Source organism: Onychostoma macrolepis, chromosome 06, assembly GCF_012432095.1.
Source record: "Onychostoma macrolepis isolate SWU-2019 chromosome 06, ASM1243209v1, whole genome shotgun sequence".
Lineage (NCBI taxonomy): Eukaryota > Metazoa > Chordata > Actinopteri > Cypriniformes > Cyprinidae > Onychostoma > Onychostoma macrolepis.
In genome coordinates, this window is record NC_081160.1 from 22,366,311 (window position 1) to 22,643,841 (window position 277,531).

The window sequence follows — 277,531 nt, forward strand, 5'->3', positions numbered from 1 at the left end:
ACTGTACAATGGACTGTACCTTTATGTCACAAGCTATTATTTTCCCCCCAGAAGTTATCTCTTTTTTTCATTCACTTTTGTGAAATGCATGACCTTACAGACATCCCATAAATCCTCTGTTTGTATTTTATTTATACATGCATTGTCTTGACAGTTGTTTTGTCCTTTTGCTTTTTATATATTGGACTTCTCTTTCCTGGTGTTAGGCACATCTGGGCATGTCTCCATGGGAACACCCTCTATCTTGCTCCCACACCACCGTGTGGTGCCAGACTGAAGCAATCAATCTACCGATCCCATCAGGCTGAGGAGAAATCTGATCTATTAGGGAGCGCAAAGCAGAAATCCAACCTCAGGGTAGGGCTGTCACTGCAGCCCTGAATAGGAGAAGAAGAGAGACAAAATCTAATAATTGAGACTGAAATGCCTCTTCATACCAGAAGGCATCGGTTGTCCTAGAGAGAGAATGTGTTTAGAAAGATTAAACATCCTATGGTTACATTCTAACCATGGCCAAACATTATGCTGCAGAAATACAAAGCAGTCTTTTGACCGCTCTTACCATTATAGTATGTAAGCTGCTGGTGTCCTTTAGTTGACTGATTATGATTATCATCAAAAATCTTTCTCTAAATAAAATGTAAAGCATTAAAGAATTAGTTAATCCAAAATTAAAGTTCTGAAAGTTCTGTTTCTAAATAGTATGCTCTTATTCTTTCTGTAGAACAGAAATGTCCCATCCACTGTGAATGGATAAAAATAATGATTTGTTCACTGATTCAGTTCTCAATCAGTGAGTTAAAACTGAGAACTGAATCACTAAATGAATTGTTTTTCTGGTTGGGTTCACAAATCAGACTTCACGATTAGGACAATCGCACAGCAGGAGATTTTTTAAACAATTTAATTAAACACTTTTATATTTAAAGAAAATATCTTTGCTATCAAGTCAAATGATAAAAGAGAGAGAGGAAAAAACTTTTGCAATATTTCATGTGTGAATCAAACTGAGTCATTCACAAATTTCAGAGAAGTTTCACTGAATAAGAAGATAATTTGTGAAGTTTGGGAATAATGATTTGCATGGACTATTATTTATTTATGAATGATATTAACACTAACTGCAATTGAAAATATATTCTAATGATTTATTTTTTTATTGATTTTTATTTATTTTTTGGTCCACAGAAGAAAAACAAGTCATACTGTTTTGATGTGAACAGCAAAAAAAAAAAAAAAAAAATAGGTATTGCAAAATCCAAATTCAAAATATTGGAGACGGTTTTTTTCACCTCCCCTCTTCCTCAGGCTTGAGGCACACGCAGGTTGCCAGATTAATGACATCAACAGGAACGAGCGCACATGATGATGAAGACACTTAAATACGCTGTGTTTTCCGCCAACTGGCAACCCGCGGTGCCGAAATACAATTGGGTAAACTGGCAGTGGGCGGGTTTCACAAACCATAACAAACACAGACATTCCGGGCCAGAAATGCACATTTTCAACGGAGAATAACTGACTGTAGCATTGTTTTTCAGATAAACAAGTATGTTAACTTAGCATGTTTCTTAAATATCTGCAAACATATTATGGTATTTTTATGCTTTAGTAGAGTCAAAATCCTACATACAGCACCTTTAAACAAGTAAACAAACTAAAACCTATCAAAATGTAATTCTGTTTTCTTTACGCGTGTATGAGGTTATTAGAGTTTGCTTCCTCTGTGAAGGAGCCGTATCCTGCATCTTATAAAAGATGAAAAGCTAATGGAGGCTAAAGAAAGCCATTTTAGAGCTTTCTGGAGAGCCCACAGCGTACTGATGTATAAAGCCTGAAAAGATGGATTTCAGATGGACAGATTCCATTTAGGATGCTCCTTACCTACTGAATGATGGGAAGGAGTGGATGTCCAAAGTCTTCATGATAGACAAACACTTTTCTGAATAAAAAATTAATTCACCTCCATTTTAAAATCAAAGGCCCATATCTCAGGGAACTGGGTTGGACGTTGTGTCATGTTCTATAAACTCGGTACATTTACAAGCAGTCCATATTTCATTTTTAACTCCAATAATCGCCATGTATGTTAAATGCACTCTTGCAATTTGACACGTTGTCAAAACAGAGCATCCCTGGTTAGCTGAGTTGTTTGCTATATGACTTTTAGCCACAGTGACCTGAAATGCAATGAATGTAGAGAAAGTCCTCTGGGATGTACTGGGGATTAAATAGGGGTCTTAAGCCCCATTCACTCCAAGAACGATAAATAAAGATAACGATAAAGGTACAGTTCTAAAAATTGTTCTCAGTATTAAAGAATAGCAGAGTCCAGTCCACACCACAACTATAACGATAAAGGCACAGAGAAACGATATCGTTGGAATCACTTTCAGAACGATTTTATGTTTTTCCGCTGAACAATACAATTTTGACAGCCAATCATAATCAATCCTGCTGTCACGAGCTTGAGAATTTAAAGCGCCAGACGAGTGTGCGCTTAGAATAAACAGACAATATGGTTCGCTGGTGTGGACGCTAATATCGTTATCTTTATTATCTTTATAGTTATCGTTCTTGGTGTGAATGGGGCTTTAAAACAGTAGTTTGCCCAAAAATAAAAAATTGCTGATATCCTTTATCTTTAATATTTCATTATTCAGTGAAAAAGTTGTTTTGCCTGAATCAGGAGAAAAAATATGCAAAGATCAAGCACGGACTCTCATTCTGACGGCACCCATTCACTGCAAAGGATTCAACTTTTAAAGTGATGTAATGCTAAATTTCTCCAAATCTGTTGCAATGAAGAAACAAACTCATTTACAACTTGAGTATATGTTCAGCAGATTTTCATTTTGGTAAACTATTCCTTTAAATTAGAATGGTGACAGGTTAAATCACTTGTTTTGGGATCTTTACCAACGCTTCCTGGCTGATATGACTGTCAGTCATTTATACAGTGGTTTGTAGGACAAAAATGTTGCCATGTAGGTTACTACAGTATATGTACTGGAAAGTATAATTCCTGCAAGCACTGAGATTTGTGCACAAAGCATCATATCTCAGCAGGTGGTCGGCCATATACCTTGTTATTGTGCACAGATATCACACAAGAAGAAAGCAATCAGACTGCTTTTCTAAATCATATATTTAAGAAGAGAGAGAGAGACAAAAACTACTTACTGAGAGTCTAAATATTAAAGCAATAAGCCTTGAGCGGCTGTGTTACAGTGATTTTACCACAGATAATGTTTTTTTAAGAGCAATCTGTGGTAAAATCACTGTTACAGTACATCCAGCTTCAAGCAGTGTTTTGCTTGTCAACAATGCTCAATGAAGAGTTACATTTATTAAGAATAATGATCAAATAAACAATTCTTCTTCCAAGTAGTTCATTATACTAACATTAGGCTGTTAGGTGGTTGCCAGGCAACATAGCAGTTTGGCTCATCAATATAGAATGTGCATTCACAGTTGTGTGTGTGTGTGTTTTAGGCATTTTGGAGTCTGTAGGAGAATTAGTGTTTTACGACAATTGCATAGTGTGCTGCACTATAATGAAATAAAGTGTTCAGGAAGTCACACATGGAGAGAAATTGGACAACGGCTAATGGCAGTAAATCCTTAGCCATGAAATTGCTGGTGTTAAAGTATATTGGAGAGCGGCACTGTTCCCGAGATGCCTGGAGACTTAGTGTCGCTGTCAACCATATCAGAAGCCTGACAATACGGCACCCCACAATTTCTCCAAACATACTTTGATGAGAAGAATGCAGGTTTTAGAGGGCAAGTACCAAAGTGATGCCTCGTTTGATCAGAGCTGATAGAGGACTTTCTTGCTCTCGACTGCTATAATGAGTTATTTGCATATCTATGACTAAAACATATTTCAATCACAAAGGCTTATCATTTATAAACATGTATCAAGTAATTGCAGGGAAGGGAAATGAGACTGGTTCTGCCTGAACCTAATTGGATTTCTTATCAGAAAATCACGTATACAAAGAAACAATGCACTATTGTTGGCTTTGAAATTATGTACAGTTTGAACTTTTAGTTAACCTTCTCATCAACCACTCTGTGTGAACTATAGCATCATACATGACCATATAACTATCTGATCAAAGAAATACATCATTCCATAATGTGTAATATCTCATTTGATATTAACGATTGCTGATGTACAGTGGCCAAAAATAGAATCCAGACACACATTTTGGGTAACACCTTACTTAAAGCCTTTATGTATAATGCATTATAAAGGGTTTTTAAAGGGTATAATGCATTATGATTATTCATAATGTGCATTGCAATACATTATATCTTGATGTAAATAATTATAACTGAATTTAAAATGCATAGTGTAGCAATGTGTTATAATGTCACAAGGCATAATTAATTAATTAATCTGTCATCAAGTCACATTTATATCTGAATTTCATTATTCAGGTGGCAGGTGGCATCTGCTAACATATGACGCTACAGCATTTCTGAAACGTTTGTTTGAATAAATTTAAATTCAAAATAAATAATCAATACATTTAAATAAACAAATTAATTTATTCCACTTGTTTGATATTTTCTTGTTTAATGTAAAATAATTTATATGTTTTTTACTGTGTTTTTTACGTGAGGCCACTGTACATTAATAACTAAAATAAAAATATACTTGCCCATTTATATATTTTAGTTCATGTAAAAATTTCCTAAAGATGAATTTAACAACACATGTAACCTGAAACTTAAGCCAATTCGTTCACTTTAAGCAATTTAAACACAATTCACTTTGTTCTGTGTGCTTTGTTTCTCCTGTTACGCTCCATGACGGTTCCAGTTGAAAATTCCCATGAGACATTTTACTGAACGTCCCAATTGCTGCCTCTCTGCCCTCTACTGTGAGCTGTACAGCAGAATGATCAATTGTCCTAAACTGAGCGAACAACAGCCGAAAGAGAAAATTAGACAAAGATAGAGAGAGTTAGTTGGGTGGTTCATCATTGCTCACATTTCCCACGGAACCATTACGATGCAAAGTATAAACAATTAAGCATAACACTCAAGCAAATTGCTTAAGTATCAGAAGGTGCAGGCATTACTGATTTCACTTTCCACTGGTCACCACAGGGCTATATGTGAAAAAAAAAATACACATTTGTTGTTCGGAGGGTCAAGCTGTTGACATTAGTATTGACAGAGAAAACTTCTGGAGTCCTGAGCAGAAGCAAATAGCTGAGAATGCAGAAAAAAAAAATTATAATTTATCTCTCTGCAAATAGAACAAAATTCTGCAGGACAAGATATAAAGAGGAATAAAGACCAGCAGGGTCTGTAAAGAAAATTGTAGCGTTTAAAGTGTTGTTTTTGTTATCACTATGGACTCAGACAGGGACTTCTAAAGACACTCTCCTGATTAAAATGTAATTATGAAGTGGACTAGTTTCGGCCCGTTTATGAGATGATAATGGTTGAAAGTATGACTATAATCATTTCTGTGCTTTACGGCTTGCTTATAATGACATTGCTTGTTCAATGAACTTCCACTTCCACCTCCAACTTGCTATTACTGCACTAATCAGTAGCACTTTAATTCAGTATAGTGTCTCTTTCAGAAATTATGCGAATGTGAACGGTAATATTTCATCTAATGAAAACTTTCCAGTCAAACAAAAGATTATTCTCGCCAAATCCTGCTTTCAATAAAGCACAAAGCCTGTAATTCGAATCGGTCAGCTAAAATTCTCCTCAAGCCTTTATAGACATGTTTCTCAATGAAAATGTCTCACAGGAAATTGATGTGCCAGTTCTGACTTTTCATGACATCACTTTATTCAGTTTGCTCATTGTCTTCCCAGTTGCCTTGGTAACAATAGCAAGTTGAGACTTCACTAAATAAAAAAGGGTAGCTATTGATTGCTCCCAGAGAATTTGCAATGCTGAGATCTTTTGCCAAGTGTTGAAGCTTTAAAAATGTGTTAATAGAGTTCAAAATGTGGAAATAGAGAATGATTGAATCCATTTAAACCTTTTTCCAGATTTCATTCACAAATAGACAAACATAGCTTGTCTGGAAACATTTTACAATATCCTGTGTGACACTGGTCACTCTGTTAGAGCAGATTTTTCTCTGGACAGACAAATGTCATGTTTTCCTCCTCTAATAGATGTGACAGGAGAGGGACTCGTATGAAGGCTCTGAGTGCTGGAAAGCTAAGCAACTGAACTGTGAAAGCTTTCAAGGGATGGGAAGGAGGTGCAGTATAACCTTAATCGAGGAGAAGCCTATAGCTCAGCTGGATCCGTGGAGCGTACACAACACCGCACCATCTTTCATGTAGAGGCTTGTTGCTGCTGATGGACTTTCATCATGCTTTTCTGTGGAGGCAGAATGCTTGGTTATGGGAAAGATGAGAGACAGACCGTGACATTCTGTCCTGCTATATTCACAAACATCCATCACCCAATCTGGAAAGCAGGCTTCATCAAAATAAACAGCAGCATGTGTCAGAAGTCTGGAACAGACTACAGTGAAAATGACGGAGAGAAAATGACCACGTAATGTCACTGTTAGTCTGAATGGAATGGATGAATTATAGAAATAACTGGGTCAGTGACAAATGAGGATATCTGAGATGATGAACAGGAGGAATCTTGTAAATATGTAGTTAGAAATATAAGTGGAATATATATACTGTATATATATATATATATATATATATATATATATACACACACACACACACACACACACACACACGTCTTTTCAAATTTTGACATACAGTAATGAGTACATACAGTAAAGCAGTGTAACCATTAATTGTATTCAAGCACTTGAATGTACACATAACATATCATAATAATAACATGAAGAAAAAAAATTTGCATGTTAAAATATTAAACTTTATTTTATGGCAAAAAATATAATATATAATAATAATAATAACACACATTTTAATTTTCTATAGTAATGAAGAGAAGTGTTCAACAAAAGTCATTGTCTGTCATCAGATAGAAAGAAAAAGAAGGAAAGAAAGAAAGAAAGAAAGAAAGAAAGAAAGAAAGAAAGAAAGAAAGAAAGAAAGAAAGAAAGAAAGAAAGAAAGAAATCAAGGAAAGAAAGAAAGACATCTCTCATTAATTTCTATGGGTGATTTTTTTCCCTCATTAACCCAGCTACCTACTAAAATGAAAATTGCTAAAACTAAATTGTTTTTCTAAACTTATCACAGAGTTGTTGAAATTTGATCAGAGGAACTCAGTGGATCTGTTTAGATACGACTGAAAATCAAGTCTAGTGCAATTCTTGTTATTTTTCTAAAATCCATTTCATTAGAATGATATTTCTCCAGATCACAAAATCAGCTGAATCAAATGACAGAGATACAATATTGCTGTGTGGTGCTGTCAGTGCAATCAGGTCATTTGTCATATTTATCTGCTATTTGTGTATGGCCTCTGAACACTGATGTATTGATTCATTTGGAGTCGCTCTTCAAATTCTCAGGTTGGTCAACATTTGTAATATCATGTGCCCTTCTCTGTATGATATATAGCTCCGGATTTTTCATTTGTCTGAAAGCACTTTGGTACCATTTAGAGAATGCAATTTTATATATCTATGAAAATAAAAATAAAAAATAAGTTTGCTGAGACATTAAATATACACCCTAGCTGTACCTGGGTTATGAGGACATATAAATGTTTCATATTGAGTGCATACTTTAATAAAAAATGTATATCGTTTTTCAGCAAAAAAATGTTCCGCACTGTTAGGTCTGTAAGTGAATGACAAAAGGTAAAAATTCACCATCCCTAGATAAACACTGCACTGTGTTCTGGGACAAACTAAGACAAACTTCATAAAGTAAAAGCCAAATGGAGAGTTAATAATTCATAATTCTAGCCTACTGAAACGGTGAGATGAAAAGGGTTTTGGGGCAATTTAAATTTGTGTTTTAAATTTTATTTAGGTGTTATTAGGTTATGGACATGAAAAAAGCGCTTATGTAAAACGATAAAATCATTTATACATTCAAATGAATGCCCTGCAGGAACAGTGAGTGCACATATCAAAGGTTTGGAGTATGTATGAGGTTAACAAAGATTGGCTGTTATTCTGAGATAGGAAGGACTTGACTTGTTAATATTGTTGCCTGAGGATAATTAAATCTCCCAAACAGAGCAGAATAACTTACATTTTGGTGATTAATTCATTGCAAAAACAGCAAAAATGTTTGATGGAGCTGTGTTCGATATTATAATGCAGGATCATCAGAGGACATGTTTGCTCATATTATAATGAATATGATGCAGCAGAGATTTGATCCTCATCATTATATTTCACAGAACTTTATTTCACTTTGGTCTTATTCTTAATAAAATGAAAAATTGTGGGTTTTAAAAAGTAAATGAAAAGGTGGAGCTTCATTTCTGTTTTCAAATGTGAATATTTTAACATAAAAATGATCTGGTTGTGGATAATGTCATTATCCCCTATAGTGGGATAAATTTATCATGAAAACTTGTCAGAAAATCTGGAAGTTAAAATGAATAAAAAAGCATTCTAAGCATTAACATTTAAGCAAGATCTGTTGAATTTTATATCAGATGCAAATCTCTTGATGCTTCATTCAGGAAAGTTGTCTGAGACTCTGAGACTCAGTTTGCGATGGTCCGATGTGATATAACCTCTGCAAGATGATTATTGTGTGAGAGTTGAGTGATTATGCCAAACAGCATTCGAGTTAGACAAGGAGTTAAAATGTAGGTCAGACACTCCAGTTCCAAATCAGTCATCTCTCATCTTTGGCTTCACTTCATTACACACAGAACGAACAATGTTCCCATAGCAACCATTCCAAGTTTAGTGGTAGAGAGATTCAGGCCTCATCAGAATAGAGGCAGCAAGAACATTTCAAACAAAGCCAATTCCATGTGTTCAAATTCATTTGAATTCCTAATTCGCTTGCTACATTATTTTATTTTTACTTAGACGGCAACAGCTATCTTTATCAATAAATTTAAAGAGGATTTGTGTTAGCCGTATTAGATTTCATTCTAAAGAGATACAGCATTCAACATTTTCAAACTGAAGCAATTTCAAGGGCCTATATGGTTAGTGAACCCTCTATAACATCTGTCATATTACAAATGCCATTTGATATTGCCTTTTCCCTCCAAAATATCATAAAAAGTGTGATTTAACAATATGCAATATCATGACACTCCAGGATTAGTGAACTTTAGTGGGACAGTCTTTTAGATTAAATGTCAGATACATCATTATCTCTTATTTTGACGTCATGTATCATCCATCCATTTGCCCAGGGAATCCGATCTGTGACATTATAAAATGTAATAAATCTACCCGTCTCCCTGTGCATTTCACAAATACTACGTTCTCAAGGTTGGTAATGCTCAATGAATTATTTTGAGAGTGCAGGGCCTGTGTGGATGCGTATGCAACACTAACAGCATTAACCTACTTTTAGATTCCCAGTTTTGCGCACTTGCTGCTTCTGATGTTTTCATTGTTTATTTTCATTTTTATTTGTGTTTGCTTTTAGCTGAGATGCAGTTTTATCTGCCAACTACTGCTGAGTAAGCTGCACTGCATCAAGAAGCAGATGTTGTTTTCTACCGGCCAGTGCTTTTAAAGGAATAGTTCACCCAAAAGTGACCATTCCTTATTCACCCTCATATCGTTACAAACTAAAATGGACCCAAAAGCACCATAAGTGACAAAAGCAGTCGTTATGTGAATATGCCTTCAGAACTGTATTGAATCAACCGATTCATTTAAAAGATTCAACTCAAAAGGAATAACATGAGGGTGACAGAATGACAGAATATTCATTTTTGGGTGCACTATCCCATTAATTGGGCAGATAACACTGAATATGAACAACGGTTATTTTGATACGCAGGTACTGTGGCCGTTATTGACAGCTGCTGGACCATGTACCGTTAATTACAGCGTTCGATGAGATGGTAAAAACAGACGAATGAATGAAAAGTCAAATCTTGCAGCTAGCCAAAGAAACTTGCTCCTACTTACAAAATACCTTTAATTTGTTTGTAAATACATTGAACTAAGTCACTTATAAAGTGCAGGTAAGATTGCAGTGATATACAGAAATGGGAAAAAAGAAAACAAAGTTTTATTTCACATCTTCTGATTCACCTCTGCACTTTACAATTCAATTATAAAAAGAACTACATATATGAAAATTGCACGAGAAATAGAAATGAGTTTATAGACAGGCCAAAAACTCACAGAAACCCTCTATTACCAAATCCATATGACAACCCCACTGACAACACTGCACATTGTGAGCACTCACAAACCATAGAAACATGAGAAATACACAGCAAATTGTCATTGTAAACACAAAGCCATAATCTACAATGAAAGGTTGTGTTCATGTGAAAAAGAGGTGCACAATGTGTGTCTGCGTGACTGGGGCAATAGAGAGAAGAGTTTTTATGATTAATATTATCATCACTATCAGTACAGTGGTTATATTTTAAGACGATTCCCAGAAACAGTACAGGCCACTGACATTAATGTGTTCAAAGATTGCTACTTGAAACAAAAGGGTTTCAGACATTTTGAGGAATTATAGTGTAATTTACTGTACTGTAATGCACAAACAAATCCCAACAACATTACTGAGAAAAATGAACGATATTAATGGGGGGAGCCATCAGTGAATGAGATTTCTTTGGCATTCAGCCTTTAACGGTTGACCTGCAGTTTGAAGGTTTTATTAATTCTATGTAAATTCCAAGGATGTAAAAGAAAGTCAAAATAAACAATGACTGATTCTGAACCAGATTTATCCGGTCTGCTCAGTGGCTGGACTGCGGGAAGGATGCTATGGAGTACTGAGTGTTCGGTGAATGCATGTTATATATTATTAAGGATAGCATATCCACCCTCTTAAAGGTCACTTGAATGTGTAAATCGTTTTCTCCTTGTGAGGAAGAAACAACTAAACATTATATTCGTTGCACTGAAAAGACCCCCTGGCTTGAATGGTGAAGAATGATATCCAGTGACAAAAAGTGACCAAATAATCTTGAAATACATCAAGGGCTAATGCACAAGATTTTCTATTTCCTTCCTCAGAGTGCTTCGTCATTGGAATTAATGTCATTATTAGGCCACTATAAAAAGCAGTGTAATTGGATTTAATTCCAGCATATGGCTTTAGGTAACTAACACGACTTTTTGGCAAAGTCAGATTTGTCTGATTCCTTGGGAGTGAAGAGCAAAAACCGCTAATGATGATCAGTTTGAAGCTCTAGCACCACTATAAATGAACAGTTAATAATTATTGTACGTCAAACTGAATTAACAGCTGCAATAACAACATGTTGAAGCACTCACAGATTATCATCAAACAGAATCGCAAAACAGGTCAATAGTGGATTGACACCCTCTAGAAGCCACAACAAAAAAATCACAATAGCGTTATGAAATGCAAGAGGAGAATCAGCTTGGCAGCAATTCACAGCACATTTCTGGTCAATCAGAACTTTAGTAACAGACTCCGAGACAATCCTCGAAAAGATTACCTTACAAAGATGCTTGGCACAAACTAAAACGAGTACCTGTAAAAGGTGAAATCGAATACAAACGTGACTTCAAAGATGAAAGTTACAGAGAGCCCAGGTGGAAAATTACTTGACTGATTAAATGTTGATACCTTCTGTAGGTCAGATGTATTAGAGTTGAAGCTGGTGCCAGAATGGTAGAATCCACAGCCCACCACAGCGGTATCAGATGGAAAAATGTCCCATTAAAAAACAAAATGCTACAATCATTGAGGAAGAAAATAACAATAATATTGCCTTGATGTGCATCACACATTAAAATATTACCCATGTGAAGATCATGACCACAAAATAATTCATCATAGTTCGGGAAAAAAAAAAAAGAGTTCGAGATTGCCTAGATCAGCTAGAGTGTATCCTTTGGTAATGACTATAATTTGAAGTAGATACCTTATATTAATCCATTTGTCTTTCTCTAATGGATCATCTCACAGTATCTCTGTGCAGGTGACCCTAAGGCAACACAGTAACAACTCTTATTGTGAATTACAGTTCGGCAATGAGCACAGTGATCATGTAGGGCTTCTTACTGCAGTGTGCTGAAGATTGTTTGGTAACACTTTCAATTCACTAACATGAGCTAATGCATGGAGTATCCTGAACTAACAGTAAGATAACATTTTAACATGTATAAATTAAAGGTTAATGTGTTATGAATGAAAATGCATTAACAATGAACATCAGTGTATTTATAAACCGACATTAAAAAAAATGCAGTAAAAATGTTATTCATTGTTACTTCAAAGATACCTAATGCATTAACTAATGTTAACCATTTGTAAAGTGTTACTGATTGTTTTGATTGAGTATTACTCTGACACTTCTTTTTATTACTAAATGGATATTTCACTCAAAAAAATAAATAAATAAAATCTGTCAGTATCTACTCACCCTCATGTCGTTCCAAACCTGTATGATTTTTCTTTTTTCAAAAAGCACTACCGAATTTCATTGCATGAAAAAGCGCAGCCTTGACATTCTTCCACTCCTTTTGTATTCCATAAGTGGGAAATCTAATGTGCAGTATATGAGTGTGAATAAAGGGTGACAGAATTGTACTTTTTGAATTAACTATCCTATACAGTATATGCAGTGATACCCAACCTGCACATGTCAAATGTATTGCCATATCATAGGATGGGGCTGTAGATGCAAGTCCAAAATCATAAAATCTGTAAATAATACAAATGTGTCCATGATGACCAGAGACACTCACTTTCCTTTGGGTGTAGACATGGACAGCAACTATTGTGTCAACTCTGGCTGGACTGAAGGGTGAGAATCTATGGAACTTAAGATCCATTCTATACATGCAATTTTAACTAATAGATTGATGCTAATAGATTTTAGACATTTCAAAATAAAATATTATCTACTATATAATATATTGATTTAATCTTTAATTAACCTCTCTTTTGTCTGGAAAAAAATATGCAATAAAAATCTAGAAATATAGGCAAACATTTGCAGTCTACATACTAATTAATATTCCAAATATTTCAAAATGGATCTACTCTCTTGTCATTATTGTGCTGATTCAGGGTAGAGCTTAATACTATATCATATAACATGCAGTGACCATGGGTTTAGACATGTTGAATGTATCAAAATAATGAATGACTATAACTAAAGCTCGAATAAACTCCAAAAGAAAACCATCAGCAGTCAGTCAAGACCAGATGCTCCTGCCATCATTTCTAAGATTTCTCTGCCTGATGGCTTCTCCTCCAGTGGAAGGCACTATAGATGGCTCTGAAAGCTGCGCTTACATGAAAGCCGCTCTGGTTTTGACTGATGGCTAGATGACAGGTTTCCATTCAAGTGAACGATCTACCAGGATTGTAAGAGACACCAAAAGTCAGAGGGTCACATGCTATGCAAGGCATTTTTTTCTCACGCTGTCTTGGCCTAAGGATTTTTCGCACCTTGACTTCTTACAGCTGCTCTCTCACCCATAAAAATACAAGATTGTGTGAGAGGAACGTTGTGAATCTTTTTTTCCCTGGTACCTGAAGAACAAAAGGCAAAAGTCTCTGCCAGAGAATTGCAACCACTTGAAGAGCTTGTGGCAATATCCTTGACCATATAAAAACAGCCTGGTTTTAAGGGTTTTGATGTATCTGCTGTAGCTTTCAGTTCCTGTAGCATTGTCTCATTTTTCATTTTCATCTCCTGCTGGAGAAGTCCTTGAATCACCACAGCTCAACTCTGATAACCGGTTTCCACTTTTATTTTTACCCTACCTTGAAAAGTCCTGGTTCAGTCTGTTCTTCGTGTCTGCTCTGACAGAACCAAAAGTCAAGTTCTTTGCGTCGTGAGGTGTGTGGGACCGCTAAAGATACAAGTAGCCTACCCAGTAGACAACATTGAACAATAGGAAAGAGGTGGGAAAGAAGACACGAGAGTATGCATCAAGTTCCAAAATGTCTATATGCACACGGCCCTTTCGCCATGCTCCATCTTTGCACTCTTCGTAGCAGCAGAAGAAACTCTGGCAGTCTTTTCCATCCAGGCACTCATAAACACAGGCATCGTCAAACTCCTGCCAGTACATGGAGTTGTTGAGCGTGATAACTGTGGGAGGAGGACCCACATCCAGTACTGAGTAGTTCTGTTGGACAAAAACAACATCCTTTTAGAATTTTAAGGGCTCTTGTTTTGCAGTATGCTTCCAAAAAAACTTATTTTGAGTGAATGGAAATCATCACTGGAATCCTAAATTTGGATGAGTTTTGCATGTACTGTACACAAAATTTCACCCAAAAGAATAACAGAAGTTTAACTGAAGTGCATCTAATCTATGCCGTGAGCAAAACAAATCCTTCAGAGTGGGCTGTCAATCAAAACATAAGATCATGGTGGCTTCTAAGAGATTCCCACTCACTTGAACTAACAGCGTTCTCTCCGGTGGGTAAGTCAAGTGCAGCATCGATCTCTCACGGGCAGGTACAATGACCTTAAAATCTGAGCATGGTTGTCTAAGTCCTTCCTCTAAACCCTTCTAGACCACACACTGAAAACTCTCCAGCAGTTTTCTGCCACTTATTCCCTGTTATTCATCTCATTATTGTGACATAACTAGCAAAGCATGGTAATTACAGCACTGAAAGATAATCTATGTGAGATCACCTATAGGGTAATATTTGTTTTGTGTAAAATTGCTATGGTAATTATCCTTGCTTCTCAGCAGAGATAAGATCTAATCAAAATGAGTGATCGGCGAGTGAGTGGGAAAATTTCACCTGCGGAGACTGCCACCGGAAAACACAATGAATAAAAAAGTAAGATGTGCTTGCTCAACCATAATTTAGCATCACATTACACACATAACCAAAGACTAACAACGTCAGCCTAATGAAATCATATTTCCATACCATACCATCCGGAGAGATAGCCTATATCAAACACATGGGAAAATTGACTTTTGTCTGCATAGACCGGATAGTAATAACACATCACTATATTGTTATGAAAGTATAACAACTTTCTGTCTATCAATTCACACTGAATAGATATTTCATTTATTTGAAAGGGGAAAGTAACGATTTAATGACTTACCATACATGTCAATACCAGATTACTTGATTCACATTGGTCAATCATGGCTGTTAGTATATAAATATATATATATATATATATACACCGCTGTTTCCAACATTCATCATTTATGATAATATTTCACAATATTACTGTTTGTACTGCATTTTTGATCAAATGCAGCCTTGGTACACATAAGAGATATTTGCACAAGAAGCATTTTGAAATCTTATGGACTCCAAACTTTTGAACAGTAGTACAGTGTGTATATATACAGTATATATGGGTAGTTGATGGGTAGTGTATATATATATATATATATATATATATATATATATATATACACATACATACACATACATACATATACACACACACACACACACACACACATACATTTAATGATTACTGCTAAACCCTACCATTGCTACTTTAATGTCTCTTATATTATTCCACTTTCTCTCTCTCATTTCAAGCTAAAGCACACTGATGCTATGTTAAACATGATTAGCTGAATGTACTGTATTAAAAATGGCCTTGGAAGCTTTCAGTATTCATTTTAATATAAATATTGGACATGAATCTTTTGATAGACTGCTAGAAACTCAGGAGCCCCCTGTTAGAGCAAGAAAATGCTCCCTTACATATTGTGTGAACAGGATGCACAGTTTTCTCCTAACTTTAAATGATTCAGAATATGGTGCTCACCGATCTTTTCGTCTTGTTGCAGGTTGGTCTGCGACTGCGAGCGCTGTAGGAGTAATAATTGAGTGTGGCATACTCCATGAGAGCCGCAAAAACAAACAGGAAACAGACAGTGACGAAAAGGTCCATTGCTGTGACGTACGAGACTCTGGGTAGTGATGTCCGTGCCACTGTGCTGAGCGTTGTCATGGTTAATACCGTTGTTATTCCTGCATACCAAAAGAGGATATTAGATGGAAAGCCTGGTAACGAGGGAAATGCCTGCTAATGAAAAAAAAATGAGCTAAATCATCTAAAGTGTATGCTGACATTGTAAGCATGTGTAAAATGTAGTTTGATATCTCTGCTGAATACAAAACACTGTTACTTTTTGGCTCTAAGCAAATTATGGGATGCCATTTCACTGAGCAGACCTCATTAAGTTCCATCTAAGACTCCATTGCTCTGGTAGCTGTTGGAAAGGTGTAATGCAATAGCTGTGTTCTAGTAAGCTGCCTCACTAGGCTGCCTATCTAGTGCAGTATCCTAACTGAAAAGGAACTGCCCTGAAATGCTCTACATAGACAGGATTTTAAAATGACAATATGAGAGAAACTAATGCAATACTTTAACCACCACTACAGCAAAATATTATTATTTTTAACAGAAAGAAAAAAAACAACACTATTATGTTGTTGTTTTCTTTCAATCTGACACCTGTCCAGATGCCAAAGTCATTCTCTTGTATTCGATAGGAACAGAGGCACCTGCAAATTAAAAAAATGCCACCCACACAAACACCTAGAATCTCAGAAGCGTGTAGACATTCTTAGCTCCACTCTTGCATGGACATTTAGAGTTGCCTCAGAGAACCAGTGACTGTGCTCCTGTTTTGCAAGGGTTTCTATGGAAACAAGCAAGCTTCATCTATTTCAGACAGAAATTTCGCACTCCATTCCTTTTTCCTCTGCCGTTGCTGGCCACGGTGATTACCTTCACCTGTTAGACTGACTTCCCCTGATACAGTGGCACTTAGTTAAATGACTGCCTGCCTGAGTCAGAAAAGCTTGTGAATGAAATATGTGTTTCAAAATGGCACTCTTTCCTGAACTGCTTGGCTCCATTTTAGCATCATTAGTTCTCTCGTCTGTTTTTGCGATGGATAAGAATGACATAACTCTCTGGATGTTGAAATGACTGTAATGCTGTACTTCCTGTACTTATCAATGATGGTACCCAGGGTTTTTGGTTTGTGGGTGGGAAGAGTTGAACGACTGTAGACCGGATATTTGATGTGCTCAGTACTTCTCTGCTCAGATTTTCATTTTTCTTTTTTATCCTTTCAACTATTTAAAAGTGAGACATTTTGAATGTGAAAAATTGCATATTTTATTATTATCATTAATGTAACAGTACTGTTTAAATGTTTGGGGTTGTTAAGACGGGCGAATGAAGATTCTAATGATAACCAAGACTGCATTTATTTGCTAAAAATAATCTAATAATAATAATAAAAAAAATAAAAAATAATCTAATAATAATAATAATAATAATATATATATAACAGTAATATTGTGAAACATTATTACAATAAAATAACTTTTCTAAAATGTTAAATGTTTTTTTTTTTTTTTTTAATGTAATGTTCCTTTGATGGACGTTTTATTGTTGTGATGGCAAAGTTAAATTATTATTATTTTTTTTTTTGTGGGAACTGTACTTTTTTCCCAGTATTCTTTCAATGAATATTACTCAGAAATACATACCATATAATATATAATAATTAAATTCTATAGAGAGTCTAAAAAAACATTTATTAGAAACAGAAATCTGTTAACAGAAATTTATAGCATTATAATATATGCGTCTTTACTTTTAGTTCTGGTCAGTTGAATGCATCTTTGCTGATTAAATATCTTCATGACCCCAATCTTTTAAATAGTATTGTATTTTATTTTTTATTTTATATATCTAATTCTAATTCTTTTTTAGATTTTAGAATTTTATTGAAATGAGTCACTAACTGGGCAGAAGATTCTACGCGAACTGACCTATAAAGTTACATTAATTTCTATAACTAAATATAGTCAAGTAGATTTAGTCATAATACATGCACTGTGCACTTACATGCTAAGTACATTGACGCTCTATTCTAATTAACAGGTCTCGCTATTTTAGTTAAACCCATTAACAGGTATATACAGTATTAAGCAAATTATATTTTTTATTATTATAATTTTTTTTTTATGGGAATGCTAATGCTTCTATGCACAAGGCGGGGAATATAGACCAAACTGACTGCCTAAACCTGAACACCACTGTGACACCAAGACCTCTGGGAAAAATTTGAACAATGATTGTGCCCAACATCAGTGCCTGACCTTACTGATGCTCTCACGTCTGAATGGGAGGAAATCCCAAAAGCCATGTTCCAACATTTTGGAAAGTCTTCCCAGCAGAGAGGAAGCTGTTATAGCAGAAAAGGGAGGCTCTTATCCCTATCACCCATGGTTTCAAAATAAAAAAGCACATATGAGTGTGTCCATATTCATTTTTGGCCATGTATAGACTATGAACAAAAGCGGTTCATTTGCAGTACATGTTATCAAATGAAATACATTTTCAGGTTAGGCAACAAAAAGTTGCTCAAAAAGACCGACTGACCTATTTGACCCCTTGCCAATTCTTCTGTGTTCTATCTTGGTCACATCCTTTTCTAACCTGACATTTCCACAGCTGTGAGCCCAAGCCCTCTCTCTCTCTCCCACATTTTATCTTGGCTGCCTTTCTCTCTGGACTTCATCGATCAACTGGATGCCTGTAAAGCAAATCTCTACTTTTTCTCCTACTCCCTTTCTTTCCACTGAAGGTGTAATGACTTCTTTTGTCAGACAGATTAATTGCATTCATCCTTCTTTTTCCTTCTCAGAGTATGTTGCCAGTTTATTTCTTTTCTTCCAAACATAGATTGTGCAGGGCTCTGGCCTTTTCTTCCAGTTTTCTTAGCATTTAGCTATAGGATCGGTGTAAGATAACCAATTTATGTCAATCTAGGATCCAGTTTTTTTGACCGTCACTGATCCTGCTTGTTAGCTTGAGAATACTCAGAGGGAACACCATCTCAGGCCACACTGATCTGTGGTGTGTTCAGAGGTAATCAAACAAGACAGACTAAGAGTGGCAAGCTAATCAAGCTACATCATGGGACAGATTAAAAGCCTTTCTAAATTATGTTGCATGGTACTTTACATGTGGATCTCTCATTGAACAATATGAGGAAAAATGAAAAGAAAATAGCATGGTCTAAACAAAGACACTAAAATAAAAGAAAAACTACAAGCATAACTGAAGTTCGTTGATAAATAATAATAATAAAAAAGATGAAAAATGAAAAAATTACCTTGACAAAAGTGACATTTACCAGGACAGGACATGGACTTAATCAAAGCAGGAAACTATAAAGAAATGAGTAAAGCCAACAAAAAAGCAGATGAAGCGCTTTCATGAAACATGAAAGAATGTGAACAAATACACACTAAAAAGAAAAAACTGATTTTCCTTTTATAAAAATGCATATGTAATAAAATATAAAGACAAATACTTTACTTTAACTGTATTTCATTCTCATAATATGTTAACTTGGTTAACGAATAAAACAAAACATTTATTAAATGAATAGTTTGCCCCCAAATTTTAATTTGTTCACCCTCAGGCCATCCAAGATACAAATGAATTTGTTTCTTCTTAAAAGATTTGGAGAAATTTTAAATCACATGCTCACCGATGGTTCAAACCACTGATTTTAGTCAGATTTTATTTGTATTTTAGTCAGAAGTGATAGTCTGAATTTAAAAACAAAAAACAAACAAACAAACAAAAAACTTATTGGTGGATTTATTTTTTTTTACAAACAAAGTTTGTAAAAAAAAGTTTTTTGCTTCACAAGATGGTAACAGATAATTGAGTTGTTTGGATTACTGTGATATTTTAATCAGCTGTTTGGACTCCCATTTAAAGAGGATCCATTGATGAACGAGTGATGTAAAGTGAAAATTCTAATAAAAAAAAAAAAACCTAGATGACCTGAGGGCAAGTACATTTTCATTTTTGGGTTACTATTCCTTTAAATATCACAATTTTCTTCACAAACAGTGTATTTAATACTGCCTATTTAAAGACAAAGAAACCCAAACATCAAGTTGCATATGAATGAATAACACAAGGATCAGTTATCTGTATTTACTGCATATACCTAGTGCTGTTCTGGCTGGAGTTGCATCTTTTTTGATCCAAAAGGAGACCCAAGAGAGAACCACAGTAAGTATGCAGGGGATGTAGGTCTGAATTGTGAAGTATCCCATTCTTCTGCTTAGGTCAAAATATACAGTCATCACCACATAGTCACCTGGAGAGAGAGAGAGAGAAAAAATGATGAAACGTGTGTGCATGAGTATTTTTCTCTAAAAAAAAAAAAAAAAGAAGAGGAGAAACAATGTTGTCTCAAATAGGGCTGTGTATCACCAGCAAAGTCACGATATGACACATACCACGATACAGAGGCCACGATACGATACATATCACTATACAGGACTGCACTGAATTTCACCTCAGCAGAATTTAGTAAAACAGCTGTTTATTAAACACTGCATACTATCATTTCTAACTATAGGCTGAGCAGGCAGTTGACCTCTGCATTACGAAGGGCCTCAATAACTGTACAATATAGTTAATGGCATATGTTTCATGTTTACATTGGGCACTCCCCACCAGGTACAAAATTCATATTGTTTGCATCTTGTTTTTATGCCCATAAATAATAATGTACTCGTTCTAATAAATTTATATTGTAATGTACTCATTCTAATATATTTAAAAAAATCTTCTTTACATTGCTGGTAGGTTATCATTGCACAAATGATACAAATGATTCACACTCTCTACGTTTAAAAAATAAAAATGAGAAGAGTTCGAAAGTAAACTAATGCGCTGTCTTCACTGTATCTAACGCACACAGATCCCGTTGCGGCCGCACACAGACATCCAGGAACAAACTTTTTAGCGCTGCCCCGCAATTTTATCAACTAAATAGCTTAATCGCTCAAGAGCTACATTATCTTTCTCAACATGGAGCTAGTAACATCATTGTCTCTAAAGGAATTAAAGCCACAGCTTCACTGTTAATAGAGAAACACGGCAAAACAGTGGTAATTCATACATGCATAAACAGCCTCCCTCTCTCGCATAAATGAACACTTGATGAATTACACTTTTCTGATAATAGAGTATTGAAGTGGAGATCGCTAAACTGCAAGCTAACCGGTGTTTTCAGAAAGCAAGCGCGTTTATCCACAGTGGCAATGCTGCAATTTATCCACTGCTGCACACGTGCCACAATATCGATACAGGGCCAGCTGTATCGATACTCATATCGTCAAATCTCTGTGACTATACATCGTCGTATCGATGTATCGAACACAGCACTAGTCTCAAACAGATGGTTTAAAATGACTAAATTTTAAGTATACAATACATGTACATTGACAAACTGAGTGTAATACTTCTGAAATGTGAAGGTCATATATTGTCTTTATATTTTCTTTGAAAAGCCCTCCTGTCTGTTTTCATTTATATATATTTTGTAAGAAGCTGACCATGACCTTGGAAATATCCTGGCACTCACTCTGATTTAATAGCATTGCTTTAGAATTTATTAACACTTGATATCCAGATTTCAAACCTATTTTAAGTATTCAGATGAAATACTAGGGACATATCTAAAGTATTGAAAAATGCTAAATGCAAAATCTCTCAGTTCAACAGATTCTACAGCGATGCTAATATACAGGTTAGTCTTGTTCTTGCATATCTAAAGTTTTAAAATATTTGAAACCATTTTGCTTCTTTCATGCTGTACAGATATTGTGAGCTTTTGCTGCGTCCCAATTCCCCTACTTATACTATGACCTAAAAGTATGTACTCTTTTTGTGAAGAAAAAGTGCATACTTTTGAGTATGTAGCAGAATAGTAGGCACGCTTTGGGACATATTACCAAAGTCTCTTTGATACTACTTCGTCATAGCTGCGTCTTTAACGGACGCTCTGTTGCTTAGTTACATGCATCCTGTAACTGTTTAAACTGCCCTGCCAATCATCTTGTCACAGTTAACATCATCTACATTTTGTTTAATTTGATTTCCTACCGTATTTGAGAGAAAAGAAGAGGCACATTGCAGGTCTTTCATGCCGAGAACTCTGCTCATGTGTTTTGCATAATGATGCATTTAAAAGTTAATGACTAAACGTATCATTATAAAAGTTCATAGTGTTGCTGCAGATGAAATATAAAGTGGATGATAACATTAAATAAATATTTTTTTCATCAGGTTAGACATTGATTATTTATCACTCAAATCAAACGCCTTTCTCTACCTGTTCATCGGTCGTGCATATTTGCGATGTTTGTAGTTTTTTTAAAGCACTTTTTATGTGTGTTTGTAGTTCTAATCGAACCCTCATCCACAGCGCAATGTGTTGTGGGCGATATTAGCAATAGAGTGTGCATCGATCTGCACTTCGAAATCTAACCGGACGTAATAGACCATCCGGGAATCTTTGGCATACTTTTTAAAACATACTATGATTTGGGATATACTAATTATATTTTCGAATACCATTTAGGATGGATAGTATGCGAATTGGGATGCAGCAATAGTCTTTCAGTCATCATTACTGAAGACCTAAACAAAACCTTTTCACTTTTCATTGTAGCCTTTTTTTCCTTCATAGTGATAAACAGGTCACTATCCATTTTCACAGGCTGAGAATAAAGTGTGAAATAAGTGTGTGAAATAATAGACAGAACAAAACAAAAATTAAACTGTACTATGTCTTTTGATCTTTTCCCACATATTGCAAATCATTTTTCCATGCTGTGCTGCAGTTCTCACAAACAGATCTCTTGTATTGCTAATTTGAAAATTGCTAGCCATGTTACAACACGCCCAAATCAGCTTTTCTAGGTTGTAGTTCACGCCTTCATAGGAACAGTTTTCTATCTAACATTGATTTGTTGATATTATCTGTATCTTAAAAAGTTTATTGAAGCTTGATGCACTGTTTATTTTTCTGACGTCACAGTCCTTTGAAATGATCTCTCTCTGAAAATATGAAACATTACCGTATAACTTTGATTCAATGCAAAATCAATAACATTGATTTGCACCAAAAATGCCATTCTCTACCATCCTAGTATAACAGATTTGGTATTTGAATATGAGGATATAAAATTTCTAGTTCAGTCCATTGACCATGTTCACACTAAGAATTACTAAGCCCTGAGAAAATGTCATCCAATTGTGTATGTACAGTAGTGCTTTAACTGAAGTGACATTTCAGCCGCTTACAATCCTCTGACCCAGAGTTTTCAATCTTAATAGGGGTCCATTATTATACTGCAGGGGGTAACATATTAGAAAAGCTGCATATAATTTGATAAATATACTGTCAAGAGAAACAACCTCATATATCATCTTCAGCTGATCTGATCGCTTCTATTGAGTGTAAAACCATCATTAAACAAATGCAAATGTCTTTCTGCCACAAAATACGATGGTGCAATGAATTCAGGACATTAAAAAGGATGTAAAGGTAGTTGCTTGAGGAAATAGGTCAATGCTAGTTTAGCATAATTTAATAATGTAAATTAAAGGAAGATATTATACTAAGCATTTTTATTCATAGTAGGTTGAATGAAAGTGGTTGAGTTAGAAAAGTTTGGCCTCAAAACATCTAGCCCCAAAATATATAGCTATGAAAATGGTCACGTTTTTTTTATTCATTTTTTTATGTATGCTATTTTACTGACCATTAAATTGATCAAAAGTGTGAGTAAATATACTATTACAAAAGATTTCTATTTAAAATAAATGTTGTTCTTTTGAGCTTTTTATTAATCATTTAATAAAACTTTTAGTGGATTCTACAAAAATATTAAGAAGCGCAACTGTTGCAACACTGATAATATTAAGAAATGTTTCTTAAACCAAATGAGCATATTAAAATTATTTCTGAAGTATCGCGTGACACAGAAGACTTTGCCACAGCAAGAATAAATAACACTTTTAAATATATTTAAATAGAATATATGGTTATTGTGAATTGCATTAATTTTTCACAGTATTACTATTTTACTATAATTTTTATCAAACAAATGTAACCATTGAGCATGAGACTTTTGAACCTTCTAACAATTCTCTTTATCAGTAGCCAAAAATAATTATACTTTATTCATAATCAAACTCCTATTAGATACAATTAATAGAGCAAAAAACAACAACAACAGAAAAAAAATTACCTGCTGTTGTCTTGATTATGTCTGTGGTGTTTCTCAGGCCCATGAAGTCGAACTGGTAAAGTCTCCATGATTTCTGATCAGCCGCCTGCACCGAATTCTTTCTCCACTTGTAAATCATTTCATCTCGTGGGTATCCATCTGTAATTACACAGAGCATAAGCCAGTGACCCCTAGCGCCCCCTTCACTTATGATGGATGCCTGAGTGCAGACCAGTGTCAGGCATCGAACTGCAGCATTTGTTTCTAGCCCAGAGCATGCTAATAAAACGCACATCACAGGCACAAGGAAGACAAAGGCATAGAGAGAGAACAAGTAAATGAGAAGTTTGGTTCGATTATACACAGCATCCATCTTGATGTTGACACCCAACCTTGAGATGTATGTCTCTCGCGTACAACCTGTGGCCCAGAAAAGAGATTTGAATCAGCGGTCTCTTGAGCCTTTGGAACTTTAATCTTAGAAATGATCACTGATGCTGCTCTTGCATTGATTATCCATGTCTCATAAGTACTGCTAAGTGAATGATATTTCACGCTCTTTTTAAAAATTCTGCCTTAAAGGGATAGTTCACCCAGAAATTTAAATTGTCATTATTTAGTCACCCTTGTGTCGTTGCAAAACTGTATGACTTTCTTTCACAAAAAGAGAATTTTCTTTACAAAAAGATGTATGAATCTACTAAAGAAACAGACAGATATTTAAATCATTATTCACTGAAAAAGCATGATTAGTGCCTCTCCTTGGCGAGTTAATAAGAGATTAAATAATGCTGGATTCATGAACGAATTGTTATTTTGAGTCAAATCTCCAATGCCATGTTTCGGTGTGACCGAAATAATTCTTCAAAATTAGTAATAAAAAAAGAAAAAAAGTAAGAAATTCAGGTTAGGAAAGACATGACGATGACTAAATAATGTTTTCATTTTTGTGTGAACTGTCCCTTTAAGCATCAAGAGTGCTGGTGTTGAAGCCACTTATGTTCTACAATGTCCAAGAATGGTCCAAGATTTTCTAATATTTCTTAGAGAGTATTCTTTGATAAGTGCGTGGATGTACTTCATCCAGACACTGTGATTAATAAAACAGCACAATTAGATTTCCACACAAATGACCTGTGCAGTTAAATGGTAATCAAGCCTAATAGCAATCTGTGCTAATTGTCATTCTCTTACCAGATTAAGAACACTAAATGTGGAAAAAGATAAAAGATGCTTTTTGAATAATTGAATTTCATTAAAATTCTCCTTGGTCTATGCAGAGGGCATTCAAGTACCAATAAAGATGTTCTTGACCACAAACAGTTGACACTTTACACCAGTGAATAATAGAATCAAGACACTTTTTTGAGCTTTTTTCACCTGCTTAAACATTTAATGGGTCTTACAGGGATAGTGACTGGGGTCCAAGCAACATTTGACCCTATTTATTTTCATAGTATGGACCAAAACAAGATTGAGATCTGAAGTGAATATGACCCAATGCTGCAACTACTACTGTGTATTTTAAGAGTTTCATAAACACCTGTTAGACATTCATTAAATTCACAATCCTATTAATTGGCACTAGCAAGAACTATATCCAGTAGAAATGTATAGGGTTAAAGGAAATGGAAAAATCACTTTATTAATTGGCACAGAAATAAGCTGAAAAATCCTCATCCTTACCCTGGGTAAATCCCGTTGTGCCATCCCTGTGAACTGTGAGAAATAATTAGTAGTGTATTGAATAAAGTTTACAACTTCTTGGCTCAATCAGCCATAAAGAGGTTACAAAGGATCAGCAAAATAGTTTCAATTAAAATTCTGTGTACACAATAGTAAAATAGATGCAGCCTCCATAGATGTATTTTAAGGGTACCAGGGGACCAGAGCTGAAATTGTATTATCATTGATTGAGTGTCTGAACGTATCAAATAGAATGGTTTCATAATCGTATATTTGGTATTATTGTTTGGTAGAATTGCAAACAATAAATATAACTAAACTAAAATCTGCTGAATGAAACACTTTTAGTGGTATATAGGTCCAAATGGATACTCACCAAGTGCCAAATTCAAAATAAAAATTGGCTTTGGCAAGTAAATCAATTTAATTAATAGTAATTTGGATGGACTTCATGAGAAACTAACTGCTAAATAAAAGAATGGTTTAAATTGCAAGAACAATAGTGTGACCCTGATGTAAATCATATGAGTGAACCTAATTAAAGACATGCAATACTGTGCAAAACTTAAAATCTGCTTTAGGGTGCTAGTAGGAAATATCAATTTTTGATTTTTGGATTATATGTACATGCCCTCTGTCAAACTCTAAATGCCTTGCCAGTTAAACCACTTGCTTTTCAATCATATTGTTGAACTCCTTGTTCCTCAGATATTATAAAAATAACCTGCTGTGTCCAGCTTGATGCCACACTTCTGTTCTCCTTATATCATATTCAGTTCATTGTGTGGAAGTGGAGATCTCTTTATATTTCTTTTGATAATTATCCATGGGCAGTGTCAAAGATACACTCCTGCTCCATTTCATCCCAACAGTTGCCCTGCCACCCTCTGTCTCTGTCTCTGTCTCTCCCATTTGCATTGTCCTTGGTTCATTATTGTATAACCCTTAAGTCATGTTGGGTTAAAGGATACAAGCAAATTCCACTTAATCAGAGGAAAAAATAGCCATCGCCATGGGAACCAGAACACCAACCATTGGCCTCAGTGGGTAAAGAAAGGGGCGCTGATGAATCACAGCATGCAATAGCTTCCCGTGATGGTGAGAAGATCGGCAACAGGAGGAGGACTATGTGATTTAAACCTAATAGGGTGTGTGGAGAAAGCCTTGGTATCACAACAAATAACTTTGTAATTTCATCATTCATCAACAAAGGAGGTTACTATTGATTTGTGAAGGGCTAAATGCGAGCCATACATTTCAGTTTATACATCCTGCCTCTGTCCGCCACGTCAGATGAGAATGCCATGGTTAGGTGGGCAAAAAAGATTTATGGCTCATCTTACGACCCACAGAAATACAATCAAATAAGTAAAGAATAAACAGATTGATCTTTGTTTAAAATTTAATGATTTTACACACACACAAACTGTTAATGTACTTCCACCTTACTGCCTTCTATAGCATGATTTTGTATTTAGTAACTGACCGTTACACTTAAAAAAAAAAGTTTACAGAGTCCTGTCCACACATGAGGTGCTTTATCAGGTTTTTATCGGTGCAGGACTAGAGCACAATACTAATACCCTCAATGCAGAGCTGGCTGGTTTGCTTTCGTGCCTGCTGAGACTGGCTAAAACCAGACAGGATGCAGAGACAGTCAGACCCTGAATGGACTCTGTCAGAGCTAAACTGCTTCCTTTCAAAATAATGGACAATTTCAGAAACAACTGACATAGATATATACACTACTATTCAAAAGTTTGGAATCACTAAGATTTAGCGATGTTTTCGAAAGTAGTCTCTTATTCTCACCAAGGCTAGATTTATTTGATCACAGTAAAAGCAGTAATATTGTGAAATATTATTACAATATTATTAAAAGAACTGTTTTCTATTGTAATATATTTAAAAATGTAATTTATTCCTGTGATGACAAAGCTGAATTTATAGCACTCATTACTCAAGTCTTCAGTGTCACATGATCCGTGAGTGTTGAAAACAGTTTTGCTGCTTATTTTTGTGGAAATCATGAATAGAAAGTTTCAAAGAATAACTTTTATTTGAAATACAAATATTTCATAAAATCACAAGTCTTGTCAAATTTGGTCATTTAATGTGTAATGGCTGAAAGAAATTTGGAAAAATAAAAATTATCAAGCAGCAATATTTTCAATGTTTTCTACATTGACAATAATAAGAAATGTGAGCACCAAATCAACACATTACAATAATTTCTGAAGGATCATGTGACACCGGAGACTGAAGTAACGTCTGCTGAAAATTAAGCTTTGCAATCACAGAAATAAATTACATTTAATTATTACATATAATAAAACAAAAAGTTAATATTTCACAATATTACTATATTTTTTATCAAATAAAATGCAGAATTGGTGAGAAAAAGAGACTTTCAAAAACATTTAAAAATTGGTTTTGGTTTTATGGTAACAAGAATTTAATAACACTAATATGGTAAAATGCCAAAGATATATAAAAAGAGAATAATCACATAAACAACATACTTATATAACTTATACCCTCATTGTGTCAGTATTTGAGATATTAATAATTTTCAAATAAACATTTGGTCTTTACGAATAACAGCTCTAAATACAATTTAAAAAAATCAGCATGAGCTCTATCTTTTGTTATTTGATGAGCAAATGTGGGGGGAGAGAGAAATACAGCAATGAAAATAATCTTGAGTGACACCATTGATACAGAGATGTGGGGAATCATCTAGCAGAGTGGAGCTTTATATTTCACAGACAAAAGCAGAGCGACTAAATTCTTTAGTCACACATTTTTAAAGGCGATTGCAAAATCATCTCCTCCTCACTCAATAATCAGGACAGCTACATAACATTAGCATGAATATGCACAGACACAAAGTCACATTCAGACCAGCTGAGACATGGGTAAAACAATGGCTTTAGTCAGGGTTGGTGTGACAGATTTGGCCTTAAGTACTAAAGAAGAAACTGAATGTGATGGTGACTGAGGATGAATGGGAGTGTTTTAGACCTGCTAAAAATTGGGTGTCTCAGATGGGTTTCAGTGTAGCTGTGGGCCATGCAGAGGACACAAGAAGAGTAGAGTTTAAAAAAAATCTGCACAGGCAAGGAAAAAACAGTAAAAAGAGTAAACATTCAAAAAGGGAAAGATTGAAAGCTTTGAGGCAATAGACAACTGATCACAACCCACTCAGACAGTCAGTTCAAACCTCTACAAAAACCAAAGGCCATTACGCTGAACTAAGCTGATGGAAATGAATCAGAAAAACACCCTGGCTGCAAAAGAGGTAATCTTAATATCATTTTGGCTGCAGGAACTAGTGCAAATATAATATATAAGGTTATGTATATTCAGTGCCTCTTTCTGCAGGTTACATTGTTATACCAGTGACAAGTGACAAGTGTCTTAATAAGTGAATCATGGAATCATTAATTATATCGATTCCTTCAAACATGCTGATTCATTAAGGAACAATTTAAGTGACTTGCAGAATTCTGAATCACACATTAGCGTACTACACTGACTATTCCTGCCATATAAAGATACGATTAAAATAGTAAGAGTAATATTCATGTGGTTCCAAATTCAGTTACACGCTTCATGAGCGAGTCATTGAATCATTTACTCAACTTTTTCATTCAAAAATGCAAATCATTTCAGTGCTGATAGCTGATAGCCAGCACAAGAGTTCGAGTCTTGGTTCGTGGACCTTTCCCTATCCTGCCCCCCTCTCTCTCCCACTTCGATTCCTCTCACTGGTCACTGTTCTATCAAAATTAAGGCCAAAACATTTAGGAATAAAACACTGCCTGTGTGTTGCTCAGAGACAAGCTGCAGCTTTGCTTGGAACTATTTTCGTTGGAGGATCAAAAACAGACAAAGTAACTGGCATTGAGTCTAAAATGTCAGTTACTTAACAGTACTTTGTACAGGAAGAAAATTAGGTGGGAAGAAAATGCTGAGAAATTTCCCTGCTTATTTAGATGGTAAGCTGAGGTAAACATTTGTAAATGTGTACATTGGTAAAGGAAGTTATTATTTTTATGGTAATATGTAATGTCAAACACTTCTTGTTCGCCCTTTTTTGACTGTGGAATTTATTGCTAATGTTTATCTGCATTAAATAATAAATACAAATGACTTTATGCCCTCAGTTCTCTGAAAAAAACATGTTGGTATGTGGCATATTACATTCCATCTCAAATGGCCAAATCAAAGAGTAAGGTTATAATCACACTATAAAAAACACTGACCTGTTCAAATCTAATCCTCACGAGTGACTGTCATTACTATTGTTTGTGTAGTCTTGGCTCAGAAAAGCATTTATATAGAATTGAGGTAAAAGAACAGATTCAATGATTCGCCCAAGGGCTCCGAAAACCAGCCAGGACCCATGAACTGCAACCCAGTGGATGTCTATGCAACACTGAATGCTTCCATCCCTCTTTGGTACTAAACCACTGAACTGCACCATTTGCTTTGGATGGATTAAATAACTCTTGGAGACTTCATCACATCCAACACCTCTTTAAGCACTGGGGATTTCTCTCTGGGATTTCAGTTAATGGTACAGCACTTTCCTTCAGCACTTTGTCATGCCCCACCAGACTTGTGAATCCTGACTATGTAGGTCTGCTGCCAGACTCTGGCTTGCATAAGAACTGAGTTTGTGCCAAGGTTCTCATTAGATGAGTTTGATTAGGGATTAAAATCTCAGTGGTGGTTCATAACTTTTTAAAGACTTCAAATGTTCCATGCCATTTCCCACGCCATTTACTACATGTTTCTGTACGTGACATGATCAGGATCTCTTGACCTGGTTCAAAGGAGCTAGATCTTAATTTATGACAGCACATTAGCGCAGCTATTGATTCAATGTGAGAAACGATGAGAAACATACATACTGTAGGCATTACCTAGTTTTCAAAAGTTTGATGGAAATTTGGAAGTGTGGAAAAATTGACAAACTAATTAGGTTATGCACAACATACAAGAAAATCATAAATTTGGGAAGGCATTTTTGGGTTAACTACAATTTTAAACCAATATTCAGCAACCTGACTATTGGGTTGTGCTTTTATTGAGGGTTGGGCATTAATTTCACCAACTTTTGTTGTTTGTAATATACCTTTCTACATGTTAACATGATCTTCTTAGTTCTGCTTGAGGACATTTTTTCACTTCCTGGCCATACTTAATCATTAATCCTCACTGACTCCTCAGACATCTAGGTATTAAGATATCAGCATGTGCTCTTTTAGTGCCTGCTGAAAGAAAGAGCTGTTGCAGACAGAAGAGGTGAATGATCAAAAGGTAATCACAGCAGTCCCTATCATCATTTAAAAATTCCCACTTTATTTAATGAACTGATTCCATCCTAGATCAGCATTATAATTGGTGTCTGAGTGTTTTGCTCAATTTTAAACATTACATCCTCCCTTTGTTCAGCTCACAATATTACTGACTGCCTTTTTAATCTAAGCTTGGAAACAGGACAGTGTTCATTTATTTTTAGTCATATATTCCATATTATGTACCATTTTCATTTAAAACTTTCAGCTACATAAACTTTTTGTCACCTTTTTCATTTGCAAGCCTTTGATGATGCTATAACTGAATGAAGATAATGGGCAGGTTCTCTAATTTCAGAGAACTTTTAAGTTTGGATTATGACAGTGAACTGATCCTGTAAATTGCTTGGGAGATCATCAAACAGAACGAGAAAAGACATTTTGAAGTTGAAAACTTATTGCAACATTTGAAACATTAAAAAAATATAGAGATGTAACCACAAGAGTGTTGCAGATGACAAAAGAGTGGAGAGAGAACAAAACAAATTAATAGAAGAATGAGAACAAGCAGAGAATTTTCTAATACAGACACAAAAGAGACAGGTTTATTATGATTTATGAGCAGCACAGCAGAAGCAAAAGCCGCTAAATACTCTACCAATCAATTACGATTTTGGAAATTATTAGAATTGATTCACTTTGAATATCTTGTGAACTGCATTTTTGCATATTGCTCAGTCACTTAATTTCCAAATCTTTCTTGTTTCGTGTCACTTGTCGCTTCTTCAGTCTCACACATTATTGTGAACATTAATGTGAGCAAATAATTTTCAGGAAGCTTCTCAGTTAATAACCCCCATATCCGTCTAGATCTGTTTTTGACCATCCTTTGAAAATGACCAATAAATGTTCCGGCATGTCTGAGCAGAAGTACCATCAGAGCATGAGAGCGTTCATAACTGCCTCTATGCAGAGTAAAAAGGCTTTGATGGAAATGGTAATGTCTTCCCCTCCAAGCGAATCTATGAAGAGGAGTCAAAGCAATTCGATGAGTTAATGGCACTAAGGTGATTCTGTGCAGCAGGAAGAGCAGCTCCCATCAGTTAGGGCCACAAATGGTGGTTTTTGCAGGAAATGCAAGCACACGCAGCACTTTTCCACCTTTTTAAATGAGTATACAGAGTTTCATGACCAATGCCTTTTCATCAGGTCTCCAAACGATATTTACTGTAGGTCAGATTTCTTGATGAATTTGATGCATGTTGCATGGATACAACTAGGTTTTGCATGATCTGAATAATGTGCTTTGATAGCGTGTATTATAGCATGGCAAGTGTGAAAATATTTGTTCTATTTGAATTCTACTTTTCTGCCTTTGTTTATTCTTCCAATACAATGTAAATCACACATTGTCGTGACTTGGCACTTCTTGCAAATGCCACTTTGTTATCTACACAATAAAATGCATGCATATTTAAGTGTGACTAGTGGGATAGTTTACCCAAAAGTGATAATAATTTCTGTAATAATTTACTTACCCTCATGTCCAACACGTTCTCACTCCCAACTCATATTGAAGCTTGGTCAGGACCACTTGACGTCGCTTTTTGACGCTCAAGGTACCTCTTTAGCGTAATTTTTCGACTTGCAGGGTTCTCCGTTGTTTTCAGTTGTTTGTCTTAGTTTAATGGTTTGCACGCATTTGTAAAAACAGAAATAATTTTATATAAATTTATACTTTCATTGGAGCACCTAACCCCACCCCTACCCTAAACCTACCCACTTCTGAAACACGTAACAGGCAAAACAAGTGCAGTCACAGGTATTTATTGCAAAAACTGACCATAAACAAGCAGTATAAAAACAATACAAACAAGTCGTGTTGCATTCTAAGTCTTCTGAAGCCATTCGAAGTCTTTATGCGAAGAAGAGAGTAAAACATAAGGTTTTAATCGCTGAATATCATCCCGCTCCATTAACACGTTCATCTCATTCAAAAGCATACTCCCGTCTAGGGGTGGGCGGACCGATCCTAATATCGATAGTATCGGATTGATACTAGCCTGATTAGATCGATACTTTAGGTTAATTTTCTCTCCTCTACACTTAATATATTGCTTAATACATTCAACAAAGAATAGACACGTCTCGTATGCAAACTTTACTGCTCCTCCCCTGCTTTAGTGTTTTGTTATGCCATTACGTGACTCAGCGGCTCCAAGCGCAAGCGGATATTATTGGCTACAGTGAGAGATGGAACGGTAGAAATTCGCTACTGTGGCAACAGCACCAAATGGAAATAATGTGGAAATAAGCTTTTTTCATAGACTGAATGTGCCAAACTTCCACTTCATTAGGCACGGTAGGTAGAAAAATAATAATAAATGCAATAAACGGTAAAATTGTTTGTGCTATCCACCGTGTGTGTTTATAATTAAGACAATTCATTAAAATAATACGGTAAGAAACACCAGTTTGCAATAGGCCTGCCAAGCAAGCAGCAAAACGAGCTGTTTCGTACAGTTAAAAATTGCTGAAAGCGGATGAGACTGGAAGCCGGAAGCCAGACCCATTAAATTTACTGAATTTGGCCTTTTTATACAGTATTACTGTCTTCAACCATTAAGCCATGTTTTTTTTTAGTTTTTTTCTTTATAAAGGTTTTCTATCAGAGGAAAACACTTAACATACATGCACTTTGCGTTCATATCCTGGGCTGCTTGCCTGCATAGTTTGCATTTCTGACATCTCTCATCAGTTGGCCTTTCAATATTACTTTCTTAATGCATTAGGCCACGTTAAGTTTTTTTTTCTTTATAACTCTTTTCTATGGGAGGAAAATGCTTAACATGAAACTTTATGCATTGCTTTCATATTCTGGGCTCCTCTGCTTGCAAACTCCTTTCAGAAAGGCAAATAATATCCACATAGCTTTAAGGTGAATGTAATATTTTAGTCATATCAACATAAGTTATTTTTAATTTTCAAAGTGTAATTGGTCAGTTAAATGTATGTTATTAAAAAGGAAAAAGTATCGATATCGGCGATACTTGCCCTGTATTTACTTGGTATCGGATCAATACCAAAATTTGCAGTATGGCACACACCCCTACTCCCATCCCGTAGCATGACGCAATCGGTCACGAGACACACAAGAGCCAATCGCATTTCACAACCAAGGTTGACGTAAGGCTTCTTCTGGTGGCATTTTTTGAATTTGCGTACAGAGACTGCACACAGGAAGAACTGGCAGACGGAGACGGCGATCGCATCTATTCCTCTCACAAATCAATCGTTTTGCCTCGGAAGACTTTAACTATTAATACTTTTTGAATAAATTATGACAGTAGTTGTATCTGCCTGTTATAGAGAGAACGTGTTGTCATGTCGTCCCAAACCTGTATGAATTTCTTTCTTCTGACAATATTTAAATGTGTTTCAGTGTTTTTGCCCATATACCAACCCAGGGTCATTTGAAATACATCTCTAAACACATTTCTGCAACACTGTTATTACGCACCTTACTGCACGTTTCGAGGCAGTTTCAAAGTGAAATGTCCAGTGAGTGGCGCTAAAACGCAGGTTCAATACGTGAACCTGGCAAGTTTTTGTTCCGTTGATATTACGTTGTTTTTGTAGTGTTGCTAAAAGTTAATGCTCTATCGTGTTGGAAATATCCCCTACACCAAACCCGCCCAATAGTGTTAAACTACCCAATAGTGTTAACAAATGCAAAACTAGTATACAGTAAAAACGGATTTGTTGATGCAACTGTGCCATTTGAACTTCCTTATATGCAGGTTTGAAAGGTTTTGTTTCATGGGATTCACACCTGAGCTCTTCACCTCTCAAGTTGCATGAGCTACTGAGCAAACCTAAATATAGAATAAAAAAACCCATACATATGAAGCTGGATGTGTGACGCTAACATTCAAAAGTATCAGTTTTCAAATGTTGCAGCATGTTAAAATTGTTTTGAATTCATAACATGATATTCCTGAAGTAATTGTGCGAAAATTAGGCTTTATGTGAAAAGCAAATCATACTTTGTATGGAAAGGAACAAAAGTTGTCTGAGTTTTACTGCCTTGTCTGAATGTCTATTTCAACTGGAAACTGCAGCAATTCGTAGGTACGTTTTTTCAGTTTTGCAGAAATGTATTTAGAGGTACATATTTCCAATGAGCCTATGTTGCCATATACAATGAAAGTAGTTTGGACCCTAACATTCTTTGGCATCATGTCGAAACAGCATAAAGGTGAGTAAATGATGATAGAATTTTAATTTTTGGGTGAAATATCCTTTTAAAAAGTGTCATGTTTGAATGTCAGCTTGTTTAGAGTTGAGCCTCCATAATTTCATGATCCATTTTCTCAGTCCCCAGTACTTTCTGGCCTTACTCCAATGAAATAAAAGCCAAAAATGTTCATGAATAAATAAAAATATACACTACTTTAATGTCACTAGATATACAGTGAAAGCCCATAGCCTTGAGGCAGGTGCCATCTTTGATAAACACAGGTAGAAAGGTGCCCACTGCTCTCGTCAGCTTGCTTCAGTCGGATCAGAGCAGACAAACCTGATGCCTGGTGTCAGGTCTGCTAAACACCTGAAAGCTCCTCATTCCCTGCAGGGCAGGTACAGACACACTGGCTCGGGAGTGTTTTATTTGTCTGTTTGTTTATGCACACAGGGACTATAGCACTGTATGTTTGAGTCTGTTAAATATGCTTTAGAGGACAAGCTGCTGTGCTGGGCAGTGAGGTGTGAAATATTAAAATAATCTTTCTGGCAAATTGCTCCTCTCGGGTGCAGATTGTGGACCATTTTCTTTGTGACTGATACAGGGGCAGGCATTTCAGTCCGAGTACGCGCGCTCCTGTGTGGCCGCTAACATGAGAAGGTCTGCAAGGTCCTGCCTGATGGGCATTAACCTTCATTTGCATATCAATTGAATTTAAAATGCAGGGCTTGGAAGCCAGCACTGATTTTTCAAAAACAAATGGCGAATGCTGCAGGGAAATGGAAGAAAGTAGCTTAGAGGTGAAGAAAAGGACTGAGGGTGTCCAGAAGCTTGAGGGATTGCTTATTATGGCTCATTCTCCTTTCCTCAACAGTGAAAATTTGGACCTTTGCTGTGTTTTAGAGGCCCTGCGGAGAAGGTTTGGGTACAAGACAAAGAGAATTTAAATTCTACCCTTAAAAAAAGAAATCTTGCTCACATCCATTGTTAAGAAGCCTAAACTGAATTACCTCATTATATAAAACCTGATCTACATCCTTCTAGCAGTGACACTGCATCCTACTGCAAAACTTCATTATATATCCATACATCAGAATAAGTGTAAGCAGTAGTAATTAATGACTGTTATTATCATCTCTTGCAATTGATAATGACATTGCTGTTTCTACATATATTTGACCCATTTTTTCTGACGTCCACCATTTGTTGACCCCATCTCGCTCAGTGCAATAAGGACTGTCTGATATTATAAATCAGAAAAAATTAAACAGTTTGTTTAAGCACATTGTCCATCACTGGAGAACCACAACTTATGTTGTGTGCCTGCATCTTAGGGACCAGTGCCAAACACAGCAGTGTACAGAGGTAGGACAGAGAAGACAGCATAAGGGATGTCATCTATGTCAAGATGCATCCCTGCACGGCAGGGGGAGAGTGGGGATCTTCAACATCTCTTATAAGCTACTTACAATGCCGTTCTGACATCTCTACATTGCCGGTTTCGCTCCAATTCAAACTCACAGATTGTGATTCACAGCACCAGGCAGGTGATTCCCTCAGTGATCTAAATTCATACCTTCACTGAAGCAATTCCGGCAGCAATCTGGAGTTGCATGACGAGGTGAGTGCGTGATAAGGTTAAATGCCGGGGATATTCCCATCGTACTACCACTAATGAAGCCTTTCAGAGGAGAAACATCTTCAAACTATTGAGTAATATTTCATGTTGTATAGAATGAGCTCTATCTGAAATTAAGATTTTCCTGTAGCATCCTAAAACAGATAAAAACGGCGAGTTTCTGAACTGTCACTCCACAAATGCCATGCACAGGCCAACACGTTTTTTATACAGTTTTTACAAATGGTTTTTATCTCACTTTTGGCTACAAATTTGGTAACAATTTAGTATATGGACCAATTCTCAAATTTGGGTCACAATTTATTTTAAGATCAATTCTTGGTGACTTTTGCCTCAATAAACTCCTAAATTGCTGCTTATTAATGGTTAGTAAGTTGTGAAGTTTAGGTATTGGGTAGGATTAGGGATGTAGAATATGGTCATGCAGAATATGTGCTTTATAAGTACTAAAAAACAGCCAATATATTAATAATAGGCATGATAATAAGCAACTAGTTAGTACATAGTTGCTTATTATCATGCCTATTATTAACATATTGACTGTATTTTTAAAAGCGAGAATTGATCTTAAAATAAAGTGTGGCCCAAATTTGTCCTCACATACACATGCAAGATATCCTATATGTTTTGTATGTATCTTGTATAAAATAAAATAAATTAAATAATCGAATGAAGCTTTTCAAAGTGCATAAATCTGCAAATTATAACACTGTAAAAAGTGATTTTCTTACTTGGATTACAAATATCTAAACATTCTTAAATCAAGATAAATTACTTGAGAAGCAAAATGACAGATATTATTTTTTTCTTATTTTAAGCACAAACTCAATTTTGAAAAAAGTCTAAAAATTTAGGTCATATTGCTTCTAAAGTAAATGTCTATTGATTTAATAATGTTTTGCACTGGGAAAACAAAACAAAAATACAGAGAAGGAAAATCACATTTTTTTCAATAAAAACAAATGCTCTAGTCAAAGACAAAAATAAATTTGCTCTTCTCTAAAAATGGTTGAGTGCCTCAATTCAGAACAAATTAAAACAAAAAATCTGTACACCAACTTCAAGAATTTATATAATTAGTAACTTAAAGACACTGACGTTCTGAGACGCATGGTCATCAATTTACTAATTATGAGATAAATTAATAGTGTATATAAATAACTTAAAGTTCAAGGAAAGTAGCAATAGCACACATAATGAATTAATGTTTGATTGAGTCAATACAGTTAAATATAGACCAAAAGAGACTTTAGCTTATGTCTCCTGCTTTTCAGATGTTTTTTTCCCCCTCAAGAGCAGAGTCTTTGCAACCATTTTTGTATTCCTTACAGCGCCATCAGTAAGAATCAAGTACCCCTTCACTGACACCAAAGCAGAAATCTGTTTCATTGAACTCAAATTATACTGGAGACTACTTAGCTTTATCATTAGCATAACAATGACCATTATTAAAATTATTCACTTTGAGTGAGACAAGTAAAAAACGCTCTTGCAGAGTCATAGTCTGCTTTATATATTTAACACAGTAAAATCTAAATCTTTCCAAGCGCCCCTGGAACCTGCTTTAGTACCTCCTGGAGAGGAAGAGATGTCAACAATGTCACAAACTATTTTCTAAAAGAACTAAACCAAACCTGAGATCAAAAGTCTCCATGGCAATGAAAGAGCAACCCAAAATATTTCTAGAGGTAGGACTTTCTTCAGTGCTTCAAGTCTCAATACAGTCAGCGCCAAGCTTTCAGTCGTAATACAAAATCAAAGTTATTATCAGATATGAGTAAATACACATTAACAAATGTTTTCGTGCCATGCACTACAAAGGCGACTATCAATAATTGTCTAGTTAAAGTAATTCTCTGAATTTGACCTCACTATATTTTCTATAATGCAACCACAAAGTAAACAACCGTAAACCCTTATTGGTAGCACTTTATTTTACAGTACGTGTACTTTCCTGGTACATACATGGTAAATATCTTGTACCTACAGGCAAATGAGTGGTAACACAAAGTACTTACCTGAAGTGTATGTACATGGTAACAAATAAGAAACACGGCCGTACTTAACAGACGTACATGCATGGTAATTAGTTTGTACATACAGACAAGTGTGGGTAAGAACGGTCACTTACAGGTAGTGCCTGTACATGGTAACTAATTAGATACTTTACTGTACTTACTAATGTATATACATGGTAAATCTGTAGTACTTACGGACAAGTGGGCACAAACAGGCAGGTCCTTACAGTATCCGTATATGGTAACTAATAAGACACATTACTGTACATACTAATGATATGTACATGGTAAATATGGTGCACCGACGGAAAAATGTGCTATTATGTGGTAACAAACAAGACACATACTGTTCTTGGTATACACGTGGTAAAAATGTAGTACTTACAAACAAGTGTGTGTTAATCTTAAATTGCTCTCCACAACAGTGCTTACAAAGTTTGAAGAATTGGTAATTCCTGTGTAATGTTTATGTAAAACCGTGCACTTTATTTTACAGTCCTATTTCTATATACTTACTATGTAGGTACTGGTGTATGTACCTATTAGTTAATGTACAGAACAAGTTATGCGTTACTCAAGTTGGGGGTATAAACATGGATCAAGGTACTTACTAAGTGACTGATGGTAGATGGTACATAGTAAGTATATGGAAATAGGACTTTAAAATAAGTGCACCGTTTTACATAAACATTACACAGGAATTACCAATTCTTCAAATTTTGTAAGTACTGTTGTGGAGAGCAATTTAACATTAACACACACATGTTTGCAAGTACTACATATTTACCACGTGTATACCAAGTACAGTATGTGTCTTGTTTGTTACCACATAATAGCACATTTTTCTGTAGGTGCTACATATTTACCAAGTACATATCATTAGTATGTACAGTAATGTGTCTTATTAGTTATCATATATAGATACTGTAAGGACCTGCCTGTTTGTACCCACTTGTCCGTAAGTACTACATATTTACCATGTATATACATTAGTAAGTACAGTAAAGTATCTAATTAGTTACCATGTACAGGCACTACCTGTAAGTGACCATTCTTACCCACACTTGTCTGTATGTACAAACTAATTTGTTTGTGGGTTCCCAGAACAAGACTAAAATGTAGGGGAGATAGAGCCTTCTCTGTTGATGGCCCCAAATTATGGAACGCTCTGCCTCTATCTATCAAAACTGCTTCTACAAGTGTCTGAATTTAAATGCTTGTTAAAAACTCATCTTTTAACTCAAACTCAACTGATAGATGATCGGGTTGTTTTAAGGTTATATGTTTTAGTTGTTTATGTTTAGGTTTATGTTTTATGTACAGCACTTTGGTCAACTAAAGTTGTATTAAATGTGCTTTATAAATAAATTGAACATTGAACATTAATTACCATGCATGTACGACTGTTAAGTACAGCCGTGTTTCTTATTTGTTACCATGTACATACACTTTGTGTTACCACTCATTTGCCTGATATGTGGCAATATCTATATTACAAGATATGTACCATGTATGTACCAGGGAAGTACACGTACTGTAAAATAAAGTGCTACCCATTTATTATAACAGCTCTCTCTCTCAATAAAACATTGATTTTTAGAAGAACACCTTTAGTTAGTGTTTGCCACACAAACTCTAATAAGATTACTGTTGAAAATGGGTGTGATGTAAAACATAGCTTTCTGCAAGGTGTCGACTTTTTGAGCATGGATCCACAAATGAGTATGACAAAAAAACATTTTGAGAAGAGCAGAGAGCACTGATGTGGGTATTAGGGGGTAGAAGCAGAGGCAGAGTGAGAAAACACATTACACAAGGACACAAACTTTTCCAATTTACCTATGTCCCTCTTTGCCTGGACTCTTAACACCACAGATGCATCACCTATTACCCATCACCCTTGAGTAATGTCATTCATGACACCCTGCTAATGAAGCCAGCCTTCAAGAGCCCGTCGGACACGCAGAGTAATTACCAGCCTATCCGTGCCCTTGGTGTATATATACAATGAAATCCATGGCCTACTTTCAATATAAGAGAATATATGGAGAGCAAAAATGAGATATTACATCATAAAGCATGACATCCTAATTAGCAGTGACACATTCCCTACAGCAATGCCATGTCTGCCGTCAGAACAGTGCACTAGCAATCTTATCCATAAAATCCAATTTTACAGGCTAAATATCACTTCTGATTGTCTTTCTCTGTTAAAGGGGTCATTTTTCCCTTATTTATTTTTTCCCCTGAAGTCCATATATAATGTTAGATTTTTTTTTGTGCTAAAAAATTTATAATTTAGTTTTTCAATTTCTCCACATAGACTAATTTCTTTCTTTTTTTTTTTTTTTTTTGCTGCTGTGACTCCAATGTAAAGGCTTCTTTCACATGTGAAATATTGTCATAGCTTGAATTGCTTTTATGGTAAGTTTTGTTTACTGCTGTTATTTGAAAATAGAAAAGAAAAGTATTGCTTTTGTTATGAAAAAAAAAAAAAGAAGTGGTATAATAAAAAACATCCATTGAAATCAATGGCTAAAGTGGATTTCCAGACAATTTCCCACTTGTTCCAGAAGATTTGTGTATATTTCAAAAACATTCTAGGCTATATTGTTCATCTAAATGGAACATTTACAGCATGAAAGGCGACCGAGCGAGAAATGCTTTGACCATTCAAAAAGATCGAAGTTGCTTATGCAACACTGTGCTGATGTACTTCAAATGAAACATTTCATAATACATGCTGATACTGCTGTACATGAATGCTTAAGGTTGTCTTGTACAACAGAACAAATGACAACCAAAACATTCACAACCAAAGAAGAAAAAGGGCCTTTAAAGGAAATGGAAATATAAAGTTGTGAATACGTGGAGCTTAAAGAGAAGAGATACTCACAGCTGGAGAAGATGAGAGGGCAGGAGTGTTCATCCATAGGAAAGTTATGCAGCTGAAGCTGGCACTCTGCATTTATGGTCAATCTATGAACAGAAAAAGTAACATATAGCTATGATGCAACAGACATTTCAGTACAATATTATGCAGAAAGCAAAATGCATTTGCTTTAAGTGAAATATCTAAATCCCCTGTTTTACTTATGCTATTTTTTTTGCTACTTATGCTAGACAAATCACATGCTGATTCATGATATTTTATGATCAGATGTTGCCCTTACGAGGGCTGACAAATAATGTTTTCTGCTTATTTAACTTTTGGCAGTTAGATAAAGCTTGTTTGACAGATGTCTACTCTGAATAGGGTTTAATTCTCTTTTCGGTTCTGTGTGACAGCGACAGCCCAGTGTGTTACGCTCAGGTGAAGTCACTGACGTGTGAAGCGTCGGGTTCATACAAGTGTAGGATTTAAAGTTTTAATTATTATTTCCCACAGGAAGAATATAATGAACCACAGCTGTGATAACTGCATGCTTATTAACTGTGTAGCATGAATAAGGATGACACCGTTAATATGACAGAAATGTTATTCTCTCCTCTCATGACCAAGCATACTTGAGTTATAAAAATAAATAAATAAATAAATCTCCAGTAACATGTATTCTGATTAAATAAGCAACACATAAATTGCTAATATTTCATTATATTGTACTAGATATTGTACATGATCCCAAGTCTTTTTTTGAGGGATCTCAAAAGCATTAAAATGAACTTATTTGGAATATGTTTTGTCTAACTGTCACTGTCACTAGGGTGGGACCCTTTCAAAAGGTGCACTTTATGTGCCAATATGTACTTATAAAGTACTAATATGTAGATTTCAAGTACAAACATGTACCTATATGTATTAAAGTACCAATATGTATAATTTAAGGGTAAATAAGGTAGAGAGATGTACTTTTCAGCTTTTGTATCTTAGTTTATCACCCCAGTGACAGCTTTGTACCTTTTTTCTGAAAGCATGCTCCTATAGCTAGTTTCTTCACATGAGATCATTTCTGCAGTTCAAGAGTGGTTAATTACATGAATTTAAAAGTTATGCAGATCCATGAGAAATTATGGCAGAAAAGAAATTTCAATGACAAAAATAATTGCAATTGAAAAATACCAGTTATAATAATAATGGCATCTGCTAATAGCAAATTTAATTACGGTAAGTTAAAAATGATAAATGGACCACCTCATATAATAACAGTGGCATCTGTGAATACGTAGAGATTTTTATTTTTATTTTTTTTACAAATGATAACATACAGTAAATTATATTAGATCCTCTTCAGCTCATTATTGTTTCATGGGTTGAGACATTTTTTGTTTGCCTGAGCCTTATTTTGAAGTCTGTAATCAGTAATATGATAAATAAAGTATAATAATCAAGTAGATTATAGGTAAATTTCAACTGCTGCAAGACAAAATGATGGATTGGTTCTAAAGCATTTGAAATGAATAGACAAGTAGATACACACGGCTCTGTTGGCTGTTTAAACACAATCGCTTGCTTCAGTGAGTAACATAGCGCCAGTGGATAATTGGCTTACTGTAGCAACCTTAGCCTTTGCAAATATGTAACAAAGAAGCCATCATGGTAAATATTGCTGTATTGGTAAACAAATGTCCCGACAGCACATATTAAGTATTATGGTGAGGTATGGCAAATTAAATTTCTCATTTCTGAGCTCAGACCTGAATCGGTGCCACAGAGCTCTGCGCGTTGCAGCTCAGAAAGCGTACAGCACTCACAAATTCCAGCATTGTTTACTTCAAAGCTCCGATGACTGCAATTAAAATAGAGAGTGACATTTCGTAGTCTGCACTACCCTTTTCCCTTCACACTCCTCCTAAATACCACTGCTGCATGTCTGCTGTGTCACTGAATATCGATCACGAGCTCCATATGGGAGCATCTAGTTAGCCTTTGTTCCAGATTGGCTTTATCCGCAGAATTTGCCCCTCAGCATCAGTGCTGTTTCTCCTGTTGCCAAGGAAATATTTCACGGAGCGCTGGAGATGGCATGATGTAGTCTCTCCACTGGCCTGTGAAATTTCCTCTGGTCCAAATAGACGCTCTGGTCTTCAGGCAGCTGAGAGGCCTGAATAGGCCATCGTTCTGCCTGAGATGCATTAACAAAGTAGCTGTTTTGCCAAAATTCTTCAGCGCTTGTTCTCTGTTCATATGTTGTTGTTTTTGTCATTGATTTAACTCCACCTTCATTAGCACTTGTGAATCTGAAAGTATACAGGTGTGCATCTCAATAAATTAGAATGTCGTGGAAGTGTTCATTTATTTCAGTAATTCAACTCAAATTGTGAAACTTGTGTATTAAATAAATTCAATGCAAGTAGTTTAAGTCTTTGGTTCTTTCAATTGTGATGATTTTGGCTCACATTTAACAAAAACCCACCAATTCACTATCTCAACAAATTAGAATATGGTGACATGCCAATCAGCTAATCAACTCAAAACACCTGCAAAGGTTTCCTGAGCCTTCAAAATGGTCTCTCAGTTTGGTTCACTAGAGCACTATTCGGACGGGATTAGTTTTACATGGAGAGGTGGGGTAAAGTAATTTTTACCAGAGCTTCTCAGTGATTTTAGTCCCGTCCGAATGTGCCATCTCAGTAATCATTACGGACGATGTCAGTAAAGATTACGGTGACTTTTACCTTCTGTAAACATGTCCGGAAGAATTACCTCAGGTAATACTAATCCCGTGCGAATAGACCAGCTGTAAATATGTACGTAAATATTCCATAATTTCCTATTTAAAAGTAGTTTTCCGCGTTTTTTCCATGCTTGAAGAAACATTCAGTTGTGTTCTAGGTGGTGGGACAAGTCTGCGGCAAACCTCAAATGTTTTCTGAATATGACAATGCATACCATTCAGATCAAAAAGAAGGTCGAAACTAACGACTTGAAAGCACTTGTTAGAGGCATGAAACTTCTGTTAGCTTTAGGTAAGTGTCTATTGCAAACAGAATCCAATCATAATTTAATTAATTTAATTAATAAATCGATGGATGTAGCACACACATGACGACAGGGAGGTGACGGCGGTGCGTAAATCGAGTTACTCCTCCCACTTCTGGTAGTTTTACTGAGATTTCTTATCCCGTGCGAATTGGCCATTAATATTTCAGACGTCCTGTGGTAAATTAACATTACTCCATCTACCCTTGTAAAACTAATCCAGTCCGAATAGGGCTTAAGCTACACAATCATGGGGAAGACTGCTGATCTGACAGTTGTCCAGAAGACAATCATTGACACCCTTCACAAGGAGGGTAAGCCACAAACATTTGTTGCCAAAGAAGCTGGCTGTTCACAGAGTGCTGTATCCAAGCATGTTAATAGAAAGTTGAGTGGAAGGAAAAAGTGTGGAAGAAAAAGATGCACAACCAACCGAGAGAACCGCAGCCTTATGAGGATTGTCAAGCAAAATCGATTCAAGAATTTGGGTGAACTTCACAAGGAATGGACTGAGGCTGGGGTCAAGGCATCAAGAGCCACCACACACAGACGTGTCAAGGAATTTGGCTACAGTTGTCCTCTCCTGAACCACAGACAACGTCAGAGGCGTCTTACCTGAGCTAAGGAGAAGAAGAACTGGACTGTTGCCCAGTGGTCCAAAGTCCTCTTTTCAGATGAGAGCAAGTTTTGTATTTCATTTGGAAACCAAGGTCCTAGAGTCTGGAGGAAGGGTGGAGAAGCTCAAAGCCCAAGTTGCTTGAAGTCCAGTGTTAAGTTTCCACAGTCTGGGATGATTTGGGGTGCAATGTCATCTGCTGCTGTTGGTCCATTGTGTTTTTTGAAAACCAAAGTCACTGCACCCGCTTACTAAGACATTTTGGATCACTTCATGCTTCCTTCTGCTGACCAGCTTTTTAAAGATGCTGATTTCATTTTCCATCAGGATTTGGCACCTGCCTACACTGCCAAAAGCACCAAAAGTTGGTTAAATGACCATGGTGTTGGTGTGCTTGACTGGCCAAACTCACTCAAAAACAAACTCACCAGACCTGAACCCCATAGAGAATCTATGGGGTATTGTCAAGAGGAAAATGAGAAACAAGAGACCAGAAAATGCAGATGAGCTGAAGGCCACTGTCAAAGAAACCTGGGCTTCCATACCACCTCAGCAGTGCCACAAACTGATCACCTCCATGCCACGCCGAATTGAGGCAGTAATTAAAGCAAAAGCAGCCCCTACCAAGTATTGAGTACATCTACAGTAAATGAAGATACTTTCCAGAAGGCCAAAAATACACTAAAAATGTTTTTTTTATTGGACTTATGAAGTATTCTAATTTGTTGAGATAGTGAATTGGTGGGTTTTTGTTAAATGTGAGCCAAATCATCACAATTAAAAGAACAAAAGACTTAAACTACTTCAGTCTGTGTGCATTGAATTTATTTAATACACGAGTTTCACAATTTGAGTTGAATTACTGAAATAAATGAACTTTTCCACGACATTCTAATTGATTGAGATGCACCTGTATTTAGCACAGGTCTGGAGAGCTATATGAAAAACAAAGTATTAAAATGTTTGGGCCCGAGGCGAATACTAACTAAGTAACAAAACAGAAGACTATTCATTAAATCGCTAAATACAATGGTTACATTTGTTTCTCTAATTTGATTGGACAAGCGGCATTCCAAGAGTGCTGACATTTCCTAAAAAAAGCACTGGGAAGGGAAAATTTTTTTTTAAAGAAATTAATACTTGTATTCATCAAATAGTCATTAAATTGATTAAAAGCAACAATACAATAAATAAATACATAAAATAAATGCCATTTTTTGAATGCTCTATTAAAAATGAAACAGAATTCACAAAAAATTCTTAAGCAGCACTTAAAGTGCCCCTATTATGGATTTTTGAAAATTACCTTTCATGCAGCTCTAAGTGAATGAAAACATCCTACAAAGTTTTAAATCTGAAAATGCACCGTGTATAAAGTTATTGTCTCTCAAAAAAAAGAAAAGAATGGACTCTGAATCATTGAAATGAGTCGTTTTTAAAACGAATCTTAAGCCGTTTCATGTTGACGTCAACATGAAACATTAGCATATTGCCGCCCACTTGTTGCCACTAGATGGGCTTTTGGAGTTAAAAATAGCTGTTTCCCCGGTAACGGCTGTACACAAAGCAGCACTGCTCTCTGCTTTAAATGAAATTGACCAATCGGACCAATCACCGCGGATTAGCGACATGCAAAGGAGGGGTTTGGAAAAATGAATCATTGAGTGAATCGTTTGGGAGTCGTTGAGCAAATAAGGTAAAAATAAATGCATATTATAACAAAATGAAAGTGTTTTTTGACCTTGCATGCATGTCAACCTGATGTTGGGGACTCCCAAAACCAAAATATGAACCTTTCATAACCCATAATAGGGGCACTTTAAAATGATTTTTAACACTGATATTATGAAATGTTACCTGAGCACCAAACCAGCATATTTTTGAAGGATCATGTGACACTGAGAACGATTCACTGAAGAAAGTTCCTCATAGAAATAAATGATAGTGTAAAATACATTAAAATAGAAAACAGTTATTGTAAGTTGTAATAATATTCTCAATATGATTAGTTTTAGTGTATTTTGCTGAGCGTTAGTGACTTTCAAAACATTAAAAAACTTACTTGACCCCAAACTTGAATTGATGATGTTATGCAATATGAATGTCTTTGTAATGGTTGTATAACAGGCTCTTCACTGTTCTTTGCCAAGTTAATGCCAGCTTTCAGTATATTTATTTGAACACATGGCCTTTAAATCATGATTGTACATAAGCAGACAAGGTCTTGATCTTGCTGTTGTTCTCATTGGGGTGAGCTTTTCTGAAGGGACAGCTTGAAAAGGACATGACAAGCAATGTATCAGTGTGTGTTTGGATGTCCCGATTTGAATAACTAGGGCAGAGTCGGCTTCAGTGGACACCCACTCATCTGACTATATTTGGAAAACTGCAGCGGTAGTTTCAGACTTATGAAAAGACAACAATAGACTAGTTTCATGTGACAAGCCCATATTTTTCATATTTCCACTTTCACTTTGAATCAAAGTTGGAATTGCTTGATTGATAGTGCAATTCAAGTGAGAAAGAAGGATTTTATGCATTTTGTTACTTTATGTTGTTAACTATGAGCTTTGGGCTCTGCTTGTGTAGATGACACTGCTGAAGAAAATGTATGAACCATTTGCTTACAGTGTTAGTTTGCAATAAGCAAACGATGCTTTCTCATGTGCACCCCAGTCTGCCGTGATGATACATATGTATTTATAACGAGAATTGCCAGAGGCATATACTGTAATTCACATTACGGCTCTCATTAGTAATGTCTACAGTGGTGTGAGCACATTCACTCTCTGTGGTGTTTTATTAAAAAAATAAATTAAATAAAATAAGGTAGGAAGAAGGGAAATTGTGTGGTTTCAGATATGTTCTTTTTCTTAACACTATTGTGATCATTTATGCGATTTTTAAAGCAATTTTCAACACAACAGGATAATTGTTAAATTATTTAAAAGACCACAAAAAATAAATATAATCCAAATACGTTAAGTACAAGTACAACAATTTAAGTATTAGAATAAATTCTTATAGTTAACAGATATATCAAATAAAATATATATAAATTATGAATAAATAAATAAATTGAAATAAAAGCAAGAAATAAATAGGATCGATAAATGTTAAGTATAATGTGTTCAATATTAGAATAAATTATTACAATAAATAAACACACTATTAAAAACTTCTCAAATGCAGTCAACACATTAAGGATAGACACGAGTACTTCCAAGAACCCCAATGGAATTTAGAAGTTCTTTTCGCGTTTCATTGAATAACTTGAAATTTAATAAGAGAGTACCATTGTCACCCAGTGCCCATATGACAGAGGTCTATCTAAAGCTTCTTAATTAAAAGTTTTCCTTGCATCAACAAAAGGTAAATAATGTTTTTCTCAAGAGAGGAGGCAGTCGTCTCTTAAATGGACTGTTTGTTGCAGTTGCCATTCGAATCATAAGCACTTTGTTTGACCAAAAAGTCAAGACTGTGTAAGAGGTTGTTGTGCAGTTCATTCACAGTGTGAATTGGCCCCTATAAAAGATTAACCAGAGGACTCTGCTGCTGCCCATGCAGGGTTTCCAAAGGTTTGTTCACAAGCCCCATTTGCAGCGGGCTGCTAAATAATATATGACATCACAGGCAGTTTCTGCGGCTTCCTGGCCTAATTGTGGTCAAACCTAGCCTAGAGTCTTATTGAACAGATCCGTCACAAATACCAACCACTGAACCAAACTAGGCTAGTCGGATATGAACGACTGTCATCACATCTCAACATCACAGACACTGTAGTCACACCAGACCAGAAAGGCTGTCTCGCAGTGGAGCTCTAACCCAGAGGACAGGCGGATGTCACTGAGAGTTCGGATTTGCTGATCATTGGTCACATTTCCAAAGCCTTTAACGTTCCGATCAAAACACAGACCCATCCCAGACCCATCAAATATTATAAATATTACTTATCAGAACAGAACACTGTGTTTTGCTGTCTCAGAGAATACTCTTTGACATAGTGCCTTTGGCAGTGACTGCTGACTTTTTTGCTGTAAATTTGTAACTGTGGACCTAAATTCATCCCAGCTCCTGATATTTCATCAAGGACTTTAAAAGAGATGACCTAATCTGAAATAGAGGCGCCTAAAAATGTCAAAGTGACATCTGCTCAGTCTGGGTAGATGATTAAAGGCACTGGAAATCATATTTAGGAACAGAGGTTTTGGAACTAACAAAAAGGGGTGTAAAAAATACAGAGAAAAGGATGTTGTAGGACTGGGTAAAAAATATTGATATCTCGATATTAATTGATTCTCATTTTTACAGAACGATATCGATTCTTAAATCCCAAGAATCGATTAGTCTAGTCTGTTTTCAGTTAATGGAAGGAACGTTGAAGGGCACCTCCCATCCAATATATCGCAATAAGCATTGTGCTTTGGTACTTTTAATATGAAACAAAGTCTCAGATTTCAAATTTTGTCCATTGTATTGCAGTATTCAAACAATAAATGCCATTTTGGCGCTGTTTAATGTGGAGTGATAGATCGCTGCAGTGCCTCAGTTCAACAGGCGTGGCAGCGCGTAGCGTACGTGAACTGATCATCTCCTCCACATTAATACCAGTTTCAGCACGAAATAAACATGACTAAACATCCGAAGGTAAGTTAAAAGAAAGAGTACAACTTTACAATCCGTATCTTGTCTCATGTAATCGCTCAATCAGTGTTTCAGCCGCGCAAAGACGTCAATATAACAGCTTGCAAACAAATGTTACGTAACGTCACATTTACCTCAGAAAAACATATTCGGTGATCATAAACGCATTAGTCAGATAAAATAAAAAATAAAGAAAAATAAACTGTAGAGAGAGGCATTTTGCTAAATATATGCATCATATAACATATTCATTTATTGTTCTTCGATGTTTAATTTATGTTTGAATAAATCCATCAAGTTTTTATGACTGCCACCATTATGTTTATATTTCAAAAAAACTAATTGAAGTAGAAATATTATGTAGGCTAATTGTATATTTATTATTTTAAAAACTTCATTAAGTGTAATTTTAACAAATCAGTCAATTTTAACCTTCAATATTATAGTAATGTAGTACCAGCTGACTCTCGTGTATATTTTACAGCATTAGTTGAGAGATTCTTTTTCCTTGAGAAAATTTGGCATGTACTGTCTGTACCTGATATATATCCAAAATAATCGATATTGAATGGAATCGAATTTAATTGGTAATTCAATCAAATCTCAAAAATTGTGAATGAGAATCGAATTGAATCGTGAAATTTGTGTCAAAACCCAGCCCTAGGATGTTGTGTCCAAATTTTACTCAAAAGTTCACGAGCAAGTGAAATGGTTAATTATAGACTGATAAAATCATATCACAGAGTCTTTGTTGCATACTGTATGTGTTAGTATCCAACTAAACATATTACTTTAAAATTCAATTTCATTCATTTTGTTGCTATGTTTAAATGCTTGAAAAAATTGAAAGAACAACCACAAACATCTTGACATTTCCCTCCAGGTATCTTGTTGGGTCTCCATTGCAAGCGCATTACTTTAAACACGTTCTTTTCTTTTTTACAAACTGAGGAGCAAGTCAAAATTCTGTTCTTCAGGAATCAACTGCAGGCCACAGGCGCTGTAAACCCTTACGAAAATTAATAATGGTTTTACTACAAACAAAACGGTCCCACTTTTTATTAGGTGGCTTTAACTACTATGTACTTACATCAACAATAAGTACAATGTACTTTTTGTGTTCATATTGTATTGCAAAACACTTTTGAGGTTTTAAAACATAAGCACAAATGTAAAAACATGTATATACACAATAAGTGCATTGTATCAAATGATTAATTTAAATGAAAGTGCATAGTAGTTAAGTCCACCTAATATAAAGTGGGACCAATAAAAACCACATGGTTACTACAGTTAAACCATTGTAACCACAAATTAACCATAGTTTTGCTACACTAACCATAGTTTAACCGTGGTATTTATATAAAACTGTGATCATACAAATGGTAATCAATACGCCGAAAAAACATCGTCACTGCACTTTCACTATAATGAAACCATGGTTAATTTTCGTAAGGGCAGGATTAATAGAAAGTTACTGGGTTGGAGCAAAACTCTGCAGGAGAGTGACCTCAAGGGCCAGAGTTGAAAACCCCAGTCTCACAGTTTTCTTTAGATATATAATTTTCAATATATAAAATGATATATGTTTATTTATATAATTTAAAGTATTTCGCTTACTTAGTAGTACTGATTAAAGTAAACAAAAATCACAAAGTACCACTCAAGTAATTTACACTCTGCAAGAATCCTGAAACTAGACCACTGACACTGACCTACTGTCTGCTTTATTATTACATCCGGTTTTGCAAATAGTTTGTCTCTTGTACCTTTCATACAGTGTTGTTATGATGACCTTGTCAAAAGCTTGTGGGTTTTAAAAATGTACTTTTTTCCTCTGGTGGCCTTGTCAGGGTGATCCTTATTTGAATTGACAAGACTGACAATTGTTTGTGTTCAGCAACAAAATATCCCTATATTTACTTTTTATCTCGCAAAAATGAAAAGTAGCAAACAAAAACACTCTCAATAAAGACACTGAAAATCAACCCACTGTCATTGATGAAGTGGTTCACATTAACGGTTTCATATTTCAGTAAAGAAAATGCTTCTTGACTTTTTATTTCAAATGTCTTAGAAAACAATTGTGCACATTCTGTGTGCTCAAGTTCCATAAGTAAAGAAAGCAACTGAATTTTTTATTTGCAATAAACAATCTTGCTACACATATTTTCCACATAATTACTTAGTTTTGTTTAAAACACTTCATCTTAAATACCACTGTATTTTTATAAATTTATTTTCACAATCAAATATCAGACTATTAAAAAAGGGCTTACCTCAAAGTGTAAAGTATTTTCCCATCATTCCATATTCTAAGGAGCTGATTTGGTGTAGTAATCCAATGTGAATCTGCGTTCTTGGAATTTCTGAAGATAGTGTCTGGTAGCCAAATGAGCCCAACCATATTACTGTTCAAAGTCAATATTTTCATAGTGCTGTTATATCTGAGCCGGCTGTCTGTCCACGTCTGTGCAAATATTATGTCAATCTGGTACTCCTGTGGAAAAAAAAAGTAATGTATCAAAGATGATGAATAACATATTGACCAAGTAATATATTGCAGCTTCAATAGTGGTCACTTCTGAACCATAAATACCTGTATACCTATTATTGTTAATATTGTTAATTGATATTTAATATATAACCCATTCCAATGGACTTAGTCTTCTTTAGCACTCTTAACACAATCCCACTGTGGGAAACAGAGCCTTACAGCAGCAGCCACAATTCATATAATCAGCCCTTAAATTAATGCCAGAATTATTCAGTATTCAGTGATGGAGCGCTGCCGATCCCACTGTGGTTTGGATGGAGGTCAAAGTCAGCTTTGAGATACTTTAACAAGGATTATGAGGTTCTGGCACTGTAGAAGCTGGCAGCAGGAGCCACAGGAATTGAATGTGGGGAGAGACACATAATCACACCCTCATGGTCCACAAACTTTGAGGGATTTCTTTGGCTTTATACAGTACGTCACCCTAGCAGTTGTACAGATGCCCCCAAAGGCTGCTGGATACTTGCATACATGGGTAAATATTCCATCTGACCCATGCAACCTGTGAGGAAAAATGCTTATCACATTATGGTTAAAAGCCATCTAATATTTCATATCATATATTTTCAGTAGTGTGTTTTGGGGGCAGGAGGTCTTGATTTATTGTGCAGGAGACATTTACAGGACGGATCCTTTTAACACAGCAACAACAAAAAGCGAGTGAGGCCAGAGTTTGTTGAAAGCTCAACAGCTGTTTCATAAATGCTCTTTGCCATTACAGTCTGAATTAGTCTCCAAAAAGGGGTAATTTTGAAATCAGATCATACCATTAATACATTAATTATGGTACACTGAATTTTATGCTTGAAAAAAAAAATCCCTGGAGGTAATTTTTTTGGTTTTTACTGTCAGAGCGAATGCTGATAATGGGGTTCGCCTAATGGAGGATATGCATTTAATATGCAGTCTCACTGAATGTTTTTTAGGTGTAAATGTTTCCTGGGTTATAGATTGGTAAATATAACCATAACGCAGAATTTCTGACAGAACTTGAATGCAGAAGTTTGACAGGGTCTCTGAGGTGTAAGAGTCACTGCATCTGAAATGGTGCATAAATAGCTCAGAATCAATTTCCATTTCAAACATTTGCCACAATTAGAACTATTCTGTGGGAGCAGTCTAATCAAAATATGTGCCTATGCATCAGCGTGTGTATGTGCAAAAGACCTTCTTTGGAGTGATTTGAGGTAGGAAGACTAATGGCCTCATTATCTATTCCAGCTTTGATGTCTGAATCTAGCCCTATAAACTTTCCAACTAATTTACTCCAGACGTTTCAACCGGCCAGCCTTTAAGTGCACTGACCCCACTAAAGTCTGCACAAACCTCCACACAGAGCTGATCAATGTGACCTGCGCTAACTTAGTAAATGATCCATGAGCAAGATAAATGTGGGCATCTGTGACGCTGCATGACAGAGACTTTCTTAAAATGTCATCGCATTGTATACCAAACTCAAAGTGATGGCTTTATATTTGTTTGAATACATTCAAAAATAGCTCTGAATTTCTTAATGCTTTCAAACTGGGGTCAGCAGACCCCCAGGGGGTCAAAAGATGGTGTGGTGTTTTACAGAATAAAAATTTAAATAGAAATGCAATAAATCAATAATTAAATAAATAAACATTCTACTTTTTTAAAGGAAATAGTCATGAGATTATTATTGTAGTCTGTTAAGAGACATTTCTTATTTCTCTGTACATGTAGTGTACTTAAGAGTTTGTATTTGTACTGTATCTTTCTGGAGATTTTCTCATTGCGTTTGTTGCCTTCAGCTTGCTCACTGGGGGCTGTTAGGCAATATTCTCTGTAAAGCTGCTTTGGAACAGTATTTATTGTGAAAAATGCTATAAAATGATTCTCTTCGGGTATATAATCTAACATAGCTCTAAGAGTTGATAGGAAAAAAAATGCACTGCCAACTTAATACATACTTAATTATTTTGGCTTTAGGACAATGTCAGGACAGCCAATTATTTTATTTTGCAAACAACATGTATTTTAATTAACACAGTTACTATTTCGCACACAGTACAAATGAGGTTATATTCATGAAAAAGCATTTGTATAGCAAATATGTGAGTCTATATTCCATTATATTTTATGAATGGGATGGATTATCCTTGACATCGAAAACTCTATCTTAGCGGCTCCTCCTCCAATCTAAACTGATTGTCCCACTTCATAATTAATGGTGCTTGTCACCCTCCAACCCCACGTACCTGCACCGGCCTGACAGTCATTTGACCTTTTGCTATTTCTCCCCAAAGGTGGGTCTCTTCATTATAATACCAGTCTCATTTATCACAAGTCAGTGGGCATGAGAGCTGTCAGGCCATAATTGTGACCTTTTGTTCTAGAAGCCAAAGGGAGTTCAGAGATAGGCGGAAAAGAACATCACTTCAGGTCTAATCGCCGTCCAAGTGAAAATGTGTTGAGCGTCAGAATAAACAGAACTAATGTGAGGTGATTCCATTACATCTGGACAAAAACAATGCACAGATGGTAAACAATAGAGGCAGAGTCTGTTGGTTCAAAGACGCCTAAAGACAAACTGTTGCCAGTTTATGCATTAACTTTACTCTTTTGAAAAGAAAGATTATGAATGATCCTGTATAACGAAATGAGTGCAAACATTTTCTTGTTGTTGAGAGTTCCAGACTGTCACAGTCTGTGTGCTGCTAGACAATCTGTTATATTAATTAGGTTTTGGAGTGCTGCTTCAAAGCTGCGGGCAAGCATCAAACACCGAAAAAAAAGAATGAATGTTTTACAGTATTGAGTGTGCTCTCTAAATCACAAAGCTGAAGCCGATGCGGGAGAGATTCACTGAAGAAGCTTTACTGGTGTGATAAACAAGGAATTACATGGCCAAAACATTAGTAAACACGACACACACAATAGAATACACAGTTCCCTTTCGATACTTCACTTGTACTGCATCACTAAACGCTAATGGGGAAAACTCCTTTTTCTCCATGGATTGAAAACTTTTTCAATCACGCAGTGTAACTGCACGGCCATTGGTTCGTGCAGAGATAATGAAGCCAACCAATGGCTCAGCAGCGGTGCTGCACGAGCCTATGGCGGTGAAGCCCGCCAGAGCCCGCCACAATGGGCGGGGCCATCTGGCTATATAAGCAGGCATTTCGCCATAGGATCTCAGATCAATTCTCCTTCAACGATGACGATCTTCCCTTCGCTGACACTCGGGACTTGAAGACACTCACCGTAGAAATATAGTATCTCACAGAAGTGAGTACACCCCTCACATTTTTGTAAATATTTTATTATATCTTTTCATGTGACAACACTGAAGAAATTACACTTTTCTACAATGTAAAGTAGTGAGTGTACAGCTTGTATAACAGTGTAAATTTGCTGTCCCCTCAAAATAACTCAACACACAGCCATTAATGTCTAAACCGCTGGCCACAAAAGTGAGTACACCCCTAAGTGAAAATGTCCAAATTGGGCCCAAAGTGTCAATATTTTGTGTGGCCACCATTATTTTCCAGCACTGCCTTAACCCTCGTGGGCATGGAGTTCACCAGAGCTTCACAGGTTGCCACTGGAGTCATCTTCCACTCCTCCATGACGACATCACGGAAGTGGTGGATGTTAGAGACCTTGCGCTCCTCCACACTCCTTCTGGAACAACAGCCATGCAGACCAATTTGATGCAGAGTGCGGCGTATGGTCTGAGCACTGACAGGCTGACCCCCCACCCCATCAACCTCTGCAGCAATGCTGGCAGCACTCATACGTCTATTTCCTAAACACAACCTCTGGATATAACGCTGAGCACGTGCACTCAACTTCTTTGGTCGACCATGGTGAGGCCTGTTCTGAGTGGAACCTGTCATGTTAAACCGCTGTATGGTCTTGGCCACCATGCTGCAGCTCAGTTTCAGGGTCTTGGCAATCTTCTTATAGCCTACGCCATCTTTATGTAGAGCAACAATTCTTTTTTTCAGAGCCTCAGAGAGTTCTTTGCCATGAGGTGCCATATTGAACTTCCAGTGACCAGTATGAGAGAGTGAGAGCGACAAGACCAAATTTAACACACCTGCTCCCCATTCACACCTGAGACCTGAGAACGAGTCACATGACACCGGGGAGAGAAAATGGCTAACTGGGCCCAATTTGGATATTTTCACTTTGGGGTATACTCACTTTTGTGGCCAGTGGTTTAGACATTAATGGCTGTGTGTTGAGTTATTTTGAGGGGACAGCAAATTTACACTGCTATACAAGCTGTACACTCACTACTTTACATTGTAGCAAAGTGTCACTTCTTCAGTGTTGTCACACGAAAAGATATAATAAAATATTTACAAAAATGTGAGGGGTGAACTCACTTCTGAGTACTCACTTCTGCGAAGGTCGCTCACCCCTCCAAGCCCTGCAGGATGACTTCTGCCCTCGCTGGACGAGCATACTCTTCCGCCGGGCAGGCCGCCTCAGCTCTACACTCTATGGCTGTGCTACAGGTCTTTCAGGCCAAACTCCTCCAGGCTATTGATGAGTCAGGACCTGATGCTGCAGCTTTCAAGGAGCTGCGCAGCGCTACAGACCTGGCTCTAAGGGCTACCAAGGCCACGGAACAGGCCATAGGGAGGTTAATGGCCAATTTAGTGGTGCTGGAGCGCCACTTATGGCTAAACCTCACCGAAATTAAGGAGGCTGACAAGGTCCCCTTCCTCGACTCGCCAGTCTCCCCTGCGGGGCTGTTTGGATCTGCCGTCGAGGGCTTTGCAGATCGATTTACTGCAGCGCAGAAGTCGTACCAGGCTATGCGACACTTCTTGCCTAAATGTTCCAGCTCTGCAACAGCCACCAGTTACTCCAGACCTCCTCCAGCACAACAGCCAGCAAAACCTGTGCCGCCGCCCGCTCAGCCTGTGCAGAAGCCTGAGCCTCGACAGCGCTCCCGCTCGGCCAGACGCTACCCGTTTCCCAAGCACCAAGGACCCCGACCCAAGCTGATCTTGGATCCTGCGCCCCCGGCGTCATCCTGATCCCAAAGCGCCCTCTGTTGCGCCCTCAAGCACCCTGTTCGGTTCTGAATTATCCTGAATTACCTCAACGACTGGCTTATTCTGGCACATTCAGAGGCTGAGCTGATGCAGGTTCCTCCTCCTCAGTCACTTGGAGCACCTGGAACTCAGGATCAATCTTGCCAAGAGCTTTCTGTCCCCCAGCCAACGAACTTCGTTCCTGGGAGCAGTTTTCAACTCGGTCCACATGAGGGCGGTTGTCGCGCCAGATTGTGCACTGGCTATACAGCAGCTCACCATCATTCAAAATTGGAGCCTCATACCCTCTCAGAGAGTTTCAAAAGATGCTGGGCCTCAAGTACTGCTCAGAATGAGACCCCTTCAGTACTGGTTGAAACCTCTGATTCCGCCCCATGCGTGGCATCATGGTCGCATCAGCGTGAGCCAGGCCTGCCTAGCAGCCCTGGCCCCCTGCCAGGACCCTCAGTGGGTCGAGCAAGGCGTGACGATGGGATTAGTTTACAGAAGGAAGGTTGTCTCGACAGATGCTTCCAACACAAGTTGGGGAGCTCTGTGCGAGGGCAAACTGACCTTTGGCTCCTGGTCGAAGGCAGAAGGCCGGCTACACATCAACTGCCTCAAAATGAATGCAGTATGTCGAGCTCTTCAAACCTTCCTGCCGGACCTGTGAGGGCACCACGTGCTAGTCTGTTCAGACAGCATGACGGTAAGATGGTAAGGCGCCTCTTGGAGTGGGCACATCTCAACCTGCGTTCATTGAGGGCAGCACATGTGCCTGGCATGCTGAACCAAGGAGCAGATATGCTGTCTCGGAGCAACGTCCCCTCAGAAGAGTGGATGCTTCACCCACAAACGGTTCAGAAAATCTGGTAGATTTTTGGCAAGGCAGAGGTCGACTTTAGAGCCCAGGTTATTACTCTCTCTGCGCATCCTCCTTCTGAGGAGGACCAGGAGTTTAACCTTTTCTGCCCAGTCAGGGCATTGAGAATTTACATTGTGCGTTCCGCCCCCTTCAGGCAGTTGGAACAACTCTTCTTATGCTTTGGTGGCTGCACCAAAGGGTCTTCGGTCACAAAGCAGAGGATCTCTCGATGTTTGGTGGACGCTATCGCACTAGCATACTCCTCCCTGGGCCTTCAGAGCCCTATGGGAGTGAGAGCCCATTCCACTCGAGGCGTGGCCTCTTCTTGGGCGTGGTCTAGTGGTGTGTCCATAGCAGACATGTGTGCGGTGGCCGGCTGGGCCTCGCTGTCCACCTTCGCCAGGTTCTATAGCTTGGACGTTTCGGCCTTACAGGCCCGTATTTTATCTGCTTAAAGGGGCACACACCTATCTAAGGCGGTCTAAGTCTCAGGCTCTGCCTGATTCTTCAAGACCGCTCTTGGCCCTATTAATAGTGCTGAGGCTGTACATAAGACCGTTGGAACAATTATCTAAAGCTGGGCTGACCTCTATGAAGTTCAGCCCTCTTGCTTTTTGCAGGGTTCACCCTGCATATAATTGGTCCCTCTGAGCCCTTATCACTCAAGGCCAGTTTATATCAGTCGTTCCTCTTACATGGCACGGCAGGATTGTATTGGTTCCCCATTAGCGTCTAGCGACGCAGTACGAGTGAAGTATCGAAACGGAACGTACTCGGTTACTTGCGTAACCTCGGTTCCCTGAGATATGGGAACAAGTACTGCGTTCCTTGCTGTTCCTTGATGCTGCACGACTCAGTGTCATCGCTGAAGGAGAATTTACCTGAGATCCTATGGCAAAATGCCCACTTATATAGCCAGATGGCCCCGCCCATTCTGGCAGGCTTCACTGCCATAGGCTCGTGCAGCACCGCTGCCGAGCCATTGGTTCGTTTCTTTATCTCTGCACGAACGAATGGCCGTGCAGTTACACTGCATGATTGAAAAAGTCTTCAGTCCTCGGAGAAAAAGGAGATTTCCCTATTAGCATCTAATGACTCCGTACTCGTTCCCGTATATCAGGGAACCGAGGTTATGTAAATAACCCAGTACGTTATTGTACTATGTTGTATATAAGTGATGTATGCCATTATAAAATGGATGGTGGAACATAGCAACAGATTTGTTTGTGTCCCACTGGATGTCTTTATCACAAAGCAAGCCCTCACATACCTTAGTAGGTTGCACATTTAGTCTGCAGGTTTGGCAGTTTGTGGGTTTCCACTGAAATAATTTTGTTATTAACAGTCTGCCATAGTTTGATTCCACCAGACTTGTTTTTGTCTGGATAATCCGTCGGGATAGCTGTGGAAATGGTAATGTGTGGAGAATGCATATAAAATCAAGGTTCCTGCTTTGTGGTACACTGCAATGGGAAGACTTATTTAATGAATAAGAAATGAAACAACTAATTTTCCCTTTCCTTAGAGGTCCTGACAGACACATTTATGTCAGTGGTTGTATGCCAACACATTCATTAGCTGCAGGCTTTGTTGTAGGGCTTGATTCAAAGGATAATAACCATTGTGTACAATTGCATTTCAGTAGGAACGACTACTATTGCTATAGATCTACTATTGCTGTGTGCTGTGTGTAAATGTCAATGCAAAATGTATGCTCTTTTCAAGGAATAATTCACCAAAGCTATGCTGGTATTTTTCCAGGGAACAACAGTAGACACCTATTTTTGCCAAACAAAGACACTACATAGTGACCACCAGGGTACTTTTATTGTGCTTTTAGTGTTTTTGTTTATAGCAAGATCTACATTACAATTCTTCAAAAACAAGGTATACAAGGTTTGGAATGACATGAGGGTGGGAAAATAATGGCAGAACTTTTCAATTTTGGGTGAACTCTTCTTTTGGTGGGCATCAGAATGGCTTCATTTTTGTGTAGTCCCATAGGGTCCAAGGATTTTTATTAGAAATGACCACAGTTTACATCAGTATTGTTAGCGGTTACCCAAAATACATAACCATCCTAGCTTTGTCAGCTCTGAAAGTACATACATTTTGATGGCACTTTTCCACGAATAAGAATCTATTTTTATCCAGTAAAGTGTCGTAACCTCAAGAGACATTTGTTGCACCTGTGTACCCATCTCCTTAAAGCTTCATTCAAAAATATTCTCTGGAAGTATTTCAGAGTGGAAATATTTTCATATGTAATTTCTGAAGGACTAGTAGGAATATCACTCATTACAGTAAATTGTCTGGCCCAGGCTCTTGTGAGTAAGGAATCATTTTCTGCTCCGGTTCCTGTCGTGTCCACAAATGACCTGCATACAGATTAGTGATTTCCCTGAGCCGAGTGGCTCCCTCAGCTGTTGAGATCAGAATGAGTGAGTTAATTCCACCACGCCTGACAGGCACATCACGCCATTTGTGGTAATGACATCTCCCTGCTCCGCTGTCCCACACACACACACTTTCACCTTTGATTTGTGTGTGAGAGCCACAAAGTATCAGATTCATCAGGCCCCTTCTCCTCCCATAGCTCTAATTAAATTCCTTGTGCCATTTATCATCTGAGAAAGAGAATATATAAATAAAGGCCTGTTGAATGAATGATAAAACAGGCCAAGGCAGAGTTATGCAAGCTCTGGAACGTTCACGTCCAGAGGGATGGCAAGGAGCAGCATTAAATGAATATAGCATTTAGCCATGACAACCACAGGGGAGCGGCCTGCAGGAAATACACCTCGGGGAGTCCAGGTCTGAGGTGATCCAAAGTGTTGCTTGGAAGCACAGAAAAAAAGTTTAATCTTTGTTGCCAGTTTTCATTGGGATAGTCTGTGTTACCTAACAGTATATACATACAATGTATAAAATGTTTTTAAGAAATATAAAAAAGTGGCCCACCATCTAGGCCCAAAAAGCATCTTTTTCCATTGTCAGCCATTCAAAAATCTACCTGGTCTCATGGCATAAACGTCCCTGGGGGCACTTTTTAGCAAGACGAAATACGTACCAATAAATACATATCACTGCAGTTTCCAAAAGAAATGAACACTAGAGGCAGTAAAACCCCGATGCCTTTTATTCCTTTTCACACAAATTTACAGAGTTTCGATTAATAAAGCGTAATTTTCGCACAGTTAATTGAAGAATATCATGTTATGACTTCAAAACAATATTAATATGCTGGGAGATTTGAAAACTGATGCTTTTGAACATTAGCATCACACATATCCAGCTTCATATCTATGGGTTTTCATAGACGGTAGGTTTGTTCGGTAGCTCACGGTGTACGGAGACGTACTTGAGAGGTGAGGAGCTCCGATTCGAATCCCGTGAAACCACAGTTTGACAAAACAGTTCAAATCTGCATATAAGGAAATTCAAATAGCACGGTTGCATCAACAAATGCGTTTTAATATCAGTTTTGCATTTGTCAACACTATCGGGTAGGTTTAGGGTTGGGTTTGGTGTAGGTCATGTTTCTAACACGATAGAGCATTCATTTTTAGCGACGGCCCCCGGATATTTGAATTCTGAACCGCCGCTATAAGTACCTCAAGCATTGCTTCATGCAGATGTTTTATACAGAATAGTTTCACAAAACTAAAGTCAGACCATTTTGTTTTTGCTTCAAATTTCGAAATTATACAATCCAATTTAGATTAAAAACTGCTCATGCTGCATGTATGCAGCCTCTTTGTTTGGATTGTGTTGTGTTTAAAACACAGTGGTTGCCTCTAATTTTAAATTGAAAAAGAGCACAGACAAAGCCTTAGTTTGTTTATATGAGATTTCTTTCATTTGTGTTATTCATTTGTTGTTTGACATATTTAAATTTTACAAAGAAATGTGCAGCATTTTGTCTGACAATTAATAAATGGACACCTTTTCTTTTCTAAGTTTTTTTTGAGAGAAAATCATATTGTGAAATCAGTATTTCAAAACCGATTTAGCCTCAATAACTAGCTGAAAGAACTGTTGCTAATAAATAGAACAAAGACTTGAGACATGACTTGGACTCCACCTCCTTTGCCATTACTTCATCTTCCCAATTCCAAATACAAATTCCACAAAAAAGTCAATATTATACACGCACTCTGCATGATATAATGTTAAATGATGCTTGTTCACACATTGCGGAGATCAGTGTTCTATGTTGTATTGAGACATTACTTTATCTTTATGCAGATCTAAAAAAAGAGAGGATATTCAATAGAATAATCTCAATTCAAAGCAAATGTAAAGACCCAGCATGACTAGCATGTATATACTATAATGACAAGCTATGTTAAAAATGTACTTTTCTAAACACAGAAAGGAAAGAATAAATAATGCTTTCTCAAAGCACAAACTCTGAAAGGAATTGTACATTTGCACTGCTGTTTCCCCATTTAATTAAATATACATTTTATCCATCCAATTACACAAACGTTTCCTAGAGTTATTGTGAGCACAGCTTCAATGAGTTCCTTTATGTTCCTAAAGATGCAGTTATGCAAGAAGTACCCGTTTTTTTCATACCAGTTTAGTATATGGTATTTTATATATTTTTAATTCTGACAACAGACATAGAAATACAGAAACTATTACTAACATTTAGCTCATCCTAACATTGCAAACTTAGTATTACAAAGTAAATTAGTTAAATTCCATTAAAAACAGCATAAAGACATTTGTATTCATTTATTCAGCCACTTCTGTTGCCGAGAAATGAGTTAAGGAAATAACAATGTATTCTCGGGAGGCTTGAGTAAACTCTTTAGATTAGTCAGTGGAAAAGTTCTGTTTCCAACTGAGCTGCAGATCTGTGCTACGTCTCCTGAGGACACCATGGGCTCCAAGGAACCGCATTTATATTACAGAGTCAACAAACCTGTAAAGTGGTAACTTTAAACCACTGAAAACCAGTGCTAATATAATATGTAACATTTCCTCACAAATTTTGACAGCATCAGCAACACTGGTGTGGATTACAATGCGCAATGGCTTTTGCTTGCTGAGGTGTTAAGTTGCGCTTGTTAGTTTGACTAAGCATGGTTTTAAAATATTTGTGTTGGATTAGTGTTATAGTGTGCCTTTCATCTCTATTTGTAGATAATAACTGCCACAACCATTTATATCATGTGGAGTCCCTTGAAGATTTTGTCCTCTTGAAGAAAAACAGACACTTTTCATCTCGAGACAATGCTATTTAACACTTAGCATCCCCTATGGCCTAATAATGGAGCTTGCTGTTTGTGTCCTCACTGAAACACTGAGAATTTACCTCCCGGTGCAAGTCTCTAGTTAAAGAAATGCCTGTGAACTGTTCTATATTAGATTTTTATCCAATTAAAATAAAGTAGGATGACCTTGTGAACATTTTGAATTTCAGAAACAAGCCTGTTTTCCTCTGTTCATGTGGGATAATTCACCCAACAATGAAAGTCCCGTTATTGTTTGCTACCTCTCATATGAAACATTTACAATGAATTGGGAACTGGAGCTTTCAAGCTTCAAAAAGATAGCAAAAGCCCAATGCAAGAACCATAAAAGTGGTTCAAATGACTCATGTGCAATATTGCAAGTCCTACTAGTCATAAGATGTGAGGGACATACTGAATTGTAAGACATTTGAATCAGTGAGAATTCATCTGATCTGCCTTTCCAATTTGTGAAGAAATCATTTAGATTATGTTTTGTGAACTCGATTCATTGAAATGATCAAATTCAAAAGAACAATTAGTTCATGAATCAGGCATCGCTACTTTTTAAACTTTTTTTTTTTTTTTTGTCACACAATGCTATTGTATGGCTTCAAAAGACTTTGGATATAGCACATGAGTCAAAATAACCACTTTTATGGTGCTTTTTTGTGTCATTTTGAAGCTTGAAAGTCCCAGTGCACATTCACTTTCATTATACTGATTTGTTTCCAGGATATTCTTCAAACATGGCATGAAGATGAGTAAATAACAACAGGACTTTCATTTTTGGGTGAACTGTAGCTTTACATAAGACTCGGAGTAGACACAAAATAGTTGTGAACAGTGCTGCGCCAAAAGAAAGCCAGTTTCACTAGGAATTCCCTCTTGGAGAAAACTGCTTTCAGATTCATGTACTTTCCAGTGAAGCGAAAAAGTGCTTACACTGCTTTTTACTCCAATTCATTTTTCACCCCTCCCTCTGTCCTCCATATACACTCCTCTCATACCATTCCCTTCCTGTCTCACCTCCCCTCAGTTTCTCCTTGCACTTGCACACGCTCATTCACATTCTCCACGTCGCTTTCTCCTCCGTCCGTACCCGTCTCAAGCACTCACCTCTCCATCACTTCATTCCTCCCTCTCTTTCTCCCTCCGCCCCTCTCTTCATTCCATCATTTCATCCCTCTCAGTGTTCAAACTCCCCATCTAACTCAGGTTCTTACCTGGTACTTCAAAACTCAAACCCTCCATTTCACACCCTCTCGAAAGAGAAATAGAGGCCGTGATGGTCTCCAGCAAACAGGCGTGAAAAGTGGCAGTTTTTTTCTGATCATCTTAGGCCACCCAGACCAAGTGACAAATAAGTGGGCCGCTGACTTGTGGAGAAATGTTGGCAGCGCTCATGATTATGCCGCAGAAGTCTGCAGGGTCAACCTCAGCCCCTGAAAGAGGGCTGCATATGTTCACTGGCAGAGCTGGAGGCATGTGCTGCTGCCCTCATTACAGACACCCCAGGGTTATTTTATCGATGGGAACTACAGGGTTTTCCAGCCTTACTGAAACAGCTAAATAGGTTACGGCTCTAAGCTAGAGGCAAAGCCATGAACTCGATCTAAACATTCCATGCTGCTTTCTTCTTTATCTTTCAGATAGCTAAAATCACCCTGCCGAGTTCACATACACAAACTGTATCGTACCTCTGTGCCTTGCTGTTAATATCATAACTACCCTGAAGCCACATATAAATGAGTTAACACATTTGCCCAGACATCACAATCCTGCTTTTCATGATGCATCTTGACAGGCTAACTCATGTTATATTTGCCTTTATGTACATAAAGTGCTATATTTAGAGAGAAAATTATAGATGATCATAAATATAATATGGTGTCATTAATGCTATATCCCTAACCCTAAGTATTGCATAATGTGACCCGTGCTGGCAAAATGTGTCGGAAAATGAAAATGTACAAATGAAGATCATTTTAGATGTTGGTAACACTTCATTTTGATAGTCCACTTTAGACATTCTACTAACAGTAAGTAACTTTGCAACTACATGTCAACTAGCAGTCATTAGAGTATTAGTAGGCTTAATATCTTCTAATACTTTATTTTGATGGGTCCACAACATACAACATACTGACTATCAGAAACTTTGCAAGTATATGTCAACTTATTCTACTAACCCTAAACCTACCCTAACATTCTACTCTGAGAGTTAGTAGACATGTAGTATGTCTATATATATATATATATATATATATATATATATATATATACAGCTATACACACTCTGGAGGTAGTTTATCATTAACAGACCATTAAATAATCAGTAAGCGGTCAAACATATTAAACAACTCAATATATTAAGCTGCCATTATAATTTATGATGCAACCTAAAGCCTGTAATTATGTTGGGGAAGCTACTTTGAAACTAGCTGCTCACAGTTTAATACAGAATTTAATACAATTTAATACAGCTGTATTTCTGTGGCACAAAAACAAAAGGTTTTTAAATGAACTTCATTATGGTGAAACAACAAACTAAATTCAACAACAAAATAAACTTCAGCCTAATTTATATAAACTAAAAAGCAGAGAATCTGTGAATGGTTTTTTGGATTTGTTAATTGAATAGATTATTCACTAGAATGAATTAGATGCTTACTGGCTACATACGAGAGAGGACCGTTTAGAAGGGAGCATCTGAAAAGTGCTTTGGGTCACGCAGCTGTGTAGTTTTGTGCAAAGTGCAGGTTGACATTAAAAAGTGGTGAAACATTTTGTCATGCAACTTGTAACTGAAATGTAACTGAAAAAGCAATACTAAAATAGAGAAGTTAAGTTAGTAGAGTCACTTTTTTATTCACTTTTAGCTCCTTCCCAACACATTTACAGTATCTGGCCTGCCTTTGTGAACACAGAACTAGATTAATAAACAAATGTAATAAATCCTAATGTTGTTAGAGAATGGCCTGAATACCTTGTTAGCAGTCCATCTGTGCTGCAATTATAAAATTTATAATTAGCTTCTATCACATTTGGAATGCAGCAAACAAGAACAGGAATTTCATCCACAGAGGAATGTTCTGGTCCTGCATCTCACTTTCCATCATCATGTCCTGTGCTCTTTGATAGTTTCTCGTAATAAACTGATTTACTGCAGCGGCAGATTACATACGAAAGGCACTCATCCCCCTCCTTGCTGCATTGTTCAGGAGGAAATTAAATAGGAGAATGGCAGTGACCACAAAAATTGAGTGTGTTTAATCTGAAATGAAATTGGGGGCACACAAGGTTAACCAGACAACAGCACATGCACAAATAGATTTGCCGTTGTAAAAATCAGAGAACACAGATCCTCATGACTAGTGGGCCACATTCAGTCTTATATTCTGTATATTCCAGCGACTTCGTTTATATCCATAGCATTTTCTATGATCCCTGCTCTGGTGATTTTATGTCATGTCAGCATCTAAGGCTAATGTTCATGGTGAGAACTGGGTAAATTTAGCTTAAAAAGTGAACAAATGTTTAAAAGAAGAGACAAACTGGGTAAATAAGTTACATACAGAAAGCTACATACAGTAATGTGCTTATGTGTCTTTGAGATAAAATTCTGTTTTCTTGTTGACACTGTACTAAACATCCTTTGGGGAGACTTCTGAACAAACTGCTGTCTGACAACATTAAAAGCAGTTCAATAAAATGTTTTAACAGTCAAAGGAGGATTACAGGAGCAGAGAGATGGAGTTTCCTCATACTTCAAAAAATGTGAGAGTCCAGTATGATTTCCTATGTAAATAAGATTTAAATTATGAAATAATACAGTACAGTCAGAGGGTCAATATTGCAAAATAAGCGCTGAAAGAGTGATTTTAATCCTTTTTTAATGACCCCACTCATTAAATGGCAACTTACCAAATATATTATTAAATGGACATGAAATAATGCTGTTATAGGGGAGTAATAGGCTGTGTGAGGAAAAAAAGGAACTACAGCAGTGTGGTGCAGGAAGTACTTTTGCCAGGGACAAATCAGACCATAGATTGGCACGATCAACCAATCAGAATCAAGTATTCCAGAGAGCTGTAAATTAATGACTAATGACATCATTATCACATGGCACAGCTGATTGGTTCTCTCCTATATCGGTAACCAATGAGCGCGCTGCTCAACATTCAAATATATGACTATGCTTGACTACTGCTTGCTGTAGCAGTTTGCAGCATGCTTCAGAAACAGCGAAATCAACATCTAAGATAAATGAATGCTCTTCTAATCCATATTGCTTTGTGTATTGCATGGTCTGCCTAATTGAATTAAAAATGAGCAACCATAATCATGTCATGTTAGCAGTTTGCATTGTATGCAGGAGCGAAATATTAAGCATATTAGCAGCAGCATTTAGCATCTGTGTTTATACAGCTGGAGCAAAACACAATTTAGAGCATATGTATTTGCTCTGCGGACGTGGCGAAAATAACGGACATGAAACAGGTTAAATTAAATAAGCATTCTTGTGTATGCATTTCAACGGGGGTTAGCCATATACATCGGCGTTATCACAATGTTCACGTTCGTTATTTCTAAGGTCGATGTTTTCATTGTGATGAGTGTGTGGTTGATTTCAACCGCTTATCGCAGTCATATCAATGACAGTGTTGCGGGAGAAGGAAAATAAGAGTTATCACTGAAGATCACTATCTACGGCTGTTGTACTTCAGAGTGAAATGCATTATGGGTAGTATAGTTCGGAGAAATGTGTTTGTGTGACGTGTGCTCTTGCTGTGCTGTGTAGTTCAGAAAACGGTGAAAGAACATTTAAATTCTGCTTTTATTTCAGTTCATTCAGGTCAGTCCACCCAGGAGTTTTTGTGCACTGCAACTCTGACAACATTTATCTGCACGATAGAGTAAAATGGCATGCATCGGCTAACTTTGTCCGACTCATCATTGCTCGAACATGAATTAACAAGCTGTTACGCTGCCGTTGGTTCTGATGAAGTGGAGAAAGTATCAGCAGTTATCAAATGACTAAATTATGATATTTGCTCAGGAGGGTGCTGGGGTCTTATCTATCGGATTGCAACGTATATATCCAATTTGTAAATTAAACATTATACATAGTGTGCGTCTAATTAGAGTTAAGTCAGTCAGCGTGGTAGCCCAGGCACATATAGTCATAGGCCACTATTGTTAAGCCGGTCGGCATGGTAGTGAAGGCTCACATAGCCATAGGCCACAATTCTTAAGCTGGTCGGCATGGTAGCTAAGGCTCACATAGCCATAGGCCACTATTGTTAAGCCGGTCGGCGTGATAGCCAAGGCTCACAATAGCCGCTTTTCCACTATAGGGCCGAACGGTTCTAAAGCCTGGTTTATACTCAACGCGTCCGCAAGTTGGCTTGGGTGCGCGCGCAAAATATGACGTCATCGCGGTGTTAGCAGAAGTTCGCTTTGGGTGAGCGCGACCTCATTTCGCGTGGCGGTGTGCACAACATTTTTTGAGACTCGAGCGAACAGTTCACGCGGCGCTGCAGTCAACATGAACAGCTTATATTTTCTTTGTAATTTTTATAATAGTTTAAAAATAATTATTCAAATGCCTGTAGCACTGTAACTATAGCAAAGTATTCTATGCACCACAAAACAATGTGTCTGTAATATATTGTATTCAGAATAAAACAATATTTATCAACATTGCTCTTTTGAACTGTTGTTATATCTTCTCATTTTATATAACATAACAAAAGACATCACATGGGTTAATCTATGGCAAAGTACATTTTGCAGTCCCTAACCTTTATAGAAGTGTTACATTTGCAAAACACTGTAGGTTTCAACTTATATACATTATAACATTAATCTTGTATTTAAACAGTTACACCTACTTGAGCCTCAACGTGGCAATATTTTTGTCTAACTTGTACTCTAATAATGTGGTCTAATTTGAAATGTTAGAATAAGAAATAAGACATCCTGTAAATTCCAACACTGTCGATAACCCACATACCGTTAGCTATACTGCAATATGTAGAAATGTGTCTGCATTATGCACACAAATGAAAGAGTGAACAAAAAGTTTGATGTAAAATTTTATTAAATCAACAAACAATAGTCCATCTTGAATGATCTGATGTAATTCCGGTAAAATTCCTACTTCTCTTCTACTTCCTGCGGATTTAAAGGACGCCCCCTGTCGTTTCAAAGAATATCTCAATGGCAAACGCGTCAAGTATAAACGCCTCGTCCGTTTGGGGAGGTGCGCGCAGTCAGCGGAGGCTTGCGAAGCGGAGCCAGGCGCGAGTATAAACGAGGCTTAAGAACTGTCAGGTACAGTTCCAGGTGTATTTCCACGTAAGCCTGGTACGGTGTGGCACGATTACAAACCGTTCTCAGCCCGGAATTCTTGGCACGGTTGGACAATCGTGCTGAGGCGTGCTGGTAGAGTGCGTGTGCGTGACGTTGCCACTCTGCTGCCTGGCTACCAAAGTTTCTCCATAGCTGGCTAAGCAGAAGTGTGCTATTTGATCAAACAGCCTAGTAAACAGCTACACTACTTTCAATATAAAAAAAGAAAAAAATGTCTGAGACAGTCAAATATCTGATCATCGTCCATATCGCTGTTTACATTACACTTGCATTACTAAGGCAACGACTGACGCATTTGTATTACATTCCAAAGAGCTCTGTTATCGGCACCACAGTGGAAAATGAAACCATATCCATGCTGACTGGCCTGGATCGGCACAGAATGGAACGGTTAAGCAGAAAGAACCGTTCCGTCCGATAGTGGAAAAGTGGCTATAGTCAAAGGCTACTTAAGCCGGTCGGCGCAGTAGCCCAGACACACATAGCCATAGGCCACTAGCGTTAAGCCGGTCGACGTGGTAGCCCAGGCACATATAGATAGTAATACATGCGGTTCACATGGCTCTTCGGAGCAGCAGCAGTACACATCTTGGTGATAGATCTGCTTGTTGGGGGGTGTTTTGTTCTTGTTTTGGCTTGTATTGTCCCTTCTATGTCTCCTGCTTTGTAAGGGGTTATTTCATGTTATATTTGCAGCAGCAGAATTTCTTACATGCTCACAGCAGCATGTTGTGGATGTATTGGCAGTAGCAAGTCTCGGTACTTGCTCTGCCGCAGCAGCGTAGCAGATCTATTCCGCCAAGACCAAATACATTAACATTGTCATGTATATTACCATGCCAATCCCTCTGAGAGTTGTCATGACAGAAATACAGAGTTCTGGCATGAAACTCTAGATGGCGTAGTCCGATAGGTCTAACTCAATCTGACCTAATGACATTATTATCACATGGCACAGCTGATTGGTTTTCTCCTGTATTGGTAGCCAATGAGCTTGCTGCTCAACATTCAAATATATGACTAGTGCTTGCTGTAGCAGTTTGCAGCATGCTTCAGAAACCCTCCACCTTCCCCAGCTCCACCTGTATAGATCTGCTACGAGATGATTCATGTATGCTATATGGGGATTATTTAATGTGTGTTATATTTGCAGCTGCAGTATTTCTTACATGCTCACAGCAGCATGTTGTGGATGTATTGGCAATAGCAAGTCTCGGTACTTGCTTTGCCACAGCAGCAGCGTAGCAGATCTACTCCACCAAGACCAAATACATTAACATTGTCACGTCCATTACCATGCCAATCCCTCCGAGAATTGTCATGACAGAAATATAAATATACCACATAGCCTATATGTACATGAAATCTGAATTTTTACTGTAATATCATAAATCAAAGCAGTAATTCAAAATACGAGGAAACACTTGATGGCTATAACAGGAAATATGATGGATGACTGTATATGCTGCATGACTTTGAGTGGAAAATGAACTAAAATGGAAGGTCAATCAATTCTCTAAGGGTCACCGATTTGCAACTCACTTGGGCCTGAATGGCTCACATTTACAGCTAACTTAATTTAAAAATGTTCTGCATATGAATATCGAGTTCAACTTCAAGCTACCTCATTACGCCAAACAAACGAGCAGGTCTGCCTGCCCAATGACATCACTGCTTACATTGTTGTTGTGCTACTTCATCAGACTCAAGCAGAATTTTCATCTCCATATCAAATGGCAGGTGCACAATCGCAGCTTTGATTTGGAATCTGCTTTGATCTTCAGCCACATCCTACGTCATCACATGCCATGTGCTACTGTAACCGAGCCTGTTTTCAAACAGCAAAACTGTGTCTTGATTGCATTGTCTGTACAACAGCAATGTTGGGGGTTTGAACAGATCCTGTTTAAGACGAGATCAAAGGGAATACTGTCTTAGCGTTCACACTCTGTTTGTAAGACTTAGAGTTTTGGGACTTACCAACAGCTCTGGGATGTTTTCTTTTTAGTATGTGATCATGTTCGCTACCCTTATGCTGTTGTTTGAGCAATTGTGGTGCTTTTGCTAAATGTTTCCTTTTCTTTTATCATGTTGTCGTCGCTGTGTCACACTGCAGGCTAACTCACAGACTTCGCCAATTTTGCAGCTAAACATGTAGGAAAAAGTTTCTGGGACAATCTTGCTGAATCTGCTAGCTACACCTAAGCCTGCCGAGAGGACCCACATGGGAACACTTCTCTTGACCTTCTCAACCTGAAATGTACTGAAATAGCCAGATGTGAAAATTTGTTAATATATGCATCCTTTGCTGCTGTATAACAGTGGCGTGTATATTAATCCCACGCCTGAGATAACGTGAGCTCTGCTTTCCTGAGAGAAATGATTCTATTTCATATCCTGTATTTTGCGTGTTCAGTTCTAGATTAATGACCTACTTTCTTCAGCACAGTTCAGTGATTTTCCACCAAACTCACCTGGTTTGTTTGGGCACTTTTAGAACACGATTTGAAGTGTGTATGTGTGTTTTTATTTTTTATTTTTTATTTTAGTAAGCGTACATACAGTGCCCTATACAAGTTTGGAAACACCCTAGGCTTTATGTACAATATCAGCATAAATAAATTATTTAGGCTGATATTGTTGGGATAAATACGTAACTTGATTTTCTTCTTGATTGCAAGAAAACGGCAATATATATATGTTACAGTCAGGCATGCCTCTTTAGTAGCTGTGATGCTGATTACTGGATTACAGGTTTCTTTTGTGATGATTATTGGGTAAGCACATCATGATTGCTTTACTGCTTGATTGCCTGTTAAGATTAATTTATTTATTTAGATCTAGTTTAGTTCTCTGTTGTTAATCTGAATTATTTATTTTTCATTTAATACAATAGTTTGTTTTGAGTCCCTTATCGATAAACAATTTACAACCGTTCAGATCACAACCAAATAACACTCGAAATGCAAATCTCAATGCAATCAAGACAAACTGGGCCTCATTTATCAATCTAACGTAGAAACCAGGACAGATTCGAGCGCACAAATCAACTTACAACAGAGTTCATGTGTTATACACAAAACATTCATATGCAGCCAATCCTATCATACGTTGATAAATGTGGCAGCTAAAAACACCGGTTTAGAAGCCTTGGCCCTAGAGTATACGACATGGAGAAATGTAACCTGGCAAAAATAAGGAAGTAATCTCATGAAAGAGAAATTAATCTTACTCCAAAAACACCTGTTAGTGTAACTGCATGTAATTTATATGTATGTTAAATACCAGTAAATATAACCAAACAAAACATTCACAAACATTATTAATGCTATATAGCCTATTTAGTTCCCCTCACTCCACAACAATTCCTTTAAAATTTAATGGTATTACAAAACAAGAATGAAAAATAAGTAGCTACAAAATTATATATTAAGCTACAAAATAAAACGCAAATTAGGCTATAGTGGCATTTGTTACAAACAGCATACAAACGTCAAGCTAAAATGAATTTTTAAAGCGAAACTGAAAGGCATTGGGCTCACAAAGCCTCTCTCATTCAACAAGAATCCAAATGTTTCCATTTTTGCCATGTAACATTTGGTTGCTAAACTGTTATTTATTATGTACAAACCCGATTCCAAAAAAGTTGGGACACTGTACAAATTGTGAATAAAAAAGGAATGCAATAAATGCTCATAAACTTATATTTTATTCACAATAGAATATAGATAACATATCAAATGTTGAAAGTGAGACATTTTGAAATGTCATGCCAAATATTGGCTCATTTTGGATTTCATGAGAGCTACACGTTCCAAAAAAGTTGGGACAGGTAGCAATAAGAGGCCGGAAAAGTTAAATGTACATATAAGGAACAGCTGGAGGACCAATTTTCAACTTATTAGGTCAATTGGCAACATGATTGGGTATAAAAAGAGCCTCTCAGAGTGGCAGAGTCTCTCAGAAGTCAAGATGGGAAGAGGATCACCAATTCCCCCAATGCTGCGGCGAAAAATAGTGGAGCAATATCAGAAAGGAGTTTCTCAGAGAAAAATTGCAAATAGTTTGAAGTTATCATCATCTACAGTGCATAATATCATCCAAAGATTCAGAGAATCTGGAACAATCTGCGTAAGGGTCAAGGCCGGAAAACCATACTGGATGCCCGTGATCTTCGGCCCCTTAGACGGCACTGCATCACATACAGGAATGCTGCTGTAATGGAAATCACAACATGGGCTCAGGAATACTTCCAGAAAACATTGTCGGTGAACACAATCCACAGTGCCATTCGCCGTTGCCGGCTAAAACTCTATAGGTCAAAAGAAGCCATATCTAAACATGATCCAGAAGCGCAGGCGTTTTCTCTGGGCCAAGGCTCATTTAAAATGGACTGTGGCAAAATGGAAAACTGTTCTGTGGTCAGACGAATCAAAATTTGAAGTTCTTTTTGGAAAACTGGGACGCCATGTCATCCGGACTAAAGAGGACAAGGACAACCCAAGTTGTTATCAGCACTCAGTTCAGAAGCCTGCATCTCTGATGGTATGGGGTTGCATGAGTGCGTGTGGCATGGGCAACTTACACATCTGGAAAGGCACCATCAATGCTGAAAGGTATATCCAAGTTCTAGAACAACATATGCTCCCATCCAGACGTCGTCTCTTTCAGGGAAGACCTTGCATTTTCCAACATGACAATGCCAGACCAAATACTGCATCAATTACAACATCATGGCTGCGTAGAAGAAGGATTCGGGGACTGAAATGGCCAGCCTGCAGTCCAGATCTTTCACCCATAGAAAACATGTGGCGCATCATAAAGAGGAAGATGCGACAAAGAAGACCTAAGACAGTTGAGCAACTAGAAGCCTGTATTAGACAAGAATGGGACAATATTCCTATTCCTAAACTTGAGCAACTTGTCTCCTCAGTCCCCAGACGTTTGCAGACTGTTATAAAAAGAAGAGGGGATGCCACACAGTGGTAAACATGGCCTTGTCCCAACTTTTTTGAGATGTGTTGATGCCATGAAATTTAAAATCAACTTATTTTTCCCTTAAAATGATACATGTTCATCTATGTTGTATTCTGAATAAAATATTGAAATTTGAAACTTCCACATCATTTTTATTCACAATTTGTACAGTGTCCCAACTTTTTTGGAATCGGGTTTGTAAACCAGGCTTTGTGCTTCACTGATGTTCCAATATCCACGTAAAACATCATCCTTCACATGTGCAAAAAATGTGTTTGTTTAGGCACTGCACACTGATCTTACAGTGGACCTTTTACATTGAGCAGTGTAACATTTGTTTGGTTGACTGCATTTTAGTTAGATGATGAATGGCTGAAATGTCAAGTTAGCAATTCTAGAACTGACATGTGCATGTGTGAGGCAGTTTTGCATAGAAACAATCAAACACTAAATTTTTTGTCATATATTCATTTCGAAAATGAGGCCCATTGTGATTGGACCAGGGTTATAGTAGAGTAAAACCAATTAACTATGACTCTCACTGGGGAAGTTGTGGCCTAATGGTTAGAGAGTCGGACTCATAATCCAAAGTTGTGGGTTTGAGTCTCAGGTCCGGCAGGAATTGTAGGTGGGGGGAGTGAATGTACAGTGCTCTCTCCACCTTCAACACCATGACTGAGGTGCCCTTGAGCACCAAACCCCCAACTGCTCCCCGGGTGCTGCAGCACAAATGGCTGCCCACTGCTCTGGGTGTGTGTTCACTGCTGTGTGTGTGCACTTTGGATGGGTTAAATGCAGAGCACAAATTCCGAGTATGGGTCACCATACTTGGCCACATGTCACGTCACTTTCACTTAACTAAAATTATATAAGCATTTCCATTATTTGAAACATATATATATATATATATATATATATATATATAAACTATTCTCAATAAAATTACATTTCTTTAAATCCTGCACTGGATAAATCTCACCCTGATCTCACAGCTAACCAATCCTCTAAGTTATTGAATAAATTTATCACTGAACTTAATGTAATCGATCTGATTCCAGAATACTACATCTAAGGACTTCACTTTTTTTTTCTAAAAAGGGTGGAACGTCTGATGGAAGGACCTTTCAAATTTTGTAACAACACACCCTTATGGCACAACTTTAATTTTTTATGTTGAAATCGGCCATTTGTCCAGCCCTCTTGGTCTACATTGTGCAGAAACACATGCGGTGACTTGTATGATAACCAGGGACTCTGCTCACTTCAAGAACTAAGAACTACGTTTTGTTTACCAGCATCATCATATTTTGTCTTTTTTCAGTTACATTCTGCTTTCAAGGCCTATGGAGTTCCCTGGGCATCCCCTATTTCCTCTCATCCTATATGGGATTGGATCACACCACCCTCTGGTCGATCATCTGTTTCTTTAATATACAGTAAACTTAATGATCACACTGCAAAGCCTCTTTCTATTAAATCTAACAGATTTTGATTTATCGGTCGATTGGGAGAGGGTGTGGTCTAATCTAATCTTAACTTCTAAAAACTTGGCTCATAGTCTTATGCATTTCAAAGTTATCCATAGAGCATACATAACTCCTTACAAAAGGTTTAAAATGAAACTGCAATCGACCTATAACTGTCATATCTGTAACAGCAGGTACTTTTCTCCACATGTTTTGGGAATGTCCAATTGTTTTCAATCTATGGACTCATGTGAATTCTGTTTTGTCCTTTTTACTACAAATTGAAATAGAAATTGTTGATGGTGTGTCGGTTGTTCCCCCCTCCCTGTTGTTTGTTTGAGTGGATGTTGTTTTGTTGATTTGAAAAAATAAAAAGTTGATCACAAAAAAAAAAAAAAAAAAATTACATTTCTCAGTAAAATTCAAATCAGATCAGAAAATAGTAAATATGACAACAACACAACAAAATTACTCAAACCAAAAAGTATATCGAAAAATACAAACTGGTTCTGACCACATATGACAAATATATAAATGCTAATGTGTTTTCCTTATCCACATACTGTACAACTATGCACACAATAGTTATGGAGTCAGCACTATTAATAATCATTACACATCCCTTTAGAGTCTGCATTGTACATTTTCCATCATGCTCCATCTTTATCCAAAATTAAAGGACTGTAGCACGTTCTTGGCTTTTTTGTATTCTGCTTTTGCACTGTGAACAAGACAACAGACACTCTGGTCGATATAATTAGCCAATATTGATAAGTAATTCAGTAAGGTAGCACAACTTGTATTGTCTGCATTGAATTAATTGCTTCTGCTTTATTATTCTCATTTGTAAGTCACTTTGGATAAAAGTGCTAAATTAATAAATGTATATGTAAATGTGAAGTGAGAGAAACACGGACAACTCCTCGCTACAGGCAAAAATCACAAAACCGTTCCCTGTTTTTGCAGGGATGCTTAAAATAATTGTATTTTATGCCCTTTCCTTCACTTCTAATACATATGAACATCTTTTTACTGTGGAAATATCTCTAAAACAGGGAAACAACAAACTAGGTTTTGTTGTTGTTCATCTGTCAAAATGATAGGAAGCATTTTAAATGATCTATCAGTGTTTTTAAAATTTGTTAAAATGACAGAAAATGTATGGCTAACCTCAATTTTTGGGAGGTCAGTTCAATTGGATCTTTTCGATCACATTGGAGTCGCACTAGAATGCAAAGTGCAAATGCAATCCAGAAAAAGAATATGAGATACGAACCTGATAACATAAACATACAACGCACAGCAATACACAAACATTCTTATAAGCCACTTTCATTAGAAAGCATTTACCTGTGTATACATATCAAGTTGTTTTGCAATATACCAGTGTGATTTGCATGACTAGGGGTGTCTCTGCATCAGTGTACGCGTGGGAGATGACGGGGGCTGGTGATAGATAATGGACAATTTGATTCGTAAGGAAAATGTCTTGTGTGATAAGCAGGCCAATTTGTCACATGAAGACGCGCAGAAAGAGCATAAGAGTGATGAAAAGCTCCCAAAGTGATCAATACACTTTCAAAACAAGGACATCTATATAGAGACCAGCGTCTTGTCTCTTATTCCTGTATATGCAAAGATACATATCGCTCGATTGTGTCAATCAGCGCATCAGGCAACCGATGGATGTGTAGGTGGAAATCAAACTGTCTGCTGGGCTAAAAAAGAAAACACAGCTGTGGCACAGCTAATTAATAAAAGTAATTATATACTGACCTTGGATTGCAATAATCATTGGATGGTTTACGGTGTAATGAAGTGAACTGAATTATTATGAGTTTTGAAGGCTTGTTGAGTTGTACTAGGTGCATTCATATGCTCATGGAATGATAATGGTATTTTGTTAAACACTCCTCATGTTCAGAGTCATTGTACAGCTGCAACTATCAGCCCACATTTGTATTTCTATTAAAGCAAAGACAGTGAAGAGGAAAAAAAAAAACAATTATATTCAGTGTGTTCACACAGATGACATATAAAGCTGATTATTGGGACATTTGTCATCTATACATAAAAAAACTATATTCGTTTTAAGCAATTCAGTGCCTCTGTAGTGTATTTAGTAAGGGGAAACTTCCCTCAAATTATTGTTTTTTTCCCAGGTATTAATAAAATATGGTACGTGGCTAATTTACACAGAAAATAAAGAAGAACTTACAATGGAAGCAATTTTTATCTATCATAAAGCAATTTTAAGCTATCATAAATTTCTCCAGTTTCTGATGTGTCATCCTCACCACTGACAACATTTATGACAAGCCCATAGAGCTATTCTGTCATAATATTGACAAAAACAACAAAAAACTTTAGCATGCTCTTTATATTTTCCTTTTAATTACATAATGCCTTTCTTCTATTCAACTTCCTTCAGGCCTCAAAAGTGATTGAAAACACAAGTAGGGATCCCGGCCATTATCTCTAGTTTGTAAACAAATGCGCAATTCATAAATCAATGAATTATGTAAAAAACACAATGGGTAGCTGACAAAGACGTATTAATAACATTAATTTTTTTTTTTTGCCTTCATTAGTTCTTTTCAATGATCCTGCAGTGAGATAAATTAATTTCCAAAAGAGCAAATATTCAATGTTGAATGTCAACATTATAATATGAGGTCATAAAGATAACCAGTAATTAAAATATACTTTGATAAATGCTTGTTTAAAGTTTTGGATGTAGTTTAGCAAGTCACACTGCAGGCAACTGTTTATAATAGGTATTAATCTATTTTGACACATTGTTTCCAACAGTTAAGACTCCCGCAAGCATCTCCACACAAATATGTAAAAACTTTGTTTATGCTTATTAATGAAGCATCACTCTGCAAAACTCAATACATGAACATGGAAGTAGTTCCGAATAAACATTACATATTTAATTAAGAATGGAAGGCAAAAAAAAAAAAAAAGTTGTTCTAACTTACAGGCTTAAAAATGTCCTGTTCTCTGTTTACTTCCTGTTGGGGTCCTGATTAGCATCAGTATCCCCAAGAGATTGCCCATTCATAAATAGATTGAGCCCATAGGCCACAGTAATTGGTGACTTTTCTTTTTATGTTTTAAAAGGTAATATACAAATTTAAGTCTTCTTTTTAAATAGACTCCAATTACATATTGCCATATTTAAATGAAATAAAAAATCTTTACAAAATTAAGAATATATATAATATACACACCTGCATGTCATGTCAAGTGTCTCTAGATTTTCAATTAGTATTCCTTTAAAAGTGACCACAGTTTGCAGCCTTGAATGCACAAAAAGCTAAAATGTAGTGGCAAGAACAAAATGTTCAATGGGGCATTTTTACTCTGACTCATCTGATTTGTTCTCCAGTTATTTAGCGTCTTACTCAGGTACAGTGTCATGATGCCATGTCTAATTCAACTCACATTAGTCAGTCATGTAGCTCTTATGACTTCAGGTACACTGCGCGGTTAAATCACTCCAATGTGCCGATAGAGTTTCAGCTCTTGTTATTTGAATAATTGTATTAAAATCACTATTATGCTCTGACAGAAGGGAAAAGCAAGAATGAGACATGTAAGAGGCTGATGTGCTTGGCTGATGCTTTCATACTTGCCCTTAATGTGCTCCCTAAAGCTTCTTCGCAAATTAACTGATATCCATGGAAATGGAGAAAGAGCAGTGTGTCAGCATTTATCACAATGGAGATGAAATCAGTGACATGAATTTAAGCCCAGCTGTTCATCAGTGAGAAGTCTGACTGAAGTTTAATGAAAGACCATCTGACTAAACTAACCACTACTTTAAGCACTTATCAAAGCCAAATATTAGCAAAAAAGAAAAGATAACAAATCCTTGCATATATACAGTATGCGCGTGCAATTTCAAATTTATTAAAGAATAGTTAACCCAAAAATTAAAATTTGCTTAAAATGTACTTACCCTGCAAGCCATACAAGATGTAGATGAGTTTGTTTTTTCATTGGAACATATTTGGAGAAATTATGTAACTTGCTCACTTATATCCTCTGCAATAAATGGGTGCCGTCAGAATAAGAGTACAAACAGCTGATAAAAACATTACAATAATCCTCAAGTAATCCACACAACTCCAGTCCATCAATTAATGTCTTGTAAAGCGAAAAGCTTCATCTTTGATAGAAACAAATCCATCAAGTCGTTTTGAAGTATAACCATCGCCTCTGGCCAAAATGTAGCCTATAATAACGCTTCCTCCAGTGAAAAAGTCCATCCCCTGTTGTCCTTTCACATCAAAAATCCACCAACATATTTCTTTAGAACTGCTCTGGACTATATATGCTTGTAAACAGTGATTGATCGGTGCATATTTCTCTCCTGATTCAGACGAGAGGACTTTTTCACTGAAGAAAGCGATATTATAGATAGAGGACTCATATTTAATCTACAGTTTGAAGTCAAAAACATACAAATATGCAGCTTTTCAATTTACAAGACAAGTTAATTGATGGACTGGAGTTGTGTCAATTACTTGTGGATTATAGTGATGTTTTTATTAGCTGTTTGAACTCTCATTCTGATGGCACCCATTCACTGCAGATGATCCAGTAGTGAGCAAGTGATGTACAGTAATTCTACATTTCTCCAAATCTGTTTCGATGATGAAACAAACTGATATACATTTTAGAAGGCCTGAGTGTGAGTAAATGTTAAAGGTGCCATATAATGCATTGATACAATATTTTAAATTGTTCTCTGATATCTACATAGAAGGTATGTGGCTTAGGTAAATTATCCAGAAACGGTTTTACATGTGCATTTACAACCCTAGGATTTCTCCCTAGAATTAAACAGTCTGTTATTGGCTTATTTGGAAGGGTCATGAATAATAATGTTGAGCTCTGCTCTGATTGGCTGTTTCACAGTGCGGCTCATTTCATTAGCTCACAGGAAGGAAACACAGGGAGGAAAATATATATTTCAATACTTTCTCGCGCAGTTATATCATTGGGTAATTATACTGTATATAAAATGCAGGCATCAGGGAGCTGCGATTAATATGCGGGGCACTGAAACTGCTTTCAAACGCATGATTGACTTTTACTTTCACTTTTGCTTTCGAGATTCGCGATCGCACGTACTCTGTTTATACTATGGTGCTGCAGTACTTACCACACATTTTACAAGATCAGATGCTTGTCAGTGGCGCTCAGGATCTGTAAATCACTTGCTATCATCCTCAGTCATCTCTCCTTACTCAGTTTATGTGGTAAGTGAAATCTTATGTAATGTAACAGGCTACAGCTAGCAAGCAGCTAATCATGTCCCTTTAGTGGCTCGCGTTATTTTATTAGAACGTGTTAACCAACCCATCCCTGCACTTCACATCCCCTGCATGGCCTCGAACATAACATTTATTTCCATGATCTGCCATTTTTGCTGTTGTCCTCGCATGTTCCTTCACAATACCTGCAGAACTTCTGATGGTTCGGCTGGCGTCTGGCATAGAACATGGACTGGTATATGTTATGCAAATGTTGGGGGCGTAATTATTAGTGATCCCGACTGTTACGTCACAGTCAGTGTTATGTTCTCATTCGCCTATTTTTCAGTGGTCTTTTTTTATTCACAAGATTTACATAAGAAGGAGGAAACAATGGTGTTTGAGGCTCACGGTATGTCATTTCCATGTACAGAACTGTTATTATTCAACTATGCCAAGGTAAACACAGTTTTCCATTCTGTGGCACCTTTAAGCAAATTTTCATTTCTGGGTGAACTATTCCCTATAAGTATATCCCAACTTAAGCAACATTTTTAAAATGAGTGGTGATAGCTGAGGCATTCCATACAGTAGCTGTTAAACAATCTTCATTTTTAATATTTCAACTGGGACAAACTTATAAGCGCCACTTTATTGTCTACCTATCCTAGTTTAGGCACCGTTTCTCAATATATCACAAACATTTCACTACTGAATCAGGTGGGCTGATTGTTCTGTATAAAACCGAGACCTAAATAAATTATATGGCTGATGCAAGATTGTAACTTCTCTTTAGGCTCAGATGAAGTAGTTCTACCCCTCTCCTCAGTAACACCTCCACCCTCCCCGCACCGAACGCGTAGGTGTTGCTCTTGTGCAGCAAATGCATGTGATCCGAACCCCTGGTTAGCTAACGTCAAGAGAGATCAGCATCGCTCCTGGTTAACACACTGAGAACGGTATGTTCTCCTTTCTTCATCTTGTGGAAGTCCTTTCACATCCTCCTCTTCTCCTCCTCTTACTCTAGGCAATGAAAGAGGGAAGGAGTTTGGGAATGGTGTACCTCCCTCAGACTGGCTTCTCAGGGGATGAAGGATGCCGGCTGCGTGTTCCTCGTGTGTGGGAGGTTCGAGGAGCAACTTTTCTAGCATTAATTAGCTAATTATCATGATTAATAATGGGAAGGAGGATTAATTTTGACAAGAGCTGTGTATTTCTTCTTCGCAGCGCATCTTTTATTTGCTTTGAATTATTGAGTTCACCTCAGTTTCATGTTGTTTTTCGCAATGGCATAATCTGGACAGCTGATTATTTGTGAATAAACATATTTCCCTCTTTTGACAGCTTTTATTTGTTATTGTTTGTTATTCTATGGAAAGTTCTCTACTAAGAGCATTTCATAATCCACCCTAAAAGATTTTAATTAGTATTTAGACATACTTTCCTGATATAAGCATGTTTTAAATGCTAATGCTATGGTCAATTAGCCATTAATGCTTGTTTAATGAAGAGTTTGCTAGTGGTAATGCATTCCTGATAAGCGCTTAATTCAGCGTATCATGTTCTGAATCATTACTGCAAGCAAGGAGAAGAAAAACTATGACTTCTGTTTGCCCTCCAGGACCTGTTGAATGATTTCTCTGTGAAAATATGTGTATACAGTCAAAAGTCTGATTGCACAAATGTTTTCTCTAGCTAGCTCAAAAGTTACAGTATTAATCTTTGATTTCTATAGCTGTTGGGTAAACAATAAAACAATGCAAAGGCATTGTCAGCTAAAAGTCTATTTATAATATAATGACATATAATATTAAGTTAGAAATTGTCACATTTTTAATGGATAAGATTGTCAAGTGTTCTTTTTTTCTTTTTCTTTTCTAAATTGAAACAATTTAAAACAAATTATTTTACCTTTTACAATTTTGCTGTTTCCTTTTTTTTTTTTTTTTTTAAATCTTTACCTTCGATGTCTTTTTGACCACTTGCCTTGTATAGAGTGACAACATGCCTCAATACCAAAAAATCGTTTTTTTCTTTAACAGTGATAACAGTGAAAATTTTCAACAGCTTTTTTTTTTTGTTTTTTTTGTAGGCTACACAGAAACAGAACAAAAATAATTTTCTCTGTCTATGTGCGTGAGCACACACCCGAGCGCTACACAGCAGCGCCATTGGCCTGGGAAAGAGTTCGAGACCATAAATAGCGGCACTTCTCTGCTAGATTTCTGGCATAATAGAAAAGCAAATCACTTCTCAGCCTCTCAGCCAGCAGTTGTGTCAAAAGCAAAAGATGATTTCTATGTAAGCGCTACAATCTGTTCCCTTGTGTTGTTGTGAACCATCCAGCATAACCACATCAAAGATGACAGAGTTGACCCACTGGAGGTAGAAAAGGAGGCAATGGTCACTGGACTATGCCATACATTACTGCTAAGGTCAACTCTCTACTGGTCTTACTGTCAGGATCCAAATGGTTGGTCTTAGATGTGGAAAGGTTCTGCATGAATGCACTGCATACCTTTGGGATTATGCCAAGTGGTATGCTTTTCTGCTGTGTCTTTATCTGTAAAGTATAGCACATAGAAATTCAATATTTACTTCCTTCTAACACATCAGTGTTTTCGATTAACCTTCTTTAAAAACCGAATATTTTCAAGTTCTTATAGATATGCAGCTGCAATTTTAAGCATTTAAATAGTTATAATAGTTGAATGTAGCCTGTTTTTAATCAATTTAGATGTATATTTATATATACAATTTATATATTTTATACTCTTTCTGTAAATTAAATTTCACCAGTAGGTAGCAACAATTGGCTGTCTTTATGAGAGTGTCATTTCAAACGCTGCTTCATTCAGGAAATAAACAAGTGCTTCTTAAGTCATTGAATCATTCATTTGAACAAATTGTTCAAAACACTGGTTCATTTAGAAACGAAACAAGCAACTGTCATTTACAGTGAGTCATTGAATCATTTACAAAAATGGTTCAAAAACGCCATTTCATTCCAGAACAAAACACCTCTACCATGTGTTGCTGTGGCTTTGTTTAAAATGAAAATATGCAAAGACATACTCTATGTGCTTAACAGGAACAAGACATTCAAAGCTTATTTGTAGAGCACCTCACTGAGCATAAAAGGTTCTGAAGTATTTATTCACGATTAAAATATACTGACCCCATGACATTCAGCTGGATTCTCATGAGCAAATCCAATTTTCTAGCGATAATGATTATGATAGTGTAAGCAGATGGTGGTTGGTGTATTTATATGCAATCATCTATGTTTTGGGGGCAAAGGAAATTAAGATCCTTTTCTTTGTCAGACAATGAGTAGGAGGTCGATATTATCTCAGAAAAAAAAAAAAAATCTTTAGTTTGAAGCAATTCAAAATCTCGTGTGAAGAAGATGTCAGTCTCAGGAATGACACATAAGCGTCATAACATGGGTTGAAAAGATATAACAAATATTCAAAAATAAAAGAGCAAAACAAACACACAAGCTGTACTGACGCTCATTGTGCTTTTTATGTGTTATAACTGTGTTCCTTTAAGTGATTTGTTTCTGTGCATCACGTGACACTGACAAAGCACAAAAACAATCTTGTTAATATGAGTTCTCATGCTGGCATTCCATTTAACCAGAAAATGAGTCGCAGACAGAGATAATTTCTTTCTTTTTCAGTTCTCTTCACAATAATTCATAAGTTTGGCTTCAGAAGCCATTGGCAGATGATTCTGAACAAAAATACTGAAATATTTAAACAAAGAGAACAGGCTTGGTGAGTTATACATTTTAAATGCCTTACATATTTTCATAGCTGTATGAGAGACTTTGCTTAAATAAATTTTCTTTTCAGAGACACATTTCATTTTGTCAGCAACAGGACATAAGACTTCTGTATCCCCTTGTTTGAAAGGTTCAGAAAATCTCTACAAAAACTTAATTGAAAATATTGTACATATGAACACAACATGCATTTTATATACTTATGAATATTTTACATTCATATTCACTGAATTTAATAGTAGTTTCTTTCTCAAAAACCTTTAACTAATGACGATTAATTGCGATTTATTTATTTTTTACATGGAAAAAAGGTAACATGGAAAGAAGAAAAACATCTCTATAAAGTTCTGTAAACAAAAATAAATAAATAAAAAGGAATCAATTTAAAAATCATTAAATACAATGTGTTCATCTCATGCAATGAACATAATCAGTTTAAGTACAATAACAATTATAAACATTTTATTTAGGAAACAATATGCTTTATAAATGACTTTATAATTTTTATAAATGAGTATAATATACTCATTTATAAAGTTTATAAATATTTACTCATTTATAAATGTATTATATATACAGTATCTACAGTTTTCTCAATGGACTCCCCAGTAAGGCATATCAGTGCAAACCTAAAAACTCAGTCACGGCATCTTTATTTAGGTTCTCAAGGTTTCTGCAGTTTCTCTCTAAAGCTAAAGCAAAACCCTTCTTACCAAAGCCCAGATTCCAAAACACTGCAAAACACACAGACACAGACAAAATCAGCCATGATCCTTTCAGTTCCGGCCTTGAGACTGTTGGAAGTCTTAAAGTCTCCTTTAGCCTTTCAAGAAGCAGTGCAGGAATGAGACGAGCAAAGTGGTTTGTTGTCTGCCTTGCTTGCCTTCACTCCATTAATCTATGTAACACAGCACACTCCTGATCGCAAATGACCCTTCAACTTCAAGGTGACATTCTGTGGCAGAATGCCACTGTGGTTTCTGTTCCAAATCTCTGTCAATGGTGTCCACTTCAATCTGCTCTGTCTCAATCTGAAGTAGTGAGTAAACCCATCCTCCATTAACTCAGTGCAGCGCTTCAGTCTTAGCCCCTAGTTCTCCTCCATCTCCTCCTTACAAACAGAATCTAGTGATTATCACAGCACGACTGGAACACTGTGGTGACAGTTTGGGGGTGACTCATTCTAAAAGCAAAACAATTACAGAAAAAATGAGATAAAAAAGATGAGCAAAAACCTTGTGAATAGAAAGAGAGGGAGAAAAAAAAAACTGCTTCTGAACTATAACTATACAATTTTTAATGATTTATTTGAAGTGGAATTTATAACAATATAAAACTCTTAGCTGTCCGTTTGATCATTTGCATATGCATATACTGTATATAAAGCGCACACATATATAAGGCAAACCTGGAAAGGCACTGAAACAGAGAAATACTCTGCTCATTACAATCTCTGGTACTATGATGTCCATGGGCAGAAATATTTGTGGAACCACTTCCTGCCTAAAAATCGTTGGCAATCCTGTATGTGACAAGAATAATAACAGTTTCTGCACTGATCGTTCAGAATTAGCATTGCACTAATGTAGTCCAATGCTGATTATGGCAATACCTGGAATGCTGATAATATGATGTTCTCTCTGAAGCTTTCATTAAGAAAATAACCACTCACGAGACAGAATTGCACATTTACGGGGTTGTTTAACTCATTAACAGTTTATGTGGCTCTATTAAACCCATTTTAATGTGTTTTTATGTGCGCTATGCTGTCAATGTGTATTATCAAAGTGGCGCTGATGAGGAGCTGGCTGACTCTGTTGTTTTGAAAAACCTGAAATATTTATCATGCATTGACTAATTCCACTTAAGCTTGTAAATGTTTAATGGTTTTTTTTACACACATCTGAACAACGAGATAAGTGTAAAATGCTGTTTTTGTGTGCTCAAATACAAATATAACCTCAACACACTGTTCCAAGGAGATGTGCTCAATGTAACTTACCTAAGTAGGACATGTTCCTGGATTAACGTTCTTACTGGTCCTGGTACTACATTACTATCGACCAATTAGATTTTAGAAGCAGTTTCGAACCAGATGCGATAAGATTAAGCAATGCGATAGAGGCTATATCTTCTATGTAAATAAGAGTTTTTGTCCTAAGCAGCTGCAACATGATCTGCCAGGGTAAAAATATACCGCCAACATTATTATAAGGTTCTATTAGTAAGCATTGGTTTATGCAATAAAGGGTTAGTTCACCCAAAAATTTAAATTAACCCGTGCATTAGGGTTGGGCCGATAGACGATGCCATTGATAGACATCACGATGTTGAGCCGGCATCGTGATTCCACATAATAAACACTCTTCTCTCACTTCAGAAGCTGTTCCGGTGGATGACGTAGAACGACGACGTAGTGTGATTAGTGACAAATGCGAAGAGAGAACAAAACAAAACACCGGTCATGAATTAGAAGTACAAACTGAGGAGTTGTAAAGAAAAATGTCGGAGGATGTCGATATAAGCCAAGAGGAGACTGGTTTTCCTTTGGTAAAGTAAGGAAGCTTTGCTTCCTTTGCGCCTGTAAACAAACTCGCGAGACAATCATATATCAGAGGCACACACGTGACTCATACATCCTACCTCATTTGCCGGAACAGCTTCCATGTACGACAGAGAGCGGAAGTAAGAGAAAAGTGTTTATTACATTTGAAATATGGATATTTTTCTTTAAAAAATGCATGGATTCGCTACAGGAGGCCTTTATTCACACCCCAGAGCCGTGTGAGGCACATGCATACTATGGATGCGCGCACTTTATTTTACGTGTTTTGGACTGTTGAACAGAAACACCTACCCACTGCAATGATAGCACTTGGAATAGCCAGGCTAATTTTGTTTTATATAACTCTGATTGGATTCGTCTGAAAGAAGAAAGTCATATACACCTAGGATGCCTAGAGGGTGAGTAAATCACAGGCTAATTTTCATTTTTGGGTGAACTAACCCTTTAACTAACATTGATAACAATACATTAGTTAAGGTATTTATTAATCTTTGTTAACGTTAATTAATAAATATACTTAATTTAATTTACTGTTAGCTCATGATAGCTCAGCCTTATTCACCCATGGATCCTCTGCAGTGAAGGATATCGGAATAAGAGTCCAAACAGCTAATAAAAACATCACAATTATCCACAAGTAATCTACGCAACTCCAGTCCATCAATTAACATCTTGTGAAATAAAAAGCTGCGTGTTCGGAATAAACAAATCCATCAAAATATTTTTATCTTCAAAATGTTGTTTCAATACAAGTCCTCTATCTATCCATTATATTGCTTTCTCCAGCGAAAAAGCAATCTCATCTGAATGAGGAAAAAAATATGCACAGATCATCACTGTTTATATGGGAAAAAACAGTCCAAACTGATGTTAATTGATGGACTGGAGTTGTGTCAATTAATTGTGGATTACTTATTGTGATGGTTTTTATCAGCTTTTTGATATTCTGATGGCACCTATTCACTGCAAAGGATCAACAATGTAAACAAATGATGTAATGCTAATTCTCCAAATCTGAAGAAACAATCTCATCTACATCTTGTAAATTTTTGGCAAACTTTTATTTTTGGGTTAACTATTCCATTAACAAGTTAACAAATGAAAACTTATTGTAAAGTGTTACCAGTATATCAGGAGTTACCAGTAGTTTTGCAAAATGTGTGTTTTTTTTTTTTGTATAAAGTTTTGGAATGATATTACAGGGTAGGTAAATTATGACAATTTCTATTTTTGAGTAAACTTTCTGGGGTAAAGATGTTAAATCAAGTCTGAAACTGGTTCAATCACACATGGAACTCAACCTAACCTACAGTAATGTCTGCAAACCTCTATAAACGTTGTTCATATCACCTCCTTACTTTTAAATACCTCACTGAAAGCAAGTAGGTGGCTGCGCTAAAGAGAACCAACTGTACTGGAGTGTTTGTGTGGGAGTGACTGGCTTGCCAGCATGTTACTATCGATGGGTACCACAGTGAAGGATTTCCTTAGCTACACATGGTTGCCCAGGATACAGATTGACCTAGACGTTTAAAAATAGCCACCCCTGGTACCGCCATGTTGAAGTGGGCCTTTTCAAGCCATGCCCTGTTAATGAGGTGAAACTCATTGTCTATGTGATTTGCTCAGTCATAACACCTTATACTCACACTGTTTACCTGATAAATGCCAGAGAAAAAGTGAATACAAAGTGGTCTGTCAGAGAAAAAGAGACTCCAACCTGCTGTCAAAGCTCCAGAATTTGCTGCCTTTTAAATGACTTTCGGTAGTTATCTTGGCCACATCACTGACTGAATCTTTGTTATCAAAGAAGGTCATAACAAAGACGTGCATAGGAGGACAATCGATTCAATGCAAAGTTCATTTTACCTTTATTGGTACAAGCTTGAGCAGAAAGTATATCACTGCATCTTCATTTTCTTTGCTACTGAGGTGTCATGTTATAAAGACATTCACAGGAGACACATTTTTTGACATCAAAAGCATTTTAGTGGAGAGAGAACAGCTATTTTTATTTGCCTAAACTTGGGATCAAGAGAATTCAGAATCCAGACAATGTTATATGCAGGGCCCTTGTGATTTCCTAGCACGCATTACTGGCAATTCTCTTCAGATGTGCCAGAGACAGATTTCAGCCTCTTATCTAATGTCAAGAGAAAGCTTGTGGCTGAGCTCATACAGCTGGAGATGTGTATGCAGATGGGAAGAGTTTGTTCCTTTAAAAAATGTCCCCTCCTACCCCGCTGCAAGAGACGAGTGAGGATCTTTTGAAGGTGCTGGATGGCCATTAAAAAGGACTATTTACGGAGTGTATTAGGATATATGGCAAAACAACCAAAGGACTAATGATAAGGTATGATAAAAATCTGTATAATAAAAAAAAAAAAAAAAAAAAAGAACCACAAAGATGTTAAAGGGCTAGTTTGTTCAAACAAGCAAGTCCTAAAAACAAACAAACAAACAAATAAATAAATAAACTGTTGCTCAAAAGTTTGGGATCAGTAATATTTTGAATGTTTTTGAAAGAAGCCTCTTATGCACATCAAGGACATTGTGAAATATTATTTAAAACATAATTTTTACATTTGAATATACTTTAAAATCTAATTTATTCCTGTGATGCAAAGCTTAGATGTATAAATCTCAATTTCAGAAAATTGACCCTTATGACTGGTTTTGTGGTCCAGGGTCACATATCACTGTAAAGACAGCTTTTGTACATGGGAAAAGCACGTATCCCCTTGACAGACTACAATGACACATGTCTTTTGTCTGAGAGCACATACCTGTCTTACTCTGTAAACCGTAGGCCACCGACAGGGGAAGCTGAAGGATGATGCTCAGTTTGATGCTATCAATCATAGCTTTCTCAGCTTTCACACAGGATCATAGATTTTCATTGTGGGGCTCGACATTAGCTCGACACATCAGCCTAGCTAATGCAGGGCCATTTTCACATCAACCGCATCACGTTGTCACCGATTTTAGCTGTGCGGGAAGTAACAGATCAACATAAGTAGAATGATCTCACATTTTAATGTAAATCTTAAAGCTCCATTAATTACAATTATACCATCAACTGTGGTTTAGGGACACAAGGAACAGGGATGATTAATGCTAACTTATCAGCCCTATTCAGCGTCTGGCTGCTAGCTGACTCATGTTCTATAGAGCCATTAAAATCAAATTATATGGCGCTTGAGACCCGTTTTCTACAGTGAATACTATGAAGTTGGCTATTTCAGCTTCACACAATTAGATTGATGAGCAAAGCTGATTTCTCATGTGGACAAAAATCAAGCAGCACTCAATGCGCTTTGATAATCATGGTCAGTTATTAGGAGCATTCATATTTCTGAAGCACCATTACAGCATCATATCACACCGTAAGAAAATCACACTGTTATTTTCGGTGCAAATCTATTGAAGCCTCCTGTTCAACCCTGCCGTTCACATAATCACGCGTAGCCTTTTAACAGAAGCCCTCTGAATAATTTGATCATCTCACACTGGCCATTTCTTACCCTTCCAATAAGCCTGAACACCCTCGGGCAGTCACTGACCAAGGCCAAGCTTGAATCGCTCAGTGAATGGAGTGACCGCTGACTTCAAACTGACAAGCAGATGTTGGCTGACGGCTGCTTTCCTTATTCAATACCTCAGTAATCCTCCACTCCAGCCTCAGGGAGAAACTCTTCCCATCTGAAATTTGCTTTGTTTTTGTTTTTTTGCCATGTCCTTCACTAGTGACGTGAAATACAGCAGAAAAAAATGTTATAAATACACAATAACAAGGTTCATATAAATAGTCAATGTGCATAATTTGTTTTAACTTCACACGTTTAAAGTCATTACTGACTAAATATTGCTTGTTCGACAGCTAGCAATATTTTCCTCATGTTTATACTTTGTAAATTGAATAAATGAAATTGTTTTTACAATAAACTGATTTATGCTGATTTATGCTCATTAAAAATGATTAAAAATCAGATTTACAGTCACATTTTTTTAATGGCTTGTTTTGTGATCCAGATGGTGCAGTTACACTAAAAAATCCTGAATTGAATATTTGTGTTTTAAAATACACAATAAAAAGGTTTATATATTTACCATCAATAAATTCAATTTGGTTTAATCTTAGCCTATATATTTTATATAATTACTAACTAAATATTGCTTGTTCCAAAGCTAGCGATATTTTAGCAGTATGTTCATACCTTTTAACTGAATAAATAAAATTTTCTTCAAAGTGAACAGTTATATGCTTATTCTAACCATTTTTTTTATAAATATATTATAAATATGATTAAATATGAATATGCAAATAGTCTTATCTAGGGCTGTGTATCACCAGCAAAGTCACAATACGATACGTATCACGATACAGAGGCCACGATATGATACGTATCACGATACAGGACTGCACTGAATTTCACCTCAGCAGAATTTAGTAAAACAGCTGTTTATTAAACACTGCATACTATCATTTCTAACTATAGGCTGAGCAGGCAGTTGACCTCTGCATTACCAAGGGCCTCCATAACTGTACCACAGTACAATATAGATAATGGCATATGTTTCATGTTTACATTGGGCACTCCCCACCAGGTACAAAATTCTTATTGTTTGCATCTTGTTTTTATGCCCATAAATAATAATTTACTGGTTCTAATAAATTTATATTGTAATGTACTCATTCTAATATATATATATATATATATATATATATATATATATATATAAATAAATCTTTACATTGCTGGTAGGTTATCATTGCACAAATGATAGAAATGATGCACACTCTCTACGTTTAAAAAATAAAAATAAAAATTAGAAGAGTTCAGTAAACTAATGCGCTGTCTTCACTGTATCTAACGCACACAGATCCCGTTGCGGCCGCACACAGACATTCAGGAACAAACTTTTTAGCGCTGCCCCGCAATTTTATCAACTAAATAGCTTAATTACTCAAGAGCTTCACTGTTAATAGAGAAACGTGGCAAAACAGTGGTAATTCATACGTGCATAAACAGCCTCTCTCTCTCCCTCTCTCTCTCTCTCTCATAAATGAACACTTGATAAATTCTTAAATTTGGGCCTAAAATATTTTTTCAGTGTACTATAATATTATGAAACATTTGCAATTTATATATTGCTTGGAAATAATAATAATAATAATAATAATAATAATAATAATAACTATAGAGAGAGAATACCTTGAAACTTTTGAATTGCTATTAATAGAAAAAAGTAGCTTTTTGGGTCCAGATACTGCAGTAACAACATCTACCAGCAGGGGCAAACTGGGTCATGCTAACCAGCCAATCTTGAACCCTTGTGAATATCCTCTGCATGAACTCTGTTATTGATGGCCTTTCCACACACAGTGTGTCTCAGATTGATGCACAAACATAGAGTTGATCAATACTTGATCAAGAGCAGCTGTAGCAGCACATTTAAACCAAACTATAAAATATTTATTTTCTAAGCATTGGTAAATCAAGCACATGAGCTGCAGTGCAAAACGTGCCATTCATTCTGAGCCCAGGAGTGAATGACAAGTGACAGCCAAGTTTCATCATGAAATGAGCTCTCCCCGGCCTTATCAGTGTAACCGAACCAAGTGAAAATTTGATTTAGATGTATATGCACCTCAGTGTATGTGTTATCAAAATAGAGACTGAGTATGTAAACACCACTGACTGATTCATACAGATTTGACAGGTCTTGATAAGTTTGAATTCAGAAGACAGAATCGCTGCCAGTTTTGTAATGGCAGTAGACTGATGAACTGCTGGGATTTCAATATCTCTCCCACAGGTAGGGTTTCACGTTATAGTGGTATAAAAAAATTTGAATTTTGTATCAGTACGAAACCAACAGCAGTTCAGAAAGCAAAGTTTCTGTTTACAATGTAATACAATTTATATGATTTCTACAATTAAAATTGAATGCAATATATATATATATATGTATATGTATATGTGAATATATATAATCTTCTTATAAACTTAAGGATGAGTAAATAATGATACAATTTTCATATTTGCATAAACCATCCCTTTAAAGATCCAGTAAATGTTCCCATTATATGCAAAGCTATCACATCCATTCAGTTTGGTGTTGAGCCTATCTAAAAGATAAAAAAGATAACTAAAAGATACCACAGCTTATTGATCCCACACCATCTCTAAAGTTAGATATCCAGCAGGTGGGCATAAACATCTAAGGCTACCATAATCAATCAAAATCAACACAGTTTGGCAAAAAAAGAAAATTGCAATGTGCCATTGTCTCTCCCCGGGAAATGATTGCAATCCGTAACAGGTGAGCAGGAAGGAAAAGCAAGCAGAGGATGAGATCAATATGCAGTTAAAAGAACCAAGGTCTGAGAGCAATCAGGTGTGGCCAGGCTCACAGTCAGCCAGAAAAAGAGTGAAGCTGGAGGGCCGTGCTTAAACCTTTTCACCTTTTCTGTAGGGAGTTGTTAGCTGGACAAGGATCCGTGCACAGAGCGACAGGACTTTTGCCTGTCTCTGCAGGGTATTAACTGCGTTTTGTGATGGTGATGATCTGCCGCACTGACTAATCCCCACATTCTTTCATATAATTGTTACCTATAATCCACAGGATTTTAAATGGCACATGGAGAATTAGGTGCAGCTAAAGCGACCTGCTGTGTTGGGGGAAATTGACCCTGTCTATCCGCAATTTTCTCCTAGGCCTTTAATTTATTGTGTAAATGTTGTGCTACTGGAGTGGTGGTGTATGGTGAAGGAGGATGAAGCACTGAGAGGATCAGATCTGTACCTCTGCAAGCTCTTTCCACAGAAATCTATACATTTGCTTACTTGAATTAATGCTTATTCACTTTATCAGATTCAGAATAACCAAAACACAAATGAAGACCTCTTTTAAGACAACAATCAATGCCTTATTAAATCTGCTAGCCACCATAATTATTGAGCAGCCCAGCAGGAATTCTGGTGCCACAAACAACAAGCGATAACAAGAGAGAGTTTGTCCCTGGTTGACAATGGTTTTGGCACATCCTGTGCATAACAATGATTAAGCTCCATTTTGCTAATCCACCATCACAGCGTGAACTTGAATAATAATGGCTTGATTTAATTGCAGGTAAATTACACACAGTATTTCCTGTCCATTACAAGTAAAGCTGGTTTGGTAGTTAGCTGATAATGGTTTTGCATTTATTAATGTACACAAATGATGTATGCCATTAAAGATAATTACAGGGATAAGTAAAGCAGAGTGCACAAAATCAATTACAAGTTGAAGAGTGTGCTGCATCTTAATAAAGTATAATAAATATATATGCCAATATAATTATTAATAAATACTAAACAAATAAAATGTCTTTATTAATAATTAACTGAATGAAAAACATAAAGACATTATTAAAAAAAAAAAAAAAAAATCTAACTCCAATAAGGACCAAATGGCATAGATAAAACATCCTAATATGTATCTGTAATACTCTTTATTTAATAGATAAAACAACTAAATTATAGTTACATGCTGATGAATACTTAAATTATATCTAATATAATTGACATATTCATTAATGAAATGAATAAAATTGTTGACATCATCATCTTAAAGCAGAGGAAATTATTTGCTGAATGGCAGGTAAATGGGCACCACTCGTATAAAGTTTCATTTGTTTAACATTAGTTAATGAAGTAACTATCATGAACAGTACATTTTTTACATTATGTATTAACCTGTTAATATTAGTACATAAAAATTCTCATGTTCATTTTAGTGCAACAACGCAACAACATATAACGTTTGGTCTTAAAAATGTATTAGTAAATGCTGAGATTAACATCAACTAAGATTAATGAATGCTGTAGAAGAACTGGTTAGAATCATAGTTAGTTGATGTTAACCTTATTGTAAAGTGTTATGAGGATTATTCCTTACTTGTTTGAGCAACTTCAAGTGCGACCTGTTGGCAGAGACTCCTGCTTGGTCTTTCATCGATTGTTTTATGTGGCTGACTAAAATTTTTTTGTCACTCTTAAAATATAATGACAATTTTCCCCCAAAACAAAAAGGTTACAATGGTTGTTATGTCCCTGTACGTCAGAGGCGACCCATGCGGCAAGATGATGCTCTGTAAGTGCATTTAGCCATTGAGTTTCACAGCCAAAAACCCTCCCACTGGAATCACTGCTGTGGCTTCTGCGTAGGTGTTTATTCATTTTCTAGAGTTTCCACACTATGTACAGCAGTGGCCAAACAAAGGAAAGCACAAACAGCAGGATTGGACCATGATGGGCGAACGGGTGCCTTGAGGAGGGAGTTATTGAGTCCTGAACATTATAAGATCTCCACTACAACTATTATATGACAAATATAGGCAACAATATATACTACTTTTAATATATACAGTATTTTAGAATTTTCCTCTTTTGGTTGTGTAAAACAGTTTTTATTTACTAAGGTGGATGGTGTAAAGGCCAGCTGCAGAAAATAAAAATGACATTTGCTTTGTTGGCTGAGCCGGTCCTATCACAGATGTGCAAATAACCTGCCTGACAATGTTATTGTATGTGCGGCATTTCAAGAAAATGAAATTGTCATGGACAATAAATGAGATATTGGGAGATGGAGAGACACGGTGTCACAGAGCACGAGATAATAGATTAATGTAAGCATATTTAAATGTTTCTCGCACTTTGCATTCTGACAACTCATAAAGCCCATGCAATAAACCAAAATGAAAAGATAGGAAGATATTCCATATTAATTGACTTCCATTCGTGCTATTGCAAATGCCAAATTCCTCTGAGAAATGAAACATATCCACCTCTTTAGGCTGGATATGCAAATAAATCATGTGAATATGCATGATTGTGTTCGTCGGGGAGGTCACGACCTTTCAGGTTCCATTCAGATGCCAGTCTAAACAGAATGCCAATGTTCCTAACTTAACGTTTAGACCTTGAAAACTTTTTAGCACTCTTGAATATTATTGTCTGCTGTAAATTGTAAGAAACATCTCCCTCAAGGCTTTAAAACAGCCCTTAAAACACTGTTAGGTGACATATCGATCGGTAGCTGCTGTTTCTTCAGGTGGTTGTTTGGCCGCTACTCATTATCCAACAATTCTCTCTCATTCTCAGAGCCCTGGGCCGTAATAATTGGATGTGAATACACACACTGATTTCCAAGGATGAATCTGATGTATTGGGAACCAAAGACAGAAGTGAGCTCCAGAGGAATTTAACATCCATTTGAAGTGATCTGTCGCCGTCGTCCACATTTACATATGATTTCCATTGAAGCGCACATAAATATGGAACAAGCTGTGGCTTTATTTAATTTTTTATTACTACAGTAGATAAAGGCGATGAATTTTTATGATGAACTATTATATCAAGTGCCAACTACTGTGCAAAAAAACACAGATATTCTTTTCCTCTGCCGCTTCCTATGTCTCATTTTAAGTCTGAGTCTTTTTTTCCTCTGTCTTTCCCCTGAAGCTTTTCTGTGCCTCAGGGGAGATGAAGCTTAAGCATTGGACTCACATCTCAGAGGGATAGCTAGTGGCCCTGCTTTCAACTCAAACCTACAGCCATATGTCACCTATGGGACTAAACTATAACTGTTGAATGAGAGAAGGTGAGAGTGACAGAAATAGAGAAAAGGAGACACTAAAGGAATAAAAGTTCACCCCCAAATGAAAATTCTCAAATTATTTATGCTGTTTTATGGGTAATAGTGGCATAAAGATTCTTGAGTTCCACAGAAAAATAAAATAAACTAAAATATGAATAGGTTCAGAATGACAAGGGTGAGTAAATAATGATTTATATATATATATATATATATATATATATATATATATATATATAATTTTATTTATTTAATTTTTTTTGGGGGCGGTTGGGGTGAACTATCCCTTTAAAATTCATGAAAACAACTTTCATAATGACTAAAATAGCACAGCTTATGGACATGCATTGACTCACCATATTTATTGATGACACGGGTCCAATACTATTTACGAAGATATCAACATCAATGACTGTCGGTTTAACTGCAGAGAGAGAGAGAGAGAGAGAGAGAGAGAGAGAGAAAGAGAAAGATGGTATTAGACTTATTACCATAAAACAAAAATATTTGAACAAAGAAAGCTATATCTTTGAAAGTGTTTGACAACACAGTTACTGAATTGTTACATTCTCCATCTGTTTATGCATCCTTTGTAAAAGCAATTTTATGTTTGACAGCATTTAATAAGTTTAATGAATGAAATGTCTGTACACCAAGAGGTCATAAACTTTTGATGCCATTATATTGCATAATCTTCTCACCCTGAATCCAACCGAAAACTCTCATAAAGGATTTCCTCTTTGAGCAGTTGATTACAATAATCTACAGTTTTAAACATTGGTTTGATTGACATTAAGCGTGGCTGAAAAGCACTCGTCACTTCTGAGAGATGAAGTGGAACGTTGGGGGGGGGGGACAAAGGAAAGGAACTGTGAGAATTTCAATACGAGTGAAAGCCTGGTCTGACAACCCTCCATTAGGAAAGCATTTTCTGTAGCCGAAGAGATGAAGGAGGGGTTCATTCTTCACAAACCCAAAAAATGACAAAAAGACAGCGAGTCAAGTATGATCAACTTTAGCAGCATATAGTGCCCGCCAAGGTAATATTAATAGCTCTGAACCATGTGAAACATCTGCATTGTTCTCATGAAACACAAGATTTAGTAAGATTTTAGGCAACATCATAAGAAGAATTACAAAAAAATTAGAAGTAACATTAAGGTCCCTTTAATTTTAGATAAAAACAGATGTAGTAAAAACTATATTCTGTCATAATATTTGAAGAATGTAACAAACGTATTTTCCCTCTTTCCCTCAGCCTTGATGCCTTAGCCAACCTCTGACCACTGCTGTCAGTCCAACAGCGCTCTAGTGGGCACAACCCCCTCAGGTGTACTTGCTCTTAAATATGAGCATGACATTTTCAATCTCCCTTCTCCTTTCCTAAATGCCTTCTTCACTGACTGTGCATCAAAACAAAGATTCCCATCTGTGCAAGAATTAACAGTGTCAGTTGCCTTGATATCTTGCATGATGTCTAGAAGAAATGCAGAGAGTACTACATCAGGTCCCTGACTTACAAAGATGCGCTCTCTCTCTCTCTCTCTCTCTCTCTCTCTCTCTATACATATTAAAAAATGTTAACACACAAAATACATGTTTAGCAGAATGTCCAAGCTGTGTACTTCTACACAATAAAAGTGGAAGAGGAACAGAGACTGGGGGAAAAAATCCAAAATAAAAGCTGTCCATATGACTCATGGACTTGGTTTAATTTGTTTTCTTCATTTTGTTTTGACTGGACTTTGATTTTTGATTTGAAACCAAAACAATGTTCCTGGGTAAGTACATCATATGTACTGCTAGAACACAAAGCATTTATTAGGCTCTAAGTCAGAAGCAATACTTTGTACCTGTTTTAAATTTTTATTGGATATGTAATTATAAAGAACTATAACACACTGCTGTCAACTTTGAACGTGATATGGGAAATAACAGCTAAGTACCATGAATATTTCATTACTCACGTAAGTCACAGTTCATCATCCAATGTCCTATTTCACAGCTGGAAAATTACATTTACAGTTTGTAATTGCTTTCAATTTACAGCAATGATACAAATTAGACAGATATTGTTGCTGTGCTATGATAATGTGCAATAAAGTTAATGAGTTTAGCGTTTGGAGCTGGACACAGAATGTTTAGTGTATTTCCATATAAGATTTATAGATCTCTCCTTGCTGTCTGCCAATGCCATTTTAGCTGAGGATCACCATCCACATGTTTGCACACTTTCTCTCTCTCAACTTCCTTTTCAAAGTCAGGGTGGAAGCATGGTTAATGTTATTCCCTGTAAACTCGTGTTTGGTCTGGTGTCTGCTGGCAGCTGTGGGGTGCTGTCGGGTGCTGTCGGGTGAGGGGGTCAGGGGCCTGTCTCCGACAGAGGATGTCTGCTCATTAGAGTTAGGATGAGGACAAGCACCTGCGTCAAATGTCACACTAACTCATTAATTGCTTTACACACAGATGTGGCCACCTAGCCAAGAGAAGACAAGACAAAAGAAGAGGAAAAAAGGAACAAATAGGTAAAAATAAATATATGAATGTCACTTTGGAGGGATGCATAATATTTGCAGGAGGAAAAGCCAGAAGGAAATCAGAGCAGAGAACAGATGTTTAATCTGACCCTCCGGTACCTATTTTAGCGAATCTGCCAACGCAAACATCTTTGAAAGAAATGTATGCTATGAACTGTACATATGTTACGTGAAAATTAGGAATAATAATATTTTTGATAACCTGCCATATCCTATTTAACATATCAACAAAACAATTAGCCATACAAGTGTTAATTATTTCACCATCTTATCATGGCACATACGCATGCACATGATGCACTCCCATTAAGAGTCGCAAAATTCTCTGATTTATATTCACAAAAGAGAGAATACTCCTTGCTAGCAAAATAATCTTGTAATGCATGTTATTAAGAGACTCGCCAATGCTTTAGTGAAACAAGATACAAGAAAACCATCGTGAAATTCCAAAAGACTTCATAAACAACATCATAATTTACAAAAGAAGAACTGATGACAGCGGAAATCTTGGGCAGGAAGTGAAAAAGATAGAGGTATAACTTATGAAAACTTGCTCTGAGTTAAAAACAAATAATTAACAGTTTTTGGGCCTGATTTACTAACAACTTCTGCCACCACAAACCGTCTTTTGGCTTTAAAATAGTACTGTCAGTAAAGATGCACAGAAGAATTTGCCCTGGAAAGGTGTGGACACAGTTATTTTTGCGCCTGACCTTATTGAATATGCATTTGTAGGAGTTTCTTTTTCAGATGCAAAAAACATTTATGGGAGGAGAGTGTTCAAATCAATCACGCAACGCAATTTACTAATGTTTGCACTCCTCAAATTACTGGTATTTGCGCCATTATTTAACACCCAAAAAAAGCATAGAAGGGAGAAGGGAGAGGAATTTTTCCACAAGTATTAATTAATTTATTTATTGGAATGCCCAGAAGAACATGTTATCTGAATCGGAAAATATCCTTAATAATCCCTAATTTACACTGCGCTTGGTAGATTGCGTTGGTCATTATGGAAATGAGATGTTGTGTCTGTGTTCTTAACAGTTTTTCTCAGTCGCTTTGGTGCATTTCTCGAATCGTCCTTAATATTTGCAAAGAAGTATGTGCATTTCTCAAAACAATTTGTACAAACAGCATCACACAATGGATTTCCTGCAAAAGCCTGTAACTTACTCAAAATCTTTAGTTCATCTCTCAAAAGTAAGTATTTATGTCAATGAACATATCAGTGCCATCAGAATGAAAAGTCCTTGTGTCATTGTTCACAAACAAGATAGTCAAAATGCTAAGTCATGTTGTCAATATAACAGTGCACTCTGTAAGTATTACCTGATGTAAACTATGGCAACAGTTTGGATGACAGTTACTGTACTGAAATGCAGAAGGCTGTGCTTCTTATGTATGCCATATATCCATTTCAAAAGTACAAATTTACACATTACTGTATGTGGGATATTGATTGAAAGAGACTGTTTCGAAATGTTTGAATTATTATGCACCCTTCAGCCATTGTAAGGCCATGATTGACAGCATGGTCCACAATAGTGGCCCTTATTTCATCTGATATGTACCTCTGTCCTTGGCCTCTTCTGCCTCTTCCTCTGTACCCTTCCACCACGCATCCTTACTCCTCTTCTTCCTCTCGGCTGTTGACCCTGATAGTTTTCTGGATGTTCATCCACTGTCAGAATTTGTAACTCTTGTGTTGTCCTCTGTCTATATATGCTTTCCAATTGAAGGTTCATATGTACCTTTGATCTATTTCAGAGAACTGGTTTATAATTGGTTGATCTATATTCTCTTCATTAGTGAAAGTCAAGATTCACTTGCACAATTCATGACAAATTTACAAAAAGTCTAATTCTATGTGTAGAAAATATGGTTGACGGTTTATGATAACTAGATCAACCATTTTGCATTTAATGACTTATACGATTAACTAATGACTAGATGTTTTGAGGGGTAAGACTATTGCACGGAGAACTATATAATACATTTTGAGCAACATGATATTAACAACTGATAATGTAGGAAACCGCAGACAAATGTATATAATCAGTTACAAGAATGTACCAAAGCAATCGCAACTTGTTCAAAAGAATGAGAAACTGCTTTTATGATGTGCACAAGTGACTAGATGATGTGGAGGTTGAACAAGTTGTTTTGAAAATTTCATTTCTGATCTGAGAAATGCACCAAAGCGACTGAGAAAAACTGTAATTTGCGCATTGTCAGTAAATCACCCCCAGAAATTTCCACGCCCATCAGTGCAGTTTTGGAATTGCGCAATAAATCTGGTCCTATATGGCAGTTGGGTGAATCGATTCAAATGATTAAATCAAACAAAAAGGTATCTTGCACCTAGCCAAAACAAAAATTTTGTTCAAATCTATTCTAAGAAACATGAGGCTTTGAGTCCAAGATTAAAAATCAGATCAATTTTGTTCAAGAGTTGCATGAAATATACATGTGATAAAATAAAAGGTGTTTATGGTGCACAAAGAAAGGAAAAGCAAATATATTCTGTGCTTCAAATAAATGGTCGAGACAAAGTCAATACAAGTAGTGAAACATTTATATGTATTGGAAGACAAAGCTAATTACAACAAATGAGTAAACAAACACACAAGAGCATAATCAATGGCAACTATAGAGAACTAACCAATGAACCAATGAACATTTTATATACAAGCAACACACCGACTGAGCAAGAATGGTACATTATGCCTTTTGAGGCAAGCAAACTTTAAATGCAACTTCTAAAAATAAACAGATAGATATACAGATAGATAGACAGATAGGCGGATAGACAGACGGATAGATAGATAGATCCCCATATTGTAATGTATATTAAAATTTAAAAAAAAGATTAATGAAACTCTTAAGCCTTAAGTTATCTTGCCTAGGGTACTGCTTCTGGGGCTTTTGAAGAAAGTATAGGTGTATGACACTCCTGGAATAGTACAACAGGTTTTTACATGGAAAATGGAAGAAAAGGGAAAGAGAATAGAGAAGAAAGGAGACATTATCTGAAGCTGAATTCTTCTCTGAAACCTGTGACACTCTTGGGCTCTACCTCTCGTTCATCTTTATTCCTGCAGGAGCACTTTGGGCCTCCCTGCATCCTCCGCCGTGCCTCCACATTATCGAACCACGTCATGAACAATTCATCGGTGGGATTTCATGCTCAGCTTCCACCCAACATTTAAAGAGCAATCTTTTAAATTTATTAGTGCTCCCTCGCTACAACCAGCCATTCACGCTTGCGTGGTAAATTGCACAAACATCATTATGCAATCCAGTTCAACACAGGCCTTATGTCTTGGCCAATTAAATCAGAGCTAAAAGTTTTGTAGTCTAACAACAGGATTTTGTCACATGCAGACGAAGGAGTTTATCATGCATTTATATCCCATTGTGCCGCTGAGGGATATCCCTTCCCTTCAACATCACTGTAATAAAGTGCATGTGCTTTGAAATGCGATTTGACAAATAGTCCTTTGAGACACTAATGGCTAGAGTCCTATTGTTATCAAGCTAACCTGTTTTGACTGTGGCATATAGCAGAAAGCACGCTCCTATAATTTTACAATCCTCTAATGTTATCCAAGGGATGCTGGCTCTAAAGTGGGTGTTCGGTTGCTAAGAAGAGGATGTAAATTACACTGGGCATGTTGATAGGTTAGACGAGACCGAACTCATAATAGCTGAGAAATTCATGGACACGTCGTCTATCTCACAAGATTTGCCACGAAAGCGAAGGAAGTGATCAAAGTGTTTCCTGTTTGTCAAGTGACCATGTCGTGGCCGAACACAAGGGCAATTTTTGTCTTACGCTTCCTGTCAGCGCTGCCATCATCATAGAAGAGAAACAAATTAGCAGCAATCAACCCTGCATGGCCACATTTAGCCCTTGCACCATTATGCTTCCTCCCAGAGCTGTGTGTGTCCATCGATGAGAACATTAATATGCAAGCTCTCTGCCCAGAATCACCATAGACACACTAATTAAATCACCCGCAACAGACCGAGAGCAGGAACATTAATGATGACATCCACCACCCCATAAACAGCCATTAAAACTCTCTAAACACAGAAACCCTGACCTTGTTAATGATGCAACTATTTAGAGGTAAATAACATTTGATGAAAAGTCTGTGGTGAGCTTACTCTGTGTCCACTATCTATGTGTGCAGCTGTCTACATGAACATAAAAGGAAGTTCATAAAAAAACTGATCTGACATGTAGCAAACAGTGAGGTAATATCTGGAGTTATACATTACCTTTCTCGACAATTTAAATGGCTATTGCTTGGCTGGCGCATGTGATTTGAAATCTGCCATCTTGAGGGCCTGGTTATATTTATCAGTTGATAGATAATGCCATATGATGTCATGACAAAACAAATTGGCTGATGGCACCATAGCTGACGTGAAAATCAGAGAAAAATATAAGTACTGTATATACTTAAAAAAGGATAGAAAATCAGAGAATGATAAAACATCTGTAAAAGTATGAAATATGGTTTCAAAAATATTCCAAAATATGCTGCTAATCAATCAATGAAGAAATATAAGAAAAAGACGCAACTTGCATGTAGCTAATTTAACAGCTTATACAAATATTGATTATCATTAAGTCACATTTTTAATTTCCTGTCAATACTATTTAGTAATGAATGAAAATAAGCTTACATTTTATGAATGTTTCCCATTTGTTATGAATCTTTTAGTTGAGCTTGTTACATTGCATGATATTTCCTAATCCGTGATGAATACATGTTGGATACAAATTATTTAAAATTATTGTGCACTTTAAATTTCAATCACATTTCCACCCAAATGGAATTTTAATTGAATATAGAAAAGCCATGAAATGCCCATTGTATGTTTCTGTTTCTGGTGCAGTAGTAGATTATGTAAGCACTCCAGATGAACTCTACACTATACAGTAAAACACATTCAAAGGAGCTCCCGAAGAATGTCTGAAGTATAAACCTCCGCCTGCACCGGTTCATGCCACGCTCACTCAAAAGAATAAATAAGAACACAGCTGCGCTTCATTTTAGCTTTATTTTGTACTTATATTCACATAATATTTTTGTCCATTATACTGTAGGTTGAGCTGCTTTAAAATAATCTGCATACGTGAAGAGAATTTAGGACATAAATACTATTACCATTCATAACATTATAATATTACACTGTCAATCAGATAATCAGAAATAATTTAAACATATAAATATGTAAATATTATAAAATACAGGTGCTGGTCATATAATTAGAATATCATCAAAAAGTTGATTTATTTCACTAATTCCATTCAAAAAGTGAAACTTGTATATTATAATCATTCATTACACACAGACTAATATATTTCAAATGTTTATTTCTTTTCATTTTGATGATTATAACTGACAACTTAGGAAAATCCCAAATTCAGTATCTCAGAAAATTAGAATATTTACATTTGAGCTTCAATTAATGACCATCCCTACAGAATAAATTCCGGGTATCTCTTGTTCTTTGAAATCACATTAATGGAGAAGACTGCTGACTTGGCAATGATCCATCTTGAACATTGACGCCCTCCACAAAGAGGGTAAGTCACAGAGGGTCATTACTGAAAGGTGTGGCTGTTTACAGAGTGCTGTATCAAAGCATATTAAATGCAAAGTTGACTGGAAGGAAGAATTTGGGTAGGAAAAGGTGCACAAGCAACAGGGATGACTGCAAGCTTGAGAATACAGTCAAGCAAAGCTGATTCAAACACTTGTGAGAGCTTCACAAGGAGTGGACTGAAGCTGGAGTCAGTGCATCAAGAGTCACCACGCTCAGACGTCTTCAGGAAAAGGGCTACCAAGCCACTTCTGAACCAGAGACAACGTCAGAAGCATCTTACCTGGGCTGTGGAGAAAAAGAACTGTACTGTTGCTGAGTGGTCCAAAGTCATCTTTTCAGATGAAAGTAAATTTTGCATTTCATTTGGAAATCAAGGTCCCAGAGTCTGGAGGAAGAGTGGAGAGGCACAGAATCCATGTTGCTTGAAGTCCAGTGTGAAGTTTCCACAGTCAGTGATGATTTGGGCTGCCATGTCATCTGCTGGTGGTGGTTCACTGTGTTTTCTGAGGTCCGAGGTCAACGCAGCCGTATACCAGGAAGTTTAGAGCACTTCCTGCTTCCTCCTGCTGACCAACTTTATGGAGATGCAGATTTCATTTTCCAACAGGACTTGGCACCTGCACACACTGCCAAAGCAACCAGTATCTGGTTTAAGGACCATGGTATCCCTGTTTTTAATTGGCCAGCAAACTTGCCTGACCTTAACCCCATAGAAAATCTATGGGGTATTGTGAAGAGGAAGATGCGATATGCCAGACCCAACAATGCAGAAGAGCTGAAGGCCACTATCAGAGCAACCTGGGCTCTCATAACACCTGAACAGTGCCACAGACTGATCGACTCCATGCCACGCCGCATTGCTGCAGTAATTCAGGCAAAAGGAGCCCCAACTAAGTATTGAGTGCTGTACATGCTCATACTTTTCAGTTGGCCAAGATTTCTAAAAATCCTTTCTTTGTATTGGTCTTAAGTAATATTCTAATTTTCTGAGATACTGAATTTGGGATTTTCCTTAGTTGTCAGTTATAATCATCAAAATTAAAAGAAATAAACATTTGAAATATATCAGTCTGTGTGTAATGAATGAATATAATAAACAAGTTTCACTTTTTGAATGGAATTAGTGAAATAAATCAACTTTTTGATGATATTCTAATTATATGACCAGCACCTGTATATATAATGTATAATTAATGATGTATACATGCCCTAGTGAAAAATAAATATACTAAAATATATTTATTTCATGTTAAGTATACTACAAATACATTTACATATTATGTACTTAATAACAATACACTACAATTGTACTTTTGGCATACTAAACTGGTATACTTCAAGTCTGCTAATTTTGTACTTAATGCACTTTAATTGTGCAAAAGAAGTGCTGAAATCCAACTAAAGACATACTGAAGTATATTTTATTGTGGTAAAGTGGAACTATTGCAAGTATAATTTAGGTAATCCCAGGTGAAAAAGACGTAGTATTAAATGTATTAAAAATATACTTGAAATTCAAGTAGTATGTTTATAATACATTTGTATTACCAACATGCTTATTTGAAGTGCATTAAAAATATATTGAATTGCATTTTAATATATTTCTAAAAAGTATACTAGAAGTACTTTTGTATTAAATATATGCTTAGTTATACTTCTAAGAAATGTGCTAAACAGAAGCATACTTTTATGTATTTATAAAAGTATACTAGAAATACTTTGGTAATAAATATATGCTTAATTACACTTTTAAGGAATATGCTAAACACAAGCACACTATTACTATATTTCTAAAAAGTATAGTAGAAATACTATGTTAATAAATATATTCTTAGTTACACTTTTAAGGAATATACTAAACACAAGCATACTTTTAGTGATGTTTTAGTGTATTTACAAAAAACACACGTTACTCTTACTTAAAATATATTTTATGTGTACTTTGTGTAAGAACATAACAAAATGATTACACTTTTAGTAGGTTTTTAATGTACTTTATATTGCAGTAGGCCTACACATGGTTATATTTTAAATATTTATGTATTTATAATTTTAATATTTGGAAAAGTACGATATTTTGAAAAGCATTTTTAACATTTACAATGTACAAAATATGTTGCTTAATATGGGTTATTTTGGTTTATTAGGCTGTTGTTTGTTACATGATACATTAATTGCAATAAGCTAGGTGTTCATACATTTGTTCAAGCTTGACGCTTTTATTTTCTAATATATATTTCTGAAATTCCCACAAGGATTTCAACATCATATCTGAAATGAGAAAAAAAAAAAAAAAAAACACATTAGTTTATTTGTGTTTAAATTCAAACAACACAGACTAAACCTGATTGGTTCCAGAGCCATTGAATGGCTCTGATTGGTTCGTATGATAATGAGCTCACAGCAGAGAGCTTCGTAAATCAAATATGATGTGCGTGCAAATGTCCCTTAAATGTGAATATAAGTCTAAATTTAAACAGTTATATTATATAGAGTGATCGTGTCTCTTTAGGGCGCTTGGAGGAAACCACGCAATTCATATGTATTACTTTGGCGATGTTTTTTTGCAATGAAATTTTTGAAACGTGAACATCTTTGATGAATCTTTTCATCGGAGGGACATAAATCTCTCAGATTTCATTAAAATATCTCTGCTTTTCTTTCCAAGATGAACGAAAGTCTTCGATGGTTTGGAGCATCTTAAGGGTGAGTGATGGTTGAATTCAAATTATGAAATTAATTAGAAAATATAGCGCTATGTTCTTATTTTTACCAGCTTCTGCAAGCGTGTATGGCGTCTGGCTTCGGAACCTTACTGTGACTTCAGGTACGATTTGTATTTAATTAACGTTATTTGTCTGTGGCAGTCGTGTTTTTGACACATGCATTGGCAAAATTAAAAAAAAAAAAAAATTAGTTAACATTAAAATTCTTTTATTTGCAACATGAAGTATATTTATTTCTGATTTCCTGAACAATTTGGCTTCATTGTAATGAGGTTAATGATCTTTGAAAAACCATGATTATGAACATACAATTACTTTGTCTTGAGCTGATCAGCAAACTGTGGTAGTGTTGGTCGATTGGTGTCTATATTTGTTCAAGCTTGACAACCTTATGACTTTATTTTCTAATATATATTTCTCATTTCAGATAAGAACAAAGATTAAATTGTAAGATGGGTTGCTTATAAGAGCATACAGTACATCTGAAACTGCTGAGGCTGGGAAGGTATTATATTTTATAACTATATTTCCGACCAGGTACATTGTTCTGTCATTTGCTTTTTTGTGTGTGTGCGGGTGAGAAATATTAACATTTGTTGTTTTTCAGATCAGCTGCTATAGAAGACAAACTTAAATCTGAGTGCAGAGACAAGCAAAGGAATAGTAAGTATATTTTAATGTCGTATCACCTCTGTTATAGAGATTTTTGAATCAGGCCTAATGGAGGGTGATTCGGTCAAAATTGGAAGAAAAACGTTAGCAATGTGTTCATTCCAGGTGGCTAATTTGTGCTTCTTTTCAGTCATTCATGTAAAAATCTGTTATCTAATTTTGTTTCTGTTTAGTTTTTTTCTAAAGCTGCAAGGCACTACTGACTAGGCTGTGCCCAGGTCTCCGGAACCACGCTCAGCTCCATCGGCCCTCCGTCTGCGGCTTCGGATCCACCAGCTCTGTCTCCATCAGTCGGCCCCCAGATGTTGGCAGCCACACCATCTACATCTTGGCTCCTCGCTCCCTCGACTCTGCCGTGTTGTCAGCACTGGAATGCTCTGGGTCTGTGCCATGTGCCAAACTCCATCTAAGCTGCCAGGGCATCATCGCCATCCTCCCATCACCATCCCTTCACCACATCCTGCCATCATCCTCGCTCTTTTGCCTCTCACCATCCCTACGCCATCTCCTCATCCACCTCCAAAACCCTCTCCATCCCTCCCTATTCTGTTGCTTAAACTTTATCATCTTCAGTCTTTGCACACACATCTATTCACTTCTGCACTTTGTTTTTCAGTAAAAAAAAAAAAAAATTTCTTCAGAAAATTGCATCGTAATTTTTATTTATTCATTGACGTAAAATTCTTTACTTTTCAGTAATACAGGTATAACTGAAATGTTCTACAAATGGATAAGATGGCTCTTCCGTAGCATTTCAGTCTTTTTTTCATTTATGTTTTTTGTATAATGTTTTAAAATGTACTTGAGTATGTTTGTAGTAATACAAATATACTATAAACATACTTGTATTTCAAGTGCATTTTTAATACATTTAATAGTATGTTTTTTGTTTTTCACCAAAGTATATATATGCTGCTGTACTTTTTTTAATGTACCCAATGAATATTTGTAATGTACACAATATATAATACATTAAAGTTTTCTAGATATCAAAGTGTACGTGTGTGTATACCCAAGTGAAAAAGACGCAGTATTAAATGTTTTAAAAATATACTTGAAATTCAAGTAGTATGTTTATAATACATTTGTATTCCCAACATGCTTATTTGAAGTGCATTAAAAATATACTGAATTGCATTTTAATATATTTCTAAAAAGTATACTAGAAGTACTTTTGTATTAAATATATGCTTAGTTATACTTCTAAGAAATATGCTAAACACAAGCACACTATTACTATATTTCTAAAAAGTATAGTAGAAATACTATGTTAATAAATATATTCTTAATTACACTTTTAAGGAATATACTAAACACAAGCATACTTTTGGTGACGTTTTAGGGTGCTTTCACACCTGCCTCATTTAGTTCGGTTGAATCGTACTAGAGTTCGTTTTCCCTCTTGGTGCGGTTCGTTTGGGCAGGTGAGAATGCAGCGGTGCGCACTAAAAGCGGATTAAACAAGCGCATCGAGACCCAGCTGAAGAGGTGGTCTCGGTCCGCTCAAACGAACTCTGGTACGGTTCGTTTAAGGTGTGAATATGAACCGGCCTTGATCCGATCCAATTGCAGAAAGCACGCTCAGAAAACACACAGCTCGCGCATATAGTGCTGTTGTTTGCATTTCAATCGCTTAAATCACTCGTTTTCAAACCGCAATGCTTAAAAACGCGTGCCAATTATGAGTTTTCGTGACCATAGCGCCCACAGCAACGTGACATGAGCGCACTAAATAGGCTAAAGCTTGCCGCAAAGCCCCGGCAAAAGTTACAATGAATGTGTCTTGGGACAATAGTAAGGAGATATTTGAATTATTTATTAATAAACTAGTGTTTTCTTAATCTTTGATTAATCTTTTCATCGGAGGGACATAAATCTCTCAGATTTCATTAAAATATCTCTGCTTTTCTTTCCAAGATGAACGAAAGTCTTCGATGGTTTGGAGCATCTTAAGGGTGAGTGATGGTTGAATTCAAATTATGAAATTAATTAGAAAATATAGCGCTATGTTCTTATTTTGACCAGCTTCTGCAAGCGTGTATGGCGTCTGGCCTCGGAACCCTTCACCATCCCTTCACCATCTCCTCGTCCACCTCCAAAACCCCTCCATCCCTCCCTATTCTGTTGCTTGAACTTTATCATCTTCAGTCTTTGCACACATCTATTCACTTTACATGTTTTTTTTTTTCTTCAGAAAATTGATTTGTAATTTTTATTTATTCATTGATGTAAAATTCTTTACTTTTCAGTAATACAGGTATAACTGAAATGTTCTACAAATGGATAAGATAGCTCTTCCATAGCATTTTTTGTCTTTTTTTCATTTATGTTTTTTGTATAATGTTTTAAAATGTACTTGAGTATGTTTGTAGTAATACAAAAATACTATAAACATGCTTGTATTTCAAGTGCATTTTTAATACATTTAATAGTATGTTTTGTTTTTTTCACCAAAGTATATATGCTGCTGTACTTTTTTTAATGTACTTCATGAATATTTGTAATGTACACAATATATAATACATTAAAGTTTTCTAGATATCAAAGTGTACGTGTGTATATATTGAAAAATAATACTAATAAATATAATATAATATACTAGTAGTGTAATGCTAATGCATTTCTAATGAGCTGAAATACAATTGAAATGTACTTGAAGCACATTAAAACAACGCTTCAAATATACCTTACCTGTAGTTCATGAAGTATTAAAAGTACATTTTAAATGTATTTTTAAAAATACACTTAAATTGCACTAAATATACTTAAAGTGGTTCCAATTTAACACAATTTCAATATATTAAATATATTACAAATATATTAAAATTGAACTTAAACATATCTTGAAATACACTTAATATACTTAAAGTTGTTTCAAAATAATACATTTAATATGCACTTAGTATAGTATAATATAAATATATTAAATGTGTCTGAAAAAGCACAATTTAAATATATTTCTTTTTCACCTGGGAAACTTTAAATATTTTGCATTTAAAGGCCGATATTATCCAAATATAATAAAATCCTCATCAATAGTGACATTAAAACACATTTTAGTTTCATATTAAAAAATGTGCACTGTGCACAAGCTGTACTCCAAATAAAGTTGAATTATAATTTTCATATCAGTAAGTCTCGAGCGATATGTCAGTAAATATGTTAATAGATTTGAACTATACTTAATATTAAATAAATGTATTTTAAATATAACCTTTTTTACTAGGGTGTATATAAAAAATGTTAAATATTATCATTCTTAATATCTACCCTTATGCGATATTAGTTTATAAAGCCGTAAAGGGAATCTATTTTGATTGTATAGTGTAATTTATGACGATTAATTAAGTAAATGCATTTTTCTATGTGATATAGCTTATGATTAAATGACATCAACTAAACAGACAAAATCATTAAATTGTAATTATCTGTATGACAACTCATTCATAATAATATCATACACATATATACACTGAATGCATATTATGACAAGCCAGTATAATAAGGTCAACCAAAGCTCAAATTTCCTTTTGGAGAGCAAAACTGCATCTTTATCCTCATACTTCACCTGCTAACAGGCAACAGCATAATTAGCTCAGCATCTGTGGTTAGACTGACAGATAGTAACAATCTAGAGTGATTACTAAAGGCATCTCAGCAGCTGCCTCCAAAGGGCCGACGCAAGCTCTGGTTCTTCACGTCTAGACTTGATCAAAGTCACACTAAGCAAGATCTAATAAAAGAAACAGACAGGTTTCTCATTCCATTTTGCACATTAAATTTTAACAGATTTCCCCCCAAATACTCTTCCTTCTTTAAAATACTGCCGTGCTCTGCTTTGCTTTCGAATACGAACGCCTTGGATTTATTCTCTCTGAAACCATGTGAAGATCCATTCATCAGTAGTCAAAATGAAATGTGGACAGGAGGGGTTCTGGGAGGCTAACATTCGTCTTCACTTACGTCCAAACCCTAATGAAAGATTGCTCAGGCAAATCGACAGTGTACCATCACGGCTCCAAAACTGCAATGCTGCCTGAGACGCTCCAATTCAAATTCCATCCCAATCAGCTGCCTGCAAATATCCACTGCCTGCCGGAGCTAATATTAACACCGCAGAAGCTCTGAGAGCTTGGTCGTGTTAGAAAGCGATACAATTTGAATGCTATTCTGTGTGGGAGGAGCTGAGGGAAGGTCAGCCCGTCACAAGCAATGGGTAGTAGGAGACATTACTTGAAACTTACACCACTGTGACGTTTGGTGTAGTTGTTTAGCTCCATTAGAGAAGTGTGTGTTGCCCTCGAGAAAATGTCTGTGCTCTTATTCATTAACCTCAACCGACCTGTGTAAGTGAAATAACAGCAGGGGGAATCTGAGCACTCACCAATCAGCACTATGGCTTGGGGCAAGACGAATGTCCCTCTTGAAACATTTACTGGAAAACATCCAATAGCTGATTTTAAACATTCCTTTTGCTAGAGTCTAAAGTCTAAAAGAACAACACTATTTTTTCTGCAAAATCCTGCATGATAAGGGTCAAACTACTCTTGGAGAGGAGGAAGCAGTGACCTGCCAGCCAAAACAACACGTCTAACTGTTGCTGTGCTTCTACATTGCTTTGCAGACTCTAAAAGGACCTTTGTATTCATTGTGGACTAACGTTTCCTATGAAACATCTGTCAAAACTGCAAAATCATCGCACATTGTTCCAAATCGCAAGGCTGAAATAAAAACTACTGCATGTTCCTCAAAGCACATTTCTTACCGGAAAGACCTTTCACATCCTTGTGGTGTTTATGAGTCAAAAGCATAGAGTCACTGGCCAACACCTTTCATCTCCTCCTGTTCGGCGTAGGTGTTTTCATAATGTTCTCACAGTATGCAATCCAAATTTCAGCACAGTTCTGCAACAAGGCAAAGCTTGTGTTTACTCGGCATTTACATATGAGCTTTGATTTCCAGTAAACCAATTGCACCTCAGGCTGCTAATGGATCATAGTAGTATTTGGACCAAAATGCTGTACAATTTTACAACCCACTAATACCACAAATTGCTGTATTATTTATAACCTCTCACCAGTTCTCTGTACAGCATAAAGTTGGTGATGCAAAAACACTGAATGCATTAATCGTCCAGATTTTCCTGCTCTGGGTGATGATGAACTCTGTGAATGCATCATCAGCCAAGCAGATGTCTTTGAGGCAAGCTTGCGTTTGTGTTAAAAACCGCACACAAATCTGATGAAATACTCCACTCAATACTAGATGCTGTTTTTACAGATTATAACTTACTTGAATATTTTACTATTTACACCAATACAATATCTCTGCTGTCACAGTGGCCAAACATACATTTTTAGCCAATAATGAAATGTCACATTTGAATCCAGTAACAAGCTCCAAGTCTATATACAGTGGGATTCTGAAATGTTCAAAAGTTTGGGGTCAGTAAGATTTTCTTTCTTTTTTTCTTTTGAAAGAAATGAATGCTTTCATTCACCAAAGATGAATTAAATAGTTCAAAAGTGACAGTAAAGACTACAGGTAGAAAAGATTCCTCTTTCTAATCAGTTCTGTTCTTTTGAAGATTTTATTCATCAAAGAATCCTGAAAAATAACGTATCACAGTTTCTACAAAAATATTAGGCAGCACGACTGTTTCCAACATTAATATCCAAATCATCATGATTATTAGAATGATTTCTGAATGATAATGTGACAATAAAGAATGGAGTAATGGCTTCTGAGTATTCAGATTTGATGTCACAGGAATAACTTGCATTTTACATATGTAGAATTGTTCTATATACTCTACTGTTTAAAAGTTTGGGATCTGTATGATTTTTCATGCTTTTTAAATAAGTCTCTTATGCTCAACACAGCTGTATTTATTTGATCAAAAATACAGTAAAACCAGTAATATTGTGAAATATTACTACAATTTAAAATAACAGTTTTATATTATACACTAATAATATACACTACTGTTCAAAAGTTTGGGGTCTGTAAGTTTGTTTTTGTTTTTTTAAGAAATTAATACTTTTCTTCAGCAAGGATATGTTAAATTGACAAAAAAAAAGTCAAATAAATTCTGAAACTTTTTATTCATCAAATAATCCTGAAAAAAGAATCACAGGTTCCAAGAAATATATTTGCTGACATTTTGAGGAACATTCAGTACCTTTTATTTCAGCTGTGATTTTGCAGAAGAGGTTTTTTTGTTTTTTTTTACATTTAAAAACACATCCGTTGTAAGCATATTGTCCATCTTCTGTCCACCTCTGCTACAGCCATAGACAGAATGCTCTGTACTGGTGCATTAGAAGAAATTGCAGGGAGGAAGAATCAACAGATCTTAATCAGATGATGTGGTCATCAGCAGATGATGCCTCCGGAAAGGCTGGCGTGTGGGGGCGTGTAAACATCCCTGGGGGGTGAGTGCTGCTGATCTGTAGCAGGGTAATGACCAGTCAGAGGAGGGGTTTATGTCACAGAGAAGTTGAACCATATCAGTGTCAAACACTCAGACGCACAGGAGACATCTGGGAAGATGGGGAGGGCATGATAAACAAGGCTGATATGACCAGTGGGCAACTGATCTCTCTATCATATCTTTCTCCCTCTCCTGTCATTTCTCATCCCCTCTTTGCCTGTCTTCAGCTGTCATAATGTGCCGCATTTATGAATTCTTTCCCTATATATGTCATTTGGCCCTGAATAAATGGCATTGAATTAATGCTTCTTTCACATTTACAGACACGCATTTCTGTCAGACAGACACCTATTCCTTCTGGCCCATCAACCACAGTTTGTAATCTTCAAAACATAATTCAGTCGTTCTTTCTGTAATTTAGCTACACTTAATCAGAAAAATCATTCTTAATCATTTGCCAACAAATCTGTATTATTTCATATTAAGCCATGCATAATGAAACATACTGTAATAAGAAATTACAGTACATTTGCAAAGTGTCATCAGATCAGTTACTGTATTAATATGCATACCTTTACATTTATTATTTTTAAGAATTTGATAAATTAATATGTTTTTCTTCCACTATGGACACTTACATGTTCCAGGGCAGTAACAGCATGAAAAAAATCCTTATCAAGACCAAATAGTAAACATTTTATTCTAAAAATTTTTAAAATGTAATTTACATCACATAATGTTATCGAACAAAATGCATTGCTTTAGATGTGGAGTAATTTTAATACTTTGGTTTAATACTTTAATAATTTTGGTTCATAAAATAACTGTGCTGTATATTCACTGTTAGACATTGTTAGTAAATAAATTAAATTAATAGTGTGAAAAGTTTATTTTCTAAAAGGCCAAAAGGCTACTAGTGTACACAGTTTAAGAAACCCTTATATGCATATCGCTGCAGAATGTTAATAAAAGTTAATACAAATGCTAAAATCCATTACTGCACTGGCTGAAAAGAATACAATCTTCTAAGGTGCCTGCATTTCAAAAATTCTATTTTCTGAATATTATTTCAACAAACAAGATTAGGCAGGTGGATAAAAATATGCTAAACTTTTAAACCACATTACAATTAATTAAGCTCCAATGCAAACCTGTTACTTGTAAACACGTTTGTCATCTTTCATAAATGAGTGCCACTACAACTATGTCCAGCTCTCTCAAATCCTCCCCTTCATCTCCCTACATCACATTTATCATTTTATTCACTTCCATTTCTCTTTCGCTGTAAGTCCTCACTATAATCAGACAAGAGCCTTTTAGTAATTTTACAAGAATGCTGGATTGAAGTGTGTGTGTGTGTGTGTGTGTATGTGTAAAGGAAAGAGAGAGCGAGAGAAAGACAGAATGTGACAGGGACAGACAGAGAGGAGTCCTGGAATTACACCCTAGTCAATTAGTGTGACATACGCTGACAGAGACGCCGCACAAAACAAAGCTTGTGGCCACAGGCAGAGTTTTGCCTTACTAGTGCAGATCAAATTAATAGTGTCCTTGTCAAGGCAAGTTATTGCATTATTCCCATGGAGAGAAATTAAGAGGCTTGGCAGAGATATTGTATGGTTGCTGGCATGAAGGATACAGCAATAGGTGAATGATGCGTTGTATTTAGTATATGATAACAGGCTTCCCACACCTTTAGAGCTACAAATTTCCATGACTTATCAATCATTTTTGATTACTGGATAATCACATTCTGTGATTTTCATCTGTACATTAGGAACCAGTCCTTGTAATTAATATATTTAAATGATGATATTTATTATAGAGAGAGCGAAATATAGATATAATTTTTAAATTTTATTTTTGGCCCACATTGGCTAATAATTGGTGGATAATAGACATCTTCTGATTTAAAAAATTTGAGAATTTTCAATATATATTATATAAAATGATCTAATTTAATTTATAAATCTTGTGTACATTCCCTGTGTTTTGATCAAATTATATTATGTATTATGTTTCAAAAGTTTGGGGTCAGTAAGAAAAAAAACTGATAAATGCTGTTCTTCTGAAAGTTCCATTCATCAAAGAGTACTGAAAACAAAACGTATGGTTCCCACAAAATATTAAGCAGCACGACTGTTTAATAAGACACTTTTTCTTGAGCCAAAAAATAAAAATCTGCATATTGGAATGATTTCTGAAGGATTATTATGCAACACTGAAGAATGGAGTAACGACTGCTGAGAAAAAAAATATCAGCTTTGCCATTACAGGAATAAAAAATATTTTAAAATATAAAACTATGTATTGTAATACATTTTACAATATTAGTTTTTCAAATAAAAAAAAAATAGTCTTGGTGTCTTTCAAAAACAACATTTACCAACCCCCAAAACTTTTAACTGCATTATATAACACCTTTTTTTCCCCAAGCCTGGAAAGCACAATTTAAATCTGCCTGAAATTCTCAGGTCTTCTGTGGGAACCCTGGTTACAAAACCATGCATTTAATCTATTTTAAGCAATTCATGTTGTCAAAAAAATCTAAAGACTGATCTGAAACATACAGATAGGAGTGCTCTTCTGATATAAGAAAGCTGAAGAAATACACATCTAGCATTTCACAGCAACTTATCTCCGCGTCACTTTGTGTCTGAAGCCGTGCTAACCTGCGATAAGTACTCATGATCCTGTGGAGGAGGGTGATCTTTAAGGCTTACATCCTGGCAGAAAGGTGTTAAGCGTTCCTTCATGCTCACCTTTTCTACTTAATCAGGAGCGTCAGACTTCTTGCACACTCGCTGGATTATGAGGGATTTCAGCATCACTACACTAAATAAATGGGGTCTAGTCCAGGTGAATGAGCAGAAGCATGTCTGGCTGATGCTTTCTTGCTTCAAGCCAAAAGGGTTTGGATTAATGAAGCCAAGTCTGACTCTCCTTAACTCCCGCCCTCCTTCCGCAGATGCGTATAGGCTCATTACAGGATGAAATGTCAAGAGGTTTTGAAATATTCAATGAGCAGGGGCAGATATCCAAGTCGAGACCTGGAACATGTCACTGATGCTGAGAGGGAAAGAGACGTATGAGGCAGGTGGCATGACACAGAGGTAACAGGCCTGTGGAAATGGCTGGGATCAGACTGTCGGCCTGCTGAAGAGCCAGAGGAAAACAGAGAAGCACTCTGACAGCTGGGCTCGCTGACCTTTATTAATAGGGATTAATAAAGACTAGCAGCCAATTACAGCACAATCACCACTGGTAATGCTTTAACCAGGAGGGTCGTGAAGAGAATTGGTGTTAATGAGGGGTATTTGTTGGTTGATAAGTGATCAATGTCCACTGGACATAGACCTTTAGCTTTAAAGGGACTGTCATCATTTATTCACGCTCATGTTGTTTCAAACCTGAATGAGGAACACACAAGAATCTTTGAAGATATTTTGAAAAATGTTTAAACTGTTGTCCTTACAGTGAAAGTCAGTGAGGGCCATGATGATACTAACTTTACCATACCCTTCCTTAATCTGAATGAAAGAAAAGACATTCAATTTCTTGTTAGGCAGGTAAAGGTGCCATAGAATGGAAAACTGTATTTATCTTGGCATAGTTGAATAATAAGAGTTCTGTAGATGGAAATGGCATACCGTGAGCCTCAAACACCATTGTTTCCTCCTTATCTTGTGAATGCAAAAGACCACTGAAAAATAGGCGAATCAGAACATAACACCGACTGTGACATTACAGTCGGGATCACTAATAGTTATGCCCCCAACATTTGCTTATACCCGCCCATGTTCTAGGCCAGCCGCCAGCCGAACCATCAGAAGTTCTGCAGGTATTGTGAAGAGACAATGAGGACAACAGCGAAAATGGCAGAACATGGAAATAAATGTTAGGTTCCAGGCTGTGCAGGGGATGTGAAGTGCAGGGATGGGTTGGTGTCTGTATTCAGAAAGGCACGGAAAGCAAATAACGTGTTCTAATAAAATAACGCGAGCCACTAAAGGGACATGGTTAGCTCCTTGCTAGCGGTAGCCTGTTACATTACAGTATATAAGATTTCACTTACCACATAAACAGAGTAAGGAGAGATGACTGAGGATGATGGCGAATGATTTACAGATCCTGAGCACCACTGACAAGCATCTGATCTTGTAAAATGTGTGGTAAGTACTGCCGCTTCATAGTGTAAGCAAAGTACGTGCGATCGTGAATCTCGAAAGTGAAAGTGAAACTAAAAAGCAATCGTGCATTTGAAAGCAGTTTCAATGGCCAGTATATTAATAGTGGCTCCCTGATGCCCGTATTTTATTTACAGTATAATTACCCGATGATATAACTGCGTGAGAAAGTATTGAAATATATATTTTCCCTGTGTTTCCTGGGTGAAATTTCATACACAGGCTCTTAAGAGTCAATAAGAACATTCCACCTCATATAATTTTGTGTGATACTAAACAACCATTCTGATGATTCTAATTTATCACAGTTATATCATATTGTATGCATTCAGTGTTTTTCGTCGCTTCCACAGACCCTAGAACAGAATGCGCAGATTGCATGGAGACGAATGAGTTTCAGTGGAACACAGCTCATTAAATAAACATATACGTAGAAGACGCAGAGATAAGGAGAGAGGGAACACAGTAAAAGACTGAACAAAGTTAATGACAGCACATTAAGCCATGTCCTGTGAATATGCTAGTGAATAGAGTTGGGAATCAGAAGGAGCATGGTAATAATAATGTTTAATAGTTTAGTGTAAAACTGTAAATTATTGCAAACTTTTACTCAATATGTTTCTGAATGGCAGTTCAAATATAAATAATCAGAAATTGTAAAATATTACATTTTGAAAAGTTTTCTATTTCTTAACATATAATTTATTTCTGTGATGGCAAAGCTGAATTTTATTCAGTGACTTCAGTGTCACAAAAATCATTCTAATTAACAGTTGTGCTGCTTAATGAAACTGTGATTATGTTTTTCAGGATTCTTTGATAAATAGAAAGTTCAAAAGAACAGCAATTACATTGCTACAAAAGATTTATGCCACTTTTGATCTATCTATCTATCTATCTATCACTTTTGGTGTGATACTGATAACATCATGAGGTCAAATATTGCAATATTTTGCAACAGATTTTTTACACCCTTTTCAATTTTGAGTCAATACTGTGCAAACTAAATATTAATATTCTTATTATCAGTATTAAATCGACCAACCTGCTCTCTGGACATCACCATTTAGTGTTTAAATACCCATATCTGTCTATTTGGCAGTTATGCCACATAATTTTAGTTTGCTGATCTCCAGTGGAAATAAGTCAGCTCTTTGGCAAACATGTCACACACATGTACAGAGCAGTGCACAGTGACAGTGGCAGAATGACATATCTGTACTTGTGCCAGGACTGTGTGGATACAGGACTGCCTCTCATATATACATACATATAATATATATATATATATATATACACGCATTGACTTCAATTAGCACTCTAAAAGAGAAAAGAAAAAATATGAGGGAAAAAGAAAGGAAAAGTAAGGGTGATGAAGCCGTTTCTGCACATTGTTCGCATTCACCTGATCTTGTGCCTGTGAGAATCACATCTTTTTTTGGTGCTACCTTTGCACACTCATTCTGGCACACGAACACATATTCTCGTATTTTTTATGTTTAGTGGCTGATGATAAAACAGAAGTTGCTTTTGCTGATGGCAAGAAGGGCTTAGAGGTGAAGGCATGTGCTTTACACAAGTCAGCTTTATATACTCTAGCTGTGCATACACACACACACTCAAAATTTCCCACACTGGCGCTCTTTTGCCTGAAGGCTTGTGTATAGTACCTCTCTCTATACTCCTCTCTCTCTTCCTCCCTCCCACATTCGGTCTCTTTGTTTCTGGCCCATTACTTTTTCTCACCTCACACTGTCTCTCCGCTGCGATAAAAATCACAACATAGTAATGACCAGACCACCTCCCCCCACTTTCCCACACCACCCCCACCACGCCCCCAGCTTTCTCCATCTCTCTGCTGCATAGATGAATCTGGGCTAACACAAACTAGCACTTTATAATGAGTGTTCCTCCAGGGGGCTGGTCAGGGGGCTTATCTAAAGCAAAGCGATTCTTTTTCCCTCTATTTATGCAGCAGACAGACCAGATTGCTCTAGCACGTCTGCCACTCGCCATACGCCATCCGCCTTATGAAGGAAACTCACATGGATGGCCCAGGATCGGCTTCCTGAATTCCAATGCGCATGTGTCACATGTGTTTAATGTCCCTAAACCCTCTTATCCAGTCTTTCCTTTACCCTGGTAATGATGATGCCCGGCTGAGCGAGGCTCAATGCACATGAAAAAGAAGAGAAGAGGGAGGTTGACCCACTTTGAAGGGTTTCCCCTACAGCTCAGCCTAAAAGAGAGCTGACACAATTGGGCCACTGTGACACTGCTACTGCTGCGACAGTTGTGGTGTCAATACCAAAAGTGCACACACACGTCGCGCACATGCACACTCCCAGAGATCCATACAGATATCTCATTTAAAGGGAAAGTTCATCAAAAAAAAAAAAAAAACTTATTTACTCACCCTCATGTGGTTCCAAACACAAATACTTTCTATTTTACTGTGAGGCAAAAATATATTTTTTGTTATATATAGATTTGATACATTGACAAATTGATAGTTTTTACATTTTATAAATATCAAAAAAATAAAAAAGTATATTAGTCTAAGACTTAGTAGGCCTATCTGTTCAAAGTCTTCTGAAGCTATACAATGGCTTGACTAAGAAAACAAAATGCCGCACCAATACCAAAATCAAATACCATTATTACGGACCGACAGTCTTCCTCTTTAGTCAGCTAGATAATTGAGCGTGTTTGTATTTGTGAATGAATCAGTCAGATTTGTGAGCAAATTACAGACAAAATCACTGTTTTTTCATGCACCTGTCAATTAGTGCTGTCAAACGATTAATCGTGATTAATCGTATCCAAAATAAAAGTTTTTCTTTACATTAAATATGTAAGTGTACTGTGCTTATTTATTATGTATATATAAATACACACACATACTGTATATATTTAGAAAATATTTTCATGTATTTACATATATTTAAATTCATATAATTTAATTTATATTTAAATATATTTAATATACAAACATATCATATTTTTCCTTAATATATACATGCATGTGTGTATATTTATATATACATAATAAATATATATAGTACACACACGCATATAGCGTGTAATCAAACTTTTATTTTGGATGCGATTAATCACGACGAATCGTTTTGCAGACCTACTGTCAATTTTGAGATTTTGGGCTTTTTGACTTTTCATGGTATGAAATAGTTTTTAGACTAGTGGAAATAAAACATTTAAAATACACTTTTAAGTGTTCCTTTTATAGCACTTTATCTATTTCTGTCTGTAGATTTCAATTACAATACATATCTTTCTATACATATCGTCCTTTTGGACCGTTTATTTTTAAGAGCTTTTAAGGCTCATTTATACATTTTATTAGTAAGGGATAATCAATGCGCAGCGGAGGGTGGTTGCCTCCGCGAAGTGCATTCAAATCGTTTAATGCACAGCTAGCCATTGATTATCCCATTTATGCCATGGTCATTTCCCAGCATTCACATATTAAAGATGTTAACAATATTTGTGCTGCAATATTTGACCGGAACGATAAAAATGACGATTATTTTCGTCTGTAGTACTATTCTACTGTAACTGTATGTTGCTATGGTTACCAATGTTTATAGGAAGCGCATTAATATAGAACGTGATTAAACTGACCTGGAACTACCTGTGCAGTTCAACGAATTTAATCAACACCTGCCAGCCAATCAGAATCGAGTATTCAGACAGACCATGGCATAAGTTCATGTATTCTCTAGGAATCAACCCTATGACCTTAATGTTGCTAGCACCATGATTTTGAGCTAGACGAATGTATAGAGAAAAAAAAAATAGAGTAAATAAATATTAACAGTTTTTATTTTTGGGTGAACTATTCCTTAATCATATAATTTATAAAGCACTCCCACAGAGAGTATATCTGCATGATGGACTAAATGAGATGCTATACACTGCATGTCCAAAACGAGTTAATTAGCCTGTTTAAAATGCATCCATCATTTCCAAAATATGTCAATGTGATTTACAGTCTATAACTGTTGAATTCCTTGTTGAAAAAAAGCATCTGCCCCCCTCTCTAATTGCACCCACATATTAGCTTTAATGCACCAGTTGTTTTCATGCTTTTAGAATGCAGTAGACTAAGAGCAGTAGCCATGTGACCCTTTTAAAAGACAACCTTGTAACTAGCTGATTGAGCTTAGCACAGATAGCACCTTGAACATTGGCCAACAAAAGAAACAAAAATCAACAAATGAATGCTGAATAGGGAAGAGTGCTATCCGGAGCTAATTCCTAGAAGTCAGTGAATCACTGGTCAAATCACTGGCAAAAATGGACCCTAATGAGAAAACAAAGCTGATAAAAACAAGCTCGAAGCAACAGGTTCTTTGCACACAACTTGCAGCCTTCCAGCTAATTCACTTCCACAGATGCACTACCATCCGTTGACAAGCTCCATAAAACGCTGGCATGTTTGAGACTGATGTTAATGTACTATTAATCACAGGCATTCAGGATAATGCAACAGTGCCATAATCGAATCAAATCTTGTTGACGAGTTCGAGGACAACATCATGGAGATTCAGGAAATTGGCAGTGGCACGGGTTTACAGAAGCTCCTCTTATCGTAACAGGCATTATAAGAATAGAATAGAAAAATAACCTGAGAGTGCTTTGTACAACCTCGGAGTCAGTAAAATGCAATATTATGACAATAACAATATGCAATACATCTGTTTTAGTACAAGGGGATTTTAGAAAATATGCTGATAAACAGTAAAGGAGTCTGTAATGTACCAGCAGAGCTCTTGGTTTGGGTCTTTGTTCTGTAATCTTCCCATTTTGCGACTGCAATAGGCCTGAATATTTCATTGTTAATATATTTCACAATACAATGTTGTCGCACACTTGACAAAAAATAAATAAAAACAAAAAATGAAGGAATATGCTGCATTTGTAGATATTTTAACATTTTATAGAGGACACAAGGGAAAACAAGTTCTGCATGTTTCGGCAATAAAATCCTCTGCAGGGATTTTCCATAGTGAAAACACAATCAATATTTATCAAATCTCATTGAGGCAGGTTTATTGAACAAACTTGTGATTTATGCACAAATGAAAGGATGACTCTACAAAGAAAATGATTTTTATGCTAATATCAGGCTTAATCTGTGTCCAACAAGAACTTGGAACAGTTTTCATCTACTACTGATGTTATAAGGTAGAGCTGGCCAATAAACAATATCATACAGAGATGAATGCATGGAGTAATTTTGTCCACCAAACTCAAACACTTGCAACGCTCACAGTGTTTTCAGCATCTGATGTTGCTCTGAGAGCCACTTCACAAGATTTTCACCATCTCATTTGAGAAAAATACACGATGAAACTCAATAATAATAATAATTTTAAATAATAATAATAATTTATATTGTTTCATGTTTTAAAGGAATATCATACAACCAAAATATTTTTTCCAACCACATTTTAACAAATCTTATGACAAAAAATAAAAATGCAATGTTCTGTTGCAAATTAATTGTTATATTTTCATATTACATTTTTAAAAACTGATTAAATTGTTAAAGTTTGATTCATTTCTAATAATTAATTTCATTATTTTTACCATAAATTGTTATTAAACCATAAATCAGAAAAAAATCATAAAACTCAGAAAAAATCAAATGGATTTCATAGGGCACTAAACTAAAAGTTATCTTACTTTGTGGAGTTTAATTGTGAACAAACAAGTTATGTTTACATTCATTCTTGTGGTCTAACAGACATGTGCAAAGCATTTCCTTCCCCATTAATGGTAATTTGATAAATAATATCGTGATAATAATATTTTGGCCATACCGCCTAGCCCTATTATAAGAGACCAGATGGCCATGAGGAGTTGTTTGTTTTTAATCCATCACGAATCATACATATTTGCACTATTTGAAGCAAAGCAATCATACCTGCTGATTCAATACACACAACTCATCACGAAGCTGAACAGAACAACATAACAGACAACCTTAATACAGAAACGCTAGTAGATAAATAATTATGTGCAAAAGACGATTCTATTATTTGCACTCTATTCTTGTACTTGTACTTGGTTCAAGTGCTATTTCTTTTTTATAGCTATGAATTCTGCATGAAGAAAAAACAAGAAAATGACATTTCTGACTAACAACAAACTGTCTAAAGTGGTGGTAAAGCAAAAAAGAGAGAGAAATAATGTGTGTTTGTGTGTGTGACAGAGAGAGAGAGCGAGAGTTGAAACAGAAGGTCCAGTTGTAAAAAGTGAATTAGAACCTCTTTCATTGATCCACTATTCACTTGAGTTGACAGATCTGAGACGTGCCCACCATCTCCATTCCTCAGTTTCTGGGGACTTCACTGGAATCTTTCCACTTCCTTAACAGTGTCTCATGTAGCTGTCTTTATACATAGTATCACTGCCATTCAGTGACATTCTTGATTATATAGCAGTACAGTTCTCTCCAGACAGACCGAGCTACAAAAGTGAAAAACAAAAGCTATTTCACAACAAGGTGGCTCTGAGGCAATATGCTTGATTTGTGTGGGTTTTTGTAGGTGTGGTGTGTGTGTGTAAGAGAGCACATAAACTTAGTCTTCCTCTTAGAAATCAGACATGAGTATAAGAAATATAATTTGGAGACTGTCATCCATCAAACATTGAGGTAGTTCTTCTCATTGAAAGGAAACAAAAAACATGTGGAAACGGTGAGATTTTTGCAGGGATAGGCTTTCTAAAATGCTTCAAATCCAATAAGATGCAATATATCACAACGATGCCACAAAACCAATAACAGACCTGACAGATGTGTCAAGAGCGGTTGTGATGTTCTGCGGTGACATCTCAGATCAAGTACAGAATGCGCTGCTTGAATTGCAGATTGTGATTTCCTCTCATGGCACTCTATTTAGTTGCATTTACTAGAAAATAGCATCAATCTCAACCCTGAGATATGTTGAGAAATGAAAATTTCATGTTATTCTGACGGAACGCCTGAAATTTCCTGACCGATCCATGAATCCTGCACTCATAGAAGCACTCTTTAAGCTAATATAACTCTTGAAACACATGAAAACAAGCAAATCTGTGAGATTACATGCAAAAGTGGATTGTAGTGCAGTCCATGAGACTTTTAAGAGCACTGAGTGGTTAAAAAAAAAAAGTAGGGGAAAAAACATGAAATGCCTGTATAAATAAGTAGAAATCATAGAAAAGAATTCCACAGCTCCAGGAATTCAATTACTTAATGCAAAACCATAAACCCGCAGTCTAGCTGCTGCTAACTCTCAGTATCTCTCAAACAGTGAATACATTTGACATTTTTATTCTTCATGGTATAAGGAAAATTGTGTCGCTTAGTGTAATTTGCAGGTGTATTCTCTACTCCACAGTGTGAAGCTAATGCACTTCAACAGTTTACAAAACATGAATTGTTGGGGTAAACACAGCAGTTGGACTTTAAAGTAAATTCAATTTATGTACATGATAAAGATTGGTAAATGGAGTTCCAAGATGAGTAAGACTGAATGTAGTAAAGCTGAATGGATTTCAGCACCATGGACAGCTCAATGCAGCTCCACAAAGTCCTCAATGACTGCATTTAGAAAAGCACTCACCTCCAATATCCGGCCGCAGCTTTTTGTCATATTCCTTTAGTAAGTTGTTTAGTATTTGCGTTGCGTCTGTCTCGTGGGTTTTGGGGGCCAACATTTGATTCACAGTAACGTCGTCGTACTCATCATCCTCAGAAGCGACTGTTTGAGAACTGAGGAAATAAAAAAAAAATGTATTCCACAGGTCACCGTTGAGGTCTTTTTCTATGTTTCAACTTGTGTAAAGACAGTTCAATAATCAATTGTTTTGAAGATAATAATGAATACATTTATGTCAGAATTTAATAGTTACAGCAATGTGGAATAGCAGAAACTTATTAGTCACCATTTTCAGAGAAGGAGGATTAGTTAGCAAACAGACAATAAAACCAATATGGAAGCAGAAACCGTTTCACAGTTGCACTCTCATAAAAATGCCAGTTAAAGGCTGGGTTTCCCAAAGCACTCAGTAGATCTTCTGTCACAAGTACAGTAAGTTATACTTGCATGCTTCCCAAAAGCAACATTATCCAAGTAGCATGTAAAAAAACATTCATACATTAGCCTCTGATCACATAAGTCCATTACACGCAATGTAATTTTCATATTTCTCTTTTTTTCCAAATTTTAGTAGAGACCAAAATGCATATTAAATTATATTACATTTTGATTACTGCAAAACCATTGTACACTATATCCAAAAATAACAACCTCAGTGCATCCCACTTGAGACACAAAAAATACATAGAGATGGGCAGATAACTGGCTTGAATATTATTACTATAAAATATATCATAATGCATATAATGTTTATATTTAGTTAGCATTTTGTCAGTTGAGATAAATCAAAAGATAGAATGAGATATAGATGTAGAAACAAAATTAAATATCAGTTTTAAATATCAGTTATCTAACACTTAAATATTAAAATAATAGCCAACTGTTTGACCTCTACAAATACACAATAAATAAACAAAAAATATGTAATGTTAAAATATGACATTTGAGTAAGAGCGTGCTAAAGGCAGTGACTCTCTCTCTTCCTTCAACAAAGACAGTTACGTATCTAAACTATTAGCCTTGTTTGTACCAAGAGCGACATATTCACATATTGCATGATATATATATATATATGTATATATGTATATATATATGTATGTGTGTGTGTGTGCGTGTGTGTGTGTGTGTGTGTGTGTACATCTCTTGCAAATCATTCATTACAAGTTGATCAAATTCTTGCCAGAACACAATCATTTCTATAATTCAGTTTAAAACTGTTTAACAACTTTAAGCACCTCCACACAAATAGCGTTCGATTTCCACGTTTGCCAACATTTCCACCCTGTTTTCTGGCTTGTAAGACAAACTTTCGGACATACTTAGTTCAGCACCTTTGGAACTGACAGCTCCGGTAACGACGCACACATGCGTTATCTCCACCGTGAAATAACGTACGATGTTAATTAAGATTAATTTAAAAGCGTGATTTGTAACGTTATCAGAAAACCCAGCCAAACACCAATCTCACAGAAGACACCTACAGAGATGCCGTTTAGAAGATAGACAATAAAGATCTAAGTCTTATACGATTGCGCTACGATATCAAAAAGAAAAAAAAAAAAAAGAAAAAAGAAAATACTAATGCGAAGATTGAAATAAAGATACACAAAGTCTTTGAACTTCTTAAATAGCACAAATCAAAAGACTTATTCCTAAAGTTTGGTGTTCAGTGCGTACATCACATCTTCATCGCCAGATTGGCATCAGGCTAGACTATCCATAAGAAAACTGCAACGTAATTACCCTTATAAACAATTAATTGATGCCAAGACAAAGACGGTAGCAACGTCACTTACCATGCACGGAGCACTGACAGAAGTAAGAAGTAGAGGAACAATTTGGTGGACATGTTTTAGGTGAGATTGACTCCGTGTTGAATGTGGCACACTGCACGGAGACTCTTCTAAGAAGGAGAAAAGTGACACAGCTGCAGCCTTTTCTTCCAGGCTCAATTAAAACAGTGGCGAGTAGTCGAGGTTATAGTCCAACGGGAACGGTAAGACCTCCTCGGCTAGTGTCCGGTGCTTAAAGTTCACTTACATTGGCAATTAGCGGGATCAAATAATAGAAGAGCCCCTCCTGCTCCTTGAAGTTGCACTGCGTTCGATTGCACCACCAGATACACATACTAACGTTCACACAGAGGCAGAGCGCAAACTTCCAAAGTGGACACCTTCAAATCCCAAACGCATCCGCTAGTTTCTGCAAATTACGTCATAAAAAACAAAGTCTGCCTTCCCAGACGCTTCGGCGGAACTTGAGATCCTCTTCGGGTACAGCGTCAGAATGCTTCGAGGAGAGACATTAAAAAGCGGCTGTTTACAGTATCAGCTAGGTAAATGATTACCGCGCGGACTGTGTTCGAAATGGAAATTGGCGCGTAATTGCTGTAATTACTTTGCACGTGCATTTATCGCAGCGCGATTAACCCGATAATAGAGCAAGATTGAGGGTGAGGAAAATGTCATCAACCAATTTGGAGTCGAATAAATTACTACATGGTATTATTCAGTGCATCGCACTTTGATGTTTCTGGCATAAATATAGTGACAAATGGATTTTTCTGTAAGTTACTTTGCCATTTGCCGTATTATTGCCAGTGAAATGTCATTCGTCATTCTTTATTTCTTTGTTTTACTATCTGAGACGGATATATATAACTACTGCTGCTAATTTAACATTTAAAGCAAGAGAAACGTCTATCCATGCGTTGTCCTCGCATTGTTGTGTCTGTATGTGAGCAGGTGCACATATGCAGTATAATATTTGAGAGACAGCGCCGACATTTATCACCACAGGCAGCTCCCAGTCGCCCACGCACTTTGGAGAAGAAAAAATAAAAACACACACACACAAGCCCCTTTCTATCTAGCTTTGCTCTGCGTGCTGTGAGATTTTTTCCTCTGACTTCTTTCTAGAAGGTTCAGTATCTGTGGTACTCTAAACACGCCAAAGGCAAATCTACTTTTGAATATTTTAAAATAGTCCTTTGTCATTTTGGCTAAATTTAAGTAAATAAATAAACAAAAATAATAAAAACAAATAAACAACGAATTCCAATTAGTTAAAGTGCGTATTTTCGAAACGCTAGCATCACCCAATGTAATTTATAAAATGGTCATTGTTTCAAACAGGTTTCCCCGTGCACTCCCCCCGGCTGCCATTGGTCAGCCAAACAGATAGTCCCGCCCCAAACCCACGCTATTGGGTAAGTCTTCGATGTGCTTGTCTGGAGCCAATGTTTGGCAACCCCACATGTGGTTACATTTTTTAGGAGAAATCCTTACTTCTTTATCTTTGAATATAGGATAAAGTGTGTTAACATATAATAAATGACACACTTCAGTTTTAATAACCCATAAAACTACATGTCGACCCACGTTTTGTTTCCAAGTTATTATGACGGTATGGTGTCTCCCTTTATGGGTTAGTGAGAGCATGAACTCAGCCAGTTCAAAAGCATGATAGACTATCCTCTTGTGGCTGATTACAGAAATGCAGATAGGAAGTGCAGCAGAGATTAAACCATAGTACATACTGAACCAAATACAAGGGAAGAATAAAACTAGGATTGCGGCTAACCACAGGATGTGACAAGAAAACTGTCTGCACTGTCAAATATTTTAACTCACTAAAATTAAAACATAACTTGTGACATACAAAGTGATAAACCCTCCAGTGAAGAAGAAAAAAAACATGCTCTTTTAAGACCACTTTGAATTTAAGAAAATCAAATTGACACACACACACACACACACACACAAATGAATAAAATCAAGTAGAAGTAATTAATAGGAGTGGATGAAAACAAAGACATTCTGAATAATAATGATACAATTATTACAGTGTGCAAATGTTTTGAATACTATGCTTTTAAAGCATTGTCAATTTTGACATCTCAATGCTTAAATTGTGCATGATCAACACATTATCTCTCAACAAACATGCCACTATCACTTTAAATGGTTAGCTGCCATCTTTGCACAATAGATTAAATCAAAATAGTGACATAACCAAAGCCCCTTTTTGATACCAAAATGCATTTTCAGCTTTAGAAGATGCAATCTATGGGTTTTTCTCAACAATACAATGAAAACAACTGGGTATCTCTTCATGATACAAACATAAATCTGTAATGACATATCTGAGTGACAGCTTCTCAACTGTCCGCTAGTGGAATTCCAGTCCGGCACCAGGAATAGGATTCCAAGCTCTCACTCCACCACTCACGGGATTAAAGGTTTAAGGTCCATTGGCATGCTGTGCATTATTGTGTGAGGGATGAGTTTAGTATATTGGAGTGGTTTACACTTGCCTTGCATGTATTAAAATGAAGTAAAGGCTTCCTCTAAACCCACAACAAGAGCGTGACATGTCAAATAGTTGTCAGTGTGACTCTAAAACAAAGTAACAACATACTTTCATAAACCATACTCAAGAACGGTGACATATATATATATATATATATAAATGCACAGAATACACAAATACCTCATTTGTATATTCTATGACACAAACAGAACACAGCTTCCAGTTTCCGGCAATATGCTAGCATATAATACCACACACGTAATGCAGAAATGCAAATACTTGATTGCACTGGTGCTAGTTTAATTCGATACCATGTATAGGAGCACTGGTTGGGAGAGCAACTTAAGTGAAGCTAAATCCTTCACAAACAGATGTGGGCCAGATGTTGCCGGCACACAGGACCAGAGGAAGGATTCCGTATCCTCCCTGCTCCAGGAACTCTGGTCTTGATGTGTGCATGCATGTGTGTTTTGTATAATCCCAGGAGTAATCCCAGGAAGAATCCTTCTTCCACAGTTGCAGTGGCTTCTGCAGCAACCGTTCCATTAGGACAATATCATACTAAGCTTCATGTGCATGTCTTATTGCCATGAGCCTGTGAAGAGCAGCCATGAACCCAATAAAAATAAAACCCCTGCAATCCCATGGCACATGGTCCAGCATTAACCAACGCCAACAAACTGCATACTATTTTTGATGTAAAAAAAGAAAAGAAAAAGTCTTTGTTGATCATCGTTCCTGGCTGTTGATCAAATGTGACTGGCTTTAACATTCTAGGTCAGGTTAGTTGTAAAGATTTGCAATTAAAAGACATATTTTGAGCAACTCAAACAGAAGTAATCACAGAAGTTGGTCAAGAAACATATCAGGCAGAATTTATTGCTTCAGACATGTATGCTTTGAGGAACATCTGTACATTTCTGGAAACATCCATTGTTGTAAAAGGGCACATTACTGACTCACTTGAACTCTTTTAATGATTCATTCTCCTATAGGCCTGAGTGGCGTACAGAGGAACTTAATGGCTCTCATAGTTGGCCTCTTAATGAGCAACACATCATCCGTGGGGTCACTTAGTTCTTTGTGCCGTCTAACTTTCATGTAACAAGTTCTGAATAGAATGATTACAGGATAAAACCCGAATCTTTCCGAGTTGCACTTTCGCACTAACAAGGTCATTGTTCGCTCCTCCATTTCATTCCCCAAATAAGCAGCCATGCGTTTCGGTTGAAGGTCAGAGATGGCAATATGGTGTGACATTTCGGTTTCAACAAGATCCATTTTAACATGCTTGACAACAGCAGGTTGCTCCTTTCTGCTCTATACCCGACATTCTTTTTCTCTCTTTTAGAATCTGAAAAATGTTTGAATTATTCAATGTAAATGTTTCTTTCATTTTGTTTTATTTGTTTTACCTGATCATTTCACAAGTCTACATGGTAGCGCAAAGAAAATATCACTAGGTGTCAACATTTAAGGCTTTTGCCGACTCGTTCCAACCTCAAAACCCACTGACCAATTTACAACACAGGGAAAAGTAAGAAAACGGCTGTCACGTAAACAGCATGAAAAGCCAAGTTAAAATCTATTGACTGTAAAGAAATGCCACATTCTGTCAAAGCCTACAATATTTCACAATACAATCTGCGTTTTCGCCATCATTCATGTCGCTTTAGCTGCACATTAGAGTAGCGTATCAGAACCATTTTCAGCTCTTCCTCACTAATGTTAAGCGTCATCTACATTAAAAGCAAAGCATACACAAGCTATGTACAAATGATTCGAAAGTCTTAGCTGCAACCCGACCTTGTTCACCTTGCAGGATATCTTGGTCTAAAGTGTGAAAAGCTGCCTAAGGTGCACAATTCTATTTAGCTACTTCAAAAAAGCTTAGAAAAAAATGACAAACGGAAGTGGAATCAGTAATTGTGGGACATTCCCGAGCACTCGTATGAAGTAATCCCTCTGAAGGCAACATTTTTAGCATGGCTAAAAACTTAGCATAGCATCTGTCTGCCTTTTACCATTGATGCTAAAGCTATTAAACAAAGAAGAGAAGCCTCAAGTCCATTAATACAAAGCAAGGGTTTCATTATAAGCAATTACCCATTGCAACATAGTAGAAAATGGTTTTTGCATAGCATTTGGCCTTGCTGTACTTCTTTTCTCAATACTGTGATAAATGTTGATGCCAAATGCGTTAATTTTTGTTCACGTCCCTTGGAAACTTCGTGACTGAAATGGTAGCTTGTGTGGCGCTCAATTCATTGAAAGATGAATGCGATAACCAGTGGAAACCGGGGAAATATAAAGTAGGAAGTCAAGGCAGATATGGCAATTATATTCCCATAGAGCTTTGAATCTATCATGCAATTTATGATATCAGGAGGAAACTTCAACAGGAGCACTCCTCTTATAGATTAGCGAACTGAGAGGTGCAGTAAATAAGTGCTCGGCATCGTTTTTTGCAGGGTCAGCTTGTCGTTGAATACTGAAGTGGAGAAGAAAAAGAGGTTATGCAGGGAATGTCGCATTGGTGTCGGGGATTTTGCGTGGGCTAAACAGCTCCTTTAATAACCGGTTCCCTGTTGAGGTATGTGGCCCAGTAGACCAAGTTGAAAGTCCCAAAGAGGACCGGGAACACTATCCGGGACATCTTGTCAATTTTGCTGACGCTGTTGTAGGTCTTTTTGGGGTCCATTGCAGGCTTGGTCTCGGCGCTTTTCAACTGGACAGTGGTGCTGTTGGAGATGGTTGAGATAGCAGCATCCTTCGTGATGTTGGGGGTGAAGTTAACTCCAGACGAACAGGCATTGTTGGGCTTTTTGGAGAGTGCCAGTGGGTCTTTTTTCTGTGGTTGAGAAAGGTGAAGACATCATTATAGTCAGGAGATTTTAAACAAGGTTGTCAATGTAAGAACAAAGCTGCCAACTATCTGCTCAGAGAAAGCCCAGATAATGAACCAGTTAGAAGGTCGTAACCTTCTAATTAAAGGTGAAATACAGTCATGGTTAACAGAGATCTGAGCCTGAACATTAAACAATGGCCTCTGCAGGGCCAGCAGAAGAGATTAATTAATAAGGTGACAGTATAATAATGGAGCGGTCGAGACTGCGGTTTAGACAGAGTGGATTGAATTTGACTCACTCAAGGGTATGTGCAAGTGACTTTGAGGCACTTTTCCAAGTGAAATATAATTTAGTTTATCACAGTTAAACATCTTCTTGTTCATCTATAAAAGTTATACTGCTTTCAAGGACATTTCTCAACAATCAGTATGATTACTTTAGAGAGAAAAGAAAATAAGCAGCAGTTCTAGCTCTAAAATCCTGCTTTATTGCTTTTATGTTCCAGTACTTTCAGGTAGGCAGAGGTAATCTGTCACCATGCCAGCTTGTGAGGGTGGCAGACAAAAGGTTCTGAGCTGCTTCTAGCCACCCCATTTTTCCACAATTCATCATTCAGGTCTAAAAGTGGGTGCAAACACATCATTAAAATAGTCCATAAAAGTCAAATTTAAGTCAAGTTCATGTGAGAAGTAGTGATGGGTGATTTGCAAATGAGTCTTCAGCCATTTGATCTCATTTGGAACAGAGTTCCTGAGTTCAACTCACAGATTTGAAGATCATTGAAAAGAAAGATTATCATTAAATAGCTCGCGCAATTGCTGTAAAGAATTCAGAACACTTTCATGATACTTTTTGAAGATACACTCACACATTTTTTTATTTTTAACTTTCTACTGAAATATTCAAATTTTTATGTAGAATTAGAATTTCTGAAAGATCGTGTGACACTGAAGGCTGGAGTGATGGCTGATGAAAATTCAGCTTTGCATCACAGGAATAAATTACATTTTAAAGTATATTCCAATAGAAATCGGTTATTTTAAATTATACTAATTTTCAAAATATTACAGTTTTTACTGCATTTTTCTTGGTGAGCAAAGGAGACATCTTTCAAAAACATAAAAAAATAAATAAAAAAAAAGTGCCGACCCCAAACATTTGAATAGCAGTGTGTGTGTACATAATGAACATTATTTTGAATACATCACTTCCTGCTCTTTCTTAAAGAAGGGCCCCACATCTGGGACTCAGGGTTTTAGAAAGACTCCTCGGCAGGAGAGGAGGAATAAGTTGGTGTCTGATAAAAAAAATAAAGTGAGGGTGACATTTAAGAAAGCTGTGCTGGAGGTCCAGATCTGACCTTCAGAGGTCTGACTGCAGAGCCTTTACTAGCAAGCTCAGCACAGTGACATGTGCACTGACCGCTCTTTGAATTCTGTTTGTCCACTGCAAATGAAAAATTACCACCTGGGTGAAAATAGATCTTGCATAAGGAGAAACCTGGCATTTACATGTACATCAAACAAGCAGCTCTCAGAAATCTCAATGAAGTGGCTGGTCTGAAGGGCATTCTGGGTAAAGGCTAAATATTCATCCTGTAGAATTTCAAAATGTGACATCCATCAGCAGCTAACACAAATACAGCTCATCTAATAAAGCAGTTGACATTTGAGTTAGTGTCACCATCTGAAATGTTGTGACTGAACACTCTCAAGCTGTTCGGGTGTCTCAAAACAATTAGAAAAAGCATATTATATAACCGTAATGTATTGTAACCTTCACGTCAAACAGAACTGAACTGTCATGTTATGCAACTGCACTCAGCAAAGACTCTTTCTGAGGTTTTCTGAGAGTTGAACATCACATATGCACAAACGCGTGAAAACATACTAACTTACTTTAGGCTGCTGAGCCTCCAAGGCCTTCTTTCCATCCCAAGCCCAGCTGCGTTTGGTGAAGTAGTTGACTGTGGCAAACTCGATAAGCGCAGAGAACACAAAGGCATAGCAAACAGCGATGAACCAATCCATTGCAGTGGCATATGCTACTTTGGGGAGAGAGTTGCGGGCGCTGATGCTGAGGGTGGTCATAGTCAACACTGTGGTCACACCTGTGAAGGATCAAACATATAGATTTAGGATATTATAAAATAGGGGCTCTCTAAAGCTGGTCAAAAATTTGGAATGATTCAGATTTTTTAATAATAAAGTCTCTTGTGCTCACCAAGGCTGCATTTATTTGATTAAAAATACTGTAAAAACAGCAATATTGTGAAATATTATTACAATTTAAAAATAACTTTATATTTTAACCTATTCAGCTGAATTTTCAGCAGCAATTACTCCAGTCAATACTTTTATTTAGCGAGAACACATTTAATTTATCACAAGTGACAGTAAAGACATTTATAATGTTACAAAAGTTTTCTATTTTGAATAAATGCTGTTCTTTTGAACTTTCTATTCATCAAGGAATCCTGAAAAATGTATAATGGTTTCCACAAAAATATTAAGCAGCAAAAACACAAATAAATAATAATAATAATTGAGCACCAAATCAGCATATTAGAATGATTTCTGAAGGATCATGTGACCTGAAGGATCAAGAGCTGTTGAAAATGCAGCTTTGCCATCACAGGAATAAATTACTTTTTAAAATATATTAAAATTAAACAGTTATTATAAATTATAATATTCGAAAATATTGTTGTCACAGTATTTTTGATCAAATTAATGCAGCCTTGGTGAGCGTAAGATACTTCTTTCAGAAACATTAAAATAACATAATTATTCCAACTTTTGACAGGTAGTGCAAATGAAAAATAATAGATATTATAGTCTAAATACTTGTATCTTTGTAAAACACCATAAATCAAACAACACGCTTAATTAACAAAATACATTTCTTTAAAACATATAAGAGTTACACCACAATTTCTTTGCAAAATATACAGGCATATAATGCTTATAAAACAACATGATTTATGTGCCGAAAACAATCACAGTAATCCATCAAAAAAATTTCAGTAGCAGCAGAGTCATTTTATGAATGCTGCTACCAGTGAGCAGGGAAATTTTGTCTTTCATCCAACATAATTATTTTAATATTTAAAACACTGTGCATGAATAAAATATTGCTTCATGAATCATAAACCCATCTTAACACCAAAACAAAGCATGCCAGCTGGGAATACTGACATTAAGATCATTTCATTCCCAGAAATGCAGTCTACTTTCTATCAAAGAAAAAAAAAAAAAAAACTATATAGAAGGTAGCAATGAAGGGTCAAACACACCAGCACTGCAGTTCAGATATATAATTTATATATATATATATATATATATATATATATATATATATCTATCTAACATGCCCTAAGATTGATAGTAGCATTATAATTCTTTATGCAAAGCATCTGAGAATAGTTCTCGATAAGTGTCTGAGGAGCGGAGGTGTGCTGTCCCTGTCAGAGGAAGATCTGCAGATTGCCCCAGGCAGCGGTCACAGAGACTTTTAGACATAAATAGCTATGGTACTACAGTCCCTCAGGCATACGGCTCTGGGATTTCTCAGCCTCGGGCTATGCAAATAAAATACTGTCACATGAGCGATATCAGCGAGTGGGTCTTTGAGCCTCTGTTCATGGATATTTGTATATTTATGTGTGTGAGAAAGCGTTATGTTTTGATGTATCCTTTGTTGGCCAGTCATAGAGATGTTGTTTGCGTGGGCACATATTCCTTGTGGACTGTCTGCTCGCTTTGCTGATTATTGCCAAGATACAATGCAAGGCCCCAGAAATGAATAGGAACGGCGGTGTGAATTCAAAAACAGTCATCCGAGTGGATTAGCTCTTCATTCCTTCTGATTGCATCGGTCAATTCTGATTTACATTTTGATGAGAATTATCGATGTACAAAGCAAAACATTAAGTGATAGAACGAAAGGATCAACAGATAAGAATCCATACATGCTAGGTGAGTGAAAACAGAATATAATTATAAAAAAATCTTCTACATTCAAACAGGACTGGAGGAGTAAATACCTGATGAGTTTTTAAAGGTGCAAGCCTTTTTTTGGTCAAATTAATCTGTAATAACTGGACAATGCTATTACCATTAGCATGATGTAGTTCTGGCATCAACCACTAGGGGCTAATGAAACCATGCTAAACAGTGTTGTAAATCCAAACTAAAACTATTTAAATCTTTTTTTGGCAGGGATACACAATATTGGATTTTTGCCGATATCCGATATGCTGATATTTTTCATCTTAATTTGGCCTATAGTCGATGCCGATATATTTTATTTATATTATTTTTTGTTAGTTTTGAGCAAAAACTTACTTGTTAGAACTAAATAAACAAAGTTATTTTTAAAATGAGAGTACATTGAAAGCTTTTATAATAACTATTGAAAAAATTAATCACTGCCTTTTTTTCTTTTCAAACAAGATGCAGTGGTAACCTTAACATTTCACCATATCATATTTTTCATATCAGGCAAATGCCGATGTTTGCATTTTAAGCCTTTATCAGCCGATTCTGATAACAGTCTGATAATATCGTGCATCTGTAGTTTTGGTCATTTTAATAAAGCTGAAATGTTTTAGAAATGTTCCCTTGCCAACTAACTGAAATAAAGTTGTAACACTAAAATTACGAAAACTGAAACTGAAACAAAATTCAAAAAGAACCATTAAAATAAATAAATAAATGAAAAAATCAAATCAAAATGAAAATTAAAAATATATATTAAAAAAACTAATTCAAAGTAATAATAAATATCATACAATTATATAAATAAATTGAATTACTAAATTTAGTTTAGGAATTCTGTAATAACTGGAAAAAGCTTTTAGCATTAGCAATTTCTTATAACTTTTCATGCAAATCATGAACATTTTAATTAAGTTAATTAATAAGTTAATTAAAATTATCAAGTAAATAATAATAATAAAAAGTTAAGTGAACTTGACAATTCACTTAACTTATTTTTTAATTATCATTTACTTAAAATTGTAAGGCAACGGGTTTCCTCAATTTTTTATAAGTTAAGTCAACTTATCACTTTTTACAGTGATTAAGTTAAGTCAACTTATCACTTTTTACAGTGCAGCAGTTGATAAAAGGGCCTAAAAGACTCAAACTCAATTGATTGAAAATAGTTTTTGAAATAAAATATGTAGTAGACAGAATCATTGAAGTAATAAGGTTACCAAAATTAAAACAAAAAAAAAGGGGGGAAAAGTTAATGGAAGCATTCATGAGGAGGTGACCCTTTCATGTAGAACTATTTGTATTTTGTATATTGCTTTCTATACTATTTGTATACTATTTTGTAGAACAGCTGTGTGTGTGTGTGTGTGTGTGTGTGTGTGTGTGTGTGTGTGTGTGTGTGTGTAAAACTCGAATACCAGGGGAAAAATAGGAAGCACTAACCAAAGACCGTCCTGGCAGGGACAGATTCACGGTTGAGCCAGAATGAGACTTGAGACAGAATGACAGTCATGAAGCAGGGCATGTAGGTCTGAATCACAAAGTAACCGATCTTCCTCTTCAGGTAGAAATGGGCCATCATGACTGTGTATTGACCTGCAGGGGAACAACGAAACAGAAGAAAAATGAAATGAGAAAGGATGAGAATAGAAAACAGTGATGGAAAAATAAGTAAGAGAAGAAACAAAGGGACTAAGAGAGGGAGGGATAGAGTGTGATTAAACTCTTGGGGGGATAAGTGCAAACCAGCTGAGAGGTTTAAAGAGAAAATGAGAAAAAGAGAGAGAGAGAGAGAGAGGTGGTGAGAAACAAGTCCAGGGAAGACAGAGACATAATAATATAAGACAAATCAAAACAAATGGGAAGTGATGGAATTATGGAATTTTCCAACAGTACTGTCAGTATTCTTTCAGAGTAAAGGGAAACACTTTTACTTTCTAGTTTGTGGTCTCGTTAGCACCAAATAGTGGACAGTTACTGTCATGTCTGACCACAAAGATGATTTGATTTTCTTTTAATGAAAGAGTACAGCATAAATGACTTTAGAGGTATAAAAATGGCAGAAATCATCAGAATGGAACAGACTGAATCATCTAAACAAAAGTGACATTTATGGTGTGTTTAAGAGCTGTCACGCTATGCACTGGAACATGGTGAGGTAAATCATTAACTGGAATAGAAAAAAGAATACAGAGTGAAAAAAAAACATTATATATCCTGTTAACCAAGCGAAGATTGAATTTGAAGCTTTTAAAAAAAAATCCTTTTGAGCCACACAGTCTGATAAACTATAGAAAATCCACTGATGACTGCTGCTTTCTCCTGGCAAAATCGGATTTTTGTGTCCCACTAATCCCTTGTCACAATCTGCATCCTGCAGGCTTCTCTCTCTCTCTCTCTCTCTCTCTCTCACACTCACACACACACACACACACAAACTCTTCTGTCTCTCGCTCTTTCAATAGTTCCATCCATTCTGTCAGGCCAGGCCATCCGTGTTTAGGATATACTCTTTCACGGCTTGCAGAGAGAAAGCGAGGGAACAAAAAAGGGGGTAAAAACAGACAAATCTAGTCGAGATCACAGGGTACAGATCAAGTGGATCAGATGAAGAGGACGACAAGCTGTTGAGCCTTGGAAGTCAAGGAAAAGTTTGAACGTCGTGAGGGCCCTGGGGGCAAAGATGTTCTCGTCATGAGGGGCTCGTCGCATCCCCTTCGTCTGGCTCGCCCCTTTGTTTCAATGACCGGGAAGAAAGCACAACTGGCAGTGCCCCATTTCATATATTCCACCTTGGATGTGCCCTGCGGGGTAGGACTCTTCTGAGAGCTACAAACATGCGACTGTGGTGGATTTTACTTCTAAGCTTTTGGAGTGTTTATGGAGAACTCCCATTCATAGCAGAGAACAATGCTGCCATGCTGGTCAACTGGTGAGTGGTTTGTTTTTTGTTTTTTTTACACTCAAAGAAAAATAACACCGCGATGAATGTCGACAAGAACAGATGAGCACCTGAGGGGTTCAGCTTCTAAATCAATTTGAAACAGTTGGGAAGGGTAGGTGCTATTTTCTGGATGGGAGTTCTTATTAATAAAAGGTGACAGGTTATCTGGATGTCTTTACAGTGCAGGCCAAGTGATTGAATGTTGACATTTCCACTGGAGATAATTTTACCCTCTGTTTGGCAGACTCTAGAAGGTTTTTTTCCCTCCCTTTCTTTCTTTCTTTCTTTCTTCTCCACTGGGTTTGAGCTAATGACCCTGCGCTCATGAGATGAAGTCCTGGTGGATCTATTTTTAACTTTGTAAAGAGGTTTGCACCTCAGATTAGCAGCAGTAATGACCAGCTGACCTTTGTCCTGCAAGTCAGCCAGGCCAAAAATCGGAAGACGGGGGAAGACAGGTTATAAAGTCCTGCCAGAAAGGAACGCCGTGGCCTCAGAGCTAGTTTCTAAAAGTGTTTCTGGCCACCTGATGACAGCTGGCAAACTTTGATGTCTAAATCAATGGCAGTGAGAAAGAAAGATGGCTCAGCAGGGTTTAAAACATGACGTGGTCGGCGTAGTTGATAGTATCTGCCTAGCTCATGATCGGAGCATGATAATGTCTTATTGAATATGAGTGTATGCCAGCTCAGCACGGTTATCCATATATGTACATCCATAAAGGCGGAACAAGGGGAAGCCCCCAACCCCACCCCCCACACATGATTACAAAGCTAGAGGCAGAAATGATATGAGTGTATTACCAGTCATCTTTACATAACCGAATTAGACAGATGCCGCCTAGGCCCCCTTCTGTCTCTTGCCGGCTTGAGCCAATGGTGGCTGGGCTGACCGACGTCACATGGTAAAAGCACAACTGACGGGGAAGCACAAGGATTAACCCTCCAGACCCAATGGCTCAGGATAAGTGTTGTTTTCTCCCCTCTATCGCTCTCTCTCTCTCTCTCATCTTCATCTCTTCCTATACTCTCGCTGGTCCTAGAGACAGCTGGCCGTGAGTGGGAGGTGTACTGAAATCCTCATCACTCATTTGCCATCCAGCTTGATTTGAAAAAGCTATAATCACAGAAGGACTATCACTTTATTTAAGAGAGACGACGTCACACAGTGTAGGAAAATGAAACTGAAATGGTGTGATGCAACACATCCTGTTCCTGGAAATAATGCAGTAGATGTAACAGGTTAGAAGGCGAGATGAACTGTGAAAGAAAATATATGATATATTAGCAAGAATGGGCATTGCGTTACTACAAAACATTTTTACCTCTGCTTGTGCTGATATCTTCCGTACCGACAGTGTGGCCGATCAGATGGTATTGGTTAAGACGTGACCCTTCCTCTGCCACCACCACAGACATGCCAGGGCCTTTAGTCCACTTATACACCACTTCTGAGATAGGGTAGGCATCTGGAAAAACACACAGTTGTTTACACTTATTATGCAATGATAACGGTTATTAACCAGATACTGCGACTACCTGGAAGATTAGTTCAAATTAAATGTACTCTGTTTAGTCCCGTCTTTGAATAAGGTTGCATAAGTGTTACCCACTCTTGATTGTACGGTCATTGTCAGTTGATTGATTGCATTGCGAACTTTCATTTCTCCGATTTAGGAGGTACAGTGTCTACACCTGTCAATCATGAGGAAATATCAGCTTCCTCTATCAACAGGGAGCATGTTTTTCTGACTCTGCCAAGAGCACCTGTTTTGAAAAATAGGATCAGACCATAAAGGTTAAAAAAGAGATTTTCATAGACACCTGCACCTTGGTCGAAGACAACTAGAGGAACAGTTCAATAAAATGACATGTCTTTGCACGTAAAAAAGCATAACCTTTGTATAGCTGTCCTGCAAAAAAAGCAAGAGATCTAAAAAATAAATAAATAAAAACCCGGCCAATCCTCTTAATACACTGATCCACAAATTAACCTTTTTTCAATTTACGTTTTATTTTATAATTTACTATGATTATTTTTTATTGTATATTTATGTATTTTCATTTACATACTGTAATAAACTCATAATTAACACAGTGTGAAACAAAATTTTCAGTAGATGCTAGTTTCACATAAAATAGCTGCAGCTTTACAGAGAGTTTCTTAACACACCATTTTTTCCCTTTCACCCCCTCCCACCATTGTGACATTCAATCTTGAAGCAAAACATTAATCCTGCCACTCTTATGCCGGCTGTCTCCATCACAATTAAGATTGACTTCGACCATCTAGACTGAGGGATTATTCTGCCAACAATCTACACACACAGACGCACGTACCCTTAGATACCCCCAGCAAAATTCCTGCAAACTAATTTTCACTTCACAAATTGTCAGTCTCACCACCCCCACTCCTCTACTCTTCCCCCTGACTAGGAAAATCAAACTGGCTATTGATATTGCTACAAATCTTCATAACTAACATACCCATAACCAGATGCTCCTCTGAATCATTAAATCCATTTTAAGGAAGCACTGAAACACAGTTCAGTTATGGTGAAAGCTCTCATCTGGGGGTTGTGTACCCCTACAGATATGCTTTTACCGAAAAACTGTGCCAGATTTCCTTGGATGGTTGCAGAAAAGGCTTTTGCATGTTGAAATACTGTAATAATATAATGTATTATGTAAGGCATCATAGGCAAGCAGCTTCTAGGCCATTCTCATAGACACGTCTCAGAATGGACAGTCCACTTGAGGACAAGCCCACACATTACCTGTTAAGACTCTATAGGGCACCAGCCAAATGAGATCGTAAAGCTAATACTGAGTGCTGGGACAGAGAGCATAGGTAGTTAGTTCAAAATGCTGGCAAGTCCTATAATTTTCTATTTTTAGCTACAGCATTTTATACAACACTTTGTTATGCAACACTTTTGGGACAAATGAACTGTATGTTTACAGTTCTATAAACAGTGGGTTTTATTCATGAAACATGCACAGAATTCTTTAATATTTATACATTTTGTGCATTCAAATCAATAGGTTGATTTACACACCAATGGGTTTAAATACAGTTTACACAAAAATACTGTGTGTTCCATGAATAATGCCCCGTGTATTTATTCATTTATTCATTTAGCATTGAAAAGTCAAGGATCTCTAAGCTGATATCATGTTTGTATTCTGTGTTATCTCCCTTTCTTACGCACAAGAACAGAGCACAATAATGCTGTCATCATTATTGTGGATTTATGGCATGAACCTTTACTGACTGTGTGTGACATTTCAGACTTTTTGAGAAACCCAAACAAAACCTGAAACTCTTTTTTAAGGGTTAGATATCAGTTCTCCTAAGGATAGTGTTTGAAGCTCAGTGCAAGCTCAGGTGCCTACAACTAAATAAACTAATGAGTGTGAAGACAGTGTTGCAGCTAATTATATATGGTGACTGTAAGTGGATCTAATTGGATTGAATTTAGTGGACATCAGTTGATCCAAATAAGCTCTGAACTCATTTAAGTTCAAATGAAAAGCTATAAACTTTGTCAAGCCTACTATGGATTGAATTAAGGAGGTGACTGAAGTTTTATGTAGTGGTAGTGATGATAGAAATCATGGTAGAATTATAAAAGTACAGAAAATATAGGTTTTGTGTGTTTATAGTATACCCAGAGCACTGTGGGAGATGTTATTCTTACTTTTTTTTTGACATACTGTAGTCTGTAGACACTAAGGAAACAGCTTTTGATAAACCAAAGGAAGTGACAAGGTCTAGCTTAGAGAGGGCAAAATATTTCTCATAGGTCAAGGTTTGGGACTTGAGCGAAACAAATGTAGCTCTCATTATGACAGGGTCACCACAGCCCAATGAGAGAATAACCTGTAGAATAACCTTGTTACTCACACACGACTGAAACACTTTCCAGTAAAATGAAATCGTTCAGTGTGGATTGACTTGACAGAATGTGTGCGTGCATATACAAGTTTAGCTATACTCAAGAGGAGCAAATTTTGGGAAATGTCCTCACAAATAGAGTGAAACATCAAACACCTACAAAGTGGCCCTCACTTGATGAGATGCCCTCATTAATATTGTGAAACCAGCATGTGTGTGCTTATTTGTGGTTAGGAATGTTAGTTTTTTTTACAGCTTATTTTATTCCAGGTATAAATCAATAATTTAATGTCAGAGTTTTCATTTTGTTTATGCATCTCATTTACAATCCACTCTTGCTTTTAATGCAATATTGAATGCCTTTCAGCATTTCAAATCAATGACAATGTGAAGTAAGTTAAAGCACTTAAGTAGCACTTCAACAATTCATTCCCAAAATGTGACAATCTGCAAAAATTACATGAGTAAATTATTTAAATAAAATTACATTATAATAATGATCGTGTTTTGTTGTTAATATAAAATGTCGAATATTCAGAAAAGATCAAAAATACAGCAAAATATTAGCTTGAAGCACTGACATAGGCAATTCCATAAAAAAAACAGCAAATGATATTATTTTTTAAAAGTTCCATCTGGAAACAAACAAACAAATAAATAAATAAATAAAAGAATCTCGCTCTCAAACATTTACTAATAAACAAGCTAGAAGAAATATGGCAGCATATAAGTAATATAAAGTCCATTTATACAAACAAATAAATAACACTCCATCCTTTTCTACAAACACCCACACCTTTCAACCTGTCTCTATAAAGCCTGTCTTTCTTTACACTGAGATTATGAGGCTTGGCTGCCCTAAGGTGACCCTAATACTCTATATACATCAGCTAGTGACATCTCTAGCCATTAGATCAGCAGGTTGAGAAGCAAACACAGACAGTATTCTTAAAGCTGCAGGATATGTTTGTGATTGTAAGGCTTGGTTGTTGAAATGCTGTTTTGTGTGTATGTTTAGACATTTTAAATGAGTATGCATATTTGTTTAGTGTCTGTCTACTGCCAATCCTTTAAATAGGCCTATACCTGTATCTCAACACATTGTTTTGTAGACCTACCTCATACGGTATATCCTCCATTGCTGACCTATGCCTTATCTTATTTCTCTCTCAAAACTCTCTGGGAAGAGATATATTGGATTAATCGGAACAAAAATATGATTCACCATTGGGGACCTTTACAAGGTTGAATCATCCCTCAGTAATCTTTGGTCTATATAATCTTTTGAGGTGAATCTGCTGGCACGAGAACCTGAAGGCTGTACTGCAGTACGGGAAGAGCTAAATATACACTATACTGGTATACTAACATCATCAAATAAACCTTAATGAACATGGCAGAAAGTACATATAAAGACATACAGACAGAAGAATATGGAATGAAAGACAGAGAGAAAAATATCAGAAAATAGCAACTTACTATTTTTTGTTGTTGTTTATGCAGTATATTGCTGAATAATGGCTGTATAAATGAATGTTCATTACCTACAGAGCTTTTCACTCAACAGTCTCTACATCTAAACTAATATAAATTTCAATGATAACCAAAATATTTAATCTCAATTTATTAATTTGTAAAACCATGTAATAACTGGGTTAATGTACAGTCAGACAGTCATATACAGTGCTGCTTGAAAGTTTGTCAACCCCCTGCAGAATCTGTGAAAATGTGAGTAATTTTAACAAAATAAGAGCGATCATACAAAATGCATGCTATTTTTTTATTTAGTACTGTCCTGAGTAAGCTATTTTACATAAAATGTTTACATTTAGTCCACAAGACCAAAAAAAAAAAAAGAAATAGCTGAAATGATAAAAATAACCCCATTCAAAAGTTTGAGAACCCTTGGTTCTTAATAATGTGTGTAGTTACCTGGATGATCTACGATTGTTTTTTGTTTTGTGATGGTTGTTCATGAGTCCCTTGTTTGTTCTGAACAGTTAAACTGAGCACTGTTCTTCAGAAAAAATCCTCCATGTCCTGCAGATTCTTCAGTTTTCCAGCATCTTTTGCATATTTGAACCCTTTCCAGCAGTGACTGTATGATTTTGAGATCCATCTTTTCACACTGAGGACAGTTGAGGGACTCAAACACAACTATTAAAAAAGGTTCAAACATTCACTGATGCTCCAGAAGGAAACACGATGCATTAACTTTTTGAATTTGAAGATCAAGGTAAATTAAGTACAATTTGTTTTCCCGGGAAACATGCAAGTATCTTCTGTTGCTTCCGAAGTGCAGTACTAAATGGAAAAAAATAATATTTCTATAAAATAAGAAAAATTTGGACATCTTCATCCTGTTCAAAAGTTTTCACCCCACCGGCTCTTAATGCATCGTGTTTCCTTCTGGAGCATCAGTAGGGATGCAACGATTAGTCGACATTATCGACAATGTCGACAATAAAAAATTGTCAACAAATATTTTTGTTGACGAGTAGTCGTTTGATCTCATATGACCTAATGTAAGAGCCTGCAATACTGCGGCTTGACCAGTGTGGCGCTGTAGCGCAAGACTGTAATTCAGCTCTCCTGGATGCAATTCAAGGGAAGACACACACAGTAAACACGACAAAAACTGACAGCAGTGTGAAAGCAGCAGTTAAAAATGCATCTGATTACAACGATGTGGATGTTTGCATGAGCTCTGCAGTTCAGTACTCCAGTAAAGTCTGGTCACATCATGTTTATTTATATAACTTAGTAACTTACTGTATGCAATAGATAGCCTTGATTCAAGCAGCTTTACGGTATTAAACATGAAAAGTCAGTGTCGCTTTCAGTTAGAATTACAACTTGATTTTCTATTATAAAGCATCTCTCCAGTGTGGAGCTAGCTAATGTTAAATTGGTTTATTAGTGGGGAAAAAATAATCAAAGTGACAGTTTGGTTTCCAGAGATCAAAGCTTGATCTAGCCAAGGACTGTTTTGGAGACATTATGTTGTGAATAAAATAGTTTATCCAAAGCATCTTATCACTTACCTTTATTTTGTTTCTTATCTATATGACTTACAAAAGGAGATGTTAAGCAGAATGAGCAAGATGTGTCATTCAGTTACTTTTTCATGTAGCTAATTAAATGGTGAGAGAGTGTCTCTGTCTGTCATCTCATTTTGTGCCAAATACATGAATTGGTAACACTTTACAATAAGGTATCATTTGTTAACATTAGTTAATGTATTAATTAACATCAATGAACAATGCATTTATTACATTTATGTATTAATCTTTGTTAATGTAGGTTAATAAAAATATAGTTGTTCATTGTTTGTTCATGTTAGTTCACAGTGCATTTACCAATGTTAAAAAACACAACTTGTGATTTTTATAAATGCATTAGTAAATGCTGAAATTAACATTAACTAAGATTAATAAATGCTGTAGAAGTATTGTTCATTCTTAGTTCATGTTTACTAATGTTAACTAATTAACCTTATTGTAAAGTGTTACCAATTAATTGTATAATAATTGTAACTAGATAGTAAAGTTTGGATACAAACTTTAAGTTGGCTTGAAAAAGCCTAGCCAGAAAGTTTGTAAAAGTCTTAAAAGCTTTAGGTTTGAAGGTTTTAAGTTTGAAGTAGTTTGAAATAAGTAAAATAGTTTTAAAGATTAAAGTTTGAATGTTTCAAAGGCAATACAGTCTATCAGAAGAACAGATCGCTGAGGTACCTGTGGTAGTTGTTAGGGTGTTGTTATGCGGTTGCTAGGGTACTTGGGGTGGTTGTTAAGGTGTTGCTATGCGGTTGCTAAGGTACCCAGGGTGGTTGCTAAGGAGTTGCTATGCGGTTGCTAGGGTACTTGGGGTGGATGTTAAGGTGTTGCTATGCAGTTGCTAAGGTAACCGGGGTGGTTGCTAGGGTGTTGCTAGGCAGTTGCTAGGGTAACCGGGGTGGTTGCTAGGGTGTTGCTAGGCGGTTGCTAGGGTACTCTGGGTGGTTGTTAGGGTGTCGCTATGTGGTTGCTAGGGTACCCAGGGTTGTTGCTAAGGTGTTCCTATGCAGTTGCTAGGGTACTTGGGGTGGTTGCTAGGGTGTTGCTATGTGGTTGCTAAGGTACCCGGGGTGGTTGCTAGAGTGTTGCTATGCGGTTGCTAAGGTACCCGGGGCGGTTGCTAGGGTGTTGCTATGCGGTTGCTATGGTACTCGGGGTGGTTGCTAAGGTGTTACTAGCTTGTTGTTAGCATTATTAGCAAGTTACCAGCATGTCTCTAACATGATTAGCATGTTCTTAGCATGATTCTAGCATGATTAGCATGATGCTAGCATGATTAGCAAGTTACTAGCGTGTTGTTAGCATGATTAGCAAGTTACTAGCGTGTTGCTAGCATGATTAGCAAGTTGTTAGTACGTTGATAGCATGATTAGCATGTTACTAGCAGGTTGTTAGCATGATTAGCAAGTTACTTGCATGTTGCTAGCATGTTACTAGCATGATTAGCAAAGTTACCATCATGTCTTTAACATGATTAGCATGTTACTAGCATTATTCTAGCATAATTAGCAAGTTACTAACATGATTCTAGCATGATTAGCAAGTTACTACCATGTTGTTAGCATGATTAGCAAGTTACTACTGTGTTGCTAGCATGATTAACATGTTACTAGCATGTTGCTAGCATGATTATCAAGTTACTATCATTATGTTAGCATGTTTCAAGCATGATTCGCATGTTGCTAGCATGATTCTAGCATGTTTAGCATGTTACTAGCATGTTGCAAGCATGATTAGCAAGTTACTAGCATGTTGTTAGCATGATTAGCAAGTTACTAGCATGATGTTAGCATTGTTTCAAGCATGATTAGCATGTTACTAGCATGTTGCTAGCATGATTAGATAGATTAGAAATAGTATTAGATAGAGTGGAAGCTTATATGAGTTTGAATGGGTTAGAATAGTACATAGCATGATTTAAGCTGTGTCTCATTTAGAAGGCTGCGTCCTCCGGAGGTCTCATTCGAAGGGTGCATACGTCATCGAGGCTGTCTCATTTCAGAAAAGCAAGTAGGACACTCCGAATGCGACCTTCGAATGCGACCTTCTTTCACGGCAATTCGGAGGATGCATCAGGTGTATCCTTCGCTGCTACAGATAACCCACAATTCTTTGCGTCAATAAACAACTGTCGTTAATTTGAAAAATGCCGGTGCCGGCAGATGTACACACAAGCGCAGATGTGGTGTTTTCAACTTAACTTAAATTGCCTCCAAGAAAAACTTTGAGGTTGATATAGTTTAAACTTTGTTCTTAATATCCTCCTCCTTTTTTTCTCTAACAGCTGTCTGTTGTACGAACGTTGCAGCTCCTCAAACATTGAGCGAAATAAAACAAGCTTTTTTTTTTTAATTACTTTCCAAATTTAGAAACATTTTTCCTTAATTTAAGTAGTGTGAGAGTGCAACAATGCTCTAAATGTGTTGGCAAATCAACGTGATACGTCCTGTTTTTTTTTTCCCGCCCGTCCTACGAAGGCCGTCTCGTTTAATTCTAGGTTGAGGACACTTCGTATACGTTATGCATCCTACAGAGGATGCAACCTCCAGAGGATTCGACCTCCGGAGGACACAGCCTTCTAAATGAGACGCTTGTATGAGTTTGAATGGGTTAGAAATAGTACATAGAAGGGAAGCTTGATTGAGTCTAATGGGCTTCAGTGTGTTTACATTTGAATGTTTGTCAGTTGGAGCTTGCAAGGTCTTGGCTCATTTGAACATTCCGTCAATGTAAGTCTATGGGATTTTTCGCAGTTTTAATCCTCATTTTTAGGAAAACCGTAAGTCGGATCAGTCTGAAGAGATATAGCAACCCGAGTCAGACTAGTCTGAAGGTCTGGGCCGAGTTTGGTGGTTCTAGCTTGAAGGCTCTAGGAGGAGATACAATATAAATTTTGGCTCAGAAGAATAATAATAAGTTTATATAGTAGATCAGTAAGTTGGCTTTTTCAAGCCAACTTAATTACATAATATTCTTTTCTAAAGCTGAAGTGACCTTTATGTTAGATTATGCCATGGTCTGTCTGAATACTCGATTCTGATTGGCTGGCAGGTGTTGCGTAAGCAACGCCCTTCAGCCGTGATTTATTCACGATACAGCAAGGCCTCAAGTACCTTATTGCTTTTATAAAACGGTTACCACACAATAAAAAATATTAAAACCCAAAAATGTATGTATTGAAATGTTACTTTTTTGAAGCAAGTTCGTTAAATGCTGTCCTTTCGTTAAAAAATAGTTCCTGACAGCAACAGTAAACAGCAACAGAATGTTCCGAACCTGCCTCTCCTCTAATGGAGCTTAAATAAAAACAGAGCTCTTATCATCCGCCGTCATTTATTTTTTTAAACACCATATATGATATTTTCTCACACACATAACGAACATCTGCTTATCTCTCAGCTTGAAAAAACTTCTGTTTTCCGTCTTTTAATTTTAAAACAGACCGATTCGCGGCACAGCGCGAATTTGCAAGCATCATTACAGTGTAAACTGATGGACACACAGAATCATACCTGAAACAGAAAACTAATAAATTCAGTAATATTCCCTCCTCACTTCGGAAACTGCAGTCTTTCACTCAAACGCACGCCGAACACACATCAACACATCTCCGCGTGAGAAGCGTTTATTTAGAAGGGCGGGTTCTCAAAATTAAAGATGTAAGATGCAACATAACGCCAGCAGGGGTCACTCATGCTTCATTAAATAAATAACAGACAGTTAATTCTGCCGAAATGCATAATACATTAAATAGTTTTGATGCTATTGATTGTTTATGTTGCTAAGGGTGTTGCTCAGTGATACACAGAATGGTTTGGTGAAGCGGTCATAGCCGTGCTGTATCGTGAATAAAACACAGCTGCCGACCAATCAGAATCGAGGAATGGAACTAACCGTTTTATAATTAAATTCGTTGAACTGCACAGGTAGTTCCAGGTCAGTTTAATCACGTTCTATATTAATGCGCTTCCTATAAACATTGGTAACCATAGTAACATATAGTTACAGTTGAATGGTAATACAGACGAAAATAACTTTTCATTTTTATCGTTCCAGTCAAATATTGCAGCACGAATATTATTAACATCTTTAATATGTGAATGCTGGCAAATGACCATGGCATAAACGGGATAATCAACGGCTAGCTGTGCATTAAACGATTCAAATGCACTTCGTGGAGGCAACCAGGTTCTTCGCCTCCACATCGTGCATTCAAATCGTTTAATGCACAGCTAGCCGTTGATTATCCCTTACATATATATAACTTAATATTTTAACTAATTGCAAAAGCTGAACAATCAAAGTCTACTAATAAATCTGTGAAATAATTGATGATTAGTTGATTAATTGTTATAATAATCGCTAGATTAATCGATTATCAAAATAATTGTTTGTTGCAGCCTAAAGTAGGGCTGGGCAAAAAAAAAAAAAAGATTTTTCGATTAATCGTTTTTTTTAATGACGTCAATTCGATATCGATTCTCAAAAGCCGCGAATCAATCTTTTCCCGAATTTATTTCAGCACACATTTAAAACAAGATCTGATTAATGCGATTCTTATCTTTAGTCTTCTCCACTAGATGTCACCCTTATTTACCATGATGTTACAACAGAAAGCCTGTCATTCATTCAGTGCTTATCATGGTGGAGATTCTGTTGATGAGAACCAAGAACAAAGCCATACGCGTGACTTGTAATGCTCAGGTGAAATGCTATAGTAATACTATAAATCTGTGAAAGCATTTGATATCACGCATAAGGCGCCATGATTTCCGCAATGAATGAATGAATGGCGGATGGCGCGACCCACTCTTTTGTTTACTACACACATAATAATCATCTTCTGCCGTCTCACTATATGATGATATTAACACTGCTGCTCTGAGAGTCATTTCATTAGCATTTTACAGTTTAATTTGAGAAAGCTACCGTCATATCACATGATACCAAAGTCTCTGGTATTCTATAGTCTTTGATGATACACAGCAGCTGCAAGTTCCTCACGGCAACCTGTCAAAATAAAAGTTTAGTTTAACGTTAAGAGCAGTCTTAAGACTCAATGCTACTACTACTAATAAACATTAATAAATCTTTATTTTTAAAGGAATAATCCCATTTGTTTTCTTTTTAATTTTAACAGTAAACCTCTGTTGTGCAGCACTTTGTTTGCCAAAAAATAAAAGGGTTTAATTTTCATTTGATTAGGATAAATTAAATTAATGTTTTATGCCTTCATCTGATTACCAGAATTAAGAACATTTTATAGGGCTCTATTATTGTTTAAGAAAGGACCCTATACAAAAAAAGAATAGGTTTAAAATACAGGCCTGTGGGTCTTAATTTCTTTTTATTAATTCACCATTTGTAAACTGCGTTTACTGTTCATTTTTTAGAAATATGAAAAAAAAATTAAAAAAAAAAGGAGAATCGAATCGAGAGCTTGCGAATCGAAATCGAATCGAATCGGGACATCTGAATCGATACTCAGCCCTAGCCTAAAGCATCAGTGAATGTTTGAACCTTTTTTAATAGTTGTGTTTGAGTCCCTCAACTGTCCTCAGTGTGAAAAGATGGATCTCAAAATCATACAGTCACTGCTGGAAAGGGTTCAAAATATGCAAAAGATGCTGGAAAACTGAAGAATCTGCAGGATTTTTCTGAAGAACAGTGCTCAGTTTAACTGTTCAGAACAAACAAGGGACTCATGAACAACCATCACAAAACAAAAAACAATTATAGATCATCCAGGTAACTTCACACATTATTAAGAACCAAGGGTTCCCAAACTTTTGAATGGGGTTATTTTAATCATTTAATTAATTTATTTTTTTTTGTCTTGTGGACTAAATTTAAACATCTTTTATGTAAAATATCTTACTCAGGACAGTACTAAATAAAAAAATAACATGCATGTTGTATGATGTTAAAATTACTCACATTTTCACGGATTCTGCGAGGGGTTCACAAACTTTCAAGCAGCACTGTATAGAGATCAGTGCTCCTAGACAGTCCACAGTCTCTCTCTCTTCTCACATAATAAAATATTTTAAACTCAAAATCAATATTTCATGTCCAGCCATGCAATAAGTGGGATAATGTACTGTAACAGTCAGCCTCTCTTTACCTCAAAATAAACCCTCACAGGGTGATACGATACCCTAAGCTTCACAATCAGGGACTATTCTGTGATAATGACCAGTTGACTTTACATTTATCGTGAAATTAATGTCTTTGTACCTGATTCTCTCAATGTGCTTAGCCGAAGATATACATTGTGTCTGTTGAGATTAACTATGAGAATGTTTGTCTATCTCTTTGAAGAGCAGAATATTCCTTAACAAAAGGCTCTGCATTAACATAACGCACACATCAGCTTCACAACTTTTGTCGTTTACATGAACGCCGTTGCCTTTCTAAGGCATTTTAGTTGAGATAATGGTTAAAACCAGGCGTCTGTCACTGTTATCCAACCAGCCAAACAAAAGCTGCTAAGTGCAGACAGAATTTATATAACCCTTTACATAACAGAGCACAATACTTCAAGTAAACACATTTGTTGTGCGATTTACAAGTTAAATCACTAATTCTCTGCTGCCTTTATATAGAGTAACTCACACAGAGGAAATGGCATTAAACAAGTCTGTGGACTCTAAGTTTGTAAGTACGTTGAGTCCTAATGAAGGCAAATTTTTCAATTACCACCTGACAATGAATAATTAATACCATTTGAGACATCTGAGATAGCTCAGAGGGTGTTTTAAATCTTCAGTAGAATGTAAAATTAAAAACAGCAAGAAATGCTGAGAAATTACTAATTAAACAAAGTAGCTAAATAATAGAATCCAATCATTTCTGTGAAGGATAGTACATGTTTATTAACACCCAACTGTTCATTTGTGAAAATCATGCTCAATCTTCATTAAATATTCATAGTGGGTTAAGTAGTTCTTGCTTCTATAACAAAAGAGATAATATATGAACAGATCAATGGAAAATAAATGAAACCAAGTAAATGTTGTTGGTTATGCTATTGCCCATAAAGTAGACATAAACAAAACAAGAATTGGTGGGGGAAAAAATGAAGCCTTGTTATTATTGTTATTAAAATATTTTCAGTATACCAGAAGAAGAGAGTTTTTTTTTAATGTGCAAAATGTTTTTTTAGACAGCGGAGTATCTTAAATTGATGCAGCGTGGCTGGTTTAATATTAGTTTCAAGAATTGTCTGCATACATCAATTTGGATTCGGGTCAAACCAGGTAGGCAAGTACAATTTTACTTTTAGAGTGATTAGATTTTATACTGTACATCTAACTACGTTGATGTTCTAATTTAACATTCCATCCAATCACATTGCGAAGCCTATGAGATTCCCAAAAGCACTGCATCAGACTCATTTTAGGTCACGGGCCAGATTAGATTAAACATCACCTTATGCTGGCAGATTATTTATTTATTTATTAAATCTTGATGTACCCATGGAGAGCGTAAGCACAATGCGTGGTTTTATGCAACTACTGAATGAACTTCAGGTCATGAGGGATTTTACTAGGCAGCTACAAATATACAATCAAATATTTAGATACACACAATCATGAAACATCAGTGGCACCCCTCCTAAGCGCTGTCTGTCATGGTTTCTGCTGTATCCCAACCCAAAGGCTCTCCATGTACAGCCCTATCCTGTAATGCCCTGAACATCAAAGAAAGCTGAGCCCATCTCAGGTCATTCCTGGCTTCTTAGCACCAAAAAGCCTTTTTTTTGTGTGTGTGTGGGCAGTGCGTACGTGAGTGCAGGAGGGATGGAAGGACACCTTCCTAATCCAGTCCTCAAGTCACCCTTCTTTCTGCTAGCACCAGGTGATAATCTTAATCCTGCTCTTGGACAGGATGCCATGTGATAATCAGACTAAACTGGACTCAGATATACCTCAGTATGTGTTCAGATATACCTTAAACACCAGTCCATCGAGCTGACTAAAGTAGGCCAAGTTAGCATAAATTTACTGAATATTTTGGTAAAATGTACACAAAAATTTATTGAGAACAAATGAAGAGAGAAATGAAGATGAAGGCAAAGAGGTGCTTGGTACATAATATAAGAAAGATGAATTTCCCATCATCTCCTGCGGAGGGAATTTCCTATAAAATATACACAATGTTGCACCTATTCCTATCTCTTTAAAGTTTCATAAGTGAATACATGCTGTGCTAAGGCAATGTGTGTGTGTGTGTGTGTGTGTGTGTGTGCATATGTGTATGCACACACACTATATATATATATATATATATATATATATTCAAGAATTTGGAAAGTGGGGTAGATTCTACAATTTTCTACTTGCATCTTGTTCATCTAAATGAGAGATACTATTCATATGCATTTACTGAATAAGATGGATATAATCTTGCATTTTGAGTAGTGATTATTTCATCAGAGGGATTATTTTAAGATTTCTTGGAATCTGCTATTTTAAAATCTTTTCATAAATGGCAATAAAACATGTACAATGGGTTTTTTGGGCAGTGGCAAATGAATTGTTCTTCATTCAGAATAAAACATTATGGACTTACAGCTGCCAAATTTGAGTGGGCAGGCATGAGTATCCATAGGGAAATCCTCCAACTGCATGGGACACTCCGCTGATATGGTCAATCTGCAGAGAGACAAAATGAAAATGAAAATGAAAATATGATTAAATCTAGATCAGCACATCTGAGTATGTTTTAAAGATCAGTTTTAATATAAACATGTCTTCAGTCATCATCAGCTTAGCGACAATCATCACTGGAACAGTGAGTAACTGATTGTAATTAATTCAATCAGTGTTCAATGTCTTATTCAAGCCTATAGTTACATTAAGAGGATTTTCAATAACTTGTGTATATTAATAGGAAGACTGAGCTAAAGTGTTGAGTGCTCTTAGATGTATTTATAGAACAAGGGTGCCCTCGTGTGCCAGATGTAGGAATGCTGCCAAATCGGTGAAGTAAAGCACTGCTAATTCTGGCTTTGCTTATAAGCAAGAACACACACACACACACACACACACACACTCACAGCATTACAAACACATGCATAAAAACACCATTTCCTATTCAATATTCAGTTTTCACTCATGTTTGATTCCAATGCAATGCATTCTTAAACGCTCAAGCTGCATACAATAGGATTTCAAAGATCCATTTTGAACTGACATCGCCACCTATTGGAATATTTGAGGACTACAAGCAAAAAATAAATAAATTATATTGTGCCTTCAACCCCTAGCAGAAAAAATAAATAAATAAACCTATGCTATAATTTATTTAAAATACATTTACTACTAAGTATACTTCAAATAAGTTTTTATTGACAATTTAAAGACGTGTTCATATAAAATTATAATTCTACTTTATTTGGAGTATTTCTTTATTGCACAATGCACATTGCTTAATGTTATGCCTAAAATGTGTCTTAATATCACTACTAATAAGGATTGTATGATCTCTGTATAATATCAGTCTTTAAATGCAAGATATTTAAAGTTTACCTGCAATATACTTGCAATAGTTGCACTTTAGCACAATCAAATATACTTCAGTATGTCTTTAATTGGACTTCAGCACTACTTCCACACAATTAAAGTGCATTAAGTACAAAATGAGTTGTTCCAACTTACCAGACTTTAAGTATACCAGTTACAATTGCAGGGTATTTTTATTAATCACAAAACGGAAATATGTAAATATATTTGTAATATACTTGGCATGAAATAAATGTATTTCAAATACATTTTAAAAAAAATTCTCACTAGATACTACATTAATTTCTACCACACTAGTGAAGACTGATTCAATTTAAATGAAATTTAAGTTATTAAATTTGATAAACTAAAACTACATAAAATTATGTTGTTTATTATATTGTTGCTTTTCATCCTTTTTTCCCCCCTCCTGGGGTTCTCAGAACCGGAAGTCAGTGCTTCTATGACTTTCCAAAAGAAGGAAAGAAAAAAAATACTGAGAGACTAATTACGTTGGTCAAAAGAAACATGTCACTCCCTTAGCCTTTACATTATATATATATATATATATATATATAAATATATATAAACAGGTCTTTATATGTAAAAACATATAGTTGTCTTTATGTTAAAAGTTACAACAGAGAGAACAAGAGAGAACAAACTGAATGGCTGAATCTGCTATCCTGTAGCCCCCTCTAGTGGACCACTTATGAAACACAGCTTTTTAATTCTATAACCATATGATTTTCTGAAAAGATCTCAGGCTAAACACATTAAATGTGATGGAGATGGATTTTGCAACTGTACAACATCAATTCATTCTATCTGAGAGAGTACCACTGAATTTGATTGCTGGATGTTATAGAGTATATAAGTGATCTAACATGACATTAGAAATATGAAATGGAAGTAGCATCACATTATTATTGTCCCTCTGTTGAACAGCCAGAAGGATTCAGGCATTTCCTGTTACAACAAAGTACGTCCATTAGATTTACAAAGCCAGGTTGCATAAAGTCTATTTAAATCAATGTTCAAAGTCTGCTGCTAAACCAAAAGTCATCAGCAACGCCATTTAGCAAAGCAATTATATGAGATCAAGGCTGATCATAGCTGGCATTACCATAATGGCTACAGGATGGCCACCATATTATGCCACCCTCTAGCAATTACGCCTTTCCCTCAACGTCCCGGCTGGAGCCTATTCAATGGTTTGGTGTAAGCAATGCAATAAGACGTCAGCGTTGACCCTCAGCTGACAGTGTAATGAAGGGTTTGATATTGCCACGCTACTAAAACTGCTTAAAACCTCCATCATCCGCATCTGAGGATGAGACCGGGGTTGAAGGGCCCATGCTTGTATCTCTGACTGGAAATCCTGCGAGAATGTAATTAATGGGGCGGGACACGTGAGGCGCTGTTCCTTCACTTAATCAGTGCAGGGCCTTCATCTCTGACAGCTCCCTGATGAATTGCTGTATTGGAAAAATGAAGGACTGTCCTCTAAACTCAACCTCCATTCGACCAGCTCACACAACTTTATCAAAACCAGCCATATGGGAGGCGAAGGGCTCGCTATGTACTTACTGAACACAGTTAGTGCTGAGATCAGCATTGCTGGATGTGGAGACGAAATGATGTGGCACTGGGGCCTTGACAAATCATGAGCGCTCAGAGCTTTATCCTGACGATGAGCTTTATTTGGTCTGTGATAGCCCATTAAAGCTCATAAATTACTATTTTCTATTCTTCCTATGGCTGTCTTACAAATTTCACATGAATGTTCTATAGAAGAAGTCCGCATCTCTAAATAACGGTGGCTGATTCTGTGCCAACGCTATAGTAATATACAAACCTAAGCTGTAATTAGAAATAATGCAAATACTACTTTCTTACCGTTTCTTTACACATTAAAGGGATAATATTGTAATAGATTGTGCTTTTTTACTCCTAGATGTGTCTACCTTTCAGATTGTATATGAAGAGTTTATTTGCAAAAACACATTTTAATTTTCATAAATCATGTTTTTTAATGTGTTATGTTTTTATGTTTTATTGTGTTATTAGTTAGCTGTTTTTTTTTTGTTTGTTTTTTTTTTTTTTTTGTTATTATTATTTAATCAAAACAACCCAACTGTAGTTTGGAATGCAGGATTTAAAAAAAAACATGATTTTTGAACATTTTTAAAAACAGAATTATCTGTTTTTGCAAATGAACTCTTCATATGCAGAGTATGCATGTGTCATTGCAATATATAGAAATGAGTGTACATAACAACATACAACTTTGTATTAATTAACAGTCAAGTAGTAGTTTAAAAATCATGGAGAATCAGATGTCTGTTCATTACTGAGTGGTATTTTAAGCAGTTATGTATATCCACAAAGCCTTTTGCACCGTGCTCTTTTGTCATTTAATATTTTATTTCGGTGCATCGATCTATTATATGTGTATGTGTATGTATATATTATATATATATACACATATATGTGTGTGTGTGTGGACACCATATATATAGTGAGAGAGAGAGAGACTATATATATATATATTCTAAGCAGTACACACACAAAAAATCTAAACGGATATTCAATATTAAGAGGGCTCAAAGGTAAAATATTAACAATCGCTCATTGAAAAATTAATTTTAGTCGACCATTAATTTGAATATTGAGGTGGATGTGTCCCTCTGAATGTCTAAGTTGGTTATGACTCTGTTTAAAAATGTGTTTACTTCATAGTTGCGATTTTTGCAATGTATGTTTTCCTACTGCACCATTTGTCTCAACATCGAGCTCAATCTAAGAAGTTATTTTAAAAACATGGCAGATCCTTCAGAAGTCCTGACAGTTTCTAGAACATCTCGCTTTTGTTCGGTCTCATAACCTCCTTTTTAACTCTAATAAAAGCCTGTAGACTGCATTCCACTTTTAGAATGTGGGTGGTGAAACTGTTTTGCCCTGCTTTTTCATGGCAGCTAAGGTGCTCCTTTCCATCTCACAGCAGGAAAAAAAAAAAAAAAACCTTACTGCTGATCACTTTTCCGGAAACAATGTGCGCATTAGTGAGTGGTAAAAGGCCCTTTTAATGGTTCGTACTGTTAGGAAATGCAACACTGGGCAGAGTTTATTGTAGGCAAGCTACAATAGCTCCACCATTGATTTCTAAATGACATGCTCCGAGTCATTTCCTCTCAGAGTCATTAATGTCTGATTGATGATCTCGTTCAATCTATGATCTAAAAAAGCAGCTCTATCTAAGGCTTTAGCAATTTAATAATTTTGTAATATGCAATTGGTCTCACAATATAGATAAAAAAAACAGTGACACTCCGCAAATGAGAAAGGAATGTGTTTCATGTAAATGAAATGATCCATTTTCTTTGACTTTTTCATTTATTTTATATTACTTTAGCCCCACTACATGAAATCTAATTGTTACCTCTATGGAAAACTCGCCAAATCCCTCTTTGCATTTAAATTTGAGTTAATAAAAACTAATAACTCATTATATAATGGATCATCATAACTGTAACCCTGGGGAATAAAACAACTAATACATAACCACCACAATCTAAACACTTTACGAAATTCGCTCCTCAAAATTCAGCACTTACTCAAGCAGATTCTTGAGAATCAGAGAGGATTTAGTATTGATGCCATTTGAGAACAACAATAGCGGCTTTTATACAGCACTAACACAGCAGTGTTCAGTGCTTGGCAGTAGATTGTTGCTGATGATAGCATGTCGAGCAGAAACTGTTTGTGTGTGATTGTAAGTGTGTGCGTGCGTGTTTTCTCCCTCTGCCCTGATACTGCGAGTAATGGAGCAGACAGTCTGTGAAGAACAACTCAACAACAGGGGCATAAAACATACAGCCACATGCCCTCTTATGCTTTCTCCTTTTCCTTTATTTCTATCTCTTGCTTTGTCTCACCCCGTCTTGCTTTTTCTCTGGAACACCCTTAGGTTGGAACACCCTTGGATGACTGGTTCAGGGCACAAAGAGTAACCAAAATAAACTAGATGCAGTAGGTACATTTTATGAATAAAATGTGCGTGAAGTGTCAACAAAATTGTAATTTGCCTCTGGAACCTCAGTACACAATTCAAAGTTTTAAAAAAATTGAACTTGAAAACTAGGCAAAATTATCTAGGCGGATAAAATAAATGTTTTTTTTAAGTGCAAAAATGACACATTAGTCTTGATTAGATTAGTCTTGGTAGCATCGGTAATAATGGACTTAAAATTACAAAATAATCAGTAACATTTTGCCATGTATACCATCATTTTCCAAATTACATTTAAATAATTTTACAAATTAAATGAAACAAAATAGAAAAAAAAACATACATTTATTTGTAATATTTTGTGTTGGGGCCTGTGAAAATGTTGAAGGGCAAGCAGATAGATAGAGATAGATAGATAGATAGATAGATAGATAGATAGATAGATAGATAGATAGATAGATAGATAGATAGATAGATAGATAGATAGATAGATAGATAACTGATGTAACAGCATTGGGAAAAAATGTATTGAGAGAAATCTGCTAAAGCTTTAGCAGGGGCAAACTGAACATTCCCGCTGAGGTTGTACGATGTGGAACATGAGATGCTGAGTTCAGCGGGAGCCGAGTTCATGTGTGCTTAACACATCTGTCACATGGCAGAGGGTTCAACAGTGAAAAACAGGGGTGAGGAGGGCATAAATGAGATGAAGGTCAAATGTGTAACTGTACTACCCATAACTACTCAAATCCATTCATGCACACAGCAGTTCACATGCTGTGAAATGACAAGGTGTTATAGCTTAAACTGGTACCTCATGGTGTACAGCAATGTCCCATCATCTTTCAGTCTCAGAAGCTTGTTAGGAGTTGTCATGTTGTGAGCAATGGATTTTTTGCCGTTAAGGAAAAAGGTGTCCGGTGTCCAGATATTACTGGCCAGCAGGTTATTCAGAGGTAGCATCTCCATCGGCCCCTTGAAACACAAACGCTCATCCTTCCAGCTTTGACGGAAAAACACATCAATGGTGTATTCCTGTTGGAAGAAAAACGTTAGTGTCATTAGTGTGCACCTGAAGGCAGGGTCGTTGTGAGGGACCCCAGGTCCTGTGATGAGGAGGAGGGGCCCACTGAGGCCTCCCCATAAACTTTTTCTCCAGTGGCCCATCAATTACAGCAACGACCTTGCCTGAAGGCAGAATCAAATGTGTCACGTGACTGAATATAAAAATGAACAATAATATCATTCATCAGATCGTACTGTGACCTGCCTGAGATATTGCATGCAGATTATAAGGGAATGTTGCAGAGGTGAAGTGATGTTACAGATGGAGGCAATATTTAACGAGGGGATGAAAGATCTCGGGTGGGAATTTCCAGCTGTAGAGGTTAATGAATGGTGTTTCTTCATGAAGAAAGATATGGTTGAAATACTTACCATCTCAGTGTCTGACACTGGTCCAAAGCTGGTCACAAAGATGTTGGTCTTTATTTCTGTCACTTTCTCTGTAAAATCAAAAACAAATTGTGATTTTTTTTTTTTTTTTTTTTGATCAAGTTCAATTTTGGTCATTGCATACATAGTTAGATACATAAATACATAGATATAGTTATTATAGTTAACTAAAACTATAACTGAAACTAAAATAAAAAAAACTTTATGTTATATATAAAATAAAATTAACATTAACTGAAATAAAATATAATACAAAAAATATACATATATTATTTCAACTAGTTGCCAAGGTAACATTTCTCATTTGAATTTAGTTTAACTTTATATACTAAAATAACTAAAACTAAAAAAAAAATTAAAAAAACTAGACATATATTAAAAAACAAAAACTATTAAAAATGAAATACATATATGTGCAGAATTTCCATTAAAGTATATAAGTAAATATATATTATGTGTAAATAAAATATAAAAATATACAGAATTTCCACTGAAGTATGCTTTGATTCAGCCCCATTATTTAGTTGCATTCATTTTTTAAATGAAAAGCAATTAATTTCATCTGCCTGATTGCACTTTCCTTTTCAAGGTACTAAATCAAGTCCAATGCCATCATTTGTCAATTGACATCACGTTGCTGCAGCTACAGTTATGAGATGTGCTCCCTTGAACTCTCTCACATGGAAACAGAGCAGCCTGTGTTTATTCTCTTTCTCTGCCATGCTTTCGACCTCTGAGAACAATGAACCTGCACCTTTGGAAAAGAACGATAGCTTTCTCAAGGTCAGCAGCCACATTCATATCCCTCTCTCACCCTCTCTCTCTCTACCTCTGTCTCTAGCAAGAACACTGTAATTGAGAGTGCCGGGAAATAGTGGCCGTTTGATTTTCACAGAGGACCAGGCAATTTCAGCCATCACTTCTGCTCGGTGCAAACATCTGCTGTATAAAAACACAGATTTTTTTTCTTTTCTATGTACTTTTCCTTCCAGTTAGTGGGTTCAATAGAAGCAGCATCTCTCTCTTTTTTTAATGAAAGTCCTTCATGCTGCTGTCACGATGGAATGTGCAGGCGTTCTCTCTGTTTTTCAAAAACCATCTGCCTTTATCTGAACACATCTTTTCAGAATAACTCCCGGAGGTCAATGCCAGACATAAATGCCATTAATATACAAAGAAAAAACACCTTTCACTAAAGCACGATTTTGCTACAGATCAGGTTTTAGAGATGGAAATGGTATCTAGGCAGTTTACCTCCAAGCCCAGGTCGCAGTCTGTTATCGTAGCCATCCAGCAATCCATCCAGGATTCGTGTGAAAACTGTGATGTTATCATTGAGCTCTGACTCTTTAGGAATCCCTGTAGTAGTCTGGGAAAGGCTGATGCACAAGACCACAAAGATAATTAATAACTGCAAGTATTAACTCCCATCCTCCTTTCAAACATGACCACAATGATATAGTGGTCTGGAAATTTGAATCAGCATGAATTAATTATAGACATATGATATTTAACATTAACTGACTCCTGCAATAAACTAACAAAAAAAAAAAAAGAAAGAAAGAAAGTTACACGTTAAACATGCAATCTACCTCAGATGGCAGGTGAAAGTCATGAACAAAACACCGACCCACAGACTTCTCATTTTAGCGCTGCAATGTGGTCCATATCCCATGCCTGCAAAAGTCCAGCATAGGGAGTTCAATCCAGCACTATGATAATCTGACCATTCTCCAGGAAACTGAATTATGCACACTTTAATTTAAAAAGAAAATTAAGAGGGAAAGATAAAGTTTTGGGGTGCATACAAAAAACAAAAAATAGGATGACCAGTAAACTAAAAAACAACACAAATCATGAAAGCAATTAAGCAAAAGTGTTAACCAAATACTTTATTAATATTATAATTATTGATGCAAATACAATGCTGTCTTTATTTTATTTTAGCCATAATGTAATTTGATCATTTACTAATTAAACTATTTATTTATTTATTTTTACGCAATTCAAGAATCCGTTCTCTGTTTTTGTGCATGTCCCCTGAATGCCAGTTTACAACCATTCAACGTGATCGTTTGTAAAAGCTGTAGGAGCGCTGAGTTTGCAGCAGCTGTAATTCATAGTTTTAACAGCCTCTGGCGTATAAACTTGTCGAACATTTATAGCGAGTCCTACAAAGCAGAGTTGAGCAGAGATAGTGTACAGTAAAAGCCTCGTATCTTACCTTAAATACCTGAATGGTGCAGTGGATCCACGTTGAACAACTGCAATGAATTCCTTTTGAAGCAGTGAGCAAAATCCCGCAACGTTCAGCTTACAGCAGTAGTGTGATGCGTTGTTCTTCAGATATATCCAGTCTTAACCATACAGGCTCATTGTTCCGTCCTCTCTTACGATTCAGTGACTGAAGAACCGCTGCACAGCATCCCTTCCTTTCCCCCGCATCCCAAAGACCTCTTCATCACTCCTAAATCCAATTGAACGACAGTAACCAGACAGCACAACAGCCCTTAAAACAGTCTTTGTTTTCTCTCTCCCCCTATTCCCCCTCCAGTCAACACATCCCCTTTAACAGACCATTACTTTTTCCCCCTTCTTCCTTCTGAGGTAGCCTAGTGTACGACATCTCAACGCTTATCTGCGCAACCGTTCAAGCGTTACAGAGTTTAACAGGGTTCTCCGCTTACCGGGTCGCCGTTTTGGACGTCCGTTGCTCTCCCCACTCTATATCCCGACTGTCACTCTAGTGGCATTTGTTCGTGTTTGGGACCAAAGTAATAGGACGTCACCTCTGCGCGCGCTGCATAATTACCCCCCGAGGGAAATTTGAGCGGCCGTTGGGGTTTGAAACTTATCTTGTTTGAGCTTATTCAGAGAAAAGCGCGATTACCCCAGCGCCGGCGTGCGTTACGAGCGCGGACGCTAGAAAATGAGCGGATTTCCCAACAATTCTGCTTACTTGGCATTTTGCGCGCGAGCGTTTACCCCTAGGCAGACCCCCTGCGCCAGGCTGTTTAATGAAGACTGGCTTCCTCTACGCGCGGACTATTATATCTCCACTGGGGATATTTATGGTTTAAAAGTATCAGTTTTAGCCTACTCAATTAAAACGGGTTGTAAATTAGAGAATCGTCCTGAGGATAAATTAAAGCATGTGTGAAGCCTATAAGTAATCAAGGTATCAGTCAAAGATGCATAATATTGATTTGATAGGACTAGATTCAAAATGGTTTGCGGGAGTAGAGTTGATTATTGTTTTATAAAAGGCACGAGTAGTAATGAGGACAGCCATCAGAGGGAACTCTAATCCCATTTTTTTCTGGTGCTGACTATCACTGCAGTGCTTCAGTCGATAAATGAAAAACTTAAAAAGCTCTACCTGCTCCAGTTTCATGTTGTGCATAAGTGAAAATAACTTATTGAACTAGTTTCTTTTATAAATGACACCCTATTGCTGATTTGGGCTGACAGGACATCTGGGAAATGTCTTAAATGTCGTACACATCACACAAAAATGTGGCACAGGACTGTTCTAGTGATTTATGCAAAATCCTAATTTAAAAGTATTCATATTATAACTTTAAATATAAAACAAGCATGTGTATTAAAGAATCCCAGTAAAACACACTCGATATGGGTATCTAGAATAAAGTAATCTCTTGGTTTACAGCAAGAGAACCAAAGAGTCTTTGATTCAAGCGAGTAAATTAAACATCTGCTTTGGGTTGGCTTTAATGGTCACAGTGCTATTGAGGGGGGTGGAAACATGTATCCGTTAGGACGAGATAATTTCTAGATTCATGAAGATTTTACAGACAGTTTTGTTGTGTAGGTATAATATGATATTGTAGTCATGTTTTGGGGATTAATTCATTTTTGAAGTGCTTTTGTCTGACTGCTGATTGACTTTATTGATGTGGACTCCAGAGATTTTCACACGAGAGCAGCTGTTACTTCTACAGTCCACCTGTGTCCTGCGAGCATCTGATAATCCTGATCTAGTTGTGTGTGTGGGGGGGGGGGTGTACTGTATGTGCTCATGTTAAACAGATCTTTAATAACAAAGGTTAACAGAACGACACAATTGGAACTCAAGACATGTTAAAAGTAATATATTTGGAAATGTTTTTGGGAATTAGAAACATCACAATTGTTTACACATTGTGTTTTATTGTGTTTATTCTAAAATTAGTAACAGGGCATTGAATGATGGGAATAGTAACATCACCTCCCTCTGTTTTGCAGGAATGCAGTGGATGGGAATAAAAAGCTGTTTGCAATCTATGACACAAGGTAAGTTACTCAATGTGTATGATAAATAAAGTAAATTTCATAGCATTTTACACTACGTATTGTTTACTGCACGCTGGAATTTTTCAACCAAAAATTATTATTAGCTGAAAATGTACCCACCCTCAGGCCATCCAAGATGTAGGTGAGTTTCTTCATATGAATGCATTCGGAAAAATTAGCATTACATCACTTGCTCACCAATGGATCTTTTGAAGTGAATGGGTGCCGCCAGAATCAGAGTCCAAACAGCCGATAAAAACATAACAATAATCTACAATTTAACTTCAATCCATCTATTAACATGTAAAGTGAAAAGCTGCATGTTTGTAATAAACAAATCCATCATTAAAATGTTTTTAACTTCAAACCATTGTTTCCTAAAATACGATTCCTCTATCCATATTATTGATTTCTCCAGTGGAAAAAAATGTCTAATCTGTATCAGGGGAGAAATATGCACAGACCTAACACAGCTAACAAGCAAAAAACAGTCCTAAACTGTTTCAAATAAATATGTTGGTGGACTTTGATGTAAGAGAATTACAGGCGATGGACTAAAGGAAGCCTTATTATGGATTATTGTGATGTTTTTATTAGCTGTATGAACTCTCATTCTGATGCCACCCATTCATCACAGAGAATCTCTGGTGAGATAATTGCTACATTTCTCCACGTCTGTTGGGATGAAGAAACAAACACATCTACATCTTAAATGGCCTGGGGGTAAGTACATTTTCAGCTAATTTTCATTTTTAGGTGAACTATTCCTTTAACGTCTCAGGAGGCATCTATGCATCTCTTCTGTAGCATCACAGGAGTCTGAATCCTTCAATAGGTATTATGAGTGAATTTGCAGAGTTCTGTCTCAATCTAAAACAAATCAGACCCGCAATGTCAGCCATGTACATACATTATTCATTCAGCACAGTGCAATATTCACTACATCCAGAGGATCTATTTATCTGTGTCCATTTAATCTGGAGGGGGTGGTGGGGGCGTGCAGAGGAGAGAGGTCTTCTGCATCTGCAATTTGACACAAATGGAAGGAAAAGCCCTTTCAATGGAAGCCAGTGCAACCATGTTTTCTTTCCTCCCTTTTTGTGATACTACATCACCCTACAGTAGATCAGAAAACCGCTTTGATAGTCCAGTGGGTGAAATTAAGCAAAGTGCCTTGTGAACTTGTGGACACGGCCTTATACCTCACAATTAGAGGGGTCAGAGGACACGGGTCATTTTAAAGGCAAAGACAGGGATCATAGTAAAAGGTTCCAGTCCTCCCACAGTCTGTTTGACTAGTGTTACTTTAAAAGCATTTGGCTTGGTGTGTGACCGTGACTTGGTGCCATTTGCTCAGCCCACACACTGAGGAGCCTTTGCATTTGCAGATGATGTGTGAGTGGAGTGCTTTGTTTGGATGATGGGATGTGGGTGTGTGTGGGTAAGTGCTGTTCAGAGCTACCCTCGCTTTCCATCTCTCTCCTTATATTAGCTGCTCTTCATAAACGTTTATACTGCAAGAAGCTTAGAAATCATTTCCTATATGTATGGCGACAAAGAAATTCCCAGAAACTTTTTTTTGCAATGATATTAAATACTTTATACTCTATTAATCCCAACATTGAGGTTAAAAGGTGAAAAAAGTACACTTGACATGATTCTATGACTTTTAGTTCTGTACAGAAACGGGTTGTTACAAAATTCAAAACTGAATGATTAATATCTTGCCAGTTCATGAACTGGGCAGCCCTAGAGAACTTTGAAATGTAATGATGCGAAAATAAATTTACTGAATTGCAATTCAACACAGGTAATGCATTCTGGGAAATGTAGTGTATATTCACCCAGTCCACAAAAAAAAAGTAAAAATGTAAATTGAATAAATAAGATTAAACACATAAATTAAATATAAAATTTCTGTTAGTCTCATTTCAAAACATCTATCTATCTGTCTGTCTATCTATCAAACCTAAAGTTAAAAAAAAGAAAGAAAGAAAAACACTTGCCAAGCCAACACTGAAAGTTTTGATAAACTTTGATTTTCTACTTAACATTACTGTTATATGAATTTAAATTTCAGTTCATTTTATTTTAATTTACTGTTGCTTCTCTGTTATTGAACCATCTCTATTGTTTGAAGCACTATATAAATAATGGTGGTGTGACTTAATTCTATTTCCTTTCAAATTGCAATTCTGGGTTGTGTTCGGTACCTCAATTCAAATTTCTTATCGAGTTCAAACTCAAAACTGAAACGGAATTTAAAAGCCATTCAGTGAATGGTAATCCTGGCACAGACAGGACCAACTGTCCTAAAATAGATTAAACAAGATTTGCTATCAATAAAAAATGAGGAGGGTTTGAATATATCTATCATTATAGACTAATGTACTCCTAACACTTTTCAGGCAGCGAATCAAAAGCTAAATATTGCTATACTAACAGAATGTACCAGAGGGCACAAGAAGAACAAGGATCCAATAACAACTTAGTGGAGTCTCAACCCTGGCCTCTCTGGAATAAAGCTTCTGAAACAGTACCAGGAAGCACAGCCACATCCCTCTGCATCCGGCGTCTGCTTCTAAAAGCATTAGGGCGGCATCAGTCCGCACACTACAGTCTTAATGCAGCGTGAGGGATTTAAGAAGGCTACTAACTTCAACCACTGACCGTGTCAAATCCACCAACAGCTCTCGTAAACAGCCTTTCCATTCAGTCAGAACAATGCGGACCAGTTTTTTGAACACAGGTCAAATTAACAGGATTAGTTTAATGAGTTTTTAAAGCTTGGTAGAAGCCATTACACTTGTGCTTAATCTCCAGCAGACTGTCAAGCCTCACTGAAAATCTGATTATGTATAATAAAATTGTCTAGAGGCTAAATGTAGGAGCCTTAATATCCATTGATGGGGAGTGGTAGTGAGAACAAGTAATATATCAGATTGATTGTATCACAGAAGGTGTCAATAAAGCAGAATTACTCTTCTTCCACTCTGTCACATGATGTTCTGTTCATCACTATTAGTATGCGTGCGCACACGCAGAGGTACAGTACAGGAGATGTCCTAATAAATGTAATGTTCTAATAAAATAGATATCTGATACCACCATACCTTGTTATAGCAGACGTGCAGTTGAAATGATCTTCTCTGAGAGAGGAGAGATTACTAGTGCCCATAACACTCAAATGGAAGGAATGAACTGAGTAGCAACTTAACATTGATTGATTGATTGATTGATTGCACACCCTAAATGCATATTAAACCAAAACTAAGTTTTTGTGCTATTCTATATATGTGAGGTGTACATCTATAAGAAAGTGGTACCACTGGTTACCTACTTGCAAATTTTCTTTTGTTTCTTGAACATTCTCGTTGTAGTCAAACGTCTGTGATCACAGAAATTTTGTTGAAAAATACTGAGGAAACGAATCAATACTTTCATGGTCCCTCCCCAACTTGTGGTCCTGACTTTCCGCGTTCAAGTCATAGTAAGAAACCACCGATGATGTCTACCTGAACAGCAAATGAAGAATTTGCAACACAAGAAGTCGTGACTCAATCATCATTGCGGATTTGTTGTAGGTTGCTTTCTCCTGACAAAAATTTCAAATGAACACCCACCAGCAACAATGGCAAAATACAGGAGCTGTTTATGAATAAATCGCCTAAAATACTTACCGTTTTAATGCTCTCCATGAACGAAGAGTAAAACAGTGGGGAAACCCTTCCCAGTCGTTCTCTTCAACTTTTACTCAAGTGTATATAGGTTTTTTTTTTTTTTTACTAGATCATGAACCTGACGAAATCACAAGTGTTGAACGATGTATAGTTAAGTTTTTCGTTTGAATTGACCCGTAGAAAGAATTATTTCAATAAACTCCGCGATACACACAAACAAAAACCCCTTCGCGGCGAAGGTTGTGGAATGTCACGTGACCACTTTACTTATAGTGAAGTCCTCGTGCTCACATAGCAATTTCATCACACTCGGGTCGTCTCGGTCATCAGTTGTCGAATCAATAGCCGAACTTTCAGTTTCAGTTTTTCAGTTTCCAATTCACACGTTTTTCCCGAGCGAACATCTAATAGCAGGCGCATGTTGTTGGGTATATGGGAAAAATAAGTCCTTTGCTTGTAGCTGAAACATAAAAAGAGGCGTAAGACTGAGACTTCAGCAGAGGGTGTAGATTCGGGACAGCACAGCTACGGGCGTCAAAACCGAAGGATGGAGATCTGGCTGAGCCCCAAACACCGACTCCCCTGCTTCAAGCTCCGGTAGTGTCTTGGGCAAAATGCATTGTATTTACCGAACACCTAACCAAATAACGCAGTCTCCGCAAGAGAGCGAAAACCCGGATCGCAGCGATTTGTTTATGCGCGTTTGACAGTAATTGGAGTTCTTTAGCAAAGACCCACTGATGGAATAACGTAACCTGTTACCTACGCAAGGAAACCTTACAACGTCCGTTTTGTCGCTCGATTCCTTGCCTGAAAGAGTATAAGGAATGTTTGGAATACAGAAACGAAGGCTGTTTGGTGTTCTTTCATTACCGGTAATTGTGGCAGTGATGTGCTGTGCTCAAAGGTAAAAAGAGCTGGTGGAGACCATGGCGCGAGAGCATAGACCTCCTGGGCTCTAATATGATGGAAATAACCTTCTTTATTATTTCTTTTCAGCGCCAATGAACCAGGAAACATGTCTTTTGTCAAAGAGACCGTGGATAAGCTTTTGAAAGGCTATGACATTCGTCTTCGACCAGACTTTGGAGGTATGATGTTGCTCACGTCATTATTTCTTACTTTTAAGGTTGCATAAGTATGTCAGGATTGTTTTTAGCATTAAATAAATGCTTTCAGTGAACTTGAGGATTAAGTTTTTCTTCTCATTTAAGGTGCACCGGTCGCAGTTGGCATGAGCATCGATGTGGCAAGCATAGACATGGTGTCTGAGGTCAACATGGTATGTCTGTTTATATCTTTAATTATTTATTGGGCCATTGATAAGTTAGCAGACCTTTGGACACCACACTATCATTCTATGTACCAGAAGGAGCGTTTAATGGCACTGTCCATGGTGCTGAAATCTCATAGCTTAGTTTCATCTGCCTGTGAGCTTTGCTCAATCTGTTTTAGTGCCAAGGTCTAGTAAGGGAAGTGTTTTTAATATTAAAATCCTTTCAGTACTACATTGTGGAGGATGTGGTGTTTTCTCATCATGTTAATGCTTTCATGCTGGAGAGCAGCACCAGCAAATCACTTCCAATGTCAGATGAGCACTTTGAAAAAAAAACTTGAAAGATATCCTACTTGTTTTGGAACCAGAAACTGTATCAATGTATTTTTTGACAGTCAAAGTTTGCGACTACTGGGTGTATTAAAGTGTTTACGGTTCATTGATAGACAGTGAGCACAGTTGTTTCATGTACAACATAGATAAAAGTTTGATTTGGAGCATTAGTTGATACAATATGAAGTCTATGGTGACTTTGTTACATTTGTGTATCTATACTTACATTTAGACTTTATTTCGACTGTAGAACTCAGGCTGATTTGATTATACCTGTCAGAAATGTTGCATCAAAAGTCCTCAATGGTCCATGTCCACATCAGCATATGAGACCGGGTTGTCTCCATGGTCACCGTGTCCATTTCACAGTCATGGATATGCAGATGGGTTAGCCCTCTCACCTGGGCACTGAGTGGAAGATGCTGTCAGCTTAGAGTGCCACAAGGGAATGGGCACATATGCTAAAGGCTGTGACACAAGAGGTGATCATCAGTCACTTGGACCTGTGCTTGTACAGTTCTAAAGTTGATGGACACTGATATGATGATGAAATTGTTCAGTATCTGTCCTCATCTGGGTAGCATGATACTGTGTGTCAGTTACAGTGTGGTTCAAAACTGACATATTTGCACTTTATTTTCAGTTTTTGACATGGCCGTTCTCATATTGTATTATTTATGAAGGCTTAATCTGATCTCAGATACACTGGCTTTGATTCGCTCTGCCATTGTGTCAAATTAGAGGATATGTGTGCTAGAGGTTTGATGTCTGTCACTTGTGGTCTTACCTTTAAAGGTGAGAGTTTGAACAAGGTGCTCTAATCCTAGATTACCCCCAAACACGCCCGTTGGATCTCAGAGAAGTGAAAGGCACATAACCCACGCAGTCACAGAGAATCTTACTCTTACAGCTTGAAAAATTACTTCATATCCTGTGGAAGACCATTTCTGCAACAGATTAAAAATAATAATAATAAAAAGGTACTTTTGACTTTTCATCTCACAATTCAGTTTTTTTTCTCACAATTCTGAGAAAGTCAGAACTGCGAGATATAAATTCAGATATATTTCTGACTTTCTGAGTTTCTATCTCACAATTGTGAGTTTTTTCAGAATTCTGTTACATCTCACAATTCTGACTTTAAAAAAAAAAATTTAAAAGCCAAGTTTAGTTTTTTTACCCCTGAATTGCAAGTTTATATCTATAAATTATGCATTTATATCTCTCACTTCTGACTTAAAAAGTCTGAATTGTGAGAGATAAAGTTGCAGTTATCTTTTTTTTTTTATCCCATGGCAGAAACAAACTTCCCTAATAGCTCTCTCTGAAATCTAGCTGATTTTCCAGGTTAATGAGCTTTTAGCTTGTATTACTTTTGATTTAGTTCTATCTGTAAGAAAAAAAAACCCCTCCAAACTCATTATTGCATCATCCAGTACTTGTTGTCATGTGAGATGTGCGCTGCTCTGATTGGAGCTGTCTGTAATGTAATGCCACTCAGCCCAACTGTTCTGCCCACATCTTTCCTTTCACTCACTTCTCTCACTCACTGTAGAGATGCATTGATCAGTGCATTTTGCAATATTAAGATCATTAATAATTAAACGCAGCCACGCTTAGTCTTATCAGGTATGTGAATTATTCACTATAGCCACATTTAGAGTTAGTTCTCCCATGGAGTAAAACTGATCCTGTCAGCATGAAATATTAACTCAATTTGTAGCTGAAATCAACAGTGCTGCAGACATTAGCCCGGTTGATGAGGTTAGCCATGTGACTGAACTTAGAGCGCTTTTGCACGGGAAGTCTAATGGTAAGGTAATCAAGCAGACGCTAACAGGATTTTCCCGCCTAAGAATGGTGTTTGCTCTTTACAGATTAGTTATTTCTGTACAATGGATTAGCTTTATTTAGAGGTACAAATTAGGATTACTTGGCCGGTATTGTTAATAGCAGTGATCCAGGCAGGACGAGGATGTGTGTATGTGTGTGGCGGGGGTTGGTTCAGCTCAGCAAAGCTCAACGCAACCCAGCACAGTGGGGATATCAGGGAAACCTCTGTGCACAGTAGGGATTACAGCAGTCAGTGTGATTATTATTTTGTGAGACAGTTAAGCATCCAGGGAGTGACAGGAATAGAGAGCAATATGAAACATTACCGGCAGAGGCATATCCGTGCACGTCGGCGCACACACTCTGCCTGTGTATACATGACTGCTTATGCAGGCTGTATGGAATAGTTCATCTCTCTTGAGATTATCTTTGAAGTGATATGATTGAGTGCATGTTTGCTTACTATAGAAATGGTGAGAAAGGGGAAAAAAAGTATCTTAGTATGCATTCATATATGCATCAAAGTTGAATGTGAGAAGGGAAATGGATTATGCACTACTGGTCAAAAGTTTGGAATTATTATTTTTTTATGTTTAATAAGAAGTCTCTTATTCTTACAAAGGTTGCATTTATTTGATCAAAAATACAGTAAAAACAGCAATATTTTGAAATATTATTACACTTAAAGAGAACTGTTTTCTGTTTGAATATAATTTATACCTGTAACGTTTCATTAGCCATTATTCCAGTCTTCAGTGTCATGTGATGCATTTTAATATGCTTATTTAAAGCTCAATAAGCATTTCTTGATTATCAGTGTAGAAGTTTCTTATTATTAATAATATTAGTGCTCAGTTATCAGTTATCGGTGATCATTTGTTAATAATGGTTATTATTGTTATAAATGTGTTTTTGCTGCGTAATATTTTTGTGTAAATTGTTTTTCAGGTTTCACTGATGACTAGAAAGTTCAATTTATTTATTGAAATAGCATTTATTTGAAAATGCTATTTCATAACGTTATAAATGTCTCTACTGTCACTTTTTAATAATTGAATGCATCCTTGTCTATTTTTTCTTTTTTTTTTAAATCTTACCCCAAAACCTTTCATGGTAGTGTGTTAAATATTCTACAAAAATGTGATAACAGTTTTCAGCATTGATAATAATAAGAAATGTTTCTTGTGCATCAAATCGGCATATTGGAATGATTTTTGGAGGATCATATTACACCGGAAACTGGAGTAATGGCTGCTTTGCATCAAAGGAATAAATTACATTTTAAAATGTATTAAAAATTCATTAAAATGGCATTAATTTAAATAATAATTTAATTTAATAATAATATTTCACACTATTAAATATTTTGCTGAATATTTTATCAAATAAATGCAGCTTTGGTGAGCATTAAAAAAAAACCGTAATTATTTCAATCTTTTTACCGCTAGTGTATACAGGCAAATGTCGCTGTCCATGGTGCTGAAATGCTCATGCTTATTTTGTGTATATGATTTAAGAAGGAATTTGCATATGTTGAGGTCTTGACATAGGCTAATTTAACAGTTTGTTACAACTTAAGTACATCAGTTGTTAACCTTATCTAACACAGAATATAATATAATTAGTGCTGTCAATCGATTAAAAAATTTAATCGCGTTAATCACAGTCACGGGCTGTGATTAATCATGATTAATCGCAAATTTAAAATACTAGGATTTACCTGTAAATGTGTTGAAAAAGAAATGCATGAAACTAGTTTAAGGAAACAGAACCTTTCACACTTCCGCCGGCTATGAGACATAATCCTTGATATTCTTTTATCATTATTCTTTTGTTTTTATTCAGCCATTATCAGCCTTTATACTGGCAATAAAACGTTTACCAAGCCACATCCTTCAATCCCATTATCTATTATCAAGGGTATTTCTAAATAAATACAAAAAAAAACATTTTCTTGCGACCTTATGAAGTATTATGACAAAATGTATTATGAAGAGGAATTGGACCTGTTCTGCAGCTGCATTAGCGCTAACATTAGCATCATGCTACATAAGACAATTTATGAGATTAATAGTACACTTTTACTCAGAACTCACTTCAAACATATATATATTATTATTATTATTATTTTTTGACAGACATATTACTATGTTACATGTTTACCAGATGCTACTGTACTTTTACAATTAAATTCTGTTACTTGGACATTTATAGTCAGGCACACACATACATATTCAACAGGACCTTACACTGTCAATATGTCAGATGAAGCAGCTTTCATTTTGTGTTTGGTTAATTTCAATAACAGGCCCCTGGAGTGTTCAGTGCAGATTTTCCTGTAAGTGTGGCTGACAACACCAAAGGATTTAGGAATTTCAGCTATTTTGAATTTCCTCAACCCCAGGTTGACTTTAAAATGTATTGTTCTTCAACACAGCAGCTTGAATAGCTCTTTTTTTTTATATCAGAGCAGAGTTTTTTCAAATTTGAATGCAGAATAGAACTTTGCTTGTTGACTTGTGCGGATTCAATTATTTTTTTTCCCTCCTGTGTCTCTGTAAACTTCAATCCAGACACAGACACTAAGTATACAGTTTTAAAATATTTTAGTTACAGCTGAAAACACCTTTTTATTTAAAAGATTATAGACAGTTATAGTGATGCAATTTCTTTTAATTTCAAGATTTATTTATTTATATACTTTTAATTTATTTTTATTTGTTTGTTTATTTATTTATTTGTTATTTGTATTCATTTTTTCAGCAAAGATGCATTCAGTTGATCAAAAGTCACAGTAAAGACATTTATAATGTTAAAAAAAAAAAAAGAAATATCTTGATTTCCAGAACAGTATGTATGTATCGTCTGCAAATATAGGCTAATGGGGCCATGCTACCCAAATCCTGACCCCCTCAGTGGAGTCAGGTGTCAGTATTTCTCCTGTCTATTTTACAAAACAGAAAGGAGTAAATGATGCTCAAATGTTGACATTTAGACTGTTCAAGTGCAGGTGTAACTGTATGTGATGTGTGTGATAGATTGATAGAGGTAATATAGTGACAGAATTGCACAACTGCCTCATCCAGCCATGATTAGTCCAACCTGTTAACTCTTGCCATTAGCCAGTGAGTCACAGGAAAACGTGTCCTGATTGACTGACATATCCACGGCTTTTCTTACACCCCTGTTGACTGTGACAAGGCCTGATTGTGTGGCATAGTGTATAAATAGCCAGCTGCCATGGCAATGAGGCTCGCTCTTGCAGAGTGTCAGGTGGGCAGGCAGTGTGTGCGCATGTGTGTGTGTGTGTTGAACGTTAAATTGTGGTACCTCATTAGCTAGACTGACGTGCCAGATACGGACATGAAACACATCAAGATTTTAGTTTGTGCGTGTGTTAATGAAACCAAGAAGAAGGAAATCAATGAAGTGGATGTTTTTCTAATGTCTTGCCATCACTTTATATGACAAAAGTAACAGTCCCAGAGGTTCTGTAGTGACATGGATAGACATTACAGGAGAATTTGTGCTTTCCCCACAGCATTCAAGCATGTAGTCTGAGACAAGGCTGTTACACTGAGATGCTTTCCAGATTTTTACCCCAGAGGCTTGTTTTTGCTGTTTTCCCTGGGTTTCCTCTGAACATCTTCATTGGTTTTTACTCAAGCTCTAAAAGAATCACTCTTTACTGTGGCAGTTGTGGTCTAATCATATCATACCCTGAAGTTTGTTCTTGAAAGTTACACCAATGTTTCTGATGCAGTACAAGTAAGACTCTAAGAAGACTATGATCTGTGTAGCATATTGATTACCACAAAACAGTGATATTTTAGTAGTATTCATATATTATTACAGTATTTATTAATATTTTGAATTGGCTTTAATTTTTACTTCTTGAAGTTTCTGCTTTCATTTTTAAGTTTTAGTAATGTTATGTGCCTTTGTCATTTTATCAGTTTTTTGTTTGTATTCAGTTGTATTTCAGTTTTAGTTTTAGTAATTTTGTATTTCAATTTAAACTTATTTCAATCAGCTGCTAAGACAACATTTCTACAACAACATTGCCAATAATTGCACTGAAGATAATTTCAACAAACAGAAGTCATGTTTATGGAATTGTCTACAGAAAAAAAGTTACAGAAAAGTCAGTTAATTCAGTTGTGTCTAATAATAACCAACTTTAAATGTTTATGAAAGGGATGTTCAGACTTAGAAACCAGCTTTATGTTACAGTGGGTGTTAACTAATTGAAGCTTTACTTGGTAATGATTTCTATAATTTTTTTCTATCAAAATGTGTTGTTTGAGCTGAAAAGTTTCCTAAATCATAATTTTAGAGGTGTGGTTATTGTTTTAGGTAGATTAAACTACTGTTATGTGTTCTTGAGGGTGAGTTTGTTTAATGTAAAGATCACTTTAAGCATAGATAAATTACATCTCTTTCTATATCCCAGCTTTACATGGTTGTAAAAATTTAAGGATTGGATATAACCTTGCTTAAACAACATTGGTAAGTGATTCAGGCTAGTCATGTTTAACATGTATAATCTGTTATAAAGTGTTAGGTCATATGTAAATGCTTAAAGTATTTTGAAGTTTATTTTGGTGCATTAATTTGTACCACTTTCAGTGGAAATGCATTACTGTGAGCACAATCTTTGTTTGCTTGTTTTACCAATAGAGGGACAAGCTGAAGTTGTTTAATAGCTGAACCCGGAACATTCCTTTAAAGCAGGTTTATGTTCCTTTTCCTCACAGTTGCTTTTTTAGTAGACATCTCCTTACATGCCCAAGTGAAAAACCAATATTGTAGAATTCTGTAAATGGAAATGTGTTACATTATGAACCAAATAGCTTCAGCTTGAAATGTGATCCATGCACTGTCTAATAAGGTCTGCTTTTTAATGTTGTGCTCTTGATGTCAATGCGTGCAACTGTATTCTGTCTTCAGACCGGAAGTAACAGGGCTGTTAAAGACTAAAAGCTCTCATGCTGTCAGTGGGGTAAACCCAGTGCCTTGAGTAAAAAGGATTTGCCTTATGTACATTACACTTTACTGTACTAACGCCTCTCTCATCTCTTTTTAAAACAGGGGATGGGAATGTCATTACACACATAGAGGCGTATTTTCACTCATAGAGTTGAGCTGTAGTGCAAGAATTATGGCATGAAGTATCCCATTCCAAGACGTCTGTCAGCAAGATTACTTGGAAAAGGCAAAAAAAGTGTTGAAAATATAACACTATTCTATAAAAATGAATTAAATACAATTTGCATCTAACGGACCGTGCTGCTTACACAGCCTCTCTTGAGGAGGGCCCGGCACAGGCGGTATTAAATTACCCTGTCAAAATGTGCTGTTAGCAAGCAGAATATTTCTCAGAAATCAAAAGCATTCAGACATAATCAATATACTGCTGCTGTTCTGTGTTCAGTCAGGAGGGTGAATCTCATGAAACCTGTCAAGAGCAGCTCTCAGTCCCAATATTCGTATATATATATATATATATATATATATATAATTACCCCAAGTTAGCCCAAAATGAAAATTTGCTTAATTTACTCACCCTCAAGATGCAGATAAATTTGTTTATTCATCGTAAAAATTGAAAAATTAAATTTTAAGAAATTTAGCATTACATCGCTTGCTCACCAATGGATCCTCTGTGGTGAATGGGTGCTGTCGGAGTCCAAACAGCTGATAAAAACATCAATAATCTGTATGTAATCCACATGACTCCAGTCCATCAATTAATGTCTTGTGAAGCAAAAAGGTTTGGATAAAAGTCCTTTATCCATAATATTGCTTTCTCCAGTGGAAAAAGTTGTCTGAATCAGGGGAAAAATATGCACAGATGAAGCGCCATTTACAAACGAACACAGTTCTAAACAAAAATGTCTGTGGATTTTGATGTGAGAGGACAATGGGTGGTGAACTTTTTCACTGGAGCGAGCGTTATTATGGATTATGGACTGGTCAGTGCTGGATTTGCAGCTGCTAAATGCTAAATTTCTCCAAATTCGAACAAATTCATCTATATCTTGAATGGCCTGAGGTTTAGACCATTGGGTAAACTATTCTTTTAAGCCATTTCTAAAGTTTTTATTTATTTTTTTGTTCACCCACGTAAAAAAATCTCATTACTATAACCCCCGTTAACAGAACAGAACAAAGCAGATATCATTAATGTACTTAATGATGTTTAAGTGTAACACATTACTCAAGATAAAGGAGTCTGATTAAAAAAGGAATATCAGAAAGCCAAGTCCTGACTGTGGCGAAAGGAGTTGGGGATGGAGAAGGGTAATTTGCTCCTGAGCAAGCAAAAAGCTGCTGAATAATACTGAATAGAGATTATATAGCAATGCTGTGATAGGTGTTGTATTCCTATAGGTAGATGTGATCAGCTGAGAGTCAATTTTTACGCTTAATTTTTGCTGATTTCTGATTTAATTTTAAATATATTATTATTATTGTTGTTGTTTTTTGTTTGTTTATTTGTTTGTTTTTAAGAAAATTAAGAAACCCATGAGGAAAAATTAGAAGTGCCCCAAAAGAAAAAGAAACAATGTCTATACTCACTACAGTAATAAAGTAAAAATAATGATAAAGTCCAAATACAAAACATCTTAAAGCCTTAAAAAAAGGAATCACTCCAAGGCACTAAATTATAGTGAAAAATTAAAAAGCCTTTATTCGCATGGCTTTACATTAAACATTCAATTTTACATCACAGTTGTTTTTAATGTAAATCCAAGTGAATAAAGGCTTTTTCATTTTTCACTATAATATCGAGTGCCTTGGAGTGATTTGTTTTTTTATGATTTTAGAAATCCCGGATCGAAAGAGCACCGATTTATAGACTTTATACCCCAGCAGCATTTTTTGCATATTTTTGATATATCAAAGCCTTCATTCTTTATTTAATTGTTTTTCTTTGTTTTTTGAGGTGAAATGTGAATTATACATGCTTTTGTGAGACTCCCCAGACTCCCCAGATCACTATTATGTATACAATTAAAAACAATTATCATGCCTCTCTTTCTCTTTCTCCATATGCTTTGATGGGCAATCTGGGCCTTTAGATGCTTTCCTGACAACATCTGAAGTCAGGGAACATTTTATAAGTGCTACTGACGCACAGGACTGAAATTCTCATCCGTGCACAAACACGAATGAAACATATTCAGTGTGATAGTACTGCATGGATACACAGCAGATGATCGCTCTGGCACAATGTGTGTGGCAAGTATAAGTGGTTGCCCTGGAAACCAATATCATCTTTAGTCAGGATTTGAAGATGTTTGTGGTACTTACCCAGGTGAAGAGGGAGGTGGGGGTGGCTTTATGAAATTACAGTTTATTTATTTATTTTTTAAAAGCATGTGGCCCTGAAAGTAATTATATCTACAGAAAAAACTCCCATCGTACCTGCTGCTTTCTGGTCAAGCGTCAAAAAAAAAAAAAGAAAAAAAAAACTGTCAAATGAATCAGTTGATCAGTTGAACACAAAGAAGCTTTCCGAAAGATGATGATCCAGTTATGATGAATGCTGGTGATTTCCTTTCATTTAATGCAGCCGTAACCTGACAGTTGAGTTTGGTCAAAGAGCTTTTAAGGTGAAAGCGAGAGAAGGAAAATGCACAGAAAGCAAAGAATGCCCGGAAAGCCTCAGAAACGCACAAGGTATCGGCCTAGAGCTCAGCACGCCTGTGTGGGCGTTCTGCAGAGCAAGAGCGTCGTCAAGGAGACCGGAATTATTAATATATTTAGTCTTTTGTTTGCTCTCGCCCCCTTTATTTTTAGCCTGATAGTCGGCTTTGTGGCCTGTAATTGTTCAATCAGGCGTAATATCAGTGTATAGAAGTGTTAACTCTGAACTTCGCTAAGTGCCTATTATCTCCACCTTTAGGATAAATAGGTGTGCTTTGGGAAGCGTTTCCTTCCAGCGACTGGTATGTGTCATATGACCTGAAGGCAAATGGAGCATGTTGAGGTCTAAGTGCCCTCTAAAACAGTTTACGTGGACAGCGAGGTGACATCCAGGGGTTCTCCGCTTCAATTATAAATGGAACTGTGTGTTAAGAGGACATCCCACTGTTTAAATCACCCCAAAATGTCCCGTTGGATACTCTCAGGCTCCTGTTGAAAGTCTTATTAAGTGCAACAAACACAGGACGTTCACACGTGCAGAATGCACTGCAAAGCCCCTGGGCTTATCCCTGCAGAGCACTAGCAGGCAATGGAGAGGGCAAGCAGCAAGATCACGCTGTGACATCGGCCTCTTTGAACACCATGTTAACTACAGCCTGTTGAATTGCAGAGCTCTGAGGATGAGTGCCTCTCTCTGCTCTTAGGAATTCATCCGCTGTTACTAGGAAGTTTTTTTTCCTGTGCACTTTACAACGGTTGTCTTTCCTCCGTGCTGTTGTTTGCATGGGAGGAAGCACGTTGATGTCAGGAGGAAAATCAATATTATATGAAAGAAAACTGGCTCAACGACTGACCTGAACCTTGAGCTGCCAGATGTAATTTCTGAGCAGTGGATGCAAGAGCCCAACGCTTCTAGAGTCAAAAGTAGTTGGAGCCATTTGGAATTTTTTTTTTAAATTTGCAATTCCAGTTCCTTTTTAATGATTTGAGCTCCCTGATGGTTCCATTAACAATTATTTTAGTATATTAAAGAGAGAATTCACTCAAAAATGTAAATTCTGTCATGGTTTACGCACCATCACTTTTACATGTATGACTTTTTTCTTCTGTGGAGCAAAATAAGATATTTTTGAAAAATTGTGGTATTTGTCATACAATGAAAGTAAATGTTATTTGGACCCATTTAACTTTAAACTATGCATAGTTTTCATTAATATTTATAAAGTACTATTGACAAAATGCATAATGCATATATTTAACTCCATGTTGGAACAGTCAGTAACTACATTGATTTAGGTCTCCTGTTAAGTGTATGCTGTATGCACTAAAAGGAACTAATTTGTCCTGTATTTGAACTAGCACAACATGAAAAATTACTTGAGTCTTGAGTGCACCAGTAAAGTTGAAGTCATTCATTTTGGCCAATTAGAGTTCCTATTTATATATATAAGTCCTGAAAGTAGACAAAGAGAACCAAATCAAAAGTGAGAGAAAAATATTTTCTTTGTCATTTATTTATTGAGAGAAATGATCCAGTGTTACATACCTGTGCGTTGCAAAAGAATGTGAATCTTTGCTTTCAGTATCTGGTGTGACCCCCTTTTGCTGCAGTAACTGAAGATAAAGTTTCTTGTAAATGCTGATCAGTCCTGCACAATAACATGTAGGAGTTTTAGCCCATTCCTTAGTGCAGAACCACTTAAACTTTGTGATGTTGGTGTGTTTTCTCCAATGAATTGCTTGCTTAGGTCCTTCCACAACATTTTATTTGGATTAAGGTCTGGACTTTGACTCAGCCATTCCAAAACATTAACTTTGTTCTACTTTAACCATTCTTTTGTAGAATGACTTGTGTGTTTGGGGTTGTTGTCTTGCTGCATGACCCACGTTCTCTTGAGACTCTATTCTTAAGCAGATGTCCTTTTAGAATTTGTTGGTATAATTCAGAATTAATTGTTCCATCAATGATGGCAGGCTGTCCTGGCCAAGATGCAGCAAAACAGGCCCAAGCCATGAGACCACCACCATGTTTCACAGATGGAATAAGATTCTTAAGCTGGAATGCAGTGTGTTCTTTTCTCTGCACATAATAGCTTCTCATTTAAACCAATAAGTTCTATTTTGGTTTCATCCATCCATTAAGCATTTCTCCAATAGTCCTCTGGCTTGTCCACATGATCTTTAGCAAGCAATTTTCTTTTGGGAGAACAGTGGCTTTCTTCTTGCAACTCTGTCGTGCACACCATGGTTGCTCAGTGTTCTCCTGATGGTGGGCTCATGAACATTAACAATGTGAGAGAGGCCTTTAGTTGCTTAGAAGTTACCCTGGGAACTTTTGCAACCTTGCAGACTATTGCACGTTCTGCTTTGGAGTGATCTTTGTTGGTCAACCACTTCTCGGGAAGGTAACAGTGGTCTTGAATTTCCTCCATTTGTACACAATCTGTCTGACTGTGGATTTGTGGAGTCCAAACTCTTTAGATATGGTTTTGTATCCTTTTCTAGCCTGATAAGCAACATCAACTCTTTTTCCGAGGTCCTCAGTAATCTCCTTTGTTCGTGACATGATTCACTTCCACAAACATGATCAGACTTTGATAGATTCCTGAATAAAACAGGTCACGTACTGACATTTGATATTCATTGCACTGACTGAAAATACCTCTGCACAGACGGACTCTAATTTCGCCTTTAAATTAACTGCTAATCCAAGAGATTCACGTACTTTTGCAACGCACAGATATGTAACACTGGATCATTTTTCTCAATAAGTAAATGACAAAGAAAATATTTTTCTCTCACTTGTTTGATTCGGTTCTCTCTGTCTACTTTCAGGACTTACGGTCATGGCCAAAAATATTGGCACCCTTGGTAAATATTATCAAAGAAGGCTGTGAAAATTAATCTGCATTGTTAATCCTTTTGATCTTTTATTTTAAAGAATCACAAAAATCTGGCCTTTCATTGGATAATAAGAATTTAAAATGGGGGGGAAATATCATTATGAAATAAATGTTTTTCTCAAATACACGTTGGACACAATTATTGGCACCCCTAGAAATTTGTATGAGTAAAATATCTCTGAAGTATATTCACATTCATATTCACAATTTTGAGCAAGAAAAATTATCTTCGCTCATCCAAAAACAAACTCCAGCATATTCAGTTATCAGACACGACTGGAACTGGCTTCTATGGTTAGATGAAACTAAAAAAATGAGCTTTTTAGCAGCAAACACTCAAGATGGGTTTGGTGAACACAGGGATAAAAAGTTCCCCATGTGTACAATGAAATATACTGCTGTATTTTTGATGTTGTGGGCCTATATTTCTGCTGGAGGTCCTGGACATCTTGTTTAGACACATGGCATCATGGATTCTATCAAATACCAACAGATAAAACATCAATAAGTGACTGACTCTGTTAGAAATCTTATAATGGGCCATGTTTGGATCTTCCAGTTGTACAATAATCCAAACACAAACCTCAAAAACAACACAAAAATGGGTCACTGAGCACAAAACCAAGCTTCTGCTATGGCCATTCCAGTCCTCTGACCTGAACCCTATAGAAAATGAGTGTGTGAACTGAAGAGAAGAAGCACCAACATGGAGCTGAGAATCTAAAGGGTCTGGAGTGATTCTGGATGAAGGAATGGTCTCTGATCTCTTGTCAGGTGTTCTCTAACCTCATCAAGCATTATAGGAGAAAATTTAGAGCTGTTAAACTGGCAAATGGAGGTTTCAAAATTTCAAATTGTGGCCAATGTGTATTAGAGAAAAATATTTATTTAATATTTCCCGCCATTTTAAATTCTTATTATCCAATGAAAGGTTTGATCTTTGTGAGTTTGTATTATTATTTTTTTAATAAAAGATCAAAAGGATTAACAATGCAGATTAATTTTCACAGCCTTCTTTGATCATATTTACCAAGGGTGCCGATATTTTTGATGAAAATCTGATGATGTTTTGGGTCATATTTATGCAGAAATATATAAAGTTCTAAAGGGTTCGCAAACTTTCAAGAAGCACTGTGTGTGTGTGTGTGTGTGTGTGTGTGTGTGTATAGACACACATATATATACCGTGCGTGTATAGACCCATTTGTATACATTATTACATTATACATTAATATTCTGATTTTCTGCTCAAAAGCATTTATTATTATGTTGAAATCAGCTGAGTAGAATTTTTTCAAGTTTCTTTGATGAGAAAGTTCAGAAGAACAGCATTTATCTGAAATAGAAATATTTTGTAGCATTGTAAATGTCTTTATCATCACTTTTGATCAATTTAAAGCATCCTTGCTAAATAAAAGTATTAATTTCTATAATTTCTTTCCTCCCCCCAAAAAAGAAAACAAATTATACTGACACCAAGCTTTTGAATGGTATAGTGTATAATGTTACAAAAGCTTTTTTATTTCAGATAAATGCTGATTTTTGTATCTTTCTATTCATCAAAGAATCCTGAAAAAATGTATACTCAACTGTTTTAAATATTGATAATAATAACTGTTGCTTGAACAGTAAATCAGCCTATTAGAATGATTTCTAAAGGATCATGTGACACTGAAGACTGGAGTAATGATGCTGAAAATTTTGCTTTGATCACAGTAATAAATTACATTTTAAGATATATTCAAATAGTAAGCAGTTATTTTAAATAGTAAAATTATTTAACAATTTTACTGCTTTTGCTGTATTTTGGATCAAATAAATGCAGGCTTGGTGAGCAGAAGAGACTTCTTTAAAACATTAAAAATCTTACTGTTCAAAAACGTTTGACTGTTAGTGTGTGTATATATATTTATTGTTATTACTGTATATCTCACAAGTTCAATACCTTTTAGTATGGATCAGTGAAATTTTCACGCTGACATATACACACTGCACAGAGGAATCTCTCTTACTGCTGTTATTCTGGTATTCCCAGTAGACGTGGCGGTGGTAAGTTGAAGTAAATGCTGTCTGACTGGCATGCTGAAAGCTTGCCTGTGTATGAGAGCACACACTCCTCACCCAGCTGATGACACTATCACCTCACCCTTCCAGAAGGCCTCATTTATTTGTCTTTCCTTTTATATGATTAAGCCTTCTCCTCGCATGTTTTAAAATTCAGTATTATGGTGTAAATATGGAAGAAAGTGTCATTTCTTGAGTGCCTCCAAATTGTATTGAAGCAGTAGTAGTAGTATACAATAAAAAATGCATTTATAGTAAGTAATTTATAATTAAATTATTTTTTTCCCCAGCCTGGTTCCCATAAATCTTGTGTAAACTGTAACCAATCTGTATGTAGCACGAGTAAGTCCATGCTGAAGTTCTGTTGTAAGCTCCCATGTGTTTGATATCTCTCCCTACATTAATAGATTGTCACTTTCAGATTTGAAATAATGTCTCTCTGTTTGTTTCTCTTGCCTTTCATCTGTTATTTTTATCTGTGGGACAGGGAAAGTGGTGTATATGCCAGAACCTGGTGTCATTTTATCGTAGGGAATCCCTCTCTTGAACCTCTCAGTGGAGAACAACAACAATGATTTACTGAGGAGTCATACCCTCAGATGTTGCAATCCTAAGATTTTTGCCTCTATTTTTAACTGTTTTCTTCTTGCTGCTTGAATGTACTACTATAATATTTTGCCTAGTAATGAATAATTGATGCCTTTGCTTATATTTTGTGTGACCACTGCAGCACAGTTCCCCAGATATCAAAAGTATCAAATCGCTCAGCTGGCACGACGGCATCTGTTTACTCCATTATTTAACAGACATGAAAGTGATACGGGTTTTCACAGTTTTCAGAGCACTTCTGGCTTCACTGGTTTGTCTGGATCAGGTTGGGTAATAGTACTGAATCATTGCCCTCACACACTGAAGACCCAGAGAATGCACCATAACAAGAGCCTCAAGACACCTTGCTGCAAAACATGCTAATATATGGGAGGCAAAGAGACAGAAAGTCACAGATGGAGAGATGACTAACAGTCACATTTTGGCATTGACTCATAGTACATTCCTGAACGCTGATAGCCTCGTCCCATGTGACCGGTTAGAATTAGCCTTTGTACAGAACAATAGATTACTACACATACAGTATGTGATGGATCCTGGTGTTTTAGGTCACCACACACTTCAGAGGGAAGCCACCAGTTTGTAGCCTGAGGATCAGACAGGCATTCAGAGGAGTCTTTTTGCCCAGACTTAAAACTGTGCTTAAAAAGCAGATGTGAACACAGTAAAGGTCAACTGTTTATTATTTGCTTTATTTTTGGAAAATCTGTCTTGTGAAACCAAGCATCTATTAGTGCAGTAAATAGTGAATTGATGACTGTGTGCTGTAGCTAATGTTTGATTAATGGACTGTGATGATACAGTACACGATTTTGTATATTAATTCATAACTAAACATTGTGGCTGTGATGGAAATGTCTCTGTGCAGAGATGTTGATGATGATATTGTATGTAAAATAGTAGCTTATTTATTCATTATTTAGTTTGTTTGTTTGTTTGAATTCATAATATTAATAGTTTTATAAACCTTTAATTTTTTTTTAATGTGTGAAAAGTGTTTATTCACCATGGTATTTTTTTTTTTTTTTTTTTTTTTAAACTAAGCAAACTATATTTTTGTAAAATATTACAATGATGTCATCTATTTGGTTTCTTATCCAAAATTTTTAGCGTTTGTTTATATAGAGATCTAACAGGTTTGATAGTCAGTTGAGAAACCTGACTCCAGACAGTCACACAACAAGATAAATGCGAAAAGACCGTTGCATGCAAGTATAACTTAGCTGCTTTTAGAGATCTAGGTCTAATCTAATCATCAGGTCTAATCATGTAAAAACAATTCAAATCAACAAATCAAATTTGTTCTGATTGTTCTACACAGCCTCTTTACATGCATATCAAATTTCAAATGAGAATCTAAGATAACACCTAAATATTTGAAACTGTTAACTGTCTCTATTGCCTTTTGATTGATCTTAATTATAAAACAACTCATTTCCTTCCTTCTAATTGAAAAACACATTGAACAGTTCAAAGTCAAACAGTGGTTTTGCAGCCAATGTGACACACCAGTCATTTCATTTGTTAATATATCTGCAGCTAAGCATGGAGTCTGTGCTGATACATAAATGACTGTGTCATCTGCATATAACTGACATTTAGTTTGCTTGCAACAATTTGGTAAATCATTAACAAGGAAAACAACAATGGACCCAAAACTTACCCTTGAGGGAGACCCATCTCATTGTTTCGTAAAGCTGACATTTAATTATTTATTTTAACACACTGATCTTGAGATTCTAAATATGATCTAAACCACTGCTGAGAGAAGCTAAACAAATTTAATTTATGTAATTTAAGATCTAAAACTACTACATTGCCATTATCTAAAGCTCCTTTAATAAATTCTGTGAGAAAGTAGTTTGCCATTTCTGTTGAATACTTAAAACCAAACTGTTTAGAGTGAAGTAGATCATGTTTTTCTAAGTTGTTCAGCTACCAACTTTTCCAAAATTTTAGAGATTGCAGGGAGTATAGAAATTGGTCTATAATTCTGAACCTCATCAACTGATCCTGCCTTAAAAATTGGGGTTATAATAGAAGTTTTCCAGTTTGAGGGGAATTTACTTTCTCTAATAGATAAATTTATCAAATTTACCAAGGGCTTTAGCAAACAAGCACTATATATTTTTTTTTTACGAATGCGGTATCCATTCCAAATATATCCTTAGCCCTTGAATTATTCAATTGATGAATAATTTGAAATATCTTATCTTCATCAACCTCAGAGATATAAAAGGATGAGGGTGTGTCATTTATTGCATTTTCAGGTAATTGTATAGGTTCAAAACATATAGCAAGCTCTTCCACAGACTGGATAAAATATCTATTAAATTCATTGGCAATTTCAGTGCTATCAGTACTTAATCTTTCATTTATGTGCAGCTCCAACAATGGTCTTCTTTGTATGCCCTCTTGTTTAGAAAGTTTGTTAATGCACTTCCAAAGAGATGAGCTATTTCCTCCCGATTCTGCAATCAATTGCTCAAAATATGCAGTTTTCTACTACTTTATTTCTTTTAAAACTTAGGGTATCTGTCTGTGTTTTTGTAAGCAATGACTTTTTCAAAGCAATATCTCTCTTTTTCATTAGTTGATGAACATCTGAATTTAACCATGGTAGGGATGCACTATTTTGTCTACATTTTAACGGTTGTGTATATTTATGAATAATTTTTTCAGTGGTTCTCATCACAATTTCACAGTTTTTGTCCATGTCGCCAATTTGTAATGCATCATCCCAATTAATATTTTTTCATATCATTTTCAAATCTTATAATTTTACTTAATTATTAATAAATTATTCATTAATAATTATAGTTATTAAAAACTGTTCTCTGTTTTAATAATTTTTCAAATGTAATTTATTCCTGTGATGAAAAGGCTCAATTTTCAGCAGCCAGTCTTCAGTGTCACATGATCCTTCAGAAATCATTCTAATATGCTGATATGGTGCTCAAGAAATGTTTAATATTATCAGTGTTGAAAACAGTTATGATTCTTAATATTTTTGTGGAAATATTTTTTTCAGGATTCTTCGATGAATAGAAAGTTCAAAAGAACAGCAATAAAATAAAATAAAAGTATTAATAAAAGTATTAGGGCAGTCGTGGCCTAATGGATAGAGTGTCAGACTTATAACCCGAAGATTGTGGGTTTGAGTCTCAGGTCTGGCAGGGATTGTATGTGGAGGGAGTGAATGTGCAGCATTCTCTCCACCCTCAATACCACGACTGAGGTAATATTTTTTTGTGTGTGTGTACGCACTTGGGGGTGTGTGTGTTCGTTCACTACTCACTGCTGTGTGTGTGCACTTGGATGGGTTAAATGCAGAGCACAAATTCCGAGTTTGGGTAACCATACTTGGCCACACGTCATGTCCTTTCCTTAATTTTGCCTCTTGCATTACTGTATTGACCCGAATATAAGACGATGTTTTTTTGTTGGAAATGCATCTGAAAAAACGCGGTCGTCTTATATTCAGGGTCTAGACTTTGTCATGTCAATAATACACCCACAACAATAGGTGGCGCTAAAAACGCATAAAACAAGTGTGCCATGAAATATGTAATGTAATGTGTGCTGTAAAGATCGCGAGTGAAAACAAAAGAAAAAGAAAAGCTTACAGAGGCACGAGTGGTGACTGTCATGTTAGCCTGATGGGACCAAACTTCCTCTGTAAGTGATTTTAAAGCATAAAACTGTACCCAGATTTGAAGACTACAATAAGATTTCACTTCTACTGTTAATCAAATTTTGGTAGGCTACTATGAGATGGATAGCCTAAATGTTATATAATTCAGATGGGCTACCTGTTATTTTTATGGTATATCAAATATTTTTCTATGTCATTGTTGGTACATTTTACCAGTATTTACCATACTTTCAAAACAAAAATTAAAATAGGAAAAATAATTTAATTTAATTTTAAATGTGCTTTACAGAGAGAGAGAAAAAAAACAAGATTTGGTTTTCAAAAAGCCTTTTTCCAAAATGTACATCTGGAAAATGGGGGGTCGTCTTATATTCGGGTCAATACGGTACTTTTCAACCCAAAATGAATTTTTTTCATAATTTATTCACACTGTTCCACACTTGTATGACTTTCTTTCTTCTGTAGAACACACATAAAAAAGAGATTTTTGTAACGGTTGTGAATATCTTGTAAAACAAAAGAAAAAAATATGTTTCAAAAGAAGAAAAAGTCATACAGGTTTGGAACAACATGAGGGTGAGTAAATGATAACAGAATGTTCATTTTTGGGTGAACTATGCCTTTAAAAGTTGGCTACGGATTGTGTTAACACTACCCAACACTGACTGGGATATCAAGCATTTTAATTCTAATTAGCATCTACACTTTTGATGTGTAGGGTATAATGTATTGTGAGAAAGGGTTGCATCCATCAGTGTCATTTAGGTGGTTAATTAAAACAAAAGCCTTACAGAAAGGAATGGAGAGAGAAATGAGTACAATAAGAAGCAGGAGGAAGGACAGTGGTGCAAAGAATGGAAGACTGAGAGAAAGGGGGAATCACAGACATTAGTAATCATAAAGAAGGTGTCCCTGTCATGTCGTCCCCCCTCATCTCGTTAGCTAATGAACTCCACTTACACGCTCTCTTGCACAGCCTCTGCTTTCACAGATCTCCTGGCACACTCTGAAGTCAGCCTCAGGGGCCTAAGCCCATTCTAACATATGGTTGTAAGTGAATTACTTCTTATTACATCAACAGGTTGTGCACATTGTAGGGGACAGCATGTCAGGTCTTCATTTTACCCATGAGTACCTAATATAGCAGCTCAGCAGACACTGTGCTTCCTACTGGATTTCAACCAGGTTCAGCTCTGGCCCAGGGGACAAGTAAGGTCCATAAATTTTGTGATTTCAGCCCTTTTAAAATTCATTGAGTCTCAGCGACGGCCCAAATATAAGACCTAGCATGCCAATGCTTTAGTTTGATTGAATTTCTATACTGTGAATCGCTGAGGTCATATAGTATAGCTCTACGAGCTAATGTCGAGTGGACTACTGAGACTCTGGCGGTGTAATGGAAATCTATAGTCAGACCAGAGTGCCTCACGGAGATGGCCACGCAGCGTCTTCGTGGCAGACAGGCTTGAAAAATGTAGGCCGAAGGCAGCTTGTTTGCAATCCAACTTTGACGCTTCTATAAATATAACTCAGACAACAGAAAATCTATTTGCTGAAGGCCACAGTCTTTGGATTTCTGTTTCTGACCTTGACACTTTTGACCCTTTAGGGAGAACCGAGCGTGTGAGCTCTGATCTATCTAGGGTGAGTCTGAACGGCATTTTGGAGTCCTTCAAGGACACTTAGAGAAGGGGACACAACCTGAAGGGTTGTTCCAGAACAAAAGTGAGCAGCTGAATACTCTCACAAAAGGCCCTTTTACAAGGCTGTTAGCTAAGGGCACATGTGATGGTCACTTTGAGGAAGTTATTTTGTCATTTATGATCACATGATCCTGAGTGGATCACATGTGTCCACACTTTTTATTTATTTTTATTTATTTATTTTTTTTGCTTTACCCAGTGCCACATGCATGAAGAGTTAGTGCACAAATCTAAATAAATATGAAGACACAAATAAGCAATATTTGGCATTGTTTATGTCTTGAATAAATTAATGCCATAGCAAAAAAGTAATGTATTCAAAATACATTTATTTCATACTAAGTATAGTTCAAATAGCATATTTACTGACACATCGCTCAAGACTTACTGATACAAAAATTTTAATTAAACTTTATTTGGACAACTACTTGTGCACAATGCACATTTCTTAATATTGAGCCTAAAATCTGTTGTCAATATTGATGAGAATTGTATGATATTTGAATAATTTCACTCTTTAAATGCAAGATATTTAAAGTGTACCTGAAGTATACTTGCAATAGTTCCACTTTAGCACAGTCAAATATACTTCATTGTATCTTTAGTTGAACTTCAGCACTACTTCCACACAATTAAAGTGCATTAAGTACAAAATTAGTTGTTCCAATTTTGCAGACTTTAAGTGTTTTAGTTTAGTATTTTAGTAAAAGCACAAATATTGGGTAAAACATTTTTTTATTAAAAATTTTATTAAATTACACTTTTTTTCTTTAAAAATAATGAAAATGTAAATATTATGGCTAAATACTGTAGATGGCTTTTTTTTTTTTTCTTTTTTTTCTGATAAAATTAACTACTAGTTTAATGATTTTTTTTTTACTTTTCTACAGGACTACACATTGACCATGTATTTCCAGCAGTACTGGAGGGACAAGCGGCTCGCATATTCTGGGATCCCTCTCAATCTCACCCTTGACAACCGGGTAGCCGACCAGCTTTGGGTTCCTGACACGTATTTCCTAAATGACAAGAAGTCTTTTGTTCACGGTGTCACAGTGAAGAACCGCATGATCCGCCTGCATCCGGATGGCACAGTTCTTTATGGATTAAGGTGAGAACTGATCCCATATCTAGAGCCATCAACCAATATTGCTTATTTTGCATTTTCATTTTTACCTGTTTTTGATGATTAATCAGCTTTTGATCACTAATAGATATACAGTAATATGTCAAATAAACATACAAACATCTTAAATTACAATAAAATACTTTAAAAATATATACTTTTTAATTGTTTTTATGTAATAAATTTAATAATTTATTATTATATAATAACAGTTTAATAAATGGTAAATTAATGTATTTTTCCTTACAATGGAGATTCTTTTTTTTTTTTTTTTTTTTTTACTAAAATCTACCTTTCACATAATTTGGTTGTATTTGACGTTTCAACTGTGGGAAGTGTCTGATAGTACACAGCTTCAGTGGACGTACATCATGAGAGCGTGCCCTATTTTGGTCAGTGCACTCGCCTACTAAATTGCATAAGTGTTAATGTGTACCTTTATCTTGTTAAACCCCTTTAGTGTTATCAGACTCTGATCCTAAATGAGCTGCTTTGCTCGTTCCCACGCAGAAGAGCATGGGTATGCCTTCATCCTCTGTACCAGCTGGAGTGCTCTATGAGCCAGTTACCGTAGCCTAATTTAGCCTTTCGTTTTGTTCCAAATGAGGTCCTGTGGACTAATGCGGCCATATGCTAATGTATGGGTCTTGCTTATAAAGTTTATTGAACCATTTCCGTCTTTTTATGATTTATCTCCTTTCGTTCGAATGGAACATCAGCAATCCATTGAACATCATTTTACAGTTCATCTAGGGAGTTCCCTGGTCATATAACGCACATATTGTAGTTTTGGAGGGCTTGTATTTGTTTGCCTGAGCTGGACACCATTAAAGAAAGAAGAGCCTGCATTTTTATGGTAAGGCTTTGAGTGTGTGCTCATTAAAACAGCTCTGAAGATGGAATGAAGACACTGAGTTTCCTTTTTAATTTACCCACTCTTGGAAGGAAGGACCACAGAAACATAGTAACGACCCACTTAAAACCAATGTTATATGCTCATATGTCAAAATCAAGGGACAGTGTGTAATACAAAGACAAAAACATTCAATAAATGACTGCTTTAGTATGTTGTTACTTGAATATATAACTGGAGGGATAAAAAACAAGTAAACAATTTATTTGAATGCATGAGGGATATCAACTCTTAAATGATCTGTCCAGTTTTTATGTTTAAAGGCACAATCAAATTAGTGAAACTTCTTTGAAATTTCACAAGGTAAAAAGTTACAATGTCCAATATCAGTAGTATAACAATACATAAACCACAGTTAAAAGGCATAGTTCACCCAAAAATTACAATTCTGTCATTAATTACTCACCCTCATGTCGTTCCAAACTTGTAAGACCTTCGTTTTGCCGTTTCGCTCATGAAATGTGTCGGAATATCATGACAACATTTTTCCTCGTTTCGTCTTACCCGATTAATGATTGAAAACTGTGGTTAATATGTTTTGATGAAACATCTATGATGAATTGTTCATTAATAAATCACAACAATCTAAGTGCTACGGGCATTCCCATTCATGCAGGCTACAGCGGAAATTATTTTACACAACTACTCGAAGCTTCCGGTTTTCGAATGTAGACCGTGACACAATCTGTATTGTAAAAAGCGTTATATAAATAAAGGTGACTTGACTGGTCAATGCAGCAAATCCGTGTGAGCAACTTGCAAAACCAGTTGCGAAATCTATGTGGGTAAATCTTTCACCTCCATGCAAAATTCCCAATTACGTGGATTCCTTTTGAAATGGCTGGATTTTGTCTATAAAAATGAATAGAACAACAGTAAAAGTGACCACATTTAAATAATGATGTTTTTCCAGGGCTGTAGCTTAACATTACAGAGCCTGGGACAAAAAAAAAATGAATGCAAGAAATTTGAAACCGTTATAACCTACTAGTACCCCCTTGTTTGAAAACTCCTGCCATAGAGGACTTTAGTGAGCCCCACTTGGTTGTACCCCTGCCAACAGCCCTGCATTCATCCAGATAAGATTAGAAGGACTGAATATGATCTTCCACTTACAATAGGCTTACTGCAACTGTTACCAGGAAGAGAAATCGATACCTGGATGGTATCATTACCTGGATGAGAAACCAAACCTAACTTTAAATGTTCATTGATATTGACTCACGAAGAACATTTGTCTAAGCTCACACTTGTAGGTTGTCTCTCACACAAGTGACATGATGAATGGGATGAAATGAGATGTGGGCTTTCCTTGAGCTTGTTTGGCCGCTTGCAATACCACTACTCAGTAGCCACTTTTTTGGGGCAAAAACTGCATTTTCATATATTCAAATCTGTACTATTTGTTCATGTCCACTCATCCATATGCATGCTCTGTGCTATATTTGGTTCAAAAGCCTTTTGAAGGGCAGGGGGAGCCATATTTTAATATGCTCCATCTTGCTCATCTTGTTCACAACAAGAGACACAAAAGTTTTGCGGTGTTGTTTATCAAGTGCAGTACCTGCTGTATGTATAAAATTGTGGCTTTGATTTTTCTGTGACCTGTGTGTATGTTTCTGTGTTTCTAGAATCACCACCACTGCCGCTTGCATGATGGATCTGAGAAGGTATCCATTAGATGAGCAGAACTGCACTCTGGAGATAGAGAGTTGTAAGTGTCTCTCACACACTGCTGCAAAGACCAGCATACATTTCCATGCTGTTTCAAGCTGGTTTATACTGGTCTAGTTTGGTGATTTGCTCACTGGTGAAGCAGCAAAAATAAAATGTGCAGTTTTACTGAATATAATGTGTTATCTTTCTGATATGCTGTCTAAAATAGTAATAATGATTGATTGGGCTTTGACAATTCAACTTTATTATTCAACAGAAAATATGATATTACCATATCCACTTAGCATATACTGTACATTACCGTTTGTGATTTGTTAAAAAAAATTGTACAAAAAGTCTCTTTGCCTACCAATGCTGCAAAAATACAGTCAAAACAGTAATACTATGAAATATTTTTACAATTTAAATAAGTTTTCTATTTTAATATATTTTGAAATGTAATTTATTCCTGTGGGAGTAAAGCTGAATTTTCAGCAGCCATTATTCCAGTATTCAGTGTCACATGATCCTTGTGCTTCTCAAGAAACATTAGTTATTATTATTAATGTTGAAAACAGTTGTGCTTCGTAATATTTTTAAGGAAACCATTTTTTCAGGATTCTGTGAATTTTATTAAAGAATATAATTTTATTTAAAAATAGAAATCTTTGTAACATTATAAATGTCTTCACTGTCACTTTTGATTAATTGAATGCGTCCTTGCTAAATAATAGTATACGTTTCTTTCCAAGAAAAAAAAAAGTACTGACCCTAAACATTTAAAGGGGTGGTTTACTGCTTTTTTTCTTTGCTTGATTGTGTTTATGGGGTGCAATATAACATGTCTTCGTGTTTCATTTGTTAAAAAACACCTTATTTTTCATATATTTCACCTTTATTGTAAGCCGCTTTCTCCTCTGTCATTTGAACGACCGGTTGACTTCCTGATTCTCTGAAACCACTCCCTCAGAAACGGGCAATGGGCTCAGATTGGTTAGTTGGGCCGGTGTGTTGTGATTGGCTAAACTGCGTACTGCACATTGTCCGGAAACTTCACACCCATTACCTTCACGGGGCGACTGTTGCATGTGCTCCGGTCAAAAGTAAATAATGGTGTCAATATTGCCATATCAGTTTGAGCCAGAATCAGACCCAGAAAGCGGTAATGAAGAGAGTCAAGCAGAACTTCCGCAAGCACGGCTCTTACAAACGTTTCTGAATGGAAGTTTGCTGTTGTGATTACATATAATTGTTTGAAGTTTGTACACGTTTGTCTTATACACACAAAATAGCATCGAACTAACTGGCTACTATAACCAAACAGCGTTGGCTTGTGTTTACGTTCTTGATCAAATCGAAAAATTACGTCAAAAAGTATACATGGAAAATACATTTACAAAATTAGTACATAATTACAAATTTGGGTCCAAAAAGTTTGTACGCGTTTGTCATAGACTCACGAAATAGCATTTAACTAACTGGCTACTAAAGCCAGCGTTGGCATTTGTTTACGTCCTTGATAAAACTAAAACATTACGTCTGAATTTATACATGCAAATACATTTAAAATTATGAAATCTTACTTACAGGTTGTGGCCCAACAACTGCTGCCTCTGGTTTTAAAGTTGGAACTGCTCCATGTTTTAGTAATAGTTTCTGTGTGAATCCGGCATTGAACTCGTGTAGATTCTGGAAGCTGTCTTCCATAAAATGCGCAGCACAGAGAGCTAAATTAGGATTGTAATTGTCAGGAACATAATCAAACATAAATTTTAACCATTGTTGACGAACTACAGTGTCCGTAGGAAGCCCGAACACAGAAGACCTGACAGCTGGGTGAAAATAACACCGTTTCGACGGCATGGCTACAACTCTCCACTATAACTCTTCCTCTTCGACAAAGCCGCAGAACATGGCCTTGCCCCCTCTTTGGCATGTTCCGGAGGGAGGGGTTGATGCAAATTTATGTTTTTTTTTACGTATGCAACCCGGGAAGTATCTCGTTGTAGTCCCATATGAGTCGTTTTTGTAGGCATTAAACTTCCTGATTTTTAAAAGACGATATCTCCGCTTACGTTGAACTTTCAGCGCAGCAACTTTGCGGATACTGTTCATGCACCAACAGCAACATTACACACTATTTAAAATGAAAAAAGTGAAATCGCAGTAAACCACCCCTTTAAATGGTAATGTTGCTCAAAATTAAACCTTTTTATGACATGATTATGAGGTACCTTTTGCTGGATTTGTCATTTTAGCAGGCTGATTGTACCTCAAAAACAAACTTTACTCTAAGAGACTCTTCAGGGTATTGAATCTTGCATGGCACCTGTAGTAAAACTCTGTTGACACAAGCAGCATGTTTTGTTTATGCTTATTAACCGTGTTTAAACAATCAACTCTCTGTGGACTGTCACTTTTAATTACATCACTTCTTTAACAACTAGTTGTTGAGTTTAGTAGTGTACATATTACACAAATTTGAATGACAATACGGTTGTCACTACCTGATTGTTTTAGTGGGTAAATTCACTTACAGAATATGGTAATAACTACCCTAAATAACCCAACTTTAATTGTACACAGTGCTTCATACACACACTAACAAAACCATGTAGCTCATTATGGTTTACAAACACGGCAATGTCGGTATGAAATGGAGCTGTCTATGTCACAGTGGGAAATCTGACCCCTAACAGCTCCCCGCACTTGTGCAAGACAGATGCTCATATGCATGATTATGCTAACAATGCACTTGTGCTGAATTTTTTTACTTTTCAGCATATGTTACACACATTAATTACGGAAATGAAATGCTATTTTAAGGAACCAAAGTTTTAGAATTGTAAAGGAGGGAAAAGTTGCATAAATATATACATTTTAATGTATGAATATATAAATTTCACTGACTGAGCTCAGTAAATCTCCCTTTAAAACATGATTTGTGATCTGATATTTACTTTGACCCAGTAATGTGTCATTTACTCTTTGATTAATTTGATTTCTGTTTGTCCTATAGATGGATACACAACAGATGACATCGAGTTTTACTGGAAGGGAGGAGAAAATGCAGTGACTGGTGTGTCGCGTATCGAGCTCCCACAGTTCTCCATCGTAGACTACAAACTTGTTTCCAGAAATGTTGTCTTTTCCACAGGTAAAATAGCAAGACAGGTTCAAATTATAACAAGTAAGCCAAAAAAAATTATTTACTGTGCCTGCCTCTTTATTCAAAATGAAACATATGAAGTGACAAATGATTCATATTTGAGGTCATGACCCCTTAAGATGCAAAGGTTGTTTTTTTTAGCATTACAAAGCTGTATTTCTATATTTAATACAGTAAGTTGATTTGCTTGTGCTTAAAATATTATATAAAATGTCTACAACATAACCTGGGTCCAAACAGTGAACTCAATGTATCCCTACAGGAATTTTAGTCCTAAAACAGTCATAAAGGGATGGTTCACCCAAAAATGAAAATTTTATGTTTATCTGCTTACCCCCAGGGCATCCAAGATGTAGGTGACTTTGTTTCTTCAGTAGAACACAAACAAAGATTTTTAACTCAAACCGTTGCAGTCTGTCAGTCATATAATGTCAGTCAATGGTACCCACAGCTTTGAGAGAAAAAAAAAAACATACACAGAGAAAACCAAATTAAACCCTGCGGCTCGTGACGATGCATTGAGGTCTTTAGACACGAAAGAATGCACTCAGGACAGTTAGACATGGCGGTGGATCAGAGGTAAAAAACTATATAAATACTGTTCAGTTTCTTGCACAGACCAATCGTTTCGTGTCTAAAGACCTCAATGTATCGTCACAAGCCACAGGGTTTAATTTGGTTTTGTCTGTGTATGTTTTTTTGTTGTTTTTTTCTCTCAAAGCCATGGGTACCATTGACTGATATTATATGACTGACAGACTGCAAAGGTTGAGTTAAAAATCTTTGTTTGTGTTCTACTGAAGAAACAAAGTCACCTACATCTTGGATGTCCTGGGGGTAAGCAGATAAACATCAAATTTTCATTTTTGGGTGAACTATCCCTTTAAAACTGTTTGCTAGAACTTATTTTTATTATTTGTGCTAGGCAGGATTTAGCACAATAGTTTACATCAGGAAAGTCAATGAAGGGGTGCCCAAATCATTTGTTACAGTTCTACAGAGGCAATAACAATAAAATTGATTAAATACTAAAATAGTAAAATGTGTTGTCTTAAGAGTGTAATTTGCTAGTCATGTAATTACGCCTGTGATAAAGTGTATAGCTTAGTGCAGAGACATGGGTCAGAGCGCAAGGTTGCAGGAAGTTTACTACCAAAAAAGACCCTGACATGAAGTCTGTCTGCACAAAATGTGCCATTAGAATTGTTTTTGTAGCATTTTAAAGCTCTGATCAAGCTGAAATTTTTAACTAAGTGTATGTACAATGCAGAATAGTGCTGATTTCTACAGATAATGCCTTTTTTGGTAATGTTTTTTTCTTGTTGTCCTGTTTTCTGGCCTCACCCTCATGAAAGTGGTATTCCCATGTACCACTTATTTGAAAAGCTGCCTAATTGGGGCCTGAGCATCAGATATCTCTCTTCCTCATGGTAGAACAGACCAGTAATAATGGAGGAGCAATTACCACTCTGTTTCCTCAAGCTTCTAAAGAGAAGAGCAGAGATGGAAGGGGGGAGAAAGTGAGAGATGGAGTCAGAGAAGAGAAAAAACAGCCACTTGATACAAACCATCACATATTCATGAGGTAGAAGACCCACTGCATAAATTATTCTCTTCTAAAACTAAGGCATTCATAGAGGCAGTGCTGTAATGATTATTCCCCATCCTGAATTAATGGCACATAGAAAGAGACTGGCTATCTTCTGCACATAGTGAAAAGGATTATGGGAATTGTGAGGTTTTGATTGAGGAGGATGTGACTGTACTGCTGATGCCATGATCGGCTTTTTCTAGAAGAGGAAAAAATGTTGTCAGAATTCATGACCGTTTTTAATGGCTGTCAATAGAGATTTGATGGCCATCTTTGGGTCCAAATTGTGTGGAGAAGCCACAATACCTACCAGCAGATGCTAACCGACCCAGGCTAGCCAGCCAAACCTTGACCCCTTGATAAGCCCAACACAGCAACATTAACTCAACCAATGTTGTGAGTTTAGGGGCGGGACTATCTATTTCTCTGACCAATAGAAGATGACTTATGGGGGGGAGACTTATGTAGTTTCTTGTGTGCCTGTACGTATTTTACGTGAGTAGTGTGGGAAGGTTTTTGTGAGGTATACTGTAAGTAATTAGTCTGAAGTATGTGTAGGTAGCTTAAGTTCATCATGTAGGTTATGTAGCATGTTTTTATAGACTGTGATGTGTGTACAGGTTGCATAATGTGCATCTGTAGGTTGTTATGTCTGTAGGATGTGTGATTTTGTTCATAGGTTGTGTGCATGTTTGGGTGTGTATGTGTATCTTGGCTGAATGCTTGTTAGTTGTTTTTTCACCTCCATAAATAACTAAGCAGGGATTTCTCATCACATAAGCTGCATGGTTCGGTGTCAGATCACTTGTGTATTTTTACATCATATTGGTATTATAAGGCATAATGTGTTTATATTAAATTCTGTTCTTTGGATTAATGAGTTGAACAGGGTTGAACAATTTGACTTTAACCCCTCAAACCCCTAACCCTAAAGGTCACATTATTAAAATTTCGATTGGCTTTTGTCAATAGCGTAGCAACGTTTCTAATCACAGTTCGCACAGAAGTCACTTTCAAAGAAAGCAGCTTTCTGGGAGCTTTCGCACAACCAACTTTAACATTGCTCAATCTTTCACCTTCACACGAAATTCCAAATTGTGTGGGCTCCTATTGAAATTACTACATTTTGTCTGCAAAAATTCACCAAACAGTGATAAATGTGAACAAACCTTAAAGGGATAGTTCACCCAAAAGTGAAAATTCTGTCATTAATTACTCACTCTCATGTTGTTCCAAACCCATAAGACCTTCATTAATCTTCAGAACACAAATTAAGATTTTTTTTTTATATATAAAATCCAAGAGCTTTCTTAACCCGCATAGACAGCAATGCAACTGACACGTTCAAGACCTAGAAAGTTAGTAAGGGACATCATTAAAATAGTCCATATGGCATCAGTGGTTCAACCATAATCTTATGAAGCTACAAGAATACTTTTTGTGCACAAAGAAAACAAAAATAACTTCAGTGTTAGTCTTTAACTGACACTAGGACACTAGGTTTAACTAATGCCTCAAAGACTGACACGGAAGAGAAGAAATTGTTGAATGAAGTCATTATTTTTGTTTTCTTTGCGCACAAAATGTATTCTCATAGCTTCATAACATTACAGTTGAACCACAGATGTCACATGGACTATTTTAACGATGTCCTTACTACCTTTCTGGGCCTTGAACGTGTCAGTTGCGTTGCTGTCTATGGAGGATCAGAAAGCTCTTGGATTTCATCAAAAATATGATGAACGAAGGTCTTACAGGTTTGAAACGACATGAGGGGGGAGTAATTAATTACAGAATTTATATTTTTGGGTGAACTATGCCTTTAAATAGATCTCTTGACAAGTGCAATTTTCAGTTCTGTCTTGGGCCAAAAATGTCACCTAATACAACAAAAATACTCAAAATATGAATAAGGAGTCTTTTGTTGTTGTTCTTGTTGTTGTTGATTGTAAGGCTGTTTTTTTCTTTTAGTAACAGTGAATTTATGTCTATGAATTGATCTGACATTTCACTATTCGAAGTATGAATCAAATTGAATATAAAAATGTTTGACATATAATGACATTACATTAGATATGTAGTTAGAATTAATTTACCCTAATAAAAAATGCAAATTAGAATCAATTTCATGGGGTGAATATTGCTCTTAATTAGAAAAGTGAATTTCTGACACTACTGTGTTGACATATTTCCATTTGACAAAGGAAGTTTGGACAGGATATTACTCTGCAGTAGTAGCATTTGATTGAAAAATATCTGTAGTGCACATTGAGTAAGTTTTTCCTGTATTTTAAATTTGCATTTGTATTTTTTTTTTTTTCAACTCTTAAAAGTGTTCTATTGAATATATGGCTTCAAAACTAATAGACATGGACTACAAGCCGTAAAAGTCTAGTTTTGATTTTATAGGGGGCTTTAACATTTAATGTTTACTCACTATTTCATTCTCTTTTCTTGTCTCCTTTCACACTGTAGTGTTTGTGCTCAAGGCTAAGCTACAACAAATCACAGATTTTTTTTTTGTCCACGCTTGCCAGTTGCCATAGCAACAAAAGCTACCCGTGCTGCCAGTGCTACTGATGTAAAATGTAAAGAATTTCTCCAAAGCCTTTTTGAAATAAATATCCATCTTTTTCCTCTCTCGTGTCTCCCTGTTTACTTCTTTTCCTCGCAGTCTTTGCTTCTCTTTCTCTTTCATATTCTTTAACTATCTTTCTTATCTCTTTAACAGGTGCCTATCCTCGACTATCTTTGAGCTTCAAGCTAAAAAGAAACATCGGCTACTTCATCCTGCAGACCTACATGCCCTCAATCCTGATCACCATCCTGTCCTGGGTCTCCTTCTGGATCAACTACGATGCCTCAGCAGCCAGAGTGGCATTAGGTATGCTATTTATTCATTAGGATGTCCTGTATACAGCTGACAGGATGTATGTCATCTGTCGTTTCCGCTGTGGAAGTGCATGCTTTATTTAACAGCGCATTGTTGGATGTTCCAATAACTAGAATGCCAACATTCGGTATTCTGTTTGAATTGCAACTTTTTCTGTACGCACGCCAGGTCTCCTCAGAGTCCTCACCCTCCCTTTGGTTTACTTTTTCTTGGATCTTGCCTCCAGACAAACACCGACACACACATATACACTCAGACACATACACAGACAGATATTGTAGGGGCGCATGCATCATTTAACAAGGAACCGGGTAGACCCAGGTAGCCACAAACCCATTGCTTTTGACACACTACAGCGACTGCTCGCAGAGAGAGAGAGACTGTTCCCAGTGTGTCTTTGCTCTGATGTTGTTATTCCAGAATGAGGAGTGACTCAGTTTACCCGAAAGGCTACAGAACCTCTCCAGCTGCAGTGAGTAGCAGGACACAAAAGCTCTGTTTCAAAACCCAGCATAAACAGCCTTTTAAGGCACACTCCTGTTGCGAAGGCGGTTCCAAATGCTGCCTAAATACTAAGGAAGGCAAAAATCTCAGCAATATAATCAAAATTTACTCTTTGCATTTACATGACAAATGATGTATATAGTATAAATGACTATAGTATGTAATATTTGTGTGTCATGTATTTTTATACAAGGAGTGCTACACTGAAAACAATTTCAGTTAGAAATCGCTAGAAAATTTGACAAACAATTGCAAAGAAATGGAAATTAACAAATTGAATGAAATGTGAAATTCCTAGACAAATTGAAATGATATTTTCTTAAAACATACTAAAATTATTTTACAAAAATTATTTTTTACAATGTATATGTGTACATGGACTATTTTTTTTTTATGATCAACTTTTTATTTTTTCAAATCAACAAAACATCCACTCAAACAAACAACAGGGAGGGGGGAACAACCGACACACCATCAACAATTTCAATTTGTAGTAAAAAGGACAAAACAGAATTCACATGAGTCTATAGATTGACAACAATTGGACATTCCCAAAACATGTGGAGAAAAGTACCTGCTGATACAGTGTTACAGATATGACAGTTATAGGTCGATTGCAGTTTCATTTTAAACCCCTTGTAAGGAGTTATGTATACTCTATGGATGACTTTGAAATGCATTAGACGATGAGCCAAGTTTTTAGAAGTTAAGATTAGATTAGACCACACCCTCTCCCAGTCAACCGATAAAATCAAAATCTGTTAATTCACAATTCCAGATAGATTTAATAGAAAGAGACTTTGCAGTGTGATCATTAAGTTTACTATATATTAAAGAAACAGATGGCCGACCAGAGGGGTGGTGTGATCCAATCCCATATAGGATGAGAGGAAATAGGGGATGCCCAGGGAACTCCATAGGCCTTGAGAGCAGAACGTAACTGAAAAAAGACTAAATATGATGCTGGTAAACAAAACTTAGTTCTTAATTCTTGAAGTGAGCAGAGTCCCTGGTTGTCATATAAGTCACCACATGTGATTCTGCCCAATGTAGACCAAGAGGGCTGGACAAATGGCCGATTTCAACATAAAAAATTTAAGTTGTGCCATGAGGGTGTGTTACAAAATTTGAAAGGTCCTCCCATCAGACGTTCCACCCTTTTTAGAAAAAAAAGTGAAGTCCTTAGATAATGTAATCGATCTTTGGAGAATCCAGAATACTATAAGTTCAGTGATAAATTTATTCAATAACTTAGAGGATGGGTTAGCTGTAGTATCAGGGTGAGATTTTAAAATCAGCATTAAAATCACCACCCATCACTAAAGGACAATCAATCTGGTCAAGTAATGTATTGAAAATATTTGTGAAAAATGCACTGTCTGCCTCATTCGGGCAGTAAATGGAGACCAGTGCTAACCTGTCATGTATTTTACAGCTTATAAAAACAAATCTACCTTCATCATCATTCCCGGTATGTTCAATAGTTAAATGTAACTTCCTATCGACTAAGATAAGCACCCCCTTAGTTTTATTACGAGCACAAGAGAAGACTGCCAGTTTGTAATACTTGTTTTGACAACGTGCCACATCGCATTGTTTTAAATGAGACTCTTGTGTTTTAGGGCACAGGAAATCGATTTACGGTGCAAATATTCTAATATCCAGGTACGCTTAATAGGAGAATTTAGGCCATTCACTTTCAATGATAAGATATTCAGAACATGCATTGTGTGCTCGAAATGCCAAGATTCTGATTAAGTGAAGAGAAATAAAAGCAATGCCATACTGCCAGTGACATGTAAACATTAGTATGTATCCTAGATACCAATCCACCTAGATGCATAGTCCTTTTAAAAGAAAAGCAGAATAAATAAAAGTATTGATGTCTGTTGAAGGGTATAGAAAAAAAGCAAAAACAATGAACGACAAACAACTGTGTATATAAACCAAAGCAGACTGCACATTACCGAGAGTGTAGGTCTGCATAAACAACAGAAACAAATGTTGATGTGTGACCAGTCCACTTCAATACAAGACATGTCCCCAAAAGGCCCACTGAGCCAAGAGTGTAGTGACTGAACCTGCTCTCCATCAGCCCCAAGAATAATAATAATAATAGATAAAAATAAATTATTATTTACCAATCAGCGGATGAACGTACAGGGCAGGGGCAAGATTACAAAAACAAAATTAGCAAGTGTCCATGGCCACCTTGTTATTGTCCTCTTCAGGGCAGTTAGGATCACCACAGACCTCATCATTAATTTTCTCTCGTTGAGCTTTGTAGCGCTGCAGAATACGTCTTCAGTGAAAGTGAAGTAACAAAATCCTCCGCCTTTTGAGGAGAGTCGAACATCATCTGTTCACCTTTATGCCGTAGTTTGATTACTGCCGTATAGGTGAGGAAGGGCTGGAGACCAAGTGCTGTCATCTTCAAGACTGGATTAAAGCTCTTTCTCTTGGTAGTTGTGGCTGGACTAAAGTCTGGAAAAAATAGTAGCGTGACATTGTCCTGCGTATATTTCACCTGCCGAGCACCCTTTACGATCGCCAATCTGTCATACCACCTTAGTACACGGAAGATGAGAGTATGCGGCCGATCTGAGTTTTTCCTTCCGTCACACAAGCGATGGGCCCGGTCAATCTCGATGTCACAGCCTTTCAGTGAAGGGATCCACTTGGAAAGATTAGCTCTGAGGAAGCCAGCTGCATCAGAGCCTTCCGCCCCCTCCGGTAACCCCACCAGTCATACGTTATTTCTTCTGCTCCTATCTTCAATGTCCGCCATCTTTTCGGTGAGTTGCTCCAGCTGATTTCTTAAGTTTGTGACTGTCCTCCTATCCTCACATGCAGCTGCTTAAACAGAATCGACCCGGTCTCGTGTCTGTTTCGCCACGATGGCTAGGTTTTCAACTTCTGCTTTTAGCCGCCCAAGCTCCCAGTTCCGCCATGGCCCCCTGAGCTCCCTGATCCGCCATGGCTCCCCGAGTTGTCTGCTCCGCCATGGTGCCTGGATCTGGGGCCGCCTTGGAGGCATCCTGTCCAATTGACCTATCGGTAAGCCCCGCCCCCCCTTGGTTACTGTTGCTCCCTCGGACAAACAAACGGAGTTGCTCACTGTCTTTCAATGACAGCTACAGTGTGAAAACCTTGTCCCACGATGTTTTCGTGCAATTTTGGACAGAGAAGGCCACCAAATGGGAATTAAATATTCCATGGAGGGATTTATAAAATATTTAAAAATAAATACGGTGGGTAACTCGAAGCGAGGGTTTACAGATCACAATGTGAGCGGGAGAAGTCTCATATTACGGTCGGTCATCACGATCGCGGATGACAACATGCAGGATCAACACTGTTCATGTATCGCAGGGTACGATTAAATTAATGTACATTTAACCAGTTTAATATGGAGAGGCACTGAAATGTAGACATTAACGTTAACATTAACGTTCTGCTTGAGCAGATGAAAATTGTAACTTAACGAGTGTATGCCAACCAGAAAATGAATGTTTTTGTCTTCATTTGTATTGGGGTGAATACTTAAGGACATTTTGCTCTGTTTTGTTTGGATTCAGGAAATGTAATAAAATAAATTATATTGCCCATCCTCTCAGGATACCTGGAATCCATGTTACAAGTACCCCAGGCACATCGTTTTTCCACTTTTGAAGCACAAACCCCATAAAATCGATGCGAGCTTCGGATCTTCCAATGTTTCTCTATGGCACTGAAACCTAAAGATGTCTGAGTTCCACTCCCCATGCAACTGATGCTCGACTGCCATTGGCTAGTCTTCGTTCGAGGGGAGGGGCTTACCGATAGGTCAATTGAACACAATCCGGGAACAGGAAGACCATATAAGGGCATGGGACCATATAGGGGCATATGAACCATATAGGGGCAAATGTAAATGTAAATATGGTCTTCCTGTTCCCGGATTGTGTTCAATTGACCTATCGGTAAGCCCCTCCCCTCGAACGCAGACTAGCCAATGACTAGCCCTGATTGTGTTCAATTTGATTACAGGTGTGTCTTGTCTTCCGCTCATTAAGTTGTGTACTTATAGAGTGTTTTTTTTTATCAACTTTTTTTTTTTTTTACACATCATAACATCCATTCAAAACAAAAAAACAAGAACAAAAAAAACAGGTATATAATCAATACTTTAAAGAGTCCAGTCAAAAGAGAAGGAGAGAGGGAGGGGAAAAAAAGAAAAAACAAAACAAGTCATTCCTTTATCAAGTATGTTAAAGAAAAAACACTGCCAAGCATCAATATTAGAGTGCTTGGCCCCATTAATTCAAGCTGTTGTACATTCACAAGTCACTATTTTCAGGAGGCTGTGGATCCAATATGTTTTTCCACACATGTGCGGTGTTATGTATGCTCTATGAATGACTTTGAAGTGAATAAGACGATGAGCCAAGTTTTTAGATGTTAAGCTGAGGTTAGACCACACTTTCTCCCAGTCGACAGATAAATTAAGGTCAGATAATTCCTGATTCCAAATAGATTTAATAGAAAGAGGTTTTGTAATACAATCCATAATTATATTATATATTAAGGAAACAGATCAGATAATGCCAGAAAAAGGATGAGAGGAGATGGGAGATGCCCAAGGACCTCGATACACTTTGAGAGCAGAACATAATTGAAGAAAGACAAAATATGCGGATGCTGGTAAACAAAATTTGGTTCTGAATGTCTGAAATGAACAGAGGCCCTGGTTAGTATATGTATCACCGCACGTGATTACGCCTAAAGAAGACACTTATAGAGTGTTTTGCTGGGCTTAAAGTTCTCCGGCACCGTGCCTGATGTCCGGCGTGCAACGTTTGGCTGTGGAAAAAAATAATCATACATTTAAAAATAAAATAAAAAAAACTAGTTGATATCACTTTCGAGTCCATGAGTTCGCCTACCAATTGTATGAGAGGAGCACATATTTCACTCTCAATCAAACTAACATTACTAGCCAATCAGATTTTTTTGTGATGTGCATAATAGTATCCAATTGCAGAGTCGCAGCCCTGGTGAATGGAGAAGCACGACACGAAAGATGTCCATCTAGCGCATATTTATACTTATAAAAACGAATTAAAAAGCAGCGGATCTTTGTAAACAGCTCAGAGTAATCATGTCATCTCCATAAGAGCGATATGATTGCCAGAACAAATTTACCGGGATTTTTGAAAAGGTTCTGTTCACACATGATCTCTTACCAGTAATTTACCAGTAAAGACTGTATGTGTGAAAGGGGTTAAACTCTTCCTCTGCATATGCTGTGAATTTGAACTGCTTAACGTTCATCTGGGAAAACATTGTGCATTGTCTCACTAGATTTGTAACCTAAATCATTTATAAACCTTTGCCAACACAGGAGAATACATCAACCTATTTCTAAATATGCCATTTATTGTACATAGCGATTTCAAAATAAAAGTTGCATGTAGCCAAATATTAAAATTTAATGGATTTAAACATTGTTTAATCACACTGTAAAGTGAAACGTCACCAGGCCGTTGGCGCCCTCTGCAGGTATTTGTTATAATATATAATGTACTTAAGTACAGTAGGTTATGTTCATATTCTGTATAGGCATATTGCATTATGTATTTTAACAGTGCTGTTCAATAAAACCATGTAATTACTTGGTTTTGATATTTTGTTTGAGCCAATTATTGCCTCATTGTTAGTTTATATATAAATAGTCATACTAAAGCCTGGTTTTCACTTAGGTCTATTTGTGTTACTAAAAAATATCAGATTACTCAATTGTCAAAATAATCAGTAGATTATTTGATTACCAAAATAGTAATTAGTTACAGCCCTAGATTAGTTAAAATATTTCAAAATACAACTACATTGTTTTACTTTTTGTAATTAAAAGACAAATATTTTGTCATTGAAAATTTCTTTAAAATAGTGTTAAAATATTGTCTCGTTCTAGTGAACTAAGTAACTGTATTTTGTCTTATCTCGTGAGCTAAGTGTATTGTCACACCCCTAGTGTTGATAAGCAGTGATATAGCTCATAATTTTCCAAGTGTATGATATAGCTTTCATTCGCTTTCATGAACCATATATTCATGAAAAAAAATCTTTTTGAATAAGGAAAGCAATAACCTTGCAATAGTATCCTTTCAAATGTTAAAGTTGCCACAGTCTTTACATGCTTTGCATGTGCTGCGCTGCCCCACCCCCGGAAAAAAGTTCAGGCTCAGGAATTGTTTTTTTCAGAGTTCTTTGTTCGGCGTCTATGGTCATACCTTGTTTCAGTGTGCGATTCTCTTTGGTTTATGATTAAAGTCTGCTTATTGTGAAGATTATCTCTTCGTCTCCTCGTTCCCTCATACGCACCGTGACAATATGTGTGGCTTACTTACTACATTTTTCAATAGAGAGACAGTTCACAAAAAAGGGCGTCACTTCTCCAGCAACTAGCTACTTTTAACTAGGGGTGTCAACGTTAACGCGTTAACACGTGCGATTAATCTAAAAAAATTGAACGCGTTAATATTTTTTTTTAGCGCAAATTAATCGCTTGATAAGGTTTGACCCCAACTTCTTCCCGTCATCGCAGCGCAGAAGGTTATCTATCATGTGTGATGAGGGTACAGCGAACCAGTGTTGCCAGGGTAACGGCACAAGTGGCCTATTTTGAAAATACAGTCGCGGGAAAAATTACAGAGCCGTGGGTTGCGGGTTTTTTTGCAGTTCAAATAGATCTTTTTACTAATGTGTATTATACTTGGAATGTATCCCTGGCAACTTAAGAACGGAGAGGCAGTTGTAACATCACAAACAACGTGAGTTTCAGCCAGAGCACATGTTAAGGCTTTTACACAGCAGAAATAAACAACAGCCACTATAGATTATATAAGATAATAAACACACGATTATGATAGGATATTTGTATGTGATTTTCTTGAAAAGTGAAAAGTATACTATTAATCTCATAAACAGTCTTATGAAGCATGATGCTAATGTTAGCTCTAATGCACCTGCAGAACAGGTCCAATTCTTCTTCATAATGCATTTTGTCATAATACTTCATGTAAGGTCGCAAGAAAATGTTTTGTTGTATTTATGTAGAAATACTTTTGATAATAGTTGGGTAAATGTATACTGGGATTGAAGCGATGTGGCTTGGTAAACGTTTTATTGCCAGTATAAAGGCTGATAATGGCTGAATAAAAACAAAAGAATAATGATAAAAGAATAATAAGGATTATGTCTCATACCTGGCGGAAGTGTGAAAGGTTCTGTTTCCTTAAACTAGTTTGTCATGCATCTTTATTTCAACACATTTACAGGTAAATCCTAGTATTTTAAATTTGTGATTTAATCATGATTAATCACAGTCCACGACTGTGATTAACGCGATAAAAAATTTTAATCGATTGACAGCACTACTTTTAACACAAACTTATGACGAGCAAAAAAGGATCCAAAAATAAATATTCCTAAATTGTACACTGGTTAAATTCTGATTCCTTTTAGTGATTTAGTTTCATCATACATTTTTATTGACCCATTCAAAATGCTTGTGAAAAAAAAAGTTTTTTCATCACAGGAATAAATTAAGTTTTAAAATATATTAATTAAAGTTGTAATAATATTTGAACAATACTAATGTATTTTTTATCAAATAAATGCAGCAGGAGAGACATCTTTCAAAAACATTAGCAAATCTTACCACAAATTATGAATGTTGTATATATGGTTTCATTTAATAATAACTGGTTTAAATTATGAGCAGCTTGTTCCATTTCAGTCAGTATGCTGCCTAGGAGGTGCATGCCTATTTAGACAATTGACAGCAAGGCAGCTTTCTCGGTTGTGAAACAGAGTTACTGCGAGCGGCTTTTAAACTAAATTTCAGTCTCACTGCCTATGTGGACAGCAAACTCAGAGCATATGAGCTCAGACTTACACAAGCTTCTGCTGAAGAGACTTCAGTGTATGTACAATATTATCATCTGGGCATTTTTAAATCACAGAGATAGATCACAGAGCGCAGTACAATATATTTTTTTTAATCACATGTTTAATGTGTGCGAGAGTGTGTTTGTTCATGCACCCAGGTGCGGCTCTTTGAGATGGATGTGATATGTTGGATATGGGCCTTCTTTAGGGAAATTGTCCTCATTAACCATGTTAAGCGGAGAAATGAGAACACTTTACGCTAGGAGGAAGGAGTCTCCTGGGTCCCCCACACATATACCACCCATCTCACCTGCCTCTACGCATCATTACAAGGCCCCCACCCCCGTCTATCTATTTTCTTACTCTCTCTTTCTCTCTCTGTTTCTATTCCTCTTTTTCTTTGTCTTTTTCTGCTGTCCTCCCACAGCCAGGCAGCCAAATGAAAACAAAGGGATCAATGCAGCTAGAAAACAATTACATTTAACTTCCATTTCAATCCCAAGGCATGCTGCAGCACAGATGAATCTCTGCCTTGAATGCCTCTGTCTCGCCGCCTCCCACTGCTCGCTGACTCCATCTATTCTCTGCAGCCACATCCGGCCCAGCCTCGGCCCTGTATCTCGCACTGCATTACTGCAGCACACTTAAAGACTTGATTCACTTCATAAAGGAAGTTATCAAATGATGCAAGAAGCAAATATATTGAATGATGTAGATGATGTTTCATTGATGCCTTCCGATTGTTTTGCTGACGTGGTCAGGCGTGCAGATTTTCAGAGGAGATTATTATACAGTAAGATCTCAAGACTGGCTAATGACTAAAGCAGAGCATATTGCGAGTTGTATTTGTAGTCCAGCCTTTTAGATTTTTTTTCATGTACATTCATAGTCTCGTTAAAATGACCAATTGCCAATTACCTATTTAGGCAGTATTTATTTATTTATTATAATTTTAGCAAACTTGCATTGTGTCTGGCTCCATTCTAATATTAATCAGCCACTTTTTATGATTCAGCCCAAAGATGTTACCAAGATGGCCGCTGAATTTACTGATTATACAAATGAATAGTTGACCAAAACATGAAAGTTATGTCATCATTTAGTCACCCCAATGTCATTCCAAGCCTGTATGAAACCACCTCTTTCTTGGAACACAAATTTTATGTAATGTACTAGTTTCTCTTTCTCAATGGAATTATAATGAATGGGGACCGAATCTTTCAAGAATCAGAAAAAGCACTAAATAATATCAGTTGTCTTAACAAATCATCATAGCTTTGTCTGATGAAGTCAGTTCTTGAACAAATCATTCAGAAAGTTTTTGTGCACTGGATCAACAGACTTATTGAACAGATTGGACTCAAAATAACAATTCATTTATGAGTTGCTGCTTCTTCCAGGACAGATGTCAAGATTTTCAGTGAATATTGTATTATTTTGATCTGTTCCTCCTCACACAAAGCTATCATTAACCTTTATTTAACCAGGCAAGTCAATTAAGTTCTTATTTACAGCAACATGTGGCTTTAGAAGATCTGAAATATAGCACACAAATAATTTTTACCACTTTTATAATACTTTTTTTTTTTTCTCTCATTTTGGAAATTTACTATCTTCCCTTTCATAGTATTGAAATGATTAGCCTTCAAAAATTCGCCTTTTGCTTTGTATAGTAGATGCAGTACTGCACAGGTTTGGAATTACATGAAGGTAAGTCATATAAAGACAAAGTTTTCATTTTTGGGTGAACTATTTCTTTAAAGGAACTTTAACTAAACGCATCTGGTCAAAGTGCCTGAAAATAGTCCGAAATAGATCTTGAGTGCTTTCCGAAAGTGAGTGCATTTCACTTTCAAAAGTCTAACTCAAAAGAACGACATCCCACACTATTCACTGCAGACAGGTCTGTGTGAAGGTAGATGTTTGTTCTGGTTAGGTAACTCCTCTGCGCTGAACTCTGTGCAGAGCTGAGTTTGATCCTCCCTTGCTGTGACCTGGTCATGCACAAATCAATGCAATGTGCTCCACGTACAGCCCTCTTCTTCACACCAGAATGCTGCTTTTGAGTTTATGTAAGCTAGGACAGGCATCCATCTGCCCACACATGTCCTCTCTCACTCTGGGGACTCAGGCCTTTACAGTGAACGCACTGTGGGAGTGTAGTGTTGACCATTTTCTTTGGTCTCTGGTTGTTAAATTGTATTCTACATTCTAATATTCAACTCCAGTAATAAAGCTTGTGAATAAAAGGTCTGAGAGGCTAGACATGCTAATTTTAGTTGACTATTTTGTGCAGTTCTGTGACAGCTCACCTTTTTGTAGAACATTGGATGGTGGTATGTAAAGTTAATTCTGTGAGATTACATAAATTTATGACAGATGGTCATTGATTCTAAAGACCAGTGATTCTTAACCAATCTGCAGCAACACTAGGGGTAAGTATTGCTTTATAAAATTACATATAAAACAATGACTATAAATTAGATAAATGTGTTATAGAATAATATACACATTATTCATGTAATGTTCAAAGGTTATGGGTCAATAGGTTTCATTCTTGCATTCAATTGAACTGAAGTAAATTTACATTGTTACATTAATTTCAATTTCAAGTAAATGCTGAACTTTCAAAAAGTTGTCACACTGAAGACTGTTGGCTGCTGAAAATTCAGCTTTGCCATCACAGGAATAAGTTGCATTTTAAAATATATTAAAATAGAAAACAATTATTTAAATATGTAATATTTCACAATATTACTGTTTAAGTGCAGTAAGGGTCATCGGATGCCCATTTTGCACAAGTTGACATAACATACTTTGCTTAAAATTTCTCAACAGTAGTGTAAAAAACACCTTTTTAAACCTGTCAAAATCAGCTCTGTTTTTAGCAAGCCATTCTAGTCCATGTTGCTTTAAATGCTAATGAGCTCTGTTGACCCCGCCCCTCTCTTACATGCGGTGATGAGCAGACTGTGAACTTCAGCCGCGAAACTGGCTAACTAGCACATTATTAGGAAAGGCGATTTGCAAAGATTCATAAAAATTTTTATTAATTAATTAAAAAAACCTTATACTCACTTCTTCTGTAGGTGAGGCTGGATCACGAATGATTCGCACAAACAAAAACGCATTTAGGCAGATCAGGGGGTGCATTCCCTTCAAAGCGAAAGTAACGTTAATCCTCTGCGTCTTCAGCGGCTCAGATGTCAGGAGTAAATGAACACTGCTATATTCATTATTACATCCAACAACAAAACACCTCAATCGCTTAATCGGAAACATCTTGTCTTCCCCTGCACCAGAGTCGGCACAATGGCAGACAGCTCTCAGCTCACTCAGGGCTGTAAGGTAAGACGGCCTTGTCAAGCAACTATCGTGGGAGCGGCCTGTACAGAACTATGTCATTCTGACAGGAAACTCAGAACAGCCTGATTTGAGAAAGGGGATTTTAAAATAGGGATTTAAAAAAAAACACTGGGTGGATTTTTATCATTATAGGATGGATGTGTACACACACTTCCAACACACATTTATGTTCAAACAACTTGAAAAGTGAATTTTGCATGCGATGACCCCTTTAAAAAATAGTTTAGATGAAAATGTGCATTTAGACTACATAAAGTCAGCAGACATTAGTTACTGCATCGCTTTACTTGATTCATAGTGCTAATTTATACCCAGTGCAATAAAATTTTTAATTAAAAACACTGTTAAAGAATATGCATAATGTATATGAACGTAAAAGATGTTCACCTCAAAATTCTGTACAAAAATCACTTTATTCAGAGGGAAACCTGTTCTCTACAGCATTAGGGTTAACACTAAATTATTAAAGCCATTTAAATAGTCAGGAGACAAGAGAAAATAAGAAAATCATGTACATTCTTTTAAAATCCACTATTCGAGATGTTCTGGGCAGTCAGAGTCTCGGTTGAAAAGTGCCTGGATTGTAATTCCAGGAATTGTGCTTAATGTAACTTTAAATGTTAATGTGATGCTGCTCCGAGTCGAAACTAGGACATGGCTGCTTTGCAGTCAGTAGACGAGACCCTTTTCTCGTTAACGAGGTAACGGCATTCCTTAGGGAATGTGAATGTGACGGGGACAAGGTCCCCTGTAAAGCATACTGCCCTGCACTAATTACACTTTAATTAGAGGAAAACCCCAAAGTAACGGTCTGTAACTTTAGTGCTCGAGATCTAAGCTATGATCAGGCTTGTCATAGTCCAGCCTGGTCTCATGTTTATACGTAACGTTAGGTATTAATACATAACATTTAAAAGCACGTTTTATTGATGCTAAAACATACAATTTAGACGTATTTCAACATTTAAAACGTACAAATCGATACGTATTTTCAGCTAAAAAACGTAAAAATATATACATATCTTTTATATCATTAAGATATTCGTATCAATGCATTTTTATCATTTTATCAATAAGAGATTTAGATTTTTAGACCCCTTAACCTACCCCCAAACCTAAACCTACCCATTTTACAGCGAATATGCATTTTTATCATTTTATTAATAAGCAATTTAGATTTTTAGACCCCTTAACCTACCCTCAAACCTTAACCTACTCATTTGTGACCCTGGACCACAAAACCAGTCTTAAGTGTAAATTTTTCGATATTGAGATTTATACATAAGCTGAATAAATAAGCTTTCCATTGATGTATGGTTTGTTAGGATCGCACAATATTTGGCAGAGATACAACTATTTGAAAATCTGGAATCTGAGGGTGCAAAAAAATCAAAATGTTGAGAAAATCGCCTTTAAAGTTGTCCAAATGAAGTTCTTAGCAATGCATATTACTAATCAAAAAAGTTTTGATATATTTACGGTAAGAAATTTACAAAATATCTTCACGGAACATGATCTTTACTTAATATCCTAATGATTTTTGGCATAAAAGAAAAATCGATAATTTTGACCCGTACAATGTATTTTTGGCTATTGCTACAAATATACCCCAGCGACTTAAGACTGGTTTTGTGGTCCAGGGTCACATTTTATAGCGAATATAAAAGGATAAAAAACGCAATTGACCGAAATATGCAGGAAAATAACCAGTAACAATATAGCATTAAAATATTTTTATAGTCGCTAATCCCACTCCTACCTATAAACCTAAACATTTCTGTACAGTATAAGAAAAGCATGACAGACAGATAAATGCAATTACAATCATTTATTTATTGCAAAAATGTCAAAAGCACTACCAAAAGTAATGAGCCAATGAGCATTCGATTATCCTGCCATAAAACATTTGAATTGGTAACGAGCACGTCAGTCAGCGCGGGCTTTGCTGTTTACGGTCGCTGGACTCGCTGCTCGGGATGGAGATGAAGATCGCAGAATAAAGACTTGGATTCTGAAGATCTGGATTACAGCGCACATATAAAAATTGTTTCATTTCATAATTGTTGCGTTTTTGGTGGGGTTTTTTTAATAGTTCTATTGTCAGTCACAGCATGTCGGAGAAAACACCTTTTGTGGCCCATGGCAAACAAAGTAAACATTACATGACAAGTAAAGGTTAAACGATTGCAAATGTTATTTATTTTAAGGTTTAAAGTGAAGTCTTGTTTAACATTATGTAGGCCTATTCTTGGAAACGAGCTGGCAGCAGAAATCACACAAAACAAAATGTTATCATTTTTTATTAAGTAAACGAGTAAACAATTGAATAACGCAATTGAAAACAAGGTAATTGATATGACAACTAAAAACAACTAATAAAATTAATGCTGCGATTTCAATATTCATAAGGATTCATTTTTAGATGTCGTCATATGTCAGTTTTGTACATTTAAATGCTAAAAAAACATAAGTATTTGTATGTTTAGATGCTGAAAATTCATCAGTATTGTATGTTGTAGTGCCTGTAAAAACGTAAGTAAATGTACGTTTCATAGAACCACATTTTACATAAAATACATACGAATTATCATGAGATCACGTTGCATAGTCAGGATGTACGCTCATCACTTCGTTGTAGTTTTGCAATGTGGTTTGGCAAGGAAGTTGGCAGTTTGTTTGAGAAATTAGCTCAGCTATGATGGAGTCTTGCTGTGTTTGTTGCAAAAGAGGTCGGCCCTTTGCAGGGCAACAGAAATATTGACAGTTTCATTTCTTGCTCCAGTCAGGCATATTCACACTTATGTCCCACCACAGCTACAGCAGAGTCAGCAACAAACACGGTGATTTGAGTGGCAGTATTAACCGGGAGCCGACATTCGTAAAGCAGATTTATGTCTAATCTGAAAATGAGATTTGCAGAAAGGTAGAACTACTAAATATGCAGAGCAGACATGTCACATAGGGTCGTGTTAAAGGGATAGTTCACCTAAAAATGAAAGTGCTTTCATCAGCCTCTTCGAGTTACTTTCTTTTACACAACACAAACAAATATATTTTAATGAACGTTGGGGTTCAAAAAACATCTAATCTAATTAATTTTCTTTGCATGGACTAAAAGCCTTTTTTTTTTTTTTTTTTTTTTTAAAGAAACTGTTTTTAACCTCAAATATTTTTTTGACATTGTTTGCACGAGGATAGTGATTTTTGTTTTGACATTAAGGAAATCTCCTTAAAAGCAGTGATAAGTTACATCAAGATATGTCACAACTAGTCTCACTCTCAGACGGCACGTCCTCAGACCGCCCACAGTCTGTTCACTGACCATCTGACTGATGCATATTGCTCACAAAACTGGAAAGCACTTTCTCAATCTGGCAAGCTCCAATCTGATTGGCTGACTTCACACAAGTCGTGGGAGTGAAGGCATGGAGGGTTTTTATTTTTTTAATCATTGTGCCTTATGAAAGTCATATTTACAAGTTACTCGGTTGATAAGCACTTTTGACAATTACATAATCGCTGGATTTGTCAAAGTTTGTCAGGTTAGTCGCATCAAATCTTACAAAAATATATGAAGTTATTAACGTAATTTTGGGAGGAGTACGCCCATCTAATCTTCCAATTAATATCAGAGTATAAAAACAGCCTCTTACCACTTCCGTTGTTAGTTCTTTCGGCATCCCTCCACCTCCCCATCTCCTCCTTTATGCATATTTATTTCATTTATCATTCTGTCTATAAGGAGACTATTGGAGCTCGAATAGAATAGTCTCTCTGAGCCCTCCATTGCAGACGTCAAGCCAAATCCGTTTACCACTAATGCTAAGATTATATGGGCACACAATCTCGTGAAATAGACATTGTGGCACTTAGTACAATGTCAAATTTTCTTAGACACAATGTAAAAATGTTCTACTATGCTTCTCTACAGACAATATGGAATGACATACTTTTTAATGCCACCAATCTATTATTGAGGTATAGTCTTTTTTAAGTGCTTAAAAACTGTATGAATTGTGGCAGGTTGCTTTATATGTCAGTCAGAGAGTCTCTTCCTCTACCTTATCTATGACCATCATTTCCCAAAAATCACCACACATGAGTAATGAATGAATGACTTTGAATAATGACAGATTATGCCTGTTGTTTGGAAAAAAATTGGAAAAATAATGGAGATATTTTACAGAGTGGAAGTTCAAACAGTATATTTGTGTTCTCTTCTCTGTGTGTGTGCGCGTGCGTGCGTGCGTGCGTGCGTGTGCGTGTGCGTGTGCGTGCGTGCGTGTGTGTGTGTGTGTGTTTGTACATATCCGAGTGGGTGTTTGAGCAGTTGGAGTATTGCTCCTCTTTGAACTCACAGTGATACTGACTCAGGACTGACTCACACAATAAACAGAATAGCGTATCACAGCATAGAATCAATAAAATGCATAGAAAATAGAAAAATGCTATTGACTTTTCTATTTATATAATATAATCTATAATATAAGACATTATATTAAATATGAATAGCATTTGGGAAAGCTTTGGGGAAAGGGAGGAAGACACTCAAGGAAAAAAAACAACAACAGTGCTGGGCTCTTCTCTTCAGCTGCGGCCAAGTTGATCAGTCATGCTGTTTTATACTCTGTATGTTATTCTCAATTTCTCAGATTTGGCCTCAGTACAAATGAATCCAATATAATCAACTAATTAGGTCAGTGCTCACATAATGCATAATATACAAAAGGGTGCAGCATTGTGGCTTTGTAGTGGCAATTAGAGGTTGGGAAACTGTCAGTTAAGGGATAAAACAGCATTTTATTTAGTATTGCAATCAATTATGAAGTTAACCAGGCTTCTGCCATCGTAAGTGGATTATTCATAGCAAGATTTGACAGTGTTGTGGTTGTGTAATTCCGTTTACTAAGCAGGGCTCGGATCTGGCATTTTAAACATTGTGACAGCACTCAATCTGTGGCACCCATTCTCAGAGTCCAGATTCATGGTGGGCGTTGGAACAGAGGTGTCAAATGAGAGCGCTTTCATCCCTGGCTGAGTCCTTCCCTCAAATTTCAGTGTCAGTGTGTTCTGCCTTCCATAAGCTTGTACTTTCAAATTAGTTACACTTGGTTGTACTGAGACTGACTGTGTAAACCTTAAAGTTTGCATGTACTTCATAGCCCATACGTTGCAATGGTTAGCTCACTCGAAAATGAAAAATCTGTCATTATTTTACTAACCTTCATGGTGCTTCTAACTCGTATGCTGCATACAATTTTTTTGCAACAACATTGTAACTTTTTTTTATTTTTGCTCAACTATTACATTTTTATTTTAAATTATTTCAATATTATTAATAATAATAAATAAATTTTTTCCCATACAGGTATTACCACTGTGCTGACCATGACCACCATCAACACCCACCTGAGAGAAACACTTCCCAAGATCCCCTATGTCAAAGCCATAGACATGTATTTGATGGGCTGCTTCGTCTTTGTGTTCTTGGCTCTGCTGGAATATGCTTTTGTCAACTACATTTTCTTTGGACGAGGGCCTCAGATGCAGAAAAAGTTGGCTGAGAAAGCTGAGAAAGCCATTAACGACCGCAACAAGTACGACGGCAACAAGGTAAAAGTCATTATCTATTGCAATGCCAGTTTGGAGAATGACTGTATTGTGTGCTAAAGAAGAGTGTAAGCGTGTTAGATTTTTGTTTATTTATTAATTTTTTTTATTTTTGTAAAAGTTTGTGTTATGATAGCTCTGGGGGATACGATACAATAGCATGAGTGAAGAGGAGGAAAAAACACAAATGTGAAGTTTCTAAGTAACAGTAATGAAGTTTACGAAAATGTTGCAAATAAAAAATAATTAAATTCTTACGGAATTAAGTAACAATGCAACAATGTCACCTGACCTGAATAAAGCGCGCTGATTCGCTAAAATGGATTTATCAGCTTCTGTTCAAAAACAACAAGGGCGCTTATCGGCTTCTGCAGTAAAACGTGAACTTGCGATGCCTTGAAAGTGGACAATACCGGCTTTTTTGACAAAACGTGTTTAGGGTTCAGATCGCGCTATATGTGGAGAATAATGCACGGCAGTCAGCTCTTTTTTTTTTTTTTAAAGTGGCGTTTATTGTTTTTTGCAAATGAACTCTTCAAATATTTGTAGCCTTCAAAATGCTTTGGACGACTTAGGGTAGTACTGTGCAACACTGGTTTATAACTGATAAAAAATAAATATAAACCATGAACCAAAAACATGTCCTAACCAGACATGATGTGAAGCATGACAGAATTCTATTTTAGAAACGGTTTCTATTTCTGCGACGTCGAGTCTGGAACAACAACATACAAACAATGACAACGATAACCTCAAGTGCTTTATACAATGTTAAAAAAAAAGTGTCTAAAACATTTGCATGATTGCATCATTTTGCATGATTTTTATAGCCAGGTGGAAAACGACAGGATAATTTACCTCAGATCTTGAAAATAAAGGAAACACGAACAAACAACTGTATTCCATTACAAAGATTGTATCAGTCATTTAGTAGCCTATGTATATTTAATAATGTTAAAATGTTTTAATATTTATTAATTCAATTATGTACTTATCCATTTTGTTGCAAGGGCAGTACACTTGCAGAGAACCTGCCCACATGCTCTTGTGATTGACTGTGATTTGTGATTGATTATTGATTGATTTGTGATGTGACAAATTGCTTGTTGCTGGAATCTTATCACATAGTGTCTGGTTAAGACGAGGTGTGAATATGATCAAATTAAGCAATATTTTTGCAAAGTATAAGCTGCTTCCATGCTGCACTTTTTCTAGCGGTACAGTTTTGAGACCTGGAAAATGCTGAACTTATTTCTTTATTAAGTTTAAGAAATCTCCTAGTACTGATGAAAGTCAATATTCCTCCTGCATGTTTACTCCTGGAATGTTGTGTGAGAAATATGACCACTGTCATTTGCATGTGAATAGTTACGCAACAACAACTTCCCGAAATGTGTCATTTTTTTCTTTTAATCACAAGACAAATTCCAGACTCAAGTTGAGATTTTTGAGGTTAAAGCAGATGAAGAACAAACTCTTGTTTGTGTTTTTCTGACCAGTCTGTTCAGGAGGGAGGCAACTGCAAGCCATCATCTGTTAAACAGTCCAATCAGGTACAAGGCCACCGTCACTCACGAGGGGTGAGTGTGTGTATTGCTGACTGTTTTGTCAACATTTGTAAGCTTCCTTCTGAAATCCTCCTAGCAACAGTTTTACTGCATAACAGTGTTTCTCAGCTGGCGGGATGTATGTTTGTTCTCACAGCAAGAAAAAAAGTGTATTAACTTTTAAAAGCTAGAAAATGCTTCCCATTTTGTTAATATCCAAGACTTGAGTATTCAATGGTTTTAATCACTTGGTAGAAGATGGTCAGATTAGATATAGAATCTGTCTTCTTACTGTATGCATGAAACCATCAAAATTCAAAAAAACATCTTAAATGTATTTTTTATACTATTCTATCATATCAATTTTGGATTTTATTTTATTTTGAATTTTGCTAATGCAGTTAATGTAATGCCAATAAATTGCAATGTTTGATTTTAGAGACATTTCATTTTAACATCAATTTAAATCTGGGTCCTGATTCAAAACCAGTTGAGAACCACCAAAGTTCTTTTTTTGCCATCTTGCTTTTGTTTCTTTGTTTTTCTATCTTCATATGTAATGGTGTGATTTCTGGTCCATCTGAAAGATCTGCAAGAACCAGAAATCCACTTGTGATGTTCTTCATTCAGTTGAACATTCTGGTTCAGTGCACATCATCAATATACTACACTCATGTTGTATTGCTGTTCTCTCATTCACCCCATCACAGACACTGATCAAGGTTACAACGTGAGCTTGAGCTGTAATGATATTTTTGCAAAAATGTATTTCTGAATTATTTATTACTGCAGAGACTCTGAGGTAACCGTAAATAAACAATTAATCTCACAGAGGGACCTCCTCTTGTGAGATAACCTGAACTTGTTTTTCATTTAGCATTTTTCCCCCTTGTTTCATACTGTTATTTTAATTAATCCACATTAATTGTGTTCTGTGTGTGCACAATACAATAAACAAACATCTTTTTATTGATTAAATTAGAATATGACAAATATATTGCTTTTTTGGGGCTCTTACATTGTCCAGGTTACATTGCAGTTTCAAACCTTCACCTTATAGATGAAAACTTCTACTTTCTAATATGATCCTTGTGAGGTTACCAACTTATGCAACTTGCTCTTTTTTTTTTCCTTTTTTTTTTTTACAGTAGTCCCGATTCAGCTCATTAACAAAACAGCCGTTTATAATCTAAATATGATTTGAGATTACAATTGTACAACCTAATTATACTGAATATTACTTTTTGAAATTGTGGCTTGTTTAGAGCGTCTCATTATCATATTGGTGCAACAATGATGCATTAGCGTGTTGATGTTTGATTGTAAAATGAGTGCTGTTCAATTCTGTATGCTATACTGGAGAGCCCAGCACTTCAGCTGTAATTAATGTCTAGGGCATGTGTCTATGGCAGTGCTTTACATATATAATTATTATTTTTTCTAGTGAGCATTCCATATAGTGGTTACATAATGTAACTGAATAATCTTATTCAAATGACAAGACTTTGATAAAATATGGCCATATGAAGCTAGTTGTTTTTTACTTTTGTGCAAAGAACACATGAGGCACTCACCTCCATTGTAACTCGTCTAACTAACCTCTCTTCATTCATCAAATCCCCACTTTTTAAAAAAAACGCTTCCTTGCTTTGATAATGTCTTTTTGGAGCTTTATAGAATAACTTCCTTTTAATATCACTGTTTGTTCTGTTCAATTTATTTAACCCTTTAAAGCCTGATGAGTATCATATGATCATGGCCTTAGAAATTTGCGTATCAAATATAATACAGTAGGATTTATGGAGTTAAAGAAAAACGTGGTAACCAGGATTGTCTCTGCTTGCAGGTGGACTCCCAGGGAAATATCCTTCTGACCACTCTGGAGATCCACAATGAGGTGGCTGGGAACGAGATCACCACCAGCGTCAGCGAGGCTCGTAACTCCACTTCAATGGTGTTCGATAACTCAGGGATCCAGTATCGTAAACAGAGCACAGCACGGCCTGAGGGCCGCCACAGCATGGACAGGAACGCACAGTCCAAGAAACCGCGGCTACGCAGACGCTCCTCCCAGCTCAAAATCAAAATCCCTGACCTCACAGACGTGAACGCCATCGATCGATGGTCACGGATAATATTTCCTGCAGCTTTCTCTCTCTTCAACTTGATCTACTGGCTGTATTACGTGAATTAGGCCTGAGACGTCAATGGGTTTTTTGCCCCTTCAAATTTTTTCATGTTGCCAAGTGGAAAATAGAGACTTTTTTTTTTGCTCTGTTTTGCTCTGACGTACTTTTAAGGGACGTACTTACACGCCATATATATATCGAGGTTTTTCTACAATTGAAACTTTGCGATGTTGTGAAGGGTTCAGAGGGAATGCTACCTGCACCAAAACCCATTCTCATATACAGTACATATGTACTCTAACATTCCCATTCACACATGCACAAAATCAGTTTTCTAAAGACTATCTCTGTACATACATGTTGCAATTTTTGAAGCCACAGGACTTCCGCATGATGCACTCAGAACTGTTTTTAATTTGTACATGTTGCTGTGTTATTCTGATCGAAAGATGCTAATTGCAAATGCCAATAAATCTTTATGGTTGGAGCACAGGAGATTAATATAGTTGTGGAAATGCAATATAACAAGGGATGTAGGTCAAATCATGTCTTCAGTTTCAAAGCTTGCTACGTAAACATCAGCTGCACTAAACGTTGCTGTTATGATCTTATTTAGACAAAGTTTGTACTGTATATAATCATGTTATGATATGCTTTTGGAACATGATTTCCATCCGCCTTGGGTTGATATGATTATACGCCACTTTTTGCAATCATATAAAGTGCTTCAGTACATGTAAGATTAGATAATAATTGTACACTTATCTCATTCCAAGGATATCAAAATGAAGAAAAAGAACAAAAAAAACCACTGCAAATGTGGAGTATTTAAATCAGGGCCTGCAAAGGATTTCCACGATGCCATCATGAACATCAAGCATAAGTAGACGAACAATCCTGACATTGTGTTTTGCTTTTTGTTAGTAGATGTGTAGCATTACTGTATGATTTTCAAGTGAGAGGTTTGGGTGTTTTATTCCCCTCCATTTTTTTAAAGAATGCCTGAGTCATTTTAGATATCATTGTGGGCCTCATGTAAACATCGTATGGCCCATTTACAACACATCACTTCATTTCCTTCCCTTCCGGTGAAGGTTATTTTCGTTGAAGGTAAATGGAAAAGCTCGTAATGCATTTGAGGGAATTATACGTTGGCATCAATACACAACTTGTCTCAGGTTCTCCTCCAACATGAAAATGACCCAAATCTTTCTGATTGTCAGTATTCACATCATATTTGTTGTGATTAATTTGTATTATATCCGTGTGTACAGCAACAATGATTACATAGATTTAGACAGCATGATATTGTTTGCATTTAGAGATTCTACACTGATATATGATTTTGTTTTAGGAGATTTCTTTACCACCGGTCACATGCACTTACTCTTTTTCAGGGGCTGAAAACTGCTATCTGGTTGAGAGTAATGTTGTATACTCATGCTTGCAAATCATCTAAACATATTTATAAATCTCTTTAAAATATCCCGTGTGTGCTGTTAACATGTCATTTTAACAGGTTGCTTTGCAGTTGCATTGTGTCAGTAGATGCTCATTAATTCTTTGATTACTTTTCTTCCCTCTTCTATTGTATGTTGTAAATATATAATCCATAATCCACACATGTGACCCATTTCTTTCTTTCTTTTTTTCTAATATTCACTTCTGAGGTTTTATTCTGTACAGTCAACCCCACAAATGACCAGATCTCTATTTATGAAATGTGTTTAAATAATTAGATAAATGAGGGCTGAATGTCCTGAGGACAATATGAGAAAATGGAATAAACTTTACTCTTTCAAGTAATTGGTTTTGCCTTATTTCAAATTCTGATGAGGTGTTTTTAATATATTTTAATTGTTGTCATTATCAACATCATTACGCATACCTCCTCCCAATCATTTGAAGTAGGACACGTATTTATGAGTCCAAGTACTGGGAAGAGGAATGCTTTAAAAATAAATGAAATAAAAATATCAAACTATAACTGAGGAGCTATGGACATTGGAATGACTTCCCTGAGGTAAATGTGAAGTCTCATGAAATGGGGGCGTGTTTACGCCCTTAACATAAACACGTCCCTGCTTATAGATTTCAATAAGATGTGCTGTACCATTCAACACCTTCTAATGTTCATTTATGTCTTTCCGCATATGAACTAATCAATCTTCCACTCCACGTTAAAAGCATCAAAATGACATTTATTGTTTCGTTAATAATAATGTTATTAATGCCAAGAATGAATCTAATTATTATCGTTGTTTTATTTTGCTTATAATCGCATTTTTCGACATACAGTTCATGATTTCAAATGACAGAGCGTGTTACATATTTGGTTATTAGTGCTGGTCAACGATTAATCGCGATTAATCGCATCCAAAATAAAAGTTTTTGTGTACATAATATATGTGTGTTTACTGTGTATATTTAAGGACACACACATACAGTATATATTTAGAAAATATTTACATGTATATATTTATATTCATATAATTTACATTCTTTAATATATATAAGCATAACATATTTTTCTTAAATATATACATGTGTATGTATTTATATATACATAATAAATATACACAGTACACACACATATATTATGTAAACAAAAACTTTTATTTTGGAAATGATTAATCGCGATTAATTGTTGCCCAGCACTATTGGTTATATATCAGTGTTAAAATAGGCTACTTCCTCCTATCATCCTAATTAATATGCAGAAACATATAAATTAATTGTAGATTGATTTCTCAATTTCTCTTGCATCACATGAATAAACACTGTAGCACTATCAAAATATTTCTCTTGTTTGAGCAGCCTGTCCACCTAACACATATTATTTTCTCAACCAATGGCGTGAGTTTGGGGCGGTACTATCTGTTTGTCCGACCAATGGCAGACAGGGAGTGTTCTTTGTTTATTTTTCGTTTCATACATTTTCTGTCATCCTGATGAGCCCAACCTGTGAGAAGGTAATTTATTTATTTATTTATTTATTTTTTAAACAGCTTTATCAAGTGTTTAGAGAGGGCAGATTGGACAAGCTTGCATCAGGTTTGCAAATCCTGAGCACAACACTCCATCATGCATCCAATTTAATAGTAATTCAAAGGCAGTATGAGGGGAATAATAACTCTGAATACAAACTCCAGCTTATTGGGTTTGAGTAGTGTTGGGAATAAATACAGTATCTGACACTATAATAACAGAAACTGGGGGGAAATGAAGAAAATCTGAAAGGAGGCCATTTTTGAGAACTAATGCCAATAAAACCATCAAACTACAACCTGCATTTGTGAAGAAAACAGACGAGCCCTCCCCCATCTGCAGTGCTTCTGTCTAAAGCAAGCTGAGATGAACATAAAGGGTTAGACATCATAAACATGACTAATGTTACTGGCACATGTGACTGCTATCATTTAATAGATGTATTAATCAGCGGCCATGTTGAAACAGCAGTGCTGCTCGGACCATCTTGCCAATATAGCTGAACAAGTTCTTAACAAGTGATTCATCAGTTCACCATCAGTCATCTGAAGGACGCTGTGTATGTGATGGGGAAAGCACTAGGTTGATACTTATGTTTCATAATTGTTTTTCTGTTTTAATTTTGCTGACTGGGAGACTTCTATTTGACCTCTACAGACCTTATTTAGTTGCTACACGTAGCCATAAAATCTCACATCACATATCAAAGTGCTAATTGTCAGCCATATTTTATAACACACACTGCTAATTGGCAATCAGCATAATACGACTCATCTGTGTGCAAAAGCCTCAAATGCAAGTGAGTTCAAAGTTAGACTTACTTTAATTTATATTATTGTATCCCCTTTATCTGTAGCATGTAGCCTACACTGAAAATAAATAAAGGTTCTTTATGGTATCTGTGGTTGCATGAAGAACCTTTAACATAGCACCTATAACCTTTAACAAGCTTTCCATAGATTATTATAATGTTATTCACACTAAGTGGCCATTCAAATAAAGATAGATAACTATATTAGCGTTCACACAATAACGTTATGTTTATAAGCTTGCTTAATGTCCTGCCACTTTAAATGAAAAAAAAAGCAGATACCCAAAAATATAAACATATAAAATATAAACCCATATAAACCCAAAAAGGAAATAAAACAGTTATCAAATAAGCATGTGTCCTATTCTGTGTCCTAAACTCCTGAAACACTGGTGTCTCATATTTTAAAGCAGTCAATGCTTTAAAAACCACTCTGATCAATTAATTTGATCAAAAAAACAATCAAATCTGTATATGTGTGAAAATATTCAGATGTAACCCCCTTTTGTAATCATACATTTTCATAACTGTAATTTAATTACACATTTTTTCTCAGTAACTGTAACTTAATTATTACAGTTATTACAGTTATTTTGTAATTAAAGGGATAGCTCACCCAAAAATGAAAATTCTGTCATTAATTAATCACCCTCATGTCGTCCCAAACCCGTAAAACCTTCGTTCATCTTCTAAACACAAATTAAGATATTTTTGATAGAATCTGAGAGCTCTCTAACCCTCCCATAGACAGAATGGATATTACCACGATATTACATTCTGAATTACGTAATTCTGTTACATGCAACAGTGTTGGAGAATTCAGTGTTTCCCCATTTAAAGAGATAGAAGTATTGCATGAATAAAGTAGCTGACCGAGAGGCGTTTCAACGATGGTTGCCAGGTGACTTGCTTTCATTCATTTGGAGAAAAAAAATCATTCTGAAAGTGTTTCTAAAAGATATTGTTCCTTTTTGTCATTATTTTTACAGTTGTGGTGTGGACTTTTATCGGACTTTTAGGTGTGAACCTGTTTTTTTAAGAACTAATCACTGAATGGTTTGTTTGAAAACCCAACATAGTTCTTCTGGCATCATTGTGAAAACCCCCTTTCAATTTTTTTTTAAGACTTTATATATTTCAGTTTAATTTGTTACATCACTTGAGGTTAAACTGTCTTGTTTTGTTGCTCATTTCTATAATGTTGTGTGTTTGTCCACTTTCATTTGCTTGTTTTTAGCATGATCATTCATCACGCACTAAATATCCAGCCTCCCAGCTTCTGCTATGAAATGCTGTGAAGACAGATTTGGATAAAATACTCACTGCATAACAAAGACAGGTCAGTCTCCATCATTCATTCCTCAAATTACAGCAAATGTGTAATTATGCAAATTATATAAACCAACGTAAACAAAAAGAATCACTAGCTACACTGAACAAACACGCACATGCACAACACACATACAGATACTATGTCATTGTGTGGACATGAAAGGGCACGTTGACATGTATGCACGTGATTTATTACCCTCAATTCATTTGAAAAGGGATGATAACTTCATTTTAACAGGTATTACTAATTAAAGTAGAAAATGCACTTGTAAGCAGAACAAGTTCTCCTCTAATGAATCCCATGAGTTGGTTCCTAATAGATTTTTAATCTGATCTTTCCCCTGCCACCTAACTAATGGGGATATAAAACAGGATCTTTAAGGCATATCATTTTATCTTTATCAAAAATAACACGGATCAGCATTGGGCAGCAGATACTGGCTCATTCATTCATTTTTTTTCCTATAATGATCATCTTTTCCAAATCGTTCTTGTGATAAATGGCAAAAAAAAAAAAAACTGCAATGCATTTAGGCTTTGAGACCTGAGACTTGAGAAGAGGTATGATCATTATTAAAATGAAACCCCCTGAACCTGAAGCTATAAAATCCAGCTGTGAACTGCTCAATCTATCTCATGTTTTATCTGTCACAGTAGACTGATGTCTAATTGTTAAGTTACCATCACTGCAGGTTCCCATGTAGGTCTGACCCAGAAATTGGAAGCTTATCAGCCACAAATAATAATTATATTTCATTCTGTCCCTCACACAAAGTTATCATATTCACTACCTGTCAAAAGTTTGGAATAATGAAGTTTTTAATGTTTCTGAAAGTCTCTTGCCAAGGCTGTATTTATTAAATAAACATACAGTAAAAACAGTATGTGAAATAATATAAAAGAACTGTTTCTGCTGCTTAATTTTGTTGTGGAAACCATGATGATTTTTTAAGGATTCTTTGATGAGAGTTCAAAAGATCAAATCTTTTGTAACATTATAAATGCCTTTACTGTCACATTTTGATCAATTTACTGTAATGCACCTTTGCTGAATAAAACTTTACTGAAATTTTTATTTTTATTTTTGGACAATCTATTCTATGTCAACATTGAAGGTGACCAAAAATTGGAATAAAAAGATGGGGAATCCCCTAAAATGTGACATTTTCTTCACTCCTTAAAATGAACTAGCTTTATGGCATTTACTCTGCTGAAGCATACCATATTAAAAAAATAATAAATAAATAAATAAACTCTGGACTGCTTTAATTAATTAAAGGTCATGAAACAAATAGGTGAGAACATTCAGGGGATCTTTGTGTGTGTGTGTGTGTGTGTGCGCGCGCGCGCGTTTTTGTGACAAATGAGGACATAAATTTGTATAATGACAAGGGTATGACATAGGTATTACAAGGAGAAGGTGCCTTTTCAAGACATTACTCCATGTTCCCACTTTTCAAAACGCTTAGAAATCACACAGAATGGAGTGTATTGAAAATCTGAAAAATCTGAAGTTTCCTGTAAGGGGTAGGGTTAGGTGTAGGGCAATATACACATACTGGGCACATACTGTTTGTACAGTAAAAAAACCATTGTGCCTATGTCACAAGAGGCCATTTGTATTGTTCTTTCACTGCCCAGGAGACATTGTAGACTTTATGGTCATAGTTCAAGCACCAGTTTTCTCTCAGATGTGTCCCCTAAAGTAGAAAATGGAATCGAATTTTGACATAGAGCAAAAGCACAGAGCTATAAAATGTCTTAGCAAATCTTAGCAAATCTGAACACAGTTGTGATTTGATCTTGAGAAAATTCTTGTGGAGGTTACATGTGAAGAAAAATCTGAGAAGCAGAAGTCATAAGCGAAAGTCTCCATTGTCCTGTGTTTAATCTCATTGCTGTCTGGAAGAAACTATTGAGATATAAAAAATATAATTTAGTCATTTCTTTCCTACTAGTATGTGGACAAAAATGACCCAAGTTAGATCTCAATACAAAACAAAGTTAAAGAAATGTTCAGCATACAAATAATCATAATTAGATCATTACTGTGAAAGCTTATATGTAGCTCAGTTGCCTTTTAATGCAATACAGCTACATATTCAGAATTGCACAGGATTGCAGCATACAGTATAACTGTGTATACAGCAGTTCTATGTTCTCTGTTACAGGATATTGCCTTTAAAGCAAGCTGACTCTGTCTAATCTGTCAAAAGGGACATTTCATGTCATTCAGTCAAGAAATGGAGTGCAACATAAAAATTAAATCTTAGGTTTTGTGAATAAGAGCAAATCCTTCCAACCGCTTAATAGGTTTCATGCTTGAACAGGAATCTTATTATAGTCTGATACTCAGAGTTTCGGTTCCCTCCCTGCACACTTTTTTCCTGTTTACTTGATATATTTCTGACTAAGCTGTTTTGGGTTTTCAGTTAAATCAAAGATCTGGAAGCTATACAAGTGTCACAAACAGTGCCAGTTTTGGCAAGGAGTGCATTTGAACTTGCATTACTGAATTCTGGTTAATAAAATATTTCAGCTAAGATGCACAATATAATAACATTGATGACACAAAATATCTGCTTGCCTAGCTGCTTTGTATACTGCAAATCACCCATAGAATAATATTATGTTATTGTTTATTAGAGAAGCATGCAATATTAAAATTTTCACAGATGAGAAAATTATTTATATTATTTTGTCTTAATAAATGAAAAATAAAATACTGACAAAAAAATCAGGCATTTTAAATTCTACAAAGGATTTAAGTAATTAACTTTAAGTGAGAGTTTGGCAAATGTCATCTAAATGCAAAAGTTAGGATATGTGCATGCACAAATAAATATTAAATATTGAAATAAATAAATTCATTATTATAATTTATTGATTTATTAAATGGTTTAATGTGAAATTGTGTCCTTAATATTGTTATATTGCATTAATCGCGACTAAATTCAACATATGGCATGGCCTTTCATATCTTATTGTTAAATACAATGTTGTTCCAGCTTACTATAATGTACTATAATGCCAAAACAAAATGGCCAGGTCAAAACTGAAGATTAATATTTCAAAATGTTTATCAACCATACAACAACCAATACAGGCATAGGAAGAGTGATTCAAAATACCAGTATACCCTTTAAAACAATCTCTGCATGGTGTATATTTCTGAATTTCATAATGCACCGATAAGCACAGTAGAATCCCCTCTGAAAACATATGCTCCATATGTCTCTCTCAGCTGCAGTGGATGTAGTGGCAAATGTCATGGGAAGCATAATTAGCATGCGTGATTAATTAAAAAGCATTATCAATCGTTAGCCCTTCAGCCGCAAAGAATACTCTAAAAGGTCGCAATCTATAATTAGTTTATTTGGAGTAAAACAGATATGATTGAGCAAACAGGAGTCTCTGACGTCTTCGCAGGAATTATTTTTCACGCTGCTGTATTAATTTGTTCAGTAATTGGCATATAAATGAGGAATCTGATTTCCGTCGGTGAGGGGAAACGCTCTCTGTGGGGATTCGTGCCATGCGAGGCAGTTTCCTCCTGGAAAAAACAGAACCCTGTGGTAACGGATTGCCCACACGAACAGAGATCACAGCACTATGACACATTATTTAAAAGTATCTGCATGTTAAACACTGTTATTTGCCTTTCTCATCAACTAGATAATGTTCTGATGACAGAGAAAACCACACTAGAGGGCTTCAGCCTGACTCTCATAGATGATTATATAACTATATGAAAATATATGTTTCTGTTTTCCTTCACACACTAAGATCACACCTCCGGGTAATAGAGAAGAGGAGCAAAAGAAGGCCATATTAAATCTGATTGGCTTGCGCTGTGCCTGTAGGTAGGAGGCCAATGAGAGGAGAGTTGTAGGGATGCCAATAATGTAGATTTTGGACTTAATAACAGGCGCTGCATGAATATTTGCACCGAGGGATGTGTAATTAATCTAAATTAGCGATGTTAGAGAGTGGAAATGGAAGAACTGGTGGTAGAGAATTTACAATGAGGCCTGAGGGGAAATGGACGCATCGCAACAGAGGCAGTTCATTAAAGAAGGTCATTAATCACAAACAGGGGTCAAGCAGAAAGCTGTGCCCTCTTGTTCTCTCAAAGAATACTGTAAATGTTGATTTCAATTGTGCTGCCCAGTTGTAATGATGACAGCTGTTGCTATGATGTGCTACGAAAAGAAACAGTCTTGGTAAATATTTCATCTGGCAAAAAAAGATGAAATAATGATTACATTTTATGTCCTTGAAGGAACTATTCCTTTAAGAGAAAAAGAGCACATAAGGGAGATGTGCACTTGTAATGATGGTGAATCAGCAACAGAGGAGAGTAGGATCTATGTGTACAAATACACAGGGGTAATTGGAAAAAAAAGACACCTGGGAAAACAAACATCAAGAACCAATCAAAAACGTACTCGGTTATTATCGTAACCTCGGTTCCCTGAGATACGGGAACAAGTACTGCGTCTTACTAGACGCATATGGGGAAAACTCCTTTTTCTCCAATAACTGAAGCCTTTTTTAATAATGCAGTGTTACCGCACAGCCATTGGTTCGTGCAGTGCTTTAAAGACGAACCAATTGCTCGGCAGCGGCGATGTCAATCCTCAGGTTTACATCGACTGAAGCGACGACTGAGTTGTACAGCACCATAGCATGGCAAGGAACACAGTACTCGTTCCCGTATCTCAGGGAACGTTCCCTTTCGATACTTCACTTGTACTGCGTCTTACTAGACGCATATGGGGAACCATTACAACCACGCCATGCTATGGTAGGGGAACGACTGAATAACTAATTTGCCATGGGCACCGAAGGCCTCTTGTGGAGTGTGCTCGTACTCCAATGGGGCAATGCAGGCCCAAGGAAGAGTGAGCTAGCGTAATAGTGTCAACTATCCACCTTGAAAGTCTCTGCTTTGTGACCAGATGCCCTTTGGTGCAGTCACCGAAGCAAACGAAGAGCTGTTCCGTCTGCCTAAAGGGGGCAGAACGCTCCAGGTAGATTCTCAGTGCCCTAATGGGGCAGAGTAAATTCAGCTCCTGGTCCTCGTCTGAGGGAGGAAGCGCAGAGAGCAAAATGACCTGTGCTCTGAATGGAGTGGAGAGCACCTTCGGAGCATAACCGTGCCTTGGCTTTAGGATGACCTTGGAGTCATTAGGCCCAAATTGAAGGCAGGTGGGGCACACAGAGAGAGCCTGCAAATCTCCCATTCGCTTGACCGATGCTAGCACCAGTAGCAGAGCAGTGACAGTCGTGAAAGTAAGCGTATTTCAGATCCAGAGAAAAGAACCAGTCCTCTGGGCGTATTTGCGAGAGGATCTGTTTCAATGTAATCATCCTGAACGGCCATCTCATGAGGTCGTGGTTCAGGAGCCTGAGATCGAGGATGGGCCACAGGCCACCATCCTTTTTGGGGACGAGGAAGTAACGGCTAAAGAAGCCTGACTCGCTCTGGGCTGGGGGGACCGTTTCTACGGCGCCCTTTGCCAGCAAAGTCATCACCTCGGAGCACAGGACATGTGCGTCTTTGCTCTGAACAGAGGTGGGAACCATGCCACTGAAGCGCGGTGAAGCGCGATGAAGCGCACTGAAGCATGCCACTTCGAGCGAACTGCAGTGAGTAACCTCGTTTTATTTTCCCCATCACCCAGTCTGACATTCCATGGATGGCCTGCCACGCCTCAGCCCGCGTGGAAAGGGGTTGGATTGACTCGAGTGGTTTGTCGCCGTACGGGAACGCGCCACTCGTATTGTGTGGAAGAGGAAATGTTACTGAGAATGAATTTTTATGTGTTTATACGTGTTTTATTTGTTCCGCTAAAACAGCGGTAGGTGGTTTGGGCGCTTGAACGGGCCCAGTGACCGCAGAAAACATATTGCCCTCGGGCGACTCGAGCCAGCTGCAGAGCTGTAGCGCTTTGGCAGGAAGTGTCGCATTGCCTGGGACGACTTCTGTGCCGCTGTGAAGCGCTCTGCGAACCCTTCCACAGCGGGTCCAAAACGGCCGGTGGGGGAGACTGGTGAGTCCAGGAAGGGGACAACCACAGGTGGCGCTCGAGCACCACTAAGCTGGCCATGGACCTGCGAATCACCTGGGCCGTGGTTTTGGTGGCGCGTAAAGACAGGTCGTTCGCACTGTGCAACTCCCTGAATGCTGAATGTCTGGGCCAGTCTCGTCCATGCAGCGGAGGAGTTTGGCCTGAAACACCTGGAGGACCGCCATGGAATAAAGAGGCGAGGCCGCCTGTCCAGCCGATGAGTAAGCACGTCCAGCGAGCACTGAAGTCGTCTTACAGGACTTGGATGGGTGGGCAGCCTTTACTGATGGCTGTGGGCGGGCAAAGATGCACGGCCACCGACTCATTGAGAGGAGGCATCCTCTCGTACCCTTTTTCTTCAGCGCCCTCAACGGAGGTGAGGGCGGATGAAGAAGAAGCACGCAGGCGGGCCGAGTAGGGGGCACGTCACAACCTGGTCAGTTCTTTGTGGACTTCTGGGAAGAATGGCAAGGCTCGCTGACGAGGGGCCTGACGGCTCCCCGGCAGGAACCACTCATCCAGGCGGCTGCGAGTGGGCGAGTTCGGCGTCCGTGCTCGGCTTGGGCTCACTGGGCTCCACAGACTGAAGGAGGACAGGGTCACCAACCGAGCCCGACAGCTCCTCAGCATCTGATGCAGCCAGTGACACACTGTCATCCAGGACCTCGTCTTCACTTCCCCCGAATGAGACCAGGTCGCTCACAGCCACAGAGGGACACTGGTCTGGACGGGAGAAAAAGATGGGCAGAACCTCTCTCGTTGGGAGAGAGTGAGGTACGCAGAGTCTGAACCAGTGTAAGCTCACTCATCTCGGCGCGCTTGCATCCTCTGCCCCGCTGCTTTTTCCTCACATGTTCCTGGGAGGAAGGAAGCGGGAGGGCATGAGGGGCGGAGTCGCTATCTGAAAAGAAAGCTATCCGCGAGCGCAGAGAGGCAAGACTCATATCCTCGCAATGAGGACATTCCGTCTCGGTGAGTGCAGTTTCAGAATGGGCAATGCCCAAGCATGAAACACACTTGCCGTGACCATCAGCGGCATGCAGGGGAGCCCTGCACGAGCGACAGAAACGGCACGGCATTTGCAACTACGCCGAGAAATTTGCTCTTCGAAATTTGCTATTCGAAATTTGCTCTTTCGAGCGTTCGCCGGATGTCGGCAGGGGACTGTTAAACCGCGGCAGCTACGGGCACTGAAGCTGCTAGAGAGTGGCAAATCAGCGTGGAGATCAGCTGAGCCAGAGGGGCGCTGCCCATCCATGCTCAAGGTCTATGTAGCAGCCTCGCACACTCCTATAGCAGGCCAGTCGGTGGGCAGGAACAATTTAGTTGTTTGCTTTCAAGGTGGATAGTTGACAAAGCTAGCTCACTCTTCCTTGGGCCTGCATTGCCCCATTGGAGTACGAGCACACTCCACAAGAGGCGTTGCATCGTTGTGGGCGTGGTCTAGCGGAGTGTCCATTGCAGAAATATGTGCGGCGACCGGCTGGGCCTTGCCGTCCACATTTGCTAGGTTACAGGCCTTACAGGCACAGGTCCTTTCTGCTTGAATGGACGTGAACCTTAACAGGTGGGACCAGCACTGTGCAGAGCTCGGCCGTAGCATGCCTAATTCTACAGTATTGCTAACTTGTGCGCTCTCGGCCCCATAGGTCCCCCTCGGGACGATTACCCGGGCCGGGCGCAACCTCAATGAGTTCGACCCGCTGCTTCGAGGGCTTCTACTACTTGTCCTCTGGGCCCTCTGGGCCCATGGCAAGTTAATTATTCAGTCGTTCCCCTACCATAGCAGGCGTGGTTGTACTGGTTCCCCATATGCGTCTAGTAAGATGCAGTATGAGTGAAGTATCAAAAGGGAACGTACTCGGGTTACTATCGTAACCTCGGTTCCCTGAGATACGGGAACGAGTACTGCGTTCCTTGCCGTGCTATGGTGCTGCACAACTCAGTTGTCGCTTCAGTCAATGTAAACCTGAGGATCCTATGGTGATGTGGCTGCTTATATAGCCAGATGCCAGGGCTTTGGCATGCATCGCTGCCATAGGCTCGTGCAGCACTGCTGCTGAGCTGTTGGTTCGCCTTTAAAGCACTGCACGAACCAATGGCCGTGCGGTAACACTGCGTTATTAAAAAAGGCTTCAGTTATCGGAGAAAAAGGAGTTTTCCCCATATGCGTCTAGTAAGACGCAGTACAAGTGAAGTATCAAAAGGGAACTGAATTACAAAGGACTACAAAATTAACACAGGAAACAAAAAAAAACAGGAACATCAACATAAAATTCCAAACAAACTGGGAAAATGTAACAGCACCATTTAAAATTTAATTGAGAATGACATTTAAATTCCAACTAAATTTCTGAATTTATATTGAGGCCACAAAAATGAAGTAAAATGGCATTTTGAATTTTAATTTTAAATTAAATTGTTTTGAAATACAAAGAAATTCATTCATGTTATTATTAAAAGCAAAGTTCAAAACAGACTTGTTCTTGTTTTCTTTTTTAATTAAGTTGTGTATGTACAGTATGGAAAATGGATATTCGTTTTCAGATTTGCTAAAAATGAATTTTCATAATGTTTTTTATATTTTTTATGTAAGCATTTTACAAATGTAATCTAAATTTTAAAAATAAGGGGTATGATAAATATCCAATATTTAATTTAAAAATATATAAATAAATAAACACTTTTACTTATTAACAATCCAAATTTTAAAAAATAATCAGTAATTGATATGGTATGAATATACAGTATATTTGTCACAATCTACATAGGAGCCAGAAATGAGGAGGCAAGGCACTTCGGAACAATAGACTTTATTGAGCCGAACACTGGAGACACAGAACGACAATCACAATATGACAATTTAAGACTGGACACTGAGGCAGGGAAACACAGGGCTTATAAAGGCTGGAGAAAACTAGATAATTAAGAACACACGGCTGGGGACTAATTAACTGATGAGGACATAACGAGGACAGGAACAGGAACTCCAAATAAGGGCACGAGAGGAGGGGAAACAAGACACTGAGACAAAGTCTGACAATATTGTGCATCCTTATAGTTTACATGTCATGTATATTATGTCTAAATAGATAGATGTCTAGATATATGACCAGACAGACAGACAGACAGACAGACAGACAGACAGACAGACAGACAGACAGACAGAAAGACAGACTTGGCAAATTCAATTCAGATTCCAATTCATTGGAATTGAAAGGGAGCCAATTCATTCATTCTGAATATTGCACAACCATGATAAATGATGACCAAATTTTCACTTTTTTTAGTGAAATATTTCTCTAACAGAAACAGGATGGTTTATATGGTTGACTACCACTTCAGAGAGTAAGGGGGTGTTTTATCTCTCAGGATCACATAGGTTACAGTTTCCCTCCAATACAATCAGTCATAAGGAAGCTAAGCCAAGTATGGTGTTGACCATTGGGCCACTCAGACGATAGAACCAGGCAGGACAGAAGGCTGTTTAGGGGCGATAAGGACCATGTTGTCTCCAACCTGCAGCGGAGCTCAATACCCTGTGATGGGGCCCGTACAGAAACACTTCTCCATCAGAGACTACCCGGGCATGGTGTAATGAACGAGCCGCTGTAGGGGACAACTGAGCTTACCATGATAATAAAGAAAAATGGTTGAAGAAGAACCTTTAGTGGCAGAGTTAATTCAAGAAAATGAATACCAAAACAGGGTCCGGTTGTGAATGGAGTATTTGCCTTTCCAGTGAAACATATTTAGCCCTGAAGCCAAACTGACGAATATTTATTGAAAACATTCTTATCAAATTCCTTCATAAATCAAGATAGTAAAAAACAAAATTGTAATGAGAGTCAAATTATGGCTGTTTATGCAAAACGTGGCAGGCGGTCTGCCACTGGAATTATTTGAGGAGTCTGACAGCTAGGTCACTCATATGTTTAATTCATGAAAATGTAAATTGTAGTATTATGTGCACAATTAGCTTTACCCATCACTGCTCGAGCCTTTTCTCAGCATTAGTTGTACAATACACACTGATAGTACAGAACACAACATGCATGAGTAAACAGGAGTTTTTCTTTTTTAAAGAACTTGAAAAGTAGTTCATAAGACAGAAATGTAAGTATTCACTGATAATATTCACCTCCACTGTGGCTCTCAAATGGAATATGGCACCCATGCCGCAGGTTGGACGTCAATAACATCAAACATCATTGGTTCTCAAGTGTCTCATAACTAAGCACCATGACATCAAACATGCCATAAGCACCGTATTTGATTTGCGAGCCACAGCGGTGGTGAAGATTATCAGTGAAAAATGACAAGAGAACTATACAAGCTGCTGTCTGTCATCACTGCTGGTAGCAGCTCTGTGAAAAGTCAAACTAAATATATGAAAACAATTCAGACACCTTTCACTTTTGACCAGAGTGAGCTTTGACAGATGGACGACTTTTTTCAGCAAGTACAAAAAGTCTCAAACATCTTATGCAGCAACATGGACAGGCCTGTGTTTTATTTAAAACACACACACTCACAAATGACTGATATGCTGATACAAATGGATTCACGCTCTTCACTGAATATTGTCATTTCTGTTTGCAATCATTAGCACTCAATATGCAAAAAAAGTTATAATAAATTTAGCAGCAAGTGGCAATTAGCAGAGTCCGAGCAGATGGGATAACACGGAGAAGGATGATTGCTCTCAAATATCAGAACCTGATAAATTTGCCAAATTTGTTTTTAAGTTCTCAGAGCACACACAGTCCTGCATACGTGTCCTGTTTCACCCAATACTTTTTAGTTGCCTGGGAAGCCATGTCGAATTAAAAATTAATCTTTTAAGAAGACGAATCTTCTGAATTGATTTAATCTTGTAAAAAAAGAAAAAAAAGAAAAAAGGTTGCAGAGTTATGAGGTTAAGTTATAGCACCCCCTAGAGGCTAATTTTGACTAAACAGTTGAATAATCTAGGACTAGTTATTGTTATATAGTGTTAACAAAAAGCAAATGTGGGATGAAATGCATTCACTGAAGGAACCATGCCTTTTTTTAAGCACTTTGCAGTGCTGTACCAGGTGAGCTACCGAGCAAGTTTACTACGTCAGAAAAGCCATACATATGGAGCTGGTTATGTGATGCAAATCACAATGTATGAGTTTACAGATCATACACTGTGGTAAAAGTGTTTTTTGTCAGAACATGGAACTGCACTAAAATATGTTTTTATTGATGTATAATCAGTGCTACAATCATAACGAATACGAACAAATATGAATACCTTTATTATCATTTGTTTAACAGTCCAAAAAAAATTATTTTAGTCTCTCGTTACAAAAAAATAGCATCCCCCACTTACATTCATAAATTGCACACATCCCATAATTTGTGAGAATAAAAGTTGTTGATGTTTTACTGCCACTAGTGGTCATTTCAGTTGGAAACTGCAGTGAGTTGTATGAGTAAGTTTTTGGACAGAGGCACATTTTCCCGTGAGTCTAGGTTAAACAAAACATTTTCCAGATAAAAAAAGAAAATAGTGAACCATGTGACCATTTGAAAAAAAAAATTCTAAAAGTTATCTCAAAATATAAAGAGTTGCCTACATGTGTTTTAATAGTAAAATAAACAGCATTCTAACCAAAATAGCAACTAAAAATAACTCATTTCAGGGGTAGCAACTGCATTAACAGCTACTAACAAAACAAAAATACAATCCTCAAATCCCACACTCACAAAAGACTCACAGTTGATTCAAACATTAGGATCTGGTTAGGCTAAAGTCTCAATATTCTAATAAGCACAACAAATATGCATCACGCACAAATACTGGATGGAATGCGTAGTTCAAGTAACTCTGCATGATTGTATTTTTTTACCATCAAAAATGTTTATACAGCATCTTAGATGGTGGGTGAGGTCCACCAGTAATCCTGGGTTTTGAAAACGGCCTGGAGTCGAGCATTCAATCACCACCTCCATTCATCCCCTGACCAAAAGGACTGAATCACTGCCCAATTGATCAGTCCGACTGCCAGAATGAAAAATAGTTATCTGTCAAGAAGAGCCACCCCTTAGATATGAAGCCATGGTGGAGGCAGACTACAGCACAACCTTCGCCAAACCGCAATGAATCAGTGACTTATGGGGAATAAAGGAGACCTTCTTGACCAATCAGCTCCACAAGAGGTTGGAGGCTAAATGGTCAGACAGCCTTACCTCTAATCCATCAGGCAGAACATTCTGGAACAAGCATTTACTCTGAGAAATTTCATCCATTTTCTCACTCTCTGATCTCCATTCCTTCCATGCAATCCTTAGGAATTTGAAAATCCATAAATGCACACTTGATCAACCAATGATTTTATGCCATGGTAGACTGGGACTGCCAATCCTATAAGGACAACAGGATGCACCCCCCTGCCCATGACCCTCTCTGTCATCTGTACCCTTGAGTTTTCTGGAAAGATGATTATATGGCATGTATCCCAGTAGTTCTTCATAGAATATTTATTGGATGGCTATCTGCCCATCCTTTCTTGGGTCATTCCTGTTATGCAGTACATTTTCATGTCTCTACCATATATCATATCATATTGATAATCAGTTTATATGTTTTTGTTTGTTTGTTTGTTTGTGTGTGTGTGTGTGTGTGTGTGTGTGTGTGTCCAATTTCACTTTCTATCCTTTAAGTATTTGCAATATCCGTTTAACTAAGAAAAGCTAGGTCCTCAATGACATCATTATAGAAGTGACATCATTGTTGGAGGTCAAAAAACAAACATCAGTGCAGAATAAACAATAGTTTGGATGAATTCTGTGATATTTTGTGATATTAGTTGGTTTGTCAATTCAAGAACATTCCATCATATTTAATAAAATCAATGATAGAAATCAGAAATACGATAGTATCAAAATATATATTTATATAAAAAAAAATCTAATATCAGAATATCATAAAATGTTATTCACTTTCTGATTAATGACTAAGAATAGAACCTTATTCCAATCCTGTTAGTATTTCTGCCATTATAATACTAATAATAATAACAATACATAATAATACATAATTAATAAAGTTTAACTGTTTTCTGAAAGTCTGGTATAAGCTTTCATAGACTTAAAATTACAACACAAGCATATTCATTTTTGTAATACTCAGTTCCAGAGAAATGACGATTTGCTAACATGATTTGACATATTATAACTTGATCATAAAATGATATCATGTTCAGTTCTGTAAAATAATTAGTTTACTGTAAACCAGTTAGGAGAGGGAGTACTAGTGTAGTAAAAGACTTTTTACCATTGCATACAGTACAAAATATGTAGTATGAATAAATCATACACTCTTTTTCTATATTACTTTATTTATAGGTTTCTAAATCCACACATGACCATTATATGTGGAAGACAAAGTGCTCACAAATAATTAACTAGATTTTCCCGCTTACCCTCCTTGTCTTTTCTCTTACACACTTACTCGCACCTCCTGCCTTTTACTCATAAATGTTTCATCCTCATTTCAGGAAGTAGCAAATGTGCAGGTTTTTACTTCACACTCTGAGGTCACAGACATGCTTTTTTCATAGACATTACCTTGACTAATTTAGCCTTTGAAATGTTCTTATACTGTGAGCCCCTAAAAAGAAAAATGCATTATTTACAGAAGTAAACAAAAATACTGTTAAATAAAATGTTTGCTTGGTTGCTTTGTCTCAGTATTTGTAGACACATTGAAAGAGAGGGAGAGAAGTGCAACTTGCTTATTACCCCTGACAGAAATGAAGAGAGATAGAGAAATGAGAAGTGGAGTGGCTGAAGATCGTGCACGGGTCTGGATATTTCTTGTATACTCTTGTGCTTGTAAGCACTTAAAGTGCCAAGAAATGTTGGTTTGCGTGTGCTTTTTAAAGTTTCCCTCAACTCTCACTGCTCTCGTCTGAGAAAAGGCATTGTAAGCAACTAAGTGCACTTCAAAAAAAAAAAAAAACTTGCCGTTGGGCATTAACCAATGACAAGCATCTTTTGAACTTGCTGATCGTGCATATAGAAGTGTGTACGATGAAACAGAGGGAAGTGAGCATTGCACCTGCAGAGGTCTCATGACTTAGGTCTTTGTCAGATATGACTGTATACAAAGGAAACAATAGAACACTTTTGGCTAATCTATTCCTGTAGGTGTTCATGTATATGTCACCGCTTTCCTTCAATGCCAAAGCCTTCAGTGTCCCAGAAGCTTTGATTGCATCTGACGCCTGATTGTAAAACGCCCAGTCATGATGAGTCAGGTTTTGAATGCACAACCTACACGAGCTAAACTGCACTATACAGAATCAGACTGGTCCTGTGGGGTATTCTTAAAGCTTGCTGGTATTTGCCATGGTATATATCCCTGTATGGCATGACCAACAAAAGATTTTTTTATATAAATACAGCTATATCTTCTTTCTTTTTTTTTCAATCTGACTGGTGGGTGTTTTTCCTCCTCTAGCTTTCCTTTAGGGACATCATTATGCATTCATGTGCTATATTTGGAAGTAACAGTCTGAGGAATTCCTCTGTATCCATTATCCTCATGCACACCCTCACTCAGTGTTAATGATAGAATCATTAATACACACACATTTCTTGCATTTCTGGGTTGCATGCACACAGTGTTCACATTTACATAATTTTTGTTTAGATTTTTATATATATATATATATATATATATATATATATATATATATATATATATTATCACACTATGCATGTTTATCAGTTTGAAAATGTAATGTATCAACATATAAAAGACATCTACATAAAATACATGAAATAAAAAAAATCTACATAAAATAAAATACTATCCTTGTTGTATTCTTGTTGCATATACTATATTGTATATACTGAAGTATTGGTAACACTTTACAAAAAGATGTCATTTGTTAACATTAGCTAATGTATTAACTAACATGAACAAATAATGAACAATACATTTATTACAGTATTTATTCATCTTTGTTAACATTAGTTAATAAAAAAATACAATCATTCATTGTTAGTTCATGTTAGCTCACAGTGCATTAACTAATGTTAACAAACACAACTTGTGATTTTAATAATGCATTAGTAAATGCTGAAATTAGCATTACCTAAGATTAATAAATGCTGTAGAAGTATTGTTCATTCTTAGTTCGTGTTAACTAATGTTGTTAACTAATGTTAACTAATGAACCTTATTGTAAAGTGTTCCCGAAGAATTTGCTAAGGAGTAGTTCACACATACACACACAAAAAAGATGTAGATGAGTTTGTTTCTTCATAAGAACAGATTTGTGACCCTGGAGTCATGACTCATAAGTGTCAATTTTTCGAAATTGAGATTTATACATCATCTGAAAGCTGAATAAATAAGCTTTCCATTGATGTATGGTTCGGATGGGACAATATTTGGCCGAGATACAACTATTTGAAAATCTGCAATCTGAGGGCGCAAAAAAATCAAAATACAGATTAAATTGCCTTTAAAGTTGTCCAAATTAAGTTCTTTGCAAATGCATATTACTAATCAAAAATTACGTTTTAATATATTTATGGTAGGAAATTTACAAAATATCTTCATGGAACATGATCTTTACTTAAAGCTGCAGTCCGTAAGTTTTGCCTCTTTGTCGCCATCTATGGTTGAAAACCTGGAATTGCAGTTACTTGCAGAATTATCTTGCTTGTGTGGGGTTGTACTCTGGCACAGCTCCAGGGCAGATGAATCTAATGTTTTGAGGAATGTAGCTGTCAGTCAACGCGCCTTTGTGGATATTTACTGTTCTTCGCAATCACAGATTAGTTTACGTCTTGGAATATATGACCCAAATAAGAATTTTCACCGTATATTGTCATCTGAACAAGTAAGTAACAAGTCAGTCACGTTTGTTCTGACCAACTGAGGAAAAAAGCATTAAAATAAATCGAGCTTCCAATGGTAATTTAATCTAACGATCGTTTAGCTCATGTCACATCAAACCGTGCAAATTATTATTATTGTTATACTTTATTCTCAAATTAACAACATCAGCATTGCGTCACTATGAATGTGTATTAGCGTGTAGATTTCAATTTCTGTACAGTCTAATCTAATTATCATGCTGTTCGAATTTCATATTAAGAAATTATTTTAACCCAAAAAGAAAACTATGCTCCCTTCGAACTGGTTTTCTTTAAAATACAAATCTTGTGTAAACTCAGGCTATCTGTAATCAGAAGCACATTTAAAACTGGAATATAATTTAATTTCATTCACATGTGTTTCATAAACACACACTACTTTCTGTATTACAATTCGCCATCAAAATAATACATTTAATAATTCCAGCTGCTGTGAGAAAAGGCTGTAAACGATCCGTCACCTGCAGCATACTCACACATGTGATAGCCTACTAGCCGGGACAACTTCTTTATGTTTACAGATGTGATGTAATGACGCAGTGCCGTGCTCAAATTTCCCGTGAAAACCTACCCGTACCACTCAAATTAGAAAACATTATAATAAGCTAACCGTTGTGAATCGGGCTGAAGTAAGGCAATAGTGTTGAATGCTGGCTGGTTATGTACTTGCTCAAATATTGATTTCGGATCATTTTAACCAAAAAAAAAGTTATGGACTGCAGCTTTAATGTCTTAATGATTTTTGGCATAAAAGAAAACTTGATAATTTTAACCCATACAATGTATTTTTGGCTATTGCTATAAATATACCTCAACGACTTAAGACTGGTTTTGTTGTCCAGGATCACATTTGGAGAAATGTAGCATTACATTACTTGCTTGCCAATGGATCCTCTGCAGTGAATGGGTGCCGTCAGAATGACTGTCCAAACAGCTGAGAAAGCACTGGATAAAGCAATATTATGGATAGAGGACTCATATAGCCTTATTTTAGCTCATATTTTAATGATGGACACAGCTTTTCACTTCACATATGTTAATTGATGGACTGGGGTCATGTGGATTACTTGAGGATTATTGTGATGTTTTCATCAGCTGTTTGGACTCTCATTCTGACAGCACCCATTCACTGCAGAGGATTCATTGGTGAGCAAGTGATGTGCTGCTAAATTTCACCATCTACATCTTGGATGACCAGAGAGTGGGTACATTTTCAGCAAATTTTAATTTTTGGGTGAACTATTTCTTTTTGTTGTTCTGACGAAATCCAAATCTTAAATTACACGTTAAATTTATCAAAAAAAAAAAAAAAAGTGACTAATTTTTAACAAATTGTGAACATTTTTTTTAGAATTTTAAAATTCTAAAGACATCATCTGTTCCCTACACCCGCTGGGATGTTCATTATTATGTATTAAAAAGAAAGATACACAGAGAGAGAAAAGGGAATGTGCAGAAGCAGGAGTGCTCAGATCTCTTTATTGTCTCTGTGTGTGTGGGCTGTATTCAGAAGTGGTAGCAGGAGGTGAAGTGCATGTGATTAGTCTTCTCCAATAACAAATAAGAGTGTGTGGAGTAAATTCTCATTTGCCATCTCCCACGACTGACCTCCACACCCACGTACAAAAGACAGCACAATTAATCAAAGCCAAGCAAGGCAGGAAATCAGTTCTGTCAGTCGTAGGGCCCATCAATGACCACATTGCTGATATGCAGCAATCAAACGCTCCTAACAAGCTTTTATTAACAGATGTGCCACAGAGCTAACCCTCTAATAAGGCAGTTCACTTCTCTGCCACCAGTGTCCTTCCACGTGCGGATGAGACAAGTTTCAGGAAGGAACATTCTGGTTTAAAAACAATTTAATCACTTTTAGATAGAATCTGGTATGGCATGCTGTTGATTGTCACAGGAAATGATTTCCACTCATCCCACAGTAAGACACATGTACAGTAATGTTCTTATAACAGAACCTCTAAGTATGACTTTTTGAGCGATATTTTAGTATAAACTTTAGGGTTAATATTAGGGTTGACAGTATACAGTGTACATGCAAGGTTTTCACTTTAGTTTTTTATTAAGTTTTAGCTTTAGTTACTGAGAGAAACTGCTCTTTTTAAATATATATTTGATTTGATGTTTATTTTATTTCAAATAATGATTATTTCAAATTTCCTCACTATAGCATTGATTTTTTTTTTTTTTTTAATAAAAGGTGAATGAGTTGCTGTTATTTTTTGCTGTAATCAGTATTATGCTACTGAGTTGGTACCCAGAGTATTCCTTTAAGCTTGTTATATTAAATCTGGTATGAATATATTCATTTTCTGTTCAATACAAAGTCTAGAGATCAAGACAACTGTATTATGGAAATGTGAAGTATATAACACTGCAGTTTCTAATGCAATGTGGCCTGAGCACTGCGTGAGTAAATTCGAGAGTAAATGTATGAACTTTTACCATTGTATCGCAAGGTTTTCAGAGCAGAGGGTAGAGGGAGCATCTACTACAGCTGCTATTACAGCAAGGCCTGCACCATCATTCAGGGTGTCAGTCACCTTGATTACAGTCTGTTCTCATCTCTGTGGCCTGGAGGAAAGTTCTGCAGGATAACAACCTACACAAGCAGATTCAGGAACTGTTTGTATCCCCAAACAGCATGAATATTGAACTGTCAATCAAACATGTATTGACAAACAAATTAAACTGTCAGTCAGCATTACAAGATGAGCATATTTCGTACAAACAATACTGAACAAATATTGAACAATTTATTATTATAATTTACATGATGTATTAAGAGTTCGTACTTTATGCACAGCCACTGTATATACAATGGGGAACATGATTATTTGATCCCCTGCTGATTTTGTAAGTTTGCCCACAAAAAAAAAAAAAAAAAAAAAATGTATGGTAGGTTTATTTTAACTGATAGAGACAAAATATCAAACACACACACACACACACAAAAAGCAGCATACAAATGTTAAAAAAAGATTTACATTTTAGTAAGTCAAATAAGTATTTGACCCCTTCACAAAACATGACTTAGTGGTGCAGAAACCCTTGTTGGCAAGCACAGAGGTAATATATAAATACATTTACTATAAAAACATAACATATTTTTCTTATATATATATATATATATATATATATATATATATACATGCATGTGTGTGTATTTAGATATACATAATAAATATACACAGCACACACACATATATTATGTACACAAAAACGTTTATTTTGGATGCGATTAATCATTGCCCAGCACTAATATATATACTGTATGTATGTATATATATATATATATATATATATATATATACTGAAGCGATACACACATATGCAACTGCAAGCAAAGAATAAAGGGCAAAATGATGTTGAAACTTCCAGCTCCATTACAACCACATTCATCTGACCTCTCTTGTAACAACGGGTGGCCTCCAATATCTCTAAATGTTGTGTTTTATCATAGTATTATTGTCCTGGAAAGCCTGGAGTGATTCCCAGAAACCCCTCAGTATAATAGTGAACGCTTATACACGACCAGTCATTGTGTTTCTGTGCATCGCCACACAATACACAGACCTTGAGCCTCCAATTCAAATCACACCAAGCAACGACAAGAGCATTATACCGTAACACATGCCGACTCAAAGTACTTTCAAACCGGAGAGAGAATGCTGTGTATGGTGTGCCTTCAACAGTATTCTGTACATTTTAGCACGAATGTCAGCGAGCATTTCCAGACAGAGCGGGAGGAGATTTGTTGGAGAGTTTATCAGAATAACAGATTCTGAGCTACATGTTTTTGCTGCTGAGGGAGTTCTGACAGTTTCTCTGCTCAGACAGATGCAAAAATCAGTTGTAACCACTAACAAAAAAGTTATCAAAGTACCATGGTATCATCTCAGAGGAAATTGTTATTCCTCAGAATTTGGCTTGGGAGGCTTAACGGTTATCTCATTTATGTCTACACATGTTGAAAGCTCTGTTAAAATCTGACTTTTGATAAGACTTTAGGAACTTACTAAATCTGAGTTTTTCTCCATTGTTCTCCATTTAAACTCTGCTTTCTAGGAGAAAAAGGCTTGGTTAAATGTAAAATATAAAAAAGGATAAAGTATTATTATTATTATTTTAAATCTTACTAACCCCAAACATTTGAACAGCAGTTTATATGATATTCTATTAATCTTTGAAGTATGAAAAGCAAATTAAGACGTTCGGTAACACTTTAGGGACCAATTCTCACTATTAACTAGTTGCTTATTAGCACACCTATTATTAACATATTGGCTGTTTATTATTTATAAAGCACATATTCTGCATGACCATATTCTACATCCCTAATCTCACCCAATACTTAAATTTAACAACTACCTTACTAACTATTAATAAGCAGCAAATTCGGAGTTCATTGAGACAAAAGTCATAGTTAATGGTTTGTTAATAGCGAGAATTGGACCTTAAAATAAAGTGTGACTGGATTTTCTGGTACAGTGTGTATCTTTGGATGTACAGGGCCAGATAAAGAAAGTCCAGACGTAGTGAAAACATTCCAGGACTGTAACTACCACATCAAACTTATTCAGAAAGTCTATGATGTAAGCTCATATTTTAGGTCCCCATATATCTCCCTGTCACTGTGTGTGTGTGTGTGTGTGTGTGTGTCGAGTGTGTACTTGTGGTGGTTCATGCCTCTGTGACTCACACTCTTCAGATGAAGGACTCCCTGAATAAAGCTGCATCCCCCAAGGCTGAAACTCAACCGTTCTTTCCCCTCACCAGCTGGGAATGTCAACTGAGTTAAAACATTCACTGGTGTCCACCGCTCATTCACGCACAAACACAAACCTCTTTATTCCCAGGTTACTGGACTATTGCATTACGCAGAAGCAATACATTTTCTGATTGCAAGCTGTCTACTTATGTATCAGAGGATTTTTGGTCCCAGAGCCTGAAGGCAGAAAGTCTTGTCTGTTATGCACATCCCTGTCCATTCAGCTGTGCTTCATAGGCTGCTCACCCATGAGAAACACAACAAGGAGAGAATTAACACAGTCAGCATTTTCTAAAGGATCTGATAGTAGCCTATATTCAAATATAAATCGGTTATTTGTATGTATATATATATATATATATATATATATATATATATATATATATATATATTTCACAATATTTGTTTTTACTGTATTTTTGATCAAATACTGTAAATGCAGGCTTAGTGAGCATTAGAGACTTCTTCCAAAAGCATTTAAAAATCAATATTTTTCCAAACTTTTGGCCACCAGTGTATTTATGTAGGGTGAAAGAGTATTACAGGGTTACAAGTCGAACAAGCCCTCCATTTTTACAGATGGAGGAATCAAAATGGATCATTAATCTGATAAATACATGACAGACTCTGATTTATTGCCTTTGTCACCCTGTAGCATCCATCTACTGACCTAAGATCAGCAAAGGTATTTTTTAATCATTAGTTACAGACACTGAGTAAGAACAAAATGCTTCTCTCAGCACTGCCATCCATCCTCATTATAACTGGGCACAGCCAATAAGCAGCCAATTGTGTACCATAAAACAAAGCTACATTCCTATTTTCCTTTGGTGTAGATGATTCTACATATACTGCATTAAATTGATCAAAGGTGACAGTGAAGATTTTTGTAATGTTCTATTCATCAAAGAGTGAATATTAAGCAGCACAACTGTTTTCAACATTGATAACAAGAAGAAATGTTTCTTGAGCACTAAATCAGTATTAGAATGGTTTCTGAAGGATCATGTTACATTGAAGACTAGAGTAATGGCTGATCAAAATTCAGCATACCATCCACGGAATTAATTACATTTTAACATATGAAGAGTTCAGATGCAAAAGCCTCTAAGTGCCGTCTGAAATTTTCTTCTAAAATGAGCATTTCATTTTCATTTAATTTCACTTCAAATGCATAGAAAAGGACCTATATGTTGCCATTAGAGTAAACGTACTGAACCTAAACATAGGAGCCTGATAAAAAATGCTAATTTTAGATGATAATTTCAGATGGCACTTAGAGGCTTTTGCATCTGAACTCTTCATATATTAAAATAGGATACAGTTATTTAAAATTGTAATAATATTTCACATTACTGTTAAAAAATGATATATATGTTGGTATCTTTTTATATTTATAGTTATATATTTTCATTAAATAAATGTAGCCTTGGCAAGCATAAGAGGCATATTCCAAAAACATAAATAAATATAAGGTATTATGATATCATTAGATTATTTTGATATCATTTGACTTAGTAACATGCTAACATCAAACTGAATGTATCTGAATTCATTGTAAATCATGTTTCCCAATGCAGAGCGCTGTGTGGTGCGTGGTGATGCTGCCTATATAAATTGCCTATATAAATATATAAATATAAATAAAGCGCACAAAAATTGGTCACTTGTGAGGTTCCATGACAGAATGGTCACTAGGTTTTGGAAGAGGTTTATGGTGTTCTGAGACTTAAGAGAGCTGCCACCGGTATTCAGAATGGAATCCATGGCGTGCATATGAAATAGAGATGCACAACTTCAAAAATCGGCACAGAATAAATTCCCTGTGATTTCTCGTGCCAGATTGACACAGTTTATCTCAGTTCAAGAGTGGCTGTGTGAGTGAGAGAGAGAGAGAGAGAGAGAGAGAGAGAGAGCAGTCGGCCAGCTCATTAAAGTCTCTCTTTGTGACACAGGGAATAGATTTTTCACTCCAATGTGCTTTTGATGCAGCTTCTCTTTTCAAAGAAATGAAGGAAAAAAACACTGCGTTTGGTTTCAGGCCCAATCTTGCCTTCAATCAGCCTCCACATGATGTTGCGTGATGGACTGAATGTTTTTGAGACTAGAATAGCCTAATATCCTACCTCAGACCTCAGCATCTTGTTTCTGAAGTATTTTTGGGCTGATTTCTACCCAGGTTATATTCTGGATAGTAACAGATGTAACTGCTTCATTTCATCCAGGATTAGACTACATTGGTCTCAGAGACCAAAAAAAAATAAAAAATAAAAATGGATGATAGAGTAATGGACCCTACCAAAATAAAACAATACAAGTCAATACAAAATATGAGATAAAAAGTGTGTAAAACAGAGATCTTAATGAATGCCATGAAAGTACAGGTGTTAATAACAAAATATAGGCATAAACTGCTCAGATTTGGTTTAATAATAAAATAATGATCAAATAAATGATAAAAATATTTTTAAAAGTATATAGTGCCACATTAAGAGGAACTCATCCTCAAAAGTAGGTCAGGATAAGACATATTCCTCTTAACATTCTTCTGGATATTGAACTGGGTCATGAGGGAACCCCTATTAAAGTCCTGACTGAGAGAACCTGGCATTTGTGAAAAGCATGATGGTCAGACCTTAGATAAGGCAGCATTGGTATGTGCAGATCGATGATCGATCACTACTTTAAGGGTATGTGCTGTGAAACTGGGGGATTCCTTAAATCAATCCCTCGAGTCTCATGTTGCTGCTTTGGCATTATGGTAAGAAATCAATACTTTCCTGCTTGGCTTTTCATATGTAGGTTATTTGTGTAAGTGTGCTTACAGTATATGCCTTTGAGCCGCTTAACACACACAATATTAGCAAAAAAGCCCAACAAAAAATGCAAAACAAGAAATGTTACTGATGTGAGCTTGTCCTGTTGCTAGTGTACAGTCTTGGGAACACATTATGCAAACAGATTCATTTAAAGTAAGTAACATGTTATTTGCTAAATTTACTCCACAGTATAACAAGCTACTTTTTCAAATAAAGAGCATGTAAAATGTAGGCTATATTTTAATCTACTTACTGAAAAAGATTAAAAGAAGTAAACCTTTATTAGAAGAATTAAAGCAATAATCCAACCAAAAATGAAAATTGTGTCATAATTTACTCACCCTTAAGTTGTTCCAAACATGTTTCCTTTGAAGAACGTTGGTAACCAAACAGTTGATGGTAGCCATTGTCCATTCAATTGTATTGGGGAAAAAATACTGTGGAATGTCAATGGCTATCATCAACGGTTTGGTATACAGGTGCTGGTTATATAATTAGAATATCATCAAAAAGTTGATTTATTTCACTAATTCCATTCAAAAAGTGAAACTTGTATATTATATTCATTCATTACACACAGACTGATATATTTCAAATGTTTATTTCTTTTAATTTTGATGATTAGAGCTTACAGCTCATGAAAGTCAAAAATCAGTATCTCAAAATATTAGAATATTTACATTTGAGTTTGAATAAATGACCATCCCTACAGTATAAATTCTGGGTATCTCTTGTTCTTTGAAACCACAATAATGGGGAAGACTGCTGACTTGGCAATGATCCAGAAGACGAACATTGACACCCTCCACAAAGAGGGTAAGTCACAGAAGGTCATTACTGAAAGGTGTGGCTGTTTACAGAGTGCTGTATCAAAGCATATTAAATGCAAAGTTGACTGGAAGGAAGAATTTGGGTAGGAAAAGGTGCACAAGCAACAGGGATGACCGCAAGCTTGAGAATACAGTCAAGCAAAGCCGATTCAAACACTTGGGAGAGCTTCACAAGGAGAGAACTGAAGCTGGAGTCAGTGCATCAAGAGTCACCACGCTCAGACGTCTTCAGGAAAAGGGCTGCCAAGTCACTTCTGAACCAGAGACAACGTCAGAAGCATCTTACCTGGGCTGTGGAGAAAAAGAACTGGACTGTTGCTCAGTGGTCCAAAGTTCTCTTTTCAGATGAAACTAAATTTTACATTTCATTTGGAAATCAAGGTCCCAGAGTCTGAAGGAAGAGTGGAGAGGCACAGAATCCATGTTGCTTGAAGTCCAGTGTGAAGTTTCCACAGTCAGTGATGATTTGGGCTGCCATGTCATCTGCTGGTGTTGGTCCACTGTGTTTTCTGATGTCCACAGTCAACGCAGCCATCTACCAGGAAATTTTAGAGCACTTTATGCTTCCTTCTGTTGACAAGCTTCATGGAGATGCTAATTTCATTTTCCAGCAGGACTTGGCACCTGCCCACACTGCCAAAGGTACCAAAAGCTGGTTCAATGACCATAGTGTTACTGTGCTTGATTGGCCAGCAAACTCGCCTGACCTGAACCCCATAGAGAATCTGTGGGGTATTGTCAAGAGGAAGATGAGAGACACCAGACCCAACAATGCAGATGAGCTGAAGGCCACTATCAGAGCAACCTGGGCTCTCATAACACCTGAGCAGTGCCACAGACTGATTGCCGCATTGCTGCAGTAATTCAGGCAAAAGGAGCCCCAACTAAGTATTGAGTGCTGTACATGCTCATACTTTTCATTTTCATACTTTTCAGTTGGCCAAGATTTCTAAAAATCCTTTCTTTGTATTGGTCTTAAGTAATATTCTAATATTTTGAGATACTGATTTTTGACTTTCATGAGCTGTAAGCTCTAATCATCAAAATTAAAAGAAATTAACATTTGAAATATATCAGTCTGTGTGTAATGAATGAATATAATAAACAAGTTTCACTTTTTGAATGGAATTAGTGAAATAAATCAACTTTTTGATGATATTCTAATTATATGACCAGCACCTGTATATATTTAAAGTGTAGGAGGTGTGCGCATTATGTTTCAGTTTGAAAAATGCCTGAAAACCAAGCATAGTGCATACACTTTGGAGGAGAGAGTATCAAAGAAAATGTAATACAAAAGTGTCTTAGCATGTAATAAGTATTAATATAAAACAATTAGATACCTTTTATAGTAAGTAACAATGTTAAATATTTAAATTAAAAATAGTCAAATAATGCTTTCCCCAGCACTGATTAAGTTCTAGTAAAGTTTTAGAGAAGCTTTATTTAAAATCCAGCCAGCTTATCAATGGAGCATTTGACTGGCTCTTTAAAAAAATCAATAATGGCATGACTGAATGCCAGGTGGGAGCACGGACGTGACCATTTATCATTCAGTGTAGGAGTGTAAAGACAGAGAGAAAGTGTAAAAAGAGTAGAAAGAAAAGAGTAGGGAGATGTGACAAAGTAAGGGTGATCCTAAATATTTACTCACAATTCATCATAGCAAACTCAGTAGGAAGAACAGCATCTCACAGTCACTGCAGCCTCTCTAGTTGTTCCCAATCAATAATCAATCAGCACCAGTTGGAAAAGCAGTTCAATGGATTACTTTTCTTCGTATATGTATATTAATTTCTGCAGCACTCTTTCCTAGTCATTTCAGTGTTTTATTTTAGGTCATTATAAAGCTTTCTCCCTGAAGAGCTTTTTGATCTGTTTTAATTGATTGGTCTATATTAATACCTAGCTCAGATAATTAGTCAATCTTATTATGTCAGGGGTGTCATTTACATTCTATGAAAATCTTGCTGATTGCACTGATTCATTCGGGCTTGTTTTCCCTGTGCTCCACAATCAAATCAGTCATTTCAAATGAGTAAACTTCACCCAAAAATAAAAATTCTGTCTTGTTCCAAACCTGTACAGTTGACGGTAGCCACTGACTTCCACAGTATTTTTTTTTTCCTCCTATACAATGGAAGTCAATGGCTACCGTCAACTGTTTGGTTACCAATATACTTTAAAATATATTATTTTGTGCTCAACAGAAGAGAGAAAATCATTCAGATTTGAAATACTTGAGGGTGAGTGAATTATGACAGAATTTTTTTACATTTTTGGGTGAACACTCACTTTAAATGAGTGTTTTTTCTCTCTGGCAAATATCCTAAAAAAGCAATGGCAGGTTTTTCTACGCTTCTGAAGTAAATGAATGCTCTGGAGAGCCAGTGCAGCATGCAAAAACATGCACAGCCTGACATCTGAATATGGTTACATTGTTCTATGTACACTATATGTAGTTATTTCCCATGTCAGCAACTTTTTAGATCTCCTTGGATTTCTGCTGTGGTTCATGCTTTGAAGCACCTATAAAGCAAGAATAATACATCTTTTGTTAGAAGCCTCTTGTGAAGAGGGTTGATTTTTTAACATGTAAAGCAAAGCATTCAGACGTACCAGGGAACTGAAAGCTCCATTACGATGTTCAGGACTGCTAGTTGAAATAAAATTGCATTGCATGTTCCCTTTATACGGTTAAGGAAACCTTTTACGCCGTGTAATCCATTCTTGGTGGATACTATTATCTGATACGGTCACGCTCATCAGGCCAGCGTTTAGAGTTGCAGGCTGCAGTCAGTAAAGCAGTACGACAGCACAGCCTTGTTTTCAATGAATTCAGACAAAATCTACACAATGGCATGAGTTTATCATTGTTTCAAAAGCATTTGTTATTGAATTAGCATTGCTGCCCAGGCAGTTGCAGCTATTGCAGATTGCACTTTTTGATATTGTGCTCCAGGGCTGCTATTAAACAACAACAAAAGGCCTCTGCTCGAATCCTTTTCTTTGCTTTCTTTGTTTCTTTGAGTCGTCCACACTAAGAACCCTCAAATTGTCTGTCAAAATCCCAGATGATCACCAAATGATCACCGGTTCCACAAAAGTATAAGCAGCACAACTGTTTTAAAACTGTGATGATACTAATAGGAAATGTTTCTTGAGCATCAAATCAGCATATTAGATTGATTTCTGGAGGATCATGTTTAAAATTGACTAAAATAGAAAATATCTTTTTATATTGTAATAATATTTCACAATATTAATAATGCAATATATTATTAGTGGTTTTACCATTAAGTTTTAATCAAATAAGTGCAGTACTGGTAAGAGACTTTCAAAATCATTAAAAATTCTTACCAACCCAAACTTTTGAACTGTTATAGTAAAGCTATTGTATATAAAAATGAGTTTTTCCTCAGTAATTTAGCTTTAAATTAAATTTTTGAGAAATAAACTTACTATACTCACACCAGCCTAATAAATGTCATGTTCAGTTTTACATATTTTAATTTCAGCAGTTAGAAAAGGAACTCAACTTCTCAACTCTTTTCATGTAACAAAAAAATAAAGAATAAATGAATAAAGAATAGCAAAAATTACACAGTCAATGTTCTGCTGTTCAAAAGTCAACAAGCCTTCAAATTTCATCTTAAGGACATTATAGACAGTAAGAACAGCAGTTAAGTAAACTCACTGAATGTTACTGAAAAGCAAGCCGAGAGGGAACACTGTTTTTCAGTGTGTCTCAAGAGAGTGGGATTGTCTGAACAGCAGAGCTGTGTGAAAAGTGGCTAGTAATCTGTAGCGTGTGCTCATGGGAATGGGCCTGCAGTCAGTGAATTTGGGTCACACCTCCACAACTGATCAGAATCTGAATTGACAGAAACAGAAAACAAACATATACTCAATACACACTGCTACCAATGTTCAGATAAAGGTCAGTATAGACAGTCTCTCACAAAAAAAAAGATTTTCTTACTCTTTTTGTCTTGTTCTCCAGTACAAATATCTAAACATTCTTAAATCAAGATATTTACTTGAGACGCAAAATGACTTAAGGTATTAAGTAGTGCTGAGCAACGATTAATCGCGATTAATCGCATCCAAAATAAAAGTTTTTGTTTAAATAATATGTGTGTGTACTGTGTATATTTATTATTTCTATAAAGACACACCCATACAGTATGCATTTTGAAAAATGTACATGTATTTACATGTATATATTTACATTCATGTAATTAATATTACATATAAATATATTTAATATATAAACATAAAATTTTTATTAAATATGCATGTGTGTGTATTTACTGTATATTTACATAATAAATATACACAGTACACACACACATATATGTATACAAAAACTTTTATTTTGGATGCAATTAATCGCGATTAATCGTTGCCCAGCACTAGTATTAAGTCTTGTTTTGTAAAAAATATATGAAAATTAAGCCAGTTTATACTTAAAACATGTATCTGCCAGTGGGGTCGGAAAAAGAAACTTAATTCAAAGACAAAAACAAGATTAAATTTCTTTCCATATTTGAAAATATTTAATTTTAATAACTTTGTCAGAAAACAAGACATTATATCTTATGTAAATCTATCTTGATTTAAGAATGTTAAGATATTTTATTTAAAAAACGACAATTTTTTTTTTTTTTTGCAATATCAATCTTTTCTTCTCTACCTTATCTTTCTACATTCCTTAATCCTTTGTTTCACCACAGTGTTCTTACCAGTCAGTTGTATTTTTTTTTTTTTTTACTACAATTTCTGTTATTATAAAACACAGTTATAGTCTTGCTTTTTCCATTTTTGGTTGAATTTTGACTCCCTAGTCCAGTGCAGCCACTATTGCTGGTCTGATGAAGGGGTTGCCGACGGCTCACAGCTCTTCTGTGATGTAATTAAAGAGCGACTTTCCCCCTGGCCAAACTGTTTATGCGCTCAACCTTTGCCTCATGCTCCCAAGCTCTGCCTTCATCCCTTCCTGCAAACCTTAAAAAAAAACCCTCTCTGTTATGAGCATGAAAAATAATGAAATCAATTACAGAGTTAATGAATTTGATTTATTTGGGTTTTCTGCTTCGGGAACTCCGGAATTGTATTAAACCTTCAGAAACACAAGGCGAGCGAACTCCTTTTTAATAAACAGATCATGCGCAAATCCACCGACTGGTTGGTGATTTTCAATTGCTATGGATCAACAGTTATAACAAAACAGGAGTGTATGAATAATTTAAAAGTACAGCGATTTTAATGAGGGGCGCAAACCGTCAACCCACATCCGCTTCTGTAACATGCATTCGTTGTATCGTGATTTATTGTTTGATATGCATTTTCTCTTTGCCTCCAGCAAGAGCAAAGGTGGTTCGGTTAATTAAACAAAAACAAAATCCTCCACGGCATTAAGTAAATGCTTTAATTGTAATGAGAGAAAACATCCATGAGACCTCAGAGTGAGATAAATGCGAGAGAAAAAAATGTAATTACGAAAAGATTATTGCTAGGGAGAGTGCCACTATACAATTAGCCACTTACAAAATCATATTATAATATCATATTATATGTAATATTATGGACTAATCCATCCCTTGAAGAATATGTAACAATATTGTATCATTGCCTTTGCTCCTCACTTCCTCCTTTTGGGAGAAGACTGTTCTTTGATTTAGCCATCCATCAAGAGAAGCATATCAGTGTCCTGACTCTCACTTCAGCACTCATGTACACACTTCATGTTATCACTTTATGTCTAAAACAGGAACAGGGGCCGACATTTAACAGCAGGAAGGTAAAGAACAAGGAGATGAGATGAAAGAACAGGTTCAGGCCGTATTGTTGTCCAGTGGTTGATGATGTTTCGCCATTACAGGTAAATATCTTTTGAAATGTTTAGCATTCTTTACTCAACCTAATGTCATTCTAATTTTCAGCATTAATGTGTAACAAAGCTAAAAATAAAATAAAAAGTTTTACTTGAAATAAAATAAAATGTAAATTGTAATATATATATATATATATATATATATATATATATATATATAATATATAAATTACAATTGACATTTTATTTTATTTCAAGTAAAACTTTATATATATAAAATTTTAGCTAGATGTCTCATTTTCTAATTTTAATACTTTAGTTCAAGTTGAAGTATTAAAATAATTAAAACTTAAAAAAAAAAAAGCCTAATAAAATTGACAAAAACAACAAAATTACTAAGATGCTGTTTTGAAAAATAAAATGAAAATGAAATGAAAATAAAAACATAAAATATTAAAATGACCTTTAACTCAAAATATTAAGAAAAACTGTGATTATATATTGATAATACTAAAATAACACTGGTGAGAGGAAAATGCAAAATCTAAGTAATTTTTTCATTAATAATCCTTCCTGCCAAACCTAGTGTTATGAATGTAGATGTGTCATATTTCATTGTAATTATTATTATTTCTTTGTTGAAATTAGTTATTTTATACCCAGTATTATATATTGATTAATATTTTGAATGAGCTATTTTTATATATTCAGCTTGGACTTTAAAAAATTTTTTATATAGTTATAATTTATTTATTTATTTTAGTTTTAGTAAGTTTTTTTTAGTAAGTAGTTTTTTATTAATTATTTTATTTCAGTTAATTCCCAGGGAAACATTTCTAAGTTTCTAGTTTTTCCCTATTTAATAGTTTTGGCTTCAGTTAACGAGAAACAACACTGCTGTAGGCCATTATTTTTGCAATTCCAATTGGTGCTACTGGAGGTGCAAAAAAATACGCACTTCACCTTTCACCTTTATAAACACATATTGACTTTTTTAACGAAGTAGTATATAATCCAAGGTTTAAAATATTTATTTATTTATTTATTCAAGCAACAAACTACAGATATCTTCAGAGCATAATATTCCCTCTAGTGCTGTGTGAGTTTTGGGGCTAGTAGGCGCACGGGAAGCTGACAAATGCGAGCGAGAGGGGTCTTAGGAGAAAATAATGAGCTGATCAAATGAGGCACTTTTATATCCAAGCAGCAGGCCATGGCAAACTGAGATGTATTTGTGTTGTGTGGGTAATGTGAGCCTGTAATGGATTAAAGAAACAAGATTGTATCTCTGCGATGTTGAGCCACACTACCGTGCACAGAAGTGATGAAGAGACTGTTAGACAGCACTGCTTCACTCCTGGTACTGCCGTCGTGACTGTGATACACAACACCATCCTAATGTCACCTAAACGCACTGCAATCTCCAGCGCACCCTGCAGAGTACACAAACACACTCCCTCCCTGCTCATTTTTTTTTTTTTTTTTTGCTCTTCCTTGCTCTCCTCTCTCTCTCATGGTTGATGCTGATGTATCACCCACTGCTACTTTCTGGAACGGCTTGGAAAAATGCACTTCAGTTTCCGAGCCAGAGCCTATGATAATTTTGCAACTCTTCTAAATCTAAGTGGGCTGATAGTTCTTTAATTAAGCGGACCACTGGTTACTTCATAAACTCTTGGGTGGCTGAAGTGATCAGCCGATGTGCTTTCTCATTAAATACCAATTTAACTTCCCAGCTTCAGCATTGCTCTTGTTTTAGAGGGGTTAGAAACACAAGGCCATGGAGGGCAGTTTTGCAGCTGTTGACCTCTGCCGGGAGACACTGGCTTTATCAAGTCTGCATAACACATTCAATCAAATTACACCCCACCTCACTTCCTCTCGCTTTCTTTCTGTATCTCCCCCTTCTCACTTTCTCCCTCTTCATTCCCATAAATCAGCTCCTGCACTTGCCATCTAATCAAATGTTGTTTTGGGGTTTTATTTATGGTATACTCTGTTTGAGAGACTCTACAATGGTTTCCATAAACAGTCTGATTCAAATGATCAATTTCTTGTGAAGTCAAGTTATACGGCACTAAAGATATTAAAAAGTACCATGTTGTTTCCCAAAGAGCTATGTAACACCTGGAGATACATATACGTTAGCATTTCCATTCATCATGCACATCCCTTTACAAGCAACTATCCTGAACTGTGACGTCAAATCTATCTATCTATCTATCTATCTATCTATCTATCTATCTATCTATCTATCTATCTATCTATCTATCTATCTATCTATCTATCTATCTCCTATGTGCTTTTATTTTGCCATTATTAAGTCTAATTCCATTATTTATTCCAAATGAATGCAGCCTTGGAGAACTTAAGAAACTTCTTTAAAAAAACATAAATAAATAAATAAACAAACTATACATCTGCTAACAATAAAATATTGGCAGTTTATGTTACTTGGAGAAAAATGTATTTAGCTGGAAAACAATTTTTGAATGGCTGCCAATGGAGAAAGATGCTCTTTGGGCCAAGAAGGGGATAACTGGTCAAAATTAACCAGCTAAACCAGTTTTCTGTCTTTTTAGGGTTTTTTGTTTGTTTGTTTGTTTGTTTTGTTTTGTTTTTTTGGAGGGGGCATGTACGATGATAGTGCTATGGTTATTGGACATAGTCTCATGGTATACTTTGAAATTCCCTCTAGTGCCATATTAATACCATTGTTTATGGATATGGTAATAATACGTACCATAGTTTATATAAAAACACACTCTACTATTAGTAACCATTAGAGGTTATGGGTGCTACATGATTCCTGTAATTTGGATGACCCAATAAAAAAGCACTGGAGAGGCGTTAAGAGCTTCTTTAAGGTTATGTTAAAGTCAAATCTTCAACATGGCATCTAAAAGACACACATCCTTGCGGTCATAGTTATTTCTCCAGGCTGCATTTGATAAACACTGGCCATAAATCAGGGCAGAATCAATCTAGATTACCCTGACAGTGGCTGGAATACACTCAATAGCAATGATAACACGGATAGCTTCTCATGTTTCTCTCTATATAAGAGCCAGCCCCGTTCACTTGGAGAAAGTGCAGAGGTGGGCGGAGCGGCTCTCACAGTTGGATCTGTTTGAGAGAGCAAGTGGAGGAATGGACACTGAGAAAGAGAGCTGGAAAAGAGAGAGCAGATGTATTACCGCATGTCCGAGCACTTGCTTGGGGGGAAAAAATCACCTGTATTGATTGATCTGCTCTTTGCTGGTATGCCTCTTCCACCATATTGTTCTAATCTAATAATGCTCTTAACAGATGTGGCTGATACGGTCTCTCCATTCTGGATTCGGATCGTTTAATGTCTGGTTTGTTCCTCCCATCGGTTCTGCTTTAATGGACTCTGAAATTCCATCAGTAAGGCTGTCCTTTCCCATATTGCAATCTAATCTGAAGTGGAGGCATTGTGATCTCAAAGACAGCTGAATACACCACTTAATGCTTTGAATTATATGTAGTGTCCTATTCATTATGTCTTAATAGTTGCTGTTGTTTTTAAGTCCAGCTTTTACATTATTTACAGTAACTAATTGGGACATCAGTGGGGGGAAAAACACTTTAGCCTAAATTAAACTACCACCAACTTAAACTTAATTTTGCCACAAACTATGCATTTAATTTATTTAATCGTTACTTATTTAAATGGTAATTTTATTTATTTATTTTTTCACTGTCATGGAAAGCTTGGACATATTATACAATTTTAAAATGGTTATTTCAGACCAAGAATGTTATGGAATAACATCTGAAAAAGTAAGTACAGATGATATTTCATCAGCTAGAGATTACTCTTTGCGAGTGCAATCTCTATAAAAGAATTTTTAAAATAGTCACGAATGGCTGCAAGTCATGGAAACTCATTGTTCAAAAGTTGTGCAAACCCCAAACTTTGCTGTTGTCATAGGCCTAATATGTACTCTAAGCACATATGTTGGTGCTTCTAACTATGCAAGCTTGATTTCATATGTTATTTCATTCAAAATGTGTCAAAATGCAATTTTTTAATGCAAGTCTGTGTCATTGTTGCCACAAAAATTGCCAACTTGAACATTAGCATTGACTGTCTTCTCCAGTCAGTGTTTTCTCTCATATAGGTCAACTACTCCCATTACAAAAACTGAGCAAGTTAGATAAAGTTAGTTAAACAGCTGGCATGTATATCCAGCTTATTTTTACCATAAGAACTGACGCAGCCATTTTTACCTTCATTGTGCTTTTAGTTATTTTAGCTGCACAAAAATAGTCTGTTATGCTGCTTGATATTGCAATTTGGTATTTGTTGTCATACTATTATACACTAGTCTGTAGCACAAATATGTTTTAACATTTACTGCACTTTGTTTTCATTCTAGCTATTTACCTATGATGGCAAATGAATCAAAAGTCTCACACGTTCACAGGAAATAGCTTACTTTTGCTTTGAAAAATAAGGTGGATAACTGGCTACTTGGATAAAAATACATTGTTTGAAATGACATTTAACTGTAATTAATTAACTATACCGCCCCCTTGAGTACTGGAGTTGTTACGGCAAAGATAACATAAGAATACATGTTAAGTAAAGCACGGTCACGAACTAACAATATGTTTGGTAACTTCAAATACATTTCTGACTGTATCAATAAGTCTTGCAGTAAAAAGGAGACCAAACTCTGAAAAGTTTCAGGACCAACATGCCAAGTTCCAGACAATGCTGAACTACATGTTCTTGTCATCTGATGACCAGCTCATTTGAACCCCACTGCTCATGGCTCACCTCACCCACCACATCCCTCCTCCTGAATGATTACCCTCCTCAGGATGGAGTTTATTGGTAGGAGTGTAATTAGCATGAGCGCGAGTGCAACTGCTGTGCTAACCGGTCTCAGAGCTGTTGTCCCGTTTCTAAGATGTTCTCTCTGGTTGGTTAGAGCGCGTTTGTTTTAATATTTGTGGCAGTGTGGTGCCTCAGATTCCCACACACAGGCAATCATCTGCTGAAGCCCACTCTCCTCAGTTTCTGGGGGTCTAAGATTGGGTTTCTCTCTCTCACACACACATTTATTTTCTGTTTTCTTAAAGGTGCACTCAGCAATTTTTTTATTTTAAAAAGAAAAACAGATCTTTTAGGCCTCTTTCACACCAAAATGTGACTATAAACAGCTTAAATCTGGACTAAGTCAGGTTTAATTACTATGAAGTGCTGTTTGTGCGGCTGTCACTGCGTGTGGAACTTGCCTCAAGCCTGACAGACTTGTTTTTTTTTCAAATAATGGGTGAGTAGTTTTTATGTTACTTCATAAAAGCTTATATTGGAAATGATTGTGTTGATAAACAGGTTTATAATGATTTTTCAATGCATTTTCTTCTGAGTTCAGTAGGCCTAGGTTCCTGGTAGGTCCCAGCTATCGCTTTACCCACGCAGGCAATGTGAAACCGTAACCTGTTATTTATTTCGTTCTTTCTCTGCCTCTCAGACTTTGAGCACCTATCTTTGTGACAGCAAGCTCAGATGTGTCAACGTGGGTGGTTTCGCATATGTCAGGGTGCAACAGTGGACTCTTCCTCACACTTCACACTCTACCTGAGATTCTGTAGTTTGTACTGTGGCAGTCTGCTTTCTAATATGACAGTGGCTCTGTTCCAAAACAGTGAGCTGCCTGTCTACCGTCTACATAGGCGCATACTTTCTTGAGGCGGTATCTGAAATGCTACCTTATAAATGACTAGAAAATGTTCTACATTGGCAGTTATGCTGGTACATTTTCACTCACAAATTTTTCAATGTCATAAATAAAACAAAGATAATTGGAATATGTTTTACACGGGGGCGGGGGGGGGGGGGGGACTATTTCTGTATTTCTGCTTCATGTCTAATGCATATATGGTATTTCAGTATTTTTCATTTAATGTTTAATTTATTGTGTTACTTGCCAATTATCTGTTAAATTTACTAGCAATTTCTGAGTGAAAATTGTTTCTATACCAAATGTTGTTCAGTGTACCTATAAATCCTGTGGATAAAATATATCATTGTTGTTGCTCTTAACTACAACTATTAAAACTGAAATAAAGCTGAAATGAAATAAAAATCAATAGTGGATGAAAAAGGTGCGATCACATGCATTAGCAAAATGTTGCTTTGGCAATAACTGAAATAAGTTTAGATTGAAGTGCAATACTAAAACTAAAATTAAAAATTAAAGAAATATTTAAAAAAGTAAAAATGACAAAAGCACATAAAATTACTAAAACTTACACTAAAATTTAACTGAAAGGTAATTCAAACTACTAATAAATACTATAATAGTATAAAAATAATACTAAAAAGTCGGCGGCAATCCCGAGTTCGAATCCCGGTTTGCGGATCTTTCCCGATCCCATCCCACTCTCTCTCCCACTTCACTTCCTGTTTAAACACTGACCTATCATAATAAAAAATAAAACTTTTATAGAGAAAGCATGGCTAGTATGTGACTTGCAGATTGCTGAGTACCCATCTGTCAGTAGCCGTTGAGCACATGTTAACCACGTCGACGTGTTCCATGCTTAGAACATATGACCAGATGGGAAGCCACTATAGCAGTTGATAACATGAAGATCGCCCACTGTTTGGATTAAAATAGACACCACATTCACCCAGTGTGTCCACACAACACCTTTCAGTGGGTGGCACATGTCATATACGGGGCTTATGTCATTCTCATTTCCGAAGAGCCTTCCTTACCAGGAAAAGGAAAAGAAGAAAATCAATTTACCATGCACTGTTCTGAACGTCAGAGATTGTAGTAGTCATTTTAACACGTAACTATATGGTTAAATCCTAGTGAACAGAGGAGGAGAGACAAGTGAACAGTAAGAAAAGTGCAAATCAGTGACATTTAATGACAGACAGGACAAAGGTCATAGGTCAAGGGATAGTGCAGCAGCTTTTATGATTGAATTTAAAATTGCTTGTAGTTAAAGAAATAGTTCACCACAAAACAAACAAAAGAAACTATCATTATTTACTCACCCTCATGTAATTTATTTTCTTTTGATCAAAGAAAATAAAAATTTAAATACTGTCAAAGCACTTATATAATAGATTTATGATGCTTTTGCATTCCAGGGTTTCTTCAGGTTGATGAATGTAAATGTAAAACCTTTTTAAGACCAAGTAAAGAAAATCTAAGAAACAAAGTTAAAGGAACAGAATACGTCAAATATGTTTTCTTAATGTAAATGTCCAGGGAACACAATGGGTTGTATTAGCAACACTTCAAAGTATGAAAATACATCTACCAATAGATCGCCATTATTTTTTAAATTCATTTAAGGGGGAAAAAAATAGCTTAATGTTTGAATAGCTGTGCTACCACAACCACTAGAATATGGGAATAACCTTACCGTACCTTCTGATCACAATGCAAAACAGTTTATCTGTATTTGTATATCCATCTTGTTTTCCAGTGCAAATGTCAAAGATTCTTAAATCAAGATACACTAAAATAACATAAGATTTATGATCAAAGTTTGATTTTACGATTAAAACCAAAACAATTATCTGCCAACAGGCTCAGATAATCAATTCAACTGGAAAACAAGTTTTCATACCCCATTCATACCACTCAGAAATTACTTGTTTTAAGCAAAACTCACTTAATTGTATTCAGTTTTTCAGGATATGTAACATGTAAAGGTAACTTCTTTTAAGGGTGTTCAGATATTTGTATTGGAAAACAAGACAAAAATACAGAGCAAGATACATTTTTTGTAATGCATACAACATTTAATTCCATGAGTTTATTAATTTAAGACATTCCACTATGATTTAAGACATTTTAAGGTCTGAAACTGTGGAAGTTTTTTAAGGCCAGCATAAACCCTTGACAGCTTCAGTCCTCATTCATTGTAATGGCATGGAACAAAACAACCAGTACAATTCTACAAAATATGGCATGCATAGGAGAACAAAAATCCTTTTTTTAGAAAGATTTAAAAAGGAATTTTCTTTTTTGGGGGGTAAGCTATCCCATTCATGTCCCTTACTCCAATGCATGTTAAAGTACCAGGGGGGTTAGGAACCCATCAATTGTCTAATCGAATTAAATTTCTAATTTCTCTATCATGATTGATGCGTAGTACTCAATCTCATCAACAGCTTTTTAGAAATGGAAATCAGCACAATTGATCAGATGCAGAGTGATGGTCACAAGAAAGTCATTAGCAAGCACCCTGCAGAGTGATGTATGAAAAAATATGAACTGCTTTCCCCAGTGCAAAACTCTTCCTGACATTACTTCCAACTGGCTTTGGATGATGTTAATTGCATTTGGTGCCGAAATGCTCTGGGTGAGTCTTGTGAAACCATCAAATGTCTGCAGATGGCTGTGTGGGCTGATCGGTGGAGAGCGTTGTAAAGATGATTTTATTTTTATTTGACTCTTTATCATTGTCTGAAACGAAATGTTACATGGTTAGGCACCAGAATAATGCTGTGTAGTTTGTCTCTTTTAAAGCACTGCTGTCAGTTAACCTGTTCTTCTGTGCGCTGGGTTGAGTTGTTTGCCATCTCCTTACTATCAGAGCGAAAATAGATGTATGCTTGATATTTACAAGGGGAAGAAATAGCAGTGTGATTTTCCCATGCCATTAGTCAATTTTATTATTTCATTAGTTTAAAGGGCATTTTCGAGCACCCTCAGATGATATTAGAGCTTCTCCGTGCAGGCAGAGAGTGGCACTTTGTCTCCCATATCAACACCATCCAAATCATACTCCTGTCTCCAGGCAACCAGGACCAGATTTAGGAGGATGTTATCTAACTGTTCGGAGCTGTTGTAAGGTGTCTGACAGGACCTTCGCCCGATTGTGAACTTTCTGTTCCTCCTGGATCTTCCCCACCAGATTAATCTAATATCATAAGAGCTTGTCTCATTGCTGGCTATTACAATTGGCTTTTACCTAGCATTGATTGTCTCGGTAATACTCCCACAACAGCTTGTTGATCGTGAAAGCAAGAAAAGGAATGAGTGGTCGGGGTTTTTGAAATGCGATGCCCCTCGCGGTGTAACACTTATGGTGCCGATGGGTTCAAAATAACCTTGTTTCCCTCACTGCACCAAAATGGTCTGCAGCGAATGAGTGAGACAACATAGAATTGAATCTCGCTAAAGAGGTTAACACTTTAAGGTTGTATATTGCTCTGTGTCTCAAAGCACTCACTCATGTATGCTACTAACTTGCTTCTTTTTTTCTTGCACACACGCAAGGGCTGTTTGGAATAGCATGCTAGCATACTAAGCTTACTATTTATGCAGTATATAGTATGTATACTGTGCATACAGTATAGCATATTAAAACCTGGAAGACATACAGTATGTGTAGTATCCAACAGAAAGGATCTGCATGGAATATATAGTAATATACTATAGTATACTGTATAAACTATTAAAAAGTTAAAAGTTAAATCCACCACAGTCTTTTTTTTTATCCTTATTTATGAAAGATTTATTTATTTTTATTTAATATTTATTTATCATAATTAATTATCAATAATCATTTTAGTATTCCAAAGATTTAAAATGTTTTACTCAAAATTGGATTAGAAATTAAATAAAAGTTAAATAATAAAATAATAAAAATAAAATATCAAATACAAACTTTGCAGCTAATAGTTTTTTTTTTTTGTTAAAAATAAATTTATTTTTAAAATAACATTTTAAAGGAATGTAATGTAAAACTATAGCTTACATAAAATGTTTGTTGCGTAATGCATATTTTTAAGAAATATTGTGCAACATTCAGTATATACTATGCAGTATGCAGTAAGCAGTATGCTAGTATTCTATACTGAATACAGCCAAACTCTTTTGAGAAAGTGTTCTGAGTGTACTGGATGGAGTCTAGCTCCCTCTGCTGACTAGTCTTATATCTGTGTGCATGATATACTTGTCATTTCTATTAGACTGCAGCACAACTGAAGTCAGCTATACATCAATTCACCAAGCTAGAAAGTAAAACGTAGAAAACATGGAACAAAAAAGACTGAAAGAAAAACAATGCATGAAAAGTAAACTTTTTTTTTTTTTTTTAAAGTTTGAATACACTTGAAATGCATTATCTTGAGGGGGTTTTTTTGCAGTTTTTTTTTTTTGCAGTTTTTTTTTTTGCAGTTTTTTTCATGGAATTTATCCATTATACTGAAAATAAATTATTAAATTATTATTATTATTTTTTTTTTTATTATTATTAGGCTTTTTTTAAGGGTAATCATGGGCAACCTGTTTTTTTGTTGTTGTTGTTTTTTACTCTTTCTCCAGATCAAACCTCAGCATGTCTCTCTCTCCAGCTATTTTTGTTCTTGTCACCAGACCGCTCCCCGATAACTCATCTTTAACAGATACTGCTGCATCCTCTTGAGAATGGCACAGAAAGCACAACCCAGTGTTTCAGAGCTCTGCTTGTAAAAGAACAGTAGTGATTGGGATGTGAGCGTGCTACTATCAACACCGCCTGCCCTCTGTTACTCATTACAGCACAGCCACAGACAAATGATGAAAACAAAATATGCTCTCATGACACAAAAAAGTATTGAATTTGTAGGATCGTTTATCAAAACAGCACTTCTGCAGCAGCACGCATGATACGCAGATGGGGCTAGAGAAGACTATGATGAACTAGGTTGAACTGTTGACCTTGTTGTCCAGTGTGGAAAAACGAATGTGCTTGATGTTGCAGATATCTATTTTATAGAGTTTTTTCTCTTTTTCACATTGTCAGCTGAATAAAAATGGCATTTATCATCTTTTAAGGGACAAATGTTTGCTTTTTGTGTGTGTGGTTCAGGTTTTTGCTCATACCAATGTCCCCATACCGTAAAACCTTAATCACCTATTTTTCTTTGCATCTGTGAAATGTATTTTTGTAAAGCGACCCTGAGCTGCAGAAAGGTTCTATATAAATAAAACTACTTCTTCAACATTGTGAGGGCAGACAATAGTCCTCACAAAGCATGATACAGCATAGTAAGCATAATAAATAATGTCTTTATAAAAGGTGAGGTAAAGGTTTAAGGTTAGGGGATATAAAATGTGATTAGCTCTGTATGAAAACAAAGCTGACAGAAAGTCCGAAAAAGTCCAGAAAATTTTATTGGACGCACACACTTGCAGAATGAAATTAATCATGGCTGTCTGTGAATATAACATTTCTACTGGCATTGGTTAATAAAAACATGAATAGTATAAAATAGACTATTTTTACCACTTTTTCTCCACATGAGTGATCAGTCACATGACAAATGTTCATTAAAAACTGAGCACCCATCAACCAGTTTCCGGGAGTCCCTGCCCAAGACAAGAAGCTGCTCTATACAATGAAATTGAATGGTCACCAAACTCCAAAAAAGAAAAAAAAAAAAAACACTCTTAAAGTAGTCATCTAGTCTGTCTAGGGTGAGTAAACGATGACAGAATTTTAATTTTTTGATGGCCTACCCCTTTAATTTAACAAAGAGTTGGTAGTTAGAGGTTTGAGGGGTGTGCACATTGTTTTATTTGCTGAAAGGACAAAAATCTCACATGCAGGACAAAAGAAAAAAGAAAAATGAAAACTACTGTCTATACTGCAGATTCATTACTTGTGCTTAGATTGTGAGCTGCACGAAAGACCAAAATAGAGCTGAATAATATGTGCAAAGCAGTTTTTTGAAGTTGTGCTATATGCGCAATAAGGCGCCAGAGGACGGGACCTTTGTCTTGCCAGCACTTCTGTGTTTAGGACTCATCACAATGTCATCTGCTCCTCTTCACAAAGCAGAAAGAGACCCGAATATCCCCAAAAGGATAGTAAAACCTGAAACTACCTACATTGTGACTTGAGAAATAGCTTAATAAACATACTAAATACCTTAATGTCCATCATTTCTGTTCTTGGCATATTAAAGTTAAGCTAACTCGTTGATATCTCTCCTGAAAAATATGGGAAAGCATCAAATGCATTCTGGTGTGAAATGTGGAGATATTCGCACCACTTACATAAATTTCATGGCTCATTGGTTCATTGTAATGGCTGATTATAATATTAAAAAGCAAATTATGATGAAAAAAAAATATCAGATGTAAATGACAGTATATGTTGACAGGTTGCCTGGAGAATTGCCAAAATATAATGGTGGTTAATTTGGAGGAAAATTGTATTCTTAGTAAATCGGGTGTGAATGAACAAATCTGCTGTACAGCTAGACATTTTTCACTTAGATGATCTTAAAAGAAAGCAAGTGATTCCCAAACTGTTAAATTGTTCCATAATTAACAAGACTGAGCCTTAATAATGTGAATGATCTTAAAAGTTTGTGTTTTGTCTTCAACATTAAATCACGTTACCTTTAACGTCAGTCATCATGGTTATGGAGATACATTTAGTTATGATTCGTTGTGATTAGATGACTCAAATGAATCATACGGCTTTCATTTTAATTAGCCTGTGCTCATACGACTGATGAATGATGTTGTAATTTGTTAAGACTGGTGATGTGTAAAACGATTAAATTATTGATGAGTGATACAAATGTTTTCAACTGAAGACACCACAATCTCCAAAACTTACCAGCACCTATAAACAGGCTGTAAAAAAAATGACAACAGCTGTACCACAAGGGGGCAGCTTCTTTAGACAGAAGCCATAAACACCATCAACAGCTAAATGTTCTAATTCAAGATTCATTCGATCTGCTAAATGAATGACAATACTTAATCCACTTGCTAAGCACAATGATGTAGAGCAGCAAAACAGTGGCAAATGCTGAATCAGGTATCAAAGGCACCTGGCAGGCATGGACACTCTCCAGGTTTATTGGATGTGGAGGCTGCATCTATCCAAAGCTCCAGATCTCAGCAGATTTGCGAGTGCTGGGTCATTTAGCCCTGAGCACACAGGGCAGGGGGAGATCAATCAGGGCCCTATCCAGCCCACTGTCGTCCTTGATTTGCAGTACCAGCGTCCAGCTGTTGGGTTTGGGAAAAAATAATGGCTGATTGGACTCTGTGGCATCTTGGCATTGGGGAACAATTCAATTTCCCCGTGATGGATGGTCAAAGAGTGCCGGTCTTGAGACACTGCAGCACACTACTACAGACCCAACACAGATCTGAAAAACAGTAGCGAGACAAGGGAGTGTTTCCAGGCATTCGAGCTGACTGCCAGAAAGCCACTGCAATGATGCGCTTTTCCCAGATGAGAGAAAGCCATGTGCTGTTTTGACTCCAAAAGGCTGATCATGATTCGTCTAATTTCATTTTCTGGACTTCTAAAAGAGCTTTCCCAAAAATTCGGACATAATTGACTGTGTAGCGACAAAATACAGACTAAAGAATCTCCATCCAAAGCCAATTTGGCATGACTGTTTTGAATAAAGCATCATGCTGATGGAGCTGACCTTGCAATTCTTGCAATGTGAATGACGTATTAAATGTTACTGCTTGCATGTTTGTTCAAACAAGAAAAATGTATGTATTCAGACAAATTCTTGCAATTCACATTTCAATGTTCAATGCAAGCTTTAACTGAATTGGTGTTGAACTGGATTCTGTCCAAATTAAAAGCCAGATTCAGTCCATTACTAGCCAACTATACATTTACAAGAAGTTTCAGAGTTATTCTAAATGCAATGCTGCTTTTTATTTACACCCAAGAGACTATATAAAACACCCCGAGCTGAGTTTAAAAAGGCAAAGCATAGAACACTGAAATGCCCTTAAGATAAATAGATGTTTAAAATCTCTGACTTTGCAGGCATACACATAAATCACCATGTAGCACAATCCCTGCAGAAATATCCTTCATTTACACCAGCAGGTATTAAATAGAAGAAAGTATGGGGAAAAACAGTGACCTATGCTCAGCATTTTCATAAAAGAACAAAGAGACACACAGTTACTAATGTATTTGCCTTTGTTGATGTCAAAATGTATTTTTTCCACCTGATCAATAGCGATAGCAACTGGTTTATCTGTTTAAAACTAGATCTCACCTCATGATTTATCGCTTAGATTTTATAGATAACAAGAAATTCAACAATATATGCCGCAGACAAATGTCAGAGCACAGGGACAACTTGTTTTGTTCCCTTCTCTGCTCAAGGATACATCAGTAGAAAACAGTCGAAATATCCTGTATGGAATTTGGACCAGTTCTTCCCGTTCAAAGCTGAGCTTATACCATTATTAACCCAGCTATTCCTGTAATCAAACTTTGCCAATCTGCTTACGCATTTGCAACCGTCTTATACCCACTCACATTAAACAGCTGTAACAATCCTCAGTTTGTCTGTTATGCAGTGCACAAAGAACTTTTTTAAATTCAGGCCTCAACATACAGTGTTATTGCAAAGTTGATTTTCTGCATTCTTAAGACAGATGGTCTTATTCAATCAGAAGATAACAAGGGATAAACAGATCAGAGAGTTTATTAAACTGCACTGGGCGGCACGTTTGCTTTCGTCTCAATGCAGGCTCCTGAGTCACAGGGAAGCTGATTAACTTGTTTGTAGCAGTAGTATAAACACAACGAATCGTTAATAGTTTCATGGCTACAGGAATCTCCACCAAACAAGGGCGTAGATTTGGTGTGATCACTATGTTCATGTGCTATTTTTAATTGTTCTGAAATATCCACATTTTTGGTGTGGTCTGTTTAATAGTCCTGTGGGGAGGCAACCATCATAAAACCTACTCTACTACTACCAAGAATTTGCAATAGTAAACAATATATAAATCTCTCTATTTTGAGCTTTTTATTTCTATAAGTAAAATTTTCAACCACATAAACAAATGTTGCCAATTTGTTCTTATAATTACTTTGAAAAAAAATATTAATTTGAACAATTATGGCTCTTTAGAAAATAAATGGATGACAAAAGCACAAGAGTAACTGTAAATAGTGCACAAGACATCATGCAGTAACACAAACAGAACACACTACAATACACACTAATTTTGTCTGGTCCCTGTGTTTATGAGGTTCCATTTGAGCTTTGTACTATATTTTTGTCCTTATCTCAGAAATTAGTCGATGTCAGTGCGTATGCTCTTTGTTTATATTGTCTTGTTCTGTCATTTATGGAAAGCTTTTTCAAAAAATGATGGCATTCAGTTTGTGCCAAAAAAGTCTTGACTGCTTTGTTCAATACATTTGTCTTTGTCTGCTGTTGTTTTATCTGTGTCGTCTTCCCTGTCGTGCATTCAGCTCGATTTTTCTCAAACTTTTAGATGCATTTATCTTTTTGTTCTATAAACTTTAATAAAACTATAGTCCTTAGGTTTAATATTTAAGCTTTGTCATATTCAGAATTTTAGGAAGATGACAATTCATTTAAAAAACTAAACAGAGATGACAACGCAAGCAGATGACAGGGAAAACGACACAAATAAAACATAGGCAATAATAGCATACACAGATGCTGTTATTGCCATATTTGTTAGGTTCCACAGCTCTCTGTTGTCTTCCTGTCATAGTCATTTTTATGCAAATCTCTGTTTCAAGTTGTTGCTGTTTTTTATGTTCAGTTTCATAATAGCTACATTTCAACATCACTTGCCTAAGAAACAATGAATGCAGAAATCTGACTGCTACAGGTCAGATCATTAAAGCCAGACTATCTAGATTCTAGTTCATTTCTGACCCTTCTGCTGTTCATCCAGATCTAATAAAATTGTGGTTTGCTTCATTCAAAAGGAGATGTTAGGCAAACTGATCGTAAGGACTTACTGAGTGAATGCGAGCATCT

At 36.5% G+C, this 277,531-nt stretch overlaps 3 protein-coding genes across 7 annotated transcripts; 1 reads left to right on the forward strand and 2 right to left on the reverse strand.

The window, feature by feature from the left end:
- Positions 1-10,048: 10,048 nt before the first annotated feature.
- LOC131543086 (gamma-aminobutyric acid receptor subunit gamma-3) lies at positions 10,049-130,677 on the reverse strand. Its single transcript, XM_058780309.1, is given in 11 exon segments — positions 10,049-14,226; positions 15,861-16,066; positions 19,237-19,276; positions 19,278-19,291; positions 20,089-20,241; positions 24,191-24,328; positions 41,958-42,040; positions 52,521-52,741; positions 98,373-98,440; positions 127,831-127,979; positions 129,663-130,677. Coding segments are annotated over 11 exon segments (1,404 nt in total). The 5' UTR covers positions 129,716-130,677; the 3' UTR covers positions 10,049-13,947.
- Positions 130,678-132,942: 2,265 nt separating this feature from the next.
- On the reverse strand, positions 132,943-172,123 carry gabra5 (gamma-aminobutyric acid type A receptor subunit alpha5). 2 transcript variants are annotated; one of them, XM_058779543.1, is made up of 12 exons: positions 171,868-172,123; positions 171,528-171,702; positions 166,119-166,361; positions 165,487-165,571; positions 165,149-165,273; positions 163,877-163,944; positions 163,254-163,474; positions 157,496-157,578; positions 143,293-143,436; positions 140,468-140,620; positions 136,925-137,136; positions 132,943-135,028 (listed from the first exon to the last, which is right to left on the reverse strand). In XM_058779543.1, the coding sequence occupies exons 4-12, from the start codon at positions 165,567-165,569 to the stop codon at positions 134,735-134,737; spliced, it is 1,383 nt and encodes a 460-aa protein (XP_058635526.1). In that variant the 5' UTR covers positions 165,570-165,571; positions 166,119-166,361; positions 171,528-171,702; positions 171,868-172,123; the 3' UTR covers positions 132,943-134,734. The 2 variants fall into 2 exon arrangements, with proteins under 2 accessions (XP_058635526.1, XP_058635527.1); XM_058779544.1 differs by lacking the exons at positions 171,528-171,702; positions 171,868-172,123 and adding an exon at positions 166,582-166,923.
- Positions 141,761-228,110, forward strand: gabrb3 (gamma-aminobutyric acid type A receptor subunit beta3). Of its 4 annotated transcripts, none has more exons than XM_058779540.1 (11): positions 141,761-141,956; positions 168,140-168,187; positions 172,867-172,958; positions 173,082-173,149; positions 194,787-195,007; positions 197,567-197,649; positions 200,611-200,748; positions 205,083-205,235; positions 222,415-222,659; positions 224,156-224,209; positions 226,050-228,110. In XM_058779540.1, exons 1-11 carry the CDS (start codon positions 141,862-141,864, stop codon positions 226,395-226,397), a joined length of 1,545 nt encoding a protein of 514 aa, XP_058635523.1. In that variant the 5' UTR covers positions 141,761-141,861; the 3' UTR covers positions 226,398-228,110. The 4 variants fall into 4 exon arrangements, with proteins under 4 accessions (XP_058635523.1, XP_058635521.1, XP_058635525.1 ...); XM_058779538.1 differs by having other exon boundaries at positions 141,806-141,956; positions 224,156-224,236; XM_058779542.1 differs by lacking the exon at positions 141,761-141,956 and adding an exon at positions 166,994-167,072 and having other exon boundaries at positions 224,156-224,236.
- The last annotated feature ends 49,421 nt before the right edge of the window (positions 228,111-277,531 follow it).

What these genes read in the sequence shown, in the direction of transcription:
- gabrb3 (XM_058779538.1), top strand. Translation starts at nt 141,862, where the DNA reads ATGCGACTGTGGTGGATTTTACTTCTAAGCTTTTGGAGTGTTTATGGA. An exon ending in TCTTCGACCAGACTTTGGAG is followed by an intron (nt 172,959 to 173,081) that starts GTATGATGTTGC and finishes TTCTCATTTAAG; the next exon opens with GTGCACCGGTCGCAGTTGGC. An exon ending in AGCAGCCAGAGTGGCATTAG is followed by an intron (nt 205,236 to 222,414) that starts GTATGCTATTTA and finishes TTTCCCATACAG; the next exon opens with GTATTACCACTGTGCTGACC.
- gabra5 (XM_058779543.1), bottom strand. Translation starts at nt 165,569, where the DNA reads ATGGGATATGGACCACATTGCAGCGCTAAAATGAGAAGTCTGTGGGTC. An exon ending in ACTTTCACCTGCCATCTGAG is followed by an intron (nt 165,274 to 165,486) that starts GTAGATTGCATG and finishes CTTGTGCATCAG; the next exon opens with CCTTTCCCAGACTACTACAG. An exon ending in TGGAGGCTCAGCAGCCTAAA is followed by an intron (nt 135,029 to 136,924) that starts GTAAGTTAGTAT and finishes TCTCAACCACAG; the next exon opens with AAAAAAGACCCACTGGCACT.